Source organism: Scomber japonicus, chromosome 18 (genome assembly GCF_027409825.1).
Source record: "Scomber japonicus isolate fScoJap1 chromosome 18, fScoJap1.pri, whole genome shotgun sequence".
NCBI lineage: Eukaryota > Metazoa > Chordata > Actinopteri > Scombriformes > Scombridae > Scomber > Scomber japonicus.
In genome coordinates, this window is record NC_070595.1 from 11,879,885 (window position 1) to 12,168,242 (window position 288,358).

A 288,358-nucleotide genomic window follows, 5' to 3' on the forward strand; every position below is an offset into this window, starting at 1 on the left:
TGTGTCTGTGTGTGTCTGTGTGCATGCAGTGAGTGTACAGTAATCTGGCTGTGGCTGACATCAGCCAAACCGCATTCCAGTCATATCAAACTTAGTACCACTCAATGGAAACTAAAATGAATTTCTAACCTGTACTCAGACAAAGTTGCTTAATTATGCACTCAATACTGCACGCACACTTCATTTCGAGCAACAAGGCCTTACATGGTCTTTATCTGAGTCTTGGTTTTAAAACTGTGTGTTTAGCCACTAAGGAGGAAGATTTAACTCTTACCTGACTTTACTTAGACCAAGCTGTTGTAAAAATGATGCAAGTTGCTTTGTTTTATAGTAATTAATGAATATAAATAATTATGGTCATGATAATAACTTTTTCTTGTCTTGTCTCTTCCAGAATGTCAGTGTGGTGGTCAGAGATGGGAGAGGGTTTGGGGCCTCTCTCCCCTGTAGGATGGTAGCCGACAGCACAGTGGAAGGCCACGACAAGACCCTCGTGTCAAGCTCATCATCCTCGTCCTCATCCTCGTCCTCATCCTCATCCTCATCTTCCTTGTCCTCATCATCGTCATCATCATCACTATCATCATCGCTGCAGAGGCACGAGTTCGCCCTGGGGCCACACCGCACAGAGTCCGAGCAGCTTCAGCGTCGGGCTGTTCCAGAGCCAAACCAGAGATCTGTCCCCTCTGTGTATCTGACCCACTTCCGGACCTTCAGCTGCAAGGAGGACTGCAAGATCATCACGGACACAGCATCTAAGCTAGAGCACAGCGGCTTCTACTGGGGTCCTCTGGGAGTGGAGGACGCACACCGCATGCTGCGGGACGCTCCACTGGGCAGCTTTCTAATCCGTGACAGCAGACAGAAAGACGTGTTCTTCACGTTGTCCTACCACGCTAAGAGTGGACCGGTCAGCGTACGCATTGACTACAAGCGGCAAAAGTTCTCACTAGCGGGCAACGAGCGCACCTTCCCGACGCTCTTTGCCCTCTTGGAGCATTACATCAGCTCTCCCAAGAAGAGCCTGAGCATCCCATACAGGAAATGGGAACCAACCCTGCAAGAGCTGTGCAGGAAGCGCATTATGGAAATGTGCGGTGGAGCAAGCCAGGTGTCAGAGTTGCCACTCACCCATGTTGTCAAAGACTTTCTGTTGGAATTCCCTTACAAGTTATGACCTTGCCATGTGGTATTTTTGCAGTATTACTATTAATTACAATAAGGCAGTATTTACAACGTACCTGTCAGAAGCGCTCAGTAAGGCCTCCCCATCATGAGGTGGATTTTAAGAGTGCATCGCCAGGGTTACAGACAACATCAACTTTCTCCTTTGTGCTGAAAGACTGCAAAATGTTTCATAAAAGACTTTATCTTCACAGTCAAGCACAGTCAGTCTCCAGGTGGACGGAGTTCATTTGTGACATTTCACTATATGTTACCTCTCCAGACTCCACTTGCATACAGGCAGAGCACCTTTTGGCCTTGAGCAAGCAAAAACCAATGGAAAATGCTGCATTAAGAGAAAACTACAGAGACAATGGAGATATTAAAAAGACACAGGAACTGGTGGAGTCCACTGTGACTGCTATCCTGGAAACCGCAGAGTTTGTTGTTGCCCGTTTGCGACCTCCAGAGGGCCTTAAATATTTAATGATGGGCTGCGAAAGGACACTGACATTGCCTACAGAGAGGACTCTTCAAAACACAACGGTCTCTTAAAAATATGGAGGTGTGGTGGCGAGTACAATTGAAACCATCACCTGTAGGATTTGATTTATTTTTGTAGCAGATTGCAATACTCTAATGCCTTTGAATGTTTACATCACTCATGAATGTCTGCCAACACTGATGGCTCAAATACCACTTGACATGTCTTGCTTGCGGATCAGATGGTACTGGAGTTGAGTTGTGATATCAAGATGTACTGTATGCAGAGGTCTCACATATCTGAATATCTTAATCTAATACTGAATGAGCCTAGTATTTTTGTCTTTTTTGTATTATGTTTATTATATATTATTAAAATATTTAAACTACTTAAACTTTGTTTTTACTTTTTTGATTGTGTCATTAGTGAATGGTATGCTTGTTCAGCAAATTTTGACACCTGCAGGAGTAGGAGTTTGTAGGTGTGGATAGAAAGAGTGAGACGGAGGGACAGACAAACACACACACACACACACACACACACACACACACCCTCATAATCAATCACACAGTCTGTATGCATTGTCTGTATGCACTTTGTTGTAGACAATAGGACAGACAGGAAGTGTGACTACGTAGTGTACAGTATCGTCACCACAGTGATTCATCTCTGTAGGGTAAAGTGACAGGTGGGTGGGGTTACTTTGTAGTAAATGGACTGTTACGCTTAGACGCACACATACTTACCAGAAACAGGCCAGAGGTGACACATACTGATGTGTGTGATTGTGTGTGTGTGTGTGTGTGTGTGTATGTGAGTGTCTGTTCACACAAGTACTTAGAACCTTATGAGGACATAGTACACATTAAAATTTTCCTCAGGAGGAAGTGGGACATTTTTGGGGTTAGTGGTTAGGCAGAGACATATTTGATCAAGGTCAGGGTAAGATTTACAGTGTGGATTTAAATTTAGTTCTGAATAATGTACTTTTTGTATGTAGCACATATTAAGAAAAAATATGTAACTAAGCAGAGTGAAATAAACGTTGACAGAAATATCATCTTTGTGTATTGGGTGTGGCAAGACTAAAACAGGCTGGGTATCCCCTGTTACAGAGTGTGACTCATAGGAGAATTAGCTTGTTTGAGGAATCGACTTCCACATTGGACAAAAAATAAGTTGAAATCTACAAAACTCACAGACTCCATGAGAACTGGAATATCAAACACTAATGATAGTGATTAAACTGTGGCCTTAAGCACCTTACGCATTCTTAGACCCAGCCATTGCATTCAACCAAGCTGAGTTGTTGTGGCATTCAATAATGAGACTTCCTTCTTGTCTTATTCATAGTAAAAGATTTCCGTTCCCAAGTGCATTGATTAAAGGTTTTTTAATTTCCATTCTAAAATGTAGAGGATTCAGCTTGTGAGTAGTATCAGATGACCCAAAAACAATGGCGAGATTTCCCAGTGTGTTTTTAAGAATAACAATGGGGTTTTCTTCTGTTCATTCCCAGACTTTGGCAGGCTGCCTCTGCTCTCAGTTCTCCCTTCTGGTCTACTCAGTATCCAAACTAAACATACGTCATTCTGTTTTCACGGTATCGCTGCTGAAAAAAATCCTGTCATTATTCACAGGAGGAAATAATGTTCCAAAAATGTAGTTTTATATAATCTACAATCTCACTGACGGGTTTCTATTTGGAGAGTCTGCATTAATTAAAGGGATACTTTGACATTTTGGGAAAACCCCTCACTCGTTTATTGCTGAGAGGTTATGCTACATTTCATTTACCTCGAAAGTTAGAACAGGGAATAACGTCATACCCAAGTTGACTGCGTTCCAGTACAAGTCAGAAAAATGTTGTGGCCAATGTTAGTGATTGTTAGCAATACCAGTTGGTAACAACACATTATACTGTAATTAATACATACAAACACTGTAGCAATATGTCCACAGATAGAGGTTGGACAGTATTTTGTGTATGACTGATTTGAAGAGACACAAACTAGACAGAAGTGCTAATAAACAATGTATTACTATAGCTTTCACACTGATGATACGTGGAGCAGCCATCTTGGATTTGGATTTAGTGGCGTTGGAAATCCAACTTAAGAAGGTGTTCTGGTTGAAAATTCTGACTGTGAACTCAAAAATGACCAGTAGTACCAGTAGAGTTAGTTTAGCTTACCACAAAGCTGAATTCATAAAACACACAAAATGTAGAAATAAGCTTGTATGTTTGTTAATTAGTCAATTAGTCTATTAGCTAGCTAGCTCAGCGCATAAGCAATATTTAAGTTAAACAGTAAGTTAATTGGTCTCTGCTAGTTTTACACTAGGCCTAATTGTAATGTATTAATTAATGGCGGTTTTTGGCACCTTCAGACAGAGCCATGCTAAGCTAAGCTAGCCAGACTGCTATGCAGCTTTAAAATATTAGATATCTTCCCTTCTAACTGGATATTGATAACATGTATAACATTATGTGTGGGAAGTAGATGCAAATGAAATTATCTTTAGAGGGCAGAATGGTTTTGTCTTAATTTCTCAATTTATGACATTTATGAAAGTATTGCTTTTGCACAACAGTGTAGTATACTTTTAATTTCTAATCTGACCTCCAACGCTTTCCTCATAGGCCTACTTGAAAAGAACTCCCACATTAAAACCAAACCTTATTACAAGGCTTTGCAATGTAGCTGGGGATTTCTTTTTATTCTCTTGGGTCTAGACAAATGTAGCCACACACGCACACACACACACAAACACACACACACATACACACACACACACACACAAAGGTGAGTCATACCATATATAAAACTCAAAGGCTGATTCAAGTAAAGCCTAACTAGTTTGAAGATATAATTATCTCAACTTGAGGAAGAGGTTAAGCAGAGGTGGAACAAACACACACACAAAAAGACACTCAATGGAACATGAGTCAGTGATCTATAAGAGATGGTTGTAATATCTTAATTTTAAGAGACGTGTGTGTTATCAAGTCACATTTTTTTTTTTAAAGCTTTACCTAGAAACTGAGATTAGAGATTTAAACAAGAGTGTTTGTGATCTTTTGGGGCTGGGGGATGGTGCGGAATGAATCATATGTGATAGTTTCATTCAGAGCTTTTCAGTTTTCAGGACATTCCCGACTATTTTGAGAAGTGAAAGGTGAAGTGAGGTATTCTATGACTGTGCTTATCAGCTGATTTCTGTAGAATCCTCCGCTTGGAATTTTTTGTCCTTTAAACACACACACACCGTTTTACAGAAATAAATTGTAAACTGACACCTCCTTGGAAAAGTCACACACATCACGGCTGAGAAAAAATACAGACCTTGGCACTTGCTGTGAAGACAGATCAGTTTTTTGGTACTGTACTCCGGTTTTCCAATGACATAGACAGACAGGGCGTTTATCCTGCAACTATCTGGTAGCCTGTCTGGTTGCTTGCGCTTGGGGCCGCTGGGACTAAACACTGATTCCTGAATTTCTTGTAAACAGATTCTCATTGAGAAATGTTGCAACACAGTTCCTCAATGACATTACCATTAGTCACCAGTTTCTTTTAAATCTGCGGGCTCTTCCACAGGATTTATTTTTCTACCAAACGTAATTCTTGTTAACAAGACATCTCAGAATTTATGGCATGAGTGATTTTCAGGCTGTTTTATAGAAATATTGAGCAGTAGATAAGATTCACAGATTTACCCAAAAAGCCACAATTGCTGAAGAAATGTCATGTGTTGATGTGTGATTAAATTTAAACATAAAATGATTTGCTTACTTGTAAAGTATGAAGCTAAAGCCATCATTTGACATGGTGGCTTTTACGAGGGATTACTGCTGGGCTGTTTCTCGGATGGACGGGTACATTTCCTGGGATCTTTGATGGTTATCTGACCACATTACGTTGACAGGAAGACTCTAGGAAGTAACTGTAGCTTGTCATTTCTAACTCAGTTGAACAGAGTAGACAAAAAGTATTATGTGCTAATCAGTGATCTCTAGAGGTGCTATTGGCTGACATTGTTATCTTTGGATAGTACCAGGCTTGTTGTTTCCCTGTCTCCAGTCTTTATGCTGAGCTAAGCAGGCCAGCTGGTGGTGTTAGCTTCATATTTGGTGTGCAGACATGTAAGTGATAACCATTCCTTGAAAGATGGGGTTTTTTTTAGGCCCTGTTCCAGAACTCCCTCAAGATTTTGTCTGAATTGGTTAGCTGAAGCTTCATGTGAGTGTCAGATAAAAAAAAAAAAGAAAGTTTTTATTTTTTACAGAACAAGGCTTGTGAATTGGACCCACATTACTTTTTAAATACATTATGAGGGGATCTTCTAATGGCCAGTATGGACAGGGGGGAATGATTGTGGCATTTAAAACCTATTTCAATGTTCATTTGGGCACCTGTCTGTTGTTTCAACAGACTTGAAAAGTTGTGAAACTGTCCTTTAAAATCTTCACCAGCGATCTTAGCAGACTTAAGGGCGTGTAGACTTGAACTGCACCATCTCCTGCACACCCAAATCATCAAATCTGTCTAAGATCTCTACAGTCAAAACTTCAATGTAATGCTGCGAGTGTGGTTTGGTACAGAGAAATAACAGTATCAGTATCGTTGCAGTACCAGGAACCCATTCACATGTTTGCGCACACACACAGAGACTTCCCTGAAGAGAGGAACCGCGATAAAAGCAACACGTACAGACCGCAAGGTGACTGAGGGCTCCTGCAACAGCCCCAGGAAGACAACGCAAAGTTAGAAAGTGTAAAGGCAACGTCATGCTCTCAAGACTTCCGCCATATACACACACACACACACACACACACACACACACACACCTTTGAATTCAAGCTCAGTGACATTATGTTCATCACTTTTACACATGAAAAAAAAACAGGTTGAAACAGAGTTGTAGCGCTGCAGTATAGGAAGCCAGACATTCTTCCTCCACGGTAAGGTTAGATGGAATTTAAAGCTGCAGTTTGAAGTTCACCGTGTGGGTGTTTTGTTCACCCCAAGCTTCCTCGCTGTAGGTCAGGATTTTACACGAGAGAATGAAGACATGAGATTGAGCACAGTCTCATCTTATGTCAGCAAAACACAATAACAATGCTGGTGCGCTGGCCTCCCTGTTGTTAAGTAGAATAATTTATTGCAGTCTTTATTTAATTCTCTGTTTCAGTTCATTAACAATAATTACATGTTTTTAAAAGCCAAAAGCATTTACAGAGCATACAAACATATTACATACACACACACACACACACACTACAATCAGAGACTTAATAATGGAAGCTTGGCAATGGCATGGCATGGCATGGCATGTTCGGGTAGGTGGTCAGAGGTAACACGCCGGCCTGTTGGGAGATAACATGGGGCAGTGTGTTCCTCCAAACTATCTCTGGCTTCTCTACAAATGTGCCAAGCCTCTTCATCACTATCATTCTGCTGCTATTTACAGTGGCAAGATTGAAACACTAAAGGACAGATTAAAAAAAACAAAAGAGAAAGAAAAAGGAAAGAAAAGAGTATTGCTCTGAATTTCTCCTTAACAAACTCGACTGTACAGAGTTAAAAATAAGAATGATCGAGCATTAAGACTTTAAGATAACAATGGCACAGGAAATGAGACAGTGAGCTAGAACACAGGGGCATACTATAAGATGAACAAGTAAATAAGAGAGGGAAAAAACTATGTTCTGAAGAATTAATGAGTGTGCTTTGTTACTAAGAATTACAAATCAAGTTCGTGAGTTCAAGGATGAAAATACACAGACTCCGTTCATGTCGCTCAAATAACAACAGCTGTCGGAGAGAGAAGTTGTCCATTACATTCATCTCATCCCCTCACTGATTAGCTCTTAGGATTATTGCAGTAGTAAAGCTTTATTCAGCTGATTGAAGGAGGAGGTTTTGCCCTAGACGATGATCTCAGAAACAGCTTGTTGGTGTTTTTTGTTTTTGTTCTTATCTAAAGCAACTCTGGGAACCTGCTGCTGCTGCTGTCATTATTCCAGGAATAATGAGTCACACTCTAAAACTGAGCCAAATTCTCAGCAAAAGTGACCATTAAATGTTTCCATTTATGATCCCTTCTATCATGTACATGGAGAATAATACTGAGCCCAGGTCAGTGCCTGAAGGGCAACCGGCAGATACATTCAACCCAGTGTTGTTATGGCGATGTGCAGACCTAAAGACACACGTTACTCAGCTCTGAAGTTGAAAGGTCTAACATCATTTGTCTCTATTAAACTGTATCGCTCTACAAGACTGTCTTTTAATCAAGGAAATTACTTTTTAATCTATTTTCTTAACATATGAAACAATCTGAAATACTTTTTTTAGCAGGTGGTACACTGCATTACCACAAGCTGAAATTCTCACTGTATAGAATGAATGAATAAATGCATGGACTGACCTACTACTACTACTACTCACTCAACTGCTATGCATTATGTATTACTACTGCAGCACCATTCAGCTCTTTCACATGATCTATTCTCATCACTGCAGGCTTTGATTCATGGATTCAGGAAGGAAGGAAGTGATCAATCCGCTGAGGTCAAAGTTTGTAGATTCCCGGTGCATATCTTAAAAAATAAAATGCACTGATATGCTGCACTCAAACAACTCCCGTCCTAAACTGTCAGCCCAAGAGATCAACATTAAAAGCGATGGTAACCAACTATGTGCTGGCTGTGATTGTGATCGGAAAAGCTTCTTTTACTCATCATTCATCCATCCACATGTTTAGAAGAGAACATGATGGCCAGAGATACCGGTGGGTGGGAGGCAAAACATCACGTTAACATCAAATGAATGTTTTACAGTGTGCTCAAGATCATTTAATACATTAAAAAAAAAAGAAAAACAGACACTGATTAGTAAATGGGAAATGAATGGATCATTACTTTACATGTGGAAGAATAAGAACTAAATCAGATACAGAACACACACCCTGAAAACACAACCATACACACATGCCTAACCAATGGCAGTTCTATGTGGCAGTAACTGCAAACAGGTCTGACATGCAGCAGTTAAAAGGCTAGTGCAGCTTACTTACTGTGTGTGTGTGTGTGTGTGTGTGTGTGTGCGTGTGTGTGTGAGAGAGAGACAGCATGAGAGTGTGTTTAGCATAGTAGTGACCACCACCACAAAACAGCAGTGGTGAACTGTTATGTGAACATAAGACACAAAAATAGAACAGATCTTTTAAAACCTCACAGCAGCAGCAGCAGCAGCAGCAGCATGTGGAGCGTGCGTGCGTGTGTCTCTGAGCTGACAAACCATCAATCAGAATGAGTAAAAAAATGTTGCTGGTTGCGCGCCTTGACACACGCGCGTGCTAAAAATCACTTGCATACACACGCACTCCAGTGCATGGGAACCCAGACGCGCTTTGAGCTTTCCATGAGTTGCACCATCTGTCTGTCTGTCTGTCTCTTCCTCTGTGAGTAAAAAGGGTCTTTCTTCATGTGCAAACACAAATGTTGAGAATGCCTCCAGAAGCCTCTTAGACTATTCACACATCACGCACTACCAACAGGTCGCAACATGAAAATATACCGCAGCCAAGCTGGATAGTTTTAACTACCGTTACTTCACTGTCCTCTGCATGTATATGTGTGTGTGAGAGATGAGTTTTAAGTGCATGGGCAATGAATTTTAGTCCAGCTCAGGTGATTCTGGTGTTTCAGTGTGTATCTCTGTATCTTCTGTTTTCTCTACAGACTCTGCAGATGTTGAGTCGTCTCTTTCTTCCAGCAGTGCGGCAGAGGACAGGTCTCCATGTTCCCCCGCAGGAGTGTCTTTATCTACAGACTCTTTATCCTCTGCTTCTTCTGGTGCCTCCTCAGTGGGTGTGACCAACTCCGTCGTTGTGGTTTCCTCTTTTAGCGTTGCGTCTGTCTCCGTGTCATCCGTCGGAGACACCTCCTCCTCCTCCTGCTCCTCCTCTTTTAGCTCTTCCCCTTCCCTTTCTTCTTCTTTCCTAACACCCTCTTTCTCCACATCGTTGTCCTCTTCCTCTTCAGGGATGGCGGCGTCCGGTCTCTGAAGGGTTGCGGGAATGTGGCTGGTGCAGGGGTGCAGGTGCGGCGAGTCGGAAGGGGGCAGCAGCGTGAGCGACTCCACGCTGAGGGCGTCGGCGTCGCTGTCGGTGAGGAGGGAGATGGTGGGTTGGGAGGCCGGGGTGAGGCTCGGGGCCAGGGCCTGAGCTGGAGCTGGGGTCGAGAAAGCGGAGGAGACCAGCGTTACCTCCCCTCCTCCTCCTTCACCTTCTCCACCCGAGGAGGAGGGAGGGGTGTGCTCCAAAAACGTGCCATCATCTAAAGGGAGAGAAGAGGAGAGAGTGAAGGAGGTTTCAGGATTCTCACTGAGGTCCTAATGTAATGTTTATGTACGACTAAAAGATATTCAAAACTTTATGAGAAATTCTATCACCAGTGGACACACTAAAACATGGATAAAACACAGGATTTATAACCACCAGGAGAACCTTCTATCTATGTGGGTACCCAAGCTCTACACACACACATTTAGACAGACACACACAGACTGCTGACTCACTAAAAAAGCACAGCGTGTTCACCGAGAATCTCCTTTTAAATCGTTGCCTTCTGTTCATAGCGTCAAAGAATGAGCCTTAGGAAAAGGTTAAGATTGTTTCAGGTGTGTCATATAGAGCAGAATTAAGAGGTACAGGGTGATCACACTGGATTTGTATCACACATTAAAAAGCAGCACCGGCAGTAACTATAGTTTGTGCAGCTACGGCTTTAACTATGTACTACAGTGTCGGCTACTATGTAAACATACTCACATATTAAGAGTGAGGGTGCAGTACAGAAGAAACAACAGAACTGTTTTACAATGATCAGTGTCATGACTACAAAAGCACACCAAACCCCACCTTTGACAGCTTACTGTTAGAAATCAATGGATTGATCTGCTCTTCTTGGAAATGTGGAAATGCTCGATGGACAATTTACTATCACCATAAAGATCATGCATAAAAGGATGTACCAGTCGATTGAACCAGTACTGACGCCACTCAGGTATGAGCCAGTGTATGAAGCACTCCTTTGTTTACATCTATTTAATAAATACTACGGGGAAAATGCCCTAACAGATGAATGAGAGCACACCCTTAGAGCTTTCCTAGCAGGTTTGTGACTTACAATCTAAGGACGGCTGATAAGAAACATTTAAAGAGATACTAAATGTTTACAATGTTGTAAAAAGGAAACGGTTTAACACCTGATAACGTAAGGAACCAATACACTCAGCATTCTAGTCGCCTTCCCAAACCCAATGATTCCAGTGGGTGTGACTTTTACCTGCTCTGTTACTCAGTTCAGATGAATTCAGCTCAGTTATAGTGAAACTAACTGTTCCAAACAAAGCTGATTGTAAAATGACCTTTGTGTTCTACAGTGGGAGTCCCCTGAGATATAGCCTAGCTCGGTAACCAGTTTAACAGGTATTCTGAAGGCTAGAGTGGAACTATTCAGAATTTCACACAACAAACACTGCAGTAGAGTATGTACAGTATGTATAGTAGACACCTACAGATTGTCTGTACTTCTTACAGTAAATACCTGGAACTCAATTCATACAACTGCAAACTATATAGTGGTTTCTGCGGTGTGTGTGTATGTGTAGTGTAGCTGTACCACAGTCACGTATTGTGCTCTTGCCGTGTATAAGGGAACGTGTGTACTGTATAAGGCAGATATAATGAGTTAATACACCTCTACCTCCAGGACGAATTTTATTGTCCCAAAAACGTACCACATGTACTTCTTTACAATTGTGCTTCTGTATGCAGGTAATGTATGTGCTTGTGTGTGTGTGTGTGTGTGTGTGTGTGCTACCTGTGGGGCTCTGAGCTGATATAGTGCTTGCAGTAACAGAGTCACATCTTCCTGTGCTCCCACTCCCACTGGAGGGAGGCGAGGGGGAGGAGAGGGGAGAGGGACTGTGCTGCGACACACAGTGAGCCACCGCAAAACCTGGGGGGGGACGGTGCACATGAACATAGACACACACAAACACACACACACACACGCATGTGTTAACTCTAGGGAAGCTCCATCACTGTTTCAGGACCATTCCTGACCCTGACATCCTCACTTCAGGTGTCACGTTGTTGCCTTTCAGTTTGTTTTTGTTCATCGCAAGGTTTGATATAAAAGAACACAAATGAAGTCTGGAAATCTTGTGTGGACACAGTACAGACACTCATACATGATGTAACCAAGGAGACGTGAGTGTCAGGTCCAGTTTAGATGTGTGCCTGAGTGTGAGTTTAATCTAAAAACTTAAATTTATGACTACTATAATTTACCGAAACACACAGTATGTTTAGTAACAAGAGAATACATGTTGAATTTTAACTTGGCTTTCAATATTTGCCAAGCACGTGCACAAAAAACGATGGGTTTTCTATGGCTTTTGCGTGTCAAATCAATGACATAATGTCACTGCGTGGATTATTAACCTTGTTGCAGTGTGCTCCCTGGTTACAGTTAGTGAACTATCAGCTTCTACCTGCTCAGATCTCACAGTCAGCAGCAGGAGATGAGGAGAGCAACAGGGGAATCTAGCACACATAGTTAGTATGGTAGCCTAATGATAGAAAAAGTAAAACTGGTAACTACAAAAATAAACCACAATTTATACTGTGAATATATAGTTTCACAGACAAATTGTTGTCTTTATTATTTATCTTTTATTTATTGTTCCAACAGCTCAGGTCGATTGAACAGAAAATATTTTTGTGTAGCATACATGTGTATGTTATTGTGTTAAAGCTATCAGACCTTAACATTTAGTTGTTTTGTTTAAATTATTATTTATAATTTAATATTACTTTAAAAACTCAGGGACGTCCAAGAAGCAACATGTTATTTGAGCACTTTTTTGCATACTCAATTTGAAATAATGTTTTGTTTTTGAATGAAGGGGTGGAAATTGAAAAAATATTTTTTATCCGATTCATCGATTAATCGAAAAAATAATCGACTGATTAATCAAATATCAAAATAATCGTTAGTTGCAGCCCTACAATATATGAAGCCTCAAAAGCCTGAGAAAAACATTTTCACAGTGTAAAAGCCTGGATTTTAGGAGCTTCACATTACAGAAGTAGGTTTCCTTGCTAAGACGAACAAAGAGAGCTATTCAGGGACTGCAGCAGGTCATTTAAACCTGTACCACGGATTAAACTGGAACGGATTAGGTGACAGTAAAACTACAGGATGAATTTTGAATATGAAAGGAAATAGATTGAGTTACTGCTGTATCCTCTGGAGTGACATGTCAACACAAAGCCTCTAATCAGCAGCAAGTCTTGAATTACGGTTACACTTCTACACTAAAGATCAAATCGTAAACCCATTTCCACTGCTCAGATAACATCGTCTTGTTGGTTTTAAGGTCAGGGCAACTTTCTGAAAAGTTCTCTCTTAGACTTCAAAGGAAAGATCTTGATACAGTAACACACTGTTTTATATTATTTCTCATAACACTGTTTCCAGTAAATGATTCAGTGTGTATACATCATGGACCTGCCAGTGTTTTATGATGTTATTATGCTCACTCAGATTCCAGATTAAAGGCTCTCTAATTCCTACAACAGTGTCTGTGTGTGTTTTGTTTGCTCCTTATTCTAAAGGGCTCCGATGAGAAAATATATTTAAAACTTTAAAAAAGTCTAACAAAAAAAAAGAAAGATAAAATTAGGAGAGTGGAGTTTCTGCCTCCCTGAAATGAAAAGTGTATAGTCTGAAGCAGTGTGTGTAGAGACTGGACCCTGCTTATCTGTGTGTCACCTGGTACTTTATCCACGGAGGCAAAGACTGATCTGTTTGCAGTGGGGTCGTTGGGGGCCCGTCTTGACTGCTCGTAGAATCGGAAAGGCAGGCCGCTGGGTGAAGCGTTGGTTGTCTGACCGAAACCTAACACCTCCGTCGCACTGGGCTGCACAGGCAGGTCCAACAGAGCTGCACACAGAGGAAACATTTGCTTTAAATCTTAGTGTTTTCTTGACTTCAGTGACTATTTTAGCAGGGTTCACATCCTCATTGACTGTGCTGTGTTGGCAAATATGTTATTACTTCTGTAAGTCATTCTAAAGAATCTCGCCATCAGAAGGGGAAGTTCAAGAAACTGATGGCTAAGTCCATCAGTATTTATTGTTTTAGAACAATAATTCTTAGAACATTTTCACACGTATAGTTCCTTTGCTCTGGTCCAAAACAGCTGATGAGCTGGTAAATCTGGTGTGTTTTCCCCTTGGTTTGGTCACATGACAGAGCTCTCTTCACTCACTGGTCAGAAGTATCTGGTGCGGGACCAAGAATGTAAATACAAGAATAAGGTCTACTTTGCAAATACAAAAGTACTACATTGTTCTTGTCCAGATTTGAGCCTCTATTTATTATGTGGCCAATAAATTTGCTCATTCCAATCCCGCTGTGCAAAATCCCATCTGCCTAAGAGAGCCGCCTCGCACTAACGTTCTGAGTACACCTGGTAGTTGGGTCAGATTGAGGTCGGATTACTATCCCATGATAAACGAACCACCACAAAGTTCGTTTGAAGCCGGACCAAGACCACCTCCTCTAAAGTGTCTTGGTGCGGGTGTTTTGATCTGCACCTGAGTGTGATTACTGTGTTCACACCTGCCCAAATGAATCCCAACACAGGGGAAAACAAACCAGAATTTGATTTAACCAGCACCAAAAGTGCAAGAGTAAGAATTCTCTTAATTAGTTTTCAGTGTGAATGCACACAGCCGTGTTGGCCTGTGGATGATATTTTACACATTTAAACTTGTGAGTTACTTTTACTCAAAGCTCAAGGAGGGATCATTTTGATCATATGAGTGGAGGCAGAAGGCTTGAAGCGCTTCCTGTTTACTCACCTGCGATCCTCTGCATCTTCATGCGCCGGGCCTGGATGCGACCTTTGGCCAGCCTCTGCTTGGCGATGATGCAGCGGATGTGGTCGGCGAAGATGAAGTTGGCCTGCAGGATGGGCAGGGGCTTGGCGTGGGGATTGGAGCTGGGCTTATGGATGACGATGTTCAACGCTCTGCTGTCGTCTTCAACACCGGACACCTGCATGTCCTGTTGCCAGACGGAGGGAGGAAGGGAATAAAAGAGAGGGAGAGAGTGGTCCAGAGTTTAAACAGCATGAGATAGATGAAAACAGGGTCAACAAAGAGGAAAATAGACAAAGTGGGAGTGGAAGGGTGAAGATAATGACATACAAAAACAAGAAAAAACAAACGCAAAAGGAGAAGACAGAAAAAAACCCAAATGGATGGAAGTGTGTTGACAGAAAAATAAATGGGACATGACTGTTAGCTTAGTTACAATCACAAATTCACACCCAAAACATCAGAAAAAAAGAAAGAAAAGTTATATACACTAAAACATACACACGTACACAACTGGTCTCTTACTTGCAATAGGCCAGCAAACTTGACTACACCCCATCCGAGACGTTTGGTTTCTGGTTCGACCAGACTCATCTGGTAGACATCCACAGCGAGGAACCTTTGGGCCTGGCCGCCATCTTTACTGACTACCATACAAGCTATTAGGTCACTGTTATCTGAAAAGAAGAAAGAAAGATAAACATGATGGTAAAGAGAGAGTAAAGATACCAGGACTGAGAATTTACTTGTTTATGGTTTAAATAGTCAGTTAGTTGTGTCCAGTAAGCAGGTGCAATAAGCTTCTGTAGCGCCAGGGCAGTTGGGGGGGGGGGGGGTTGGGCACAGAAGCACTTTGCCTTTCCTGCACTAACAGCTCTGTGAGGTTGCAACATAAAACCTAAACCTTACCATGACGGTACGTTTAGCTACATGCTAAAGTCAGCATGCTAACATGCTCATAATGACAATGCTAACACACTAATGTTTAGCAGTTATGATGTTTACCAGGTTAGTTTAGTGTGTTAGCTTGATAACATTTGCTAATTGGCACTAAACACAAAGCACTGCTGAGGCTGAGGAAAATGCCATTAGTTTTTGTTGGTATGGGAGAATATCAAGACTACAAGTTATTAAGAATTTCACTCAAAACCATGGTGGCCCAAGATAAAAAGTCAGGGGGGCATCACTGTCATTAGGATTTATCCACTGGACACCATGAGTGTCTATACAAAACTTTATAGAAATCAAGACTTGTTGATATTTCAGTGTAGACCAACCAACTGACATGAGCCATGACCCATAGCCATGTTGCTAATGTGGCTAAAATGATACAACTAAGCAGACTGTGACCATCACATTTTCAAAAGACGTTTTACTCTTCAAAAGCTCCATGATAGACATGCACACTGTAACATGTGCTGACAAATAATTACTGAAGAATATATTACTGACATTAGGACTGGGAGATATGGACAAAACACACAATATTTTTAACTGAATATGTTGATATTGACATGAAGACAATATTGAAGGAATGACTAAGATGATATCTAGACTCATATCACAATATTGATAGAATATAGATGTATTGCCCAGCCCTTACTGGCAGACATGGAATAACCACTGCTCTTTCGTTTTGCTTCAGGAAAGACTGACATGGTTTTATGTCACTGGAACATATGTGATTACTAATGCAAAACCACATTCAATTAGCACACTGTAGCCTACTTTTCTTTTATGTTATAAATGAATTCATACCATACAGAGATTCAACTTCATGCAATTTTTTTACCAAAGATTTTAGTTATGAAGTGCTTTTAATTAAAAGTAATTGTGTGTCTTACTTTTGAACTATTGTTGACTTTAAGCACTAATGTACACTACTTAAAGCATACAGAGACAGCAGTCCGATATGCAGTCAGTAAAAACAGACAGGCTGCTACGCACTTAAAAGGACAGAGAAAATGCTTTGCTCCCACATGTCTGGAAGCATGATGCAGAAATGATACACCCACATCTGAGCATCGTCACTTCAGTTTACCACGAAACCTACAGTACTAGGAAGCAAACATGAAGTGAGGAACTGACGATGACCTCATTTGACTACACTGGTTTTCATTTGAATATTGCCTGGCTCTAAATATAAAATACTAAGACCAGACTGATATACAAATTCCCCAATTTATTTCTCTTTTGCTGGCACAGTCTCACATATGCCATCCTCTTATGAGTATTTATAGTATGCTTTTTGGTTCATTGATTTATATTCTAAAGTATTGACTAATCAATTTTTGATCAATTTCTCAGTATAGTAATTGAGTTTCTTAGTTTTCGAAGCCCCTATAGAAGTAGTAGTATGCTTGATGTGGAGGAGCACTATTCTACACTGTCACACTTTCTTCTTAATGGTTTTTGTTGTTTTTCTCAATGTCATAAAGCTGTTCATGCACACTTGCTTACTTGTAGAGTAAATCACACGTGTGACCTTCTGGTTATATGACCTATCAATTGGGGTTACTAGGAAATTGACTTTACCCACTTAAACAGTGAGCACAGAAAAGTACCAGCAGCTGAAGAAGTAGTCAATTTACTATGGTGGCAGAGTGATGCTATCAGCCAAATGGTCAGAAAATTGGGGGAAGTTTAAGAGTCCCCAGACCAGCTGGGAAAAAACCCTCCCACTCCCAACTTATACATGACTTCTAAAGAAGGCGGGGGTAGGTCAACTAGCCAGGTCAAAAAATGCCTGGAAATGTGAGAAATTTAATGACGGACAAGTTGACTCGATCCATTAGCTTCTGGGATACTTGCAATGGTTTCAACCGCTGACTTTGTTTTGAAATAACTTTCAACCAGACAGACGATAAGCAGGGAAACACCTTTCTATGAAAGATTCAGTTTCAGGTGCTTTTATTACGTTTTTCTGGGTTAGAGGGTGATCTTAGTAAGCCAGGCAATGAAGCGGCTGTATTCACTTGTGTAAGAAAAAAAAAAAACAACAACACATGATTCCAAACCCCCTATTTCCTGAGCATTTCATCCCCAAGGGACAACTGATCACACCTATTCATTTGAAATAAAATGAAAAAAAAGCTCTGTTATTAACTTCATAACTGAACTTTTGTAAGAACTTCCTGTTATTTTCAAGTGCCTGGAAAACGTCCAACAGAGTGCTCATATGTCCGGAGTTTTATTATGTAATAAATCAATACCAATACACATCTTGCACAGAACTGCTCCCTTGGACATGTCAGTGGGAGTAGTGGGAGTAGTTCCCTTGAATGTTACTTTGAGTTGCACAAATGTTGCCTTGCTCAAGCACACTTACGGCAAATTTCCCACTGATGGTATTCAAACATGACTTTCTTGTTGTAAGGCAATCTACTAACCACAGGAATAATAGTACTCAAGTGACACAATGTTCAAACATTGTCAAATGTTCTGTGATTGAACAGTTACCAAAGGATGTGGTGAAATGGAGGCGGTGACAGCCAAATGGTCACAGAGAATAGTTTGTGGGTGGAAGGATGAAGGGTTAAACCCTCCAACCCATGAGGAAAAACCCTCCCTGTTCCGACAATTACTCAAAAATGTCTTTTTGGTCAATGACCTGGATTAAAATAAATGGTCGAAGACATCAATTAAAAAACCCACAACCCAAAAGAGTGAGAAAAAGGAAGTTAAAGGAGTTAAATGTAAGGCAGATAATCAGAAACTTAAAATGAACTTTTCAAGTGAAAGAAAATGACTGTCAAACATGACCTGGCAACAAAGGCTGTCATTATCTATGTAGATCTGCAACACACTGTTTCGACTGGCATTTAGAATCATGAAGACAATAATAGTTTCAACCACTGAATTAGAATTGAAAGTGAAGCTGGAGGGTGACATTTGGTTTCAATAGGCATGTTTCCATCTATTTGTTGATTAGTTTTTTGGAGATACCTGTAGGATAGGTGCTTCTTCCCTAAAGAGAGGAATTATGAAATCATGAGGAAAAATGTGATTTTCTATTTTCTGGGTTTAGGAAAATAAAATGTATGGAAGCAGAGCTACATAAAAATCATCAGCACCAAAGTGGAACATTTTTCAAGAGTTAAAAGGTTAGTTGTTGACATTAACAAATTCATTCATGCAAACTGAAGACAAACATTTTAAAAATACTGTATAGTCAAACAGAAACCAACCTATGACAGCACAGCTATGACACATCTGCAGATGTCATTTCAGTATCCGAAGGTACCCTTGCTGTGTCATGACGTTAATTAATTCATTTGACCACTTTTGTAAAAGATTGGTAGAAATCGTACAGTCATCACTGCTGAGTAAACAACCCCGTGGAATTTACAAAGAACTCTTTCTTTGCGTATAATTCTAGTAAATGAATTTATTGGTACTGCCACGATCTTAAAGAACATGAAACTCATGAAGGTCATTTTTCTTTTTACAAAAACGCATAACATTTTCCTTGTGTAGTAGTACAGTTTAAATGACCTTCTAGAAAAAAGTGGTTTTCTTAGATTTTTATCCTCACACCCAATCATGCTACTGATCGATATGGGAAGAGGATGACATAACAATAGAAATGGTGAAAAAACAGTGTGAAAGAGGAAAAGAAAACATTACTTTCTATGCTTAAGATACACCTAAGATACTATACTCAATTAGATACTATTGGCCATGGGGAATTTGTGGTGAGACTTAAAACTTCTATGGTGTCATGTCTATGTCTCATTTCAAATGTCAGCTAACATTGAAAAATAACACATTTGTACGACTAAGCATCTGAAAGAAATGAAAGACTAAGAAACAAATGTGAACGTTTTTTTGTTTGTTCGTAACAAGTGATCCAACGATCATCAAAATAGCTGCAAATTAATTTTAACTGATTAATCATTGAGTAAAGTAAAGTTTCTTTTTAGCAATATAAAGATATCAAACAGGTGGAATAGGTTTTAAATGAGAGGCATGCTTCCTGTCCACTCTCCAATGTATTATCTTATATTGACAAAGCAATGAATGAATCAGCACCCTTTCCAGGCCAAGGATGTGTTTGTACGTGTGTATAACTTGGATTATTTTAGTTCAGATCCGTGTTTTCCCAAACGGTAAGCCATAGATGACGAAAGAAGTCCAGCTCCTCCTGAGGGAATGTGATGCAGCCTATAGGTCTGTAGATAGAGAGCAGTACAGCCTGGCCAGACATAACCTCAAGAGGGGTCTAAAAACAGCTAAGGTTGCCTATAGAGAGAAGACTGAGGGTCACTTCACCACCAGGGACCCAGCAAGGGTATGGCAGGGTATCCAGCACATAACCAACTTCAAGAGCAGCAGAGATCTATCCACAGGTAGCGACGCATCTCTGGCTGAAGAACTGAACCACTTCATTGCCCCGTTCGAGACAGGATCTGACTATGCACACACACCCAGACTGACCACAGAAGATCGCACGTTCACCCTACAGACACACAAGGTTGAACGTGTCCTGAGATCTGTGAATGCCAAGAAAGCAGCAGGCTCTGATGGGATCCAAGGCAGGGTTCTCAAGGGGCTCCCAGAGGTTCTAACTGACATCTTCAATCTGTCCCTGGTGCTACTGTCCCGCCCTGTCTTAAATCTGCTACCATCATCCCTGTGCCCAAGCAATCCAACATCACCTCCCTCAATGATTACAGACTCCAATTGTCCCAAAGTGCTTCGAGAGACTGGTACTGGGGCACATGAAGACAACTCTCTCTCCCACCTTGGACCAGCACCAATATGCCTACAGGGTGAACAGATCCACAGAGGACACCTTAAACAATGTGCTCCACACTGCAATATCCCACCGAGAGCAGAAAGGGGGGTACGTGAGGAAGCTGTTTGTGGATTTTAGCTCCGCATTTAATACAATTATCCCACGGGTACTAGTCCAGAAGCTGCAGGACCTGGGTCTCCACAAACATCTGTGCCTGTGGATTAAAGACTTCTTGACCAACCGCCTACAAACACTGAGACTTGGTCCCGACACCTCCCCTGCCCTGACACTAAGCACAGGAGCTCCACAAGGATGTGTGCTCAGCCCTGCTCTATACTCCCTCTACACCTGCTACTGCACACCGATTCACTCCACTAACAAGATCATCAAGTTTGCAGATGATACACCTGGCGTGGGTGTCATCTCAAACAGTGATGAAACTGCTTACAGGGATGAAATCAACAGACTAACAGGTTTGTGTGCAGGAAACAACTTGTCCTTAAACATCAAAAAGACAAAAGGAGCTCATCCTGGACTTCAGACGAAGACGGGATGTGCACCTGCCACTCAGGACGGGAGATCTGGCGGTGGAGAAGGTGAACAGCTTTAAGTTTCTGGGGACCCACATCAGCAATGACATAAAATGGAACATAAACACTACAGCTGCAGTAAAGAAGGCCCAGCAAAGACTGCACTTCCTCAGGATACTGAGGAAGAATCACACCTCTGCCTGACACCCCCCCGCCCCCCCCCTCCGAAAGACAGCACAGCAAGGCTTGCAGGATCATCAACACTCACCCCTCCCATAATGTCTTTACATTACTACCCACTGGAATGTGCTAAAAGACCCTGATGTGCTGCACTACAAGAATGAGGAACAGTATCTATATGTGTACATAGTTTATATATTCCTTTTATTTAAGTATGAGATGTGTGTGTGTGTGAATGACGACTGAGGATGGAGCCGTTTAAAATTGTGTTGTATTGACCCACCCAGATAGACAGTCAGGGTGGGCGATCACACATCCACGGCCCTAAGCCTCAGTACCGGCTCCCCCCAGGGTTGTGTGCTGAGTCCCCTGCTCTACTCCCTGTACACACACAACTGCACCCCCGCCCATCACAACAACACCATAATGAAGTTTGCTGACGACACTACAGTGGTGGGGCCCATCTCGGGGAGGACGCGTCTGCATACAGAGATGAGGTGGTGCGGCTGTCGTCATGGTGCAGAGACAATAACCTCCTCCTGAACATCTCCAAGACCAAAGAGCTGGTAATTGACTATAGAAGGGAAAAGACAGAGATTCCTCCGCTCATCATCAGCGGGGATTGATAGAAAGGGTAGCCAACTTCCGGTACCTGGGAGTCCACATTGAGGAGAACCTGACCTGGAGTGTGAACACCTCTGAGCTGCTGAAAAAGGCCCAGCAGAGACTGTACTTCCTCAGGATCCTCAGGAAGGAGAACATCACACAGAGACTGCTGGTGTCCTTCTACCGAGCCTCCATCGAAAGTATTCTGACATACTGTATATGCATCTGGTACTCCAGCTGTACACTAGCTCAGAGGAAAGCACTCCAGAGGGTCATCACCACTGCTCAGAAGATCATCACTGGAAGACCTCCACCACTCCCATTGCCAGAAAAAAGCCCAAAATATCATAAAAGACACTTCACACCCCGGACACTCACTGTTTGAACTGCTGCCATCTGGGAAACGATACAGACTCATGAATACAAGGACAAACAGACTCAAACACAGCTTTTACCCAACAGCAATAACCACTCTCAACAAAAACAGGAGCTAATGTGCAATAACAAAAATGATTGTATGTTGATGAATGTTCTTGTATTGTCCGTGTGTTGATGTACAGTATGTGTGGAGGGTTGAATGTGTCTAGATATATATTTATTTTATTTTATTTTATTTATTATTTTTTAGTTATTTTATTTTATATATGATGCACTGACTGGAGAGCACTTTTAATTTTGTTGTGCCTGGTGACAATGACATAAAGATCTATTCTACCTCAATGCAATGACAACAAATACAATTCAACTCAATTCAATTCTAGTATTAAAGTTACAGTTGTAAGCAACAACAAACAATACTATAACAGTAATACTGTATAAATGTGTCAAACATGTCAACTGGATAGATACATCCATTTTTTTATCTATACCTGCTTATACTGCACCTATGTGCAATTTAGAGTCACCAGTTACTTTTATCTGCATGTCTTTGGACTTGTGATTTACTAATTACTGTACCTTAATTCCAGAAATGTAGAAAGTAAACAGAAAACAGTGTGGCTGATTCTTTCTTAGCAATAACAAAGTGGAACTGAGTACTACAGCAGCACATTAAGTGTGTTTTCTACATACTTCCTCTATTCCATGAAAAATGTGTCTCACTATTTAATGATGATTATTCTAAGAGAGCAGTACCATAACATTCACTTCCAAGAAAACAATCTAAAATATGTCTGCAGGCATAGATTCCCCTAGAGATTAGAAGAAAATCAAAGAGGAAACATGAATAATAATATGACAGAAGCAGGTCAAAAACATTTCCTGCTTCTCCACAGGCTGCTTAATGTCACGTTAAGTGTTACATTCCTGAATATTCTTAACTTTGAAACCAGAGCTTATGTAGTGGTTCTCAAGTAAAACTGAAAGATTGAAACAGCCAATTTGTCTGTTTTGGAGTAGCTTGGTTCTTTCACACACACATACTATTCTAATCAATACAGTTGTATACACAGTCACTGTTTACATGCTTACCTGCAAGCTGAGGGTTAGTTTTATACTTCAAGTCAATGTTAGGTGCATAACTATAGTGATTGTGTGTTAGGCTCTGGGTGCTTGCAAAAACACAAGTGACTTTAACTTAATATTGTACCTAAATGCATCCTGTGCAGACAAAGAGCACTGAAGCTGCTGCTTTCACTATGCAGACTGTCGAGAATCATCTATGCATCCTTCACATCTATTCCTTTATCATTACCTTTTAGATAAATACACTTAAAGTCACCCTCCACTGTATTTTGGCATTTTAAAGACATTAATGTTGATTAGCCACACTGTTTGCCAAATATTTTTTGACAAATAACTTAATGTTATGTGCAAGATGTAATACATTAAGTATCAGGCACCTGTGTTTCAAACTAAATACTTGATGCAACAACAGATTAATACTTCAAATTGAACACAAAACCAAAATCAGCACAGAAAATAACATTTAATGTGGTTAAAGCAGGAAGGTCAGTAAATCAGTCTGCACTGATCTATAAATGAATGTGGGTGATTCTTACGGTACCTGCTGTCCACAGCAATTTATATTGTATGACAAGCTTCTCTTTCAGTTCATTAAATCCCTGCAGCATCTAAAGGCAGCAGGACAGATACTGTATGTTGGTTAAGGCAGATTCTGAGAAGTGAGCCAGAGAAGTGATGTGTTACTGTGTTATCTTCATTTAATCACCCGAAAACAAATCCAGGCTGCTACGGGTTAACCACACATACCTCTACACACATGAGACTGGTCAATTATAACTCCATATTCTGCTTTTTATGAAGAAGACTTCAGGTTAGAAGGGCCCTCTTCTCCAACTTTCTTGATGCAAAAGTAGTGTCTCATGTTTTGTCCTTGAAAGACACTGCGATGCAAACCTTGTTGTGTGATATTAATTACTAAACTATGTGACCTAGTATGAGGTAAAATACATTCGAATTAATGCTGAAATAGTGTTACTCCAAAATAATCATATAAATGGTTTTACCAAATCAACTTCATGATTTTTTGTTTGTATTGTTATTACAGTAACTAATACATGAAAAATCAATTATCACCACATATATGTAATGTGTACATGTGATCCAGACATTTCCTGCAGAAAAGCTTTCTGTTTGTTGAGCTGTTGCTGAGCAGGTGTGCATGGAGACGCTCACACTCTGTGCACCTCTGCACTTGGCATTTATTACTCAAATTTCAAATGAGTTTGCAAAATATTAAACTGGGGTTGCAATGCATGCTTTTGCAGCATGGTAGACTTGGGCCTGGCAACTGAGGGGGAAAATTTACTTTTGCATTTTTTATATTTACATATAGTGCATTTACTATAAAATAAAAAAGTAGTAAAAGATGTAATTGTTTAGGATAGTTGATCCATGTAACCTTGTCTACAGAACTAATGCTGTAGTAAGTGGACACCTAACACGCAATAATATAACCACCATTCTGACACATCACTAGTGTGTTGGAAGTGAAATCTGATCACCATGGTAATGGTTTACATCCTAATTAACCACACCCCCACTCTACGTTTGAGAAAGAACATTAACCGTTAAAACAGGAAGTAACACAGGCTGGAGGGAGGCTATAAACATTTCTGCTCATTTCCAGTTATAGGTAGCAGATTTGCAGCCTTCCTTCATGTTACTGATAAGTGTTGTGTGGTTGTGACAGTAGAAGGACCAAGATTCGAGGAGCATATCTGCACCTCTATTGTTAAGTGTTAGACACAACTTATGGATAGTTCATCGAGGTAACACAAATAGGTAAATGCACATGTAAACACACAAAATAAAAGCTTATATGCATGAACTCATGTAAACCACATGGGAACTGATTTGCAAATTTGTCTGAGTCAATCTAATCGCTCCTTTTCACATTACTCTGTAGTAACCACGTGCGAGTTTCCAAAACATCATCTATACACCTGTGTCGGTAAAAAGAGGACTATTTATCGCAGTGTGTGGGAAACTGTGCATAGATGCTTGAGAGTGAGTGTGACCGTGCGCTCGTCTCGGTGTTGCTGTGGTTGTCAATGTTTGCATGTGCATGATTGGGTATCATTAAAACTGCACTCTTTCCCAGAGTGTGTGAGAGTATGTGTGAGTGAAAGTGTGTGAGAGAATTACAAATGTGAGTCTGATACTTTATAGTAGAAAGAGTTGAAGTTCCTCTGTTGCTATGGTAGTTAAGCAGTGCCTGTATTTTTTTCTTAGGTTATATTTTTAATGCTCTTATTAGATTGCATTTTGACTTTTATTTATGTCCCAGGATAAAAATGCATATTAGCTACTAAAGTTGGATTTTGAGAGCTGAAGAAGCTTTTATGATAAAAATACACCTCTTTCTTCTGTGTGAGATGATCTCTGTCATCTTGGGTTTGCTGTTTATTCCCTGGTCTGTCTGTTCTACTCCACAGGTGGCTCACTGGCCCAACTGGGTTCATCAGATGCTGTTGTTCTCCAGGTGATAAAGCCTGACTGCAGCTAGCAGCTTGTTTCTCTTGCTTGTTGCTGCTGTTTGCATCTCTCTGTTCTCCCCTCCAGATACTCATTGGTTTGATATAATTGCTGCTTTAGTTTTTTTTTGCTTTCATGTATCTTCCAACACACGCACACCACTTATACATCACATACATCACTGATCCTACTGACTTTCACATCTCATACTTTAAGCTCTAACCACCTTTGATTTGGTTTGATTTGTTTAAATGAAAATCTTTTGTTAAACTTTTTGTTGCTAGGTCATAACAATACGTGTACGTGTGTGTGTGTGTGTGTGTGTGTGTGTGTGTCTTACTGAGGTCTAAGACATCATCAGTCTTGATTAGGTCTTCAGGTCTGGTCAGAGGCAGCTGTGTCTCAGGTTCTCCCTGCAGCTGGAGCGATAATGACCGCAACATGAAGAACACGCGGATTGCCTGTGAGGAGAGGGAGGAGGACACACACACACACACACGTTAATTAATTCACCCATCCGATCTGTAACTGAGAGTTACAACAAATCAATGAATGTACTACAAATAAACCCCATTACTGTAAGAAAACAACGGGTGAGATATCAATCATACAGTCGTTATATTACTGTCAAAATCAGACTTATACATTTTTATCTTTCATCTGAGTGCTTCCAGTCTGGTGTCATTTGTCATCTGGTGTCATTAGCGACGTTTTTGAAAGAACACGAAACCAAAAGAATATAACCTGCTATGAGTTTTATTGTGTAATTACTGAAAACGTCTGTGGAAGCTTGTTTCGCCAACACACACCACCCATGCATCACATACACCACTGATCCCACTGATTCCCACGCCTCGTACGTTAAGCTTACAATTATAGAGAATGTCAGCAATTATGTAAATGTCAACGAGTATTTGTCATAAGTGAAAAGAATTCTAATTGGTTGATTTTTTTTGCCCCAAAGACAAAAAGGACCTCTTTTATTTTCAAGGGATCTAACAACCTGTTGTGTTTAAGAGCCGTAAAGTTCAGACTCAAGTATGACATGCAACACACACACACACACACGCTGAGCTTCAGTGTGTGAATGGACTCACCCTGCGTGTTTTCTCCACGTCTCCACAAGGCAGCCTCTTGACAAAGTCGATGCCCGTCAGCGGGGTGCCCGTGGGTGGCAGCAGTATTGAGGCGTCCATCATTAGATACTCTACATTGAGCGGTTTACTCTGCATCACGCAAACATACATGTGCATTAGTACACACAAGCCCATAATATCACGTTTGTATTTTATGAGCTCTGGTGAATCATTTCTCAAGGAGGAAGAAAAACAAACTGAATATGAAAGGAATGCCAACTAACCGTCATGCTCCTGTATTCATCTTCAAACATGTCCAGAAAGATCTCCTCACCCTGCGATGATGTAACAAAAGTGGAAGCCAATTACAAATAAATTGTAATAAGGTGACTAACGGACAAAACACAGGAAATTTGGATTGAATTCCTAAGTTGTATCCCCTCTATGCTGCTTAAAGCATATGTCCACAGTCCACAGATACATTCACACAATAAGTCCTGTGTATGCATGAAAGCAGAAATAAGCTCCACATAAAAACTATATACACATTTTAGTTATCATACAAGTAGAAAGAGGGATGTTTAATGCACACATCTATAAATTCTTTCTTGATTGAAACTCTGACAATACTTAACAAGCTACTTTTGTATCCTGCAGAGATGATCATTTGTTCAGATTCCCTCTTTTATGCTTTCTTTGTTTATATGCTTTGTCGTATCTCGACTCATCTGTCAGCACAAGCCTGTACCTGCAGACTGTGAATCAGTGTCTGAAGGTACAAACACTCTCACGACGCCTTTACATAAGTAGTTGTCTCTTTAGTGGAGAAAGCATGTTCGATATGTGGTCGTATTACTGCACTGTGATAGACGCCCTATGACACTGCATTCCTCAACAGTTGCACGCAATAGACTGGCAGCTTGCTTAACAAGGACTGTTTCTCATCAGGACGACTATTTCGTAAACATGAAACTGACAGTATCTGCGCTACATGCTCCACTACAATCATCCATAAAAAACGATAGTCAGGGTTGGAGAGGACTTTTTGATTATTTGATCTACTGCCAACAAAACGATGGCGTGCTAAACAAAAAACAAACTGGAAATGCTTGACAGATAAGACAAGTAGTTTGGACATGCATCGTTGACCGTCTAAGCATCGGAGCTAGTGACTGTTTACCCTATAAATATACTCTGGTTCATCTTGTCCATCTCACCATTGTCATACGGCATATCTAGGCTGGAATATTCTGCTTGTTATTCAAGTGTAAATGGAAAAGTACCATAGGTAGAAGTTATATAATGCCAACAAATTCAATGTAATGCTGATTATGGTCAAATTTGATGGTATAATAAAAGAAATTAGCATGTCTGTTAAACGATTAAAGTTTTTTTGAATAGATGACTGTGATCCTGAGTAGATAATGTACTGATAAGAAACAATTAAATTAGCTATGACATATTATATGAAGCACTTAAGCTATTATCCAATATAAACAGCCAATGCTATTACTCATCAATACAAATACACTTTAATTAAAGTTTCATTGTTCAGCTTCTGCTGCTTCCGTGTTCTGAAGAAAGGAAAGCAGCTATACTGTTTTATTGTTCCACTGTGACCATGAACCTACTGTGTATTTTTGTGTTGTGTAAATGTTTCAGAGGAACTATTTGTTGAGTCAGGATTTGAAAATCACCTGAGGCTTTTATTTAAACTGGCTCACAGAACTAGTTCTGAGCAATAATCTAACTAACAGCATATCTTTTGCATCGATATTCTCCTGAATGCTGTAAAGAAACTTTTTTTCTGCCTCTCTTGGCCTCTGTGACTGATTCTAAAACTGATATCTAAAGATAGTCAAAGAGAAACAGAAAACAGCACTGAGAGCATCTAGCCTGAGTGTGTAAGGTCATACAACATTGTACAGTATATACGGGAACACTTTCAGTTTTACCTTTTATACCTTCAAAGAAATGACTCCACTTATAGTCAGTGGATACATGCAAACAGACACACCCACACACTAATAAAATCTTATCTGCAGGGGGTTTCAAGGTATAATATAATAATAATGGTTAAGAAGTGCTTGTAACACCAGAGTGGCAGTCTGCCCGTCTGCCTCTTTGTTCTGATTTTACTGAAGACACACTACTGACTTTGCTTCTGTACAGCAAACAAGGATCAGAACAGCAAACAAGGATCAGAACAGCAAACAAGGATCAGAACAGCAAACAGTTATCATGGTACGACTGGCAAATTAAATCCTATTGTGCTCCTGCAGTTGGAAACAGTGGAAATCTATAGAATTAGATGTGAGAAAATATCAGTCTGCTTGTCTATGTGCCAATAACTTGTTAATATTCAGTCTCAAAGCTATCAGTGTCCGTCGGTGCATTTGCTCACCTTATAGAATCTCCGCAGTAAATGTAGACTTTCTTCTCTGGCACCCTGCAAACACAAACATGACATGATATCAAAATTGTGAAATCATGGCAAATCCAGTCGGGAACTTCCTGTATTGTTACACATGCACAGAGATAAAAAAAAATCCATATCCTCCTCCAATGAACAGGTAGGACACAAAATTAAGTAACTGCCATATAAAATCACATACAATCTGTTGAACTGACGCAAAATCAATCAATCCCTGCATTGTTTGAAGATCTTACTACATTTTCTAGGCCATGTATTTTAAAATGCATTTGAGTCTTAAGTTGTATATTATGGTTTTTTAGTGGACCACCAGTTTAAGATGATTTAGAAAAACGGGTTTTACTCAACTAGATTGTAAAACACATTATGAATATCTATTTAAACAACATTTATTTCCTTTTGACTTGCAGTTTTTACACATAAGCACCATTTACAGCATTGGGAAAAAGCAAAACAATACAATTCATTTGCATTGGACTTTTAAAGAAGAGTTACAGCAAATGTAGGACTTAATTATAACAAAACAACTCTGACAATATATAAATATAAACATACAGTCAACCCTGAAATTATTCATACCCCTTTTGGACATGCCACTTTTTGTTCAAATGTAAATAAAAGCTGACTGAAATATTTTTTTTACCACAATGATGCCTTTTGTACATCGTCTTTTTATCTTCTTGGAGACGCCTGTGTCACTTCCGGTCAAAAAACAACTTGCTGGTTGAATAAAAGTAACTTTAAGTCAAAATTTGCCAGGGGTATGAATAATTTCGGGCTTGACTGTATATCATTGTAAAGAGTGGAGTGAATCACACTCAAATGCGGTGCATAACACCAGATGACTTTTCAGAGGCAAACTCAGAGGAACTGCTGTTACTGAAAAAAAGGATGGAGTCATACCGCATGAGCAACTTCTAGTGAATCCATGCTTATGGCAAATCTGATATAATGCACTGCCAACTCATTCATTCTGTCATTGCTCCTCTATTGTGTCTAGCAATTCCTTTAACTGCACTAAGTGCCTCCATATTGTGTTAATTACACCAAGTATCAGAGAGCTAAGGATAGTAACAGGATGTTTTTCTTGGAGTGATACTACAGTAGAAAGACAGTTGTTTCAGACATGGTAACATTACAACAATGTGAAGCGGTGTGTGATTAACACTGAATACACTAACGCTGGGAATGCCCGCCTGTTTTCCTGTCTGTGAGATTAGTAACTAGTCTGTCTAGTCAGCAATTTTTTCCAAAGCAGGGCAAAAAGTCTCTAAACAAACAAACTAATAATAAAGTTCTCAACTTAACCATTACAGCCAAAGGTCCATTGCTCTAGTTTAAATGGGTTAATAATTAATGTTAAACTGCGTCAGAGTAGGGAAACCCCTCAAGCAGAAAGTTCCAGTGATGTTCATGGTTGATACAAACATTAAGTAAACCCTGTTAGGACAAATGGTGGTAAAATAACCATGAACAGGTTTCACTTCACTTTTATAATGCAGTCAATAATTTCCCCATAAACTTAAAAGAAAATCACACAAGCAGCATCACAACTTCTTCTTGTAAATCCTGTAGCTGTAAGAAAGGGGGTGTGTCAAAACAAAGGGCAGGAAGGATTAGCCTAAAGTGATGGAAGAGGAAATAAAAAAATTTCCCAGAAGGATGAGGAAGAAATGTTTATTTCCAAATTTGAATTCCTTTAAATTTTAAAATAAATATATGAATACCTTGCACACATTCTTTTTTTGTGGACTGAGTATAACATTTCTGCTTTTAATCCATTTTGAGAGAATATATTAGAAAATGCTCAAATTCTCCATAAAACACCACATCAACTAGTCTGGCATGATCTTATATATCACTATTTCATATTAAGTAAAGGTTAACGGAATCTAATTTGGGAATCATGTCAAGTCAAGTCAAGTATATGAAGTGTCTTGTAGTATAAAAGGCAATTTTGTTAAAGTTGTGAAGAAGGTCATATAACAGGAAGTGGTTTTACAGAGAAGGACCCCTGATGATCGTAACTGCTGCCTGAGGTTAGAAGCTCTGAACATTACTCATAAACTGTACAGTAGCTTTCCAATAATTCATTTAAATTAGAAATGCTATTTTATTACCAATAGAAACAAAACTAAAACAATCAAACTAAATACATAAAATACATTTCCCCCCATTAGATGCCATCTTCTAAAAAGGAAAACAAGCATGTATGAATTCTGCTGCATGAAACAGCTGGGAGTGAAGAGCCACCGCCTCAGCCACCTGACCTCTTTAGAATATAATAACATCATCTCTGAACAACCTGACCACTTTATAATATAATATCATCATCTCTGAGCCAGAACCTCTGAACTCATGACGGAGGACTGGAACCAGTTCCTCTCTCTCTCTTGTCCACACATCTTTTAAAGATACCTTATCCAAAAATTCTTATTGTCAGATTACACATTTGTATCAACTGTATTCAAAATAGAAGAGTTATGAGTTGACTTATGAGTTGTTGTTAGGTAAATTTTTTTTCTTCACGAGTAAAATTTTAAGATGAAATTACCGCGATTGTTGTAGTAAAAACTTTTTTTTTTTTCATCACAGAATTTACACTTGAAGAAGTGAGTTCATTTATTAAATGAGATTACAATGATTGTTTCTTGACTGGATTTAAAATATAATATCATTTCTTGTTGTCAGATGTTCCTTTTTCTAAATTGAAATAACATGTGTTCTGTGAACCTTGTTGACTGTCATATTTGATTTTCAGTGTCCATTTCTTCAAACTAATAATGGTGTTTGACTATAGAAGGAACATGGTTTCAGACACATGGAACAGTGTATCAGATTTTTATGAAAATACTGGTAATATCCATTGATGCAACCCAGTGTCCAGTTGGTTGAATGTGTATGTGTTAGAGTAGCATGTGTTTGTGTATGTGTATGTGTACTGTACCTCCAGGCAGGCCAGGTGGACATCTTTGATTATACAGTGGTTTCCAGACAGCACAGACTGCTTTAATAAAAGGCAGCTCAGCTCCAGGGTAGCTAGACGCACTTTACCATCTACACATACATACATATAAATAGAAACATATGAATAAGTCATCACAATAACTCGTTCCATTAACAAAGGAAACATAATGTGTACAATACAAATGTCAAAAATACAATGAAGAATATGTCTATGACACAAAATGTAAACATGGTTTTTGAGCTACATGTTTGATAACATCTTCACACAAAGTTTATTGTAAGAGAACATAAAACATTACGACATTGACAGCAAAATATTGGGAGATAATGCAAAACATATTAATGGAAGACATACTAAAAAAAAAAATCTTGCTGTGGGGCTCTGTATATGTGTATGTGTGTGTGTGTGTGTGCGCGCGTGTGTGTTACCTGGCTGTGCTGCCTGACTCATAACTCTGATCAATCTCTCTGCCAGCACCAAACTGTAGGAGCTCCTCTCCTGCTCTGGGACTGGCAGCTGCAGCCGCTCAAGAAGATCACGGTTTATACCTACAGAGAGACAAACGGCTGTAGGGAAAAGCCTGTATGCAGATGCTGTGACATAAACATCAATACAATAATGTTGTAAGTTTGTTCAAAATTGATATAACCTCACATAGGGTTTATATTAGTAGTATGAGACAAGTATAACAAACTACTATATTTCATTCATTACTGCTAACCTGAACTAGAAATGTTATAAATCAGGTTCATATTTTTACAACAAAACAGTGACAACTAGATAACATAATAAAACTAGCTAGCCAAAATGCTACAATTATCTTAGCCGTGGTTGTTCAAATTTAGGGTACAGAATGTCACAGAAATGAATCAGATGTATTCAGTTCTTTGGAGTCAGTCAAGTCCTGTGAACAGTGTTTTTATGAAACCTCCGATGTGGCTTCAAGAGGCCAAGTAACTGACCATTGTACTGCTGCTTTACTGTACATATGCAGCACAGTTAACTTCATTCATCAGCTATCTAGAATGAGCATGTGTGCGCATATAAATGAACAGAAAGGCCAACCTTTGCTGTGAGAGACAGCATAGAGCAGGCACAGGACAAACAGAGCATGGTAGTCATCAGTGGTGCAGTCCAGGGCACTGTACACCATGTCTAAGAACGGTCTGTAGAGAGAGAGATAGAAGATACCATCAGTCACAATAACTTCTTTCCTTTCATTAATTCTTTCCACTTCAAGACCAGTCTAATGGTTCACTGTGTTCAGATATGTGTGTACATGTACCTGCTCCTCTGCGTATGTGTGCGGGTGGCTGCTGCAGTCTTCTCTTCATCAGTGATGTTCTGCTCCGTCAGCTCTGACACCTTACACTTCTCCATCACCACCATCTCAATCTCTGTGTGCACACATACATGCTTTTTATTTACCTGTAGACATGCTCATATATGTGAAGGTATTTTGTTTTGTTTTGGGTTTTTGTCCATCATAAGGGGGCTATTTTCACCAGTGACTGTGACTTTACAGCCTGAAGTGATTCCTTCTCCTCCTTCACTGGTCCAAATAAAAGACATTGTTCTATCGGTGATTTGTTCATATCAATTAAAAGATACAAATTTTGTTCAAAAACAAAAGAGTTTCCATCAAGTTACAAATTACTGTCAATCCTACTTCTTTATTGTAAACTTTTCTTATCAATCAGTTGACAAGGGTAGGTGTCCTTTTTCCACCCATGGTACATGCCTCATTGTGAAACTATTTGTTCCCCTGCAGCCCACGGTGTTACTCGCTTTCAAATTCGTGCTGTCAAAAGTAGTTTTGTGCATTTGGGCCTTCAGAAACATCAGTTGTTGAAGACTGTGTAGCCCTGCAAAAAGGTTATTTTCGGTCATAGTGAAGAAGGAATCATTTCAGATGAGTGAAATGGTCGCTTTTTACTGAACATGTACACACTCTGATACTGACAAACACACACATGCACACAGAGCAAGAGTGAGAGACAGGCGGAGAGGTGAGGAGCACAGGATGGATGGTGTGTCACCATGGAAATGGACAGTCAACTGCCATGGACATTGTGTAGGACATGTGATAAGTGGTAGCCATGTTAACCATGGGGAAATTAAAAAAGGTATCAGACAGGGGAAGCAGCAAAAAGAAGGAGGCCTCATCTCAAAACTAGCCAAAGAGGAATTTTTCAATCAAATTGACTTTCTTTTTGCCTTTGCCATTTGTTCTGCTTTCTTTTTTTTAAGGCTCGACTTAAACAACTGAAGCATTTTTCTAAAATGTTCTTGTTTTTCACACACTTCCTTTTTCATCCTTAAAATCTGAATTTACTGTTGATGAAGAGGTTGCATTGTCTAATCTCAATTTGGCAAAAAAATGTCAAGAATCATGTTCACACTGAATTAAGGGCCCAGATTTGAAATAATTTAAGAAACAGCAAAAAAGCAGAGCACAGTCACAGTTAAACATGTGATGTTAATATAAGTTAAGTTGTAAAATCCTAAACCTCTTTTAAAAAGTCAGTGTAACTGTTTTGTGTTTGGAGACGAGGACTGCTGCTGCTGAGGTGGCTGTTGGGTAACCAGGGTGCATTATGATGGGAGACTGTATCTGACTGATGGGAGTAAAGACACACTCACAAACACAGTCCTGTACTGCTGTGTCCAATGAGACACACACTCACCTTCCGCTGTCTCACCACTCGCTCTGCTTCCCTTAGAACTCCCACCTCCTCCTCCTCCTACTCCCTCTGTACCTTTTCCCTTCTCCCTCTCTCGGCCTCCCTCTCCAGCCCTGCCATCGTCGTCCCAGCCCTCCTCTCCTCCTCCGCTGCCGCCGCCTCCTCCCCCGCTGCCAGCTCTTTCGTCATCCTCCTCCTCGCCCAGGTTTTTGTAGTTTGGCCTCTTCTGGGTTCTCTTGCGGCCGCGGTGGCGGGACAGCTCCAGAGAGCGTTCTAGGGACTCTGGAGGCTTAGTGAACCGACGCACGCCTCCCGCACTGGCCTGCGGGGGTTTGAAAAGTATAGAAGGGGGAAAAAATCATATGCCTTGAATTGGAGGATCAAATAATAAATATTTTATCATCTGTTTGGTATGACAATGTTTTCAGGTGATCATAAGTGTTCCCTGTATGTACATGATGGTTTTAGTTCAAGTAAATGAGTGGTGACACCTCTCAAGATGTGCTAGATACAAAAAATAAAAAAAAACTGTTTGGAGGAGGGAAAAAGAGCAAATGTCAGGTATTGAGATCATAGACCAGAAACTTAGAAGAGACTAACTATCTTGTTTCCAGAAAGCAATATCACTGCAACCCTTTACTGTTAGACATGCATGCAGAAAACTGACACACATGAACATGCATGATAACACACATACAAAAGATATGCTTGTATCTCCTACACAAGCACAAACCACACATACACATAGAGACAGTGGCCTTACAGTAAATCCTTCATGCACTATCGTATTATCAGATTCAGTTAAAACACAGAAGCCACTTCCCCTTCTAGACTTTATCAAAATAGAAGAGAAAATGACCACCACCGCGCGCGCGCGCGCGCACACACACACACACACACACACACACACACACACACACACACACACACACACACACACACACACACACACACACACACACACACACACACACACACACACACACACACACACACACACACACACACACACACACACACTCTCTCTCTCTAGGGGAAACAGCTGGTAAATGATAAAATGTGAACACTGACTTACAGTAAAACGGGGTAATTATGGCAATATAGTACAACCACAAATTCTGATAATAAACTGAATAATTATTGGTTATTCTTGTACTTAACCATTTTTGGAAAATCATCAAATTGACTGCAAGAGGAGCATAAATAGTACAAGACTACATAAAACTTAAAGGAGAAAAAAAGAGGAAGATTGTAGAGGGTCAAAATTGCAGTAACCAAAACAACAAGAAATTAAACTGTTGATGACAACACTTAACTCATTCATTTGAGCTAGCAAGATTAAAGTTACAAGTTACAAGATTTTGCAAAGCTTCAAAGCTGCGTGCAGAATAAATTTTGCATGGTACGATTTGGTCTTTAGATGAAGTGTAGAGGACAGTGGCCGGTTTGAGTTTGATTCTGTTCCTTTTTGAAAACTGGATCGGTGATTGTAGCTCAAGAGGTAGAGCGACTAATCAGAAGATCAGCCGTTTGATCCTTGGCTCCTCCAGTCCGCAAGTCCAACTGTGCTTGTCGAACCCTAAATTGCTCCCGAAAGCTTTGTCATTGGTGTGTGTGAGTGTGTGTGAATGGGCATTAGAACTCTTGTGGTGGTGTTTGGAAGACCAGCAGTGTGCAATCAGTATTCAGTCACTGTTAAACTTCACTACTCTACATAAAACACTTCTAGACGTTAGGGTGCACACAATATCTGTGAGATCATATTAGAAATGCATTCTAATTAATTCATTAATTCTAATTAATTAATTAATCAGTGTGAATGTGCATGGATACATTTGTCACTGTGCATAACTACTAACACAACTGATTTATACATTTACAGTAAACAGCTGTAATTATTTGTTTTCATGTGGACCCCAGTGAGAGAAGCTATTGGAAATCAAAATATATAACGTAGAGTCTAGTGGTGCTGCAAAATAAAGTCATCTGTGGTTTCTTCTGTATGAAAAGCATTACGTTTGTTGCAGAAGACAAAAAGGAAGAGGTACAGACATGTCACACTGAAACTAGGTAGCCCTATTTCTCTTGATTTCTTATGCTAACACAAACCACCGAGCACAAACACATACGCACGTGAACATGTAGGTATATAGATACACACATACACACCTGGAGTACAGAGGCTGTAGGGACAGCCTCCTTATTCAAATGTGTGCCAAGAAGAGTCTCAGTTGCAGTTTCTCAGCATTTGCTGGAAAGAGCTGTGCCTCCCATGAATCAAAACCAAAAGTTGGCGTTGGCTTTGTCTGGCAATTTACTGGTTAATGACTGCAAATGCTAAATTGTTTCTTTTTTAATTAACCTAATTCCTCTCTCCTGCCTTGTCCCTCTCTTCTCAATCACTTGTTATCATCCTCTTTGGCTATCCACCATGTTCACATGACAGGAACTTGAAAACTTAAGCTCGACAGGATGACATGAGCTGAGAGGTGCTTTTGTAAATAATAAACATTAAAATTACTCCTCCATTTAAACTCCAACTTTGTAGGGAAGTACTTCTTAGTGGATTTGCAAATAACATGACGATACAGGAGAGTGTTTGTCAAAGCTTAAAATGTCTTAAATGGTTTGTATTTTCATCCTGTTTTTACCCTGTAGCAAAATAAAGTTGAAAGCCTTTCTGCAGCAAGCAGACCAATGGTTGCTTAAGCAACCTTTTTGTGCCTTTTCAATCCTTTATTCAATAACTACTGTCTTTATAATAACTTTCTATATAGTTTAAATTCAGTCTTTCTATATATATATCTTTATTTAATGTTTTTGCTGCAGTGGGGCCTCTCGTCCAAAGCATTTCACAAGATTGTACTTGAATAACTGCAGTGACAATAAACCTCTTTAAACGTCTAAAAAGCAGAATGTATATAAACACTGATATCTGGACCATCTCTCTGTATCGCTGGGTAGGACTAAGTACTCAGGATCGTACTGTAGTTGCTGCCAAAAACACAATGTCTACGCTTTCAGAGATAAACCACAAACTCTGTGTGTGTGTGTGTGTGTGTGTGTGTGTGTGTGTGTGTGTGTGTGTGTGTGTGTGTGTTGCACCTGTTAGCCGACTATGTTCTGGTAAACCACTCACACTCTGAGTCGATGCTGAGAAATTAATGGAGGTCAGGGAGCATGCAAGACAATCTACATAAACGCACAGGCAAACCCCTGCGTGCGTGCACACACACACACACACACGCACACAAACGCACGCACACTCACTCACTCACTCACACACACACACACACACGCACGCACACATGCACACGCGCACACACACCTGGCAAATCGAAATAGGGCACCTTTTGCAAGTCAAAGATATACTTGGAAATGCACACAACTAAAGCAGCTGCATGTGTATTGCACATGCATACAGATGTTGACATCGTGTATCTAACTGGTGCACTTGCAAGCAAACACATGTACGAGAGAGAGAGAGAGAGAAGAGAGAGAGAGAAAAAAACAACACTTCTTCCAGGAAAGAGATCTGGGTTAGGTGAGCCAGCTCTGTCAGTGTTCCATCATGTGACCTAATTTCCTGCCACATCACAGACAAACAGGAAGTGCCATTTGACCACCTGTGCTGAAACAGAGGCCATGCTGCATCTGTCTGGTTTTCATCTACAAAAAGTCAAACAATAACACAACACACAAGCAGTTCTAGCTGATGTGGTGGTGATCACATGATCACTATTCAATTAAACATTAATAAAAAAAACCCCCAAAAAATCAGATCTTTGAATAACTTCTTATTATCTAACAGGCATCATCAGAAATTGTCATGGGCTTTTCCATAAAAAAAATATTTGTTCCAGTGTCATATGGGCCTGCACAATTAACATGCATGTGAATGCAGGTATGAGCACATGCAAGCAATAAACATGAACACAAAGACACACACGTGGCATCAGGTTAAATGCAAGTAAATTAATACATGTAGAATAGTACCCTATCCTCCATTCAGTATAACAAAACCTTGACTCCTAAACAGAGAAAAATAATCATTCAAGTGAAGTCATGTTTAAATGCTGTTGTGTCTTTTAGAGAAGCAAGCATCAAAGATCCAATTGCAAGTAAAGTAAACACAAATAAAGTGAAAACAATACACAAACAAAAATGAGTTTAGAGAACCGCATTACATGAAACCATCTCCAGTTTAGTTTCTTTGACAGAAAATCCTGAAATAAACACTATTTCAGTGGCTTTTAGACTCTATATATACACATACTATACTTCTCCTCTATTTTTTTTTAAAAACTACAAAGTTAATTTGACATTTAGGATTAAATCTGGTAAATGTAGAACTTTTAAAGCCTGTAAAATGCAGCGGCAGTGAAAAGCATTGCTGAATGAATAGCTGGAAGGTAATAGTTTGGGTCTGGCTGCCTTCTGTTGTGGTAGACCAACATTGTTAAGACATCATGCCTCAACTCACATTCACTGAAAAGGTAGGTTGCTTCCTACAACAGCCACAGCTCTAGCATACACGCACGCACACATACACACACATATACACACAGCACAGAGAATAACCACAAGGGTTCTCAGAAATGCTCACTACTTCAGCACACCCACCTGACTTTACAGATGGTCAAAAAATTAAGAGGGGGAGGGGTGATGAAGGAAGAGAAACTGAACCACAGGAAAAGAAGAAAATATTCGAATATGAGTGTAGAGGGGAATCAGTTGGGGAAGATAAGGGAGAGATAAGGGGGAGACAGAAAGAAAAGACAAAGAGGAGAGGGGAATAACATGAAGGTACAGATATAAATAAAGAGAAACCATCAAAGAAACACAATAGAAAGCTGAAATGAAAAAGAATCCAAGAACCCGAACTGAGAAAAGATGGAAATAAGGGAGAGTATGTTTGAAAAATGGAAAGAAAAACAAAAGTGGAGGTCATTTGCATATTGCTGCCTTGATGTGGGTGAATCATGGAGAAAAACCATGACCCCGCAATCTCATAACCACCCACGCTCATTTCTGGAACTCCACTCTGTGTGTGTGTTTGTGTGTGTGTGTGTGTGTACACGAATGTATCCATGCGGTTGCCTGTGTAGGTGTGCTTGTGTGCTGTGCTCCCAGTGTATATGTGTGTCTATGTTACAAATGTATAATCTTACGTGAGTGCACGTGTGTGTATTGCTCCTTAGTGGTTTTTAAATCATATTTCATGTAACTGCAGTGTGTCTGTTATAAATGTAATGTGTAAACCTGTGTGTGTGAGTGTGTTACCGTGTTCTTGTGCGTGCTGTGCATGTCTGTTGGCAGGGTGAAGACAGATAGGTCCCCATTGAGAATCACTTCTGCCAGGGAGTTGACCAGTGGCTGATAATGGATGATGAGAAACACCTGGCATGTACAAAAACAATTAGAAAAGTCATCAGAATAACACACTAAAACGTTTTTAAATGTGAGTCCAGTCTACCAGAAAACGCCGTCCTCTGCACTAACCTATGACCCTCATGCAGTATCAACATGGATATGAATGCCTCCCTATATGCAGCAGTATTTAGTTGTTACTGTGCTTTAAGGCTGTGCAGAATCGAAAAGAAGAGGCTGTAAAACTTACTAATGACGCCTTGACAAAAATGTTCTAAAAACAACACACAAAGCAAATCCGCCTTTCTGAGTCAGATCAGGACATAAAATGTTCCGAAGTAGCTGGTAGATATTTTACTCTTGCAGCTTTTCTTCTATGTTAACCTTTAAAACTTTTACGTACGTGATCAACTCACTGATCAAACCCATGATAAAATATATACGTGTGTGTGTGTGTGTGTGTGTGTGTGTGTGTATTTCTCACTTGAGACAGCAGGTAGAGGGACACCTGAGGGTTGATCTTTCGCTCTTCAGACTGAAAGACATAAAATACCACTCAAAGTCATACATATATAGTAGTATAGACAGTATTTATGAGATAAAACTGGAGAGAGCCGAGGCATAGTGCTGAGACCATCAACTGATTAGATTACATGATTAGAATATTGATACAATAAATGATAAATGTCTATTTATATCACTGTCAATTAGATAACTGTGTTTCAGAATGTCGTTTGAACAAAAATACTAAACCAATACATTCATAATGAAAGTAATTAGTTGCTGCCCTTAATAGCCTAAAAAAGGTTTTATCAGTGAAATGAAATCACAAAAAACAGAGATACAATTATGCATACAAACATCTTCACTGTTATGACATTTAACACGTCATCTGGGTAAAAAATATGTATCTGTGTGTGCATTTGCAATTTGCATCTGATATTTTATGACATTAAAAGTTTCAAGCATGTATCAGGAATTAGAATCTTCTTAAATGAGAATCCTCTGTGATAGTACATTTTAGATTGTATCTGGGAAACGGTGATCATCATTTTCAGCCCTTTCACTGAAACCAAACAATGAATCCAGACAATAATCCACAGATGAATCAATAATGAAAATGATCTAGTTGCAGCCATATTAGGAATGAAAAGAAGCCCACACAGGATTTCCACTATGAACTTGTTTCCATCCCTGTAAGCTAAGGTAACGTACGGTTTCAGGGATGACCAAAGAGTAGACGTAGAGGGGAAGGAACAGGCGGTTGAGGAGGTGGTCGGTCAGCACGTCGTTAAGGAATTCACAGTTGATGGTGAGGATGTCGTTCAGATAGTGAAGGTGGTCAAGGTGCTCCGCCACCAGGTCACTTAACTTCCCTCTGTTCTTATGCCTGAGAGAGAGAGAGAGAGAGAGAGGGAGAGAGGGAGAGAGGGAGAGGGAGAGAGAGAGAGAGGTAACATTAGTAACATTAATGTTTCTCTGCACTTTACTGCACGATAATTTAGTTTGCAACTTGTTAGGGACTATCACAGTGATGACATCATCATTATTGATCAAATAGCTACACTGGAAGAAATTCACTGCCTGTAGTGTATGGTTTAAAAATTAAGACAACAATAAATAACAGTCAAATACCAGAAAAATGATAATATAATGCATTATATACAAAGCATCATGTCCTTGCATAAACATGTCATCTTGCAAGCGCCTGGTTACAAACCAAAGACAAGCCTGACCCCTGGAGGTCACAGTAAGAATGACATGGTAAAGCCTTGGTAAAGACAGATGGCACTTACTCTTCATCTGTCTGCACACACTTGTCCAGTTCGATGACATGGCTGCCAATAAACCAGACCAAGTTGCTGAAATATGGCACTGCTGTCTTATCTCGGATGTAGTGCAGCATGTGCTGGTTGTCCACTGGAGAGAGTAGAGTCAGGAAGTTAACACGGCTGCACACAAGCACACACGCATTCATATATGTACAAACACCTTGTGATCCCAGAGAATTACTAGAATGTGACAACTAAATGCGAACAGGAAAAAACACAATTAGAACTATTTAAATTAAGAAAGAAATTAGGGAAATTAACCAACCACTTGAATCCAAATTACACACATGAATTGGTAGAAGGGGATAACTATTGAAGTGGGATCGGGAGAAAAGCCAAAATTCAGTTTTAAATTGAATAAAAGGATGTGACTGGAGATGTGACTCATGCTGTAAAAAAAAAAAAAGAAAGAAAAACTCCCAAACAGGAGAAAAACATTGGGTAAAACAATGACTTGGCCATTCAAAGACAATAACCCATGTGTCTGTTATACACAATGACAAAAAAACAGAGGAAATAATTTGTCTAATTTCCTTAGATTGAGAGGCGCCTTCAGTTTAACACACAGCCCAATTTGGGGAAAAGCAGAAGGTTTGGACAATCACCAGAAACATCCGAGAGACAATTTAGTAATCTTCTGTTCTGTGACTGACGGTTTGACTAATATGACGTGTGAACAATCCTGGTCTAGTAACATTTTCTCCTGTGCTAGGCTGAATGCATATTAGAGCAGACAGTAATTTTACAATGCCAATCCAAGGTGGGTCAAAGTGAAACAAGTAACAAAATAGCAGCCTAATCAAATTAAAGGGGACATATTATGCTTTTCCTTATTTTCAGTCATATATAATGTTACAGTGTGGGATGTTCATACTAAACGTGGCCAAAGTGTCAAACAATGAGGTAAATGTACGTAGCACTGTTTCTGACCGCTCTGAGCGCTAAGTTTCCAACAGCTTTTTCTACTTTCAGCCCGAGCTGACATCAGGTGATGGATTTCTTTATATAACCATCTGCTCCATGGCTAGCATGCAAGTTCACCGCGCCGCTCTGCTAACATTAACATTAACATTTCCATTGTTTTGGGGATAGTCACGTTGAGTCATGTTTCTGCTTCTACCATTATTTCTAACTGTGCCACTGAACAAATAGCTCTAAATATCTACATATCTTGTTGTGTTGACTGGTTTTCAGCACAGCTAATAAAGCCACACTTATTCAGTGATGAACACCTTACATTTCCTGTTAATTCTTTACAATTAATATGTACTTCAATTTAGTCATTTAAAAGCTTTTAATATGACGCAGCAAAAGCAGGAAATGTTCATCTGCAATAACTGCCCCTCGCTAGGCTTCCTGAAGGTGGCAAGTCAGAAAAGAGTGGGCTAAATGGAAGGGGGGGCTTTAAACAGAGACTATTTAGAGTTGTAAATGAGCATAATAGGTCCCCTTTAACAAGTTACATAACAGCATAAATCAAATACACAAATCACAAGTTGCCTCTAAGAGTCACAGTGTCATTCCAGCTCAGTCCATAGGTGCATTAACTGAGAAGTAATACAGAAGGAGATACTGACTAAATAACCACAGTGACCAAAACTGACTAATCCATCTGCAAAATAACAGCAAACATGGAGCTCAGCTGAAATAAAAGCCTCTGGAACAACTAACCCAAGAATTTTTTTTTTTTTTTTTTTTTAAAGGCATGCAGGTTTTTTCTGCATGTATGTTGATGGGTGATACAGAATGGTTTACAAGAACAAGAATTGCAAGGATATTCATACCAATACATTTATAACAAATACACCATAAGGAAGAAACAGGGCTGGGTATGGCATGTGATGTGTAGTAATAATTCATTTTAAGCCAACTTTGGAAATTATTTGAAATTTCTATCAGATGAATCAGACAAAAATCACTGAATTTAGCTTATGGGCCAATTCAACACTTGATTTATATCTGTATTGATGTGCTGTGTGAAAACCACAACAAAACATGTTTGAAGGATACCCAGCCCTCAGAAAAAGACTGAATGAATGGAACCAACTTACATGAAACTGGAGTTAGGCAGATGGGGCACGCAGAGGAAGGAGGGAGAGGAGGAGAGAGACAAGGAGAGGAAGAGGAGGAGGAGGAGGAGGAGGAGTGGTTGTTGAAGAGGAGGAAGGGGAGAGGGGGGAAACAAACACAGGGTTAATGTGAATAAAGGGGCGGCTGTGGAGGGGTGGAGGGTGGGAGGGACCCCGCAGGTTTTTTTAAACAAATAAACTGCAAACAATATCACACCTGGCAAAGGAGTTTGTGTTACCTAAACATATGGAACATATTACAGTATTTTGCATTGCTTTTTACTATGTAACATGCCAAAAAGAGAACACTTAAAACAAGATGATTTCATTCATTTACTAACCAGGGAAAATGCTGGTGCAGTTACATAATTGGACTAAAATATCTAGACAGAATCTTAATTAGTCTTGATGCTGAATTAAATCCTTTTCCAGGTTGTCATTTCTTGCAGTGCATGTCCTAAGGAATCCCTGGAAGCATCAACCAGTAACACGATGAACATTACAATTTTAGAGGAAAAAAAAAAACAAAAAAAAAAGGTAAAGGTAAAGTATTGCCATTTTCAGTGTTGCAATACTTTTACTGTTTTAATTCAATTAAGCAGAAACATTTGATTATTTTAAAACTTTGCATGACAAATGTTAAAAGGAACAATACACCACATATTTCACTTTATAAAATCACAATGCAATGATTATTTTGCATGGTGGAATAGCCTGCACATCAAGACATGCACTCACTGGCGACTTCATCAGGTACACCTACTGGGGTACATGGAACAGTGTATCTAGTATTTTCTTCACTCCATTAACATACATTAGGGGGGGGCAAAATAGATTTTTTAATGTAATGCATCCATGTATACCACCACGGCCCACCACAACTTCAATAATAAACAAACAAAAGCTGAAAATGTATAAGCTTTATAAAAGTATAATTTATGGTAGAACTATTGTTTCAGGTGTACCTAATGAAGTGGCCGGTAAGTGTAGATGTTCTTTGAGGCTACTTGATAACTCTCAGACACAAGAAAAAAAATCCATCCATCGGTTATAGTTGATGCTCCCTCTCTAACAGATTCCTTACTATAACATAGCTCATGATAGCCTAGCAATGATACGTTTCCTACACCATCAGGTTACTTCATCATTGTTAAAAAGTCTGTAGTGTGAAACTGTAATGACGTCTCTGCTGGGAGCGGATGAAGTGAGAAAGCGTATTACAGTGCAAAGTGTCGCGTGCGGGACAAAGACGCACAGGTACAGGCACAAAGCCGTATTGATATGTTGAAGTGAACTGTATGTATAGTGAAGAGAAGCAATGACGTGTGGAGAAAAAGCCAAACCCGCTCGCAATGCACTCTGTAGTGAAAAGCAACCAGCTCCGAAAACCCTGAGGAGCCCAGAGAAACGGCAGGAAGGTGAAGCAGAGGCTGACGTAGCACAGTGCAAGAAAGCAAAGCAGCTGTTCAAAAAAGATCCTGATGTTTACAGACTACTGATGCTGCACTCACAGGAGGATTAGCTTGAGAAACCTGCAGAACTAATGCACAGTAGATGATCTTTGCATGCTGGGCTAGTGTGGTCTTGCTGAAGCTCTAGTTCCTTTACAGTTAGTAAATATGCGCGTGTGAGATCAGTGAAGCGGTGATGAGCTTTGTGGTTGTGGATGATTTTACATCTCAATACTGCATAGTTTAAATCAAGTTAACAATTTGAACATTAACCCTGTTTACTGCCAACTCAAGTACTCAGGTTAAAGGACTATAAACATGCAGTTTAATTATCACGTGCACATCTGTTGCTGACTTGATATTCTCATGACATCACAGCTGGATTGTTGCAATAGAAACAGATGTAAGGATAAAAGGTTTTAACAATAGCACGTTACTGAGACAAGGACAAATGTATACAAGAAAAAAAAAAGTGATATGACATCAGGTAATAAAACCTTTCGTTTGTCTTCAAACTAACAAATCATTACTCAAATGGTTTGTTTGAACAAGATAACACACATTAGAGTTCCCAGAGGCTACAGCCAGTAATATAAATAAAATGAAAATATGATTCTGCCGTTTCAGATGACGGTTAGAGGTTGACAGCTTTCATCTGTAATCTGGCAAATATTTACTGAATTCTGAAGTCTCAGGCTGCAGACCTGTTGTTTGGGTTATGATTAGAAGAGGCGTATATCTAGCTTAAGACGGTGTTACTGTAAAAAAGGCAGCACAATCTAAGATCAATAGTATCTTAATGATAAATAGACTGGTGCAGCAGAGATAGCGTTATTACTTTCTACCCCTTTTTTGAGTAAATAGGAAATGCCTCTCATGTTTTCTATCATGAGATGAGGTAAAACAGCCCCATGTATAACACCCCACTGCCGTTCAGCAGCTTTATGTGTGTGTGTTATGTGTGTTTGTCAAAGCGTTACCTGTTAGTCATGCTCATGCACCAGAAGCAGCAGCAGCGAGAAGAAGAGGAGGGAGTACAAAGAAAGGCGGTAGGCAGTCCCAGCAGTCCCAGCATCCCGTGTGTGTGTGTGTCTGTGTGTGTGTGTGTGTGTGTGTGTGTGTATGCGCACGTGTATGCATGGTTAGCATGTGCGCATGCGTGTTCCTGTTCCACTCACCTTTGTAGACGTTGAGTGTGATGGTGCGGACTGCGATGCGGACCATGCTTTCAGGGTGGTTGAAAAACTTAATGGCCTCGGTGTACAGGGCAAAGTCATTAGTGTGCTGTGTGTGGGAGACAGAGAGGGGTGCCGGTGAGCAAGGCACTGTATGGCACCGCCACGCTCGGGCCATGAATGACCACAGAGAGAGAAAGAGAAGCTTGTGGAGATGAAAAGACTCAGCAGTAACACATTTTGATGAGTCAGAGCTGAATGGGAAGCATACTGGTATTTAGTTCCCCTGTTTAACTGTGTAAAAGTTCAAATGCCAGTTTTAGAAATGCAGGTCACAAACAAAAAAAGGTTAAAAGCAAAAAGTACTTTTGAGATGTTAGGAAGTTAGTGTAAATGAGACTAAAGAGACTAAAATAATCCTTATGAAGCAACTCACATCTTACTGATTTCACACTGAATTTTTGAGTCTTGGACTTCAGTCAATACTGACTTGCATGATTTTGAAAATGTATCTTTAATGCACCTGTTTTATTGTATTATATATCAAATATAAAACTAAGAGTAAACTGACATATTTTTGATGTGGGTGTTTCTGACCCATGAAACATAAAGTATGTAAAATATATGAATATATATTTTTGGATAAAAAATATGAATCTTCTAATGAAGTCATTACAGTTGATTAAAGGCTGGACTACGGGGACTTCTACTGCTGACAACCTTACCTTACTTTATGAGCATGTAGCAACATAACAGTATGCTACACTTATTACATTTGCCTCTGACTAACTGGCAGCTCTGCATCTTACAATCATCTCTCTCTGTGCCATTGCCTGATCCTCTACCAAACCATTCCTCATTCACTGCGACCTTCAGCCAATCACGGCTAAAGGTCAGACTTCAAACAATCACCTAGCTGTCACAGTGAATGAAGAGATGTGACCCTGACACCAAAACCCAAACCGAGAGCATGTCCTCTGGTCTTAAAAATGTGACTTGTGTAGATCTGACAGGAACAGAAGAAGTCATGGAGAGCATCTATCCAATAGCACCCTCTAGAGGAGAATAAGCTATAGATCAATACAAATAATAAATGAGTAAATAAAGTGAAGGGTGAATTATAAATACGGCATCTACAGTAAATGCTGCTATTGTAAATTATGAAGGAAAAAGGTAATTATGTAGTTATTTTATGTGTTAATTAGATTTGCCCTCACACTGAACACTGCTTGCAACTCTATAGCCAGTTTCTACTTTTATTGTTAATGATTAATATAAATGAAAGTAAAAATGAAAATCAATCTAAAAGCTATATAAGGACATTTAGTACCACTGTCAGAACTACACATGGGGGTCTGGTTTTGGCTTCAGGGGTAAAGCTACCATTGACAGTACACCAATAACTTTCCCCAACACACACAGGCCAATAGAAGGACTACAGATATTGCTGAAACAGCGAAAGGTAATGGCATCATCAGACAGTATTAAAAGTTTTTCGGTATACTTCAGCGTTATCATCCAGTAAATCACACACACTCAGTCTCACACACACACACAGGAAAAGTTTTGAAACTCAACTTCAGGGAAATAATCAGCATCGTTGTAATAAATGACACATTCTCTCAAATGAAAGTGATGCTGTCTGGTATGTGTCAGTTAAGTAGTGTGGAGAAAGATGACATGTGGACAGAGGGCTGCTAACCTGACTTATCTACACAGGAAGTTGATGTTTTGACAGGGGAAATCAGCAGAAGATCAGCGGAAGATTGGTGAATCGCAGAGGCGTGGGACTCGAGTCACATGTCTTGACTTGAGTCACAAATATGAGGACTTCAGACTAAAGCTGATTAAAGACTCGACATGACTTTGACTAAGTATTCGTCGCCTGAAAAGGACATGATTTTTTTTTTTATTACATATTTGAATTTTGTAGATATTGCTGAAACATGATTGGGTGATTTCAAATGCAATGAACGTAACCCTGGCAACCTACTAGTACATGGAAGACCAGCAGAGGCAAAAGCAGCAGGCAGCTATCTTTAAAAAGGGGCTAATCCAAAAATAATACATTCTGGAAAACAGGATTATGTTGTTGATGATGATAGTAAGAAGAGAACAGCGCTAAAACTAAGACTGGATTGTGACTTGAACATGTAATTTACCACCTGTGGATAATAGTAACTTGATAAATACAACAACATGCACAAAATGCAAGTGGAAAATGTGCTTCTGGATTTCTTTTAAATAACTGTCTGTAAAAAAAAACCTTATTTACATACAGGAATTCTCTGACCACAGTAAAATATCAACAATGAAATATCAAGTTGTCATTACTCTCTCTCAGTCTGACTTAACTCTTTCATCTCAGACTCCCTTCATTATCCATCTCTCATCTATAGAACAGCCTAAAGTCTCTCCCTTCCTTCCTCTTCAACTGTCATATAATGTACTCAATAAGAGTTGCTGTCTTTCACCATTTTCCCATCCCTCTTTCTTCCCTCAAACCTCCCTGACCCCACCTTCCTGTGTCCTCACCTCATTGTAGAAGAAGTGCACTGTGTGATTGTTGAGTTTCAGTGACAGGGTCTTGAGGAAGGAGATGTAGTAAGCCATAATCTCCTCGTCCGAGAAGTCAAACTTGTGGACGATGATGGAGTTCACATGGTTGTTCGACAAGAGGTAATCTGAGAAGAGGAGAGGAGAGGAGAGGAGAGGAGAGGAGAGGAGAGGAGAGAAGCTGTCATCAGATCAACAGTAAGGCAGGTTTTTGCACACAGGGAACATTAAGGATACTAATCATTCCTGCTGACACAATATCACAAGCATTTGCTTTTGATTGCAAAATTAAGTTTGATGCTATAATGTTACTTACTTTATATAAGAAATGAGCACACTGACTGACACTAAATTGTCCACTGAGTCAGTGGTTGCCTAGCAACAACAAAAAATGCAGCTGGCTGCTTCGCATTGTATAATTCAACAAAGAAAAGGCAATGTAATATGCTGTGCATTGTTTAGCTTTTAAAATACATCAAAAGGTGTACAAATACAAGTACACACTTTGCATTTTAGAGCAGTTCATTATAACATTGCTGTGTTAAATACTTTAAACTTCTTCCATTATTTTAAACATTATTCTACACATTTGTCTCAGCACTAACGCAACCTAAAATCAGCACAAAGTATTTCTAAAAAAACCAAACAGATTATACAGCAATAAAAACAATAATTGGTTGCAGTTCTAGATTGCATTATATTGCAGCAACTAAAGCAGTAGTCTCTAGAAAACACAGAACATAATCAGTAATTGAATATTTACTGTGGAGTTATTTTGTTGCAATACATTCCATCACACATGTGTTTCTATTTTTTTGGTTAATCAGTGTGAACTCAAATACTTACAGAGAGAGGTTTCATGGCTGATGTTCTCAAACAGGATGTTGAGGGTCTGGAGGAGCTGGACACACACGTAGCGCCCGGACTTCTGACGTAGGATGTTCAGGAAGAAGGCGAACATGTTCTTCTCAAGAAAGAAGCTGAACACAGACAGATGTGTACATATATAAAACACATACAGGATTAAAATCATCATGACTTGATCTTGTCAGACAATCAACTAAATAAAGAATGTTTTGCTTTTGAGTCACCATGTTTAGCAGTGGTAGCATATAACCACAGCCACCTTTCTCTTTGTCTCACTATGTTTCCTGTTTGCATCTTCACACAGTCACTATCTAATTAAATGCAACAAGCCAAAAACATCCTCTTAGAAAAGGTTTCTCTAACATCCTTAAAAAAAAAAGCTCATCACTGTGTATATGACAAAGTAGTCAAGTCCTAATTAGGAACAAGAAGAGAATTGCATTGTGCTGCTACTAGGATTACATTCATTATGACTTGATGAATTTAATTCTAGTACTACTACTGTTTATATTTATAAGAATGTCTATCTCTAACTTCCCCAATATATTGCCATAGCTCATTGGACCTCCCACTGGTGTACTCTAGGTAAAGCTCAGGATCATAATGTCCTAATAAGACGGCAGCTCAGTTTAATTCTTACTGAAATAAAATGGCAACGTTCTCCGAATAATCTCTTAAAAAAACAAAACAATCTACTATCCTAAAAAAATAGGACTGAATGTTTTTGCTGGTCATGTCATGTCAGGTTTATTCTGAAGGCTTCCTGATAGCACCAAGTACTCTTTCAACATCTCTGCGGCTTTTCTGCTCTACGGAGTTCAACCCTTAGACATTTCCTGTCTCAAGTCATAGGTAGAGAAGTCAAAAAAGAAAGAGGGGATGACATGCACAACTAATGGACCTGAAACGCTTTTGATTAAAACAAAACACTTACGTTTTTAGAACTTCATTCTCTCTCTCACACACAAACGAACGATTGCCTATTATTGCACAATAAGCGATGCTCAACTGAACATTTTGTTGTTTTTCTTTTGGCTCAACTGATGAGGGCTTATAATGAAACATTTACTTTCCCAGAATACTTTTACTTGCAAAAATAATCAATTCAGACTCTTCATACAAATATGTACTTTTCCACAAAAGTATGTTTAAGTATTCTCAAATCAATGTTGCTGCTTTGAGTAGTTTTGCTTGTTTTTCATTTTTTTTAAGTTAGGAAGAGGGGCAGCATGGCTGCATAGGTGTTGTTAGCAATAACTGTTGGAGAAAATATTCTAGTTAAAGTTAACATTGGTGTGCTCATTGTAAATGCACAGCTCATTAGTTTACAAGTGTACTATTTCATGCATGTTCAAGTGCATGCATGTGGTGTTCTAAAACATGCTGCATACCTAGCACACATTAAAAAGTACATGCAAAGATGTCACTCTGATTTCCATGCAGCAGTCAAAGCTTGGTATTTGTAGCTACAGGCCAGGCGGGTGGCGTAAAGACGTTGAATGGGACTTACTCAAACACAGAGCTGTCATTCTGGTCCCCCCAGATGAGGATCTCTGTGATGGACCGGATGGTCTCCACCAGTAGGTTTCGGTTGTGGTCTGTGACTGTTGTGTTTTTGGTCAAGACATGGTACATATACCTGGAGGACAGAAAATAATAGAGGGAAGATGTGTGAAAAGAGGATTGCAGTGAACTACAATTAATGACAAATCTCTGGGCGTGTTCAGACTGAGTTTGAGTGACATCTCCCTCACTCTGCTGTTAATTTGTTGCATCTCTAGATATAGGAAAACGTTAATTTGGCCCTCGCATTGGTACATGGACTATTATGACCTCAAGAACGTTCATTTCCAGCACAGACAGCCCCAAACTTTACCATGTGCAGGTGTCCAAACTGCCAAAAAACCCCTGTGTTAATGTGTAGGGCCTGTAAGACTTGATGCTCTGATTTCTAGCTTCTATGGGGAGTTGTACATGTTCGCTGGCAGACACTGACTTTATTATCCACAAACATTAGAACAGTACACTACCAATTATGTTTTAGGGTGAATTTTCCCTTTAAATCTAACAATTACAAGCTACTTCACATGTCCATCTTCCTCTCCTAATTTAATAGGAACGTCACAGCGTCCATAGATGGTGTTATCGCCTGACTCAACATCTCGACAGCTACAACCAATTCGATGCTGTTATTTTAGCTGTTATTAACTTAGCTGATAATAACGCTGACAGTCGTTTTCAACCAGCTAACGTTAGCATGTAAACGCTAGCTACTCACTTCAAATGATCCAAGGAGTGGATATTTTTCGTTCTCCCCTGTCCTCCAACCCAGCTCCGTGAACGGCCGAACATGGTTGTGGTTTTAAGGGGGCTAATTCTTTGACGGGCGAGTTATTTTTCGCTAGCGTCGGTGTCCGCATCTATCCATTTACACCCACTTTCCCTTGCAGATAGCTACTTAGCAAACAGAAGGTGATAGGTGGCGATAGCGGCGATGAGAGGTCATTACGTAACAGCAGTAGTGCGCGGGTTGTGTGGGAGTTGAATTTTATTTCGCCACCGTAGCTCGTAGAATCACTACGAGAGCGAGTCGAGAAAAAAACTACAAGGTTTACTTCCTGTGCTGGTAGTGACGGTGGTAACATGCGACCTCGCGAGGTGCTCGCTATGCTGATTGACACCTCTGAAAAACCAATCACAGCAGGAGCCTGCAAAGCTGCGAGCCAATCAGCTTCCGAGGTTCCGGACGTCGCTTTGTGGTCTGTGGTGTTTTGATGCAGATGGCAAAAAATGTTGGAAACGACTCTTGCACCTCTTGAAAAAGGCAGAAGCGTGTTTTTGTGAGTGTTCCGGTACGAAAGTTTAAAGAGGGAAACTCGACATACTCGTTGACATGTTTGTGTTCATTTTTACTAGTATTGCATGCTACTGTTTTTAGCCGTAGCCTACTAGCATGGCGTGAATACCGCAGATCCAAGGAGCCAATGTCAAGAATGTGCCGAGCTTGCTAACAACATATTTTGATACTATTCATCTGGTATTTTTTACGTTTCATTTAGCTATGAACGTTAAACCCTTACGTCTGCCTTTTTTCCTTTCGTCTTCCTCTGGACCTTACAGATAAAACAGCACTTATCAGCTGCCTCTCAGTTCTTGTTTCAGGTCGGGACGAGCCGAAATGGACGCCCCAACCCCATCCCCGTCACCCCAGACACATTTCTAGCCCAAACTTCAGTTCGTCTCATCCTGGCCTCTGCACAAACACAAGACCCTACACCGTGGCTTTCTTTTCTATGACAAACCCAATTTATGCCCAGCTAGATTCGGTCGAATCGCTTTTGGACGAGCTCCCATATATGTTTTATCTGGGCCTGTTCTTTGTTAACGTCCTGATCCTCTACTATGCCTTTCTGATGGAGTACATCGTCCTGAATGTGGGGATAGTGTTTCTGCCTGAGGACATGGACCAGGCGCTGGTGGACCTCGGGGTGCTGTCCGACCCGGCCTCTGCCCCCTACGACACGGACACGGAGTTAGATGTGTTTGAGGGGTATCTTGAGTGACAAGGCGGTCCTGGAGAAAAGAAGTAAAGGAGATTTAGGGTGATGGTGGTGCTGATGATGATGAAGAGGTCCGGGGAAGATTGGGCCAGTTCAAACACACTTTTGTCAGTGATGTGGGGTGAAGAACCATCAAAGCAGATGATGTTGCTGCCTTTCTTTCACACAGACATATCAGTGAAAAAGTAAGCAGAGCACAGAATTAAATTAGTGCTTTTCAATTTTTTCAACCTATTGAAGTTTTAAGAAATGTTACATTGATTATTGACTGTAACACTTATGTGTCACTTGTCCTTAGGTTGTCTCGGCTCAAAAGAAGATAACCTGAGGAGGAGATTCGGTACTAATGGCCATATGGTCAGCGATTGTCCCATGGGAAGAGCACTCTGCTCTAGATCAGCAGTCAGTCTGGTGCCATTCTAATAGTGACTGACACTGGTCGGACACCAGGGGGAGTTAACACTGTTCCCTTCACTTTGGACCCAGTGAGAGATAAAAAAGGAAGTACAGTGTGTTGCAAGTTAAGAGAGACTGCTGTTCCCTGTGGATGAAAAATGAATGTTACTGGAATTGTGGAGTTCCGGTCATCTGCATTGCAGCCAGTTCAGATACAGCATCCTGCAGCATGAGCTGAAAAGGAATACGACGGACGTGACAGTGAACAATCATCCAGATTGTGCAAAATCTGGCAGCAGACTGCAGAAGGAATCAAACTTGCCACTTTAGTCACAATGTGTGAAATCTCAGCATCACAGGCAAAAGTATTATGTCTGTTGAAAACTTCTCTCACAAAACAACTTGTTTCAACCATTTGTCCTTTTAAGTTTTCAGAATGCAATGCTGCTTAGCAGGCTCACTCATCCTCGTGATCTAATTTAAAATGTGTCTTTGAGATCATCCATACAGTATATCTGCTTCAGGGCTGTACACACTCTCAGGAGCACAGTTAAAAATTCTGGGCACACTGGCTAGACATTACACTGACACTGGACACAGGCTGTGCAACTACAAGATATACGGGATCACTAAAGTTTTTGGCCCTCTTAAAAATCAGCAACACCATACTACACTTGCCACACTCTTAAGTATGTAAGTGTCCTGGAAGAGTTATTTCTTTGTTGACCTTGATCACATTAGTTCTTGGCATCATATGTAAACATTTTTCCAACTACAAAGTTAACAATAATAGATTAGTAATGAAAGCTGTGACAAGAGCCGGCCAAATGTTTAAACCTCAAAACAAGTGCTTCAGATAATAATTTTTTCATCCTCTCTTGTGTTTTTTAAATTTTTTTATAATGTTACAAATGAATGTTAGATACATGGATGAGTTCCAATGCATGTTATTGGTTGTTTGTCATTTTAAAAAATCCAGTTTTGGTGTGAGATTTCTGTTTTATTGTACTATGTTTTGATACCTATGTTGTGAATTCAGAGTTCAGTCCATGAAATCTGCATTCTTAGAAGCAATAATGAACTGGATTCAAGAAATGAGGCAGTGAAATGAATAGTGACACAAATGAGATCACGCACACACAGGTAAATGTTTAATCCATCTGCTAGGTTTGGTTGAGCATGAGTAGAAGAAAACTGCCCAGTGTCAGTAATTTTTATAAAGGGAAGAGATTTAATGAATATTTCTATGCCTTGAAAGTACTGTACATACTGTAAGAGTCTTTACAGCCCAGCTAATTCACTTTTCTTTTCCATTTTGGAGGCAATACAAGAACCAAGACCTGTCTACTAGTTTAAGCAAATTGTGGTTAATAATCATGGCAATGTGGTTGTGGTCAGCAGCAGAGTCTAAAACCATTTCTAAACATTTGTAGGTAGATGTTTCACACTCGAAATGAGTCTTAGTCCAGAGTTTCATTGCTTGTCAGTGTTTTGAACGGTACTCTTCCAGACAACCTTTCACCAAGATGGCTCTGCTGTTGTCAGTTCAGACTGTACACGTGTCATTTTGAACAACACTCAGCTCAAATGTTACACTAAATATAGACAGAGAAATTGTCCACAGCCACATTGTATCATGAATCTCAAGAATAGGTATTTAAAAAAAACAAAAAGTGTCTGTCTAATGATAATGCAGTTAGGTTGGAGCAGATCTAACAAGGCATTTCAAATAGATTTTCAGAGATTTCAGAGTTCAACCAATGGAGATTAGTGAAAAGTGATACCTTTTTTTAAGGTGTAGGGTGGGGTGGGGGCACAAGTAAGCAATATTTTGTGCTGACATCTACAACATTTTTTGGATCAGCTTGTCCATAAGAATTTTATTTTTGGCATAATGGAAATTCCTAAGAATCAGCATGTAGAACACAGGATACTAAAGCTCAGGATACTAATATTCATGAAATATTGTAAAACATGTTTGTATGGAATCTGATCAAAAGGTCATATAATAAATATCAGGGTAAGGGCTTCCTTTAGATGAACAGTGTGGATGATATATATTCGACATAGTGTATAATGAAATGCCATCATGCTGGGGGTGGATGACATTAACAATCTGATTTTTGACTAAAGGTCTATATTAGTTTTGTGAGTTGGGTAATCTAACTATAAAAGTCACTCCCTGTATTGGGAAATCAAGGGAAGCGGTTAGACCGGGAGGATCCTTTCGTTCTCTTTTGTCTTTTCGGTTTTGTACGAAACTTGTTCATAAATCACTGGTGTGAAAAGAGCGTTTGTGCCATTTTTCCTTGGCCGTTATGCCACACCGCTGGTCAAGTCCTGATCAGCTCTCTGCTCACAGCATCTTGGTCCATTGGAACGCTTGTTTCATCCCTCCACATCTGCTTCTTCGCAGACATGCACATGCTATTATAAGCTATGGAACGTAACAGAGTTTTATTTTCCAATGTGTATTTAATAAACTTTGAGCGAATGTCAGCTTTTTGTCTCTTACCTGTCACTGTAACTGTCATTTTTCAATACAATCGTGTATATATTATTTTGAAGTAGCATGCTGGTCATCTCTGATTGTTTACTATGTGCTCTTTAACCATTGTGTCATGTTACAATTTCTTTCCACAAGAGGGCACCAGAGAACATCAGCTTATTACTAATGCTCGATAAAGGAAATCCCCAGCAGATCAGACAGAGGACTGCTGGTGCTCGGATTTGTTTAATTTTACATAGTATAATATAAATATCCTCAGTAAAATGTCTGTAATGAATAACTGACATTATCTGACATGTTGTGTTGTTGAAACTATAGCCATCTGTTGATCTTTGACTGAGAAAAGGTTTAAACACCAGTAACATCAAACTGCTGCTTGTATTTTGACACATTTCCTCCTACAATGTGCCCTTTCTTTCTCTGGATTTAACCTTTACGGTAAAAATCCATGTTATCAGTACAGTTTGGTTTGTTCCCTTCTATTTGACCATGACATCAAAAGTATGCCAAGTCTACTAGTCAGTGATATGAAGTTAAATATGGCTTGGAGCCTTGAGCCACTAAAGTTATCAATCACCTACGCACACTATCACAATTGTAAAGGTCAGTTTGCATCTAAATAGAGAACAGAAACTTCTTTTGAAGGAAGTGAAAAGAGGCTTAAATAAACGGATGAATTTGGTAAACATGTGAAATGGTTAGTGAAAACACAAGACAGAAAAGAAGATCAAATGACTTGTGACAATATGAAACATTTTATGTATACAAAAGATGTAGATGATTGCAAAACAATGTAAGATTTACAGCAAGTAAAAATGCACTTTTTTCCATACAAAAACAAACAAATAAAAAAAACAGGCCCTTCAGAAAACAGAATCACAGAAAACAATCTACAATTCAAGCCCCTTATAAAAATCATAGTGCAAATGTGCTTTTTGAAATAGGCATTATTTGCTGAAGGAGAGATTATTTCCTTTCAGCAAAGACTGGAATAATACAGTAGAATGAATCCAGAAAGATTAACTATTGAATAAGCAGCAAGTAATCATCTATGTTTGGTTTGTTTTAGTGCTCTCTCCTCTCTCCTGCTCTGTGTTTGTTACTGTCACAGTCTCTTAAGCAGAAACGCTCTAGGGAATGTAGTTGCTGTACCTAAGGTGTAGTGTAAACACACAAGTTCACAGCCTTGTGGTATAAACATTTTACGACAGCCAAGCGATCCTCTGGTCCTGCTGCTGAAGTCTCTCAAATACTCCATATGGAATACACTGGTTCCACATCCTGAGATGAGAGGGGGAAAAAAAACATTTGGATAAAGATGGAAGAGATATGATTAAGTAACTTGTAGTTGGGATTTTTCTTACCTCAAAGTCTTGATTCTTTTACAGTTTCTTAGACTGGCTCCAAGGCTTTGTGCACCAACATCTGTCAACTTGTTATACGTCACGCTGTCAAACAGAACAAAACATACAAATTTAGACTTAACATGTCTCTTAAGTGTAGCACTGTGGTATCTACTGACACCCAGTAGATGAAAATGTGAGATGAAGTCTTACTCTAGCTCAGTGAGAGATGCCATGTGAGGGAGGGCAGCAGCCAAACTCTCTGCCCCTTCATCAGAAATCACATTACTGTAGAGACTATAAAAAAAACAAAGGGAGAGGGAAGTGAAATTATAGTGCGAATCAGTATGTTGTTTGGGTGTGTGGGTGTGGGGATGTGAGTTTTTGTAGAATAAATACCTTAAATGGTGCATTTTGGGTAGATCCCTCAGTGTGGCTGTGAGTTTCTTCACCCCCTCGTCGCCTATACAATTCTGTGACAGACTGTAAACCAAAAAGAGGTCACCGGTCAAAACACAAGAAGAACAAAAACTGCATATGTTTTTAGACTCTATTGTCTCCACTTCCCTAACAGATGTTTAAGTAAGCATTATAGAGTGCACATACTTCCCCTCAGCTGCTAAAGCACCCATTAAAAAAAAAAATCCAGTCAAATGATTAAATGATAAAAAGTTTTTATTGGAAATTCTAAATATTTTGCTCTTTAGCCGTGTAAGCTTGAGCGATAGAAATACCACTCTTTACGTCCATCTATCAACAGTTTTGGCCCAGACTGAAATATTTTGGATTGGTCTGAAATTTACAAAGATATTCATGGTATCAAGAGGGTGAACTAAAATGACTTTGGTGATCCCCTGAAATTGCACCTGGCACCACTAGCATTACTGGACTATACACCATTGGACAGACATGTTCTTACTAGATGTCTGTCTGATGGTGTTGTCACTAAATTTAAAGAAATAATTCCATCAGTACTGAACTCAATACCATGTCTCAATACAACAGAGATGACTTATTCTGACTTTAGTTCCCCCCAGATTGACTGTGTTGTTGATAGTGCTGCAGATTCACTGAGAACAACTCTGAACTCCCCATCGCCCCTCTAAAAAAGAAGGTCATTAAACAACAGAGAACAGCTCCGTGGTATAATTCTCAAACTAGACAATTAAAGCAAACTTTACGAAAATTGGAATATGGTGTTCCACTAAATTAGAAGAATCTCACTTAGCCTGGCAAGACAGTCTTAAAACATATAAGAAGGACATCTGTAACACCAGAGCCTATTACTCATCACTAATAGAGGAGAATAACAATAATCCAAGGTTTCTTTTCAGCACTTTGGCTACATTGACAAAGAGTCATAACACTACTGATCCATGTATTCCGTTAACTCTCAGTAGTGATGACTTCATGAGTTTCTTTAATGATAACATTTTAACTATTAGGGACAAAATTAATCACCTCCTGCCCTCAATAAGCAATGATTTATCCTCTAACACAGAAAACTTAGAAATCGCTGTTAAACCTGATATATATTTCTCCAGTCGACCTTATAGAATTAACTTCAATGATTACTTCTTCCAAACCATCAACCTGTCTCTTAGACCCGATTCCAACTAGGCTGCTTAAGGAAGTCTTTTCCTCAGTTAGCACTTCCTTATTAGATATGATCAATCAGTCTTTGGTGACAGGATATGTACCACAGTCCTTTAAGGTAGCTGTAATTAAACCACTTCTTAAAAATCCTGAGGTCCTAGCTAACTATAGGCCTATATCTAACCTAGATCCTTGAGAAAGCAGTTGCTAATCAGCTGTGTAACTTTCTACATAGTAACAGCTTATTTGAGGAGTTTCAGTCTGGATTTAGAGCTCATCATAGCACAGAGGCCGCACTAGTAAAAGTTACAAATGACCTTTTAACTTCATCAGACAATGGACTTCTCTCTGTCCTTGTTCTGTTAGATCTTAGTACTGCCTTCAACACTATTGATCATCAAATCCTGTTACAGAGACTTGAACATTTAATTGGCATTAAAGAAACAGCATTAAAATGGTTTAAATCGTATTTATCTGCCAGATTTCAGTTTGTAAATGTTAATGATAAATCCTCCATGCAAACAAAAGTTAGACACGGTGTTCCTCAAGGTTCAGTGCTTGGACCAATACTATTCTCCTTATATATGCTTCCTTTAGGAAACATTATTTGGAAACACTCAATAAATGTTCATTATTATGCAGATGATACTCAATTATATCTATCAATAAAGCCAAATGAAATCAACCAGTTAACTAAACTACCTTAGTAACACATTATCTAATGATATAACTACTTTGTTACTACAAGGTAACAGAGGAGTTCAGATGTCATACTCACTTGAGTATCTCAAGAGAGCAGAGGGAGACTAAAGCTTCTGCCAACTTCTCAGCTCCTTTGTCGTTGATCTTGCTGTTCTCTAAACTGAAGGAGGAGAGAGAAAGTGTGAGAAACTAGAAACACACAGAGAGATTGATGCACTGAGGAAAAACAAAAAGTATTATTTACTCCAAGTGCTGCAGGTTATTTAAACCTGGTAGGAGCTCCCACAGCTTGGGAAGAGCCAGGGGGCCACTCTCTGGACCAAGTCTACAGCAAAAGACACCATTGTCATCATTGGCATCTTCATAATTGTCACGTTCAAACATGAAATGGCACAATGTCAAAATGAGTTACTCACGCAAACTCCAGCTTGTGTAGCTCTTTGACTGCTGGCACTCCCTCTGCCAGGATGGAATCTGATTGGCTGGAGCTACCAAAGAACACAACAACATGTACTTTAGCCTATATGTTGCAAAGTATATCCATGTGTATCTATGTGTTTGCGTCCATGTGTGGTGCATTACCTGTCTGACAGTCTCCTGTTCACATGTATGTTCACCAGCTTGGCCAGGTGCTCTATGTGACAGACCTGCGTGGCTTTCAGAGGGTGGATCTTGAACTTGGAGACCACCTGTTGTAGGAGCACCTCTTCACCACTCTGCTTTAGTTCTCCCCATAGGGTGATGACATCGGCAATGCACGCCCTAGAAGACACTCAAAGATTTAGTCTCACAAGGCCTGATATTGGGCCGCTAAGCTAAAATTCGACATTCACGGTTTAGCAAAAAATCACGATACCAAGCAGTTTTTTGAGATATGGACTGCAACAAGTACCTGTATGTGTTGATGTCGCTGAGCCCCACCAGGGCCCTGAGTCCAGAGATCTGTATCCCAGAGTCCTCAAGATCCAAACAGAAACTTCTACCTTCAGTTCCACCCCTTTCAAGAATCTTCTGCACAGCGAACGTGTCCAGTGGGCTTAGTGAAACTCCGTGGAATGTCAGGACCTCTGGAAGGTTCGCTGCCAGGTGAGTGGCCAGTCGTGTGCCACCACTGTCTCTGCTATTGTTATCATGTGTAAAACTTGCCTCATAAACATAGTGACATGCCTCCAGAATCTGTGCGGGGCTCATGTCAACATGGGAAAGCTCCTCAATGTGTTTGGTTACTAAACCCTGCTTGCTGACCACCATGTCTCTGAAGGTTGTCTCTGTGTACAAATGAAGCCTCTGCAGCTCTGTCCGATTGTGAAACAGGAGCCCAACTGCAAATCTCAATGTTAGCTCCATCTCCTCTCTTTGGGGTCGCCGACGCCCCTTTGGGCCTGATTGGAAAGGGAGGGTCTGCAGGAAGGAACGGTCTGATACAGTTCTGTGGGAAACAGAAAGTGAAATAGGTTCAGGGAAATTCAGACAGGGTAGTGCACTGAAAGTAGAAGAGAAAAGAGGACAGTAAGAGTGAAAGGGGATATGTCTTATATATCTTTCACTTTTAATCTAACAAGCAACATTTTGGATCTGTGCCAGACTAAATATTCATTCAACTAGATCTTCACCAGGTCCAATTTGTCAATAAAAACCTGTGTCAAAAATGTTGTGAATCAAGAAACGACATATTTTTACCTTGACAGAGACAGATGGACCCCTGCCAGGTAACTCTGAAGGAAGGGGTTAGCCCACAGAAGTATGTCTTCACTGTTTTCCACATCTGTGCTTCCTCGGTTTACCCTCCTTTCTCCTTTCCTTCCACCTCCTATTTCTTTTCCATCCTTTCCTTTTGCTCCATCCGTCTCACCACTTAAGTAAAACTGTGTCATCCTCAGGTGGTGAGAGAGGAATATCCCTGTCCTGAGGCCAAACGCCTTGAGTTTGGCGGATATGGTCCGTCCTGCGGGAATGACGGAAGAGTTGGCTTTGACCCCATCCCAGGCTAAAGAGCTCAGCTGGGACAGCAACTCTCTGTCCTCTGTGTTCTGTACTTCACCTCCACCACTCTTCATCTCCTCTGCCTCCAAATCATCTGCCTCTTTCTCCTTTGCTTTTGCCCTCTTTGCTCTTTGGTTGCGAGAGCGAGTGTGCACCTGTGTTCGGGACTTTCTCTGAGTATTTTTGGATCTTCTCTTCACATCAGTGCTACTAGAGACATGTGTCTGGGTTTCTTCTACACATTGAATGGATATTTGTGCTTGAGCCTCAGCCTGTGAGTTTGTGTTACTACAGTCCCTTTCCATTTTTAGGCGAAGCACTTGATGGCAGAGCCCAGTTAAAGTTCTCGGTAGAGTCCCTGCACTTTTGGACTGCTCTAAAACCAAGCACACCAGTCGACATAGCCCAGGGTTCCAGCAGAGGAGATGTAGATAGCTGGAGTTTTGTAAGCAGTCCAAAGCAGATGCCCTGAGGGCAGCATCAGTAAAGTACTGTGACAAATAACTCTCGACATATGTGGGGGTGAAACCACTCATCTCCAAAAGGCTGTCTGCCCGCCGCAGTAGCTGGCTGGCAGTGCCTCTTGGTCGGGTAGAGAGCAATAGCGTGCTGCCCTGTAGGAGGGCCCGCTGAAGGATGGCAGCGTATAGCTGTCTCACTGTGTATGTCTGCGCTTTACTGTCTTTCTGCATTGATGAGAATAAATCTTTTTCCTGGGTCTGGAGTAGAATTTCATAGTCCCGCAACTGTTCAAACCCATCAAAAATGATGAGCACACGCTTAGGAGCTGCGAGGATTTGAGCATACACTGCTTGGGGGTCAATACAGGAAGGGGCAAAGGAGGAGAGGTTGAGCAGGAGGGTTTGAAGGCTATAGGTCGGCTCTGTTATGGTGAGTGCTTTGCCATCTAATAAGAAGACAAAGTCAAACTGAGGGATGCAGTCTCTGGACCAGTCAAGACACAGCTTCTTGATCAGAGTGGTTTTTCCCATGCCTGCATTGCCGAATAGCAATATGTAGCGTTTGGATTTGTCTCCATTTGAGCTCTCAAAGATCTATGAAGACACAGTTAAACATACACTTACACCAGTCATATAAATAAATGAAAATACTGCTTGGTTTCATGTAAGCACATAGTTAAAGTGAAAGTGAAATTCTTACCTGACTCTGCCCCAACAAGCTTTTTTGTCGGTCTGTGTCTCCAATGATGACTAACTCTTTGTCCAGGCATTTGTTTGTGTTTTTTCCAGAACGAAGGATCTCTCTCTGGATCACTTCCACGTCTACGTAATGAGAGGCCAGGTTCAAACCTGCCTCCATATCCTGACAGGCTTGACTCATGTGGGCTTTGGCCTTCTGAATGTAGTCCTTGACACTCTCTGAAGAAGAAAGACAACTGAATACCAAGCTGCTCTACCACACATTTGCAGCTTCAGGAATTTTTAGATCATAGCAAAAGATAGGACTCAAAGACTTGGAAACTTACGTGGAATGTCAAGGACGGTGGGAGACTGAGGAACAGGTGGTTCTTTACAAGGGGATGTCTCTGAAATGCAACAAGTCATGATATTTTTAACATGGAAGTAAACGTACTGGGTAACTTACCACAAGGAGAGAGATGTATGAAACAGATACTCACCATTACTGGGGGAGAGTGGTGAAGCACAATGGGGAGACATAGCTTTGCTAGCAGTGTCTGACAAAGATCCAGGTGGGGATGAACTCATTTGAACTGGTGCTACTGCACCGTTCACTACAAAAGGAGAATCAAAATGAGAACACTGCATTCATAGGAACATGGCAAACATAGCAGGTGCTGCTATTTTGTTTAAAAAAGACAGAGTTAATCCTGTAAATAGGGAACTATTTAACTATGTAACCCAAACAACACTATCACTGTAAGATCTTGGTAGAAGTTGTCACACATTAACATACACAACTCAAAGGTTTTACTCACCAGGGGAGAGGGGTGGCACTTGGAGGTTGCGGGGTGGTGAGGGAGCAGGCACTGTATTAGAAATAGAAATATATTATATATGCAATTATGAGACATGATGAGGGAGCAACCCAAGACATGAGAAATAATTTACTGTGTATAAGACTTCACTAAGGGCTTTACATGGTACAAGCAATTACACATACATTTAATACAATAAAACACAAATTCAAGGGATAAAATCCTTAAAGATTTAATTGAAAAGATAAACAGAAGGGAGTTCACAATGTGGGTGAAAAATGGATAGCAACCCAAATGCTTGGAGCCCCTACATATCCACAATCCACTGACAATTGTTTTTAGTTAAATGTCCTGATTACGTCTCTTCTCAGGACTGTATGAGCGGGTGAACAGACAAAGTGTAACTCATCATCATAATGAAACTACCCTGCACTCCAGACTAATTCATAATTCAGCATTTCCAAAACAATCCATATGAGTTTGTTCTAATATGCTGCTTCTATCAGCAGTAATTGTAAAAAAAAAAGAAAAAAAAAGAAGATGTTTAATGGTGTGCCAGAGCTGTGGTTAAGATCTGGTTAGGTTTTGGCGCATGAGCCAAAGATGGCGTGGGTTAAAGTTACTTCCTTAAAGTTTTTCAGCCTTCGTCATCATGGCAACAGTGAACACCACAACAAACGAAGTTATGGTTTTTAAAAATGTGTCCCGACTTGTAGTTGAAAATGTGACACTCGCACTTGGAAGTGGGAAGCAAACAGCGGTCTCCTGCAGCAATGTCCAAGATTTTGACAATTTGTAAATGTAACTATAGGTTGTTTTTGATGGTTGAATTTTCAGCCTATCCTGTCTTTTTTTTAGGTGAGAACGGAATGCAAGTAGGAAAGTAATTAGCCTGGGTGTGCTGGACCATAAAGTCTCAGTCCAGTCTAGAGTGAGTAAATATCTTTAATCTGTTTTAAGGCTAATTATATTAAGAAAAAATTAAGATTTTCAGTGTCTCCAGCCTAGTTAGTAAAATTATGCTCTACATGAATAAAATAATCCTAGTCTTCATTTCCTCTACACATCTCTCTGACACAATGTCAGCAAAATCAGAACACTATAAGCTCCACAAACAGGACATATTATGGGGGAATTGCATAAGACTGCACTAAATTGAATAGGTGTACCCAAAAATTGACAACTGTGCATATGAAAAAATGCATATGAATGTTTAACTCACCAAATATGTATGTGGGTGCAGCAGCTGTATTTGGGAGTGGAAGTCGAATAACCGGACTCAGTGTCTGAACAACCTGATATCCTGGGGTGTCTGGGATGGTGATAAACCGGATGGGAGTACGGAATTGAAGGATTCTTGGTGGAGATGTGGAGAGGCCTGCTGTCTCTGCTGGAATTGGCTCTGATCCCATGTCACTACCTGTAAAACAACCATTCTTATCACTCTCTTTAAACAGGTTTTGTTAATCTTGACCATATCTGAGATGGGGGTTGCAGAAAGGAAACAAAGTAATAATTCAGTTTCCCAAGAAATAAGAAGGGATTTAGAGTCTAATATTCTATGTTAAGACTGAGGCTTTTGTACTGGCAATCATAAAGACACAGCCATCCAAGATGAAACAGTTAAAAGGTTGTTTTGCAAAATTAGCCAATAAACTACAGACTGTACACTGTATATGCCGCCTGAGAGTGGCTGTCCTTCAAGTAGGTTTGACTTTCAAGTTCATGTGACCAAGCAAAATGTGTGAAACAAACATGACACATGTATGTGATCTTTTTAGATCTCAAAAAAAATCTCACACCCTTTTCACACCTAGAAGTTATTGGTGTCCTCCTTGAACAAAACATTTAACTAGGTGCTCAGTGATCAACAGTAGATAGCTGATTTCACTGGTAATGCAAGTAAATATCAACTTTGATGATATGGGTTAGGGTTAGGTTTAGGGTTATCATACTGAGAACAAAATGTGTTATCTTAAACTGAACAAGAGGAAGTCGGGTGAAGTGAGGTTTCTTCTTTTGTTCATCAATGTCACCTCTTGACATACAAATTCAACTTCCTGTTTCTCCATCTGCATTTCATTGACGTGAAGAACCAAGTCAAGCATTGCAAACTAGCACGCCTTTCACTCATGAGTCAACTGTTACTATTCCAGCCCCATGTGATTAGCCTTATGTGCAAAATGACACTTACTAATATACTATATATAGTATTTAGTAATATACATTTCCTTATAATGTTTCCCTGTCTATTAAAGTCATCAACACCACCTAGACTGCAATGTGCAATGTGCATTAGCCGTAGCTCTACTCTTCTTCTTATTGTTCATCACAGTATTTGTTGTAATATGTGTGCATTTTTATGATGATGATGTTGTAGATGGGCATGTGCAATCGATGAACGAATATATTTGTTGTTTTTACAGTTGTTCTTACATCACAGTGTACTGCCCTAACCCTAACCCTGTCTGATCTTATTCATTTACTTTAGTGCTCAGGCTATTTGTCTGCAGTCTGTTTAACACATTACCCTTAACGTAACATCTGCAGTGATCAGTGGCGGTTCTAGACCAGTTTTAATGGAGGGGCCAGGTTGGGGCCAGTTTCTTTGTCAGAGGGGCACATACAACCTCATTTTACTATTAATCAGAGCTGTCAACTTTTCAGAAGACCTTGGAGTGAGATTTGAGGGTATTTGGGCAGGCCCCCAATATTTTTTGGTCCTTTCATTGTGGCCACCATACATCAATAACATTTTATTCAATTTGTACTTTAAGTAAAGAAACATGACTATGTACAGCATGGACATACGAAGCATTTGAAATGTGGGTGGGATAATGTAATGGGGGGTCTGGGGATCCTCCTCCTGAAATTTTTTAACAGAGTGGATGTCATTTCCTGTATTCTGGAGCCTTTTAACAGGTGTTTTGACACCTCACAGCTGTGACCTATGGATTAATTTAATAATTAGAGTAATATATATATAGTCATTCGCAAATTCTTATTTTTTTGAGTGATCTAGGCAAATAAATAACAACTAAGGGTCCATTGTTGATTTACAGTTTGAAAGTGAGCATAGCATACGATGGTTCACCAGGGAATATTATGATATTTAGTTATCAAATGTTCAAATATGTGATGCTCTCCTGACTCTATTGATCATACAGGACACTGTGACTGAAATGTTTCACACTGACAAATTATTCTAAACTGTCAAATCCCTTTCATCACTCACCACAGAAAAGGGTCTCTCTGCACTGTCCCTGCATCCTGCTCCTGTCTCTGACTCTCTCTCATACACCTAGCTGTCAGGAGAGGTGGTGGAATTATTTAGTGAGCAGATTGCTCCTCAAAAAGTATATTATATATTTGTCAGTTTTATGAGTCAGTTTATAAATGAGGCAGCCAGGCTTTTATTAGTCAGCTCCTGTCCATAATAGACTCAGGTGTAGTTAGCTGAAGTTAACTGATTACTACCGGTGATGACTTATTTTACTGTTATTTGAAAAAACAACTTTATGTCTATGTTGTCTGGGGGAACAAACATAAAACCAAGAAACTGTCAGCCAAAAACACAGAGTCCTCTCTACAGTAAGAACCAAAAACGACCATTACCATTAGTGCTTTTTAGCAGTTAGAAAACTGAACAGTGTGTAGAGACATAAAGCGACAAAATACCAACATTTTGACTGCCGCTGGCTGTGTGGAGTCTGAGTCTTTCTGAGTTTTCTTTGACTCATTCAGTATTGAAAGTGTTTGGTGACAAGTGACCGACTGTCAGGTCAACACGTTACGCACATACAGTCATATCAGTGGAGTAATGTGCGGTACAAACGGTCATCAACCTGTTATAAACTCAGTCTCTCTTATAACTGCTGGTCTTTGGGAGTGACACAGGGCATAACAAACACACCTGCCAACTTTTAAGTTCAATGTGTGTGTGAAGTGTATGTTCGTGCGGCTCGTCATGCGGCATCATCCTTTACTCAGACCATCGTGGTCAATCAATCATTTTAAAAAGACATGTCAGTATTATACAGCATGAGAAACAATAGTGTGGCCTGAGTGCGTGTGAAAACGGTAATTTGCATGACTCACTCTGATTGCGTGAGAGATGACAGGTCTGATTATTAATGACTCTTAATTGGGTTGGCCACAGGGGGGGCCGGACCCAGAGTTAGGGGGCACTGACCCCTGTTGGCCCCTACCTAGAACCACCATTGGCAGTGATTATACTATTTAACAAACCTGTCCAAATTGTAGCCATATAACCTGAGTTACGCAGATTAGCCTAGCCCCTGAAATAGCTCATTTAAAAAAAAAAAAATGTCCTAATGCATAAAGAATTCCAACAATTTAGAGCAGGAGTAATGAAAACTTACCCTCACTGACAGCTGGCTCAGTCGGTGCCTTTTTAGTCTTTGCTCGACCTGCAAGAGTTGAACAACAAAGATTACAACTGATTGTTATTTGCATGCAGTATAAATGTGTTATTTCACTAAAGAAAGACTACATGTGTGTATGGTAGGGGGTGGAAGAGGATCTATCAAAAGAAGATGATCGGTCCTCGGGAACCACCTTCCTAAAGTATAGAGATGTTTCTTTTACTGTGTTTTTTATTATTATTTTTATTACCTTGCAGTTTTTTTCAAGCAAGACCCAAAAGTCTTCTAAATAATTTTCATAACAATTATTATTATATTATGAATTAAAACCAATGGCTGATCTGAACACAGTATACGGATTTTTGAAAAGTGGTGATGTGATTAGCAGCTATGGCATTTTGAACAGTTTGTAGCTCTGTCTCTTTACAACGCATGTAGAAATGGATTTATCATTGTTAAACTGAAGGAGAAAGCACTCCTGTCATATAAAGTAATAAAGCAATTATTGCCATACCAAAAGCCAAAATGTTGTTAATACTTAACAGAAAACCAAATGAACAGTTTGGTAAACAGTTTGGTTCACCTGTTGTTCGTTGCCTTTTAGCTCTGGTTGGCATGTTGCCTTCAGTGCAAGGTTGTGACCGGGGAGCTGGTGAGGAAAAATATATACATCCAAAATTTGAATCTGCCACACAAACGAGTAAAGCTGATGTGTTAGTTCATGCAATTTCAAAATGGAATTTATATGTCAAAGGGATTATTAGGACAGTTAGACAGTATACATATGACACTGAGCTGCAGTCAGTGGGTTCTAGTTAGCAGCTGCTTCTCTACCTCTTGGTCTTTTACTCCTGTGATTTGTTTCGCTTGTTACATCGTGTTGCTGTTCCTGCTGGTAGCTCTCTGCGCTGGGTAACTCTGTTGTTGTGAGAAGGTCACCTGAAACGCATCGATGAGGAAGTAAAAGATTCAGTGAGGCAGCAAGCAAGCAGTCAGAGTAACCTGAATTATTCATTTTCTCAAGCACCAGAATACAGAACTGGAAGTTATGGCAAGCCAGTGTCTGTCACTGTGAACCAAGAAAATGTTTCTCAACCCTTGTGTTTTATTGTCATTGGTCTTAGTTCCTCATTATTCTTTGAAACCCAAAATGCAGAATGGTGCCAAAGCCTAACCCTTCATTTTGCATGGTCTTGCCAAAAAGTTTTACAACAAAGTTATGTACATATATGCTACAAGGTGAATTGACTCATGTTGGAGTGAATTGGACCTCAGCTCGGTGTACCGCCCTGTTAAACCTAGTAGTGCTGCAAAAAAGCAGTGCCACCACCAATCACCATTATAAATCATATCAAAATCCGTTCCAGGCCCCCAAGCAGAGCATTGGTCTTAAGTCTAATAGACATGAGTCCATGTGTGCTTTTGGCTAGATGTGAAGATACAGAAGGTAAATCTAAATGTGAAGGAGCTCACAACAGAGACCCCTCCCACCCCCACCATGGACTGTTCTCCCTGCTGGTCTCTGGGAAGAGGTTTTGCAGCATTTGTAGCAGAACAGCCAGATTTTGCAACAGCTTCTTCCCCCTGGCCATCAGACCTACCTACCTACCTACCTACCTACCTACCTAGTGCCTGAAATATAGGGATTTCAAATTTCATTCCAGTATTTTCAAGATCTAATTTCACTGCTCAGATCAAACTTCACTTTCCCTGAACTGATTTAGCTGATGTTACAATTCACAAAAAAAAAGAAATAAAAAGAAGAAGTGATCTTACAGTTGTTGTTGACGTCCGCACCATTCAACCATGGATCACCAAAGAGGATTTCGTCGTCCTGTTCTAGGTTAGAAAATGCATAGGGTGTCGGGTTTATATATAGTCACGCCCAAAATGATCCATACCCCTGGCAAATTTTGACTTAAAGTTACTTTTATTCAACCAGCAAGTTGTTTCTTGACCGGAGATGACACAGGCGTCTCCCAGAAGATAATAAAACAATGTTCAAGAGGCATCATTGTGGAAAAAAAATATTTGTCAGCTTTTATTTACATTTGAACAAAAAGTGGCATGTCCAAAATGATTCATACCCTTCTCAATCATCAATAGAAAAGCCTTTATTGGCTATTACAGCAATCAAACGCTTCCTATAATTGCTGACCAGCTTTTTGCATGTCTCCACTGGTATTTTTGCCCATTCATCTTTAGTGATGAGCTCCAACTCTTTGAGGTTGGAGGGTCTCCTTGCCGTCACCCTGATATTTAGCTCCCTCCACAGATTCTCAATTGGATTAAAGTCAGGTCTCTGGCTGGGCCACTGCAAAACGTTAATGTTTTGTCTGCTAACCATTTCTTCACCACTTTTGCTGTGTGTTTTGGGTCGTTGTCGTGCTGAAATGTCCACTGGTTTTCCACAGTGCGGAACGTTTTAATAATACTTTGCACTGTAGCCACTGGAACTTGAAAACATTTAGATATGGCCTTATATTCCATTTGTGATTTGTGAGCAGCCACAATGCGCAGCCGCAGATCCTCAGTGAGCTCCTTTGTCTTAGCCATAACTGTCCACAAACCAACTGCAGAGAGCTGCTGTTTTTCACCTGTTGAGTTGATTAAAACAGCTGTTCCCAATGAATCAGGGTAATTAGGATGCTTTAGAACAACTTTGACTATTTAGAATGGAATAGAACTTTGGATTTTCCCATAGACTGTGACAGTTTACAAAGGGTATGAATAATTTTGGACATGCCACTTTTTGTTCAAATGTAAATAAAAGCTGAGAAATAGTTTTTTTTCCACAATGATGCCTCTTATCTTCTGGGAGACGCCTGTGTCATTTCCGGTCAAAAAACAACTTGCTGGTTGAATAAAAGTAATTTTAAGTCAAAATTTGCGTGTGTGTGTGTGAGAGAGAGAATTGAGTGAGAATGTGTGTGTCAAAATTCAAACAAGGTTTGGTTGCAACTTACCCATAAACTTCCGCAGGTAATCATCGTTGAGGAGGAATTCAGATAAATCTAAATGTAAAACAAGTAATGAGAATTATTAGACACAACATTTTCAACTGTTTTCCCATGAAGCACCTTGCACCTCAGTCTGGACAGATTCTAGCTTTCACCTCTACCTCAACCAGCAATACTGAATATTATGCATGATGGCATGATCCACGCTCCTGCTCGGTGCCTCAGGTCAGCTGATCTGCTGCTCCTGGAGGTACCGAGGTCAAAATGGATAGAGCATTTTCTGTTGCTGCTCCTAAATTATGGAACAAGTTTCCTTTAAATATTAGACAAGCCTCCTCACTGTCCATTTTTAAAACTCGTCTTAAAACCCATTTTTATTCCTTGGCTTTCAACCCTATATGACACTCTGCTCCTGTTTTAGTGTTTTATGGTTTGTTTTTAGTTACTGTTTTATTGTTTTTAATTTAGTATTTATTTCCTTTTAATTGTTTTATGTTCCTGTGCTATCTATCTATTAATGTACAGCACTTTGTTTCAGCTGTGGTTGTTTTAAAGTGCTATATAAATAAAGTTGAGTTGAGTTGAGATGTTTGTTATTATGGAATTTAGTCAGTTAATCAGTTCAGGAACCTGTTAAAAATTTGACAATATTAACCTGGTAGATCTCCGAAGTTAGGGTCGGGAGGCAGGTCCTGTTCCACTTCATTCATCTCGGTAACTAGCACAAACACATATACACACACAGAGGGAATACAAAAGGAAGATAGGTCAATTAATGATTCAAGTCATTAATAAAAGAAAAAAGTGAATCATTGTTCTCAAATATATGTAAAGGGATAATGATATTGTGAGAAGTAATTGTAAATGTAAATAAATCTCATGTTATGTGCTAGAAACAAAGACATAATGGGCATAGGCAAATGACAAAAGGTACTGCTTTCATTAAGAGAGAATCAAACAATGACATAGAAAATAATTCAGGTGAAGATGATGTTCTTCAGCATTTTGTAATGTTTCAGTTTGAATTTCATGCCTCAGTGGTTAACTGGATATACAGCTGATCAACATTAGCCACAGGATACCAACCAGTTTCCGAGTTTATCAAAGAAAAAAAAACTTAAGATTGAGCTAATCTATCGGTACATAATACAGTTCAGGAACCTGTAAGACATTTTTGAGATATTAACCTTGTAGATCTTCCAAGTCAGGATAGGGAGGGAGATCCTGTTCCTCTTCCTGCATCTTGGTACCTAACACACAGAAGGAATGAAAAAGGAAGTTAGGTCGATTAATCTTAAGTATAGTTTAGTTTCTTACGCTTATGTTGAGTCACTCTGTGTGTGTGTGTGTGTGTGTGTGCGTGTGCGTTTTTCTGTTTGTAGTTTATGTCTGTGGGGTGAATGACTGGTTCTTGTATGCCCAGAAGACTGTTTGATTGATATTAGCTATGTGTTGTTGTTCAGAGTTGGTGGCTAGAACGTCACATGATAACTTTATGTACAATGAACAATGTAACAATGTAAAATGTCCATCACAATATCCTAGAGTCCAAGGTGACTTGATGAAATGCCAGCTGTATTGTACTTTGCACCAATGACGAATGGTGCAAAGTTGTTTGCAGATGACACAACTTTTTTTTTGTACAGGTGATGATTTCAAAAGTCTTGCAAAACAAAAGGAAATGGTGAAATTGAAAAAATGGTTTGATGAAAATAAGTTGTCTCTAAATTTGAACAAAACTAAGCTCATGATTTTTGGCCATCAACGAAGGGAGGCGAATATATTTGCAGATATATGTGCAATATATATATTTTGCACAAACAACTTTAAAGCAGATGTGTATTTCTGTTGCTGGGGTTAAGATTGATTTAAAGGGTTGCTTGAATATATTATATTATATCTTTTTTTTTTCTTGTGATGTTAATGCTGTATTGAGTAACTGTAATCGGGCAGACCATCTGTAGAAACAGATAGTCTGCCTGATTACAGTTACTCAACAGTAGAAATGGTTTATTTTGTCTTGAGGGAGGGGGCAGGTAAAATAAGATTTTCTTCTTTCTGCTCCTTTTTGGTCATGGAATATGATTCAGATGATAGTTGTGTGTTTTTTGTTGTTGTTGATGTTGTATGATTTGAAAATTGCCATGATGGGAACAAATAAAAAAATGAAAAAATAAATAGTGTCGTTACCGATAACAGCATACAGTAAAACCATAACTTCAACTGTCAATTGTACCATCATCTGAATCATACATGTCATTTCAAAACACATCTCCAGCCATCTAGGACCACAACAGGCTTCTTTTAACCACCTCAAGGGACTTTAGAGTTATCTTAAATGTAAGAGAAAGTCAAAGATTTCATTTTAAGCAGTTTTATATAGAGGAGGATTCTAAGATTCTAATGTATTAATGTATTAGTTTAATTGTATTAGTCTTTCAAAAGTGCAGAGCTACAGCATGTGGCGTACATGTGGCTATTGTTTTTAAAAGGAAGTATGAGTGGACAAACAAGTGCTGATAGTATGTGTGTGTGTGTGTGTGTGTGTGTGTGTGTGTGTGTGCGTGCGTGTGTGTGTGTGTAAAAGAAAGAAAGAAATAATTCTTACCCATTAACATGACATTAAACTATGCATCACACCCATTACAGACCATGCAGTTCATACAGTGCAATACATGTTGGGATGAAAGAAGCAGGCAGAAGCTTTAGTAGCATGCAATTTACATAATCAACTGATCCTTATCTAAAACCGGTTTATATTATGTAACACATGTTACATTATATACTTGGTATTTTAACTAGGCTGCTTGTTTTGGTTATCTCTATCTTCTTTCTCTCCGTGAATTTAAATTAAAGGGGCACTTCAACCCTAACCCTACCCCTAACCCTACCAGCATAAAACACCAAATGACATCAATTGAGCTGCATTGGCAGTAATGTAGAGGCCAGTGTTTTTGAAAGAAAGAAGAATTTTCTGGTTCTGTTGCATTAATTTTGATCCTTTTCTTTTTTTTTCAAACTGTCCTTAATGAGTCCGACAATATTATGAGTAAAATCCTGAATCAGAGGACTACTCTTTTAAAGCCAATCTTACATAGCCCATGAAGCCTCCTCAAAGCATTGTGAGTCAGTGATTAACACATTCACCTCATCCTACTGTGTTTGTAGTTGCTTGTTGTATTGAAAGGTGCAATGCGCAGTGTCTGTTGCTTTTCACCTGGTGTTCACTAGGTAACAGTCCAGCTCTCTAGACAGAAACAATACTGTGTCATTTTTCAACATCAAAACAAGTCTCTATGACAAAACTGAAAAGACAGTTTTAGTTTCTGTTAGAGTCCCCTTAAGACACACGGCTTTCCTTGTTATATTTTGAGTGCATCCTGATACACACCCTTGTTTTTGTGCAATCAAGTTCAAACTGCCCTGCTAACCAACAGGCCTTGTCATCTGAATGACTTATGGGTATAATAAACCACAACACTGTCTGATGATGATCAAGTTAATCTGGGCTACTGGCAGTTAAACAAAACAACAACTTTACTGGCAGGTAGACAGTTCCTCTGTTTTTCAATTCAGTCCAATTTAATACAACTTTATTCATCCCCGTAAGGGTAATTGTATGCAGTAGTCACAACGCTAAACACAATGAGTAGCTACAAAATTAAGACAAACTTAACCTTGTGAAATAAAATAAAAACATTAATAAGTAACAGTATCTAAACAATGATCTAAAAGATGAAGAAAGTAATTAGGTTGTAAAAGCACAAGAACCGAGACACAGAAAGGTTGGGCAGCAAGATAAAAAAGGAATAAAAGAATGATTGATGTTAAAGGGAGGTGGGTGGTGATACCTTAAGATATCCTAATAGGAATTCACCTGCTTACGTAGGTTCACTATGCTCATTGATTTCCTCACAATTTGTTAGCTACAAAAGGAACTATGATCCCTCTCTTTAACTCCAATAATCTTTCAACAGAACTTCACAGTAGGGGAGATCAGGTACGGTTGTAACACTTTTAGCAATTTTCCCAATAAATCAGAAACCGTTTACACTGGAACAGCCAATTTGCTATATTAAAAACTTTGTTTTTAATATAGCAACTTTGTTTTTAATATAGCAACTACAGAAACAATGTATGAAAGTGCTTTTAAGAAATATATTCAGGTTGCAAAATGCATCTAAAAACAGTGACTCCAATGTTACAACCGTAACAGTGGAGCACAAACATAATATATAATTAGAACAGAATACCTGTAACAGCACACGGCATGGCTGGAATACATAAGGGGGATTGGGGTGGGGGGCTTGGTAGTCCATATTAGACCACATTTGCATTTCACTACACATTCTTTGTGTGTGACAAACATGAACAGAACATGTCCTCAAAAAATGTTAACCAGGCAACATGGTTGGGTGGACTTTGTGGTCTGTCTGTCTTCCTCTTTCTGATATTTGGCATGCTGTAAGCAAACAAGTGTTTACACTGACTATTATCATGCAACTGATTATCATCTCTTAACAACTTTTTAATAATTCATGCATTGTGAATGGAAGCCAGCAACATGGAGCTATGCTTCTGACGCCTGACACTTGTCGCTGCATGTGTACAAATAAGCCAGCCTAAGCTAGTAATAATAAGTATTAAGACACAGTGAAGCATCAACCAATCACATTTCACCATTCCCATTTGGCTAGCTGTGGTGATGTTATTTAGTTAGCTGATGTTATGCTAGCTAAGGTTAGCTTTTGTGCATCAAAAAGTGAGAACACAGCATGACACAGGGACAGTTGTAATAAGGCGTTACAACTGTCCCTGTGCCACCAGTCATGTTTCTCCCTCATGCTATAGAGCTTGACTGCTGACTAGACACATGTTAACCATTACTATTTTTAGCTTACAAAACAGTGAATTCAGTAAAAACTGTTTGAATTCTTAGATATTTGATCTCATGACAGTATCCAAAAAATACATCTGATAGAAAAATCTAAATTCTTATCTCAAAAACACACTTTTGTAGATAAATTCTCCTGAGTGCTGCAGATTTGGCTCCTTTTTTGAGGACAAGAAGACAATCTAACCGAGCATATGCACAGTGAGTGTCATCACTCTAGCTTGTTTCTGATTTGAGCAATTTGAAGTGTTACAATCGTCCCATGTTACAACTGCACCTGGTCTCCCCTACTTTTCAAGCTTTTTCTGTCTGTTGCTTTTAGACTGTAAAACCAGCAAGTAAAAGAAAAATCAACTCTGAAGAAAAGATGTAAAAAAGAACAACTGAAGTGACCACATGGGATAATTTACATATTTTTGGAATGTAACTTTTGCTTTTAGCTATCCTAAACAATTACATAATATGCATCCACAAATGCCAGCTGGTCCTGAACCTTTTTTTAATTTTAAATGCTTCAGAAATGTGGTAATACTGTCTAGACTTGTTACTGCACAATATTGCACTCAGAAACAAGAGACCGTCTTACAGGTGCAGTGTGTAGCATTTAATGGCATCGTGTGGTGAGTTTGCCGATTGCACCAAACTGAGTTATCCCCTAACTTCTCTCTCAGTCAAAAAATCCATACCACCAAACTCTTCAGGGGATCGGCCTTCTAACCTTTAAAATGCCATTTGCCACAACCTGAAACCTCAAAAGATCACAAACACTTCTGTGCACATATATGGAGCTGTCCGGTTTGTGCAAGTATAAACAATGAACCCCTACCACAAACACCCATAATATCACACCCCCTAAATACAACCCATCAGTACTCTGACAGTGAGCATGCAGACTCTCTGCAATTGAAGACCTATAAAATTTGAATGTGTACTTTTACACTACCAAAGAGATGGTTTCCTGATACGCAGAGCCCATTGTGTGCACTTACTGTATAGTTTTAGATAATACACCAGTTGCTCGTGCTATTTTAACAATTGAGAGAAAACCCCTTTACAGAGCATTTATGATCAAGTGCACCTGCCCTCAAGTGCATACAGTTTATTTCAAGAAATGCCAGTGTGGGACACTTGCTGCTTATTTACAGGCTTAAACTATGAGGAACTAGTCGACTTCAGCAACATACTCTGCTCTGGCACTAAATCAAAATGGCCAAACACACTTGACACATCTAATGGAACACATTAGACCACAGAGAAAGGTAAAAAAAACAAACAAACAACGAAGCAAAAGAGCAAAGACATTATATATTGCTAAATCTCAATTAAGACTGTGACATTCATTGTTTCTGCTACATGCGCTCACACAGTCCAGCACACACCCACTCTGAACGTTCATGCTTTCATTTATTGTTCCCAAAACACGCACTGATTCTTTCACTTAGTTCTCTAAAATTCATCCCAAATACTCTGTGTTCATTTCATCTTCCCCCAACAACAACCTCTTGTCTCAGTTATTCACGCAAAAAAAAAAAAAAATCAACTTTGAACGTGACGATGGGGGGTTCGCACGCACCACTGTAAGACCCTTATCATGCGTAATGGAGTTTACACACTGGGATGGCTGAACTTTTGGAGCGAAAACTCATACAAAACATAACAGTTAATAAAAGCAAATAATCCTTTCCAACAGATAGTATTTTTTAAGGATGGATTACGGTTATTTGAAGGGGGACAAATATAAACCTGACGCAAATAATTTTAATTTTTAATAAAAATAAAATGAATAAAATAAAAAGCATAGATAATACTTCTATCACGGTATACTTCAATGTAGCAATCACACACATATATATATAATTATATATTTACATCAAACCAGTTGAGACTTAGGGAAAATCCCGAACTTTTTTGTTGCCTTGCTTGGACTGCGCAGTTTGGATAAACGCCCCATGAGCACTGGGATAACATTTACCTGATGGAGGCCTCCCTGGATGATGTTCTCTGTCTCCGGCTGGTCGGTTGGACTCCTGCTGTATATTTCCCGCGTGATAAACTTCAAGCCACGGTAAATTTAATCAACAACTACATCCTATGATACACCACACCACTAGGCAGTGTACGCTACCAGCTCTGAGATTAAACTGGTGTGTTTACTTTCACTTTGGTAAAATTAGGTACCACTGGGTACAATGGAACTCAAGATGGCGAGATTTGGTGTGGCAGTTTGTTTCTGAATAGGCTGCATTACAGTTTCAGTTTTGGTCTTCATCTACTAATTACATAATCAAAAAACATTTTTAAATAATCTCAGAGCCTTAAATGAAGATCAGTAATTACTCACTAACTCTCTGCTGGTAAAATGACACACATGGGTTGTAGGCTAGAGAGCACATTGAACACCTTCAATGTGCATACAGTATGTCAGAATTGTTTTCAGTCAAAAAGTGGGTTAAGTACAGAATGCAGCTGCTAGAATCTAAACTGCAGCAAAAAGCCCTTGCACCTGTCTTGATACTGTAACTTCTCTGTGTATTCTATGCTGGTAATTTCCCTTTACCCCACTGCCTCCAGAAGTGTAGCAGATGTTGCCAACGCATGTCTCTTATAGCTGAGGTTGAGACCAGTCTCGGGGGGGGGGGGGGGGGGGGGGGGGGCAACTAAAAGCAATTACTGTGGTGAAGCTGCCTTCTGTACTCATAGGAAGCATGATGGGACAGCCATCTCATAACTCAAAAGTCCTCTTAGTTGAGGGATCAGTTATTATTTTACTCTCAATAATTTAATGATGTCAGTATTCTTATTATGATTATTTAGTGGTCAGTTACAGGTCAGATCCTGACACTTCCCCTCTTTTCTCCCATTTTCTCTTTTTCTTTTCCATTTATGAGTACTGAGCTATCCCCAATTACATGCAAAAGCCTCATATGTTCATCTTTTGCTCTTTGTGCATTGTGCAAGCGAGGTGCTTTCACCTGTCTTAATAATGTTTCTGTTTGGGTCTCTTTTGATGCTCTTTTTCCACTGCACTTGCCATGGATAGAGGTTTTTTTTAATTCCATCATTTACTTGATTTCCTTTACTGTAGCTGTATAAGTACTTTATGCATTTCATATTATGTACAGTTATTATGTTACAACTACTTATGAGTTACATAAAGATCTTTTTAGGTATCAGTGAAAAGTATTTCCACACTGATGGACTAATGCTTGTTGGTCAGTGTTCTCTATTTTTAACTTTGAAATGATAAGAAGTTATACTACTTGCATTGCTTGAATTGTGGTTTCTCCCTCTGTGAACTTATACACACTATACACCACCGGCTTAGTATGGACACGAATGTGGTGAGACTTGGTATGGTGGAAAGTACCTGCTTTACCTGCTCATCAGTGCTAATTAGATGAATACACTCACACACAGGTTGGTTTTAGGGATACTTTGGGGAAATTACATAGACTTACATTCATTTCATACATACTCTAAACCAGTGGTCTCCAACCCTGCTGCTGAAGAGCGACTGGTGTTTTAGGTATCTCCCCACTCTAACGCACTTGCTTCTAATGAACTCGTTATCAAGCCTGCTGACAACTGCTTCAGCTGCTTGATAATGAGTTCATTATTAGAATCAGGTGTGTTAGAATGGGGTGATACCTAAAACATGCAGGTCATGTAAGCCTAACCTTAACAAAAAAATCAGTGTTTAACCAACTGGCATTTGTCTCCTTTTGACAGGCCGACCGCAATTAACTGGTGATTCAACACAAAAAATTCAAAACAATGTGTGTGTGTGTGGGTACATGTTGTACACACAAACACATACTTTAAACCAGTTCCAGTATCATTTCAGCTGGTGATTCAACACTTGAAAACACACATACGGGCACACACACACACACACTCACACAGCAAAGGCAGGAAACAGTTATCACACTTCTTTTTATAGCCGATTGAAGGATTCTGATTTTTTTCTTTCCTTGTGAGAAAAATCCCAATTTGTAGGGTTCCACAATGTGGCACATCAGAACAAAACTGTTAAGATTGCTGTCATTTTTAGGCAGGAAAAAACATTATCTGACCTGCAGGGAAATACATGCAAATCTTAGATAAAACTTCAACTAATAAACATAGACACTATTGCATGGTTAGACAGAAATCACAATAACCTGTACTGATATATGTGCAGATGTCACACTCTGCCCTTGTAGGTGAGTGCTATCACAGTTATCTTGACAGAAACAAACTATTTTTTGAGCCAAGCATTCCTTTCTGGTCTCCAAACTTTGTGTTATGTACACTGATAGCAAGTTTCCCACACTAGAGAATACATTGTATTTTTGATGTTCAGTTTTTTCACAAGCTTTAACTGAGTCTAGCAGGGCAGGCTGGCAGAGCAGTGAGATGGACATCAATCTTTGGAATATCCTCCAGGATACAAACAGGAAATAAAGCCCTTCTCTGAGTAATTAGGGTTAATTAGTGTGTTATAAGACATAATAGACTGTAGCTTTGGGAAGAAACTATCCAAACTAGTTGGAGACAAAATTCTTTGCATGGCTAATGTTTTGGGAATGACTCAAAACGAAATTGAAAGTAGGACACACACTAATAACCAAACCCTGTCCTGGTATTAACTGAATAAGACTGTCTGACTTGACTTGTAAAGCACTTGAAGGCACAAAATATTGGCAGGTGACAGAGATGACTTTCATTCTTTACTTTTCATTGGAAATCAAGAAAAGGCGTTCTCAACTTACCCCAGTGTGAATCCACCCACTCCTTATCCTCATTTTCATATTCGTCTGCTGCACAGGCCTCAACAGGTGATGCATTTAATGCTGTGTCAGTTGTTTCACTAATATCGAAATGATCCGTGTTCAATCCAGTTGCCGCTACATTGTCATACATTGAGAAACAGTGGCTTTTTAATGAGTCAGTGGCTCCCTCTGTATCGAATGTCAAGCTTGTGTTTGTAGTCTTGACCTCCATACACTCATAGCTGTCAGTGTACAAGTCTAGCATCTGGCAGGCGACTGCAAGCTCTGTTTGTTCTTCCATATCAGAAACAAGACATGGTGCATCACTCACTCTATTTGTATTTGCTGAACAACTAGTAGTCATACATGGAAGCAGGGGAAGTAACATTCTCTCTCCTCGGTCCCAGTGCTGCCACAGAGGCACTGCTATTCGCCTGGCTGCCTCCTCTATCTGCTCCAACCACTCCTTCTCATCCTCTGAATTCGACTCATCTACTCTTTCATTATCACTTCCACATACAATCCTGTGACTGGTGTAGTGTTCGTCCATCACTGGCCCTCTTGATGACATCCAGTGGCTCAACTCCTGTATCAGTTTAGGGTTATGTCCTTGGCTCACAGGACCATAGAGTGGATGAAGGTTTGGCTTGGACCATGTACTGTTATGTTCAACCTCTGATCTCATCTGGTCGTGGATAGTGATGGTAGATTCTCTTGACGTTGATAAACCGTATTTCGTCACCTGACTCCATTGATCTTGATGCCTGTGAGCGATGGATCCTTGAGAATGAATTTCCAGCTCGTCAGATCCAGCTGTACATGTTGATTGGCTGTGAACGGTCTCAGGTGCAATCCCCTCAATAAATCGGTGAAGACTTAAGCTTTTTCTGTAGGCGTCTGAGATGATCTGCTCCTCTACTAAACCCTCCAGCATAGCCTGGATCTCAGCAACAGAGGCCCAGGTCAGAGCCAGCCGCACTCCGCCCAGAACCTCCTCGAACTGGGCCATGATGACAACTTCTGCTCCGTGGACATTGATTTAGGGCAAGAAATACATCTATACTGATGATATTTAAAGGGACAGAGATAAAAATGTGTTCTTCCTCATGGAGGTAGGCGTTTGTGTGGTTGAAGGGGAGGTCTGTTTCAGGAGTTGTTTCAGCTTTTTGGTGTGAGGAAGAGATTACATATTTTAGGAAGTGAAGTTCCCAAAAATGCAATCAGTATGATCCTTAGTAATTCGCAATAACATTTTCTTATGGTATTTCATCACTGTTTTTTGTTTGTGTTCAGAATCACACCACACACTATATATAGTATATATATGTATATGTATGTATATATATAGTAATATAGTAATAGTAATATAGCTGTATAAATTTATAAATTTCCCATGACTCAATTTCTAATAGGCCTTCTGTTTGTTGTGTGGGCAACATCCTCACAAAGAGTTTCACTGCTGTCTCATGAAATCCAGTTTGACAAGTCATTCTCTCACTTTTAGGGACTTTTCCATTTGCTTTGAACATATTAGTTCATTTCCTTAAACAAGAAAAAATCCCTGCTGCATTCCATGTTCAGTCAGTTATGGTTTTTAAAATAAATCTCTAGTTTGCAACCACAAACACAATTATTCACACATGAATTAACATGGATATAAAGAACAGTATGGCCTTTAATTAAGTTGTTATAAGTTTCATCGCTGAAAGGGACACATTAGTCTACTGCCTATTTTCAGATCTGGAACTGGTTCAACCACACAATGGTTTAAGATGTTTGTTTTCATGCTTGCTCTGCTGACATTCCCAGCATTCATCATTCTTTATTAGTAATGGTTAGTACCATGACTTTTGCCACACCTTTGCACCACACAGTCAGTGCATGGTATCTATTAAAGTTAGATGATGATGGTAGGGCAAACTGAAGTAATAGTGGACGATGGACAAAACTGCTTACAACTCTTAAATGAAATAATTGAATAATTTCCGACACTAAACACAGTTAAGTGTACTGCAGTTTGTATTTGGTAAGAAAGTTGTATAATGTGTCAGGTTTCCTAACTACAACAAGATAGATGGTAGATATGGTCACTTTTATCTTCAAGTTTTCATCCATCAAAATGGTTGGCCTACATTCTAAGTAATTACCTTGCTGTATATTTGCAACATTTTGCAAACCCAGCAGATTGCAGCCAACATAAACATAAACATAAAATAAAACCTCAGGTCTACGTGGATCTTGCCTTATAACTTGTGAGAATGTGGCTATGGCTGTGGCTGTTCGTTTGTTAGCAGGATGCAGATTCAGTTTCACATGTCTTTTTCAGTTAACACTGGAGGAACCACAGCATTGTTTACCATCAAGTTCAAATGAGGACACACAGACATACACACATATACACTGAAGGCAAGACTTTCAAAAACTGCCCACTTAGAACTCCTTATTATTTTCTATGAATAATACGTAAGAATAATACGGTATTGGCTAAAGGAATCTGAAGATTATTTAGCAGAGCATTAAGGCATGCTAACAGTTCTGTGATGCTGTACTGTGCTTTGAACTAAATGCTAACTTCATCATTATGCTAAAACATTCAAAATTACGTAAATATGTCAATTTTTAGTCACCTTAGTTTAGCATGCCAACATTCGGTACTCGGCACAAAAAAGAAAGCACAATGGAGGTTGATAGGAGTGTCAATTATTTTGCAGGTATTTGAATGAAGTGAAAGGATAACATTGATGAGTTCCTGTATTTTTCTTATTGACAACAAATCTTTTGTCCAGATACAAACCAAAAGTAAGCTCATCCTACTAACTACTAAGTATTATGTGTGTATCCAAAGCCTGATAGATTCCATTCTTCTTTACTGTGGACCTCAGTTGTCCAAAAAAATATTAAAAACACATCAATAAGCCATACTGTTGAACTGGTTACCCCCAAAGATCACAGTTTATTTAGAAGACAGTGATCACCTTCTCAGTCTGCACAGAGTAGTTCCATGTAAGGCAGGCGCCACTGCATTTTTCAGTGCTCTGCTAGCTTGTTGTACTACATATTATACTACATGTCTATAGGTTGTGATATGTAGCCAGTAACTAGAAAAGCACTATGAACAGAACCACAGTGCTTTGTGTCATAAAAGGAGCAACTCTCCAACCACTGAAATTCTGATCACTGTTATTAGCCTTTTGAGACTGATCAAAATATACTAATGCCATATCCTTCAAATGATTGCCAAAGTTGTTAGAATTCATGCTGGGGATACATCTAGATATTTCAGTCTGGATGAAAGTAGTGGACTAACTGACCATCATTTTCCTTCATAGAGCCACACTGCTACAGTGGTTAAAAAAACTTGACAACTACCTCATATTTGATTATTTATTTTAAAAATCAATCATTGGAAGTACATCACACACAAGATCTGTCCAAAACACTTATTTATAACAAATCAGTAGTTCAATAATAGAAACGAATAATTGACAGCAGGAAATCAACCTCTACAGGTTATAGAGCTTTTAACTTTTCAATTCATGAACTGTGTCACTCAAGGTGTAACTACAGCTGAACTTTACATTTGGTCATTAAAGTAAATTAAACCCCACCTTGAGCCAAATTTGGTACATTTTGTTTTGGTGTGTGAAAACTACCATTTTTTTCAAACCTTGCATAATATCACCAGTGACTGCAGATGTTATAAAATGAGCAACCTCCTTGACCTATAAATGCATAGTGTGCATTTCTCTGATCTGTTATCTGCATTCCAAAACTAAACATATGCTGACAAAACAAACCTTTTAGATGGCTGAGAAGGTCCCCTGACAGGAATTTCCTCATTTTAAGGGTGGAATGACTACAATCACCAAGAAAGGAAAATCAAATGAGTATCTGAAACTTTATGCCATGCAGGTGAGACGGTATCCTGTATCTAGGACGTAGGACTTTATGTTGAATTGCATCAGAAAATCTATAACAGTTTTATTCTGAGGAAAAAAAGACAAAATAAACTACATGTCTTCATTTAATTTGGAGTCTGATTCTGCCAAGGTCCCTATGTTTATTTTACTATTAAAGTGTAAATCTAGTTATATATTATATAGTCAACAAATCCCATGAGATAACCAAAATGAACTGATCTAACAAACAAAGAATACTCAAATCTTATACAGATTATTCCTGTGCCTGTGAAATCCATTAGTGATCCACAGTGTTGCACTGGAATACATGACTTTATAACAAGCAGGGAGGCGTTGTTTTTGACTCTGTTCCACATATTTTGCTATAAATACACAGTTGAGTGATAGATGTGCAGTGGAAAATAGCCCCCTACAAATGCACCATTTACTCCTGTTTGAGTAATGATTGCTAAAAGTTACAGTGCCCAGCTGTTGTATAACATTATTTAGCATTTACTTAAATAAAGAATGCTGTATATTTGGGACTCAAAAGTTATATCTTCAGTAGAAATCAGTGGAATTTGGGCTGATTGGCACAAACAGAGTAGAGACAATGGAATAAGCTTTTAAAGATCTACTAAAACATTGTTGGTTTTGGACTTGGGAATTGTTGATAGTAAGAAAAAGATAAGAATACTTGTGCTGCAAGACCAGTAGTTCATCAAATGTTATGCAAACTACTGCCAGCGATGGATTATGTGTTTGAGATAGTCCTGGCAGCCTTTGGTTACCATTGTACCACTAATGTTTTGGGATTTCCTCTGTAATTCCATCACAGAAATGAGTCATTTCTACCACAAACATGTGATCTGTCTCAGTGTTCTGGTCCAATATGGCCATCATTAGAGTTTGCTCAAGTGGTGCTCTGCTCCTCTGTCACACGGTTGGAACAGTAGTCCTGGATACCTGGTGGTGGAGAGAGGAGAGGTATGTGAGGGTGAGGATAACCTACAATGAGATAATCCTTTGTTAGTCCTATGATAGGGAAATTTTACAGCCTTATAACCGCAAAGTGGGTAGTAAAAATAGAAAAAAAGCACCAATAAAAACCAATACATAAGTGACCAAGCAATATAAACAATAGGGGACTATAATCACTATTAAAAAATAGGAACAATTTAACAGAGGAAATCTAAAAATGGGAACAAGAGTAATATATCAAAATGTTAATATTTATGAGTGGGATATTGATATTGCACAGTCCAAGTGAAAAACACACCTGAAATATTGATATTCACAGATTCACAGATTCACAGTAGTGTACATTAACAGTGCAGTTTGTCAATAGAAAATGTGTTGGTATACGTGATCTACTGGGAGCAGTGCTGACAATTGCAGGAAGGAAAGGACTCGATATCACTCCTTCAAACACTTTGGGTAAACTAGTCTGTCACTGAAGTAGTTCTCTAGTGCGGTCAGAGTGTTCTGCATGGGGTGGGAGTCATTCTCCATTAGAGATGACACTTTAGCTATCATTCTCCTTTCTCCCACCTCCTCTTTACTCCAAAAGACCTCCGTCTCCTCAGTAGGTAGAGTATGCTCTGGCCTTTCTTAAAAGTGCAGTAGTGTTGTGTTGTTTCCTGGATGTTCACCAGTATCAGGGAGAGTGGTAGCTTTGATTATGTGCATTAAGGTTTTCAAGTACAGATACAAATGTGTTTGCTATTACGGACTGTTATAGTATAGTATAGTATAGTGAATCATATGTGATCCAAACCATATTTGATTTCTCAACTTTATTCTTAAACTGTAGGTAGTTATTGAATTTTGATACAACCCTTCTTCCGCTTTAAATCGACTACTTCCTGTTTGTAAATGATCACTTCTTCTTTCATTGCATTTAATCAGGAATTGGGCCATTGGGCAAGTCATCTAGTCATCAAAAATAATAAAATTCGCTAGAAGCCAGAATATGTCTACGTGTGTGTTTAACTTCCTTACTCAATCACGTCACAAATTCCAAAAGATGATGCTAGGATTGGCACAATGATGAAAACAGGTGGTGGTTCCTGTGAACACTCACTCTGTACAATTCTCTGGTAAACCTCAGCAGCAGGAGAATCTGGTACTTCGTTGAGGAAAGATTTGCCCTCGTCGCAGCTTCGTGCTATCCTAGGGTCTAGAGGGACCTTGCCTAGCAGAGGGAGGTTTAGATTGGCACACATTTTCTCAGCACCCCCACTGGATGGAGGGAAGATCTGTGAGGTGTTCTGCAAGAGAGAGGGACAAAGCTAAATGAGTTATGCGTGCATTTTCAAATATCAAAAACAACATACGGTCAGCGTTGTTGAATTTGTATCACTCCTACAATGTCATATTAAGTAACTTAAGTAAAACGAGGAAAAAATAGATATGATGTAATCATCTACAATGAGAAATACTTACATTGGCATTTGATTGACACAATCTTATGAACGATTATACCAAACTGTTCTTTTTATTTTTCATTTCTATCATCACTGTAATGAAACAGTTAAGGAAGCTACACTATCTGCCCACATTATCTTGCACAGCAGTGTTCATTTTGATTTAGTTTTAGTCATAGTCTTTTGACTAAAATGTCACTTAGTTTTAGTCATTTCTAGTTTTAGTCACATCTACATTGTTTTAGTTTTAGTCTAGTTTCAGTCAACTAAATATCATTGGGTTATAGTCTACAGTAAATTTAGTTGACTTAAATATAATAAAATGTAATGGGTAACGCTTTTTTTTTAAGTTTGTCTTGAATTTCTGGAGTCATTATTACTACTAGATGAAAGCGTCAGGTTTGATATGAGTCAATACTTTGTTTATTGAGTTAAAGTAACATTCAACCTAATAAACACTTTTCAGTATTTAACAAAAACACCTTGGTCATATTCAGGGTTATTACATAATTCATTTACCATCAGAATATCAATAAATAGCCTACAGATGCAAATAATGAATAAACATAAGTACATTCTGCCAGCAGGAATGGTTCATATATCTCTGAGCAGCACATGATGGTACACCATGCAGGTTGTTATCAATGTGCAGGTGTTTGTTAAACAGCAAACAGTTTCGTCTCGTTTTTATTCGTTGACGAAAGTGTCAATACATTCTGTCACAGTTTCTGTCCCTGTGCTTTAGTTTTTATATAACCTCACTGTCCACGATGATTTTTGTGTTTATTCTCCTTGGTTGCGACATTTGTCCGCAACACATAACTCCACATTAAAGCTACTTTCAGTGGTATGTGGTTAACCATATACATAGGTTATTCTGAGGTGCTACAGTACATGCATACGTTCTACATGGAAACGAGTACACACACACACACACACACACACACAGGAGAATATGGCTTAGAACAGGACTACTACTGAGTACAGAGTGATCAGAATCACCTCATAAGACCTGTGCAGACCTGTAATGTGAACTACTATAATTTAGTCATATTTATTTACGTTTGAATAACTAATATCTACTATATGATTTGTTCTGTAGGAAGGAGGCTGAGCTAGACGCTTCCCACCAAAGTTACAACTTTAAGGGGCAAAAATATTGAAGACACAGACTTTGGTTGATGTGTATTTACATATAGTGAGATGTATGGGTCCTCATTTTGTGTGTGGCTTGACCTAATTTAGAGAGCAAGGGAAACACTTTTAAACATCTCTATAGCACCAGAAGTTAAAAAATATCAGATTAAGATTAAAGGTGATGGTAGAGAGCAGGCCAGCTTGTGTTAGTTCTGCTGTGACATTTGTGTGTCTGTCAAGCCTGTCTACGTGGTTGCAGACTGACTTTCCGTTTGATGTATATGTTAGTGTGGTGTGTGTGATTTTGAGGTTAGACACACTTTCCATTTCATTTTATTATAGCACCTGCACTGTACTTGTTTTGCTTCCTGCAGCTTTTAAAAGAAAAACTAACTAACTGAAATGTGTACTCTCAGTTTATTAATAGTCATTTTTACCTGTTTGAAAATCAGCCTTGTGGGCTCTGTGTTTGAGTGTGTTTGTATACAGTATGTGAGAGTCTGCATCACTGTGTATGTCAAATATGCCAGTGACCTTGCATTTAGGACAGACGAAGCCACTCATGTTCTCCACCACTCCGATGATTGGAAGCTTGACCTTCTGACAGAATCGGATCTCTTTTCGCACATCTTGCAAAGACACCTCCTAGAAAGAGAAAGAGAGAGTGAGAAACAGAAAGATGGAAAGAGATTGGCAAAGCAAGAGAAAAGGGTGGACAGAAGGCGCCATAGAAGAAGTGAGGATAGACGAGAAGGAAACAAAGACACGCTGGGGACAAGAGTGAAAGAGAAAGGGTTTGTGTATATTGTTATCCCTTTCCCTTTGGATACACTGAGCAGCCCCTGTATGCGTGTGGAAAAACTGAGCCTGGCACTTCTTCTTTTCCTATTAAAGCATCTGGCTTCAAAGTTCTAGGTAATTTCCATTTGTGTAGTTAATTTTGGTTAAGTGAGAGCTGAGAAAATGAGGAAGTGAATCTACTGCTGTCTGACCTCACAAGTTCAGGTCTAAATTAAGCACCAGGAAGCTGCTCTGTTGCTTAGTACGAGTACAGTAAACAAAAGACAGAGAGACACTGTGTAGTGACAATCTACTATAATGCACTATTAGCATATTCATTCAAAAAAGCTTCTGTGGAAACTTCTTTAGTTTAAGCTCTTATCCAACCTTATTCTCTACAGGGTCGTGGGGGAAGCTGGAATCAATCACAGCTGACATTGGGCAAGAGATGGGTAACAGGTTGGACAAGTCATCACAGGGCTAACAAATAGTACAGAGACAGATAACCATTGGCACTCACAGCTACACCTACAGACAATTCATAGTCACAAGTTAAGCTAACCCATGTGTTTTTTGGTGTGTGTGTGTGTGAGGAAGTTAGAGAAACAGAAGAGAAACAAGATTTCTAGCCACTGACAATGTTGGCTTCTACAAAAAAACAAAACAACAGCTGATAGTAGGACATCGAGTGTGTGTGTAGCAAAAAAAGAGAGAGGGAAACGCCAGCTCCATGATTATGGCTCACATTTACTTTATTGTCATTACCTCCACCTGAATTATGAATTTCTTGTATCACACAAAACTCACTTCATTTGTGGCTACATTTTCAACGTGTGGTAATAGTGGTGTGGTGATGCTAATAAAACCCTTTGGTCAAGATATGTAAACAATGCTTTAGTGCATCCTGAGATATACTGTACACACTTACTCATAAAAGTGTTAAAAATGCAGCGTGTTAATTTGATGGGCTCGCTTTCTCTCTCTAACCCTAACCCTCTCAATGTACTTGGATTTCTCTGAATTACTTTTTCACCAGCCCACCTAAAACAGGTGGTAGCATACTGCAGTTAACTGCGGGTGAAACGTGGGTGCAGAAGTAATGGTGACAGTCACATTGGTTGTGTGTGTGTGTGTGTGTGTGTGTGTGGGGGGGGGGGTTTCCACCTCGGATAAATCTAGATCCCACCTCACATATGACACAACTGCATTTGTGATCGCTCTTTCTACTTAATTCTTAGTGACTGACAACAAAACCTGATCTTTACTGGCAATTCTTTTAGATATTCGCTAAAAGTGCCATTATAGCAGTGCAGGAACATCTCTCAATTTACCACTGTGTCACAAAGAGGCAGAGACAGCAATTCTCACATGAAGAGTAGCACTGAGCAGACGTACAGTGGTGGAAAAAAGTTTTTGGACACCCTTAAAAGTTTACACAATCTCAAATATTATCCTGTAATGTTTGTGGAAAAATCTTTTTTGTCTTTCAAAAAGGTGTGGCTGCATTAGACAGACACAAACAAATACAAATTATATATATTTTTTGTTTATTGTATTGAAAAACTAACAAAACTAAATTCTTGACAGTTTCAATATGTCAGTTCTCAACATTGTCGGTATCAAAATCAACAAATAACAGATAATGTGTTCAAAACTGAACCAAAAATTAAAAAAAAAACCCATCACATCATTATATTAATATTTAGTAGCCCTGCCATTAGCACACAGTAGAGCTCTAATCCTGGCTGGCATGTTCCCCATGAGCCTTTCACACTGTTGAGGGGTAATCTTGTCCTATTCTTCTTGAATTACTGCTTTTAATTCTCCTAGATTCTTTGGTTTACGCTTTGAAACAGACCTTTTGATAATCCACCACAGATTTTCAATGGGGTTCATGTCCGGGGATTGAGCTGGCCACTGTAAGACCTGGATACTGTGCTCCTGCAGCCAAGTTCTACTGGACCTGGATGTGTGGCAAGGGGCATTATCTTGTTGAAACATCCAGTTTTGACCTCGACGGAACAGTGCACGTGCAGAAGGGAGCAGGTGGGTTTCGAGAATGGCACAAGACTTGGCAGAGTTCAATGTGCCATCACAGACAGTGAGATGACCAACACCAGCAGCACTCATGCATCCCCAAACCATGATACTGCCTCCACCATGCTTGACAGTAGGTACTGTACATGCTGGAGATAATGCTTTGCCTGGCCTTCTGCGTACCCTCACATTAGCAGGAGGAAGATAAAACTGGAAACTGGACTCATCTGATCACAGAATCTTTTTCCAATTCCTGGCTGTCCAGTTCTTGTGTGCTTGGGCCCAACGATGCCGGGCTAACCTCCGTCTCTGACTTCTTGACAGCCTTGTAGGACCTTAAGCCATGGTCTAAAAGTCGGCCACATACAGTGCGGGTGGAACACTGGACAACAGTTTGGTTTGACAACTGCTGCTGAAGCTCCTGTGATGTCATTCGGTGGTTTTCCCTACACATGCGGATCAGGATGCGGTCATTTCTTGCTGAAGAAACCCTTGGACGCCCAGATCTTGGTTTGTCTTCCAAGCTGTTGGTTCGTCTATATTTCTGCAGAGTATATCCAACTGCTGAAGGACTGCATCTGCACTTCCTGGCTATCTGGCGGCAGCTGTATCCTTCCTGGCTGATAATTTGTGTTAGGTTCCTTGTTTTAGCCATTTTTGTCTCAGATGAACTTTCAAATGTGCTGGCTTTATATAGACACGGAGCACGGCAACAAAAATTGTGTCTTCTAATAAAAAGCATGACCTTCATTAGTGGATCACTGGTACCAAAATGACCCGATATTCAAAATGTATTTTTATGGAACCAATCAATTTTAAGTTTTTAATGGATTTTTAAAGATTTGATTAGTATTTTGGCTGTGACTGTACTAAAACAAATTGCACTTGAAGACCTAAGAGCGATTCTTAATGCAATATTTCACAAATGCATGGGATGTCAGCTGCAGCTGCAACAATGTGACATTTTGCCTAAAGGGCGTGTTCTCATTTTCATTGTCAATTTATATCTTGTGTGGCTGCAACTCTCACTGTGATTATTAGTCACTAGTCACATAGAAATTCACCAGCTGAATCAAACGACCCCAGGTAAGTACTGGGGTTCTGAGAAATGTAGGATTTAATTCACTGAAATACAAACAGTCCAAATAGTTGAAGTGAAAGTAGACGCAGACTTCTGATACATAACCAGTATCTAAGGTTGGAAACTCCCTTGACAGCCTTATTTTTCAGGCTGCAGACTTAATTGGAGGTTTGTATGTTGCAATTGCTGTGACACAATCAGAAAACAAATGTTTTATTAATCTGAATCAGCAGCTTTCTCACTACCACCGCTTTCGATCTCACTTGAACACAGCTGCACTCTCTTGCTTGCTGGTTCTCTCAATCTCAATCTCAATCTCTCTCTCTCTCTCTATCTCTCTCTCTCTCTCCCCTCTTCTCATTTCTCACTTTATACATCCTCTTCATGTTTCACTGGTTCCTGGTTAACATCCGAGTGTCAAAGCAACTGCACGCATTGTTACTGATTTAATTCACAACGTAGCCTTTACTGGCCCTTTCCCTGAAATGTTACTAAGGCTTGAGGTGGGAAATTGTCAGTAAATATTTCCCTGAATATCGATTCCTTTTCCCACTCACACATCAGTAGAGCTGAAACGTATAGCAGTAAAGGTGGTGTAAATGTTATTAATGTGTATGTTTGTGCGTCTGTGTACCTGTGGTGTAGTGATGATGACAGCTCCATCGACGTGAGTGGAGCTTAGGTACTGGACAATTGACAGGTGCTCGTCAGACGTGCCAGGGGGCGTGTCCACGATGAGGTAGTCAAGTTCCCCCCAGTCAACATCTCTCAAAAACTGCTTGATCATTCCTGATTGGACAGAAAATCCACACAAGTAAACAAGTTAACTTTATATACTGTATATACCTACACACACACACACAACAACACACACACTTACACACACAAACATACCATTTTTCTTGGGTCCCCTCCAGATCACAGCATCGTCAAGGCTACCGAGCAGGAAGCCAATGGACATGACAGCAAGGTTGTCTTCCACATACTGGAAGACACACACACACACACACACACACACACACACACACACACACACACACACACACACACACACACACACACACACACACGTTAATTTACAATATATGAGATTTCCCCCAAAATTAAACATTTTTAAAAAGCAGCATGGTTTGAACTAACTCACCACAGGGGACCAGCCTGAGCCACTCTGGTGAACCTGGGCACAAGAAAACAGATTACTAACCTGTTCAGATGTCTGTGTTTCTGGTAAAATGATATGAGGTCTGTACATTAATGTATGTGTGTGTATTTCTGTTAACATTTCTTAACATTCTTACTTGTTCCCCTTCCAAGCCCATGATCCTGGGAATGGACGGGCCGCAGATATCCACATCCAACAGGGCAACCTAAAAATAGAGGATACAGAAGAAACTATCAGTTTGGCAATCATGTATGTTACAATATACTGTATGTATGTTACAATAAATGTAAATCATATTGTGAAACATTTTGCCCCTACAACAACAAAAAATTGCAGTAGAATCAGTGTCATATTACATCTATATTTTTATCTGTGACTTATATCCTGAGGTGACTGACTGCAGTATAGCAGGTTGAAGTGAAGCTTCAGATATGACGACCTCTAGTGAGCTTTTGGTGATTTCTAAGGGACACAGCAAAGGTTTAAGCTTCTTTCACACATAGTTCTTAGTAAATTACCGGGATAACCTTTCAGGCACCGCTAGTGATTTAAACTATTCACACATGCAGCTACATTTTGGGCCTTTTCACAATTTACACATGCAATGGCAATGCCAGAGTAGATAGGGCAGATGAGAGTCCAGCAGACGGCGTTCATGCAACACTTATGGTTGCTAATTGCTCTGTGTGGACCCTGTAAGGACTCTTATTTCTGAATCTGTCCAGTTTCCGGCCACTGATGTAAAAAGGAGCATGTTTGTAAACAAAATTACTTGTATTTCTTATTAGTTATCCAATCACCCATGAAACCATGGTGATCACACGCTCCACATGTCTTTTGTCAGATGGATGTCACCCTTTACACACTTGTTCCTGCATGTTACTGATTTCATTCACAATACAGTCATAGTCATACTGGCCATTTCCCTAAAATGTTACTATGTCTTGAGGTGGGAAATTGGCAATAGAGATTTCCCTGAATAGCGAATCCTTCTCCCATTCACACATGAACCCAGGCATGTTTATGACCATTTAAGGGCTCAAGATTAAAACAGGAGTAGTTTAAACTGCAGCTTCTGTCATACAGTACTTCTTCTCCTTTTGACATTAAATAAAAATATGAGTCCTGCAGTTATATGTGTAATTCTGAGTTTAAATTAATGGTTTAGTAGCCATAATTGTTCTGTTAGTTGAACAACCAGCTGATGGCTCCGTGGTTTACAAAATATTACCTCCTTTGTGCCGTCACTTGCCAGGGCATGGGCCAGGTGAGCACTGAATGTACTCTTGCCCACTCCTCCTTTTCCAGACAACACGAGGATCTTGTGTTTGACTACAGACAGCTTCTCTCCAATCTCTGCTATGGCTGGAGAGGAGACAGATAGAGGATGTGAAACAAATAACATGAATCTAACACAGACAAACGCATAGAAATATAAATACATCATCACACAAGCAGCCTTTCAAACAACAACAATAACAAAGTTTCACACTCTTAAAACACAATATAACACAACAGCAAGAATACAATGCAATGTTAAGACACAACAAAACAATGTTAAGATACAACACTAAAAAGATTGCAAGATGTTTGAATTTATAGTTAGTGGGTGCATGATTAAGTAGATTTAAGCCATAATTTTATCTTAGATTTAAAACCAGTAAATGTACTAATGTCTCTGATCTCATTTGGTACTGAGTTCCAATAATTAGTGGCTCTGACAGAGAAGGCTGATCTGCCAAACTCAGTACATCTGTGCTGTACTGCACAGTAACCTCTGTTGGTCATCCTAGTTGTGCTCCTGTTGTCTGGGCACAGTGATATGAGCAGGAGCAGCCAGATTATGAATTACCCTATACACTAACTAACATTGGCAAGACACACAAAAGTCAGGAGTTTGTGCTTTTGAATAATATTGAAGTGATGATGACTTGATGGCTTTTTGTCTAATACCTTGAGAGTTTGTTTATAGAGTATTTGTAGCGGAGCAAGTGTTGTTTTTCTAGCTTGTGACCAACTTGTGATGCAGTATGCAACATGTGAAAAAATCATCAAGTGCATATATAATTTGGCGCCATCTAGGGGTATCTGATTTCGAATGTGTCTGAAGATTCTTAAATTGAATTTAACAATGTTACACACCTGCTTTATGTGTTTCTTAAAAGACAACTGTGAATATCCCAGATATTTAAAATGTGACACAGTCTGGATTTTTCCCCCATTTACAAGGATATCTGGCTGATTTCCATTTTATCTTATATAAAAGTACATGCATGCAGTTTTACTGACGTTTAGTGTCAGGCAAGACTCTGAAAGCCAGGTGGCAATTTTGGCCATCGCTGCTGTTAATTTGGCTGCCACTTCACATCTGTCTCTTCCATGTGCCAAGATAACCGTGTCACCCACGTACATTTGGGTTTCAACTTCAGGACATTCAAGTAGTAGGTCGTTAAAGTAGCTGTATGTAACACATATATTCCAAATAATCATAAAATCCCTAAAATGTAACCAGACATTAAGGAATCATGTTAATTTCAAACACTGATATTACTGACAATAGTAGTCCAGCTAGAATATTCACATTTGAAAAGCTAAGTGGCAGCCCTCAAGTAATGTTTATGTTGTCATTCTGTGTTTTGGCCTGATACGCCACCCACCACCACCTATCTACCAATCACCAAGTCAGTAGCATTTCAGCATCCAGGTTGCCAGGTGCCACTGAGCTGCAGCTAGGAACACTGCAGATAATGTCTGATGTTACAAAACCAAAACAGCCTCGTTATGACTCTCAAATATGTCGTGACAATTTGAGAAACAAAACAAGGGTATGTGTCAGAGTTATATACTTCAACTTTAACATATAAACTAAATAATAAAGGGCCTAAGACTGAGCCTTGCGGGACACCAACCAATGAATGATGACATTTTATTCCCAACTCTGGTGCATTGTCTTCTCATAGTGAGATAGGATTCCATCCATTTCATTACACCATCAGAAAAAATTAAATTTGACAACTTTGAAAGAAGAACATTATGATTTACTGTATCAAAAGCTTTTTTTCAGATCCAAAAAACAGCTCCTACAGCACTCTCACTGTCCAGTTTTAATTTGATCTTTTCAAGAAAATAGCAGGTAGCTATTTCGGTCGAATGTTTTTTTCTGAAGCCGAATTGCATAGGATGAAGAAGGGCTTGTCCAGAATTTAGAAAGTCAGTTAATTGTTCAGTTACCACTTTTTCTGCAATCTTTGATGCCACAGGCAAAATACTGATGGGTCTATAGTTGGCTGCATCAGTTGGTTCACCCGCCTTGAAAATGGGAACTACGACTGCAACCTTCAATGCAGCTGGAAAAATTGACTGTTTTATAGACAAATTAACTAGATGTGTAATGGGGGTGCTGAGGGAGTAAATATTGTTCTTTAGAAATGTTGAATCCCACTTAAATGTATCTTTTGCCTTTGAGGACTTTAAAGTGCTTAGGATCTTACAAACTTTATTTTCAGGAACTTCAGTTATCTAAAAAATCGGCTTATTAAAATCTGGTATTATCATAATATCATGATGTGATAACAGGCTTACCAGGGTCAGGGGCCTTGGTGGCTCCAGAAGCACACAGTTTCTGGTTGGGACAGCCCTGGCATGACGAAGTCTTCCCTGCTTGCTCACTCTGCGTGCCTGGGCAGTCTGAAAGGATTGAACATGTGTGTGTCAACACTGTTTATCAGGGACGTGAATCCAATAATCAATGTGTGTTGGCTTTATCAGAGTATCACAAATAGATCAGAACCCAATACACTTTCTGTGACTGGGCTTGAACCCCACTGAAATATCGCAACATTTTTAATCAAATACCTCAATATCAATATTGCCACTATTAGTTCTATCACAAAATATTCACACAAGATTTTTGATACATAATCATCAGTAATGTGGATATGACTAAGTGGGTAAGCCAGAGCAGTTTGGCACTTCACTTCATTGTAATACAGCCTTTAAAACATGGAAAAGACAACACTTACCACAATACTACGATAAAAAAAAAAAAAAAAATCTAAGACAGTAACTAATCTCATATCACAATATTGATATAATATCGAAAACAAACTCACACTTTGACATTAAATTAGATTTTAGTGTAGATGCCACAATATTTCCATATGATGAAGTGTTGCAGCATTACAAAACATGGAGTCTTGAGTTTGAATATTTTACTTAGTGTTCAATATAGAGATGCGTGAGTAGAATTTGAAAACGATAAAGCTGATTAAAGGGGAGAATTAAAGTAAAATGATAGTTTAGGGGTTTAGGTGAAGTTTACAGACTCGTTTATTACCATAACAAAACAACATGAGTCGACTGCGTCACTATGACTCAGCTAAATTTCTGGGACTACCATGTGGAAGTTCATGACACAAATATATTCAGTAATGTTTAAGTAGCCTCGTCTAATATTATTTTATTCACGAAAAGCCCATTTATGCAATGACATTAATCCGCTGACATTATAAATGACTGTATTGAAATAATTACTGAGTCAACAAGCTATTTCTAATCGGGTTTAACCAACAGGGTCCAGCACTACACATGGCGGTGGGTACATTGTAACTGATACCCTGCTGGTATATGAAAAACCTTGAAAACTAACAGGTAAATACACGTTTATTATTAGCAACAATAAGACAGTTTCACAGTCGCAGTGACAGAGATAACGTTACTATTAGCATTTTACACGTCAAAAGCACGCCGTTTCCTCACAGTATAGACAACATTATAAAAAGCTACATTGTAAAGCAGCTACGGTAAATTATGCAGGGGGTAAAAGTCCAATAGTAAGTTTAAAAACTCACGTTCATTAGCATTATCAGGTACGTCTGCCATCTTTGAACGCGAGAGTCCTCCTGATAAACTCGTCCCCCTCCGAAGGTTCCGGATACAAGATTAATCTCAAAGTGCGCAGTTTGTACATTTCAAGCCGCTATGTTTGTATAAATCGCCCCTAACCCTAATCCAGTAGCCTATCAGAGTTGACTCTGTCTGTCTTACTAAACAATGAATATCACGTGTTTTCCTTCAGCACTGAAAATGCCAATACACATATATGATTCGGTTGAAATAGGATTAGTTTTTTTCAAATATTCAATCGATTCTGACAAAATGTCCAGTTATAGGCTACCTAATATTGGTCATTTGTTTTCTTGTGGAATTCTTCAAGTATAACCATGTAGAAAGCAGAGAAAAATATAGTAGACATACAGTTATAAAAATAGTATATTCAAACTAATTATAGGCTATGTCTAATAGTTGTTGTATGCTGTGTATGTGAGATTCGTAAATAAACTTTTTTTTTTTTTAAGCTTTCGGGCAAGACGTCCTTCTTCAGTGTGTGTACTGGCAATTTCACAAATAACAGACAGAGGTGAGTTACATATGTGCACAACTGGCACAACTGGCACAACAGGTCAATCCCAGCAGGGGGTGCTACAATCACATGATGATGGTTACCAAAACTGTTTTTTAATGAACAATTCATTAGACATTGTGGGACCAAGTTATGGACTGGAGCGAATCTCTGCCACTGTTTTAACCTGTACTACTGCATCCAAAATATTTGCTGTGAACCATTTTATTGAGTTATATTTTAATCAAAACTTAATTTAAAATAATGTAGCTTTCAAAAAAAAAAAAAAAATCATAATGTCATTATCCTACCTCCTGTAAATACTACAAATATGACATTATAGGCTTTATTCACAGCAGGCCCTTTGACTGGTCATGGTAGAAAAAGCCCAGGTGTCACTAATACAATTAACGATGGCTGTGCTCTATTCAAGTAAACCATGACATTGTGACAATGAGCCAGGATACAGAATATCAGGACTATGAAAGTGAAACAGCTGAATCATTATTTGGTTATTTATACCTGTGCTTTTCCTGCTGTGACATGTCAAACTGCCCTCTGCTCTACCACTTGACATCAGTCACATTGCTACAAAACAGCTACAGCTTTTTTGTTATTTTCTGTCTAAACAAAAGCAGTTTCTCCTCCAGTCTTACTCTGCTTCTTGTTTATTCCTTTTTCACCTCTGCTTACATTTGTCTTCAAACCAATATATGAGGAGTTGGTTGTGATTGGGCTGGCTGAACATGGTAGCTTTACACTTTTGCTTATATTGAACGTCACTTTTCTTCCACGTCACACACCAATATGTTTTTTCTCCTTTATTCCTGCCCGTGTGCCTTTTGAAAATACCTGACTGATGGAAACATTTTTCCCACACTGGTTTCTCTCCAGGGTATACACGCTGGTGGATCTTGAGCTGAAAATTAGTTTCAGATAAATATTTGAATACATTCATTCATTCCTTAGGGTATTCTGGTGACCACTGTTGTGGCTGGACTTGATCTTTGACCTCTCCTAGGAGAGATGAGGGGAAGGGAACAGAAAAACAAACAGTTAATTTGACAGTGATTCTTTGATTATTATTTTTTTTAAATTACACATCTCGTTGCATCTTTTTCCACCTCTCGCTCTCTTTTCTTACTGACATGGCAGGTGTGTGTTACATGTACTGCTGTGTGGTTCTTTGCAGTCCAGTTGTTTCTTTTCAAACCCATTTAAACCTTGTGAACGAGCTGTTTAATTGGCTCACTGCCATCATAGGACAAAGTGATTGGTCGTCATCTGTCTGTCTTTGCGATCCGAGAACAAAGAGATGTGTGTGTGTGTGTTAGTGTCTACAGGTTTAGGTGTGTTTATGTGCCTTCCCCTGCCCCACCTGTTTGGCCTGTTGAGAGTGTGTAATAGGATATTTTCTTTGTGTTGGCTTATCCATCACAATGTGTCAAACTCTTATTCACAGAGTTGATTAAAACATTATAAATGACTTTTAGAAAAACGAAGTCAATGCAGTAATCCTTACCAAATATGTCTGATGTATAATGGGCATCAAGTCTTCAATTTGTTGTTACAACTGAGGCTGTTGACATGGAGATGGTACGGAAGAGATGTGATTGATGCAAACAACAGATAGAGAAAAAGAGAAAAGTCCCAGAGTGACAGAGAGAAAATATAATTGTGTGAGAGATAAAAATAGACATCAGCAGAGAGTTAGCAGAGAGACAAACATACAGAGACATAAACATAGCGAGCAAGGGGTGCAGCCTGAAAAGAGAGAGAGAGAAACAACAAAGACAGGGGTGTCATTAGGTGTATAATTCATCCCTTGAGGCTATATGAAAGTCTAAGCAGAGAAAAACAACAGTGCCACTGGAGGCTGTCGTTTTAAGGGAGTAGTTTGTGAAATAGCTATAATATCCTTCCTCTTTCCCCTTCGCCATTTCTCCCCTGCCTCTCCAAACTCTTTAATGGCAGAGCTAAAAAGGTTGAATTAGCTCTATGAGGAGAGAAAGAAGACACTCAAGGCTGACATTTTGCAGTGTAAAATGCTCAGCTAAATCTTTAGACAAGGAGAACACAAACTATTTATCACCTGTCCGTGTTGTACATCTGTGGTGGTATGGATGAGCCAAACAGGAATCAGTCCTTTGTGTGACAGTCACCATGACAGTGATCATGTACTATATACAGTATTACATTTGTACTGTACATGTTTAGAATATAGGAATGAAGTAAATAGATGACAAAACTATGAAATGAATACACTATAAATGACTGTTTCATTTTTAAAATATGCTGAGCCTTACTGGTGAGGTTCAAACACATAGCCTCAACCCTGAAGTGGTTCAGTGTTGACACTATAATGCACATGTCTTCCAGAAAAAGCCCCCCATTTTTAGGAAATATGCTTATTAGCTTTCTAATGATGAGTTATACAACATGATTTATACCACTCTCATGTCTTTATGGTGGTTAGATTTTTGACCTAATGAATGGAGTTGAAGGGGAAGTTTATTCCAATTCGTCCCGAGGGGAAGATGAATGTGAGAAACACCATTCCACAGTTTGTTGAGGCTTTTCTTTCAAAACCACAGATGTCAACTTAACACTGAAAAAGTTCCTCAAATGTCCCCAAAATTTTGATTGAGATTCATCTAATAGCTGTTGAGATATTTCAGTCTGAATAGCACATTGACATTGACATCCCCAGAAGAAAATATGCATATTTGTGTAAGTATTGAGCATTTGTTCTTTTTAATAAAAGAAAAGGTTGTGTTCATATTTAAAACTACAGCTGATGAAGCCAATTTAAATATTGTGAGTGTGTACATACAGTGCATTTGAGCCATGACATCATCTGTCAAAACTTTGTCACATACAAACACAAGTGCAGTCGCCTAGATAGCTCATCATGAAGTCAGACACATTCTGTCCATTCAGCAAGTGGTCAACACACACGCACGCACACACACACACACACATACACACACACACACATACACACACTGATGGACTCAGGTCAGATTTTGGTCAGAGAGTTACTCAGCACAAAAGTTAAGCCTTGGCTGCACAAGCAGTCATCACACTGGGAACAATGCCATAAACACACACACACACACACACACACACACACACACACACACACACACACACACACACACACACACACACATAACTTTAACTCACACTTTTTCTATGAGGATTAACAGAGGGAGTTTTGTGTGTGTGCGTGCATGTTTTCGAAAAGAGTGGCAGGGCAGAGATGTCACACAACTGAAGAGGAAAGAGGAAGTAAGTCGTTTATGGAAAAAAGATGGGTGTGATCTGGACATGCTGCATGCAATGTGCTGCATATGAGGGAAAAAAAGTGGAGTAACCAAGTGTTGGAAGATTTCATTTGATTTAACAAAGATTCATAAAGTCAGCGAGAGAGGGAGAGAGAGAGAGAGAGAGAGAGAGAGAGAGAGAGAGAGAGAGAGAGAGAGAGAGAGAGAGACTTTAAAACTTTTATAGTTTTCTCCTTCTTATTCTTACTTTGAAAATTATGAATAATCATGCTTGTGCTTTATTAACCAAATTTCACTCAGGTATCTTATACATGCAAATGTGTGCATTTTTGTGACGGTAGAAATGAAAAATACAAATCAAAACTATACTGCATTAGATTTGGTGTGTACAAGGTCTTGGATGTGCAGTTAGAGCTATTTGCATTGCAAGAAAAACCTGTTTTTTATGTTTGCTCTACAACAGCATCCTGCTGTGCTGATTAAGTGGTTAAATGAATCAGAGGCCCACAAGATGGCCCTGGTGGTTAAATACACTGCCCTGACAGCATGAAACAGGCTTGATGTTTTTTAACATCCACTTCTGCAAGATTTGGGTTCCTCCTCCATCGTTCTTTTGCCTCTGATACTCCCTTCTTCCTTCCAGCCCCCTCCACCCATTCCTCTGCTTTCCTCTCTTGATCTTATGAAATTCTCAGCTGTTGCAGTCATGTCAGGTCATCTCCTTGGAGACTATTTTAACTGCTTTAACTGCACCTTGTTGGCCTTTGCTCCAGTGTGTAGCCACACAATATGTCTGTGTCTGCAGAGAGTGAGATATTGAGACTTGCGATGGACATTTAAGTTTGTTGTCAGGCAGGTTCACAAAAAGGACTTTTTGTCTTTGTTTAAGGTTCATTTGTAGCTCAGAAGTATTAATCTTTTATTCTGTACACATCAAACTGAAATGCAAAGTAACACATGCCCACACACGTTAAACAGGCGTTATGCAAAATCATCACTATAAAGAACACATTGTGTACATGTATGTGTATCCATTTTTAATGGTGTGTGTGTTTGTGTGGACCCTCACTGAAAGATAACACAAGAACATCTGTATTAGTTATCCATTCAGATCAATTAGGGTGGATTTCTTATTTTGTCTTGTGTCTTTTTCAGATAAATGAAGAAGTGAAAGAGATGTACATAAACATTGACTGACAGAGCCTGACAGAGCCAGGCATTTCCCTCTGTTTCCATTCTTTATGCTATGCTAAGCCAACCGACTGGTAGCTTCATATTTATAGGCTACTACAGTCATCAGAGCGGTATGGGTCCTCTCATCTAACTCTTGTTAAGCGAGCAAATAAATGTATTTTCCAAAAAATAGGAGAGAGTAATGCATGAACAAGAGATCTCACCTCCCTCCACACTGTTTTCCCATCCATTAATGGAGTCATCAAAGAAGTGACAAGGACATGATCCTTTACCATCCCACACACACCACTGCTGGGAGACCCAGATCCCTGCACAAAATTCGGTCTGCTGCCACACAAAATTCAGGGTTGTCAAGCAGTCAGTTTTTTTTTTGAGGGGACTTTTTTTTTTTAATGCTCACAACAAACCAAGTTGTTATCTGCTCTGGCTTCTTTGTTTATGATCAACCCTGCCCCTTACCCCTCATCAGTATCTACAACTATAATTGAATGACATTTGTGTTAAATGCAAAATAACACTATTTTGCATTTGGTAGCAATATTGAACAAGAACATTTTAGCAAAAGTCTTTAAACTGACAAACATGTAGGTGTTTTTTACTGACACTATTTAGCTCTTGACTCTTTGTAAAACATGTCCTTATGTCCATCTGATGCATTCCAGTGCTGCAAATTTGTTTTGATAATAACAATAATTGAGTTACTAACAATAGCAAAGGATAGCAATCTAATACTAATGTTAATTACTTTATTCGTGGATGATAAAATCATGTTGAACATTCTTTAATTATTTATAAATTCATCCAAGTTGTACTGTGTTAGGGCATGAAGTTCATAGTATGAACTTCATACCTCTCACACTGCAGTTAACAAAACTGCCAGCGGTAACAACTCTATGAAACTTTCACACTTTAGTAGATCTGCTGCTACTACATTAACTATATTGTGCTTTTTAGCTGGAAAGAACCAAGTAGCTTACCCCCTAAAGTTCTAGGGATATGATGCCTCTGCAAGTGGAAAAATAATCTCAGATGGTCCTCACAGTTATTCTGGTCAGGCTGCAGCCAAAGGAATCCTAGACATCAACTTCATGCCTCCTTCCCTCATGCCTCTGACTCATGAGTCCACAACTCCAACCATTGACCACATATACCACCCTGCTCTTATGACCACACTCATCAAAAAGCCCCTCTTTACCTCAAACAGCTAAAACCAGGGATAACCGTCCCTGACGTGTTTGACCTCTCCCCTTCATGTCACAGCGCAACCTCAGAATGCTGCTGTGGTCAATATAGTTGGAGATAAGTAAATTGTACAGTTTGTGACATTTTTTGAGCAGCACACTGTGATATTGTAGAGTAGCAGAGAAGCAGTGCATTTACAGTGTTCATTTACAGTGTGTGGTTTGTGTATGAATGTGAAATAGCAGTGGGTTGGTATGGTATCCATGCTTGACCTTTGACCTGCCAAACCCTTCACACTTCAAACAGCCACCATCACAATGCTGAGGGCATGAAAAAATGCATATATGTGTCTTAAGAGGTCAGGGGTCAATATAGAGGAGAGGTCATGTGTTGGTTGACACTCAGCTGTCCTGACTCCTGACCAGCAGAATAACTCTGATGGTTTACCCTCTGTCTTACTTACATGTTGTGTGTGTACGTGCGTGGTTGGGAGGTGGTTGAGATGACGATGAAAATGTCTTTGTTCTAAGGAAGGGAAGCCATTATTGTGTGTGTGTGTGTGTGTGTGTGTGTGTGTGTGTATGCCTTAGGATGTCTGAGTATTTGTGTAAAGGAAGGAAGATTAACTGGGCTACATGCCTATTTCTGGTCACATAGATAGAAGTGTTTTCCATTGCATTCACACCCACACACACACACACACACACACACACATGCAGTGGCGGTTTTCATTTCCATGACAGAAGAAAAGCTAAATATTGTATTTCCTACCATACAACTGAAAAATGCAAAATCTGCTGTATGTTGAATACAGTTTTAGGAATACACACACACATGCACGCACACACACAAACACACACGCACGCGCACACACACACACACACACACACACACACACACAACCCTCATTCTTGCTGCAAAGTATTAAGAATTTCCATATCATGTATTCAGCTGTAAAGTCGAGTGCAACATCAAATCAATAGTGGCACAAATAAAATTTAAAAAGTAGAAATAGGACATTAAAAAGTGTATAAATGTTTTTACAAAATATATTAACATGATTTTACTGCCAATATTTCTTATTATAAACATCATACTTGAAATTCAGTGTGTTGAACGTGTTGATAAACCACACTGTCTGTGTAGGTTACAGATCCGTAATAGTCACATTCTTATCAGTCCTGTACTTAGTCATTTCCTTGTTGACATATGGGTTTTTGGGTGGCTCTGCCCTCTTTATTTGTGTGTGTGTGTGTGTGTGTATATGTGTGTGTGTGTGAGTGTGTGTGTGTGTTTGTGAGGGACAAATCCTGATATAACCAACTCCTGACCTAAATCTTACCGTCACTCCCAATTTCTTTCTTCTCCTTTTTTAAATTTTCTGTTTCTCTCCAGCGTGCTGCAATTGGCTTCTTCTCTGTCCAGCGTTGCCTCCTGTGGCCAGGTGCCTAAGCAAATTATGAAAATCTGGCGATGCAAATACAATGGAAAGTAGAATGTGTTTGAGTGAACATGTGTGATCTTTTATCTTTACCAGACGGGTCTGCTCACACATCATCACCAGGGATCCAGGATAAAGAGGGGGAGAAAGTAACAGAAGGTATGTAGGCGCTGAATTTTTTTAGACTTCTGTTTTCTTGTTTGCTCCTTGGGTCTACTCCAGGCTGTTGATGCAAACATGGATGTGTTCAACTTAGTTACTTAGTTACCTCTCATCCTACTAACATATTTAACACAGAAGAACCACCCAATAAGGAACAACTATCACAGCAAAATGTTCATTTATTTCATCTCAAACATTATGTATTATGTGATTGTCATCTGAAAAAACAAAACAAATTAATTTGGGGTGAGGGTTAACCCTTTCCCACAACACCGCTGGGAAGAGCATTCGATTGAGCACATGAGGAAATCTGAGTCAGCTGCATCGGTGTCTGTCTCCTTCAAAATGAGTGACCTTACTCCCCCTTATAGTGTGCGGTATTTTAATATTAGGATCCATGGCAAACATAAACTCAATAAATTTAAAATTAAAACTTTATTGGGTGTTTTTGACTGGGTTCTCCAAGGACCCCAGTACATTGGTATTTTTTAAATTAGCCTAAAACAGCAACAGAAAACAATGATGTGAAGTCATTAGGAACAATTTGACAAAATCACAAGACACTTTTTCCACCCTTTGAAAAATCATTTAGAGCATCATTGCCTTATATAAGCTCATTTAATTTTAGCCACTTCTCCACTTAAAGATGGTGGTCTTCTCTCCAAAGTGGATTTGAAAACATTCTTGTATGGCTGTATGTTACACACCTTTCACAAACAGGCAACATAGATTTCTGAGAATTTCTGAACCACATTCATAACCATTATTTTGTATGTATGCACCTGTTTGACAACATTCATAGATGTTTCTATAGCTGTACTCTGTATGTCAGTATAGAAATGGAGTAAGAAGTGTGCCATGTTGTGCTGGGCATTGCAGTGTGAATGAAAAGTTTTTAAAAAATGTCTTAGGTACATAGTGTTTTCACTTTTATCTACACTACTGTAAACACTGCCCGAGCCTCTCCTTCCTTCTACCAAAGGCAGAGGAAGGGAGGAAAGTGTGAGAGAGAGGTGTAGAAAACACTTTTACTGCCAGTATTGTTACACAACCACATCTTTCTGACTTGGTGATTATCTTTGTTTCCTTCTCTGTGTTTTTTAATTTTTCTCTATATTTTTTCCTCTCCAATAATACTGCTTCTGTCCTCCACTATCTTCTATCTTGTGTCTTTGTGTAGTTTTTCTTTTCTGTTCCTCTTTGGTGTTTAATCTGCCTCCTGCTGATTGCCTACAGTAGTGGGCCTCTACAGAATGGGCATGGACTCATACACACACACACACACACACACACACACACACACACACACACGCATGCTGTGAGAAACAGGAACAGGGGGGGTAGTGATGGTGGGGGGTGTTTCCTGTCTGGCTGTGGATCTGTGTGTGTGTGTGTGTGTGTGTGTGTGTGTGTGTGTGTGTGTGTGTGTGTGTGTGTCTGGCATGTTTCCAGGTGGTAGAACTGCTGGGGACTAGGTTTAATGGTCACACAGGAGGTACTACTGTAGATGAAAGAAGCTGAAATGCAGTACAGAGCAGCAGAAGGCTCCAATTACTGCTGATATAAAGTTGCATTAATATAGATTTCTTGAAAACTTGTCAAAGGCATGTAAAATGTCTTACATGCTTCAAATGTGCATATGTTACAGGTTTTTAAATGACCGACATTTCATTTGCTATTTACATGACAAGTCTAATTCAGTAATCTACTTTCCACATGCTTGCTCCTGCTTTAAATACAGTGTGTCACTGTAAGAGGAGCTGCTGAAACATCATAATAATGCAGGACAAGTATGTGAAGATGATGATTTTTTTACTCAAGCAACAGTTTGACTGTAGGGCTTGTATTTTTTCATTATGCTATTACTTGCTTGAAATAGCTATTGCCTCTAAAAGGAACCTCTTAAAGGCGGAGACTACACACAGAATATTATGAGGCAGCAATGATGTATTTTTGCCCAAGGGGAGCTACCAGACTGTACTTAAAAGCTCTATTAGAGGGTTATTGGGTGCACCTTATTGTTTTCAATTGTAGATATATAAGAATAGCAGGCAACTGATATGTCTACAGTGAATTACAGTGTATGGTGATTTATGTCTAATTTTTTGCACTATGGTTACCCGATACCCATCAGAGAGGTTGAACCTGTTTCCACCACTCCTGTGTATGTGTGTGAAAGTGTGTTTAGGTGAGAGCTGTGGTATAGCGGAGTTGGTGGCCTGAGGAGCCGAAGATGATGGCACTGCTTTGTTGTTTAAACAGGAAGTTTAGCTGCGGGCCTGTGTGTGTGTGTGTGTGTGCGTATGTTTGATGTTATGTACAGTGATGTGATGTTGAAATGAGCAACAAGCATGCAGCAGGTTGACCCACAAGTGACGGACAGAACAAAAGAGACAATGATTGTGGCATCTGTCTTTATGATTCCATTCTACCGCCATAAGAAACATGTAACATTTTGGATCTCTTTTAAACTTTTTAACCTTCAGGATACAGATCATTCCCACTTTATAGAGATATCCTACACTTTAGTTGTGAATACGATAAAAAAAACCCTATACAAACATGCAGATAGGAGACACATGCAGGAAAAAGTGGGTGAGTGGTTGTGTGTGGCCTGTGTGTCAGTGTCTGAGAATGACTGCGAATAAGAGAGAGAGAGTCCATTGTATGAAGTGCTAAAGTAGCATCATCAGCTCAACTTAAAGATTGTATCCATTCCTCTCCTGTCTGCACCCAATGCAACATAGTGTGTGTTTCACAGAGTATCTTACGTGATGATTATTATGCATTTACAAACATGAAAATGTCCAAATATTCAGAGAGCAATTTGTTGTCTAATGAGAATTGTTGGCCATGGTAACAAGAGTGGGCTGTCCTGAGGCTTATGTAGAGAATCATAATAGCTTTGCCATATGCTACAAGAACATGCATGCATAGAGCAGTCAAGTAGTATCAATCTAATTGCTGACAATAGAAGCTGGTGTATTGTGCTATTTTGCTGAAGAAAAGGTTTAGAGTCTTTAGACATGTAACAAAAACCAAAAGAGCAGGAACAAAACCGATTAACAAGAAACTGACAAAACTAGACAAAGGATCCAACAAAGACTGAGCAGGAAACTAATCAAACAACGGAGAACAGACGGCCCAACACAAAGGCAATTTGGGAGCTGATTGGCTGGGGAAGACACATGGAGTAGGGTAAGATGCAGGGCAGGTGAGAAGGCTGGGGGCAAAATATTAAGGATTAGGCAGGGCTAACAAACATAACGCAGGACAGGTGTGAGGAGGAGCACATGAACACAGGAGGAAGGAACACATAAGGAAGACACAGCAAACCCTAATCCAGAAAACACACCGCAAGTAAACCAAGAATTCCAGAAAGGCCCTCAAAGAAAAGTGAAACAACAAACGAGCAAAACCAAATGACCTACTGCAACAAATGTGTGCCATAATAAAACAACACAAAGAGTCACATAACGATGAGTCCATGACAAACCACGACTCATTCATGCTTTATATCACATCAGATATAAAGAGGTTGACCGCTGTGGTGCTGTGCTAATCATGCTCCCTGCAATTGATTAAATGTACTAATTAAATGTACTTGCAAGGTCACATTTACTCAAAATGTATAGTTTTCTAACTGTCTGCATCAGGCTGGGTGATTCCTGTTCATTCCATCAGGCATCCACGGCAGTCCTGTGTTGCGGTCGCCTAGAAAATGCAAAGAATTATGTGCTGCATAACAAGTCTTGACAATGCCCTCTTCATAACCTCGTGCCTGCCCTGACAAATCGTTTCCTTCTTACTCCACTAAAAGAATCCTTATTCTGTCACAATGGTCACCTCGGACCACCAAGCACAAGGCAAAAACAAGACATCCTGTGGTCATAATGTAAATAAATACCTTTGCCCATTCAATAATTGTTGAGGTTTCACCTCAATGTTGATTTTTCAGTTATCAATTATTGCACATGGCAAAACTTGATGGGAGGTTTGGGAGTTGTTTGTCAACTCAGACTCAGAGCTAATATGAATTTAGTGATGGGTGTGGTACAGGCAATTCACACTATCTCAAGTAGATTATTACAAACTATTATCTGGTGAATTTGACAAGTACAAGTATAGTAGAAAACAATTAAGTTGGAATTGAATGGAGTATGATAGATAGCGCAGGACTGATGGAGCTCAGAATGCACCAGTTATTTGATTTATTTGTCTTTTTACAGACCTTCTGACAGACCTTTTATATATCTGACCTTCGTTTAGGCTAATTGGTGAATAACTACTCTATGTGAAATTTTGCAGAACAATGTAAAAACAAACTATTTAGTCAAATTATACACCGGACAAAGTAAATAAAAAGGGGCATGTCAGAGAGATAGAAAGATGGGCCTGGAAAGATGATGATCCATGATGTCCTTGACTCTTAACAAATGTTCTCTTTGTATTTAAGAATGACTGCAGAAACCGCCTTAAAAGTAATTTAGTGCTGCTGCTGGAGGGGCTTGACGGAGAGAGGGTGGAGGGTAAAACTTGATTGCAGAAAAGGAAGCCGGTACACGGAAAGGAAACGTATTTGATCTGATATGTTGTTGATTGCTATAGCCTGGCAATAAAAGTCCTGGACAATAAATGTGGGAAAACATGTTATGCCGCAGCAGGTACTCTGTTGTATTTTGGAAGAAACAGACAATATTTTAGTTAGTATGAGCTGTACGATGAGCATGGCCCCCCAACTAGGCAATGAAGAAAATAAAATACCTCTCTGTGCTGCCTAGCTTGTTCAGGGAGGTGAAAAAAGGAGTATTCCCTGGAGAATAAGAATACAAATAGAGCAGTCAAGGGTTATACAAACACAAAGCATACGAAAGTGACTTCAACACATGGACCTTTATATGAATGAAAAAGTGTCTCCAAGAGGAAAACTGTGTATAGTGACACTCATTGATGTGAAGTTTAAGTCTAAATATAGATATATATATATATATGTGAGGGGGGGGTTTAAAATGATGGCAAATATGTCCATCAGAGTAGGAAGAAAATTATATGCAAACTCTGCTCATTTCTTTTTTATCCATTTCCCCCCTCTCTTCTTTTCATTATTCTCTCTCCATGCCTTCCTCTTCTTGACATTTCATCCCCTTTCATCCCTTTAATTTCCTTTTGTCTCCCTCTCTGTCTGGCCTCCTTCTTCTGCCCTCTGTAGTCCCTCTTGCCCTGTAAGGCTGTCAGCCATGTGCAGGAAACAGACTTCCACTCTTCACCTCTGACTCCCCATGATGATTTTTTTGTACACTTTTCCCGCTGAGCCTAAAAACGTCTCTCTCTCTCTCTCTCTCTCTCTCTCTCTCTCTCTCTCTCTCTCTCTCTCTCTCTCACACACACACACACACACACACACACACACACACACACACACGCTTCTAACAGCATATTAAATCCCCAAAACCACACCCATCCCCATCTTCAGCGCCTCCCCCGCGCGCGTTCCCGACAACCGGGCAGGAGAACGTGCGTCTCTAACTTTTTTTGAGGGGGTATCACTAGTAGGATCTCCAGCTGCTGTTTTGTCACGTTTGGGGGCTGTTTCTTGCAATACTTTCTCAATTTATTATCCCCTAATCCCCCTCCCCCCCTTCTTAAAAAAAAAATCCACACTGACACCTCTGGAACTGAACACACAGCTTTGTCTCCTTCTCAATCCAAACTCGGTAGGTAAACTTGATTCTTAGTTTGCATATTGTTTGAATGCTGCCTTGAACTTTCTTGTAGTTTGTAAGTGATTTATGTCATTCTCAAACACAGCATTGTATGTGAAATCTCTTTTTAATTATCCACTAATACTCTTATAATTACTGAAAATGTCTTTGTGGTGATTTTATATTGTTTAATATCCTTGTACTACTGTGGGATATGAATTCCTAAATAATCCGCACTCTGTAGGGATATTTGTGTAGCAGTCTCCTATCGCTTTATTATTTTAGGACGAGGTTTATTTTTTGTAATACAGTGGATTTTTTCAGGAGCTCTTGCTGTCGTGTTTTCCCCTGTGGGTATTTTTATTATTATAATTTTTTTTACGTAGATCATAACAGCTTCTACGGAGTGGCTCCAACTTTCATACGGTGGAAATGAAAGGGGCGTTGTCAGGCAACCGTGTGTGTGTGTGTGTGTGTGAAATTAATTTGTCTGGGTGCAGTGAATTAATACTTTCTGTTTCAATGGATGCAGGAAATGCGTGCCATTCAAAAAAATGTGTCTGCTGGATTGCTCATTAGACGTTTTAGTGAATTTATAATGCACTTTGCATTTGTAAGCCTTCCCAAGTGACCACGCTAAAAATTCAATTAATATTATCATGGCCTTTTGTAGCTGCAGCTATCGTTTTATATACTGCATACTGTTTATTGTTTTTCTTCTTTAACTTAAAGTCCCCTGTGGGCTACCGTTACTGTCCTCTTCAGCGTATCCGGGGTCGGGTCGCGGGGGCAGCAGCAGCAAGCAAGGAAGCCCAGACTTCCCTCTCCCCAGACACTTCGTTCCCTGTAGTGTTTGTTTAAAACGCTAATGGTAGCATTTCTATTATTGGATCGCATGAATATAAGTGACTTTTTGAACTGAGCAAAGTAGGTCTTAAAGTACATCATATCCACTAAAAGAGTTACAGGCTGCTGTTAACCCACTCTTGCATTACTGAGTTAATGCATATGCATTTTAGTTCTGATGAGACCGTTGATAACATGCTGACTTCATGGGGACGCCCTCTTGTGGTTGAAATCAGCCCACTTTGCCTAGGTTGTACATGATTAGAGATTTTTTAGACTTGGTTACAGAGGTTGAGACTCATCCTTAATCAGCACTGTTTGCGTGGAGGCTGATGGAGAGCAAATTAAGTGGAAAACTTTTCCTTTTTGGAAGTGCGCTGAGGATTAAACATCTTATGACATGCAGAGTTTACAAACACACACATCTTTTTGACAGGTGATTACAGATTCTGACATGGGAAAATGTAGAGATGGATGAAAAAGGAGTAGAAGGGATATTACGAAACTTGATTTGGATTGTTTCACGTTGCAACATGCACTTTAAATTGTGTAAGAGCAAATACAAGAAAATCCACTCGATCAGTGATGTCACACACATTGAAATTAGCAGTCTAGATGTATTAGTGAATATTTATGATGAATGAAAAGGAAGAAAACAACACCAATACACCCCAACTCATTCCTTTTTATATATTATAGTGCAGCTATGTATAATGTATAGCTCTTCTCTTCTCTACTCTTCTCTTCTTTTTTCTTCTCCTCCAACTTTGAATTTAGTTTCATGAGCCCAGCAGTCATCAGACATACAAATATGTGAAGAATTATGGTAAGCAACCATGCAGACAGCTGAATGAATTAAAGTTTAAACAGTAGCATGTGCTCTGGCAACTTTTTGATGGAAACTGTTATCAACATAAATTTGCCAAACTTGCCATTGGTCCATTCAAATATTGTTGTAGCCATTAGAGGAATTTTGCTTTGTGGTGCAGTGGATAGCACAGTAGACTGGCCCCAAGAGATTCATATAAAGGTGGGGTGTTTGAGTTCCACCGGAGTTGAGCTCAACCGTAGTTTGATACATTCATTAGCCTTCAAGTTCTCCTCAAGCAGAGGTAATTTCTCCATCTGATGTAGCATAGCTCCTCAAGTGTTTACTGCCTTGTTCTCTCTGATTTGATGTGATGTGACACAAGATCCGAGAGTTTTAAAGGCACAGTGCCAGTGTTAATTTGGAAGTATTTTCAGTCATCCCGAAATGCAGTGGGAGCAGAGAGGTGTGGGATATTTGATAGCAGGAGGGTTAGTCAGGGGGGTAGCTTAGGGTGATCTTTTAAAAGGTGCCGACAGATGAAAACGATCAAGGACAAGTGTGACTTTGACAAGTGATTGGGAGAAGAATAGGAGGAGGGTGGAGGGATGAGAAGTGTGTTGAGATGTGAATGGAGGCCTTAGGTGTTCCTCAACATCTCTCGGCCATGTGGGATTCATTACTCAGCGCTGTCACATTAGGAATGTGTGTGACAACTTAACCCCCCCCCCCCCAACACACACACAAAAACCATGGTAGTGTCCAACATGAAAGAATTCCTGTGAACGAGGGACGTCTTTACACCCAGCAGGAAAGATGTCTGTGTTGCCCGCACGTCTGTGTCTTTGTGAGCATCTGTCCACTTTTACTAAACAAGGTCCTCTGCAATGCTTCAATGTGCTGGACAATATTTGAAGTGTGTGGTTTCTCAATTCACTAAAAAAGTACAATTTAGACAAATGGTACAAATTTCAACATAGCTAAAATATTTCATTTTAAAGCCTTTAACCAAGCCAGTCCCGTATAACTTTATATAGACAATCCAGACATGCCTCTCTTAGATTTAGGATTTATTATAAAAGATGTAATAAATGCCAAGTTATTAGGCTTGTGTTGCTAGTAATAAAACAGTCTCATGACCATTATAAAACGTTGTTTGTAACAGTGTTGTTGTCAATTTGAGCTGTGAATGCTGCATATATTCACTGGTATTTCACTTTAACATTTGGTCTGTGTTTTCTAAACATCTTATATTCACTACATGTTTACAGCTGCACTTAAAGATACTTGTAACAAATGTATCAACTCAATAAGCACAGTTGTTGTTTTATAAGAAAAAGGAAGGAAGAATCATTTCTCCTTTATTTTGAATCTGGAAAACATGAAGTGCGAATCTTGCATTGGAATCTGAGTTTCAGTCCAGTAGATTGAAATAGTTCATGTATTGCATTATTGCCCCATATGGTACATCCTTAACTACCCTTATTTGCTGTAATTTCATGACAACAAACCTTGTGTTGGGCTTTGATGTTGGGCATGATAGCATGACACTGTTAACAGTAAACTAAAAGCACAGCTGAGTATAAGTGTGGAAAGCTGAGACTGAAGAAAATAAACAATGTTCAACTCTATATAGATAGGTTTGATTCTAGAGGTGCAATGGTTATGTGACCTAAATATATAGTATCAACAATTTCTTCAATGGTGGCACAGTGGTACAGTAGTTAGCATTGTCGCCGGTGGGTTCTGATATCGAACTCACTGGCTGACTGGGACCTTACTGTGTGGAGTTTGCATGTTTTCGCCTTGTCTGTGTAGATTCTCTCTATCTACTCCAGCTTCCTTCTACAGACCAAAAACATGTAGGTTAGGTTAACCGGTGACTCTAAATTGCCTGTAGATGTGAATGTGAGTGTGAATGGTTGTTTGTCCATTTACTATATGTTAGCCTTGGGATGGACTGGTGACTTGTTCATGTCTTATCCTCCGCTTCTCAGCCAATGTCAGCTGAGACTGGCTCCAGCTCCTCTGCGACCTGCTAGACTAGAGGATAAGCAGGTGGTTCAAATAAAACTGAAATACAATTAAATATTTTGTGATTGTGAGGATTTGAAACTTTTGTATTCTACTCATGATCACAAACTGAATATCTTTGGAATTTGATGATTAGACAAGACATCTGAAGACATCACCTTGGGTTTTAAGAAATTATAATATTTTTGAACTGTTTAACTGTTGACAAATTGAGAAGATAATCAACAGATGAATCAATAATGGAAATAATCATTAGTTGCAGCCCTAGTTGAACAGAACAAGAAACTGAGACTTGGTAACAACAGGTGTGTCTCAATTCAGGGGCCTGAGTCTCCTCACATGACATGGCTAACCTCTCAGGATGGATCTATGGTGCATTGATGATTTTCTTTGGCTGCATTTTAAGGAGTCTTTAAAACAGGACATCCAGGTTAGCCTGATGCACAATATTTGGTCAAGAAAAGTGGACTGTGTTGGATTCTGCCCCTAAATTAGGAGATAGCCAACAAGTCATATCGTCTGGTGACTGGTGACACACTGTGACTTGGGGGTGTCTCTTCTTGATAAAAGCTATTCTTTTAAATCTGTAATGTAAAAATAATGTAACTGTTGCATTAGGAAATGGGATTTTATTTATAATTCTGTTCTTCTTCCTCAGCATTCACTGAGATTGCTGCTCATACATCCTAAACAAACTATATGTGTGTGTATATTTGTGCATACGTGTGTGTGTGTGTGTGTGTGTGTGTGTGTGTGTGTGTGTGTGTGTTTTTGTGCTCTTCCCTAAACAAAGCTTTGTGTTTTGTTCTGGTGACACGTAGGGAAGATGAGCCTTTTGTGTTTTCTCTCAAAATAAACCTTGGCTCACATACACACACGCACGTACGCAAGCACGCGCACACACACACACAAATGGGAGGTACACTGACTTCTGGATAATGACTTAGACCTAAGCTGATACTGTGGTTAGTTTTTAGCCCTCAGAACAAAAATACTAAGCAAAGATATGCAGGCAATGCTCGACACACCTATAACTACAACACATAAGAACTTATCTTCAGATGTGGCAGAATAGACACTTTTATAAGCTGTTACTGCAAATTGTAGCTTTTCATTTTGTTCCCTATAAAGCAATTTGTTATTAATGTGGTCTCATAAAAGTCTTTTACTAGTTTATAGTGTTATAGACATATTATAAAGGTCCATGCAAAACAAAATAAGACTCTCAAGACTAAATATCCCACACACACACGTTTTTGAGGAGGAAATGTTGCATTTCAGCCTCAGCTGTACAACCTCATAAGGGGCCAGAGGGCTCCACTGGAAGCTTTCTTGCCTTTTCTTTTCCTCAATCAGTTTTTCCATGGCCAAAGACAGAAAGAGAGAGAGAGAGAGAGACACACCATGAGAGTGGGACAGTGAGAGAGACGGGGGAGTGAGAGTCAGAGGCCCAGTTAAGTCTGTGGCTTTGTGTTTTATGAAAAGAGTAAAAAAAGGACATTAAAAGTCAGCATTTTCCACCAGGCAAGGGAACTAGTCGGCACACACACAGACACACACACTTGCACTCTTGCACTGAGTCCCCCAGCCTCCTATTATAAGGCTGAGTGGAGAGGAGGAATGGTAGCATTTGTGCCTGTTTGTCAGTGAGTGTGTCAGGCGAGGCGGCTGAAGTCTGATAGAATCTATCACCCTGACGTACCTCTGTGATTACACTGAATGTATCTGTCTCAGCCCTGTGTGTGATTGGGTTGCTGAAATCCTGACATAAAGGAAAACTGTGACATCACGTAACAAAAGAGTGGATAAAAATGCTCCGTTTCTTAGTAATGTAGACAATTTCCGTGAACATAAAACCCCTGAAACCAGATATAAACCTACTTTATATAGCTCTAAAAACATTAGTCTCACATTGAAAAATAGCTTTTTTTCCATTGGACAGCATCAGCATCAGTGCATTGCAATTTAGATTATAATCCCTTAATGACCAGAGTGATGAATAAATAATAAAGAAAATGAAATGATGAAGACTGTTCTGTTGTTCTATTGATTGACACACCACAGCTGTTACCATAGTGTATGCATATGTCTGTAATGATAAGGCATGAGATCTGTGAAATCAATGTTATGCATACCAGACTAGCGAGGCTAATGTATACGGCATGCATGTGGATATGGTTGTATATGTGTGTGTATCTGCAGCTGTTGCCTGGTGTCAGAGGTGAGCATTAGTGTTTTCACACTTTACTATCAGTGCTGAGTGAAGCCTCTGTAAGGCAATGCCATTCCCAAGGATCCCTACGGAATCCAGGGCCTCATTTTTAGGGTAATATGTGTGTCTGTTGAAAGGGTGTGTGTGAGTTGAGGGACAGCAAAAAAAAAAAAAAAATGTAAAGAGAGATGAAGAGAGTAGCATATACCGATTATAAACAGCAATAACGGAGCATATTTGGTACACTATTTGAAAATAATAGATATACTCATTATAATGGGATTATTATAATATTATACTGAATGAAATCAAAGTAGCGGCCATATAAAGTCAGTGTTTACAGCCATTTATGTTTCTTAAAAGAAGGAGATGATAAATAATAAGTCAGTAAAATAGCAGTTTTTGGATAATTACCCTTCATTATGATAATTACAGTTGGGCCAATTAAAGTGATAAATCCTTTTTACAATGCAACCACACACAAAGAGGTATATATATATATATAATTTACACAAGAAACACATACGTCACCAGACTTTTATGTCTGTTATCTCTATTCTTTAAATTAACTTTAATTATCCTGACGCTGTCTGGTAGATATTTGCGGTTTTGTATGTATGTGTCTGTGTGTGTGTGTGTCTACATCAGAGTATATATGTGTGTCTGCATTTACGCTTGTGTTTTTGTTTTTCTCTCTTCCCTCCATTTCCCTCCAATGGGGTTCCCTTCTTTCTCTCTCTGGCTCCTCCCACGCTCCTCCCTTCCTCTTCTCCTCCCTGAGACAAGAAGGCAACTGCAGACAGAATCAGATTCAGGTGTGTGTGTGTGTGTGTGTGTGTGTGTGTGTGTGTGTACATGTCCAGGAGATTACTCACTTCTCGAAGGAATGTTCCTGCATTTGGGAATACATTCAAACGTCTAAGAGATGCTTAGAAATAGATAGTGAATTCAATTGTTGGTCTGTAACATTTTTCCTCTTACTCTTGACTAGCATTGCTTGAGTAAAACTTGAAGTCTGATTGGGTGCTGCAGAGTCACAACAGTAATTATGAGATGTTATATCTGGCTGACTTTCTGGGAAGTTTTACACATATTTTATTTTGCAAAAGCCAGACCAACTTACAGTTGCCAGTGTGACCTGAATACACTAAAATATGCTCACTCATATAGACAATAATTTATCATATATGATAAACTATGCATATGCTTTGTATATAATTCATAGAATATTGCGCCTTTAATGATCATAGTCACTTTTAGGTAGATTTTTTAGCTCCTACAATATGTTTTATATATGTACGAAACACATAGCACTATATCTACTATATACAAAGCTTTGTAGACTGGCATTGCTTCATATGATTTATCTTAAGGATATATTTTTATTGAAACAAATACAGGCCTACTCATGATAAAAATCTGCTCCTCTTGTGCAATATTGAAAATGGTTCAGGTGCAAATTAGAGTGTCTTCAGTTTCATTCTCAGACCACTGTGATCAGGAACATTTGGCTTTGCAAAAGCAGTTGCTGTTTACATTCCTGCCTAAACCTTAAACCCTATGTCTCATGAATCACAGAGTATATCTTTATTTTGATGCTCAACCCCCTATATCCCCTTCCCCTGCACCTCAGACAGGGAGGGCCTGTCCTCTGGCAACACCCCACAGCCACATGCTCACACACACAAAACTGTGGCCTGCTTCCTGTCGACAGGGAGAGGCTGTTTTTACTGTGACTCCATTTTGGCGGAGAGGACTAATTCCCCTGTTGTCTGGCTGTGTGTATGTGTGTGTGTGTGTGTGTGTGTGTGTGTGTGTGTGTGTGTGTGCGTATGCGTGTGCGCGTGCGTGTATGCACTCACATGTGCTTTTAAACATTATTATGCCCCTGTCTGCTCAGCTTCTGAAGTGTTCACTTATGTGGGAGTTCAGGCAGTTACAAAATTGAAATCACATGTATATGTATGCATAGGTTTATGTGTGGGATAGTTTGATGTGTACAGTATATACACAAGAGAGCATACTACAATCAAAGTGATACCAGAGATGTCACTAAGTTAAAAAATAACTGCTAGAACAGTGTTGCTGGACAAAATTATATCAGAATTGTGTATTATGTGATCGTGTATATCAGTATGACACCTTTTCCTGGATAGACAAACACTTGGGATTCTGGATTCTGGATGTTTTCTGAAGCCATATATGTCTGGATATATGGCTTGTGTTGTAATGCTATAAATGCAAATGTCACAAATGTTAATTTACAGTACGTAACTCTCATATGTGACCCTTGACTTCTCACAGAATGCCTAATTTTTTAGTATCTCGGTGCCCCAGCATTCTTGGCATTGTTGGCTAACACTGCTATGCTAATAGAGCGTGTTATATTCTGGTCCATCCTGACAGCAGAAAACACGGATTGCTCATTTGAAAATGTAAACAGTGAATTCCCTGTTTCCCTCAACAGGTCATAATCAGGATTAAGGCCTGCAATCACTGCAGAGTAAACAGCACACTCCCACATACTGGAATTGTGCAGATACAGCTCTCTCTCTCTTTCTGTTTCTCTCTCTCTCTCACACACACACACACACACACACACACACACACACACACACACACACACACACACACACACACACACACACACACACACACAGTTGGGAAGCATGCATATAGACCTAACATACATACTTAGTCTCACATCTCAGAGGCATTATCTATAATTTGAGGGAAGACTTTAAGGCTGCAAATATTTCTCTAGCCATTTTCTATGGGCTGCATTTTTCACAGTTGTGTATAGAAATGTTGTATTTTGGTAATTAGTTGCAGATGTAACAGTTGCTGTGTGTACACATGAACTCTACTTGAATGGCACTGTATCCTATATTTGTTGCCTCTCAGTAAATTTGGAGTCTTACAAAATATTTACACAATTCAAAAGATGAACAGTGGCTCTGTAACCGTTGTTGAAGTCAACATAGATGCTGAATGCTGAATCTATCGTGAACATACAACTAAGTTTTTTCCCTATGCAACAATGTTATGTGTTTGTGTGTAGTACTAAAGTAATACATCTGTATGTTGCTCCTGACAGACTCTTTTCATGTGACAGACCTTGATCCAACCCTGACTATTGGCCTGCAAACCAGCCTGCCTGACAACTAAACACAAAGAAGAAATCATCCAGCAAGACTGTCACCTATACCAAAAGCCAAAACGTGAATTCTGCACATTGACTATCAGTCAGTGAGAGACACACACGGCCTGCAAGATATTTTTTCTGGCCTGACCAACGAGCAACACATCAGCAGACAAGTTAGCCAAACAGAAGAACAACCATGTTAATTATCTTAGCTTTCATCATCCTCTTCCATGTGGCCGCAACCATCCTCCTCTTTGTTGCAACCATAAACAATGTGAGTATAAACCATGAATGGACATACATTTGACACAGAGCAGGGCAATTTTCACTATTTTAACCATTTCTCTGTCTCTCTTGATGCAGGCATGGTGGGTGGTGCCTCAACCTGGACGGGACTTGATCTACACTGACTTGTGGTACTCCTGTAATTCCACCTGCTACCCCGTAGAGAACAGCCACACTGTTGAAGCAGGTAAGGCAGTGTGCAACTCTTTGTAGCTTTAGCTTTGTTTGTATTGTAACATATCCTCTCCTCTCTTTCCTCAGCCTATCTGCAGGCAGTCCAGGCTACTATGATCCTGGCCACCATGTTATGTTGCGTCAGCTTCTTTGTCTTCATTCTTCAGCTGTTCAGGCTCAAACAGGGGGAAAGATTCGTTTTCACTGCTATCATCCAGCTACTGGCCTGTAAGTGACACACACAAACATTTATCTTGTTATTTTCACCTACCAATCGTCACCGATACAGATACAGCCAGGATTGTCATAAATGAATGATAGTTCCCAAATTGTGGAAAGATTATACATTTCTGAGGTTGGATAAAAATGCAAGCCGACCATGTTTGAATGTAAAATATTAAAATGTGGTCTTAATGCAGCCAAGATCTGAAACACATGAGCATACAAATGGCTTGGCTTGATACTCAGCATTGAATAAGGTTATTCTGCAGTTTGACATCAACAAAACATGGCAATGTCTGTGTTGCTGATTTAAATTATGTGTACCCCCAAATAAGCCAGCCATTTCAGTTTGGAGGAAAGGGAAAGTTAAGCTAGTCGAGGTTAGCTGACTATAAAATCTTTAAATCTCAGTTTAGGACTGCAGAACAGTATATAACAAGGGATGTCTTGAGCTAAGTGAGACAAAATAAAACTTAAGTGGCCCCACTGGCTGGTTGAATATCTCAGTATTTGATTGACATCAGTTCATAAAATACCTTGTCTAATTTTCCCCCTCTCTCCTCTTGTCAGCTCTGTGTGTGATGGTTGGGGCGTCTATCTACACGGCTCAGAAATCATCCTTTCATTTGCCCAATCTTCAGAAAGGCTATTATGGATCCTCCTATATCCTGGCATGGATTAGCTTCCCCATGACTCTCATCAGTGGCCTCATGTACTTGGTGCTCAGGAAACGCAAATAGATGTGATGGTCTTGAACTCCAGGCACACAGATCTCCCAATATATGAATAGGAACACATGGACATATATGCTTAGAGACATACAGTTTTTTCAACAAAAATGTATGCACACTTTCGCTTTTTAACACTTAGATTTTAAAATATCACTGCAGATAAAGAAGAATCCATCATAATTTCAACCAAACAGTACACCAACAAAGCATTCAGCGTTACATTTTTTTTCCACCTTACACACTTAAAACCCCTTTTACTGCAGACCCAATGTCCATGCCCTTCTCTTTCCTGATGGTATATTGTTCTCACTGAATGTGGAAAAGATGCATGACGACCCCCCATGACAGCCACTAAAATGTCTTTCTGGAAAGTATTTACTTTTACTTGTTATATTGTGGCTTTAATTCACATTCACTCAACAATTTCTAGTCTGAAAAGTGTAATCTGACTTTTTCTAGCTAGGTACACTGTGCTCTTAAAGGTTAATTTGTGTAAAATTGGGGTCACATCTACTCCATGCAAATGCCCCAGAGCACACACTCACCTTTCTGCATTCTTCACTCAATCACTGCTCTGCATATAAATGAAAAGGATGCATCTATCTGATAACCTGATGTGCCAGATGGTTTGTTTCACAGAACCATCTGAGAAGTTGTCTTTAGCAACTGTTTGAAAAAGGGAGGGTAATTTCAAAAACTCCAACTTGATTGACAGGTGATTGGATGAACCATGTGTCTATCATCATCTTACTTTGAGAGGCAGCTGGATTTGTGAGATCACAAGATCAGGCAAGAATCCTCACAAGACACTGTTTGGTCCAATACAGGTGCATAACTTGTAGCCTGACAAGTTGGATTCTCACATGATTGCATGATCTTGAATCCAGCTGCCTTTCAAGGTAATCTAGCTGAGGCTCATTGCTGAATTTAATGAGAACATACCTTTACTATCATCTTCCTTTACTGCTTGCCCATGTTTCGTTACACAGGACAAGAGCTGTGTTGCAGCACATTGATTTGTCTCCTCCTCTTCTCTCATTGTCTTCTGCTTCCCTCCAACTCTATTCATAGCCACCTTTGTCTGAAACATCTGATTAATAAGGGTAAAAGTTGAAGAAGACAAGTGGGGACTTTTGTCTTAGTGGGATACAGCCCCTGGACTTTCTGAAGGGTCCATACTTTCATTTTATTTTGTGAAGCTCTAGTCAACAGAATTTATTTTGTACATATTTGCTGTGTATGTATAGTTCAGGTAATTGCCCCCCCAAAAAAATCTAAGTCTAAGACTGAAATGCTAAAATTATAAAGAAAAAAGAGAAAAATAAAGAATCTTATGTTAACCATAGTATACAGGACGTGTAGTGAAGAAAGTAGTTGAGATATGTAGAACTTTTAACCCATTGTTTGTATTCTTATGTTACTGACTTGTGTTTTAATGGTGAAAAGAAACCAATGATGTGCTGTGATATTTGGGATTTAAAATGAGAGAATAGAAACATACAAACTTGAAATAAGAACATTATTTCTTATCATTTATTATTATGAATATGTTTTGTTATTATTATACTTTTTTTTTGTTAACAGCTTCACTGAAAAAAAATACAAAAGCTATTTATTTAAACCATTGTAGTGTATTTTAGCATCATGTGACTGAGGATGTATGAAGTAGTTGAGTCTTGACATATCTTTCCCACTCTCGTCAGGCTACTGTTTTATTTGGTCTATTACTGACACATATCTAACACCCCTGTGCACATGTGATCTGACATTTAATACAATTAAAATCTTTACTGTATTGTATCTGCCACCAACTTCCAGAATAACTTGTAACTACAGCCTTTGCGACAGTGTAGAGTTAATGTTTGCTCCCACAGTAGCACTGTGTAAAGCGGTTTTCTTTTCCTCTTTCTTGGTGGTGGTTTGGGGCTGAAAACATTTAAAGCAGACCAGTTGGGTATTAACTTGGTAGCTGCTAGGACCTGAAACATTTCTAAGAAACAAATAATGCATAGGAAGTTCCCAGTTCAACTATATGCATCTTCAGATGTGCACTGGGTTATATTGTTATAGGAATATTTTCATGTTGGGCAAAGTTTGGACCACAGAGCCTGGTAACTCACTAGCTCACCAATGATGAAGATTCAGGGAAAAGAAATGGAAGTAAAAGATTTTGCTCTGCTATCTCAAGATGATACTTGAACATGATCAAAACAACATATTGGAGGCCAAGATTGTGATATTTGTTGACCATATGTTTTTATAAAGTTGTCATCTTAAGAGTGTTTCACTGATTATTAAGCCTCCAATTCATGCAAGTTCTTGTTCTTTCAGTCAACCCCTTTAACTTGTGTTGAGTAAAGTAGTTGCTGTACAATAGGCTGGAAGGAGGAGGAAACTGCAGCAATCACTTTCTAAGAGATGAGTTAATATTAGCTCTACTCTTGATTTCTATTTGGAAACATTTTGGGTTATGATTGTATTTTTTCCTGTATGTATTTTATGTCATTGATGTACTGTAGCTTAGTGATTGTAGACCTATACAAACAATTATAAACCACACTGAAAATAATCAGTTAAGTAAACATTCAATCATAGGAGTTGTTGCCAAAACTGTATTCATGGGCATCTGTTTTTAAACATTTTTGCAGTTAAATATATGTAATGCTTAATTCCAAATTAATAATGAGTCTCATTTCACTTCAAAATGAAAATGTTTTGAAATGGTCAATATATTCATTCATTCATTTGCTTTTATACTCTGAGGTAAATTAAAATACAAATACAAGCTCTTCATTTTTAGCTTAAGTCTAAATCATCACTGGCAGCTTCTGTAATCTGCAAGATTACTGCTATTCACATGTCACAAGTGTTCTGCCATTGATACCTAGCGGACTGACAAAAAACAATGCCATGTGTACACATTTTTTTAATTTTGAGTTACAGAACAAACTGCTGCATGCTTCTGGAAGACACTGCTGAAATGAATGAACTTGTTTCTACTTGGTGAAAACAGATTGGGCATACCTCCAGCAGACTCAGTAACAAAGACCCAAAGGACTCTGCAAGAAGTTACAGATGTTTTTTTTTTGTTTTTTTTCTTGTTGCCCCCTTCTGATGTCAATCTCAATAAATGTCATATACACTAAATACATTTTCTTTGTGCCAAAACTGTTAATGAGTTAAAGAAAAAGCTACTCATTATACACTGTGATAAAGTGTGGCTGACATGGGAATTAAACAGTATCTAATTTACTGCACTATGATTGCAACAGCTTAAACTATCTGAAATAATCAATCTTTTTATTAGATAACAAAATTTGACTTGCATTCAATTCACCTCAGGTCACCACCCTTCGAAAAGAGAACATTAATAGCCAATTAATTAAGTCACATCAAATATACTAAACTATCAATTTGGAAATCTGATTAATAATTAAATGATTAACTATAACCAACATTACCATATCAATGACTAGTTGAGGTTCTGGGGTTTTGTAAATTTTGGAGGATGGCAGCATTCAAGTGGAACCAGAAGTGGAACTGGGAACAGGTGACTTTACGTTTTGTGAACTTCTGGCAAGATGGCGTCTTGAGAAGTAACTGAAAATTGAAAAAGTGATCAAAATGAGCATTCAAGAATCGTGACATCCCTACTAAAGAACAATTCAATCACCCAAAGTGGAAAACCTAAGTGTGATTAAACGTGCCAGACTGAAGGTTAACAACAGAAACTTTACAAAAACCCAGGTCAAAATGAGCACAGAGGATGTAAATCAACTCTCAAGAAACACACAGACACAAAAAGCCTTTGGCAGATGTGTAGTAGTGAAATCAAAACACAAGGCATTACCTTTTTGGAAAGAAAGCATTCCTGAGTCAGTGACCACTGTATCCCTCCTAAGTGAGGACACAGCCCAACCTTAAATACATTTACATCGGAGCAAGGCTATAAGCAGTCGACTCCAAAAAGGACACCACGCAGAATAACCAAGGTCCAATTCTAGAAAGGGTCAGGGTTCAGTTAGTCACAGGGCTGGAGTAAATGGAAACTCAGAATTAGTTATAGGGGCTTCATGCCTCAAATGCCTGCCTATATATGTGTGCTATAAATATTGTATGTGGCAACCCAGCTGTCTCCACACAATTTCTAATTGGAGTAGCTGCATGATTGTTAACTAAAGTCCACTTTCATGCTGAAGAAGTTATGAATTGGAAGAAAAAAAATCAACAAGCTGGCAAACACAACAAAATCCTGAGTAAAGATATTAAGACACAAGATGTAATGGTTGCTGAAACCTAAAGGTGTGATGGAGAATAGTGACAAAAACATCAGAGCAGACATCATACAACTCTTTAACAAAACTGGACCATGAAAGCTCAACAGCTTGAAGAAGCGATCAACATTGTGCCCCCGGTCAGCCAAAAGGAGGTCAGTGTCTGGAGCCTTGTCAAAGAGAACATAGCACTGAAGTAAGGATTCCCTGATGTGTAGGGAGAAAGGTTTCCATTTCTCCAGGATGCTACTACTGAAAGGATAGGGAGGCAAGGAAAAGTCTGTGGCCATAGATTGAACAGTCTTGTTGAGCTGTAGAAATTGCTTGGTAGATATATAGAGTGTACATCCAGGGAAACCAATACTCCTGGTCTAAATATAATGGTACCAAATCCAGATATGGTTATTGGTTTGCTACTGATCCAGTTATGGAACATGTCTTGGACATTTCATTTTCCAAAGCTGCATTAGCCAATCACTGTATAATAAAAAATGAAAATAAATTGTGCTAATGAAAAAGGAAACACAAATGCTACTGGAAGTAACTTTAGCTTGATTAAAAAAAGCAACACTGTATAAAGAAATAACTCAAATTGAAAAGCACCACGAATGGGAAATTAGTTATTTGTAAAAGTAGAGGACAAAGAAAAGCTTATCACATTGCAATCCAAATTAGAAGATATGCATCTCAAAGAGTCCAGGATGCATTTGTGAGATCAAGAGCAAAGTGCATAAAGGAAGGAGAAAAGAACACTTTCAGGAATCTAGAGAAGAGAATACAGGAAAATAAGGTAGTGACAAAATTACTGATAAAATGAGTAGAATGCAAGGACACTAGAACTATTGAAAAATAAGTTTTCACATTTTATAGTAATCTCTATACTTCTATAGAGAGAAATCAAGAAAAAAATAGAAAAATTGGATGCTGTTAGCCTGAAAGAACTTGAACAAATCCCCGGCTCCAACGGGCTCACAGCTGATTTGTATAAATTGTTTTGGAAGGACATCAGAAATCTGCTATTCAAGGCAATGCCAGACTGCTTACAGAGAAAGAAATGAATGTCAAGCACGAGGCAAGGACTGATAACCCTTATTCCCAAGCATGGCAAGAATAAAAGGTTACTGGACAATTTAAATTTAAGACCAATTACACTACTCAACAGAAACGAGAGAGAGAGAGAGAGAGAGAGAGAGAGAGAGAGAGAGAGAGAGCATCTCCTAGCCTGCAGCCCATCTTCACTGTACTCTGCAATAAATATGTTTTTACCTGATTCCTGTCTCTTCATCAGTGTCTGCACCTGGGTCCACCTGTTCAGTAGCCCCACATAACACACAGCTGTATTCGGGAGTGTCTTGGAAAGTCTACTCACACTTTTTCACCACAAATTTCAGACAAAATGACTTGATAAATAATTCAGTTTTGTCTGAAAGAACAAATGTTATCCTGTTAGGAGAGCTGGCATGGTGAGTGTTGATGAGGGTGGGCTGAATGTTATATATTTCTGTTATCGTGTTCTAAAGTATATTTCACTGGAGTATTAAAACTGTTATTATCAACCAATACACAGTGACTCCTTGACTTACCTGGACACTGAGATTGTCTCTCACTTGCCCCTATTTCAAACCCATCATATCAAGATGATGCACTGCTGCTTTAAAAATTATTTGAATCTGTCCAGTTTTACCTCAGCTGCAGCATTTATCACTTGCACTAAAAGTTTATCATCCTGCTTGATATTCACTGTCATTAACCTTTAATTGTGGCCATGCTCCTTACCCTGTTTTTCCTGTCCAACCATCTTTCCCTTCACTCTAATCTGTGACACCTCCACCTCCAAGACCTTTGGAAGAACCATTGTTTCAAACTAAAAAAAATGTCTCCTTGTCATTCTTTAAGCACTTTTAACTAATCATCCCCAACATCAAGTTCTCTACCAGTTCCTCCATACTAACTGTGAAGAGTAATCCAGAAATTACCCCCTTTAACCCACCGACTCCCTGCTCTTCCACTCTCACTACTTTGGATACTTTGACTTTTCCAACACCTGAACATTAATAAAGAATCTCAAAATATTAGAGAAAAGGGTGATGTCAATAGATCTGTTAGACCTGCCTTTAAATAGTCTGAGTTGAGAAGACTTTTTTTTTTTTTTAAGAAATCGGCCAGATATTTTTTAATTTCCTGCAAATCTTTTCACGCTCCAATCCAGTTGGTGGCGGTAAAGCACTTCTAGGCTATTTTTCCAACTGCCAATAAACAGGAAAGAAGTAGAAGAACTTAACTTACTCTGTGAACTTACTACATCATAGATGTGTAAATGGACCATCTTTTAAACGCTCCGAAGTAACCTAACTAACGAAGGCGATGAGTACCAGCCAATCAGAGGCGGAGTAGGGCCGATCTTTGCCGAACACTTCTTCGCCATCTCCCAGAAACCAAAATTGTCGGAGTACGTCCATGCTAGCAACCTATTGTTTTTTTTAACAGCGTTTGCTAGCAAAACAAGTGGACTTATACGAGGTAATGATTATATACGTGGCACTTTAATGTATGTCCAGTTTGATAGCTATGTGTCTCTTTCAATAGCTGTAACTAGCTTGTAAAGTGGAATGTTTTGCTAAAAGTTTTTAGCTTAGCTAAAGGTTAGCTTTCTTAGCAGTGAGCTTGCTTCTAAGCTGACATGCAAACTAGTAACTAACTAATGAATCACCAATGTTCTTCACAGTTAATATCTAATTCACAACCGTGGTGTAGTTGACAAATACAGAAATGTTGAGCTTGCATTGAAAGTTGCTCCTTGCCTAACCTGTGCATTTTTGTACAGTACAGGTTTATCTACATAAGACATGCGAATTCTCTACTTTTGCATTTTTTGGCAGTCAAGCCCCTTGTCACTTTATGTGTATTAGACATTTGAATAATGACACCCATGTTACAGTCTCAAAATGTGTGTCAACTCAAGGCTGATTGTTTTATGGGGATTGAGTTTGGCTTTTAAATCCTGTTAAACAAATTCAGAACAAAAAAAGACAGACCCTAATAGACTGAATACATATGTACAATAATTTTAAAGGTTATGTCTTGTTCCTCTGTTGCACTGATAACATAATATAAAATATCATTTAGTGATGATGATATTATTGTGGGCAATGCATTGTATTACATCACAGGATTACTCATCCCTGAAATGAAGTGTTCATTATGGATGAATTTGTAGAGAAATTATGTCAAAATTAACAGTGGCTGTTGTTATTTCCAGGTTTCAGCTTCTTAGCTGTGTTTGCTGGATTGATAACAACTTCAGCCCACTTGCCAACTGCATGCAACCTTTCTCTTGACAGTGCACTGAATGTGAAAAATGGCTCGAGAGAGAGCAAAGAATAACGCCAAACGCAGGAAATCCAAAGATTCAACCAAGATGTTAGCAAACAAATTAAGGGCTCGGGTGGACATTGGAGTGGCGTTTGAAAAGTGGCGTGAACTGAAAGCAGAACAGGGGTTGAAAACTGACTCAGAAGTGGCCCTGTGTCTTCTGGATGTGTGAGTTAACCTCAAACATCATCACAACTGCAAAACAGCTTCATAAATGTTTGTAGCCACACAGTTTTATGCTTTTAAAGTGGCTGGCAGTTTGACTGATACATACATACTACTATACTTCATACATGCAGTTGTTCGTACTGCTTTGGCATCCTCTGCTGCTTATTTTGTTACCAGGTTGACAAGTCAAGTACATTTTCATCCCACTGAAGTACGTTGCTGCTTGATGTGCTTGGCAACCCAAATTGTTTTAAATACAATATAATCTATAGGACACATGTTTGAGCATCTGATGTGAGTTGTAAACCTCTTAACTGAATGTTTAATAAGTATTTTAAAATAAGAACTTGCTTGTAGAGACATGCTACAGCTGTTTCAGAGACGATGCTGGCTAAGGATGTTAGCCATCCTTGTTTTGTTGCAGAGGAAGCTTCTCTTTTTTGTTGTTGTACTGTTTCTAATGTTTGTTGCTCCTGCACACTTTTCTTCGTGACGTTCAGTGCTTGTGCAACTTTGCTTTTGTTGTCTGATGTTTCTGTAAGTGGTATATCAAGACTGAAACGTTCATGTTGTGTTCTGGCTACACTTGCTATCACATAACATGTTGCTTCTTCTCTTTACAGCAGATCACACAAAGTTATAGTGTTATTCATGAGATATTTCAAGGTATATTTGTAGTATTGCAATGCAGAAATGTTGTGTTTTTGACTAGTTTTGGACCAATGTTGATGTTACACCCCCAGTAGCCACATTGTAAGTAAAAGTCATCGCACAACTTCTGCCCAGTATGACACTACTGGACTTATACATGTGTTGTGTATAATTCTATAGATTGTTATATCCCAATCACCACATATTCTCCTGTTCTAATTCAAATCAATCAGTTGGCATGAGGTGTTTTACAGTGGTCCTTGAACAAAATATAAATTACTGCGTTGCATTTATGCAGGATGTAACATTCTTGATTCTTTCAATTTTTTAACGTATTTTCACAGATTAGGACAGCAAAGTCCAAACCTAATTTTTGTAATCTCCTCAATATAGGATAAGACACATTGAAAGCTAGGTGAATTTTTACATTCTGTATGTGTGTGTTTGTGTGTTTGAAGAATGAAGAGGTTGCCCACCAATTCAACTCTTTCTGGAGACCGTGACAAAAAGATCAAATTCTCCCAATCTGAAGTAAGAGACAACATCAGAGACTGTGGAAATGCATTGTATATTTATTCTTTATGCATATTTGACATCATGTGTGGTTACATTTGTAAATGCATATGTCGAGTAATATAATTAACATCTGCAGTTACTGAGTGCAGTGCGTGTGTGTCTACAGGTACAAACACTGATCGAGCAGGAGGTTCGCAGTGCAGTGAAAAAGAATGAAAAAAAACTGCAGAATGTAGCAGAGGCTATTCAGCGGCTGAATGGTGAATTTGACTATGAAACCTCCATGGAAAAACTGGAGGTGAGTGGAAGAAGTAGTAAATATTTTTTTACTCACTGTACTTAAGATGTGCAGTTTAAATCTGCCTGCTGTTTGTACTTTTGGTAGTGTGACTTACTGGAGTTAGGGTTATTATGTATGTGTGACTTACTGTAAGAGCTCAGCACCTGCTAGGACTGTCACTTTTTATTTGAAATTCAGACATTTTTTCCCTAACCCTTCTCTCTATTATCACATATGGATATGAAACATTCTCAGAGGATGAATGTTGTAAATTGTATAAAGAACCTTCTAATCAGGAGCATAATTGAAAGTATGCATGTTTACATTAATAATTGAAACCAAAGCAGTTGCATTAATGTGCTTTTTATTTAACATGACCAACATACCACAGCATCAACACAATATAATGTAACTACAAACTCTGCAGTCAGTAAGTACTGAGTGACCAGATAAAAACAGTATAGGTGCTTTCTTTAATGCAGAGGATGTGGTGCAGTTGGTACATCTCAAGTGGACACAAGTGGGTTATTACTTCTAATTATCCTGTCAGGATTCTACATATACATATATCTGTATATGTATTTGTAAGTCTAGTATTGCATTTTGTACATTACACAACAGGATAAATGTAGTGAAAGGATAAGATCAAATCTGAACACACATATATATGGCTTTGCTTTTGTCAGTTGTTCTTTGTCTTCATAATTTTTAAATCCGTAATGCAATTAAACATCTGCCTTTAGGTGATGAGCAGCTTCCTCCATGTTTTTTGATTCAAATAAGGTTAATTAGTCTCTCAGGTTGCACAAAGAACCAAGACTAATGGGTTAATGCTTCCAGCATCCTCAGGAAAAGGCATACATTCAAAGATGGGATTTGGGATATTATGAATGGATATTGGATCACTCAAACGAAGATCAATTTCAATCTTTTTTTTTAAGCCAGCCCTACCATAAATCCAATACATCTAGCACATATAAATCTTTACATCCCTCCCTTCCTCAGGCCCGTGTTAAGTTGGTGACTAAGAGAGCAGAAGCCGTTCTTGCCAACGTGGCAAAGACACAGAAAAAGGTTAGATGCTGACACACACACACACGCAGCTATTCACTCGCTTGAATATAATTATGTCACATGTGATGAGTCTATACACAAACTCTTACGAATGATTGACTTTCAGACTCCACTGGCATCTGATAATGTGGCCGTCAGGAGGTACGTGGAGTCAGGTTTGGTAATCAGTCATTAAGTGAAAATTATGAATGTCCTTCTGTGAATTTGTGCTTTACATGAATTTGGATATCATCAGTTGTGAAACAGTTTGATTTGATATTCAACTCTGCAGGACACACTCTCAGGATGAAACCAAGGAAGCCGCGTCACACAGTAAGAGCCTAGCAAGTTTATGTGCACTAATGAATATAAGAAGAGTAAAATGAAAAGTCCCCATTGGCTTTATTAAACTATACCTGCATGGGAGCTCCTATGGTGTGCAGACTTTTCTTTTTACTCTTCTTATAGTTGTTTTTTGGTCCAGCACCCATCCCCAACTGGGTAGCGGATGTGCTTTTTGTTTTGTTTATTATTGTTTTTGGCACTAATGAATATATGCATCAGTTGGTTGTCTGAGTATTTATTCTTTGTCATGTTTTTCTCTTTTTTTTCAGTAGACAAGAGCACAGATTGCATAGGCAAGAGCAGAGACGTCTTGCAGATGATGGTATGTTGTTGTTTTTAATCACTTTTGATTTGAAATAGTATTCAACTACCACCTTCAACAGTATGTGGGGATTTGGAGTAATACACATTTCATTTTATCCTTATTTATTCAGTCAAAAAATAATTCCTGTACGTCAGTGTTAATATAGTTTTTTTGGACCTTATATAGTAAAGTTGATGCTTTTGTGGTCAGTAATTATACCATGTTCACTGGTGTGAGGATTAACATCAAACTTATCAGCTCATTAGGTCGGAAACACTTTTTGACAATTCAGCTCTAAAAACTGAAGGAGGCAAGGCAAGGCAAGGCAGTTTTATTTATATAGCGCATTTCATACACAATGGCAACTCAATGTGCTTTACATAAAACAGAAAAACATGTAATTTGAGAAACTTAAAACATACAATTAACCCCCCACCCACATAATAAAAACAAAGTACAGAAAAATAGAAAGACATAAATAAAATGATTGCAGTATAAAATAATAAATTAGCTTTAAAATCATTAAAAGGACACAGAGCGCAAATGAAAGATTAAAATGTAAAGTGCTTTAAAAGAGCTCAATCATAAGCACAGGAGAAGAGAAATGTTTTTAACCTGGATTTAAAAGTGTTCACAGTTGGGGCTGATTTCAGTTCTGCTGGTAGTTTGTTCCAGTTGTGTGCAGCATAAGTGAAGTAGTGTTATTGCTGTAACATGTAACATTCAAATTTCAAAATGTTAAGGATTGCGCTCAAAGTTAACATGTACAGGCAATTAGTTATTGTATGTTACAACAGATTAAAGCAAATGGAGACAAGTTCAGTTCCATGCTTGTACAGAGTTGCCATTACACTGTTGAGTGTGGTTACAGATACCACATGCTTCGGCCATACAAAACCACAATAGATAATAAGAAATAAGTAAGTCCTTAAATACTGTTGCATCACTATACAAAATACAAAAACTAGTACTTTTTGAGGTCTGCATCTTGAGTTACCATAAACAGTGAGATGTTGAGTTTGACTGGTTAGTTTTGATTATTTCTCTTTCTAGGAAACCACTAAAAAGGCACTGAAGAAGATGCGTGCACATAAAGTTGGTAAGGCTGTTTCATTAATACAAGCCCACGTGTGAACTACATTAAAAAGGTAGTCAGTGATTCTGGAGGAAAATTGTTCAATATACTTTTTGTCAGAGATGCTGAGCACAGGTCGAGGGAGACATTGGCAGGCCACAGTGATGGTGGTGACTGTTGTGCTCACATGGGCCACATTTTTCCCCCATTCGAGATATAGTATGAGAAGAACACAAGTGACTCAGAAGTGACAGCTGACACATTCCACCATATTTTGGTTGAATGAATTTGGGGGGGGGGGGGGGGGGCACAAAGTGAGGGGTGTATTTATTTGGGTGTTTATTTCAAATATCAACAATCTTTCTCTAGAATGACTGACTCTACCTTTTTAAATCTGTCTCTTATAGTATGTGGTAAAATGTATTTCTGCAGTGGAGAAAGCGGACATGACTGTTATAATGGACCAAATGTAATTATATGAAGAGTTAGAACTTGAATACCTAACCACATCTTTGTATTTCCTGTCATTTTTTTTGTTATTTGGGTTGTACATAATCCATGTCAAGCTTTGACGAATGCTATAGCAGATTTAAGTGAAGATCTGCCTCTTCCACTTCCTCCTCATGCCTCTCCTGAGATTACGGTAGGATGCTTCATTATTTGATATACTAGTTTCAAAACATTGGCATGCATAAATATATCCTGTGCAACTAATGGCAACGTAGTACTCCTTTCCATGTTTATGTTCAGGTACATCACAGGCGCATAAAGAAAGAGCCAGATGATTGTCATGAAAATGGAAACAAGTTTAAGGAGTTCAAACAGCTGAAGGAGCCGAAATCAGTTCGTGTGAAACAGGAATGCTTCTCTCATGATGATAGTAACAGTTTCAAGCAAACAGGCCTAAAGCAGGTAAAGCACACAAGCTAATGAGCCCATACTGTACTACCATTACCTCCACTCCATACTCTTTTCTACCTCTAAGGATGAACTCTTATATGATTATGTCACGTGATTAATCTGAACAAATATATAAACTCGCATATGCTTGGTTTTCAGAGTCCACTGCCATCTCATGTTACTGTGACCATTGAAAGGTATGTGGGATCAGGTTTGGTGATATTAGTCATTCATAAAAGTTATAAAGGCTTTTGCTATGAATGGATTGATTGTCAGATTGTGTAACAATTTCATTTGATGTCTAACTCTGCAGGATACAGACTCAGGATGAAACCATGGAGACTGTGTCACACAGTAAGAGCCCAGCAAGTTTATGTGCACTAATGAATATTTGCATCAGTTGGTTGTCTGAGTATTTATCCTCTGCCGTGTCTGGTGTTTGTTTGTTTTTCCAGCTGATAAAGGCACAGATTGCACATACATGAACAAAGACGTCTTTCAGGTGAGGGTTTATGTAATCTATCCAGTTGTGTGTTTCAATCAGTTTATGGGATGTAGTTTTTTAATTAGGTTTACATTTTAAATAATATTCAACTATCAGCATCATATTATTTAAGGCTCTCCTGAGTCAAAGATAGGATCCTTCATTATTTGATATACTAGTTTCATAACAGGGCATACATAAACGCATTGTTTGCAGCTAATAATGAGATATTACTCATTTTCATACTTATGTTGTTTAATGAAAACAGGAAAATGAAAACAAGTTTAAGGAGTTCAAACAGCTGAAGGAGCCAAAATCAGTATGTGTGAAACAGGAATGCTTCTCTCATGATGATAGTAACAGTTTCAAGCAAACAGGCCTAAAGCAGGTAAAGCACACAAGCTAATGAGCCCACACTGTACTACCATTACCTCCACTCTGTACTCTTTTCTACCTCTAAGGATGAACATGTCACGTGATTAATCTGAACAAATATATAAACTCATACTTATGTTGTTTAATGAAAACAGGAAAATGAGCCCAAGTGTGAGGGTGTGAAACAGGAATGCGTTTCTCCTGTCGATCGTAACTTTCTCACAGACTCAGAGCTGGTAATAGCCTACACACACTAACTAACTAACTAACTAACTGTAATATTTATCATGTTACTGTACTCATATTACCACTACTCTCTTCACTTTGTTTATCTACCCCTAGGAAGAGGATGAGGTTGCCTATCCTCCTCTTCCCACTACCACATTTCCCTCCATCATGAACATAGAGGCTGCCTCGTACAACATACCAAAGAGACTACTAGTACACCTGGCTCTCATCAAGCAACCTGCTGGCCTTTCTGTGCTCTGGAACGTGGAGGAGGAGGACCCTTCAGGTCCACCCATGGATAGTTACAGGTGATAATCAGCAGAGGGCAAGAGATAGTGTGTTGAGTAGGCAGATGCTTCTTTAAACAGAGGTTTCAGCCCCTTCAGCTCTATTTGTACATCTTTCTCAACTTCCCTTGAGCAGAATTTACTTGGAATGGGTTAAAAAGCAATCAAAATGAATCAAATGATGAAGTTATTATATTATCAAGTGTGTTCCACTGGACTGGTAAACATTAGTGAGCTGAGTGTGTACAGTTACAGGTTTATTTACAATGTAATCAAAACTGCAAATGTTGCCCTCTGAGGCAATTAGGGTGTGCCAGATGGCAACAACATCTGGCGCACTGATACAGTTCGGTTTCCACAACACAGAAATCTGTTTCATCATAACTCTTTGGCGTGTTTTTCTTAAAATATCTGAATGGTTAATGGGAATTAGATCCATATTTTTCCGCCATCGCTCTTTTGGCTGAGATGAGCAACCACGCATAAACAAGCCAGGTGGAATATAGGACTTTTTCACACAGCTGTTTGAAGAATATCATCCTTTACTGCGTGTTGCTTATCTCAACATAAGACCAGCAGATGGAAGCGGAGGTCAGTCAGTTAGTGGCCTTCACTACAACTCTCATTACTTTTTTTTTTTTTGTCCTCTTCCTCACTTCTTATGCTTTCTCTTGTTTACTCTCCCTGCTGCAGCATCTACATAACCACGGAAAAAGTTAAGGGTTGCGGCATCTTCAAAGAATGGAAAACCCTTGATGAGGTGAGGGCCAGCCCTCTGCCCATGTATGCATGGATCCCCAAGTACAAGCCTGGGTACAAGATGTGTGTTGCTGTTGTGGGCAAAGACAAGTTTGGCCGGTATGGACCCTATAGTGAAGTTGTAACTGCAGTCATACCTGAATAACTGGGAGGAGGATATGGGAAGCAACTACTGCCTCAATAAGAACTGTTTTCAAGTGCTTCATATATTACAAAAGAAGCAGCCATGCTTGAAGCTTTTCATCCTTTCCTTTCAATTTGTTTGTTGGTCCTCCACTTGGGCAGAAGTATTTATATTATGTGTTTATTCTGCGTTGAGAGAGGACACACACCACACACACAGATTTCAACATTCAATAGTTACTGTTTAACCCATATAACAGCAGGTCAATGTGACTTATTTTATTTGTAAAAAAAATACAATTTTTTTAATGTTTTTTTGAATTATGTAATAAATTTGATATTAAAATCTTACAGTAAGACTCTCCAATTGTTGTGTGTGCCCATGAAAATCTTGGAATACTGTGGGTCTGTGAATTTATATGCTGTGTATGATTTTTTCTTGAGCCTTAAGAATATGAATAAATAAATAAATCTTTGCTTTCTTACCAGCTAGCAGCAGTCAACAGTCCTCTGGCTCTCTTGCTCTCAGCTGGAGAGATGTGAGAATCTAACTTGCAGAATCACAACCACAGAAACTACTCTCCTAGTTACACCTGATGGAATTCAGCTATGGGGATACTTGGGTTTACTTTTGAGGATTTTAGACTTTGCTGCTGTTAGAAATGAATACAATTTTGTCGGTGGTCTTATATCTCTGTCTCTCTCAATTGAGCTCACTGAATTTGAGCAATTTGACTATCACTTTTAATATTTATTTTCTATCTGAGAGAGTGTTTATGAAAAAAATAGAAATGGTGCAAGGTATCTATACAGGACAAACAGCTGAAGAGGAGATTAGATAACAAATGTGACCTTTGTCAGCAGAGCATTGCTTGCTTCTTTGGTCCATTCTCTCCTGTAAAATGGATGATTTCTATGGAGTATGTATACCCTTCCTACATGCTTAACCACTTAACACACGCCCCTGTTTTTTATGCTGTTAGCCTAGATGACATGCCCAAGTTGTGAGCAGCACAGATCCCACATAGTTTGAGACTCAGAGATGTGTCTGGTATCATTGGAAAGGAAACACTCTCAGGATTCTTGTGTGTTCTTAGTGTCTGTGTGATTCTGTGACTTACTGACAAAGAGTGGCAGAGGTTACAATGATGGGGTTGTTTACTCGCCCATAGGTTTGCCTTTACAATGACATGTGTACAGACATTCAGGGACCTCTCAGCAGGATATAGACACAATGAGGCCACAGCCATAGGTCTTGGCTTCATGCAGTCCAAATTTGGAGTCAAAAGACCAAAAGATGAATTTTTCAGAATTATTTTTCAACAGGTATGTCCATGCGTTTTCCTCAGGTCCTTTTTGGAGACTCCAAATGGACACTTGGTTACCAAAGCTGTATAACCGCAGTCAAACACCTATAACTTCACATCCCCATTGCCTACAATCAAAATCTTGGTCTCTAATGAAAGCTGACGCCATATTATTATTATTATTATTATTATTATTATTATTATTACATATAACCATATTTTTTGTTTGGCCATGTCTGTCTGTCTATCTATCTATCTATCTATTTTGGTATAAGTCATATGTTAAGTCGAAGAAGAACCAACCGTGTACCAAAATGCCGAGTGCGTAATGATATATGATTCAAGTCTTTTACGCACAGGGCGCACGCCGGTTACGCTTGGAGTTTGTTTATGGACAGCCAAACTTAATAGCTTAGTGTCATACACCGTTGGAAACCTCTGACTATTGGCTAAAAGGTTATCAACTTCATTTCACCGAATATTTCCATAGGCTAGAACAGCAGTCATGTCGTCATTGTTGTCGGTCACACGTCCTCATTGGCTTTGGAGACATGTACTGCCTAATCCTAAACACCGATTGGCTTGTGTGTGTGGTGTCGTCAGAAGCAGAAGAGGCTCACGGTCGTAAACATCTAGTCACGTGTACTCTGAGATGGACGTGCAGGTCAGGAAATGACGTAAAAGGGACCGTATATGGTTTGTTATTTGTGTTATTACATTACGTGTTGGACTAAATACATGAACATATTGAGGAAAGTATTTCGATGTTATGGAAACGGATTTCATATTTCACAAGAATGGATATTTGGCGAGCTGTACAGAAAGTGCTGAGTCATAAGATGATCGTTGTGGATAAAGGGAAGACTTTGAAGGTATGTAGGCATTATAGCTTTTCTCACTTAGCTGAGTGGCTAGCCGAGCTAATCGCTAATACTATTACGGCTGTGAGCAACCATATAAGTCGTGAGTGGCCTTGAATGAATCAGGAGAATCTAAGCTTTCCAACAATGTACGGCATGAATATATATGTTTAAGGGTTGGTGTTTAAAACATTCAGAAGAACGTGTGGCTACCTCCTAACATCCGTCCCGTCCCGTAGACGGAACAGCGTGCGTTAAGTGGTTAAAGGCAGAGCATTACTCATTATCTTAACCTTGTGAGCTTTTGAAGTTTTTACCTCGTATACAAAACTTTTAGTTTAGAAAATACAGTCAGAGAGAAATTAAACCAACATACTTAAGGGAGGCGGGTTAACTTCATCAGTCCACAGTCTTGACAGAACAGTGATCTTGCTATCAGCAGTATGCCTATCTATACCTTCTTCCTCTGGCATCAGCCCTCTGAGGGGCTCATAGTAATAAATAGAGCAACCATCTTGATGAGTGGCAACTGATCAAAATAATAAGTAACCACCTGTGACCATGAGAACTGCATCAATGGTAATTTTTCAGTGAAATGTGAAGTAATGTGAAGTACACGATTCTGTGTAATGCACTTATATAGTGTGGTAATGGTGTGTTGTTACTGTCACTACAGCAGTGCAATCGTCTCTCTTTTTTTATGTCAAATGACTATTTAGATGGAAAGCTACCACATGCTTATTTTATAAGAAGCTGTGTGCAAGTAAGACCCATCTGTAACACAAAAGCCCTCTCCCAAAATGCAGTTAATGTCTGGCTAATGATTAACAATATACTCTATCCTGTTTTGTTCTATTCATCCTAGACAACAAGTCTTAGATAAACTGTACTGCTGCCAAAGCTGTTGGACTGTGCATTACACTTTGATGGATATATGTTTTTCCTCTGAAGAAAACAAAAAAGGAAGACTTTAGGAGGTGCATACTCAGCACAGTGTACAGTGTTTGATAAAGAACAACAGAGAGAGTTTCTGTGCTGCAAAAAGTCACACTCTCTCTCTCTCTCATAACATTCTCATGAAGACATTCAGAATTCATCTGCAGCTTACCACAGACAGACAGGTAAAGCAACACATTCTAATGCATGTGTGTGTGTTTCTGTGTTTTACTTTCTTTAAAAAAAATAGTTGAATCAAAAACATCAAATTATTTTAGAGCGTCAAACAAGTCTTCAGACCAAACAAACAACACTTTTACTTTGAACACAAAAAGTTTGTGAATGTATATGTGTGCCTATAGAAAAATTCAAATTCCTATATAATATTTCTATTTAAAATAGATTTGTTGCTGTATCACATTTCATTTATGAAATAATTTTATATATATACACATCTTTGTCTCCCTCTTGTGGCCAAGAGGGAGACAAAGATCTAAACAGCAGTGGTGACTTGCCACCTTTATGTGAAACACTAAGCCTGATTTACTAAAGGTCTGCGTGTGTAAAAACGTGTGCAAACTTGACATCACCCGCAAAAAAGGTGCAAGCTGAAAAACTCGGAAAAACTCCATCCTGTACTATGTATTCTGTCATTGTGCCTCATTCTCCTCCTCTCCACAGTGACAGCAGTCATCTGTGCGCAGTGCGCAGCCGGTTAATAACTGCATTCAAAAGGTAGATATTATTTATAGACGCAGTTAGGGTCAGAAAACATATCTTCAGGTTTGGTAAATCACAATACGCGTGCTATATAACATAGTTGTATTTTCTCCTCCCTGTATTTTGCACATGTGGTTGAGACGCCCCACATTACATATTCATTATGGCAAACGTACTAAATGGACAGTATCTTGTAGACGTGTAGTCAAGCCCGCCTAAACCAAGACCAAGATAAGAACAAGACAGACCAAGTCAAGACTAAGACCAGTCGAGATCGAGACCGAAAACCCCCCCGAAAAAACAGTTACACCATATTTTGCATGAGTTGTAGAACATAAGCTGCTAAGTATAAATATTAGATTGTATTATTTCAACTACTGGCACAACAATACATAGACAGTGCATGTCTTGCGTGTGAACTCACTGTAAATATTTTCGCAGATTGGGTGAGATCAAATATGTGTGGCAATTGCATGATGGCTATTACTGCACTATTAGGGGATTGACTCTTGAGTGCTGTTAAGGACTGACAGGACTACTAAGTACTCCCAAACTCATCACAAAACAACAAACCTCCAACATCACCCTGCACCTCCAAAAACTGTCTAATGAATGGGAAATATGTAACTGATTTAAATTATACTCAATTTGTAGTAGATGAAAACGTAACATCAAATTAAAGATAGCATACACAATTATCAACTTGAAATGGCATTATTTTGCATTGTAGTAGCCAAATTACACTGTATAATATCAACATCACTGAAATGGTTTAGGCCTAATGCTTAATCAACACAAGTTGGGTCAATGATGCCATTTATTTATTCAAATCCCCTCGAGACCGCTCTGCCCGGCCGAGACATGGCGAGACCCGAGACCAAGACCAAGACCAAAGAGGCTGTGACAAGACCAAGACCATGAAAAAGTGGTCTTGAACTACAAATCTAGTGTCTTGCACAGTTGCAAGACACGAACCTCAGTGCGTTGCGTTTGTAAATCAGCTTGCACATTTTTTACGGGTGATGTCAAGTTTGCACACGTTTTTACACACGCAAACCTTTAGTAGCTTAAATCAGGCCATAAAGTTGTAGTAAGCGATAATAATCCAATACATTTTTTGTCAAAATCGCTGAATCTCTCCTCACAATCCGCTAGCTGTCCCTTCTAAGTGCGCGCTGAAAAAAGGTGCGGTCTCAAGTCTATGATCTCAAGACACAGCCTGGCTACAGCAGATAAATATGTGGCTCGGAGCGAGCCAACACAACAATGCTCCAGCCAATCAGGAGACAAGAAGGAGCGTTCATGCGTGTTCACGGTAAGATTGTGTGTGTGTGTGTGTGGGGGTGTTACGTAGTGTATGAGTGTACGCAGGAAACAAACATAGTGGAGACAGAGAGGTGACCAAGAAACATCCAGAGAGGACAACCTTAGAAGAACATTTAATATAAAAGTAGGACTTTGACAAGACAAGGACTCGTGGACACATCGATGTGGTTTTATAACGGCGGAGGGACAGACGGAGAGACCCGGCGGCGGAGGAACGGAGAGTGAAGGCGGACGCTGATCTGCCGGACAGGTGAGTAACATCAGCGTTGCTTCACATAAACTGTAACGTTACTAGCTGACATTCAACATGATGTTGTTGTTGTGATGTTAGCAATAAAGTAGCCGAGTTGTTACTACAGCTGTTTGACGCACTGCACGTTAGCTTCGCAGCTAACGTTAGCAGCATGCTAACGTAACCTACAACATCTCACATGAGATTGAGACGCGGTCTGGTGTTAGCCAGGCTAGCCACCTGTACTATCAGAGAAATAAATGCTGCTATCAAACTAAAGCTAACTTACCGTCCCGCAGCAGACGCTTCAGACTCCGCCATGTTGGTCAGCTTGAGCAGTGGTTACGACCACCACCAAGACAATGCGCGTCCATGAACTTCGGGGGTGGAGCCCCAGAAGGAGCAAGAAGGGAGAGGGGGTTGTTTTGATTTTCACTCTTATATCAACAACTTTTCTCCTCGCTTTCCCCCACATCGCTTACTATACCTTAAGTGTAGTAATCTGAAGATGCTGACAGGTCTGAACTGGATTTACTGAAGAGTATACCTTGTGGGTTTAAAGGAATTCACACCTGGGAGGGATGACACTAAGCACATGATCTGGCACTGTGTGTGTGTGTCGCTGGGGATGCCATGGCAGCCAGCCCAAATCTTCCAAATTGTTCTGGTCATTTTTTTTAGGAAATATGTCAAACATTTGCTGGTTATGTCTTCTAAAATGTAAGGATTTTAAGCTTATATGACTCATATATGCACGTAAGCTGGACATATTTGAATGAACAAAATCTCTTTGGGCTGCAAAAGAAATTTATAATGAAATGATATGAATTATTCTATTATAGATAACCATTATCAAAGTCAAATTGTATGTAGAAAGACACGGTTGTAGCTGCAACAACACAGCAGCAACGCAGCCTTTGTGAACAACATAAGCATGTGAGTGTGGACCAAGCATGACTGTGAGATCGTCTGCTAGAAAGAAAACTGAACTAGGAAGCCCACTCCAACAAGGTTAACTGACCCACACAGTGATATATCAGGGGGTTTTCCTCTTTTTGGTGTGTGCGCTCCCATGTCGCCCATATGTAAATCTGCTACTGAACATACAGACATGCAGATGAGGGTATTAAGCCTGATCTCACAGGGACCTTCACCTTACACTATGCATCACTGCCTCTGCATTCTATCGATACAACACTAGATGGGGATCCTTAACAGGTTATGACAAACCAGGCCAGTTGATGGTGCAGCCATGTTGGTTTATTGTGTGTGTTTGTATAGACAACATTTCAAGGCATGTCTGCTGCATAAAGTAACATGATTATTAGAAAACATGCAGTCACAATGCCCTATACTTCCATCTTTCACTGAAATCACTGAAATATCATGGCTGCTTATATTAAAGCAGTGTTTCTGCAGCCTTCTGCAGATGATTTTTTTCAGACAGAATGCAACTTCTTTGAATTTTAAGTCATGATACATTAAAATGTCCTTAATATTATGCTGAGTTATAGAGGCATTATTTTTAAACTTAAACTATCAGATGTAGACAGGGACCTTGGAACAGGTGGGAGCAGATGGACACACACACTGTCAAAACACAGATGCAATAAATTGAGCTAAACATCCTTTAAGAGAAGACAGGACCAAATCCTTCCTGTATGAGTCACCTTCTGTTTAAGACTATTTATGCATATTATTTATTCATATCGTCATCTTCACTCAGTTTATTTGCCCATATGTTGTAAAGGTCAGAGAGTATCAACAGTTTCAGAAGTTTGTAAAGTCAGGGGATCACCAAAGTCATCAAGATTAATCCTATGGGGAACGTGAATATCAGTACCAGATTTCACAGGAATGCTTCCCATAATTGTAGATATATTTGACCCTGTACAACATTGATGGACTTAAAATTTTGAAAATCCATTACATTTATAAACCCAAAGATATAGAAAATACATCTATCACCAATTTTTGCCACTACCTCCTTCTTTCTTCATGCCCTTGTCCTCTGACTGCTTCTTCTCTGTCATCCTCTTTTTTTTTTAGTATGCACAATGAAAACTCAGCTTCTTGAAAATTATGACATAATCCTGGCCTGAGGCTGTGTGACATTAAACATGAGAAAACATCTTTCTATTCTAAAGTTCTCTGTGATTGCTCATTTTAAATGTCATAAGGCCAACCATATGATAGAGTTGTAGCTATTAAGTTGATTTAATATTTATTTTGTCGTGACAGTGATTTGATCAACAGCTCAGTGCAGCAGCATTGCAATAACTGTCTCAATTGGGGTAACCTTTGAGTCAATTTTGATTATAAAGAGCCAAATCACAACAGGACACTCTCATAGATCAGGTCTGTGTGTGTGTGTGTGTGTGTGTGTGTGTGTGTGTGTGTGTGTGTGTGTGTGTGTGTGTGTGTGTATTTCAAAATAAGAGGCTATTGGAGGCCAATGCAGTCAGTAACGTAATCCAAGTACCACAATATTAAAGTAATGTAACTTGATTACTTTCCGTTACTTTAGGATTACTGCAATACCAAATATGCAATATTGAGTTGAGGTTAACTGCTCTCTTTAATTTAATGATATAAGGGAACTCTTAAAATAATTTCAGCTATTTCAAAATAAAAGTGTCCCGACAGCTCTGTTGGGGCCCAGGGTTCGTTCATAACTTCTTCTGCTTTATTATAAACAATCTCACCATCTAAACCTGAGTCTATGTGTAACAGCTGATCTGTGTACCCAATCACAGAACATTAATCACAGTCAGATCCGGATCGATTAATGAAGTTACTACTGCTGTACAGTACCTTTTTTCTCAGTTTGGAGACACACTTGTTGTTTCAGCTGATGAACCCAGTTGTAGCCAGCTGTGACATACAGCCAGCATTGTTGCTATCAGCTGCAGATTAGCGTAGGCCCATAAAACGGAGCAGATATGGGCTGCAGATACTGCTCAATTCACTGTGCTGTAACATTCTCAGGGAAAGCTGCTGATGAAACACCACCTGGCCCGCTGAGTCCCAGTTTTCTTTGACTCGTGTTCGGCGACCAGTGACACACTATCAGCTCTGAACACGTATCATACCAGTGGGGAGCCGCTCTCTCTCCCTGACAACTTTTAAATTCAATGTGTGTGTGTGTGTACGTGTGCCCACTCTGCGTCATGGAGCAGATAGTTATTTTCCTTCCCGTATCTGCTGTGTTTAGTTTGATACTTTATAAGTGCATAATTGTATATGCTACATGTATTCCGTTACTACCCAAGCCTGGTTGTAGTATAGCAGGAAGGCAGATTGAGTTTTTCAGTGTGTATGTGAAAACTGTCAGTTTGTATGTGCACATTTCAATGTTTTCACCCTAATCGGCCTCCCATATTTCAAAGTGGCTTGATGGCCAGAGGAGTTGCTAGCAGCTGAATTAGCAGGACATCAATCTTTCATAGTTGTTGTTTTAAAGTTTAAGGCCACCATTTTAGCTACCACACACACACACGCGCACACACACACACACACACACACACACTCCACCCTCTATTTTATACTCCTCTTTCTCCTTCTGTCATTATCTCTTATGTTGCTTAAATCACATCCAAGTTCTCTGGCTTGGATTTGAAAAGCGAGATGCTTTAATCCAACTTTAAATAGCCACTACACCACTTTCAGTGTCTGGTTCAAACTGGGGTCTGTGTATGTGTGTGTATGTGTATGTGTATGTGTGTGTGTGTGTGTGTGTGTGTGTGTGTGTGTGTGTGTGTGTGTGTTTGTGCAGTTGATGATCATGTTTTAGACTGTGGGGATTGTATGTGTGCTTTTACACATATCTGTGTGTTTTGGTACGAGTAATTTGGAGTGACAGACTATTGACTTTACAACTTTTACAACAAATCCTTAATGGCACACACAGCTCTTTTCAACTTTTACCTCACAAACACACACATTTTTCCATCTTTTTTGATTTTGAACTTATTTGATCATATTTTGTCCACACATCTTTTCCCTTATCAACCATCATACATCATTTAAGTCACATCCAACTAATTTTCGTTTTAATTCCTTTTTGTTCTGTTTTTCCTGCCCCCCCTCCATTTAACCTCTGCAACAATTTAACACAGGCGGATGCAATTATTTTTTGAAAAATCTAATCTGTTGAAGAGCATTGGTTGTTTGTAGGGGAAAATGTGTGTATGTGTGTTTTTAAAGAATGACAGAGTGGAAAGAGCGTGTGTCCCTGGATGTTTTTTGTATGTGTTTTACTATTAAGGTTTGGGTGTGTGTGTGTGTGTGTGTGTGTGTGTGTGTGTGTGTGTGTGTGTGTGTGTGTGTGTGTGTGTGTGTGTGTGTGTGTGTGTGTGTGTGTGTGTGAGTGTGAGAGTCTGTATGGAACATACATAGTCCCTCTTACCATGTGTCGGGCTCTTTCAGTTTTTTACAGTTACCAACCCAGCAATATAAGCCCCTGGTACTACAAATGTAATGTTTCATTGCTGCGAAGAATCCGTTGCTGCTGCAATAGGCTGTAATATAGGCCATATTCATAATTAAATAAGAGGATGGGTCACTCATACACATTACATTTTACACATCCATGCAGACGGAGAAAGAAATACAGAGACAGGAATAAGAGGCTATACTCAACAGCTAGCATAGGAATGAATCACATCATCATTTTGATAACATTTGGTGCACTGCAGACAAATGTATGACTAGGGTTTTGACATGGAATTCAGTTATCTGCATCAGATGCAATATTCTAAATTAAATGTTTTATTGGTATGACCAGTTAAATTCTAGTTAATGAAAAGATTAGTGTTACTCATGGCACACACACTACACAGCAGATGATACACATGTATATGTATTTTTCAAAACATAGGATCTCTCAGGTCTATCCAAATAGAAGTTGAATAAATTATCAGCTCCACCAGACCATGCATCATAATATATGTTGCACACTTGTGGTGACAATTGGTGAAAGTCTATCTATCTATCTATCTATCTGTCTATCTGTCTATCCGTCTATCCGTCTATCTGTCTATCTGTCTGTCTAAGCAAGCTTTATTGGCATGAAAGATCATAAATCCGTATTGCCAAAGCAGTATACAAAGTACTAATATAAACAAACATATCAAATACCATTTAGACCTTTCTATGTATATAAAAGCATTATAAATATACTGTCTCTTGAACCCATTAATGTAAGTGTCCTCTGTTCTCTCCATCACTTTCTAATTACATGGTGAGAGAGAAGGTGAGGTATATGTCAAACATGGAAGCGATAGAGAGAGAGTGAGATTGTGTGTTTGAGAAAGGAGTGATTTGTCCTTTTTATGTAAGTGCATGTCTATCTATCATCCCCACAAAAAACAAAATAATACATTATATATTGTTTATCTTTTAATCAAAAAAGTTGAATGCATCTTTTGGTGGAAGGTACACGAACTAATTTGGTGACCCATTTTAATTCCTCCATGTTCCACTTAAAAAAAAATGCAAGTATGGGGGGAAAAAAAGAGGTAGGTGGGCAGAAGCTAGCCAAGAAGATGACACTGTTAAGAATGTTAATGCAACATCCTTGTTTGACAAGATTTAGCATTAATATTTCAAACAGTGAGCTTTCAAAAGTGCGTTAAATGTAAAAGCCTTTTTTTTTCAGGTTCTCTGAGCAGAGAGACATCAACATGGAAATCAAAAGGTCAAGCTGGATTTCCTGACAGATAATACACAGTGGAGAAAACCATGATTGAGTGCAGTACTTCCTCAAAGAAAACAAAGAGTCCCCACAGTTAGTAAAATTAACATGTTCATCTCAAACTTAAACCATCATCTGCATTATTCCAGTTTATTGCATACAGGAAGTAGAGTGGCTATGTTTTAAAATACAAGTATTACAAGCACATTATATGTCTCTCTTTCTCTATTCCCTACCACACAGTAAGTATGTGTGTGTGTGTACACTGTGGTGCTGGAAGTAGGCTCATAGAGCTTGATGTTTCCTTTCTTTGCTATCATGAATATTTGATTCAGCTCACCATCCCCAGAAGGTTCCATCCAAATGAAAGCTAAAATAACAGCACCAACAACTACAAGAGCAGCAACATCAGTGGCTATGGGAACATACAGTCAATCACCTATAGCCTGACAGAAGTTATGTGTGTATTTGTTGCATGTTAACCAATGCCCTTGCCTGAGAAACACACCTCTCTAGCATAAAAAAAGAGGTTAAAAAAATACTGCAGAATAGTTATTGGCAGAAACATGTTTTAGAGAAGTGCGAATACATATTTATGTAGACACACAGAAAAACTCAGACAATGGAGGAAAACTGAGGTAAAAGAAGCAGTGGAGCACAGATTGGATAATGAAATATGAAAGCGAGATAGTAAAGAATTGAGTAATTAGGAGGAAGTGCTGTCTCTCCTATAGTTGTGCATATGTGTGAGTATTTGTTACTGCATACATTTTTATGCTTGTGTGTGTGTGTGACAGATGGTGTGAATTCAGTACAGTTGTGCATCTGGGTTTGTGTGTGTGTGTAACTTTGTGGATTCACTTTTAAGATTTTATTTTGCAAGGACAGTACACAATCAAGAACTACTTCATGAGTGTGGAGGAGTAGTTTAGGATGATGGCTGGAATGGGGGAAAATGCTGGAAAAAAAGGGAGGATTGGTGATAAGATAAAGGGTTCAGTGCAGTTGATGGGAATGTTGCTTTAAGCCAGCAACCATCAAGTTCAGTGGCTCATTTAAACATTTTCTGATGTGATTGTCAGTGCCCTCAACAACCGTTATAAGTCATGGTTGGAATAATAACGGAATTTCCTGATCTGACAACTCATGTTAGGGCTTAAGTTTAGACTTCTTAGGGAAAAGGCTATATTTAGGTTTAAGTTAGTACTATGTTAATGCTAGACTAAGATTGTGGTTTGGGTTAACATTACTGCTTTGTGTTGATTAGGGGACCTTTGTTGTCACGGTTACGATAATGATTTAAACTTGGTCAAGGTTATAGAACAATCATGGTCATGGCAAATTACTATGATGGTTCATGACAGAAACCAACACTGACTGTTTTGTAGTGAATGGGAAACAAACAGCAGTCTTGTTGACCCATCTTCTCTCCTCTGTGGACTTTGTTGCTTTATAGTAACATCATAATTAAATTGTAATTACTATTGTTGCCACAGGGCTTTGTTGATTCACATAAACATATGTTGTTTTTTGGAAATTTGCAGAAACAACAGATGCTGTTGTTTATAATGGGAGGACAGTCTCATTTGGGCAAGGTCCTATCCTGTTTCATCATGCCCATGCCCCACAATGCACAAAGCCAAAATATAGTTTTCAGAGACTTCATCAGCCTGCACAAAGCCATGACCTCAACCCCACCCAATACCTTTGAGATAACCTGGAAGAGCGACTGTGAGCTAGGTATTATCGCCCAGTATCCTTGTCTGGCCACACTAATGCACTTTTTGCTTAATAAGAGCAAATCTCTGAAGCTATAGGTTCCAAAATCTGGTGGAAAGTCTTCCCTGAACAGTGTAGATTGTTACGGTAGCAAATGAATGCCCCTGGTTTTGGAATGAGGTATGAGCTTTGTGTTCTCCTGTCCTCATGTTTGGCCATGTAACCTGTGTGGAAATAGAGTCACTGTGTCTGTTAATGTTCAATCAAATCAAAAAGTCTAAATGACCATGTTTCAAAATTTTTGATTACCCCAATCAATAGCTATTGATTGTGTTAAGTGTTAAGTGATGAAGTGTTATTGAGGGACAGTCTGTCCATTTAGCTCTGAATCAGGACCTCAAGGACTTATACCCCTTTTCCACCGAGCTGGAGCTGGTGCTGGTTCGGAGCCAGAGCCTGACTAAGCACCGGTTCCTTGCTTTTCCACCGCCAAAGCTCCAGCCCCGAGCCTCAGAACGGGAGCCAGAGCAAGCACCAACTCTTTGCTGGTGTAAAGCAAGAACCGATTACGTCAGCGGACTGGGGGCTGGGACTAGCGGGGTTAACGTTTATTAGCCGGCTAGCGGGTCTAACGTTTATTAGCAGACTAGCGGGGTTAACGTTCATTAGCTGACTAGCGTGGCATTTACAGAGGGTTAAAGATTTGTTGATTTAAAAGTACCATTTTTATCATTTTTTTTGCCAGAGCTGTCGTCGTCTTCTTCTTCTTTTCTTCTTCTTCTTTGTTTCCGGGAGGCTAGATGCCTTGTGCCATGTTGCTGCCTCTCACTGGTGAATCATGGTAGTGCTACAAATATGTTACTGTCATCAGTTAATATAGTATTACTTTTGTTATTGGGTAATTTTAAGATACTGAGAGAATCATCCTACTATACCAGTGTTGATTGGTCCGGTTGATTCACTTTTAATGCAGAAAAGTGAACATTAAGTACTGCTCAGAATTGTGAATTTTTTACTCTTACTAATAAAACCCTGTAGGATTCAGGGCATAGGCCTAGTGTAGAATGTGAAGTTCCCTTTTAGATGGCTTGGGGGATAAACTGACTTCTGAACAGCCTAAAAAGATGATAAAATATTTTTTAGCATTAGGCATGTCTCCAGCTGCCTTTGTGGTTACTCAGGCTGACTCATTTGAAGATTAGAAGCCTGGGTATATAAAATTATCTCTTTGGCTGTTGGAGTAACAAATTGTATTATCACCCCATAAAAAGGAGCACATAAACTTTAAGGATACTGTATTAATCAGGATGTGACACTTTCTGTAGAAGTTTTGTTTTAACCCTGTTAACCAAGCAGTGAGAACCACAGCAGCAAATATGAGACTATTTATTTCACATTTGAACTGCATCAAACATGCATCCCATGCGCTTTAGTCAGGTTGATATGAATATGCTGAGTCTGTGTGTGTGTGTGTGTGTGTGTGTGTGTGTGTGTGTGCAAATCTGTAGCTACTTACTGCGGTGTCCTAGTTTTTGCCTTGCAGTCTTTGAGGTCAAATAAGGAGCAAACGTTCCACATCGTGTAAAGAAGAATCATACCCACGGGGACACAAACACACACACACACACACACCAAAATTAATTTCTGTTCTAAATTCAGATTGGTCATGCTGTCAGGATACATTTTCATATATGCAATTAAAGCAACATCATCGTCCACATAATCAATGACAAACATAAAAACAAACAGGCAGCCAGTTTCCACGGGTCCTGTGGGCAGAGACACAAATCACACACACACAAGTGCGCTCACACACATACACACACACACAAAGTTGTGTGTTCCTCACTTCAGAAGACATTACATTGACTTATATTCATTTCCTGGAGACTTATGCTAACCTTGACCATTAACCTTAACTTGAAACCAAGTCTTCACCCTAAAATAGATGATTTATACCAAGGGCAATTGCATTTTGTCCTCATAAGGGAGACAAATCACAACATGACTGTGAAAACTGATTGACGTTCACACACACACACACATCCACACACACACACATATCCAGAAAATGATCTCCACATACTGTAGTACACATACAGTTGTCCACATTGAAGTCTAGAACACACACACACACACACACACACACACACACACACACAGGCAGGGGAGAGACGGGTGTCACATATCATCACCATAGACAGGTCAGTATACAATGACACAGCCAAGCTGGACACCACAGCCAGCAGGCCTGTTGTTACCCAACACACACACACGCACACACACACATTCACTCACAAACAATTTATTGCGAGTGAAGAGCAGACATCATGGGACCTGACGTGGGCCGGGGGTTTCCATCTGATTGGCCATCACATGCACTCTGGTTGTCTTGACAACGGCTGTCCCTGCAGGACACCGGCAGCCTGAGCTCGGCGTGGAACAGAGCTGTGGCACTGATGAGGGAGTTGGAAACTTTTTAAGCCTCCACATGGATTCCATTCTCTGAAATTCATCTATTGTATTTTATTTCTGACAAATCTCTGCTTAAAGGATGTGATTGTATGAGCTGTTAGTGACACAGGCTAATTGACCATTTAGCAGGGTGAAGGCTCAGTAGTTTAATTATATTAATTAAAGATATTAAAGAAAGCACAGAAGTCACTTGTACTCCAAGGAACACACTATGGAGGTAAAATTATGTTTTTCTTCATATTATAATAATAGATTTACAGGGCTAACAAAGTGCTTTACAGAGAATAAAAACAGACAAGAAAATATTTCCAACTATGACAAAAAAGTAAGGACAAGTGAAAGAATAAAAACAAAATATATCAAAACAAAATATAGACACAATTTTACAGTAAAACAAAAACTCAGGTTTAAGAGAAAATCGGAAGGCCCGTCTACTATAAAAATGTGTTTTATGAAGAGTTTTAAAATCTGAGACAGACTTAGCCAACCTGAACTCTGTTTAGACTTTGTAACAGTTAGAGGAGCTTCATTTGAGGATCACTAGACACGGGCCAGCACATATGTGGTTAAAAGGTCTGACTGAGACATCACCTGGGGTTCTGGGCACTAAATGTATTAAGTACATTTTTTTTATAATCAATCCTAAAACTAGCTATAGCAACCAATGCAAAGATGCTAGAAGGGGGGTGATGTGCTCTTGTTTTTTTGGCACAAAATCCAAAAAGACAGAAAAAAGCGAGCAAGCATTACAATAGGTGCAATGAGATGAAGACATGAATGACAGTTTCCATGTTTATGGCAGAGAGGGAATGGGTTGATCTTTGAGATTCCCCTGAGCTGATAGAAAGAGGACAGCGCATTTGAATTGACTAATGAAGCTGAGGTTGCCGTCAAATAAAACAAGATTTGTACACCTCTGGGAGTAAGAACCAAGTTTTCTGTGATTTCAGGATTGGCAACACAAGCACTAATTAAAAGGATCTCGTTTTTTGAGGGGTTTAATTTTAAACAATTAATTAGTTAAACCATCCATTTTTGAATGTCCATCAAAACAGTTAATGCAGTGAAGTCATTTCATACAGCTACACTTCAGATTGGTTTGTGTCTGTACTTCCTGATAATACCAAGATATGCATCAGATATCAAGCAAACAGTGTTTTCAGGCTTGTTCACCTTTTTGATAAGTAACACATGCAGTTACAAGATGCAGCAGAAATAAGGAAGTTAGCATATCTGGTCTAGGAAAATCACAGTTTATAATATGGTACATGGTGAAAACTGTTTTTAAAATAAGAATGATCTAACTCAGACGGACATTTCGTAACATCCGTGACGTCACCCATTGGTTTGTGGACTGCTGCTTGGAAGCCAATAGTTTCGGATCTGGGCAGCGTCATCTTGAAAATTTCAGGTGCGTGCCGGGAAAAAAAGAACACGGATTCTACTGATATGGGCATGAGGTGGCATCATGGGTGGAAGTATGGGTGGAGCCAACGGCAGAGCGGGGAGGTTGCGAATGGTTGCGAGGGCTGGATCTCGAGGACATTGGTCAATCAACCTATCAATCACGACGTAGCCACGCCCCAATGCATACCCTGCTTTATCATCAAATATAAAATCAGTGAGGCCAAAATTTCACAAATGAACATCATACTGAATTGAAGAAGGCTTTAAACTAGCGACTGAGACCATAAACACATTTTGAAAACGTTTACTGAGGTTAGAAATCAAGTGAGAAATTGGTGAATTCCCCATTGACTTGTATAGAGACGGTCACCCCCTGGTGGCCTTTTGATTGAATGCAGCTCTAAGTTACTTCTGCGTTGGCCTCATTTCAGAGGACCAGAACTCCCCGCCTGATAGCTATATGGGCGTCCGAGAAGTGTGGCGATCAGCACAGCATTAAAAGTTGATTAAACTGTATTTATTAAAGCTATGAGAAGCCTCCAGAGAAGCCAGCATGTTTGACTGTTTCTCTCAGCTCTCCAAAGCAAACTGACTGTAAAAACAATGATTTTATGGTATTTGGTATTTGGTGTAGTTTGGGTGTGATTGTTTTTCTGTGTCAAATTTTGTCAAGTAATTCCGGTGCCATTTCCAATATGTAGGTGAATTATCAGACAATCTGTTGGAGCAGAAATGGCCACTGAATTCATGTGTACTACCCACTAGTTAGTTTGCTAATAGCACAGCAAGCTGAAAAGTTCTCCTGATACCTCTTCAAAGAATACTGCATTATTGCTAATTGTAAATGTCTTATTTCACTTGAGTGTGAGTGTGTGTGTGTGTCTGTGTGTGTGTCTGTGTGTGTGAGTGTGTGTGTGTGTGTGTGTGTGTGTGTTTTGCCTTATCTCATTCCTTTCCATTTTGCTGAAAATAGTCCCATTAAAAAGTGATTCTGCTGCCTCAGTGTGATTCTCCAGCTTGGATAATGAAGCCGCAGGAGACACACATTCAGAGCAGAATTAAATCATTTCACACACTCTTTATCTCTCTGTCTCTCGCTCTCTCTCACACACAAATACACACATTGGAGATTCACAGTCTGTGATTGGAGTTAAATCACTTGAACTCTGACCTCTCTATGAACCATTGAGAATATCCTCGATACCCCAGTGCGGCACCCAGCGACAGCCTATAAATAGCAGGCAATTTAGAACAAGAGAGGAAGGGGCATCTCAAAGATTAATGACTCCTCTCTACATGCATTTTACTACTTTTTGTTCTATCAGTCTTATCTCCTTTCTTTCCTCCCACACCTGCTCTACTTTGCTATCTCGCTCACTCTGTTCACTTCCATCAGTCTCTTACTACCATGTCTTTGCATGTGTTAACTTTGTGTGTATCGCTGTGTGTGTGTGTGATGATGTCATGGTAACAGTATGCGTCTCTTCCTCCACCTCCCTGCACTGCCAGGTTGTGCTGGTGATGCTGCGTCCCTTACAGTTCCTTTCACTACACATTTTCTCACTGAACCCCCCCCCCTAAAATTTCATTTACTCAAGCAAGGTTTGCTGCGGATGGAGCCAGCTTTTTCACACTCATTGATAGACACATTCACACCTGGGAGCTGCACTTCACTGTTAATAACAGCTCAGCTGGAGCCATTCAGAGCTAAGTGCTTTACTCAAATGCACCTAAACAACATAGGGGCAGGGAGGGAGAGGAGCAGATGCTCAGCTCACCACACCCAAATATATTTAAACTGACAACCCTCTAGCAACCATATTTTGTATAGCCTTCATCCTTTGTTACAATCTCAAAGGGCCTTTTGAAAATAATACATGAAAACAAGCCTAGACCCTCAACTGAGAGCAAGAGTATTACTTTATCTGGAGGCTGTAGGAGAGGCTGTAGTAGAGTGAATATTAGAGTTAATATTTACATAAAAATTTAACTCATTTAAATTACCACCATTCCTTTGAAGGGAAAATTTGCTTAGTTAATAAATCAATCTCATAAACTTAAATTCTTTTCAATAATATTGGCTACTTGTCTTCTGCTCCCAAAGAAACCCAACCAAACAGCTTCCTACTGATAAATTAAGATATATTTAAGATCTCATGGATACATGATAACTAAAATAATCAAAGTAATACATACTTAACATTTAAATTGTGAGAAAAGTGGGTCACTGAGTTAGTTATACTGATGATGTATGTAACCTGAAGTTATAAAGGAATGGAGATAACATGACACTAGGGCAATCAAATTCTCTAAGGGAATTATTATCTCATTTTTTTGTGATCACAGACAGCTGAGATTTATGCCTCTGGAGTTGTTGCAGGGTTGAACCACCAGCAAGATGCAGAGTTAAGTTTGCTGGCGTGGCCTGTCCTCAGGGTGCAGGCCTGTGTTGCTTTGTGGAGCCTTTGCTTGCAGTTAAGCTCCTAGGTGACTCCTTGGATGCAGATTAGCCGCTATGATGTGGGCCCGAAAACAGTTCCTCTTAGCTAGTATGGCTGTCTTGCGTCATAGCCGGCTGGCGGAGATCCAAGTCGACGTGCTGCTGGCTGCGTCTGTCAGACATGTCTGGCAGTCTCTGTTGAGTCCTTGTGATCTTGTGTCGAGGGTTAAATATATTGATCTGTCTACTTCTTTAGTTGGGCTCAAGTAATAGCAGTGGTCAAGTTGGCAGGACGACAAAAACTTGCAAGGCAAAGAGAAAATATTACCTGATAAACACAAAGCGTAATGTTACAAGAATATAAAAGAAAGAAAGACTGAAACTTTTTTTTTTGTTTCGTGTTATCCAACATGCAGTAGTATTAGAGCTAGAGTTGGATGAATTTCAACCACACAACTGTGTCTATTTTTGTATTGAGCCTCTGTAGATGAGTGTATACAATTAGATACGAGTACTGCTTTGATACACGATGTGCTGATGCAAAGCTCATAGGCTCTGAAGGCAAGCCCCAATCACCTTTTCATCAGTCTGACCTTGTTGACAACTGATTCTCAGATAAAATACTTATAGCTTAATACTGTATTGCTGGTTTTCTATGCTGTGCTAGCTAATTGCATTCACTTTCCATCCAGGTTTAAACAGTCTTTGATTAGACAGCCAGAATGAAAACAATTCAGCAGAACAGAAACCTAGCAAAAGCTAAGGTGCCCTGCCTGAAGAGCCCTGGCTGCTCTCCAGCTGCTTAGGTCTTTACAAATCATAGACTCTTTAACCCAACAAGCCCAGGCAGTGTGAAAGGTTAAGCACAGGGCTAAACACATCTGCAAGCATTTGAATGAGAGAGGCTGGAATTGGTCTGTTAATCTCATTAAAGTGTAAGTTCTTAGCTTAGTTTTTGTTTTATAGGAAGAGGATGTCAAAAAGCTGCTGTCTGCCACCACCCCAATTAAAGTGACAAGGTCTTTGTTCGCTGGGCTCAAAACATCACAAAATGAGATGTGAAAAGTTTCATTATGCTGTAACTTTGATATCGGTGCCAGGAGAGGTGAATGTTTTTCACAGAAGCAGGAATAACATGAAGAAAGGTTGTTGTATTTTATGTATTTAATTCTTCTGGTTGTGTGAACAGTCTCAGGATTGAGGGAGAGTGGAGGATGTCAGAGATGGTGGTTTTCTGTCACCTTTGGTTAGTGTGACGGGGACCTTTTTATCATGTCCTCTTGTGTGTGTGTGTGTTTGTGTGTTTGTGTGTATCGCTGTTTGTGAACACATGAACGTGTATGTGCACATGGAGGTGCATCTGTATTTGTGTGCCTGCACATGCATGTGTTTATGTGTGTGTGTGTTTACGTGCATGTGTCTCCCCACACCTGCCCTCTGGCCATGGCTTCATTAAACATTTCATTAACGTCAAACATCATTCGCGTCATCAGATTAAACTAGCCCACACACACACATGCACACTCAGACAGAGATCCACCCACACATACAAACAAAGAGGTGGCATTCTTACAATGGGATGGCAAAATTACAGCTATGCACTGTAAATTACAGTATCACACACATCCACACAAAAACCCACATTGACAGATATACACAGACAAATGACAAATGACAAATTGAGAGAGAGAGAGACAGAGAGAGAGAGAGAGAGAGAGAGAGAGAGACTACCCTGGTTGAGGGGATGATATTTACAGTGAGAAAAGCATAAATGTGTTATAAAAAACCTGCATTACATACTGAAGGCACAGAGTTTGAAAAGAATGGTTGTTTAGTGAGGGTATTATGAAAAAACCGTGTTGAGTTTAGGAGTTTGGGATGTAGATGATCCAGTGCTTTGGGTGTTATGGGCCAAGGTTAGGGTTAGGCTGACCTGACTTGTTAAACTTTGGAATCACAATCTTGTTGACATGAATGCTGAGACACGCCAATGTCTAAAGTAACTATTACACGTCACTGACTTGCGTAACGCTGACACGACAGGATCCAGTTTGAGATTAACAAGAGCCAAAATCATCATTTACCATCATTGGTAAAGTGATGTTACCTGCATGCAAAAATAAAAGCATTTTACCACCAAGTGCCTGAGAAATCATGGAAGGACTCACAAATGCCAAAGTTCATCCATAAATGATTCAGATCTACAAGCATGTCATTTAAATTGGCTCTGCTAAAACCAGACAGCACACAAAGTGCTGAAGTGGCAGGAAGCCCTAATGAGGATGCTGGTAGCAAGCCTGTGCCCGTGTGTGTATGTGAGTATGTGTGTGTGTGTGTGTGAGAGAGAGAGAAAAAGAAGGAGAAAATTCTTGCTCCAAAGAGCCAATTGCCAGAGCTTTCATCATTGAGATGGAGTAACACCATAGAGAACCAAGGACTTGAGTATGTGTCTCAACAGCATCATTTTGGAGAGATCCTATCTTGCTTTCAAAATTCTTACAGGGAAGAGACCTAAGAATGATAGAAACTAAATGTATAAGGACAGAACAAGATGTCGGCTAATCAACGGATATGGTACTGGAGGGGAGGGTAGTTTAGTTTATATAAGAAGCACATCACAATTTCAGATTTCAAACTATGGCTGGCACTGCAATGCATACAAATGACAGGATGTACTGTCTGTGCTCAATGGACCTTCTCTTCCTCACTCTATCTTTTTGTCAGGTGTCTATGAAGAGGTTAATTTTCCACTCCAGTAACAAGCTCAACTCATGACAGACCATCTCCAGGGGATTTTCTCGCCCCCTCAGCCCAGTGCGCCCTCCAGGCTTTATTTAGTATTTAGCATTAGTGAAAAGTGCTGTGATTAAAGGGAAGTTGGGGTGGATTTGATTAAAGGGGACGTGGAGTGGACCTGACTCAAGGGTTTATGTTTCTTTTTTTTTCCCCCTTTACTGATTAATTGGGAAATTTCTCATCCCACTCCTGAGGCTATGGCAGAATGCAGTGTCAGAGTTTTTTTTTCTTCTTCATCTTAAAAACTACAACCCACAGAAGTGAGCTTTCTGAACCATTTAGGTGCCTTAAGTGTGGCTTAAATGCAATGTTGAGCAAATGAAAGACGATCAATACTGGAAAGAGTGTGGTGGAAGAGCTGGGAGACATCCAGATTCGTGAGTGAATGGAAAGTTCTTACAGTATGATGACGCAAATGCATTATTCAAAACCATGCTCATACTGAGGCAGAAAGGTGGATCACTGAAAGGAAAATGCACTTCCATAGTTTGCATTTAAGAAGCAGTTGAGCTCCTTTTTCTTTTACGTTTTCACAATAAGCCTGATGTATTAACCCTCCTGTTGTCCTAGAGTCAAAGAAGGAAAGGAGGGAGGAAGAAGGAAGGAAAGGAGGGAAGGAAAGGGGGGAAGGAAAGGGGGGAAGGAAAGGGGGAGGAAGGAAGAAGGAAGAAAGGAAGGAGGGAAGGAAGAAGGAAGGAAAGGAGGGAGGAAGGAGGGAGGGAAGAAAGAGAGAAGGAGGTAAGGAAGGAAAGGAGGGAGGAAGGAGGGAGGGAAGGAAGAGAGAAGGAGGTAAGGAAGGAAAGGAGGGAGGGACGAAGGAAAGAGGGAACAAGTCAAAACAGACGGGGTCAATTTGACCCGGGGGGATGACACAAGGGGTTAAAATTGCCATTATACTCTATTGACTATACTATACAAAATACTACATAGACATTATTCAGTATCATCTTAAAATAACATACTAATTTTTTGTGCTAGACTGTTGACTAATAGATTAAGAATCATTATCTTCTATAATTCTAATCTACATCCCAGCTTTGTGACAACTGTATAAAGAAAATGCATCATTGTAAGTAGGCTATGCGTTTCAGAAGGAACTCTGAGTGTGTGTTCAACTCTAGTGTATTATTTCATGTCCTCATTATTTCCATTTTTCCCTCTCAGTATGTATCTATATTTCTAATGAGTGTGAGACAGGAATAAAAAGGTCAAGCATAACAGACTACTGTGCATCAGAACCAAACACTCATCCTGACTATGTCTGAGTCAAACGGTCCATTAGAGCCTTAAATATCAGAGGGCTAAGCTAACATTTAGGGGGCCATATTTATGCATGAGTATGAATAAAATGACCTTCAAAAGGCACAAACAAATCAGTGAGTCAATACCTGTCACAGAAGAAGCAGCATAAAAAAACAATCCAGCCTCTGAAAAATAGTTGAAATGGACAAATGTTAAGTCTGTTAAGGCTTTATATTGATGTTTGTATGACATTTTGACCAGCATCTTTATAACATGTATTGGCTGTATACATCTCTGTAATCAAGAGCTTGGACTGACTCATAGAAAGAAAAAATACTGTTAACAGAAAAACCATAAATCCAAGAAGAAAAAATCTTTCTAGCATCCTCTAATGTGTGATGACCTTACTGCTGAGATATTCATTAGTGACCTCACTATTGGTTCCAACAGCATAATAGGCTTGTAAGATCTTGCCGGCTTGAACCAGCACTCAATGGATTAAAAGCCAAATTATACTTAAAAGCATACAGAAGAAAACATATTTGTCTAGACTTGAGAGTTCCAAGGATGTAAAATTAGCTTTTTTAGAAAAAAGCAGACACATACTGGGTGAGTCATGACTGTCGGATGCATTTTAAATGTTTGAGTCTGCAGGGCATGACAAGGCAACAAGTAAATAAGCCATAAAAGCTAAAAATTGAGCATTAGAAAAACCAAAGTAAATAGTAGTTTTTCATAGACGGACACAGAACCCACGATGGCCAATTAGAAGAAAAGACCAGAGAGGAAGAGAAAGAGAGAGATAAAGGAGGAAATAAAAGAGTCAGAAAGATAGAAAGAGGGGCTAAATGTTGAAGCTGTAATTGGTCTGATACAATACAATACAATACAAACATCTTTATTAATCCCACCAGGGCCAATTTGTTTGGAGCAGCTTGTTGTACACAAAACGCAGTAACATAGAAACAAACATATAATACAATATGAAGCAAGAAAGGGTATATAAAAAAAAGAGGTAGATGTGGAATAGAATCTATAAATAGTATTATAAAATAAACTTGATAGACACATTAAAAAAACAGATAAAACATAAATCAACAATGACAAAGTCCATTTAGTAGTTGAACTGCAGAGGAAAGAAACAATTTCAGCTAGTTTTATAAGCAGGCAAAACCAGATGCCCCCTCTCTGACACGCTAGAGATCCATGTGCACAAAGGACAGGCAAATAAACCACAAACTAAATCCATCGCCATAAGTGGATAGTTGCTCGCTTGAAGCAAGTACTCAGTCAGCCAAACGTCCCTTTCCCCTCACTCTGACAATAAAGCAAGACTTCTCCAAGTATTCACAGACTCAGAATAAAACCTCACTGTTGCTCCCTGATCTTACCAACCACTTCCAGGTTCCCATAGTGTTGCATCTGCAGTGATGTTGATGACATCATGGCACATCCTACAACTGAAGGAGTCCAGCCTTCTACAGTCCAGACATTTTACATCCATTTTCCCTTAGGCTTCACAAACAAACTCCATCCCAGCATTCTTTCCTCTTCTCTTTCTCCTACCTTTCCTGTTCCATCTTTTTAGGCCCCTCCAGGTGCTATGACAGCTGCACAGATCGCACCCAAAACACCGATCAATAATGCTGCCATCAGCCAAAACCCATTGTTTCCTTGTCTTTAGTATTTTTTGCTCCCCTTCCAACACCTTGCCCTAATGATCCAACTAAGCTTGTTTAGGTATCTCAATACCCCAATTAAATTCAAAACTCTAGCTACCACCTTAAAAATGCACCCAGACTGCCATTTTGATAACATCCTCATGAAAGGTTTTACACACAGCTTCCATCCAGGTTTCCAAATTATACACAATTCCTCCTACACATGCCACTGCAGTCAGCCATCTCTAAACCCTATTTTCCAGCCCACCTTTCCCCTCATTAAGAATCAGTCTGATTGGTTTTAAGGAAATATTCAGGAAAAAAGAGACTTATAGTAGACTCTACCATGGCTCCATCATCCCAAGTATAGTTTAATTCCCAGACCAGACTTCTCCATGCAGTATGGAACAATCAATCAAGCCTCCTTGGCCTATAAGGAGGAGCCTGGTTGTCCAAGGCAGACAAACCAGTGCCTTCCATGTCCTTTTCAATCCACCTTGAATACTGGCATCTTCTCGGCATCCTCTGGATGGGTGCACACTACTTTGCAATGCATCTGACCTTAGGGTGCAAGAGTAACCCAAAAATATTTGATTCTTTATCTGAAGCACTCTTCTGGATCCTGACATACAACTACAAACTTCTCCATCATATGGTCTCAACACTCTCATCTCGGCATTCCATGAACTTTAAATTTCTCTGTCCGCAGAAAAAACTGAATGTCCCAGTCTTCATCTTTGACTCTGCCTCACTCCAAGCATCCTTGCCTAATGTGGAAATCCACCAGATATCCTTAGTCATTTCAAACTTATAACAACAACCTTGCAAAAGCATCAAAAATCAGTAGGGCATCTGTGCAATAATATATATATTGGGGCAATGTGCAGTATCTTGGTGTAGGTAATATGTGCAATATCTTCATGTAGGGCATTTGTGCAGTTTTGTGTGTGTGTGTATGTGTGTGTGTGTGTGTGTGTGTGTGTGTGTGTGTGTGTGTGTGCTGTATGTTTTGGTGTAAATGAATCTGTGTGTAATACTGCATGCTAACTGTAGTTTGATTGTACATGCATACGGATATATTTTGTGTTTATGGACAGGCTGTGTGCTGCTGTGTCATCTGTGCTCTCTTAAATACCCAAGACAAATTTCTTCTAAGAGATACAATAAAGGCTTATCTTACTTTGTGTAGGCAGGGAGATATTTATAGTCTGCTGTTCCTGTCCACTGGTCACTAACTGCTGTTGGTCCTGTACAATGTGTCAGTAATGTTACTGATGTGTCATTTTTTTCCTGCAGCAAAGTCACAAAAACACACTCTTGTGTATTTATTGTAGCTGGCAGATAGTGAGGTCCTAGTCTCTAAATTGCTCCAGCAGTTCAAACCATATATAGTATTTTGACCTGAAGCGATTCAAAATCCAAATGGTTGTAGGCTGTAGGATGCTGCTTAAATCACAGTGCTGGTAAGATGAGGTTAATACCCATTTTATGTAATAAAGATTGTGCAAAATATCCGGTCGACTTGTTATTGACAGGTGGATAGCACACATTTGATTTTATACTTCCTGTCATGTTGAACTCTAGCTGTTTGGCTGTATTCACACACACTAATGTTGTGTGTATACATTATGTCCCTTGCCATGAGGAAAGATTTTGCTCTTTTGTCACATATGATTTAAGCTTCCGAACTTATGTTAAATGTATGAGTATATATAAAATATAATGGATACGTGCACTTATGCATTAGGCATGCACTCTGAGATTCACACACTTTGTTTCCCATCGCATGGGAATGTGGCATTATAACATGACTGCAGAGTTTTGGGAGTAGTGTGTGTGTGGGTGTGTATAACTACACCTGTGCATACACTGAAGACATGCATGATTTAATGCAAGTATATGTCTAATGTAAACTATAAACTATGATATCGACATGTGGAAGAGCATTAGGTATTCAGGTTAAGGCAAGGCTGTGTATAAATAGTTAATCTTTTTTTTTATGCAACTACTGCTTTTAAGTGATTTGGTGAATACACATAATGACGTCAAGGAAAAACAGGAGCTGGAGAGAGAACAGGAGGGGGACTGAAGGAAGGAAAGAAACAGCATCCAAGAGGGAACACAAGAAAAGGGAGAAAGAGAAAGTAAAGCACGAAGGTGGGAATAACTGAGCAAACACATCAACTAAATGCAAGAAAAAGAAATACACAAACAGGCATGTGTGATGGATGGATGGAAAAGGGACTATAAGGAATAAAAAAGGGAGGAAGAAAAGAAAGAACAACAAAAAGGAATTATAGGAAGGAGTTATAAGAATGATAGATAAGTGACTGTAATTACAATATTTATGTTTTACAGTAACTGCACAGAGGGGAAGCACACACACACACACACACACACACACACACACACACACACACACATACACACACAGCAGTCACTGAGCTACAACACATGTTCCCTCTTAACCTCAAACAGTCCCCTGTGAACTCCCAGAATGATACATTACAGAGTACACTTGACCATGTGAGTATTTGTGTGCTGTCCCAATTATAGGCCATGAGGGTGTGGTTAATACAGGATGAGTAGAAGGTTATGTCAACATTCTGTCTATTGATTTCTCCTCAGGCTCTCTCTCCTTCTCTAACCTTTTCACTTACAACCTTTTTAGCCTGGTATCTCTTCTCTTCTCTTCTCTTCTCTTCTCTTCTCTTCTCTTCTCTTCTCTTAATATATCTCCTAAATGTACAAATAAGTAAACTCATTGTTAAATAAATATGTAACACTGTTATCACTCATCCTTAATTGCACTGATTTGATTATTCAATTAACAGTCATTATCAAGTGCATTTGCGTCTGTGTGATTCTACCTTACGATAAAAATCATGTGCAAATGTGTGAGTGTATTTATGCATACTGTATTCACTGACATGGAATAACACTATTAAACATGTTGACACATTTTTTAGATGATTATAGTAACATTAATCAGTGAACCCTCAAAGGCAAATCCTTTCAAAAAGAGCTATTCCCATAAATTTACACTCTTTAGTTATAGTGTGAATGCTATAACTGAGAAATACAGGGTTTTTTTTTTTTGCTGAGAGTGTGTTAATCTTTATTTTAATGGAAATAAAACAACCGTACTGGAGTAATCAGCATTTTAGGTAATATATTCCTCCCTGTATGATTCTAAATAATCCTCCAAGATGCCACCTTAACAATTTGCACACACATGCATTTTGTTTTATAGTATTAGAGCATTTTCTGCCTTTAGCTGATAGTGGTGAGATGAGGGAGATGGTTTATAGATGGCGCCATCAGGGCACCTCATGATCTCTCCCCATGGTATCTTTATGTCTCATGTTATGTTATGTTGTATATTTCTGGCATGATTTTTTAGGACCTAAGAGTCCGAGATGAAATTGGACAGAACAGAGAATGTTCAGAAGAGGCGAATACATTGTCTGCCATACACCCGATCAAGTGAAGAGATCTTATATAAAAAAATCTTGAATGTAGAGGTTGATTATTCTAAAAGCTTTGTCTGTTATATCATCTCATTCACTTTATATAACTTGTACGAGCTGTAATTTAAATAGAATGCAGAGAAAAGGTGCAGGGTTTACATAAATCAGTCATCACTACTTCCATTTTGAGACATTGGTATAATTACCATAAGCCAATGAGACCTTCAGTGAGGCAGTAGACAGTGTCTGGGTTTTTTTTATGCCTCAAATTAGAAAAAGTGCCTGTTCTTCCATCCAGGCAGAGTTAAATGTTCAGTGAAGCAAAAGATAAAACAAATGCACAAAGGCAATGTCAGGGAGGGGGAGGGGGGGGGCATTTGGCTACACTTGACATAACTTCTAGATTATATAAATAAGTATTTTGTCAATGAAGTGAATTCATCTACTATACCAGTCAAAAGTTTGGACACACCTTCCTATTCGTATCTATCTGTAGTTTCTCTGCAAGTGTTCACTCCACTGGAAAGCATCGTGCATTGGCATTCTCCTTCACTTGGCTATTGTCTCATTTCGCCTTGTGTGTATGTGTGTGTGTGTGTGTGTGTGTGTGCGCGTGTGTGCGTCATTGTGCGTGTATGTGTGTGCTCACATTTTTTAGCTCTCCAAAACCATTATTTTGAGATATGAGATCAATTGTCTCCGAGGAAAACAAAAAAAATATAGTGGATGTGAAACAAAGACACAGTACTTCATAACAGCTCATCAGCGAGAGAGATTTATGTTTGGACGATGCAAATGTCCTCAGAACAATAGAAATCACAGGAGGGAGGGGGTTAGTTGTGATTGTGAGGGCCATTTTCACATCAGTGGAAGAGTCACTGTTGTTGACAATCAGCCAGCAAAATGTAAAAAAATCAATTTAGGAAATTACTCGAAAAGGATTTCGTTCCAAGATTAACAAAAAGAGTGTGTATTGCACTCTGTTTGTGTGTGTGTGTGTGTGTGTGTGTGTGTGTGTGTGTGTGTGTGCGTGCATGCGTGTAAGTGAATCTTTCACTCTACAGGCTTTGATGGAAACTGATGGACAAGATAGAGGGGGTGATGGGAGAGTGAGGGGGAGGCATTAGGGTGTGAATGCTAATAGTCTTCTAACTAAGACATCCACAGCATCTCATCATCTCATCCCTTATCCTCACTTGACTCCCTTCCTTCCTCTCATCCTTCACTCTTCTTTCTTTTTTTTTGATCACCAACTTAACCTCATCCTGCCTCTCCTACCTCAGCTTCTCTCATTTTTCCACCACCTGTACTTCCCCCTGTCTTCTCATTTTTCTCTCACTCTGTCTAAATCAATCTTTGCATCTTTTTGCATCTCTTCTTATCTACTTAATTTCCTCCTTCATCCCTTTGCTTCTCCCATTTTTCTTTATCTCTCTCCAGAAACAAACACATTAGCAGAGATCAGAGAGGGAATCACGTCATCTTTAAGTCTTACACCCCCTGCTGTTGCCCAGCAGGGAACTTCACAGAGCAATATTTGTGTTATGTGTGTGCCTTTTTCTGTTAACACGATTAAGCATGTGCATGTTTATTCGTGCCCAAAATGCAGAAGTTACAAATACAAGTGTGTGGGTTGTATGCATTTCTGTACTTGCATGTGTGTGTGTGCCCTGAGAAGAGGCTGTACAGCAGTCTCCCATGCTGCAGGCACTGAACAGAGAGCGGGGGAATGTGCTTGCCACTGCAGTAAATGAGAAAAAAAAGAGAGAGAACGGGGTGGGGGGGGAGTGCTTGTAAAAGTTGCTGAGGCACACAAAAGAAAGGAGAGAGACAGAAAAGAGTCTCTTATCCTTAATTAGAGTTTCCGCCTCTCCCTCTTCTTTCAGAGAACCAAAGCATGAACCCACTTTTATTTTTTCCCCCTTCCTCTCTTCTTCTCTTCTCTGTCTTCTTAAAACACTTTTTTTTATCCACAGCTCCCATCAGACTTTTTTTTTTTTTTATCACTCCAATTACACATGCATCATCTTCTGTTGTGTCATCTCTTATGTCATCCACTTTGTCTTTGAAAAGGATTGAGGGGGTAAAGCATCACTCAATCTCTACTCCAATTCATTTTTCTGTACGTCTGTGTCAAAACTGACCTTGACCTAATGCTTTATAATCCGTTTTCCTGCATGATGTTCATTGCATCCTTGAGGGATATATGTGGTCCTCACGAGTGTAGACATATGATGACATGCACACATACTTACACACATGCATTTGTGGCTGTGACAGTGAATCTACGCCCCTGCTCTTGTCTGACGAGCGTGGCAGCTGATGGCTCATTATAGTAGAGATATATAGGATCTTACGCCTCGTAGAGATTAACCTCGAGGGAGTCGAGACTTATCATCTTTTATCCTGACATTCTCTATGTGATGCTGCACCTGCCATATGTGCACACACAGAGGCACACACAGAGACATGTATTAACACCTTGAAGCACACAAAATATGTATATAAGCAAATCTTTAGGACCACACATGCACACATATAATACACTGTATTAACAGTCATTTATTGTAATTAGAGAGATTGTTGTCAGTTGATACATTTAGAATATTATCTTTAACCTTCGTGTCGTCCTCCCGGGTCAAGCTGTTTTGACTGTTCCTTCTTTCCTCCCTTCCTTCTTTCCTTCCTTCTGTCCTTCCTCCCTCCCTCCCTCCTTCTCTCTTTCTTTCCTCCCCCCTACCTACCTTCCTTCCTTCCTCCCTCCTTCTCTCTTTCTTTCCTCCCCCTACCTTCCTCCCTTCCTTCTTTCCTTCCTTCCTCTTTTCCTTTCTCCCTCCCTCCCTCCCTCCCTCCCTCCCTCCCTCCCTCCCTCCTACCTTCCTTCCTTCTTTCCTTCATCCTTCCTTCCTTCATTTCCTTCCTCCCTTCCTTCTTTCCTTGCCTTTTCTCCTTTCCTTCCTTCTTCCTCCCTCCCTCCTTCCTTCCCTCCCTCCTTCCTTCCTTCCTTCCTTCTTTCCTTCCTTCTTTCCTCCTTTCCTTCCTTCTTCCTCCCTCCCTTCCATCCTTCCTTCTTCCTCCCTTCCTTCCTTGACTCGAGGACAACAGGAGGGTTAAAACAGACTAATAGTGGAGTCATTCTGAGTTCAAATAGATTCCACTTGTTAGCTTTGAGGCCTTTCTCAGTGAACAGTCCGCTTGGAATCCAGTCACGAGCGATGCACAAGCTCCTTAAAGGAATTGAAAATCTATCTTTAGAGTATCAAATACGTGGCTCTGAGAAGTTTGTAGCGGCTTCTTCGTGCATCACAGCAGCTTTGAGCAGCTTAAAGCACAGCAGTTACAGTGGAGTCCAATTTTCATGGCAAAAAAAAGTGTCAAAATATCCAGAGACACAACTCAAACAACTCCTGCAGCATATTCCACTTCTCTACCAGTGATCCGTATTTTCAGTTCTCAGACAGTGACAGTTTTTACAGAACTCACAGCAGCTAATTCACTACTTCCTTATTGTGCTATTCTGTAGTGCCACAAGAAGTAGCATTTTTCATTTCTGCTTATCAGGTTGACATGTCTTAGACTATAAAACAGGAAAAAAAAACCTTTCAGTCATCTTTTATCTCTCTTTTTATTTAGAGTGTTAGTTTGTGTACCATCTATTTATGACAATTAACTCACTAAGTCACTTTTGCACATTGTTGGACTATATGGTTCAAATTCTTCAGGCCGTCTGAAGCAGGCGGGGAGTTCCGGTCTTCTGAAATGAGGCCAACGCGGAAGTAACTTAGAGCTGCATTCTATCAAAAGGCCTCCAGGGGGCGACCGTTTTGTGGTTAAAAGGACTTCTGTCTCTATCGTCACAAGTCAATGGAGAATTCACCAATTTCTCACTTAATTTCTAAGTTCTCAGTAAACGTTTTCAAAATGTGTTTATGGTCTCAGTCGCTAGTTTAAAGCCTTCTTCAATGCAGTATGATGTTCATTTGTGAAATTTTGGCCTCCCTGATTTTATATTTGACGATAAAGCAGGGTATGCATTGGGGCGTGGCTACGTCCTGATTGACAGGCTGATTGACCAATGTCCTCGAGATCCAGCCCTCGCAACCAATCGCAACCTCCCCGCTCCGCCGTTGGCCCCGCGCCATACTTCCGCCCATGACTCCGCCTCATGCCCATATAAGTAGAATCCGTGTTCTTTTTTTCCCGGCATGCACCTGAAATTTTCAAGATGGCGCTGCCCAGATCCGAAACTATTGGCTTCCGAGCAGCAGTCCACAAACCAATGGGTGACGTCACGGATGTTACGTCCATTTCTTTTATACAGTCTATGGTCTGAAGTCATTATTCAAGTTTACCCATTTTATACTGGTATGATGTCTATGTTAAACATGACATTAACAAATCTATATGTAAAATACATCTTGCAAGTCAAAAGTCAGTTTTTCAGCCTGCTGTGGAAGTGCAGTTTGCTTTGTTACCTCTACTTCCTACTTGTGATGACTGGGGAACGTTTGTGCATCACCACAAATGGCCATCTGTTCATAAGCTTGTTGCTAAGGTTGTTCCATGGGTTGTTGACATTGTTCTCATATTTCGGATCAGATTACAGCTCGCACTTATGGATGTATGTGAGAAGTTTCCATTTTGAGTAAAGAAATAGAAAAACAACCCTGCTACTACTGTGCTACTACTGTTGTCTTTTTTTTTTCTTTTTTTTTACATACCATTTGAATTCAGCCAAGGGGCAGCTTCAAGTTTTTTGAACTGTAAATCATGAAAAGATATTCCAATAGATCTCCATCATCGGTTTTCTTTAAAGATATGTTTTTTTCATATTTATTTTTGGTCATTTCAATGTTTAAGAAAGAGACTATTCCCCAGGAGACAAAACATTGTCCTTGTCTGATGAAGTATTTTGTCAAGTGAAAAGCCTGTAAAACATTTATAGTGGATTCTAATGCTTTACTGTCAAGTATTACATGAGTCCTTTTGGCTCCTTTTCAGACCTCAGAAGTACATGGCAGTCAGGCAAAAAAGTTAGGAGTTTGAACCTTTACTGTAAGGGTTTACTGAACTACAAAACACTGTTGTCTGACCATGAAGTCTTGCTGCAAAGTTTGCAGAGCTGTAAATCTATAGCTGTGACACTGACCCCCCCAGCATGGCTGCTGTCAATGCTCGATTGATGACTTGAGCCTCTCTGTTCATCTAAGAGGAGATATTGTCAGGTCTATGTTCAGGTCACTTCTGTCTGCCTTGCTGGTTTTGTGTATCTGTATCTGTGTGTGTGTGTGTGTGTGTGTGTGTGTGTGTGTGTGTGTGCGCCTGTGTGTCTGTGTGTCTGTGTGTCAGGTACAATCTCCTCTATTCACCACTTCTGGACCCCACTGTAGACTTAAGGTGACTATTAATCACCATGACAACCAAGGGAGAAAGGGGCTAACATGATGGGACAAGGCCAGACAAGACACACAGAGAGGCAAGCTCTTTGTTTTACTCTGATCTGTCCTTTTTGATTGCCAAAGTCAGAGGTCTATCTGACTATCTATCACTAACAATTCACTAAATAGCCACTGAGTGGTTATTATTAAATAGCAGGACACTCTCTTGGCACTTAATACATGTTTTCATAACCTTGCCAGTAGCTAAGCATGCTTAATTAACCATTTTTGTAGTAATTTACATTCGATCTAATGGACTAATGGCAGGTCTGGGGAACGAGAGAGAGAGAGAGAGAGATCAGGGGAGATTTTAAAAAAAGACAGAAAAAAGGCAGAGACACAGACATAGAGTTGTAGCTAAAAGAGAGAAAGCATACAGAGAGGCATACAGAGTAGAGAGGATGGGTGTTAATAACATGTCAAGTGTAATATGCCCACTAGTGTTGAAGGCCTTTGTCGAAATCTCATATTTTAGAGGCAGCAATTGAACTCTTCCCTACAATTACATTTATCAGCAATGTGCGATTCACTCTCCCTTTGTCTGTGCGTGAGTGGTTTCATTAACTCCCTATTTTCAGTGCGCAAAATGTGTCACTATACTGTAGACTGAGTGCTTATTGAGTAGACCTGCTAGACTCTCTGTCTGTGCTGAAATTACTCATTGTGAACCATTTCTGGGACATTATGCAGAATAAGCTCAGCTGTCGACATCTACAGTAAACTGATTTCATTTTCAAACCAAACTTTCACACCCCCCCATTCTACCTCAGGCAGAGACACACATACACAGACTCATATGCAAACACAAGATGATTCATTACCCCAAATTTTACATGTGGTTAAAACTGTTGGTGTAAAGCTGAGCTCAGACATTTTGGAGGCACTGTCCTCTAGATCCTCCCTAGAACTCCAATTTATTTATAAAGTAAATATGATGCAATTCAACTCTCATACTGAGTTAAGAAATAAAAATGTGTTTTAAGATGGGATGTTAAAAAAAGGAGTGTAGGGGTGAGCTTAACATGCAGAGGGAACTCGCTCCAGAGTTTCAGTAGCTTTAGTGCAACTGACAAGGCACAATCTCCCTTGCTCTTCAACCTTGATCTTGGAGTAAGAAGAAACAAATAGTTAGTGTGGAGTGATCTTGATAGAGACGTGTGGTTGTAAAAGGTAAGAGAGATAGATGAAATGGAAATGTGCTCTCACTTGCATGTTCCTGCTAAAATATGAGGTGCGACATTCTGGACCAACTGCCAACATTAGAGGGAGGCCTGACACCAAAATAGAGGGCATCAGGATGAGATAAAAGCATGTATTACCCTCTCAAAATCATTAAATAATAAGGAGGACTTGACCTTTTTATACTGGCTGAAGACTTTAGGGAACTCCGAAACTCCAGAGATTAAATTTTAGTGTTAAGATCCAGTTGACATGGGAGTAGTGTTCACTGTTATGAATCAATTTGTATTTAGGTTGCATGAAAAACAAAGCTGAAATTGTCTGGTGAGGTTGAGCAAGGTCCATAAAAGTCCCTTTCATGGCAGACTCAGATAAGGCTAAAATCATAGTTGCAAGAAAGGATTAAACTATCCTTCTCCCTAAAAAAAATGCTACATGAATACTACTTTACACCAGTCTACCCACTGTTTTTTTGCATGTGACCCCTGAAAATGAGGCAATGTGTACTTGTGGCCCCACTGCAAATGTCAACCTGTTATTTGCACTTTCACCAAAGAGCAGCTGTTTCTTTTTATATATGAATAATTCAGTGAAGTGGTGAAATATGCAACAATTCACAAGAACATTACAAAGATTAGAGCAAAATTTAAAACACATGACAATAATTTTATGTATCAGAAATGCGCCTTCTCATTTTCTGTTAATTATGTCATCTTTGCATAGCATTTTAATCTCTATCTGTTGACCTGATGAAGGGTTGGCTGACCTCTGGTTCATCTCCACATGTACAACAGATCACTTTAGGTCATCATCTCAACAGTCATCAGGCTGTTCACTGCCTATGGCCCTATCCCTAAGCCAAAATGGAAACTGCAGCAGGTTACCTCCCATATCTGCTGTCATTCTGTCATTGTACTCTGGATATATCTACTGTATTGAACACCTCATCTGAATTGACTACATGATGATGTGAACATATTACTTAAATGCTCTGTATCAACAGTTTTTGCAACTAGTCTACATTAACCCTCGTGTTGTCCTCGAGTCAAGGAAGAAGGAAGGAGAAAAGGGAGGATGGAAGGAAAGGAGGGAGGGAGGAAGGAAGGAGGAAGGAAAGGAGGGAGGAAGGAAATGAAGAAGAAGAAGAAAGGAAAGGAGGGAGGGAGGGAGGATGGAGGGAAGGAAGGAGGAAGGAAAGGAGGGAGGGAGGAAGGAAGGAAATGAAAGGAGGGAAGGAGGAAGGAAAGGAGGAAGAAGGAAGAAAGGGAGGAAGGACAGACGGAAGGAAGGAAAGAAGGAAGGGAGGAAAGAAGGAACAGTCAAAACAGACAGGGTCAATTTGACCTGGGAGGACGATACGAAGGTTAATTGACAATATTCTGTCATTATGATGAGAGAAAATGTGATTCAACCAGCATTCCCTTTCTTGCAAAACATTTGGTTTTACAGTTTAATACTATTTTACATGTCAAAGTAACATTCACATGAATACCAGGACCCAAGGTTTCCCAGCACAACACTGCTTAGAGCATCACACTATCTCTGTCATTTTGCCTTCTTCCCATAGTGCATACTGGTTCCATCTCCTCCACAGGTAAATGATGCACGCACCTGACCATCCACATGATGCAAAAGAAAACGTGATTCATGAGACCAATCCTCCTTCTTTCATTGCTCCATGGTCCAGTTCTCACGCTCACATGCCCATTGTAGGTGTTTTTGGCGATAAGACAGAGGTCAGTATGGGCACTCTGACTGGTCTGTGGGTACATAGCTCTATACTCAGCAGGCTGCGATGCACTGTGTGCTCTGACACCTGTCTATCATAGCCAACATTAACCTTTTTCAGCAATTTGTGCTACAGTAGCTGAGCATAGTGAGAGTTTGGATCAGATGGGCTAGCCTTCACTTCCCACACACATCAATGAGCCTCGGGCACAGATAACCCTATTGCCAGGTCACCGGTTATCCTTCCTCGGACCACCTTTGGTAGGTACCCACCACTGCACACTGCAAACAATCCACAAGACCTGCTGTTTTGAAAAGGCTCTGACCCAGTCATCTAACCATCGCGATTTGGCCCTTGTCAAATTCACTCAGATCGTTACACTTCCAATATTTTCTGCTTCCAACACGTCAACTTCAAGAACTTACAGCTCACTTCCTGTCTTATATATCCCACCCCTTGACAGGTGCCATTGTAACGAGATAATCAATGTAAGTCACCTCACCCGTCAGTGATTTTAATGTTGGGGCTATTCGGTTTATGCACGCCAATACTGTAAGCACAAGGAAAAACAAAGGACATACCACATATTCTCACTAGATAACATCAGTCTTTTTGTCATTACATCACTTTGATATGAGGTCATTTAAGGCAAGGACACATCTTGGGAGGCCCATTGTTCTCCCTCACTCTCTTATAAACACACATACACAAATCTGTCAAATCCCTGTGGTCACTGCAGGCTTTTGGGTATTAAGACAGTGACATAGTGCTGACAGCACCCGGATGATATATTTGTCACTGCAGATGCAAACTAATACCCCACACCATGGATATAAAACACTAGATGTGACGTGTCAAACTATATGGCAGCCATCTTACCTGTGTCCAGTTATAACCTTGCTGTAATTACAGCCTATGGTGAAAGAGGCTTGTGTTGTAGTATAATCCTTGTATTTTTCTATCATTACACCAATACTTTTACTTAATAAAATTCAAATTAATGAGCACATGTCACCTGTACTTGTCTAGACAAAACAAGACAAAAAAGAGAAAAAGATCCTGGTTGAAATTTGATTATTATAGTATGTAGAAATCCTAAATAACAATAACATGAGAGAAACACACATACTGTAATGTATTCATGTCATAAATTGTACGTAAGGAAAGATATCTCGCTCTTCCTTTCTGCCACACACACACATACACACACACACACAGGCACATACTCCTTGTTTTGCCTTTTTTTTATAAGCACACCACACAACCCTCAGAGCAGAGAGTAAGGAGATTGAAAACCCTGTAAGAGTGGAACAGCTATGGAGAGACACAAGGAGAAGACACTGTGTGAAAACCTAGAGATCCTCTTTACTGACAATGCCTGACAAAACAAGTGAAGGAAGAAGAACAACTTCACATTCTTCACTGATGCCATTGACATCAGGAAAGATACCATGTGCAGCAATGACATTGGCCCAGGAGGCAGATTAAACATCTGTCAAAATGAACACATTGACAAGGATGACCCTCTGCTTACCATCCAGTGTTACACCAAAAGAAAGATCATGATCCAAGGGAATGAAGCCAACCTGGAGTTCCTTGAAGAGCTATTCCCCCTGTTAAAAACTGAGGTGGACTCTAAGAGGATCAAGGTTCTCATGGCGAGAGCCTAGTAGAGAACCTCCATCTCTGCCCCTCCCACACCTGCCAGTACGCTGATGGAGCTGGCATGGGAGGTAGTAGCTTCATCAGCTCAAGAGAGACAACCAGGCTTTGGCATCTGACCATAGAGGCACTCAAACATGAGAATAATGTGCTCTGTGTTCAGTTAGCCAAATGAGGGAGGAGAATAGAGACAGGAGCTTCACCAGGCAAGTCCCAAACACCTGACAGACCAACTTTCATTAGTTCCTACAATGACAACTACAGAGACACAGACTCTCCCTGCCAGTGTTTAAACCCCCAGCCTTGTCTCTGCCCCACCCTCTGCTCTGCACCCAACCCAACAACATCCTGGCACCTACTGATACATCTACACAGCCAGCTGCCACCAGCCAGCTCTGCCCATCCCAGATTCCCTCTACTCAGCCCAAAGAACAAAGCCAAGACTGAGAAAAACAACCTTATTTCAAGGTGTTATTTGTCACCAGTCAAACTTAATATAGATTACTTTCAAGTTATTGATTTTGTAGAGCTGCCACCCTCCTAAAAGCCTTGGAGCTTCTCATGTTTATCTTCAACTTCGTATGGAGAGGCCTTTTACTAATTTTGTGATTAAAGGAACTACTTATCATTTAAAAGGCTCCAACTAAAAGAGAAAGGAAAGAAAATAATCCTTTTCATAATAGCTATTGGTATACAAAACCCAAGTCAGCAACCTAATTAGCACTAAAAAAATAGAAGAAAGAAATTGATGTTTTTTCATGTTGCTATAAAAGATAACAAAAGCAGGGCTATTAATGCCACAATGAAGTTTTGTTTACAGAATAAAATGAAGAATGTGCACTAAATAGGGATATTACTGTGTCACTATTGTGTGTAATTAAACATATTTACCCCTTGATAAGTTTCCCCTCATTGAAAGAGGGGGAACAGCTGTAGGGGAAAGTCCTTCATAGCTTTTAATGCAGACAGTACAATCCTCAAGATACAAGACCAGCTCTTTCTTCAACCCCCGAGGAATACTGGCCAACAAGACAGCAGTAAGATTTACAACATCCTGCAAAGAGCAGCGATTGAGATAAGACCACTTCTCTCCTACGTGGCCACTAAACTATAAAACTGACCCAAACCACCTTTGACCTTTCAAGATCTCCCAAGAGCCAGTAAGATATAAAGACCAATTCACATCCCAGTGTGAGCTGTTTGCAAAACTTGAATAAAAATCATCCACCATTGGCTATCATAATTCACTTTTAAGAGCCTGTAACTCACAGAGACTAGCTGGCACCAACTTGAGAACTCTGATTTTCAAGGGGTTGAATAACTAACTGAAAAACCGATCACTAAGCTAATCAGCATAAACTTCAACATTTGGATTTTGGTTTGTTGCTCCGCTGCCTTTAAACTGGAAGTGTACCAATAACATGATTCCATCATCTCTCACACTAATACCATGTTTAGTACCACTCTGCTTGCTTCGCTCTCAAAACACTAAAGCTACTATCAAAAATGCAAAATTAGAACAATAGGGGGTAAAAACCTTAGCATCTAGATTTATGAGTTAAGAATCAAAACTAGGACAGCCTATACCAAGAGCTCTCTTCCAATGGGAACTTTTCAAATCGGGACCAGATGATTCATCATTACAAGATCCAGAGTCCAGCTTCTCACCCCAACACATAGAACTCTATTCTCCACCAGGTCACTAAAGGGAGCAGGCACATATTTCCACAAAACCTGGTGCTTTCATAGTGTGTAACTTCAATTGGCAATTCAGAACTAAGCTGGTGTTCAGTCATCAGGTATCTGATACCAGCTCCACAATAGCTAACTCTGCATTATTCCTTCAAATCATCCATTAGCCATAGCATTGCCTACTAGTTTCCTTCAAATCATTCATTAGCCATACCATTGCCTACTTGTGCCTTGTTTGTATAATGTTATATTTGTAGCATTTATTGCTTGCAGCTGTAGTATTAAAAACTAAGTGACTGCTTGCATCAGTCACTTAGTTTTTAAAGACTTCATACCATTGCAAAATCATAATTAAGATGAATAACAATCATAATAGAAATAGACCTCTCTATGGTCAACAAGGGGGACTATTTCCCCATGATCATGCATACTTCAATATGAGTTATGTCCCTGAATGAACAATTTCATATTTGAGTTGTGCACAAAAATAATTCATAACACACCCCCCACTCCCCCCCCCACCCCTAAAGTCACACAGCTATTTGAGTGCATATATTACTACGCAGCAGATTATGGCATTTCTTTTTAACCTCTATGGGGTGTTTGTGTTGTCTGTCACTTCTCAAGGCTTTACTAAATGATTGATGACTCTTACATCAATATTTATTGGTCATCAAGAAGCTGCAATGAGACTCCCATGTGAAGGCTGATAGAAGTTTAATCCTCAAATTAAAAATTGTTCTGAATCGTATCCTTCACTGAAGCACACGTAACCTTCCCCTTTTGGGGTATTTTCACAGACATACATTCATTTTCTGGATACTTCCCCTAGCCATAATCACTATTTGCCTAACTGTAACCATAACCATAACCACTGACCCAAAAATCAGCAATCCCACCACCCTCAAAGAATAGGGGTAACCACCAACAACATTGTCAATTACTCTGCCTTTGGCTCCTCATCTTTCTCCTCCTTCTCCGAATGCAGACACCATACTAACCCATCCATCTGGAAACTCTCCCCTTCAACATCAGGGAGAGGTATACGGATCTTCTTCCACTGGATCTGGGAAGTCCAACTGTCAGGGTGCAACCTTCTTGTCCTGTATGTGTGTCTCTAGTCTTTTTCCTTGGTTGTGCATGATGGTTCCTGACTTATACTTTTATGGATCAACCCGCACAGCTGACTTCAAAACAAGCAAACAGCAAACATAGGAGAAACAAGTAACAGTACCAGGACCAGAATACATCAACATCTCTACGGCGGTAGGAAAGGTGATTCTGTGACCCCACTTGTGTAACACTTCCACATACATTCTGTTAGCCATCTTTTCATATTTGATCTTGAAAGCAATCCAAATTGCATATTTAATCAGAGGAGGAGAGCAGAGGAGACTTGGATAAGAAAACTAAACCCAAGATGTCCATATGGTCTGAATGAATGGATTCTGATGCAGTTTTTACAGTGCATCTGGACAGAAGACAAAAACTCCTCAATACTCCAATTCAACAGATATTTCACAATCCAAAAGCTATACCAATAACTATGGCTGCCATGCCAGAAAAGAGGATCACTATCACGTTATAACTTGAAACTTTAATTTTATAATGTGAAACTTATATTTGGTCTTGGGCAGAGGTGGACTCTCTATCTCTCTTTCTCCATCTATTATGGCATCACAAAATGGTCCACCTTTCAGTAATTGTGTGTGGAGAGGGGCACACATCATGCCCTCTATCTGATGTGTTTATTTTCCTCCAGCTGTTAATAGATAGAAGTGAGGCTCTATCTATGGTTTAAACATGCTGTGGCCGTTTTGTCCTACCGTGAAGGACTAAAAGGACTTGCACAGAAAGGAATAGCACAACCTGTGTGCTCCGTGTTAGTGCTTGTGGACTCTGGGGGCTCTTCCAACATCAGATCAATGAGAAATGATGCTATCTCCTTGAACCAATTCATCCTTCTGTACAGGCCCATGCATTTTAAAATCCTTCTTAGTGTATGCATACTTATCACCATATCATCCACTGTGCTCAATAACAGCATAATCTCACCATGTCTCAACCCAAGAATGAATTGTGCAAATAAGCCATGTTCCTATATTCTACGCAAACAGTTTAGTTACCTCATTCAAATATGAGTTTCACATTACATTGTGATGAGTGATGAACATGATGGCAGCAATATGCAATAACTAACTATACAATTTTTCTTCTTAAACTATTACTCTACAAATGCAAAAGGCACCTCTCAAGGACAGGAAGAGATAGCGATGTTCTGCACTGCCCAAGGTCAGTGCACATAAGTCGTCTTTTGGAAAAATCAGCCTTAGTCCTAATCTTATACCTGACCTTAACCACTAACCCAAAAATCAGCATATTACAAATTGGACATAGCTTTTGTCCCCAATAGCACAAGCTGTCCCAAATTAAGTGGTCCCAAGTCTGGTTTGTGTACTAAATTCATACACACACACACACACACACACACACACACACACACACACACACACACACACAGAGATATTCACACGAAACCTCAACTGAAAAAGTCACATTTCTAAAACATCACACTTTCCCACATATATTATATCTGACAAACTGCACATTTCTTTATGTTTATTTAACAGTTATTGAAAAAATCATGTTTTGCTTAAGGCTAGGTTCAAGTTCTAAGCAACTGTAAAATAAGAGTGAACATTTCACTCACAGTGCATATCTTGGCTGAATCCAGGTTGTCAGAGTTGAAAGTAATTATAATATTATCTCTGCCCTTATGTTTTATAATGTACACCTGAGGTCTTAATAATGTCTCAGACGAAGATTTAAATGAGAAATTCAACCTCTTGTTAGGGGTCTCAAGCCATGAAAAAACTGTTATTAGGAGTGGGGGCTTTGTGCTGAAGTAAGCTGTTGGGGACATTATGAATTTATATAACTTACTATTTGACTGCTTTTAAAAAGCAGATAGGGAAATCAACTCTGAATACCTGGAAAAAGATGAGTCAAAATACCCATGTTACCTTCAGCTAACTTATCGCTAACTAAAATAAAATACTCTATTGCAAATTTCCAAATCATAGTTTAAAATATAATCCTTTCCTCTTTCATTGTCCAAGTAGCAAGTCAGGATTTTTCAGAGTCACCCTTTAAAAGTGCACCTTATGCTGGTCTGCTTTATATTTCAATTGACTTGTTATGAAAAGTCAACAGACTGTAAAATGAAATAGCCCACAAAGTGTTCTCAAGGTGATTCATTACCCCCTGACCCAGCATCCACAATAATGTGCATCATGCTTAACTCAGTCTCTGAGGAAACTTGAGTCTGTAACACGCACAAACACAAACGTGTACAGAACACATCTCGCCACCTACGGTTGCATTTTGGATAGAATTTGCATATGCCCTTGAGACTTCCTCCACACCCTGTTAATATTCTGCTCGCCATTAAGAGCCTTATTGCATTCACAAAATCTCTCTCCCTCCTCCGACCCTCTTCATCCCACCATTCCCCTTCTCCTTGTTTAAATAAGTGTTTCTGGTAATAACTCTCTGTTCTGCATGGACTAGCTGTTTTTGTCCACAGAGAGTAATCACTTGTATTCGAATATGTGTATGTGTGTGTGTGTGTGTGTGTGTGTGCGTATTGTACATATTGTGTATTTCTTATTCCCATCTCTAATTACTTGTTTCTGAAGTGGTAGCCTTGCTGGGGATAGTTTCCAATCTGATTAGCTTGAACACAGTCAGCTATACTTAAACCTCTGGCTTACATAATCTCCAACACTTACTTATTAGTCCTGCAAGGTTAAAAGTGTCTGACAAATGCAGATAGAGACAGGAAGTAATAACGAGGGCAGGTCGGAGGAGGTGATCATAATTGACCGACTCTGCTCCTCTGAACATTGGGTGAAGTTGTTCACTGTCCTCTTGCTCCTTCTGTGCCTCTTCACTCTTTCCTTCCCTCCTTCCCTCAGAACAGCCGAGCCAGCACTTTGAGACTCTGACTCTAAAATGAGGGCACAAGTTTATCACACAAACAAGGTCTCTTTCTCTCTCTCTCTCTCTCTCTCTCTCTCTCTCTCTCTCTCTCTCTCTCTCTCTCTCTCTCTCTCTCTCTCTCTCTCTCTCTCTCTCTCTCTCTCTCTCTCTCTCTCTCTCTCTCTCTCTCAAAATTCAAATTCAAATTCAAATTTGCTTTATTGGCATGACAGTTACACTATGTTGCCAAAGCATTAGCAATCAATAAAACAATCTCATGAAACCAAATATATACAATATACAGATAGATAAAAAATATACATACAATTATTTACCCTATGGATGTGTGCTGATCAAGTACAGTAATATAGTACAAATGACATGAAACTTAAAAAAAAATAAAAAATAAAAATAATAATAATAATAATAATATGTGTGTGTGTGTGTGTGGTAAGAGGGCATCATCAGACCATTGCAAGCTCTCTCTCTCTCTCTCTCTCTCTCTTCTCCATCTCTATCTCTCTTCTCTATCTCTATCTCTATCTCTATCTCTATCTTTCTTACTTCCCCTCACTAAGTTTGACCTCTGGGAACAAGCAGAACAAGACTTGTGTCAAGTCCTTACTTAGTAGAAAGTGCACTCTTGCACAATTCTCTAATTGCCTATACAAAGGTGCAAAGAGATGGGAACAGACAGACTAAGAGGAGCAGGGAGTGTGAAAGCTTGTTCCTCTTTTCTACTCCAGGATCCCGAAGTTACATTTTACTTTATTTAGCTGCATTTATCATCAGGCAATACACAATATACCCAAAAGGCTAAACTGATCTTGCACAAAGAATAATACTAGATTGTTTAAAAGAATGTAGCAAATCAAAATTCAGTCACCGAGCCCCTATGAAGAATAGTGACAAGATACCAAATGTGTAATTAATATGGTGTAGCTTTGCCAGAAGTAGTGCAATTGATTGTTACAGTAACAATTGTTAGCTACAATCTTAGCTTTAGCAGGTGGGAACTCAGCAAGGGATTAAGTCTATCAAGTGACTACTAGTTGGTCAGGACATCTATACTGACTTGCTGGATGGATTAAGAGTGGGTGGTGGGGTTTGGGGTTGAATTTCCGCTGTTCAGTGAGCAATATATTTCTCTGATCAAGATTATTTTAGACTACTTTGTGCCCATAGTTCAGATTTACTGTTGGAAAAACATAATATCAGAGTATCAGTCAAAGGTTTGAAACATGAACACACACGCACGCACACACACACACACTTGATAGGCTGTTTTTCCGTAGCTGAAGTGGCCAAATTAAGTGATCCAGTTGGCCCAGATTCTCTCTCACACCCTTTCTTTGTAAGTGTGTGTGTCAAACCTTTCTTGCATCATCTTGTCACAAGTCCTGAGGGCCACTTTAATATTTCAGTGTGTAGTACTTAGACTTCAAGCTCATCCCTTGCTGGCAGTAGCTGGGCTATCCATCTATCCATCTTTCCATCTATCTATCTATCCATCCATCCATCCATCTCTATGAATGATGAACACTAAATTACAACCAGTTATTTAGTGCCTAACCAATGACTTGAATCTATTGTAGGCTACTGAATACTGATGTCATCTGCAAAAAAGAAGAAAAGAAAATACAGATGAATCCGGTTTCCGTTCATAATTTCATTTTACATTAGAAACCTCCCCTCTTCCAAACTGGCCCATTTGTCACTCTCCATTTGTCTTGGTCTCTGGCTCCCTCGTCTCTTTGTTTCAGCCTCAGAGTGTGACACAGTGTTGACACTGGATGGGTTGAGACAGACAGACGAGCGTTGAGATGAAACTCTGATGTGATGAAAGCTGATCGAGCCAACAGCAAACTCATTTACAGACCAGTCACTGGACTTCTGGGGAGACCTCCTTCTATCAATATTAAGTGTGACATGTTACAAAATGCTCCAACTGAAATATTGATTTGGATATTAAAAAAAATCATCCTTGTCAAAAGTGCTTTTTCTTTGTAAAAGATTCCAGCCCAAATTGCTTTTGTTTGTTGTGGGTTAAATGTTTGCTATGTGTTTGTTTGTGTTTTGCTTGATGACTTGAAGGCTTTTAGGTGAAAAGTATAGGGGTGACATTTCAGTCAGATATCCATCATCACCTCGTTGTATCAGAGCTGACAAACAACTGCCACCTGAAATTGGATTCAGACACTTTGGTGAAATCCTAAACTGGCTGTGGCAATCTGTGTCAGTCCACCTGTACTGTTAAATAGACTGGTACATTTTATTTGAATGTAAATTTAAGTCAAATAACTATTACTTATTTTTATCATAATAGTTAAGATAAGATAAAACTGGAAAATAAATAAATAAATAGTTTTATTTTGAAACAGTTCATGGTTTCACTACTGCCCCTTTAGTACGTCAGTTCAAGATAGATCCTTCTCCAACATCTTTGCAGTGAAGTTGATGAAGTATTTCACATTGTCTGAGGCTATTATGGCTCCTTATTTTCTTATATGCTTTCTCAGCCTTTTTAGTGTGTGCTGAAGTGTTTCACTGCAGCAAGGAAAAAAACAGAGTCTTGTCTCGTTCTACCAGATGGAAAGACACACACACACACACACACTTACACACAATCTAGTCAGAGTAAGAGTTTCTGCACCAGTGAGTATTTTCAGTGAGCAGAGACATGATGTGTGTGTAACATGTTTGTTCTGTAAAGCAGAAATAAATTTAGGACAGCGTGTGAATGTGTGTTATATGTGTGTTTATTTCGCAGAGAGAGGGAGGGAGAGAGAGAGAGAGGGAGAGGGAGAGAGAGAGAGAGAGGGAGGGAGGGGGAGAGAGAGAGAGAGAGAGAGAGAGAGAGAGAGAGAGGGAGAGAGAGAGTGCGCAAGTTATTTTCACGTCAGGCTGAAAATTTAACACCTGTTTCTTTTTCTGTCCTCTGGTGCCCAGACCTTTATATAGTCTCCCTGCCTCCTCTTTTATCTGTTTACTGTGCTCTTTGCCGTCATGTCATATTATAGCTCAGGCGGATCCTGAGGCAGAGCCTCCTGGTCATTCCTGCTCATCACTCCTAGCAATGCAGTTCAGTTCAGGAGATTTTCCAGAGGTTATCGGGCCTTTGCTGTATGTACCCAAAGGCCCTGCAGTGTACTACCTGAAGAAATGACACATTCACTGTTAACAGTTTTTCTCAGTTGCTTTGGCTCAGTTCTCAAATGATAGTTGAAGTCATCAAAACAATTCGTGGGATTCTTAACATTTTGTGACTTATGAACAACAGAAACAACATTTCTCATATGTTGTTACCATTTGCAAATGTTTTAGCTCAACAATTTGAATAATTATTGGTTGCATTATGGTTTCTTTGTGAGCAAAATATATTGTGTTTCTTACCAGTCGAAAAGTTTTTCTCTCAAAAAATGTTGGAATTCTTTAATTGTGAAGGCTAAAGGCTGAAGGCTGTCAGGTGAAACTCTAACTTCACTGAAGAAGTGGTCAGTTTCTCACATCTTAGATCAACCAATAGCACATGCTGTCCAGTTAGCTTTCAGATGTAAACCATGAGTATGGGTATTGTAAAATACATTTATAGAGCTTGAGGGCAACAGAGCTACTGTAATCTAAGAACATACAGAGGAGCCTGCTCAGATGAAGAATGAGGTATGAAGTAGAGTTGTGTAGTATACGATCATTGACCAAAAAATTTAATGTATTTGCTTGCTACAAAGTATATTGCTTGTGATGACATAACAGTAGAAGTGTGCAGAGGATGGTTGTGGCATATAAGACAATGCTTTGCCCGGCGAATGAGAGCATTAGGTGTGAGGTTGATGAGAATCTGTGGCCAAACAGACAGGAGCAACAAGATGTCTCATGATTACCAGCACTGTAACTTTATTTTCTTACTATATTGCTGCACATTGCACATTTACTGTATTGTATTGTGTGACCATTGCATGCAAATAAAATGATGTTTTCCTCACATTGCATGCAAATCTAAGTGATTTTTTGATTTACAAAGTGAAATGTGAAACCTTGAAATCAGCATCTTGGTAAGTGTATTCACTTCAATACATCACAGCAGGCAGCTCATTAAATAACAGTCTGGTACAGTAGACATGCAGTGTCAGTGCAAGCATGTAGGGCAAGACTGTTTGGAAATAAGGAGATGAGTCCACTGTCACTCTGACAAAACCTCTAAACATTTTGACAACCTTTGTTTTACACAGTTTCAAAAGGATTGTGTCACTTTGGTGGCAATGACTTCATTTTGAAACATGAATAAAGGTTTTGGGTGAGTTACAGTTTTTTGCACTATAACTATTGTGTTGTCATGCATGTATAAGCTGTTTTGGGAAATGCATTTCTTAGCCCTGAGAACCTAAACATGTTTTTAGAAATGTGCCAAAGCAATTGAGAAAAACTGTAAATAATATCCTCAAAGTCTAACAATCATTAATCTCAATTTTCTTTTTAAAATGCACATTGTCCATACTGCATCTTTTCTGTTTTTACTGCATTGTTTTTAATCTCTGCATTAGCAAGTTTGTTGCAAATCAAATGCCGTAATTGACAATGTATTAAAGTGTATTAGCAAATGTCCTTTCACTTTGTGTCAACCCAAGCTATAAATATTCACTTTATTAAACTACCTCCCCTGAATCTGAATTATCCTCCCTTGAATTTTCTCATATTTTTTCCAAACACAACAACCCCTTTCTGCATTGCTTATATTACTCTGCTTTATCACACATTATCATTGCAGGGACAGAAGGTGCACACACAATTTAGAAAACCGTGTCTTTACTTTGCATTTCTTACTCCTGCTTGTAATATCAGTGATGTACATATTTAAGCTTTCTCCTCGCTTGCTTGTGTAAACCTCCCTGGATAAGAGCTTCTGCAAAACAACTGAAATATGAATGTAGAATAAAATAGCAAAAGGAATGTGAGTGGAAGCAGCCAAACAAGAGGGACTCTTAAACTCTTCCATTTCACTTCCCAAATTTGACTCATTTGGATGTTCTCCTTTGCTGCTTAGGTGTACTATTACATCACCAAGTGAAGTACAGTGTGTTATATCCAAAATCCGGTTTTTGCATACGTAGATGTGGATATGCAAACATAAAAATGTTGTCATGGTTTCAGATGGAGCATGGATGTCACAGTATCTTTCCAGAGGCCAAACATACACAACTGACGTGTAATCCAATAAAATAGAGCTGTATTCCAAACATGGAGGCAAAAAAACTATTGGATTCATTTTGGTACTCAGTCATGCATGCTTCTTCCTGTTGTAAAGTTAGTGAATGAAATCAATACTTCTGTTGACAGAATATGGAAATATGAGTGTGTTAGCTGTTGTGCTTGCTATATAGATGTACTGTAAAAAAAAAACAAAAAAAAAACTAAACTAAACAAAAAATCAAAAACTAAACAACAACGATAAAAAAAACAAAGATGTTGTGAAGAGGAACATATCATGTGGACTGCAGGCAACAAGAAGTTGAAGAATACTTCTAAGGAACAGGATACAGAAGTACAGACAGGCAATCCAAACAGAACAGAACAAAGGAACCATCAAGACATGAACTGAAACCCACTTAAATACAGACAGAACTAATGAGGGATTGGGGAACAGGTGAATAGACAGAGAACAAGCAAGGAGGGGAAGACAATAGGAGCAGGGAAGGACTAACAAGGCTGATGCAGGACAGGTGTATAGATGGGCAAAGGAGTGAAAGTCAGTACAGAAACACAGGAGGGAAAAACAAAAAAGAAAACCCAAAAGACAACCATCCTAATAATAAACTGACATACATCATACTGTCTTAAAATATACATGAACATAAATATAAACCCAAGCCTAATCAACTGGAATGTAGGCTGGTTGCTTGTAGTCAAAGGTGCAAACTGAAGTTCAGGCTGAGATGCAAGCTAGAGGCTACCATAGTTGTGGCTAGCATGCTTAATGGCTACTGGGGAAGCTTCATGCTCCATGAACCTTATAGCCAGAGCGTGATCCTCCTCATAGATGGATTGAAAAAAACTTGACCATGTGCTCACCGTCAAAATCTTTTGGATGAATGAAAGACCAGAAACCCGGAAACTGGTCAGTCTGTGCTGGGTCCATGGCTGATTGCATCCTTCTGTTGTGATGAGGAGCGGAGCAGGTCGACCGAAACGCAGGAGACTGCAGGCAACAGGAAGTTGAAGAATAACAGAAGAGAACAAAGGAACTGACAAAACTGAACTGAAAACCAGGACATAAATATAGACAGAACTAATGAGGGAATGATTAACAGGTGACTGGGCAGAAGACAGGCATGGAGCTGATGTGCTGGAGATAACAGGTACATAGGAGGAGTACAGGAACATAGGAGGAAAAAACACAAAAACACGAAAACACAACCGTCTTGATAATGAATCAATATATAGCACGCTGCCTAAGAATATACATGAACATAAGCTTGAGCACACAACACTATAACCTGCAGCTTCTCTAATCTGCAATGAGAAAACCAAAAAAGGAATTATAATGTCATTAGATAGACTTTTAAAGACCAACTCAAATCAGCTTTCTCCCACTCAGTCCACTCTAAACAAACAGGGAGAAAAGTCTGAGGCCTCTGGTGGAGTGGTGGAGAATAGCAGGTCTGGGGAATAGGAAGAATGAAAATGGCCAGGAAAAAATAATAAAAAGAGCTGGGGATGAGATTGTAGCTACACAGAGGGAGCAGACCATGACAAAATATTATAGGCTACAATATGTTTTCCAATTTGTACCTATGCTTACATTTTTCACTATCTGTACTTACATTCCTCTTTGAGTGAGTCTTTATCAATCGATTCAGTTAATCCAACAAATAATGGCAAATAGCCCTTGAAAATACTGCTGATGGCAATCTTTACTTTTTTGTCAGCTGATACAGTAAATGGTTTGCATGAATGTATATACAACAACACATGACTTGACGTTACAATTTTGTGCCATAAGTTAAGTATTCAGAGGTCAAAAGATACATTCAAAGCGAAGAGTCACTAAAAAGGAAATATGTCAGCCCCATATTTATACCCCATCTCATGCTGATGTTACATGACTGAGTTTGTTAGTGTTGATGTTTGACAGTGGGGTTATCCTCCCATCACAGATGTTTCACTTAATTATGCTCACAACACTCCAGAAGGCTCAACAATAATCTCTGCCTTACCATATCCATTCCCCTCCACACCTGCTCAAAAACACAACGGAAAGTACAGCTATTGTATACACTACTCTGTACTTACAATACTGCAGGCTTATAGTTTTTCCTAAATTTGTTGCAAAATTGCATTACTGCTGCTGCATCAGCCATAATGCAGGTGTTGTACTTGTTCACTGGGGTGAAGAAAGAGCTGAACCAGAAGGCAAAGCTCGCTATTATCGCGTATGGTCACCAGCTTTGGGGAGTGACTGAAAGAATGAGATTTTCTGGGAGAGTGTTCTGGGCTCAGTCTCAAAAATATGGTGAGGATCTTGGTCTTACGGGGAGAGCATGGAGTAGAACAGCTGCTCCTTTACATTGAAAAGTGGTTTGGGCACTTGGTTAGGATGCCTTGTGGATCCCAACTGGTGGGAGACCCCAGGGCAGACCCAGAACACGCTGGAGGGATGATATATCTCTCCTGGCCTGGGAATGCCTTGCAATCCCTGAGGAGGAGCTGGAGGTTGTTGCCAAGGAGAAGGATGTCAGGGTTTTCTTACTCATTCTAGTGCCACCACAACCCAATCCCAGATAAGAGGCGGGAAATGGATGGATGGATATTTATGTTCCAAAGCCTCCTTGAGCTGTTTTTCTTCTGTTTTTTTTTACAATATGACTGCTCATGTCGCATGGTGTTGTTCCACATGTAAAAAGAAAAAAAGATCAATGAATTATGTCCATGAAATTTACATTACCTGACCCCCTCCAGTACAAGTTATCCTGTTCAGACAGGGCTAATGGCTGCACTTTCAATTGCGTAAATTCACCAGTAGGCTCATGAATTAAAAAGAGGACAGACTTGTCTGAAGAGTGAGCCTGGAAGAATATTGCACTCTTGAACCTTGAAGCCAACTGAATCCCAAACTGAACCACTGTATCTTTCGTCTTCTGCTGGAGGCAGCAATCCACTCCCCTCAATCAGGCAGCAGGGTGGAATGCTTTTTACCCGATGGGTTTTTTGGTTCAAGTCAGTCCCATGAGAGCAAACATCTGCTCTGTTAAAGTGTCCTTGAGCAAGACACTATACCCCTACCAGCTTCGTGGATGGATGGTGTTCTGCAGCTACCCCTCTGACCTATCTATGAAGGGAGATCAATAGTGTATCACAATATTCATTACTATCAACAAGGGTTCAATGAGGTTCATACCCCTGCTGAGGCCTGTGACCTGCCAGCTAATGACGTAGGAAAAGTATTTGTCAACAGAGCTCATACACTTTCTTGTGGCCATCAGATGAATCTCTGTGTGTTGCTGTTCCAAAAAGCATTTTAATTTACTTTTCTGTTTTCTTTTTGCATTATATGATTCTCTCTTCCATGGATTTTTATAACTAAGCCTTCCTGAGAGCAAAAAAAGAAACAAAACATTGTAGTAAATCAATACAGAGCACTTAGTCACATCTCTTGCTTACTAGTGTAAATAGATCAAGGTGTTTCATTTCCCTGTACATTATATTTATGGCACACAAAGCTTTTTTTGAATAAAAGCATCAACTAAGTGGCTCAGCAGGTCACCATCCAGGCTTCATCATGAATAAGAATACGCTTACACAAAGTAGAATGAAATGCACATCCATTAAGCATTTTGAAATCGGCTGCAACCTTTATTCATATACGTGAACTGTTTACTGGTTGAGGAGCGGAGGATTAGAAACAGCAAGGGTGCAATACAATAGTTTGAGCAGTAGATGGCAGTTGTTGTCACTGTTTCTTTGAAGAAGAGGAGGGGAACACTGCAGTGAGGGAGGAAAGAGTGACTACAGTGCATCAGATAGGGAACAAAAAAGCCCTCTGAATGCAAGTCCCTAGCGGAGCAGAGATACATGCATGGTCAAAATCAAAAGGGTTTTTCAAGGGTCAGCTGTCCAACCAGACTGATGGACACTAAATAGGTAATCAAGTATATGTTTTTGAATGATTGAGTTGGTGTGTGCACTTGTGTGTGAGTTTTTCAGGAAGACAGCAACACTGAGAGACTAAGATAGCGATCTAGCTAGACAAGCTGGCAGCCCGAAAGGCAAACAGCTTACCAGCCAAACGCACAGCTAAACTGACAAATCCACAGCAGGCCGTGCAGTGGGACAGGACCCAAGTCAAACCGACAGCCAGGTAGACAGAGACAAGGAACAGAGACTGCAGCACTGAGGGAAGCGCTTTGTCCTTCCACATCATCAAGTTGTTGGATAATATCCTACAAAGAAAGGTAAATGGTAAAAAACTAGATTTAAACCATGTGCCCAAAGCATTCCTCATAGACTGATCTGTCTGCCTCTGCTTAATCAGAACAAATTAAAACTTCAGTAATCAGTTTTTTTTTATAAAAAGGCTCAAATGACTATGTGTAATGTGGCTGGAATGACTCATACTGATAAACCAAAAGAAAATTATTACCCCATTATTATCCACTCAGCTCTATGGAAATTTTAGTCTATTTTAACTCAGTGTTTTGGTTTTTATCAAATCACAATTTCTGCAGACAGCTGTTTTCAGAGCTCCATCGCCAGCGCATAGCTATGGGTGGGCCCAGGTGGGCTTTTTGTTTACTATGTGATGATGATAGGTCAGTGACAATTTTAAGTGACAGTGCATTTTGCAAATGCCAGATTGCGAGCAGCCCCTCCTTTTTACAGCCTGCACATTGTACAGAGGAACAGAAGTCTTTTGTCCTAGATTGATAAAAACCACTGCCAAACAAAGCAGTCCCAATACAACATTGTGTGAGGAGCAGGAGAATGAGAATTCAGCTCAAGTTCAGCCATCATTCTCAATCCAGATATCTACTCCTGTGCCAGTTCCTGCTCAACAAGTGCCAAGTAATAGTGTCACGTACGTAGCTGCTAATTCAGCCCTTTTCCCATCAGCAAGCTGTACTGTTGAAAGACTCTTTTCAACTGTCAGTTGGATAAAAACTGACATCAGGGCATTAATGATGACATGCAGACTGAACTCCTTCTCCCTTCTTTGAAAGAGAACTCACTGAAGCGTTGGACTATAGTGAAATAATTTCAGTGTTCAAAAACATGCCCTGTTGTCTCCTGCCACAATCATCAAAAGTAAGCTAATTTACAATCTCAGACTGCTAGTGTACTGCCTATTTTAATATTACTGTTTATTGGGTGTAAGTTTCTTTGTTGGTTTTTATGCTGATGTTGCTGCATCTGCCATCTCTCTCTCTCTCTTTCTTTATGTGTGTGTGTGTGTGTGTGTGTCACTTTCTGGGACACTCACCAGTATTTGTGTGTGTGTCTCGTTGTGTATCCATGCACTGTTGTGTCTACCAGCTGTGTGTTTGTGAATATGTGGCGGCCATGTCAGGCTACGCAATGCTATTAATGTTGCATTTAGGCAAATATAGTTCTAATGGCCAAACTTGGTTAACATATGCGTTTCGGAACCTATTAACCATGATTGGTCTTGGACAGGCTAGGCAAACCTAATTTTCTATGTGCCCCCCACCCCACAATACACACACACACACACACACACACACACACACACACACACACACACACACACACACACAGTGATCTCTGCCAACACTACTGGTCCTGCACCAAATGACAAACAGACACAGTTAGCAACTAGCTGATGACCATTTATAACTTAACTATGACTTATTAGGAGTTGATGGAAACTAAAACAGAGCAAAAAGATTGTGAATATTGACTTATACACAACTCTAAGTGAATGTTTATGTGATGTGTGAATAGGTAATAGTTTGCAACATCTGTATAAAGTGATAATAGGTCAGTGTTGTGTTTATGGACTAGTCTGCTGCCCCAAGTTACCAAAATGAATGCAGACTTAACTATTTTGGCAGATAGATGGTTTTCCATCTTACAAACTGGAAAAAAAGAAATCAATAGTCAATCCTGTAATGTGATGTAAACTTGTGTACATAATAATCTGCCTACTCCACAGGCTAACTGCATAGCAATGTGCGCGTGTGTGTTCTCTCCTTTCTTTATAACCTAGTTCTTCCAACTAGGTCAAATAATGTACAGTGCATCACCCATAACCTCTACCTGCTGCAGTCTGTGCGTGTGTGTGTACATTATGTATGTGTGTGAGGGTAAGAATAGTATTTAGGTGTGTGCGTGACACAAACTGCTTTCACAGTGACCACCTATTTATACTCCCTGTCCTGTCCCAAAAAAAAATGTGACATGATACTGGCTCTCTAGTCTACCTTATTCCCTCCTTCCCATCTGCCCTGACTTTTCTTTTTTCTGTGGTGTTCTGCTCACCTGTCCTTCCTTTTGTCACTCATTTTGTGAGTAGCTGTGTGTTTGACAGAGAGTGAGGAAAAGATACAGATAAGAGGAAAGACAGAAAAAGAGTAAGCAGATATTGGAGGCAATGGAGAAAAAGTCTGAGATGTGCTGAACATAAAATTAAACATGACCCATTCAGTTTCCTGCAGAGAAAAATCTCTGTCTTTGTATGAATGTTTTTTCCCCGCTGGGAGCTGGTTGTCTTTTCATTTGCTTCAGGCTCTATTAATCTCTCTATTCCTCACTGTGTATCACTCATTCTTGTACCAACTTTGTCTTCATCCCTCTCTTTCCTTTCTACCGCTAAACCAACCTGAGAAAAAGACCTCTCAAGGGTGTCAATCCATCTATCTATCTTTCCACATTATCCCTGTATCAGTATCTTGACTTCCTTTCTCTCAGCTGTTTGTGATAAATCCCCGCTGTGCCTTCGATTTCAGATGTGGTGAAGCGAGCTGAGGCCTTGTGTTTCATGCATTAAATGTGCCAATCAGTGCTCCTGCAGGGCCAAGGGGTGGTCTGCTATTGGGCCATGGAGAGAATCATGTTTAAACATTAGCTTGTAGCTGTCGATCATGCATGTGATTGGATGTACCAAACCAAATTGCTTGTGTAGTAGAAAGTGAGTGTGTGCACAGGAAAGGTTTTGTGTATGTCTTCAAACCTTGATGCTAGAAATTTGTGTTTGTTTTTGTAAGTTTCGATGCATTGTCACATTTCCTGTTTCCTGTGTATCTGACTATTATCACACCAGAATTAGTAGACAGTGATGGTGGTGATATACTCAAAGCAGTCATGTGGCAGTGAAATGGGAGACTGTATTTCACCTGCATGAGCTGGCTTTAAACCTCTGTGTTTGTAAACTCCTTCCCCCTGGTTAAAGGCAATAACTGAACCGATAAGTTTTTTTTTCAGGCACTCATACATAACAGTGCTGAAAAGGCTGGATTTAGACTAAATGGATGTTGATCTTAGTACAGCAGTACACAACACCCAGGTGGCAACATTTCAGAACAACAAAAAAATGCTTAAAATGGATCTCTTGGGACAATATCTTTGTGGATGTATGTTTCTGTGGTCAAGTCAATCCTATGAAAGTGACAGTACAATATTTTCTTTTCAAATATGTAAAAGACCACATATCCCCAAGCATTGTGGCTTTATGGCAAAAAAAACAAAAAAACAGAACAATAAAATCACATGTCAATGTATTTATTTTTAGACATGGACCAAAAAAAAGTGTGGCTGAATCGTTGGATGAGAACTCCAGAGGTAAAAGTAGTACAGAATAGTCACAACAAAGTGCAACATTTCAGCCTGAGCATAGTGTTTTGAACACTAGAATAGGTAACAAAGGTGCAATATGATCACCTCCATCACTCAGGCTGACGCTGTCGTTCTTCACCTCCTCCATTTTCCATGTTGTCACTTGTTTATCACTCATGCTAATACCAGCTAGGCAGCTACAGAGTTTTGCCAGCAGCTTCAGCTCTCGCATTGTTTTAGAGATGCTGGCGCATGTGTGATGCTGGCAACCGACTCCAAGTCTCTCAATACCCGATCCATGACTCTACAACCGATTCATCTAGGAATTCATGGCTAATTCATATCGATTGAGGAGGCTGCTGCCGATGCAGAGTATCTCTCACTTGTTGAACCGAATATCCGGTCGCATCGGTTTATCGTTCACAACCGTAGTAGCTATAGGGCCTTTTGAAAATTCATGCACCTAAGTTGTATATAATGAAAATCTAGCCAGATTCATCTTCATTGTTTTTGTGTCTGATCATGTGAGAAGAACAAAAACAAATCTCTAGTCACAGCAATACATTCTGAGTCAAAGTTTGTCTATCCTGATAATGTGTGATCGGGATAGACAATCTCCCACATGACTTAAAGGCAACATAAGACAATGATTCATAAATTTTATCCCCCAAAAAATGAAAAAGCTATAGAATACAATTTAAGCCATATAGCAATGTCTTAAATCAGTCATTTGTCCTTAACAGCAAAAGTACCGTGGTACTGTGTGTAATTGTGTATTTTAAAAGTCATAAAATGGACATACTGTGGAAAAGTAGAATATGTCTTATTTACAAAGTGATAGTTTATTATGATTTTACCTAAATGATCGTCTCGCTCTGAAAGGACTGACAACCTACCTGAAGATGACTTTGATAGAAGTTTTTGCACACACAGCTCCACAGGAGATGAAGCGTAGTTTACCTCCAACCACAGCTGCCCTTGGGATTCACTGTCACGGCCTATATTAAGACTATTTCTCTCCCCTGCTGTCGACAACATCTACCGCATGGCAAACTAACTCATTGAAAAGTCTGACCTTGGGTACAAAGGTACACACCTGGGACTACTTTACTGGGAGTCTGTCAGAGGTGTATGATTTTTACTGCAGGTTTTAGAGAAAGAAAAATAACAATTCTTCTGTCTGTCAAAGTCTTCTGTTCTACAAATTACATGAGTGCATCACTTCATTTTCAGTGTGGATGAATGAATGTATTTATACCTGTTGACCAAACAGCCGTGACTTGGTGTCTGTTGCTTTTCCTGAACTACAGTGACCTGGTAAGTGTATGTGTGTGTATGTGTGTGTATGTGTGCTTGTTGTCCGTGTCCAGCATTCCAAGGTGAAATGAGCTGATGGCTGATGGCAGGCACAGTGCTGACAAGACAAACGTTTCACCTTTCTCTCTTTACTTTGCCCACTGTTCCTCTCACTCCTGTTGCACTGATGTCCTTCCTTTATCCCATGCACACATATACTGACATAGATATCCATTCATACAGTACTGCCCACATACATTAAGACATACTGAGCAGAAGCTGACAAAAAGATTCATATTTGGAAATTCCAAGAAAAAAAATGTATAGGAATAAAAGAAATCAGTTTCTCCTGAGGTGTCATTTGAACAGTGCTGACATTTAAAACATTGTTCAGTATAAATGGGTGCAGATTCCTCAGCAGTGTGAACAAGCAGTCCAGGTTTCCCTAATTGGAGAGAAAGACAGAGCTCATGACAACTATCAGCTACCTATAGACTCTATTTTTTAATAATCTGTCACTCTCTTTTTCAGTGTGTCTCTCTTGTCCTTCTCTCTCCTGTGATTCTCCATCCCTTCTCTCTCTCTCTTTTAGTCCAATAAGACCAGATGATGTGATTTCATGCTCAGCTGTTAGAAAATATTCTCATAATTGCTGCTGTAAGAAGTGAAGGCCAACAGATTCCTCCTGTCTCCTCTCTCCCTGTGTACCTCTTGTTCTTGTCACACACAAAATGAATTATATGGACAAAGAATGTGATTTATTGCTGGTTAAATTGTATTTCACATACAGGTTATAGCCAAGTGTAGGATAACACAAATTTAATACAACTTGTGTCCAATACGTTTTCATTATTTAAAACCTTTATGTACTTACCAAGTTATTGCTGAAGTCAGGATTAATGGGCTTACTTCCCGAGTTGACCCTACATATTTACAGATGTGTGCGCACAGTTTTAGATGTTCTGTTTTTGCCTCTGAATAAATGATTATTTAACCTTTAATCAACTGTTGGTTTGCTTAAAGGCCTTTCAAACTTTGTTTTAGTGATGTCACTGTGTTCAGAGATCTCAGTTTTGATGAGAACATATAGGTGAAACTTAAACACAAGTAAGAAAGCAGAGTTATCCTTGAGATATCCAATTCTATGCTTTTACATACTCCACATTAAAACATGTTTTGTCTTGAAGCCATTCTCACTCTCTTTCTCACACACAAGCATCCACACACACACACACACACACACACACACACACACACACACACACACACACACACAAACACAGACACACTCCCTTCCGCTCTCTGCCTCTGCTGCTTTTCGCTCACTCATCTTCTGTCTCCCTCCCTCTCATCCTCTCATTCCCTCGGCTACTCCATTAACCAGAGGGTCACTTTTCCAGCTGGTTAGCTGAGGCCAGATTTCCATCAGGTCGTTGACGTACGAGACTGTCCCACCATCTGTGTGTGTGTGTGTAGTGTGTGTGTGTACGAGTGCAGTTAGACAGGTTCATTTGTCAGTTTTACTCCAGTCTTGTCCTCCGGTGTGATGTTGTAATGACCCGAGGCGGCCTAGACAGACAGAAGAATGACATTTAACACTACCCCCCTCCACTACACACACGCACGCAAACTTACTCACACACTAACATCCACATAGACACACTGTACACACACACACACTGAAAGATGGAAACAATTTTACAAAACTGATGCCCCCCTTTACCTGGTGTTTTTGTCGGCATGATTCTTGTTTTATGATATTGATGACATCTTCTGTACTCAGACCTTGTTGCTTTGGTCTTTTTGCAATACTCTAAAAGTTTGATTTCCTCTTGATAATATTTGAGATTTTTTTAGGTGGTGTTCTTTTTTCTGTCCAGACATGAGGCGGTTTTAATGTCAAAACAAACTGCCAAGGGTACACAATGTTTTTCTCATGAACACGTAAAAGGATGTGAGTTGAATCGCTATTTTCTTGACAATTTGTTAACACACTATATTGAACCTAATAATATACTAACATTGCTTCTACAGGTGTCTACTGTCATCACCAGAAGGGTCCAGTCAGCTTAAAACAGCACATTTCTGTAAGATCATGTTACATGTTTTGTTGCCATGGGAGACATGAATTCTAAATTCAGCCATTTTATTCAATCATTTTTTATTTGTCTTAATCAGGTTTGGATCATTAAACTCTATTATCAACTATGAATGAGCCAGTGTGGGTTATTGAGCAATAACAGGTAGGTGAAAAATAATAACAATACTTTCTAATGTGTCTGGAAACTGCTTTAGGACAGCAACCTTGACCTGCAAGTGTTGTGTTCAGTCAGCCAGTCTAACTCAGGCTGAGGGTTTCACAAGTTATGCTTCAGTTACAAACAGACATACTGGTGTCTGTATACAGTGGGGAGAACAAGTATTTGATACACTGCCGATTTTGCAGGTTTTCCCACTTACAAAGCATGTAGAGGTCTGTAATTTTGCATGACAACGCCCCGAAACACACAGCCAGGGCAACTAAGGAGTGGCTCCGTAAGAAGCATCTCAAGGTCCTGGAGTGGCCTAGCCAGTCTCCAGACCTGAAGATCTGTATGGAGGAGTAGGCCAAAATCCCTGCTGCAGTATGTGCAAACCTGGTCTAGAACTACAGGAAACGTCTGATCTCTGTAATTGCAAATAAAGGTTTCTGTACCAAATGTTAAGTTCTGTTTTTCTGATGTATCAAATACTTATGTCATGCAATAAAATGTCAATTAATTAATTAAAAATCATACAATGTGACTTTCTGGATTTTTGTTTTAGATTCCGTCACTCACAGTTGAAGAGTACCTATGATACCAATTACAGACTTCTACATGCTTTGTAAGTGTGAAAACCTGCAAAAAAGGCAGTGTATCAAATACTTGTTCTCCCCACTGTACCTACAACTCATGAAGCAATCTGCTGGTTTAATTTCACAGCAGCAGTTTAGCTTAAGTCAAAAATAGTTTAGGTGTAAAGTTGGATCAAATGTAATGAAGTTAGAAAGTTTTATATCACACTGGACAGATTTAGTTCTGGTTTGTTTAGTTGTCTCTCTGACCATATCTGTATAGCTGAAGTTGAGTTAAAGTGATCCTTCCAGGGACTGTCTTTTCTATTGCTTTGCTTAGTTTCATTTAGTTTCATTTTGCTCCTGAAAGGAGGTGAAAAACTAGACACCAGCACTAATATTAGCTGTCCTCCGTCTCTCTCTCGCTCAGTGCTTCATCTACCTCTCTCTCTCTTTCTCTCTCTTCATCTGTTTTTCTTTAACTTCATCCGTCTTTCCTCCACTCCTTTCATCCATCCTGTTTTAGATGCTAAATAAGTTTGCCCGCAAGCAGAACAAGTATGATTATTATTATTAATAAAGCTCTTTGTGTGTGTGTGTGTGTGTGTGTGTGTGTGTGTGTGTGTGTGTGTGCATGAAAAAAACACATGGAAACCTCCCTGGGATGGAAGGAACAGTAATTTCTAGTGTTTCATAATAATAATCCAATAATTGGACACACTGATATAATTATTTCAATCAAATGTTGCCAATATGTTACCTTTTTAGGATGTCAGCATTCAGAGGAACTAACATTTTGCCAACAGCCCAAGTAGCCCAAACAGTTTCAGTTTATTTTTGTTGAATTCTCCTCAGTCTGCAGTCAAGGTGTGCTATAGCCATGACACACCAAAGTCCATCAGTGCCTTGCATTACTATTTTACATTCAAAACATATCAATAAGCCATGATTAAAAACAGCTTTAAGTTACACACATTTTCTTTTAGAATCCAAATAATTGAGTTTTGGTATGTGGTGGCATTTTGTCGCTTCAGTGTCTTTTTTTTATTATAAATGGTCAGTGACCAGCTGAGGTGGGAAGCACAGTGTGATGACCACACCAAGATGTGAAGCATCCCAGTGCAGCTTTAATATGAAATTTATCAACAGTTATTATCTGACTCTGCAAAGCACAGGGTCCAGCAGTAGCTGGGAGGCGCTATAAAGAAAGCAATCTAGTGACCATAATGTTATCTCACAGCTGGGAAACTGTGGGTGTGGAAGGTGAATGTGGAGGGTGCCAACTACTGAATAACCTTTTGGGTGAGGGAGTTCACTGTGTTCCAGGTGTGAAAGTATGTAACTGTGATGAAGGGCACTGCTGAAGAAGAAATATTGTAGCAGTTGTCACTAACAGGCCTAGGTTATACTGTACTTTATAAAGCCTTCTGTACAGTTTATTTGGCTTAAAAGACTTGACTTGACTTTTTTAACAAATGCAGAACAATCAATTCAAACACACTGAAGATTACAGTATTGTAGATTTACTGATTGACTAATTGAGATTCCTTTAGCAACTTACCACAAAAAGCAAGAGAGATGAAGAAACTGGGCTCAATAAATATTGTTGCAGGAGTGAAGTCATCTGACATTTAAGAATCAGCCAGCCATGGCCAGCGAGAGCAGTGTGTGTGTGTGTGTGTGCATGTGTGTGTGTGTGGGCAGACAGGAGAGCCCAGAGGGCATGCTGCTCAGACAGAGTCATTATTTAGTGACACACAGACGACAGCGTGGCCTTAACAGGGACTGTACGCAAGCATGTACATACACACACATGCAGACGTGCAGAGTACACACGTACACAAGCATTACATCTATAAGGCCTGAGGTGTCAGGGTTTTAACGAGAAACATCAGTAACATTACCTGTTGCTATAGTCTCCTTCCCCTCTCTCTGCTCTCTCCACAAAAGCTAATTTCAAGTTAATCATTAAAACCTCAAATGTATTTTTTTCACAAAGCTACAATGATTACGTTTCATGAGTGTTATGACCACTTCACTGCTGTCCATTTTTACCATCAATATGCTAAACATGCCCTATTTAGCTAAAAGATGAATAAATATATTGCTTATGTATGTCAGTGGTGTTCAGTGAAAAAGTGTATTTTCCTTAAAGTTTTTCCCACAGACCTCTGGCCTTTGACCAAAATGTCAGACAAAACTTACCGTCTTGAGGTCAAGATCTACCTGTGGCATATGAATAAAATAATTAGATTTTTTTTTATTGAATTCAAGCACACACACACTCCTCACAGGGCCACTTAAGCCAAGGGCCATGCATATTAATTAGAGAATATCATACATCCATAACAATATTACATTACAACGTCTCTCCCATTAGGGCAAACCCCCCATCTGAAAAACAATATCATACCTCATCAGATGAACATGGCTCCAGATGGAAGACAACATAATCAAATTGCAAAAACCTGCAAATATCGCCCTTGACAGACATTGTTATGAAAGCAGTTAGAAGCCTTTTACATTTTACATTTCCAGGGCAGATAATATACAATCAGACAAAGTTATGTTTCCATTGTCTTATGGTAATTTCTATGATATTTACAACAAATTGATATAACTGTTATGTGTGTACAAAAAGTCATATGTCTCCACTCTAATGCAACAGGCTGCTAGTGGTTTATTACTTTAAACATATAATGAACATAACAGTAGTATGATCGTCATCTCATTCATCTCCTCCATGAGCCACTAATGACCATACCTACAGTATAGACTCCTGAATTGAGTTTATATTCATGTTATTTTCATTGTACTGTTGCTGGGTGTTCAGCATGCCTGTGTCAAAGAAGCCTTTGATACCCCCTCACATGTAAGATTTGCCTTGGAACATTTTTTTTAACTGACAGTGATATATTGATGTCAAATTTGATTTCTTTTTGTCTAGAAATAAAAGTTACTATTTATATATATTTCATTTCTATCTCTCTTTCTTTCTCTTTAAACAAAAAGTTTTCTTGACGATGCCTTCTGTGTGTATCTTGATTTATTTTGTGACAGCTACAGCTATCCAATGCATATACAATAAGAAAAGTGTTTACATAATGAGGTGCACTGCTCACTTCTGCGACAGAATGACTGAAAGTAAGGTGAACTATATAAAAATGATAAAAAATGGTACAGGGGAACACATCCTTAGAGTACAGCTGTGTAAAGTGGGATTTATATGTGTTGTACACACAGTACACTGGTGCAGGATTAGGGACTGTGTGTGTTGTGAAGAGATTTTGGAATGTATTAGTGAAGGAGTCTTATCCTTAAAATGACTCTATGACCTAACCATGGGAGAAGCTGCATGATAAAATGGCAAACACGCACGCACACACACACACACACACACACACACACACACCTACACACACACACACACACACAAACAGACATCACTAGAGGCAGCCGTTGATGTACACCACTCTGTGATCGTGAGCCAAAGGGGTAGGAGGGAGAAAGAGGGAACGAAAGAAGCCCAGAGAGTCAGCACAGCTAAAATTACAGCCCTGTCACACCAAATCAGTACCGATGACCATGTGTGTGTGAGTGCACGCCTGCATGCAAGTGAGAGAGAAAGTGTTGTGTTTGGTTCTGCCTAAAGACATTGGGAGAAAGTAAACAAAACAAACATGCATGCATACTGTATACACACTTGTATGCAGAAGCGTGCCCAATGATGTTCTCCAGTCAATAGAGATTATGTGATGGGAGGAGGAGAGCAGAGTCATCAGAGTCTGTCTGAGCCTCTATTATCTACTGAACACACACACAGTGGTCAAGTCACTCAACTCAATTGGTTCAAAATGTAAATTTAAAAATGCAATTATTTTGTTAATGAGTGTTTTTTCTCAGGCATTTCTCTGTAGGAATGATGTTGTGACAAATATTATTAAGAAATAAAGTCAAAATGTACGTCCTGAACTGAATACAACATTAGTTTTCTATATCTTTGGCCCTGTGACCCACACAAACACACATGTGAAACATAAGAATATTAGACACAAGCATACACACACACACACACACACACACACAGTGAGCGTATATAGCTATGTTACTACCATATGCTGGAACAGGTGGTTGCTCTCACAGAATTGCACTCCCTAGTTAGCATCAAAGAATTGATTGTTTTCTGTTAGTGTCACCACACAGCAGACCCTAGTTAGACCATTTATTTCTAAACCAAATGCTGCTTTAAAAATTGTGAAAAATTTAGAGAAAGATTGTGAACCTATGGTATCTCTCAGTAAAGTAAATGTATCTGTGTTTGGCTAGGTGGACGTTAAATATGTTGAAATGTTCTCCATTCTGCTGTTATCCATTAACCGACTAAATATTTTTTCTCGTAGCCCTATATCATTATCAGGGTTACATAAAAATAAATGCAGCCATCTAAGCCAAAAAGACCCACCTCCATATTCCCAAACCGGGCCCAAATCTGCCTTATTACCTCAGGGTCAAGACCCCCTCGTCTGGCCTTCTATTCCCTAGTAGTGGAACATGGAGCGCCTTCACAGTCAACAGATACTCTGAGGCCCATCTCAACAGGTCATCTTCCATCCCCAACAGTCCAGCGGACCAAACTCTGCTCTGCCTATTAATGTAGAAAGTTTATATAGGGCACAGTTGTCACAGTAACACTTCTCCCCTGTACCAGGGGCTTCAAATGTTGAAGGACCAAAAGCAGGGCCTGGTATCTGAGGAGGTTGATATGTCGGCTCTCGCTTGGAGGCAGCACTCCGTCTATTGCTCTCCCCATGCAAGTCCCTTCCCACCCTGTCAGGGACGTGTCCATAAACACAGTGACGTGGGAGGTCACTTGTCCAAGAAGTATTCCCTGTGACAGATGCTGTAGGGACCCCCAATATTGGAGGTCGTCCTGTATTGAGAGGGGAAATGTCACCAAGTGGTGCTTGTGCCTCATGGTAGGATGGTGGACCACCTCTGCAAGTGTCACATCTGCAGCAGTCCCAGCACCCAGCACTACTGGAGGGGCTGCTGCCATGAACCCCACCTGCATGGCGGTCAATGTCGTAACAATTGCATTGTGCCACAGTTTGTGAAGTGCCTGTAGTAGGGCTGTCTGTCTGAGTTTTGACAGAGCAGCCCACAGTCTGCATGAGTTGAGCACGACCCCCAGATATTCCACCTGTTGTTGTGACTGAGGGATGCTCTTTTTCCAGTTGACCACCTAACTTGGTTAGTGACAGAGTGGGCTGGCTATAAGGAGTGGGGTGTCATACACAGGCAAACAGAGACAGTGAGAAAAAACAGCTCCAAGTGTGACAGCAGAGGAGCTGAGGAGCAGAGCCGCTGTGAACTGAAGGGCTGTGGCACGTGCGAAAATTTCCAAACGCTGCGCTTCGTGGCGCTTCCGCGTCCAGTCTGAACCTGGCCTAAGAGGTGTATCTCTTTCTCTCTTTGCCCCCTTCTCTTTTCGCTACAGTACTGCTAATACAGTAGCATTCGGGGAAATTTAGAATCGATCCAGTCTTTTCTTCATTTTCGTCCTGTTACAGCTGGTCATGCTGCATCCTGAACCCACTGCTGAAAAAAAAAGGAAAATATTTTTGTTCAGACAAAAGGCTTTTTTGTATTTCAAGCAGATGTTTAGAGTGGAAGTCAAGATTTTTTTGCCATAAATACATTCAACAAACAAATGCTAGATACAAATGAAATTAAAAAGAAATTCATTAAAGTCTGACCTGCATAGCATCCAGAATCAAATACAGGACATATTTAGTACCCTGTCAACCATGCTCAATCAAAGTGAATGAACTAAACTGTGTTATGGAAAGATTAACATGCATTTCAAAATTTCCTTGAACTCTCTGTGGTGGGAGAAGAGTATAAAGTTAAATTAAAAAAAAAAAAACACAACACAACAGCATTGAAAACTACACTCTCTGTATTGTGCATGTGTGCTTGTATGTGTGAGTATGTGTGGTTCCGTTTGTCTACTCTCTGTGTGAGAGCATGTGCTGACATTGATGAATGAGCCCCACATCAGAGCAATCTGCTACCACGGCTCTATAAAACAACCACAAATCACTTTAGGAAACATGTTTTTGAAGAGGGCCTCCAATGTCAGATGGTGTCTTGTGCAAGAGCATCTGTGCATAAATCAATGAGGATAGCTTTGTGTGCATGTATGTGAGTATAGCATGCACAATGTGTGTGTGTTCGGTGTGTGTGTGTGTGTGTGTGTAGGTGTGTGTGTTTGCCATTTTATCATTTAAAGGCATCAGTGTCTGATTCTAAATGTTCTTTTACCACGTTTGTTAAATTCAGTGTATCTGACAGAAGTGACAATAGTTTACAAGCACCATCAAGCTGCTTCCAATGAACTTTGTGTTTAGATCATTCTCTGATGCAGTGTATAAAACTACAATGCTTAGATCATACCAGCATGCAACCAGTGGGAGTGGAAGAGCCAAGATAATATTTATTAGAAATGAAGATGTACATTTGAACATACAATATGTACATGTTTGTGTTATAGTATTTAAACTGCATTAATACAGTATGTTGAGATGTATTGCAACTGACTTATGAATTAATTTTAGAAGTAAATAAAGCTTTTTAGGATTAAAGTTTGATAAAGGAAGTGGATGTAAATATAACAATATTTAATATTATAATAATTACTGGACATCATGGATGCCCTCATACTGTTAAGTGTGCTTATATGTAAAAGTTACAGGTGATATGTTTGAATATCACAATATTAAATTTTTTTTTTTCCAATATTGATGTAAAAATGTCAAATATTTGCAAAATTCCACAAGAAATCATCACAGTGATGGCCAATACAATGAACAATTTGCATTACATCATACAAAAATCTTACTCAGTCATTTTTATATAGATTTGTTCCTTTTGTATCATAGCACAGTATCATTGTATAATCATTATGCAATTCCGTGGTCATAATGAATTACCATTACCATTATGTATGTGAGTGTATGTGCATGTATGGGGTAAATAAGGTCCACTTTGACAGTTACCTTCACTGTGTGCTAAAGGGCAGAAGCCCAGAGTCGCTCCGTCCCATGGGAAATATTTCTGTTTTAAACCTGGAAACAGGGTGGAGAGATTGTTCCTTTCATCTCCGTCTCTTTCCCTCCCTGTTTCCCCCCAACTCCTTGGCCCCTTTTTTTTCAATCTCTTCCCCTGATTCTCTCCACACTCTCTCTCATCTCTCTCATAGCACCTGTAATTCCTGCTTTCTCCCCTAATCAGATCCTAATAGGAAAAAGCTTGCAGATGTCAGCACTAGTTAATTAACGCTCTCTTCCTCTTCCCTCTTTCTGTCTGTCCCAATCCCTCTCTCTCCCTTTCTTTTTCACACACAGAAGTGATTTTTGAGCACCCATTAAGCTTCAGGTATGTAAAAGGCTTGAACACATCTGGAGTCAACCTGCCTTGCTTTCAGACTGATACATTAACCTTCTGTTGCCAGGAGAGCAAACCTACAGTATACATTTCATCCATGGATACAATTTTTTTGGACATGTGACTTGTGATCAAAACAGGTTATATCAAGGTTTCCCACTTCCTATATGACACTTAATGCTGGAAAAACAGTAGGTAACGGTAACTGCAGTGTCATCATTTTTCATTTTAAGGTTTTATACTTTACCTTTTACAGTAACTAGAAGTTTATGTACATGTAGAACTGCAAGTACTCAAGTTAATGAACATTTATTTACATGAAAGGGATAGAAAATGAGTAGGCTGATATTACTGCACATTGTAAACCTTGTTCTTTTTAGGCTGTTTCATAAATACATTCCCACTTACAATACATTATATAATTAGTAAACCATTATTATTCTTTCAAAGCAAAACGCAGCAGTTCCATTGTTAACTTCTATTTAACACTACAAACAAACCCATCAGGGGTGCTTTATACTAGCTTTTAAAGCTGGTTCATAATTCATCTTGAAATTTTTCGTTAACTCTTTGACATTATGTAACAAGACAGTTTTGGGCTGTCATCCATCCAAACAGCTAATGCTTGCTACAGTATGAAATGTTAATGAGCGAGTATGATATTATTCTCTGTGACCCTTCCACAGTCCTGCTTTATAATTGCCTACAGTGTAGCCTCTGTCAGATGCGTGTGTGTATTTCACACACACACACGCACACTTCCCTGAGAAGCGTATATACATTAAACATATAGATGCACTCACAAATATGTACATAGACCTATACATTACATATAGTCTAATGCCCAAAGTAACCAATGACGTATGAATACATGCATGCATACACACACATATTGCCCAAAGAAGCCAAAAACTTATATAATAACTCCACCCAGAATGTCTTGCTCAAAACTATTAGAGCTTGATAAATCTATAACCAGTACCGACTAAAGCATGACCAAATAGATCTGATACAAGTTTAAAGTCCCATTGAGGGCTTTTAACAAAAACTGTTGCTTTTTATTATTAATGAGGAATCACATCTTGTCTTTGTGAACACTCATCCCATTTCCACAGCTGGTAGTGTTTGACTATGTCTTTTTAATGATGGCATCTACCAAAAAAAGTAATTTGCTGTCTAGCCGCCTCCACAGCTTTCTATCACATGTCATGCTGTCCTCTCCACCCACGTTTGTTTGATTTTTCACTATTACTCTCTTTCTATGCCCATGTCTTTCTTTCTTTGTTTTGGTATTGACAGACACAGACACAGACACACACACACACACACACACACACCCCAGAAAAACTGACACTTTTACCAAATGGATTTTGCATTGTGCAACAAAAGAATTTTAAAATCATTAAAATCTCATTATCAAGGAGCACCCTATTAGCCAAATGGTTACTGCATATGCCAACATCCCTGGTTCGATTCCAGTAAGGCTCTTACTGTAAGGGACCCTTGTTGTATGTCATATTCAAGTGGCAACCTCCAGAGCTGAAAAATGAAAATAATGCAGAAGTGCAGTTCCTTAATTTGCCACTTGAGGCTGGCTTGAGGCTGGCTCAAAAAAGTCAATCCTCATAGAACATAACATGAAGAAACAAACACGTTTATAGTCTGGTACAAAAAACAGTTTTGGTCCTTAAAGCTAATATTCCTGTTAAGGACAATGACACAGGGGTTTGAATTTGTATAAAACTCACCTGTTTACATTGTATTAAAATTATACAAAACTTTGAGTAATAGGTGCTACCACAGTGACAATGTTGGTTAGGTAACATAACCATGGCTAAACCCAGATTCATAGAGTACAGGCATAGTCATAGCCATCGCTATTTCAGTTTGCTTGATGAATTCATTTTTCATTTACTGTAATGTTCTTTTCAGCTCAGGCAAACACATGTAAAATGTCTAAGTGGTGATTAGTTCACTTTTGAAAATCTGTCATGTTACTCTTTTATTCTCCTTTCTTATACATGCCATGTCAGTATGGGTTTCTACCTGTTATCACCTGTGCATATTCTGAGTTTGTGTGCAAGATATGTATTTAGTGTTGCATGTGTAACTGTGTGTACAGAGAGTGAGTCTCATGCCATCCATTTTGCAATGGCAATACATACACTAATAACTGATACAGTTGAAGAAGACCCAGCCATGTAGAGTGTAGCGTGGCACTGACATTTCCTCTTTATTACTTCATAAATCACCTTGTGTGCACTGCTCACAATAGATGAACTGATTAATTTTTATATTAAGAGACAATATATTTATAATGGTTTTATATACATAGAAAGGTGTAAATGCTATTTGATATGCTTGTTTATATTAGTATTTTGTATATTTCTTCATAATCCTCTCTGTTTCTAAATGTTTGTGACCAAAGTGCTGGTGCAGTGAGCCCTGGGTTCCTGGTGCAGGACAATGCCTGGCCTCATCTGAGTGTGTAGACAATTCCTGGATGACGAAGGCACTGATGCCATTCACTGGGCCTCACGTTCCCCTAACCTAAATCTAATTGAACACCTATGGGACATTATGTATTGTGCATCCAATGCCACCAAGTATTACCACTGTCCAGGAGCTCACTGATGTACTGATCCAGGTCTAGAAGGAAATTCCCGAAAACATTATCCACTGACTTATCAGGAGCATGCCCAGACTTTGTCATGGGTGCATACAGGCACATGGGGGCCATACACACTACAGAGTCACATTATAAGTTTTGAATCCAGCACTCAATGGGCTGATGATTTTGGTTTCCATTGACCATTGTTACGTCATTTTGTGAAGACTTTCAACTTAAATAATTCGTTCATCAAAATCCGATGTGTGATTTAAGTTTTGCCTTCATTTATTTGAGCCGTGTATGTGTGTGTGTTTGCGAGATGGGGAGCAGACCTACTTCTAAGTCAAAGTGACAACTGTGTCCAGAACCTCAGACAAACTGTCGCAGGGACAAAACCTAAGGGTCACTCAGCCATCTGCTGTTGTTCCTCATGTATATGTATGCGTGTGTGTGTGTGTGTGTGTGTGTGTGTGTGTGTGTTTTCTTTTTTTACCTGTGTGCATGTGACTTTGTAATATTACTGTTAGACCCTTGTGTTTAATCTGCTCTTACAGGGAAGGAATTTAATGGGTGTGAATGTGAGGTGTGTGTGTGTGTGTGTGTGTGTGTGTGTGCATGCGTGCGTGTGTGTGTGTGTGTACATCAAAAGCAGGTTACGTTGGAAAGAGCTGCATTTTGTATGTGAACCCTGAGGGGATGTACTGTTTGTCCTTCTACCAAAAGGAGCAATGTGCAAACCTCTGACCCAAGTCAAAGCTAAAATCCACAAAGCAATCACATATGCCTATGTGTATACCTGCCTTGGTACTAACACACACTTTCAATCTTTAACACACACAAACCCCCAAGGTAAAAATATGCTGAGAAGTTGCTCGCACAGTCAATGCACTGGTGACAAAGGTGATAAAATGGCAGACATTCACACCTGTCTCTCTCTGCCTCTCTGGAGAGTCTCTCACACACACACACACACACACACACACACACACACACACACACACACACACACACACACACACACACACACACACACACACACACAGACTTTTGGGGACTTATCCTAGCTATAATCATCATAACCTGACCCTGACCTTAACCTCCCAAAAAAAGAAGCTTTATCCAAATTGGGGACATGACCTTTGTCACCAACTCAACAAGCTGTACCCACTTAATTGGACTTAGACCTGAAATTTGTCCCCAAAAATATCTCTCTCACACACACACACACACACACACACTTTATTTGATGATATGAATGTGCCACATAGACATAATTAAAGACAGAAATAATTAAAAATGCTGTGCTGTCCTTAATATGACTCTATTGTGCTGTTGAGTTATCAGGGGCACTGTTGTGTTTTTGTGTTGAGAAGATATCATTAAAAGGAATGGCATCCAGCAGACAGACACTACTCTGATAGCTGACCAATAGAAAAGTATAGGCCAAAAAAAAAGAAAAGAAACATAGGCAGATCTTCATTACTTACAACGCTCCCATGTGTGGACTGTCCCAGTTCTCGGCATCATAAAAAAGCAGGATTTGTGCATTGTAAGTGGATCCAGTAAGCATGTGTAAAAGTCAACTGGAAGACTGAGTGAGGCAAGACAAAAATGCTTCCACTGCTAAAGAGATGGAGCAGATAAGGGGAAGTAGACCAAAGTAAAGTAACACAAAAACATCCAATAAAATGTTACTGTGCTATATGGCTGTCCATATATATAAGATACTGAAAATAAATACTCGAAATATAAGAAATATGACTACCTCATGTCTGGGTTTCCTAAGCCACCCCAGTATCTAAATTGTCACTAAATATTTGTTACAAATGTTGTTATTTTATTTTCCCTCATAACCTGAAACAGATTTCATCAAATGTTTTTTTTTTTTTTTTTTTAGGGGTTTTCTTTGTTAAATCAAACTCTAATTTGTGGAAACATATTTACAGTTTAATAAAACATTGCTGTGGTTTGGCCTATATTAATTTTGCATAGCAAAGTTTACAGAAATCTGGGGTTGAAGTACACAAGTTGGTTAGGAAATGGTGGAGACACAGTGAGCTGTTATTAAACTTTACTTCAAACCCATAATATTACGCTTGGGAATCATTATGAGCTGTTGTTTCTAGAGCAGTGCGTTGTCACATTCGCTAATCAGGATTTAACCTGAAGACATAATTGAGGGATGATGTCCTTCTTTGGTTTTCCCGCTACTCTACCTTTATCTCTGTTCCACATCATAGATTGCCAGTGAAAATGTTTTCATATTGAAAATGTTTTCACAAATAAACCTGCAAAATTCTTTTAATATTAAATCAGCAGATATGACACATGCAATTATTTTTTGATTTTATAAATCCTCACATTTCCTGCAATTTGATACAGAAGTGCAGAACAAATTCACACATCAATTCACATACTTTTTAATTAGTGATGGTTTTATGAATACCGGCTACCTTAGTACTGTCAGTAAAACTGCATATTGTTGATGTAATGCCCAAGTGCTTCAGTTCCAACAGCAAAGACTAGTGCATCATTTAGTTATTGTAGTTGTACTTTACAGAATGGCATCAGGCTGCGGCTAGACAAACAACAGAGCTTTAAAGTTTAAAGCAGATAATTGCTGGTTCAGATCTTCTTCCAGACCCATCATTTCTCATTGCATATGAACCACATTCTACTTTCTGTACTGGCAATAATTGCTGCAACTGAATGTAAAGTGCTAATGCTGAACTTAAGTGTTTGAGCTGCCCTCTTATTTCTTTTGTTTCCTAGAACCATTTGCTGTTTAGTAAACATGGATTTCTGCTGTTGCCTACTGCTGAAAGATTATTTTTACTTCACAGCTGTTTTAGTCCCAGTGGCTCTTGTTGCCAGCCAGAGGCTGACATGTTTTGGAAGCGTGATCAGCCGAGAGAGGTCACTTCAAACTCAAACTCAAACTCAGTGAGTACACCTGTGTGTGTGTGTGTGTGTGTGTGTGTGTGTGTGTGTGTGTGTGTGTGTGTGTGTGTGTGTGTGTGTGTGTGTGTGTGTGTGTGTGCGTGTACCAGTTAAACATGATGAAGATTTCACATCACTTATTTAATCGCTGCACTTGTCACTTTCTTATATTTCATCAAACTGAGCTTTAGTTTGTGCAGTGGTTCAACCACCACCCTGTGACTTATTCATGTTAGTCAGTCCAGGCTTAAACAGACTTTTCTGCCTGTTTAAGCCTGGACTGAGTGGGAAGAAACACAGAGAAGAAGTTCCAAATTATATTTAAGGACCATTTAAGAAACTATTGCTTTCTATATTGACTCTTGTTGGAACTAAGTGCTTAAGGGAACTATAACATTATATTATTTGTACTTTAGTTTAATTTATGTTTCATGCAATCTTAAAGTAAACGCTTCTCTGCTTGACCGACTGATTGTGTTTTTTGTCAACAGCAATATATGCTGGTTTATTGTGCTGTGGGCTCATTGTGCATGGTTATATGTCATGTTTTTGGGAGTTTTTGGTTTTCCGTTAGCTGTGTGTTTCCATACCATGTTGCTGTGCTCCACACCTGCTTTGCATCTGTCTTGTTAGTCCTCAGTCAATCAGCTCCAAGCCTGCCTTAATATCTTACCACCTGTTCTTTGTTGTTTTATTGGTTTAGTTTGTATTTAAGTCATGATTTTTAGTTCAGTTATGTTGGATCCTTTGTTTACTTGCTTATTTCATCATTATATTGTCCATGTTTATTCTTCTGTGTAGCATTTTTTGGAGCAAACACAAAAGGACATTATTTTGATCTTTGACAATGCCATGATACTTCCTTCCCCTCAGCTTAAGAGTCTTGGCATTATATTGGACAGCACATTATGCTTATATATTCATATTATATTTGAAGCACACATTAAAATGTTGCTCAGTCAGCATACTTCCACCTACGCAATATTAATCACCTTCACCTGCCACTTAAACCTAACCTAACAGCACCACCATTCTCATTCACACCCTAATTATATTCCATATTGACTGTTGCAATTCTATCCTCTGTGGTCTTCCCAGGCGGGGAGTTCCGGTCCTCTGAAATGAGGCCAACACAGAAGTAACTTAGAGCTGCATTCTAGCAAAAGGCCTCCAGGGGGCGACCGTTTTGTGTTCAAAAGGACTTCCGTCTCTATACAAGTCAATGGAGAATTCACCAACTTCTCACTTGATATCTAACCTCAGTAAACGTTTTCAAAATGTGTTTATGGTCTCAGTCGCTAGTTTAAAGCCTTCTTCAATGCAGTTTGATGTTCATTTGTGAAATTTTGGCCTCCCTGATTTTATATTTGTCGATAAAGCAGGGTATGCATTAGGGCGTGGCTACGTCGTGATTGACAGGTTGATTGACCGATGTCCTCGAGATCCAGCCCTTGCAACCATAGCAACCTCCCTGCTCCGCCCATACTTCCGCCCATGACTCCACCTCATGCCCATACAAGTAGAATCCGTGTTCTTTTTTTCCCGGCATGCACCTGAAATTTTCGAGATGGCTCTGCCTAGATTCGAAACTATTGGCTTCCGAGCAGCAGTCCACAAACCAATGGGTGACATCACGGATGTTATGTCCATTTCTTTTATACAGTCTATGGGTCTTGTCATTATCAGAACTCCATCCATATATTACTCTTGTTCTTTAGCAACTTTACTGCCTCCCCTTAAATACTGTATCAAGTCAAAAACTCTGCTTCTCACCTTTAAGGCCTAGCCCATTTTGTATCTTTCCACTCATATCTACACACCCTCCCGTACTCTCAGTTCCCCGTCTACAATTCAACTTACTATCCATCTGCCCACTTGACTGCCATATAGGCTCTAGAGCTTTCAGCCGTTCTGCTCCTTGCCTCCGGAGCTCTTCCGTAAGACATTTGCATTATTTACTCTCTCTCTCCACCTTGATTAATTCAACACTCAACCCTTCAAGTGTATGCCTTATATCTTTTACCAGTACTGTATGCAAATTGTGCAACAAAAGATGACCTTCATTACACACCCAGTATTTTGCACCGATGATAATTTTATCTCTATCTATTGCATTAATCTATAATTGTATATCACTGCTTTGTTTGATTTTATGATGTCTTAATATATTACTGCAAACTGTGTCTTGTAAGGTGTCCTTGAGTGCTTTGAAAGGCACACATAAATAAAATGCATAAATTAGGTTGAGATCATCGAGGGGAAGAGTTGCACAAGCAGGACACAGAGGAGGATGCTGCGTTGAATATTCTGCTTTGCACTTGTAGGGATGTCTCCTAAACAGGCTCTAACTCTAACATGTTTGAGATTATAATGTACAGACAACAGAACATAACCTACATGTTAGTTGAATGTGTTCTGTCTGTTCCTATCTCATACCTCACTGTTGCCTTTATGTTACAGAACTGAAATATAGATTGGTTGGCTCGGAAAAAACTCAATGAAGTGTACTGTACAAGCTGTTGGCGAGTGGCTGTACAGGAGGAGACAGGGAAGAGGAAAAAGAAAAACATAAATATACAAGGGCAAACTGAGAGAGACAAATCCCATGAGAAAGGGAGACAGAAGGGGAATGACGCCCATCATCAAATGGCCGGTGGGTGAACTGTAGGGGGTAACAGTAATGGTTGGTCAGTCATACCAAATAGTGTCCAGAGGCAATTGCTTGTGCTGTAATGATGTTGTATGTCACATATAGCAGCTAATTGGTGAGGGGAAAGCAGCACATGTGGATGAGTTAACATACATAAGTTGTGTATGATCCAACTTCCACATGATTGTTGCAAACTTTTAAAATGTTAAAAAAAAGAAAAAAAGAAAGGCAATTTATCATGTTGAGTCCAAGAGATAAGCTTTTAGATGATAAAAAATTAAAAAATTGGACTTTTTGAGCTTGAGTCAGTGACATAATAGACCTCTTTAACCCTTGTATCGTCCTCCCATCCTCAAATTGACCCTTTCTTCCTTCCTTCTGTCCTTCCTTCCTCCTCACTCCTTCTTTCCTTCCCTCCCTCCTTTCCGTCCTTCTTTCCTTCCTTCCTTCCCTCCCTCCTTTCCTTCCTTCTTTCCTTCCTTCCGTCCGTCCCTCCTTCCTTCTTTCCTTCATTCTTCCTCCTTTGCTTCCTTCTTCCTTCCTTCCTTTCCCCTTTCTTTCCTTCCTCCCTCCCTCCTTTCCTTCCTTCTTCCTTCCTACTTTCCTTCCTTCTTCTTCCTTTCCTTCCCTCCTTCCTTCCTCCCTCCTTTCCTTCCTTCTTTCCTTCCGTCCCTCCTTCCTTCTTTCCTTCCTTCTTCCTCCTTTGCTTCCTTCTTCCTTCCTTCCTTCTTTCCCCCTTTCTTTCCTTCCATCCTCCCTTCTTTCCTTCCTTCTTCCTCCCTTCCTTCCTTGACTCTAAGACAACAGGAGGGTTAATTGTGTCTGTGTTCGTGTATTACAGTATGAGCTATGTGTTAAGTATTTCAGGGAACTGTTATGTCCCAGATGGGTTCCAAAGCAAGTGTTGGTGTCTCCTGATTGGTCAGATCTTTCTGTTATGTGGAACAGAGCAGGTGGACCCAAAAGCAGGAGACTGCAAGCTGAGCGAGGCTGAAGACAAGTCTTTATTCAAGGCTGGCAGATCAGTACAAAACAAAAAGAAACAAAAATAATTCAGAACTACCTGCACAAAGGATCTGATGATACTGAATTGAAAAACAGTACTTAAATAAGAACCTAACTAATGAAACAACAAGGAACAGGTGGCAAGACACAAGGGCAGGCTGGGAGCTGATTGGCTAGGGAAGACACGGGAAGCAGGGCAGGTGTGACTGGAAAAAGCAGACAGAGGAAAACAGGAAAAACACAAAAGGCAATATCTACTCTGGTTGAAAAAAATCAAAAACAGAACTTCAAATAAAAGTCCACATGATAAGGATGCACATTCCTCTTCATATATAAACTGTCATTCACCAAACTGTCCTGAAATCACACCAGTCCAACCAGCCTGGTTAACACCAGACCCTACCTCAATCTCATGTGAGATTGAGGTAGGGTCTGGCGAGGAGCCGTTCTTTTCTTCGTATTTGAGGAATGTGAAATGTCGATCAAATGCTTCTGTACGCTATTGGACAAATTTACAGCCAATCATATCAATGATAGATGATGACATATTCAGAGCCTGTAGGGAGCAGCGCAAACACATCCTTGTAGCGCAAGTTTTTGTTCTATTTTCAAAGTGAACTTGCCTTCCAAATTATTTAGCACACAATCTACTGCTGCTTCGAACGGTTGCTGCACTTCCGTGTCCGCCATGCTGGATGTAAACAGAGTCGCTCTACGGTTGTCATTGCCTTAAGCCCGCCTCCCCGTTCTGTGATTGGTTCCCTATCTCAGGTGAAAATTTTGTTTTGGTGGCAATGCTAACGTTCTGAGCGAAATAGAATCTCGCGGGAATGAGAGCATGGGTTTACCCAGGCGAAGTCTGTGTAGTAAGGCTGAAATACAACTGTTGCTCTGAGTTTCAGTTCATTTTTGCACTTAATTCCAATGAGAGTCAATGTACCAATTTCTCAAGTGGTCCTTAAATATAAGCTGCAATCTTTCTCTAATCTGTCCTTCTTCTTACTCAGTCCAGACAGAGAAACCTGAGCACATCTGGTGGAGGGACATGAAGTCACACTGGTACTGATTTCTTTTTGTTTGCTTTTTTGTCTGAATCAAGAAACAGTAAGTCGAATACTTGACTGTCCACTCTTAACTTGGCATTATGGTCTACAAACTTCTCATAACAATAGAGTTGATAAAAGAGTATTACCATAGTACGTAAGTAAGTATTATCTAGTAAGGAAAGAGCAAAATGGAATATTTCTAAGGTGACATCTGTGCCTTAACTGTCATCTGTCATTGTGAAAGTTAGATGGTGGCCCTGTCCTTTCTACAGAGCTGGCTATGAGTTGTCTGGCGCAACAAAGACACTCAGGGACTCTGACATGTCTTTTAAAAGAAATCCGTCACGAACACATACAGCTGCCAATTCTCTAAAAGTGTCATTTTAATAATACAACATTTTTATCTACTTCTGCTTATGCTATAAATAAAATATCACTGTTTTGTGATTGTGTGTGCTGTGACGCATGTTTACACTTCGTGAGAGGTGACATTAAATGTGAAAAATTGCTGTTGGCAGATGTTAGTACAGTACACTTCTTTTTTTGCAGAACATGCTGCTTTCCTCTGAGTTTTGACATAACATTCCACAAAGCTTCTGTTCAGACAGCTGTTGTCACTGTAGTCTCCAATTAACATACACCAGTCAGCTGTTCTCCATCAGCTATAGTCAGTGTTGTTTAATGACAGTAAGACTAATATAAAATGTCAAAAGGATTTATTTTCTGTCCATCATCAAATAACAAATGCAAAGAAGTAAAAACATACAAACCACTGATAAGAACAAAAGTTGATTTCTGAAAAAAGTAAGCAAGTTATTTTCCATACATACATCCAATCTGTTCACATCTGTGTCTGGATCATTATAACTGAAATCAAGGAGAACAGCCTGACGTCTACACATTTTCCCGAGCTGTCCTTCAGTTCCTCTTCTGGGATCCCAATTCAGACAAGATCACCTTCAGGCTCCGCTTCTTCTGCTTACCATGACAGTCCAGCGCCATGCCGTATTTCAATATTGCGGACACTGCAAAAATGAAACTTTATAGACACTTCATCTTATCCTGACATAAGGCAGGATAGGGTAATCTTAAAAACCCACCAGAGACATCCTTGACTTAGGTTCAACATGTAAATGAAGGCCTTGATTCTGTTACACAAAGCCAGATGTTCTACAAAGCACATAGACTTCATGCAGAAAGTACGATGATCCTTCAACTTAAAATATAAATACAATGTAAATACCTGTGTCTGGTACACCTCTTGATAAAAAAGACCTGCAGAAAAGAGGGGTAATATCACAGAACATTTGTGTCACATTGGCAAGGTCCTTTTACAACAGAGCAGCCATTCCTAAGTGACTATTATGCAAGGCTTTGTGGCTATTTATGGCACCTACAGTATCATTAATTCATCACACATGTACCTGTACACCATCATCTGTAGTTATATCCCTGACTTGTCAAAAAAATCATTAATAACCTAATATTTCAAAACACATCAGAACAGACTTGAGTGCTTCAAAAGAAAAGAACACAGAACTGATGAAACAGTGGGGGGAAAAAAACAAATGGAAAAAAAAGCAGAATAATAAATCTAAGCATGCAACAGCAAAAATGAGGCACCGCCTTTTCTACCCTGCAGGAGTTTAACTATATACTGATTATGCAGACAGATTTTTGATGATAACTGATTGCAAGCATTGTATGTCACGATTTACTGTATCTGAATAGGTTTGACGATGCGTGATGTTGTATCTATCCTTGTGTGATAAAGCATGTGTGTTTGCAAACTCTGATATATGTTTTTGTTTTTATCTGAGAAACATATGTGCACACACACACACACGTGCACACTTAACATCCCATTGTCGTGTGTTTGAGATCATCACTTGTGACCTACTTGGAGTGAAACTCCAGCTCCTGCTGTGATGCACAGTTAAAAATAACTCTGAGGAGAACACACACACACACACACACACACGCACACACACTCCTACTATACTGTACACTGTCTCTCACTCTCTCTCTCTCTCACACTCACTCACACACACACACACACACACACACACAGACAGACACACACACACACACACACACACACACACACACACACACACACATGCACACAGGAAACGTATGCAAACTCAAATCCAAATGTAAACTCACAAACAGTAAACCCTCATGCTTACAAACACACACACTGTTCATTACACACTGCTGTCCACAGTGATTCCCTAAACAACCTCAGAAACACACATACACACGCACACACACACACACACACACACACACACACACACAGACACACAGACACACACACATACGTAAAGGCACACAGTCATATTGTACACACACACATATGCACACTCACATTTACAGGCATGTACAAGGCCGTATGACACATACACACTTAAACACACACTATCATGCATTGTCACACAAGGAAATGCAATGTCACTCTCACAGTTGTGTCAACCTTTGTTTGTCTCTTCTCCTCCTCTATCCTTCTTCTCTTCTTCACTCTTGTCCTCCAACTGTGCATCCCTTCATCCCTGACCCTGTTATCTTCTGGAGCATCTCAAAGAGAAGGGGAGGGGAAGGAGGGTGTAGAATGAAGGAAAAAATATCTCTTTTTTTTTCTTCCTCTCTTACACCCCTCTTCCTCACTTCCTCCTCTTTCCGTTCTGCTTGCTTTCCTTTCCACTCTTCTTTCTTTCTTTCTGGATTAGGATGCAACATTCCCGGAGGATTTGCTTTGCACCTATATGACATTAAATTCTGCATGACTACACACACCCATGCAGTATATGTGCATAACACACGAAGGGACTCAGTGTGACAAGCATATAAATGCAGGGCTTTGAATTGGATGATCTTCTGTAGTTAGGGAGCTGTTTGAAGAGGCAAATCAGTGAATCTATGTTCTCTGAGATAAAGATGAAAGCAGAAAAAGAGAGAAACATAGAGGGACAGAGAGCTCTCCAAAGTGTAAAGGAACGTCAGGTCTCTGCATCACTGACATTCCTCCTCCGCCCACTTTCTTCCTCTCTCCATTCTACTCTCGCTGTCTTTGCTCTCTTTCTACTGCAAGGTCATTAACGTACACTGAGGGGTGGGGGTGGGTGGGGGGACCATAAAGAGGGAGGACAGGGAAGAGGAAAAAAAAGCAGAGTTTGACTTGACTTGGTCTGGCAAGGACATGAAGCAAGTGGCAAAGTGGTCTGTGAACAAAGTGATGCAGCAGAGGGAAATGGAAAAACTGTAAGGTAGCAGAGAGATGGGAGGTATATTGAACTTACAAATTATTTTATTGTAAATATGTTAATTATACAAACTCAAAACAAGCCCTAAAATCAGAGAACTGATATTCCTGATGGCATGGCTTAAGATTTTCATGGTATCAAACCCCATTTTTCATGATATATACAGTCAATGCTTTCTCAGAAATAGCCATTCAATGTATCTGTACTCTGTAGTTACCTCTCTATAGAGTTGTTTTCAGCATTAGTGACAGAATCTGCCCTTCCAGCACACACACTTCCTGCTACTGCTTAACATTAAAAACAATAAGCTGGCTTTATTTTGAAATAGTCACAGGAAATGCATTGTATTTGTCTTAAAACGGCTTGTTTTGGTGAAAATTAGGTTGTGTTTGTGTTTTAACAATACAGTATTTCCTTTGAGTTATTGATCTGGGAATTTTGAATCTATGAATATATGTCCAACTTTAATGAGGTGCAGTTTGGTACCCTCTCCACACTGTGCATGATGCATGTTTAAGAAGCATCAGCACTGGTTAAGTCGATATCAAAATAGCAACACATTTACAAGCCAAGTAACCATTTTACTTCATTGCACCACTTAAGCAGATATTTGAGATGATGCTGACATTGAAGTTCATATTTGCAAATGATTCCATTAATCTGCATAATTAATGACTCCATCAGTAGTTTTTCAATATTCATCTTGACAAAATAATATTAACAAATTGCAGCCAAAAAACAGATGCCGTAATCTCACACATCTCATCTCCAATATATTTAGCATATGGATCGGCAGTAAGACTTTCAGCATGCAATTGCTCTCTGTATGCCATTATTGAGTATATCTAAAAGAAACAGATAAACATGACAGATTTACTGTGTCATGTTGGAGATCATTTTATGAGAAACACCATAAGTGTAATAATCATAACAAGCCTAAATGACTGAGCTTGAACTGCAAAGGCAATTTAGAGTCTTCATTCCCATTTAGCTCCTAATCAAATAGCACCTACACAGATTCTCTCTCTCTATCTCTCTAGAAAGTTTGCTACATTGAGAGGGGGACTGGCAGATGAGGTAAACGAGTAAGATGCAGAGAAAGAGAGAGACAGTGAAGGAAAAACAAAGATGCTCAATCCAATTAAAATGGATAAAAGAGACAGGCATTAAGAGAATAAAGTCATTCTTTATGCAGTGATTAAACAAACATAAAGTCCATATTGCCCTGCTTAAAATATTCATCATAGTTTGGAGTGTGACCTGTTTCCCTGTGGATGTAAGGAGTAATGATTTTCAGTCCTCTCACACACAAACAGATGTAGATGCAAATGTGGCAGCATGCAGCTATCTGAAGATGAATGCAACATTTTCATGAGAATAAAAACCTGGTAGGAAGTCAAATTAGATTTTTACTCATATATTGTGAAATGTAGTGGAGTGGAATCTTGGTATTAAATTCATATATCTAAACAAATGTAAATTTCAACCTTTAGTCAACATCAATACTGATATATTGACAATAACACTGTATGACTAAGCAGCCTCCAGTTTCAACCTACAAAATAGAAAAATGAAATGCCGCCTGAGGACCAATGATCAGGTGCTGCTGTGTGATCTGACGTGCATCTCAGCAGAAACTGCATTATTAGAGATGCCTGACAGTCAGCTTAACTAGATTCTACTGAAAAGGTACAGATGTCAGGGGAAACCATTTCAATTTATGCATAGCACCAATTTAGCATCAAGCAATTATGTGGAACTGGGAGTCATTTCTGTCAGAAATTAAGGGATGAGGCAAAACTGTTCCTGAGCTGATTGAATATACTGTATCTATCTAAACTGATGGACCATTTTGTAAATTGGTAAAAAGTCTGTGCTCTCACTGCAGGCATTCATGCTCAGCAATTTTCAAATAGCTGTTCATTTCTTATTTTCTACGTGACAGTTCAAATACTTTATCTGATTCAGAAATTACATCCGCATTTATAGGCAGAATGAGAAGGATTTGTCAGCTGTGGTTTGGAAACGCAACATTCAAAGTTGACCCCTCCTCCTTGGCTCAAAGAGTGCTACATTGCAGTGCAGTATTACAGTAGTCCTGCTCTCACACTGTTATTAGCTGGGGGCTAAAACACCCTCTGCCCAAAGGCTGATGCCCAGAAATGTGATAAGTGATGACAGAGAGATTTATTTTTGTATGGGTTTATACTTTTTTTCTTTTTTTGGAAAATACAACTTATTCTTTGCACTCTACCTCAATTCAGTCTGAATGCCCCTCACTTTTAGTTGATGGTATAGACAGGTAATTGAGAAATTTGATGAATATCTCAAATTGAGTCACCTTCAAACACCATGAAGAGGACACAGGGTGGAGACCTGCAGCAGCTGACTACTACTAATACTTGGGTTCAAATAAAAATAACCCCTTGAAGCTCTCTAATTACTTTTCAGATGATGTAAACTTTTCATTTATAACAGCAGCTTTTCTTACCTCATAAGAGCTGTAAGAATTGAATTGATAATATGATTGCAACCAAAACTTAAATAAGTCAATAATATTATGACATCATAGAAAAGAAAAGAAGAATAGGGTGTTGAACAAACAGGGAGATAAGAGACAGACACCAAACAAGGACAACAAGGTCTCTTTTTCCTGCCTATTCTTGCTCTGTTTGCCTTTATTGCCCACACCAACTCCCCTCTTCTCCTTCAGCCTGCGTTAATTTCAGATTCCTCCTATCCCATCCCATCCCATCCCATCCCATCTCCTAACCTTACATTCTTCATACTGTATCACCTATGTTTGCTCTCCCTCTCCCTCTGCCTCTTCTCCTTTCCCTTTCTCTACCTCTAAGCATTGTTTCCACTGTTGCGCTCTCCTGCCTCTTCCCTGTGTTTTCTGTCTCATCCTTTCATCTCTGTTGTTCTCCCACCTCGCTCCCCGTCCTCGTCCTCCTCTCCTCCTCTCCTCCCTCCTTCCCTCCCTCCCTATGGCCAACCGCTGCTTAAACAAAGTTTCTATTGAAAGTTGAAAAGTTGATCTGATTGGTCAGGCCATAACAGAGCTGGATGTGCACACACGTGTCCAACACACTGAGAAATCTTCAGTTCTGCTTCGGTTCCCCAAAAACAAAAATTGTAGCCGGGGGCAAGAAGCTGAGCCTGATGTTATTACACTGCGATGGAGAATTTTTAAACGTTTTCTGTCCAGAGCATTCATGTAACATTGTCACAATTACCACAGTATCACACTAAATAACTTCTTGTCCTACAGTGGATCATAAAAGCAGATGAGTACTTAGAGGAGATAGCTTTAGTTTGCAAACCAAGGAAACAGGAAACAGGAAACAAGGAGGTATGTATTAAGCAGATGAGAAAGATGCTCTGCACTCCATCCTCCATCCTGCAACACCTCCATTTATCTCCACCCCTCTGCTTTCTGTTCTTTCTTTTCTTCTCTTCCTCCCGCGCTTCTTTCACCCCATCCCTGATAAGATGCTTTCTGACACTGCCACTGGCTGCCTGTTCCTCTTGCCATCTGCAACACATACACACATACACAAACTCACACACAGATGCCCATATACACACCCAAATGCTCCTTAACAACACGTAGACTAACACATTTTTACACACTCAGCACAAACAAAAGAATATGTTTTAAATTTCTTAGCTTCTCCAAAATAGACCACACCAAACAGACATATTATTTCCTGTATTTCCTTTTCTTTCTTTAAAAAAGAAATCTATGGTTTGTTAAAATCTTTTGATAAGTGAACACCTATAAGCTTTTAAACATGTCAGAAACCATTGTGTATGCTAAATTACTTCACAGAGCCACAGCATGATATATTTTAGCATAGAGTATCCCAATTTGAAACAAATAACAAACAGCTTGAGACATACATGACCACAAAAAGAATTTCATCTTAATGGATTACTCTTATTTTAAAATAAAACCTCTGTTTTTGTTTTAATGATGGTGATTGTGCCTTTAATTTGCTGCTTTATCTTGATGTTGACCTTCACTTAGTTCCACTTTACTAATACAGTCACACAAATAAGTTGCACCAATGAAACAGTAATGATAACAATAAATAAATAATGCTGTCTGCCTGTGGCACTAGTTAAAATTGCAGCATATTTTAAAGGTACAGTGTGTAGAATTTAGTGGCATCAACCAGAACAGACTTGAATGAAATATAAGTATGGTTATAAATATCTTACAGCAAGTATTTGTAGATATTTTGATGTGATGTGCACTTGTTGATCAGCTATTTAATGTAAGAGTCACAAGGAGGCGGTGAGAGCTTGCTGGCATCAATCTTTTTATAGACTGGGTGTTGTTAAGACTAAGATGTACATGCTAAAAATGTAGCTGTATTTTGTGCCACTAATCAGTGAAGAGCTGTCTATAGGACACGAATGATGCGTCATTTCCCAAGAAAGATTGTGATGTTGAATGATCATTGTCTGAATGTCCCTTTAAGACGTGTCTATATATTTCAGAAATAGCTCCAGAATGAAAGTTGTGCTGACGTCCGGGATGCTACCTGGTCATCCTTCCTGTGTGTTCTAGGAATGTTGAAATATGTCATTACCATAATCAACAGGTCTATTCAGCTATTCTGATAAAGTTTATTCTGCAACTTTATTCACGCTACATGTCCAGAATAACTCAATATGTTATATTTTCTAAAATAATAACTTCATTTATATAGCACCTTTCAAAAACAAAGTTCACAAAGTGCTTTGACAGACAAAGCACACAAAAGCATTACACTAAAAAACAAGACATACAACATAGAGAGAGGTAACAAGACTGGCATTGACAGGATGAGAGTAGAGGACAATGGAATACAGTGGGAGATAATAAGAATGTAAAATATAATAAGACAAAGTAAAATAAGATTAAATAAAAGACAGTAGCAATGAACAAAATGAACAGACAAGCAGATGACATCACATAAAAGCTTGTCTGTAAAAGTGAGTTTTGAGAAGTGATTTAAAAGAAGAAACTGAATGTGCGAGCCTTATTTCCTCGGGAAAGCTGAGGGGCCCTGATGGCAAAAACATGGTCCCCTCTACATTTCATCCCTGACTTTGGAACAACCAGAAAGGCCCCACCCGAGGATCCAAGGCTGCGGGCCGGCTCATAGGGAGTCAACATGTTAGTTATGTAGCTTGGAGCTAGACAAAGTTGTGCTTTAAAAGTGATCAGTAAAATCTTAAAATCAATTCTAAAATGAACAGGTTAGTGAATGGTCCAAGTTTTGTCCTGTCTGACCTGGACGTCTGTTATGCATCTAAAAATATCATTGTCAAGATAATTCTGATAATGAATATACACTGAGTCAATATTGACATATAACAATATTTTATTATGATAAACAACACAGAAAAAGATGATCATGAAAAGTACAGCTGCTTGTAAATAATCTAACATCTTGAATTCTTAACTCAATTCATCTGATGTACTTTTCTTCAGTTCCCATTGAGGCGCTCAAGCAGGCTAATGCTTAGGATGTCAAACAGCTGCCAACAGTCCATGTTGGTACTCTGTGAGGAAAACAGAGGCTCTAAATCACTGAACTCTTCATCAACATGACTGCTATATGAACATACACGCCAAGATAAAAACAAACTTTAAAAGAAAAATTACCCTACACTGTTGTTTATGCACTGTTTCTGTCCACTGTTTCTGCTTTTCAAACACAGCGAGCAGAACTATGTGTATTCTTGCAAGACGATGCTCTGCTTGTATCAGACATGAATGATCAAAAGTATACAGATATGTGACTCAAAAATAAACCCTTAGTAACTTTTGTTAACCCAGTTGCTAACCCTAACCCTAAGTCCACATCATTGCTGTTAAAACTGTTAAAGATGTCCATTGGTGTTGATTCTGTGGGCAGAGGATGTCCGTCTCAGACAATCTGCTCTCAACCAATTCATGGATACAAATAAAAGTTTTTGTATGACAAATACACAACAAAACATCAATAGTTGTGTTGCATTAAAACACTTTGCTTATTATTTGAAGTGTTTCTGAAGTCATGTCCAGGTGAACTTTTATTGACCAAGGAGAGGACGACACCCTGTCTGCTCACAACAGTTTTAAATCATCATCATCATCAACCAAATTAAATCATCATCATCATCATCATCATCATCATCATCATCATCATCATCATCATCATCATCATCATCATCATCATCATCATCATCATCATAACAACAACAAGTGATTTGACTAGAGGGTCCCAAAGACACCCACCAATGTTGTATATTGTATGGACTGTGTTAAAGAGAGAGGCTGTGTGAAAACTGTTTGATAGGAATGTAGTTTCTTTGTCAGCGAGACATGCAGGGCAAGAAATGGTCAGGGCATGCGGGAGCATATTACAAAGTTACAAAAAGCATTTTAACATGTTTATTGGATATCTCATGTATCTCATAATAGAGAAGCTTGTAGCCTACAGCCAGGAGGAGGAGTTGGAGCTGAGCTCTAGTGGTACATGATTTGGACCCGAGGATGCAGGGCTCTGCTCCTGCTGGCTGCGGCCCAATTAAACCCAGATCCCTGAATAATGTGATTGGAGTATGCCTAGAAGACGTTCTGTTCTCATAACTCTGCATGTGTTGCGGCTGTTTTGAGTCCTGCTGTTTTGGGGTTCTTGTCAGTGCAGAAATGTTTGACTGTTCTGTGATGGATTTCTCCTGGGATTAGTGTTGGTAATTTTGATAGCAGACTGCAAACTGCTCTTCTATCAAACTATGTAGCTGAGCTAGAAATATCTAGACATGATATCACTTTGTCTACACTTCATCAGTTGGAGGCACTGCACACACCCACTCTGGTATTTTTTGATATTTTAACTAATAAGACCTCGTTTATGGATGTTCAGATGTGAACATATCTTTCTGACTGTAAAGCTACACCTAACATAACAAAGTTCCCAGCCTCATAAAGTCATATGCTTACTGTAGGAAGATCCACTGTCCTATCAATCCAACAACAGAGTTTGGAGCTTGTATTCATTGTTCAGCCATTCAGCCATTTATCTAAAGAGACAGTGATGTTGCCATGAGGTTTTAAACATTTATAAAGATAGATTGATCCTTTAGAGTACATGTGAGGAGTTCATGGAATTACACGCAGGTTAACATCAACAAAAATATATTTATAATGTAGATGCCTTCCCATGAATCATTCCTTATATTACAACATATTTAATAACTAGTGCAGGGAATTTCTAGGTGGTTTCCCTTTTGAACTCTTCTCTATACATAAAGACAACCCTTCTGTACATACATTACTTGCAGGTATAGTCAGGAGCGCCATAAGGGGGTGAAAAGTTAGGATAATTCTAAGGGCATAGAACATATGTTGATTTCATGAATATAATATTTCATTCAAAATTAAACTAGTGCATAAAACGCTTTATTTGTATGCAGAATGTCAGTAAATATTGTACAATTAGTATTGGACTACAAGCCTTCACAGGTAGAGGTGTGCTTACAGTAATTGGTTGGTGTAACCTGTTGGGTGGTGGGACCCAATGTGATATCTTTTCATGGGGCCCAAAATACCCGGTGGCCCCCCTGGGTACAGTGCACACATATAAGCAAGCATGCCTGCAAAAAAGCACACAAATGCACATGCATACACATTCAGTTTGCTCTGTTGATGAATGCATGACCTCTCCAAATACCAGCAAAATGCCAGGGAAACACACAGAGGATATAATACTAATGCACTGGGAACAATTAACAAACTCACACACACTGATACAAACTACATAATGTAACACAGCCACATGTCATTGAGAGATTTGAGGTGACAACACACACACATGCACACGCACACACACACACAGGTACAATAACTTACACACAGACACACACACGGACAGACAAAACAGGCTCCATGAAGATATACACACTCTACTCTCTTTCTCTTTCGCTCCCACACACACACACACACACACACACACACACACACACAGGCAATCTTTATGGCCTCTCCCAATAGAATCACATTCATTTAAAAAAACGAAGCACTTTCTTCTGTTTTACCTCAGGGGCTCCTATGACTCAACACCCCTCTTCATATAACCGTGTGTGTGTGTGTGTGTGTGTGTGTGTGTGTGTGTGTGTGTGCGTGGTTGTGTGTGTGGTTGTGTACATGTGTAAGCACGTGTGAGAGTATGTGGTACGTGGCTTACTGACTCACCCCTCTTGTGTCCAAAGAGTGATTCTGCTGACTCTAGTGTTACGTCTTTAATCACTGTGTGTGTGTGTGTGTGTTTGTGTGTGTGTGTGTGTGTGTGTACTGATGGTTTGTATGTTTCTGTACAGTGTATCCTTGTTTGTATGTCTTTAAGTGTGTTTGCTAGTTTCTGTACATCCAGTATATGTGTGTGTGTGTGTGTGTGTTTGTGTGTGTGTGTGTGTGTGTGTGTGTGTGTGTGTGTGTGTGTGTGTGTGTGTGTGTGTGTGTGTGTACTGATGGTTTGTATGTCTCTGTACAGTGTATCCTTGTTTGTATGTCTTTAAGTGTGTCTGCTAGTTTCTGTACATCCAGTATATATGTGTGTGTGTGTGTGTGTGTGTGTGTGTGTGTGTGTGTGTGTGTGTGTGTGTCTTTCTGTAACCATGCTCATGTGTTAGCTAATGGGTTTTGTCAGTGTGACTGAACAGAACTGAGGTCAACACAGTTGATTAAAGAAGCAAGCTCTGCCTACACATTTACCACCACACAGTCTACCTCTCCATTCTAAGCCTCCACTTTACTGGTGCTCAGATTAAAAATTTATTGCTTGCAGTGACAGACAGTAAATCCACTGCTTCATATTATTAAAAGTTTGAATGTCTGCAGGCAAAATGAGCATCTGAACTGGTATTAGTGGATAGAGATGGATGGGAAAAAGCAAATTCTCAGACTGAGGGAGGGATTCTCTTGCAATTCATCTCTACAACTCACTTAAAACTGAATGTTCTCCTTCAGCTACATTTCTAATTATATTGTAGTTGCAATTACAGTCAATATTGGTTTTACTTTAAAAGATAGGCTTGGATTTCCACAGTCTCAAAACCTCATTAAATCAACCTCATTATATATGTTATAATGACGTGAGTTAATAAAACATGAAAATCTCCAAGAGAGTCAAACATTTTTATGGGCACTGGTGTCTTCTTCACTATATATTCTGTATTGTTCCATGTGGTGCAATGATACATTCATAGTGTGAGACTGTTAAATATGTAGGACAATATTCTCAATCCTTGTACTGTGGGGAAAAAGTCTGTTTTAAAGTTCAAATAAAATGCCATGTCACTATCGCATAAGGATAGACTTTTTTAAAAAACCCATCAAGAACATCTTTCCCTATAACCTTTATCTTGATATCAACCTTTCTCTAACCCAAACCAGGTATTTTCAGTGTGCTTAAACTTAACCATACCCAAAGGACAGAGGCAGACGATAAAAAACCAAGGTGCGACACCAGGGGTAAGTAGCACTCTAGCACTCTTCTCTTTGTCTCTTATTATGTGTTTTAGATGTTAACCTCAGTGCTGTGGTATGGTAAAAGCAAATACATTGACACCCACAATATCAAAAAACTGTTACTGAACACCAACAAAGAAGAACATCTGACTGAAGTTGAACTAAATTTAAGTTTATGACTATTGTGAAATTTTAAAACTTGGTTGTGGGTGTTTTGTGTATTTCCTGTGGAGTTTTACAGTATTTTTTATGACACCCAGCATGATAGAAATGCATTTCATATTGCAAGTTTAATAGAGGTGAAGGAAAAGGTGGGTAAATAATTGGGCATGCTGTTTGATAACTAAACTCATTATTCCAGATGTCAATTTTTCATTGTATTATAGAGGAGGTTGTATACTCTATGTGAGAACAAGTGAGCATCATCATAAGCAGACTTTGAGCTACAGAATCAATCACCAATGCCCTTGAGAAACATATCTTGTCAAAATGTGACATATTCTCTACTAAGCACATATTGAATTGCACTGAAAATATCTGACACACATATTTTTTATCTATCCATCAGTGCTTTTAGCCCCTTTGTTTCCTGTCTGATCATTCTACTCACATCAGTATGAGTTGAGTTGGCATTTGACTGCTCACACAACACAACACACATTAGTCACTGAACTTTACTGTGACACTCCCCCCCCCCGCCCCCCACCCACCCAAATACAACACACACACACACACACACACATATATAATGAGCTATCCTCCAGAGCACCTCCTGACATCTTGCTCAAACATTCTGTTTCCCGTTTCATGTGTATGTCTACTGTACTATGCCTATGTGTGTGTGCTCTCCCCCGTGTGTGTGTGTTGTTGTTTATGTCTCCATGTTGTCCTCTTACAGTGAGCAGTGTTGACATGCTGTTGTTGTTGCATCCGTTTGCTCTGCACTAGTCTGCTGATGTCATGTATTAAACATGCTGATATTTGCTCACACGCAGTGGGTTGTACATTCATGAAACTAAGATCAGAACTTATAGAATCAGTTTTCTGAGTTATTCTATGTCATATTCTATCGTATTCCAGTTATATGTATCAGTGATCATTGCTATACACTGTGGATTAAACACTTTTTCCCTTTTTTGACATGCTGAAATCTAATGTTCTTAGCTGGTTACAGGCATTTTGTTAGCATTAGGCCTCACTCATTAAAATATTCAACATTGTTAAATCAAGCACAATGCAAATTATGCAAGATAACTTGTTTACAATTAGAGACACACTCAAAAACAGATGTTGTCTTTACTGAGGTTAATTAAGAAACATAAAAAATGTTGGCATCAGTGACTCACAGAAAGAGAATATGAGTTGTTGTGCAAATAATATAATAACTTTTATTTATATAGCACCTTTCAAAAACAAAGTTCACAAAGTGCTTTGACAGACAAAGCAAACAAAAGCATTACAATAAAAAACCAGACATACAGCACAGAGAGAGGTAACAAGACTGGCATTGACAGGATGAGTAGAGGACAATGGAATACAGTGGGAGATAATAAGAATGTAAAAAATATATAAAATAAATAAGACAAAGTAAAATAAGATTAAATAAAAGACAGTAACAATAAGCAAAATGAACAGACAAGCAGATGACATCATATTAAAGCTAGTCTGTTAAAGTGAGTTTTGAGAAGTGATTTAAAAGAAAATACTGAATGTGTGAGCCTTATTACAATGTCTTTATTTAAATGTCATCTGTACTTTGGGTTAGGGTTAGGGTTATCATTACAGGGTTACATTATCAAATTAAAGATAAATGGATATAAATTTGGATTGGAACAGACTCCCTTTCAAGTGTTTGCTAGGTACATTTACACAAAAGCATTTTTGAATCTGTTTTTAAAACTTTAATTTGGGTTGTATGACTTGATGCAAACAATGGCATAAGTGCACAGTTTGGGTTCGGTTTCTTTTTTTCTTTTTCTTTCCTTAAATTTTCCTAAATTATTACAATACTTTATTTTCTTAATTGAACGCTCATGGTTAAAATAAAAAGCCAGATCATTATATAATTATAAATCAAGATTACAACTTAACATCAAATCCACAAAAAAAGTTTAAACACTGAAAGTTAAAAAAAATATGTTTGTTTTATACCAAAGTAATAAAAAAAGAATAATAAAAAAACAGAAATATGAGAAAAAAAAAGAATCTCCTTTGGAATTGTTCACAAACCACATGTGAATAATATGTTCGATTGAGTGAGACCCAATGAGGCTTTCACACAAACGTAGTGATTTTGATTTTTTTACATGAGTAAAATACAGCAGGGCCCTGGTCAAAGCAGAAGTGGCCAATCTCATGTCACTGCGTCTGCATATGTCCCAGGATGCACAGGGCCTTGTGGGCAAGTCTGGATATCACACAGCTCACAGAGCCGACATCAACACAGCTGTACAGTGTGAGTCTGTGATATGGAATTTGTTTTCAGTCCCTCTTTGGCTTCTTTGTATTCAAGTCTTTCTCCTTTTTTAATCAAGTAAAACAACTGTTTTGTTTTCCAATTTAGGTCATTAAAGTATTTTGGTCCATCACTTTTTCTTCTCGAGAGCACCCAGATGTGAGTGACTGAAAGAGGCAAAATGTGAGAGAAACAAGCACAAAAATTCAGGGCAGTCAGCGCATTTGAAGCAGAGTGGTTCAGCTAGCTGCTCAGTCATGCCTACTTTGAGAGCTCATGTACATTGTGTATATTCTACATCACTAATTTTTCAAACACACACACACACACACACACACACACACACACACACACACACACACACACACACACACACACACACACACACACATTACTTTCACATAATGCACACAAGCTCTTAGCCTAAGAACTCTGACTTTATCTGTAGTTTTTTTTTCTTCTCATCGTTTGCTTTTTCTTTTAAGCTCACACTGCTGGCTGAGCTAAAACTTTACCACACATATTGTCAAATAAAGACCTACACACACAAAAAAGCAGTGAGTTGGAGTGTTCAGGCATACCATAAATATAATAAAATATAGTAGTAAACCTCACGTTCCATGCAACTGCACCTCAGGCCAAACTATAAATAATCAAGATTGTTCTCATTTCCCTTTTTTCCACTGCTTACTGCAGTGCTTTTGTAGCCCTGCGTTCTGCTCTCTGTAGCACCATACCACGAGGAAATATTGGGACAATCTGTTATTATTATCCATTGGGTTCATGTCTGATGAAGTAGCTTCTGCATGCTTGTTGAACACCCATGCATTACTTCAGCCAGACTGGCGTGATATGAGATAGTGAGGAACACCTGACGCAAAATAATATCAGGTGCACTTACATTAATGTACACACGCTCCCATGCACAACCATAGATACGGACTGTACACAGACCAACACACATCTATACATGTGAGAGCAGATACACACACTCACAGGGTAATTTACAGTACTGTGTCCTTGATGTGAGGCCCGAGGAGTTATTTTGAGTGTCCTACTTAAGCAGTGAGGCAGCTAAAATCCATACATCCTTCTGTGGCACTGAGACACATATACACAATTTTCCCAGGCTCACACGTTTCACATGCACACACCTATTAGGTTTGCACGCCTGCTTTTGATGTGCATTTTTTTCTATATTTCATTTTTCTGTCAATAAAATCAATTTCTGTAATTAAACGATGCAGTGATTGATATGTTAGAACCCGTTTGACTTTTTTATGGCCTGATCAATACACTCATATACCACTATGGTGTACTGTAGCATTGTCTTATCAGCATGCATTAGACTCAATCTCCTCATCAAGTGGAGTTGTTTGGAAACAGATTTTCATTTCAATTAAAAGAAGCAAAAGCCCAAAAAATTACAAATACAGAGCACTATAGAAAAACAAAAATCAGTGGGAGTTAACAGCTGAGGTCATTAACACTGAGCTACAAATAATGTTAAATTGAGATATAGAAAGTATTCCAAAGTTTAAGTCATCTGTTTTGGATGACAACAATTCAATTTTTCTATTTAACTTTTAGCTTTGAAATTTTGATTTATATCATCAAAATATGCAGCCAGCATGTCATTGCATACAATTCCTCATGCTGCCAGTACACTCCCTCCTGCAGGGTTTGAACTTAATTTGAACTTAACACTTTACGATGACCTTTACATAAGAGAAAAGAGAGAGGGAGAGACAGGCAGGCAGAGGAGAGGAAGCATAGAAGTAGACAAACAGAAGCAGAGAAACACAGAAACGGGCAGAAATTTAAATCATTCCTCAGAGTAATACAGAAAGGCAGGCAGTTAGGTAAACTGACTTAGATAACCATTGGGCAGCAAGAGGAGGAGGAGGAAGATGGGGGGAGTGTGTGTGATTGGGGGTTGACAGGGGTTTTGGAAAGAGGAGGAGAAAGTGTTGATGTGAAGAGGGAGGGGGGGTGAAGAGGATAAATGTTGCTCCCAGACGAAAACAAAAGGATGACAAGAGATTGGAGGAGGCAGTTTATGCAGGTAAACGACAAGGAGGAAACAGAGCGGGGGTGAATCGGTAGTGGAGGAGGAGATGGAGGAGGTTAAGGAGGAGCTGGGGAAATGAGTAGATAAATGCAGTAGGGAAAGTGAGATAGAAGAAAAAGGAGAGTGGTTGAGGGGGGAACAGGCGAAGATAGTGCTGGGAGTCAGAGAATATAGGTATCAGAGAGGAATAGATAGGGATACACACAACCATAAAAACAAGAGGATGTGTGTATTTGGGTGTTTTGTGCATGCATGTGTATGTGATTGACAAAACCCCTGCATACTCCCCTGCGCTCAGGCGTCATCGTTGCATCTCTCCATCTGTGCCTTTATCTGTGCATGTATGCCGTTATGTGTTTGTCTCACTGTGCGTGTGTGTGTGTGTGTGTGTGAGATGGCCTAGAACAGTAATGTATGCCTTCTCCTCAGCTGGGTTGATCTCATTGTGTCAAACTCAGGGCTTTGACTAATCACTCTGAAATAAGAGGACTCAGCGAACAGTCTCACACACACTTGAACATGAGCACACATGCACGTTACCCACACAATAACGCGGCCTATCTTGGTATTTCTCCTTCGTCCACCCACTGTGTTTCTTCATCTATTGCTGTTTCTCTTATACTTTCAATATATCTGTCTTCTTTTCTGTCTCTCAACACACCAACACCAACAGCTTCCCTTAACCTTAGTTTTTCTCTTTATTGGCAACTCTCGTGTCCCTTGGCAATCATCTCTCTTTGGTATATACATAGCTTTAGAGCATTTCTACATTTTTAGATGGTGAACAGTGTCGAGCAACAGGAAAGTTTGGAGGGAGAGCGCTAACATGCCACACATGATTCTGAATTGTACATCAATAATACAGAAAAGTTTTATTGATCCCTGTGTGATATATCTGCCTCTACAGGGAGGTCAGAGTGCAGGTAACTCTCTCTTAACTTCAAACTGATTCACTATATGAATAAATAGGATTAAGACCAGTAAAATCCCAAATGATTACGATTAAAGGAATAGTTTCAACATTCAGCAGCAGGAAAGCTTAGCTTAGCATAAGGATTGTAGCATGGCTCTGTCCAAAGGTTAAATCAGTCATACCAGCACCTCCCTCTAAATTTCATTTAACTATTCATTTAATCATACAAAAACTGAACTACTATTTGTTGTTTTTATGCAAATGATGTGATTTACTATTACATGGCTGGGTGCAATGACTTCTTGAATTTTTGTTATCGCTGTGAGCCAGGCAACAACAGAGGACAATGGAGGAAGTTGATGCTACTGGCTGAGAAATAATCAGACTCATAGCCAGCCATTATAACCATAGTGTGTTGTTTTTACTCTCTGACTTTTTGGTCATGTGATTTTTTGGATAGGATACAACAGTGACAGAGGTGTGTATAGCTGGTGGTCTAATTTGTGTGTGTAGAATAGCAATACCTCTGGTGTAAATTGACTTTGTCCTGAAAGCCCTGTTACCTTTCTAATGCATGCTGAGGAGCAGGTGCATGCCTGTATGACTATGTGTGCACACAAGTGTATGTGTGTGTGTGTGTGTGTGTGTGTGTGTGTGTGTGTGTGTGTGTGTGTATGTGTGTGTTTCTTATGAGTGATTGCAGTTCGACCTTTCCTTCTGGCAACCTCTCTTGGATTGCACTCAGATCAAGATGGCAAGTACTCTAAATGTGTGTAGTGAGTTGTGTGTGTGCATGCATTTGTGTGTATGTGTGTGGTTTGATGCCACAGATCATGGCTGTTGGATTGCATTGTGGTAAGCCAGGCTAGCCAAGTCATATCACATTAACACACACACACACGCAAGCACCCGCACGCACACACACACCCCCATGAATGGGTGAATGAATGAAGGCTGAGATGATAAAGAATGATTGGAAAGTGGTCCGGGGGGTAATTCCATACCCTGTCATTTGGTGTGCAAAAATGTGTGTGCTTGTGTGTGTATGCATGCGAGTAAGCGACTGACTGGGTATGCACATATACAATATCAACCATATATACCCTATCTATCTATCTATCTATCTATCTATCTATCTATCTATCTATCTATCTATCTATCTATCTATCTATCTATCTATCTATTATCAGAAATGTATTAATGCTGAAAAATTGATCACTCATGTTGTTGGTATGTATTGTATGCATATCTATTGTCTAGCCTTACATTGCGTCATCTCACAGCGGGGAAGTCACGAGTGCTGCTGTTGCTGCAGCTGGCCTTGTCAGGTTAAGCTGCATTATTTGCTGCAGCCTACTGGGGGCAGTGTGAGCCATACGTTAGAGGCTGCTGTCAAAGTAGAGCAGCAGTAGCAGCAGTAGTGTAACAGTTGGGTATTTGCAGTGTTGTGCTTGTGTGTTTCTTGGCCATGTGTGTGTTCAGCAGGACTCAGAAAAAAAGGTGAACAGGCGAAAGAAAGAAAGAGAACCAGATAAGAGAAAAAAGAGCAGTTGCTTTACACCCAGTTTTCCAGTGCTACAAATCCACACTGCAGTGCCAAAATGTGTGGTTTCGTGATGTGATTTTAAAGTTAATATCAGTCATTCTTGGGATTTATGTAGCCATAGTGTTGATTTGCTGATATTAAAATGCTGCATATTGCCCCAGTAAAGTGACACCATATCACAAGCCTTAATTTTGCTTTTTTGCTACCTTTTAGCTACTCATGAGTACTTTCCGAGGCCCATCCCTCTCCTTCATGCCCAGTGTAACCTATATCTGCCCTGGTTTCAACTAGTGCCAACATACCATGTGTTCAGTGTCACAATCGATCAGTACATGAATTGACACTATGGACAAGCACGTCAGTGTAGACATATGAGACCCCCTGAAGCAAAAATGTATCAATAATTATATATTTTAGAGTCATTATTAATTCCTGCCAAACCACTGTCATTTCCCTTCAACATGACCGACAGGACAATGATGACATATACTGTACATGGTGCACAGTGGCAGCCTTAAGGTCAGAGTAGCTCTCTTATGACTGTGAATGTTACAGATTCAAATCTCTGGATTACTGTAATTAAGAAAAGGTAACCAAGTGAGGAAAGAGGCTTGCAGATTGGTTAGCTTACCTCTGTGACAGTAAATTAATCACCCAGAGTCATCCTTAATAAAATGAAGCCTTTCTTCTTTAAGTAGGAATGATGGTCAGCATGATATAACACAGTATTAAATAAAGAAGGTTAACACTCTCTGGACCTCGAGGGCAAGTGCAACAAAATGTAGCAGAGTTAGAGAGAGTTTTTAGTCTATGCTATGACACTAAAGGAATCTGGATTAAAGATAATTGAACAGAATAAATACAACAGACTAGAATAGGCTTGATTACAATTTAGACTAAATACCGCTGGTCTTGGCAATTCAATTGGCTTAGACAAGAGTGCCAGTTCTCGGACATGTGTTGCGAGAATATGGGTCAATATGTGCGGCTGAATGTGTGCCCTCTTTATCTTCCTTTGCATAAGTATCCGTGTGGGTGTGTGTGTGTGCCCGTTTGCGCACATGTTATTTGAACACAGAGGGCTTGGATTGAGCATCAAAGTCCCATTCACAGTGGAGTGGCAGAGCCAGTCTCTCTGTCTGCCACCAGACTCTAATTAGTCATTCACACTGGTTATCGCCAATCAGCATCTTCTTTTAGCTCTCAAGAGCTAGCAACGAGCACACCACACAGAAAGACACACACACACACACACACACACACACACACACACACACACACACACACACACACACACAAATATACATGTGAACAAACATGCTTAAACTTCCAGAAACACATTTGCAGCTTCCCTCCAGCCAAGATAACATAGAGGATATATCATAACATACACCAAATGGTAATGTAGCAAAAGAAGTTCAGTGAAATATATATGGCTAAGTGAAATGGACATGGCTTTTTTTCTCAATAATTTAATAAAAGCATCAGAAAATTAAATAAATTACATTATTATTATTATTTTTTTCAAATCCAGAAAATACCAAAGCTTTAATTTCACAAGAAACAGGATGACATATCCACAAATTGATTTTCCCATTAAATGTTGCCAACGATGTCTGGAGGCGCTCTTCAGTCATCACTGAAGATTTAAATATAAATGCCCTTCTGGCTTTTGTTTACTTTTCTCAAAACTTACTTTATCTGGGTTTTGGTTTCTTCTAGCTCTTAACAGATCAATACTAATACATTCTTCTTGATGAAAAAGCTCATCAAGAGTATGGTCCCATCGTATTTTGTTGGTCACTTGGATTTTTTGGGGCGGGTGATCATCCTTTTGTCAAGTTTATGTGTGTTGGAAAAGTGCATGAAAGTCACAAAACCAGGAAAGATAAACAGATAAGTTTATAAAAATAATACCGTGAGATAGAAAGAAACGTATGATTTCATTTGACTGCCAAATGTACGACGGCATATTAGGGCCATATATGAAAAAAATTATAATACTGACTGAAAAAAGTCACAAATTTGCCAGAAAAAAGTCACAGATTTCCCAGAACTGAACTCACAAATTTACCAGATTTTTTTAAATTTTTATTTCTGGCAAATTTGTGAGTTTTTCGTGTGAGAAAAAAACTCAAAAAATTGCTTCTTTAATCTCAGAATGTTTGATTTTTTTTCTCGAAATATTGCCCCCCCCCTCCTCCAGTTCAGTATATATATATGTTGTTTTTACACATATGACCCTAATACTCCCTCGTACAAATGTGCCATCACAGGGCTACAGAGATTCACATTCATATCTTATGGGAAGAAAGATTTTGGGTCAACAATGAAAAAAACAATGGAAGAAACAAGGAATAAACCATCAAAAAGCTGCTCTTGAATCCTCATAGAGAAAGCTATGAAGAAGGAGAGACCGTTGAGAGAGAACACACACACACACACACACACACACACACACAAAGAGCAGGGTTCTTACTTGGGAGTTAGCGCCTGGTCAGATTATCTCTTTCCAGGTCAGTTTCTCCACTAGCAACCACTGATGGGACATCAGCAGTGAGCATTTGCACTTGGCCTACATGGTGTGAGATATTTATGTGCAGATCTGATAAAGAATGTGTAAGACTTAAATATCTGTTTGTGATGTCCAGTTCAGGGAAACAGCCATCTCTCCTCTTTATCTCTATTTTATACTTCTTTTTAATCCTCCCTATCAAGTTCCCTACTATCCCTCTGCTTACATCCTCATTTATATTGTTTTTGCTCTTGCCTTCCTGTCCTCTCACCCTCATCTTTTTCTCACATCCATGCTCCTAATAATGTTTATGTCATCAGGCATCAAGAACAGTTTTGCTACTTTAGTTCACCACATTGCATTGACCTTCCTGATGACAAAAGCTTTCTGCATCTTAAACAGAGAGTTTTGGAGCTTGCAGATGGTTGCTTCTCTGCGTATACAGCAGGCAATTATCATGTTAAGACCCACTGTCAGTGCTGTCACTTCTTATCACACACACACACACACACATACACACACACGCAAACACTGAAATTTAAATAGGCAATGAGGAAAAACATTTTCACAGAGGCTGGAATATATGAAATAGTAAGTACTGAATAGTAAACATGTAAGGAAAGAAATAGAGCAGTCTCTGAGTATATTGTATAAATACATAGAGAATAAAGGTCCAACATCAACTTTATCCTAATTCAAGTAGGGAGAATAGTTACAGTGGGAATTTACAGAAGTCTTTAATGCCCAGCAGTGTCCTTCATAATGAGGATCTCTAACCATCACCAGCCACTTATTGTCCATCACACTTTTCTATCTGTCCCTTTATGGCTTGTTGAGCCACCTCTTTGCCCCTTTCTGACTACACTGTGAGTAATACCATCAGCAATGCCATGTCTCAGCAATATCTAGGACGCTGAAGGTCAATCAGCAGCCAGTGGGCCTCATCTGGCTCCAACAGTCCTTCTCAGCCATGCATGCTAAACCCAATTTTAACTGCGTTTTTCAGCTTTAAACTTGAATTAAAGTTATATACCACCCAGCCCAGACATGTAACCTAGCCTGGCAGCAGTGTGAGTATTAATTCATTAGTCCTCACTTTCACACATGCAAGAAAAAAACTAAATGAAGGGAATACAATGAGACAGTTCTAAAAAACATATGTGATTGTTTCCCTTATGAAATATCACGGTGGGGATAAAGGTATAAAAGGATATCATTCATTTATTGTAAGCATCACAAACACAAAATTCATGAAACTAAATCACACTTATGTAGAAATAAAAAAAAGAAAGTGTAGGAAACGGGGTGACTGTTGACAGCAGATGACCCGAGTTGTCATACAATCAACTTTTTCTCGTTCAAGTGTGTTGACTGTTCACGCATCAGCTGTTTCCCTGTCACTCAGCTGGGACTTCTCGCTCATGTCTATTTTTAACCAGACTTCTAACCTTAACCACAGAGAAGAACAACAGAGCAGCTCTGTGGTCAGCCTTTAGGATGTCCTATCAGGTGACTGCAGCTTTTAGGTCCTGACAGCTGCTTCACAACGAACACACACACACACACACACACACACACACACACACACACACACGCACACACACACCACCCTGTCCTACTTGGCATTCTGTTTTAGGTGATGTCAGTGTGTTTTTGGGATGTGTGGGAGTGTATGATAGCCCTGATTGAACCACAATCGGACAATGAATACCAATCTGTACACTCCCAATCTTTTCTGCACGCCTTTCTCTTTTTCTGTCCTTGTGTGACTAGATTTTTAGTGGCAGGAGCACAGCCACCACGTCTATTAGTGTTATCTATGACACAGAGAGTCTAGATACCCTTCAGGGGTCCTTCAGGAAGATCCCCACGGTCCTCAGCAACTTAACAGTATGGTGTGAAGAATATGAATGACTTCTTTTATAATACAGGTGGTTTCATTATGGTCACTTGGCAATTGTGTTAAGTTGTGCAGTACAATTTATTGTGTATAATGTATTACTGTTTCATTATAATTATTCTATATACTATAGAGACACCTACCTGTGTGGAATTAAGTCTGAATTATATGTCTGGAACAAGAAAAAAAAAAACGTGTTGATCCCCACAAATGTCTTAATATCTTTGGGGTTTTTTAAATCAATCTATCACCTATGATTTTTACTGTGTACAGAATAGTTAAAAATAGGAAGCCAGAATATTTTTGACTCAGATTCACTGTTCCAAATTGTCTCAGGAAAAAGCAGGATGCAGAAAAATATAAATCTTCAAACCCCTGCATACAGTTCAGCATCATGGTAATGGTCTGAATGATCTACAATCTAAATATCCAACTTTAATAATTGAAGTGATTGCTCATAATTAAGCCAGGTAATAACATTTAGTTTTCATTATGTTTATTAAGATTAGAAAAAACAAACAAACAAAAAATACATACATCAAAAGAAAGCTTAAAATAGTTGTAGTGCAAACTGTGAACTAACTGAGTGTGACTAAAAATGTAATAATACGTATATGACTATGACGACAATAGAAAGATAGAATCGGCACTATTTTGGTGAACATGAGTCTCTGAAAGATAAATAACCAATATTTCCATCTCCGAGTCCATCAGGGTTTTTTTCATGTACACAGTACTCTCAATATTAGCTAATATCCTGGTTATGGTCATATTTTTGATAAGGTATTTATATTCATCTTCATATCTTGCTCATAAATACATCTGAATACCCACATAAACTGAGGGGTTTGGATGCTACCATGGGAATGAAAATCCCACAAAAAAAGACAAATCTAACAGAATTGTAAAGGGGATGAGGTGTCTGCCTCACTGTCTCAAAAGATAAAATCGTAAAGCAGTGCTCAAGCCCTGTTGTCAGACTGTCATAAATAAAAGCAGATGGTGAAAAAAGTGCTAGGGATATAAAGTTTGCATACACCAGCAATCTCCATCACTATACATGAAATTTCTTTTTAAACTTCCTGGGGATGGAGGAGCCAAGACACTTTATGGAGCTCCTTTTCTTTTTCTGTCACCGTAGTTTTTGTCTGTCTCCATCTCTCAGTTTGAATCTTTAATGCCTTTTCTTCTCTTTATATCTCTCTCTTTAGCCGTCTGCTCTCCGTCTCCGTCCATCCTGCCATGTCTCAATGCACTTCTCTTTGCATTTCAGCCTTTGTCTCCACACTCTGTGTTTCCATTGCTGTCAAACCTACTCTGGAAATAACACATGACATAAATGCAAAATGTTGTGAAGGCTAGAAAAAGGGGAAACAAAACACAAAGAGGTAGAGAACAAAAACATTAGGGGTTAGGAGAAAAACAGAGGAGGGGTCAGACTGCCTTGAGCAGAGTTCACTCTAGTTATTTTCCTCCTTTGATTCGCCTTGTTTTAGTTCCCCCCTCTTTATTATTTCAGAGCACTGAGTACTTTCGCTGCAGTTTGGAGAGACAGACTTATCGTTTTGCCCTGCAGGGGAGAAATGCAGATGGCAAGATGCTCCACTCCTCTCTCATCCCTCACTTCCCAACTCATTTTTTTCCCTCTCCTCTCCTCCATCCCTAATGAATCAAGAGAATTAATTAGAAAAAATATAAAATTAGATGACTGGAGGAATGGGGGGAAGAGAAACGAGTGAGGAGGGGGCAGAGAGTGACATAAATAAGTTATTTTTGTTCTTTTTTTGAAGGGTGGGGGGGGGGCTGTAATTACTCATTTGAACATGTGGACAGTCTTTCCATTGGCCAGAGGAGTATGTGGCTATATTTGTGAGTCATGTTGGTGTTGATATAAAACATCCCTGCTGTGCTGGTTCCTCACTTCTCCTCACATACACTGCAGGTCAACTGAATTGTGTGTGTCCATGTGAGTGTGTGTGTTTACATGAGTTGTTCTTAACATTAAATGATCACTTTCAAAAATGAAAATGGGTAAAATGTGAAAATGTGTCTATACTAATTTTGAAAATGCCATTTCAATGTCAGAAATCAGCTTCCACACTGCATTGCTTCTCAGTTCAGTCCACTCTAGCTCTCTGTGATCATCTATATTGTGTTTTAATACATGCAAACTGAGGATTTATACATATATATTGGTAGATATTTTTCTGTGTCAATTGCTGGACAACTAAACAAGCATATAATGGTGATTTGATTGCAGATCATAAGAATGTTAAAGAAACTGGTGCAATGTGTCCAGCTATATTGCATTTAGGTTTACTGGCACCTTTAGAGGAAACAGAGAGTTGCGTTTGCCTCCATACAGCCTCTGACCTGGCTTACATCTTGTATCTTCTTGTCATAATACTTACACATCATTGTGACTGATACATAGGATCCCACACAATGTCTATCACTTCACTTTATTAATAAGGTTTTGGTCCTCAGACCTTCATTAAGCAAAATTAAGACAAAGACAAAGTGGTGATGAATTCTACTGTTTTCTTAAGGCTTATCTCATGTTTCTTAACACTTATGTTTCCTCAACTGTCTGAAGACTGAGATCAGCTGATTAAATGAGTCAAGTCTGGTGTGCTCCTGCTTGGTTGGAATGAAAACCTGCAGCCACATGGCCCTTTTTGGAATAATTTTGACACCCCTGCTCTAGAGGAAAGGTGGGGCATAATTAATAGTCGACACACACATAGACATACACAGACACACGCAATTCAGTGGACCTGCAGCGTAGGTGAGGAGAAGAGAGGAAGCAGCACAGCAGGGATGTCGTACATTAACATCTGACATGATTCAGCCTCACCTCTTCCCCTTAAGACTCTTTCTTTTGTGTAACCCTTCCTCTCCTTCTTCTTTGAGCATCCTATTATCTGCTTTTATAATACTTTTAATACCTCACTATCTTTGTTAATTTTCCTGCTTTTTTCTTTCAAGCTGCATATCTGTCCTCCTCCTTCATTTTCCATCCTCTCTCTCTCACCTTCCCCTCCCTGCCTTTCTTTTATGAGCATCTCCCTGTCCTTTTGTGTTTTCACCTTTTGAATCTGTTCTTTCTTCTCCTCCTTCTCTGTCTCTCTGTTGCTGTCAGTCTGCCGCTGTCTGTCTAGCTCCCTGAGGGGATACAGTACAAGTGTTTTTGATTTGGAGCCAGGGTAAAGATGCATCAGACAGCGACTGCTGTGTGTCACTGTGCACACACACCCACCCACCCACACACACACACATTCATGTACAGCCAAGCAAGTAGACCCAAGCATCTACATGTGCAAAACTGCGATCACTTGCACACATGCTTAGAGACATGCACAGATGCATTTAGCAGACAGGTGCAATGAAAGTGTTTTCTCCTCATTCACAGCGGGAGGGGAGGAGATGAGGACAGCGAACTGCGAGGAGGAGGAGAAAGTGGAGAAAAAAGGATGGTTCCAACACAAAGGACGGATAAAAGCTGTTTCATAATATACAATACGTAACTTGTTGTAATTGTGTCTCATAAGTGATTGTGTGTTTGTGTGTGTGTGTGTGGTAAAGAAATTGCATTGTTCCCATGTTAAAGGGCATTAGACGATAAGTGTCTATTGATTTTTTCTTGATCAGGGGATGTCAGTGTGTGCAACATGGCAACATTGTGTAGTCACTTTTATTGACCTAAAAACACATTACATTGATAGAGGAGTCATTATACTAGACTTAAAAGGCGAATGGACTCATCCAACCTCAGGGACTTTAAATGAAGCAAGAGGCTCTTTAGGAATATATCTCTCCACGGCTGTCTCTCTGTGTCTTTGTTGCAGTACACCTGCCTCACAACATTTTTTGCCTTATAAATCACTCAGACGATTGCCTGCCAACCAGCCTTCTTCCCATAGCAGATTTTATGAATGCCCTGTCATTTAAATGTTCAGCTTCTTGCTGACAGCCATCCAGGACCACTAAGTACGGTATAAAACATGTGGAGTTAAATCAGCTCCATTGTGACAGAACTAAACAAAATTGATAAAGATTTATTACAAGAATAGTCAGAGTAGAGTTAATGCCAGGAAGCAAGACAGTTTTTCACATGGTTGAGACATTCCAGGTATCATTGAAATTCTTGATGTGAAACTGTGAAGCACATTGATATGAAATGTCTTTGAAAGAGGTATCCACAGAACAAAAAGCTGAATTGGTGGTAGAGCTGTGAAAAAAACAGAAAAAAGGATGGCCTTGAGGTAGAGAAACAAGATTTGATTCAGTGCTGCCTATTGCAGCACACTCTGCTCCTGAGAAGCCAATGAGAGTTACAAGGGTTTACGTGTTGGCATGCACACAGGCTGTTGAAGCTCACTGCTGGCCTTGATCCTAATCACTTAACTTCCCCCACCCCCCCAAAAAAAGCATACACATACAGTATAGATCATTGTAACATACAGTAATAGATCAGTGTACCATACAGTAGGTGAAACAGCAGAGAACTTTTAGATGTTTTTCGCTGTCTGTGTGCAATTAATACTTCATCCTGCAACCCTCATTGAACAGTGTAACCTTAAGCTTTACTCTAACCATGTATGAACCCAGTCTTTACTAAGTAAGGATTAGAGTTGGTGATTATGAATTTCCCTATTTCACAGCAGAAAACATACCAAAGTGTTTAAGGTACATAAAACCAAGAACCAGTGTAGACTTGTCTTCTCCGGTGTTGGCAGCATCACCTATCACATCATGAACAGTTGGAATTTTGTCCAAAAATCCTATATCTTGTTTAGGGGGAGTATGGAATTAAGGAAGTGCTGCATATCCAGTCCCAAGGGGTACAAAGAATTCTGCCCCATTTCAAGACCAGAATTTACAATGCTAACTTAACAGGGGGCACTAGGACCAACCAAGTGGGGCTCCCTTATGTCTTATAACTGTCAGAACCAGTTTTGCTATGGCACAAGGAGTCAACACTTACCAGAAACCATTCATCACCTTGAGATCTCTGTTTGGACACCTTAATAGACACCCTACAGTGTTGTGTGACATCACCTGCTACAGCTGTGATGAGCACTATATCAGTAAATCGGCCTGGGGAAACAATTACAGCGCACAGGAAAATTAGCAATATTAGCTAAAAGTGTAAAGATGATTGACCAGGAATCAGTGGACAATAGGAAAGAGGTCGAGGAGGACAGTCTTGTACTTACGTCATGCACAAGCAAGTTCCATTTGGATATGGTTGAAAGCTTCAGAACAGCTAAGCGTATATTGCATTTTGAATTTACCATAAGAATCTTCATACTCAGGTAGTGCTGGGCCATATAGTAAAAAAAATAATATTGATTTCCATCAAGTTTAGAAAAACTAAGACATGACTGAGCCATCATATTCTTAAGTCTTCGTATGCGGTTAAGCAAGCATAATAAATGACCTGCACCACTTGCAAGGTTGTCATGATTATGCATATTCAGGTTATCTCATACAACTTTGGACTGTCAGTACCAGATTCTTCAAGTATGAAGAGCATAGACATCCACTTTAATATTCAGTTTTAATAATCAATCTGCTTATTAATTGATTTTTTCCCCTGCTTTTTGTGTTTTGTTGACATCAGCTCTGACAGCTTCCTGACTAAAAATAAGCTTTTCGTGCATGTTGTAAATTAATTACAGTAAATTAATGCACACATTATTTTAATTAATCAAATTAATTCAATCACCCAGCACCATGCATAGACATCTGACCTACCATGGGTCCCTTTGCTTCAATCTCTTAGTCCTCATTTCCATTTCTTGATTTTGTAGTTCTGACAGGAAACAGACAACAGAAACGTATTAGACCTGCACCATTAGAGCAGCTAAATGTCACAAGTGTACACACAAGCGCACATACCTACACATTTCTCCACCATGCCTGTCATAGAAGTGCATTTGTTGAGAAAAGCACATTTACTGATACATATAGTCAAAGTACACATTAACAAACTGTCTATAAACACAATGTTTCTTCTACAGATTAGCACATGTATCCACATCCCCACAGGCATGCACACACAACCTTATTATACCTTTGCCAGAGGCCTTTAGAAATGCCAGTAAACAGCTCCTCAGAACAACAAGGTGATGCGTTTCCTTTTCAAAATGCCAAAAGTTAGAGACAGCTGGAGGAAGCCGTGAGAAGGCGAAAGGGGTCAATCAAAAGACAATGAAAGGAAATAGTGACAGAAAGAAGTAATAACATTAACACATATTAACATACTTTGATTTAAAATTTAAGAGGGCTATTACAGGCTAATTTCACTAAACACGCTTTGAATTCAGGCAGAATAGTAGAATTGATAGCTTAATTAAATACTGGGGGAGTGGGGTGAAAAAGGGGGGAGCAAATTGAGTCGATGAAAGGAGGATAGAATAGAAAGGAAAGCACATTGAGAATTGGGCGGGTATATGCGGGTGAGAGTAATAATCTTTATATTACATATTGCAATATGATTGTGTGCATTCACACTTCTGAGTGAAACAAAAGCTATTTTCATTGGAGATTTAAACAAAACATTTTAAAGAATGAAGCTGTCTACACCTGCCACAAAGCTACTCACACTAACTCAAGCCTGTCCTGAAAAAGTACACTATAGATCGTAAATTGAGGTTTGAGTGACAGAGGCCATCTAGTGACCATATAAATCATGAGTTCAGATAATGTCAATATAAGATGACTTTCTCATGAGGAAGAGGCAAGTTGGGTGGTTGGCTTCATAGATGGTTAGATGGCAAAGAGGGGCAAAAGCTGCAGGAGGCCGCTGCTTGCTAGGAAATTTAAAAAAACTAAACAAAACGTGATGTTTACTGATACCATGACGATGACATTAACATAACCATGTTTCAAATGATGATTTTAACCCAAATCATGATCTTTTCTTTTGTGCCTTAATCTAACCAGACCTTAACCACAGTGTTATCACACCATAAAACATTATTATTTTTTAACAGTGATTTGAAATGGTTTTGGAAAGCAGCATATTATGATCCAATGGGTGGTTTTGGAGTACAGGTACAAACAACATATATTGACTGTATAATTTGGAGGACTTGATTATCTACTTATATCTTCTAAAGTCTTTTTTTTCTTCTGACTTATGCACCTAACAATAACACATGAATTAACTGCACAGCAATATTATATGGCTGAATGCATTCATTGCAGATAATGATGGAGGACTACAGCTGCTACTTTTGTCATTCAACTGCATGGTGTGGACATTGTGTAAAAAATGATTTTTATGTATTGGTGTATTAGCTGTTGTAACCATGATTTTAAAATTGAACAAATTCTAACAAATAATCAAATATTCATTAGTAGTGCAGTGATCCTCCATCATCAACCATGTCAACGGTGAAAATAGTCCAATTTGAATTTTGCATCTAATTACATTTCAGCACTACCCTTCACAAAGCTGCCAGACTCAGCAGCACATCAAAATGACTTACCTAAGCTTTCCAGTAGGTACAAGTTCTTAGTTTCTTGCTTCTGACATAAAGCTTGCTTTTAGTCAATGTGTTAACATGGATCACCCCCCCCCCTCCACCACTCCCCCCACAGACACAAGCACACACACCTTTAACAATTCTGAAACTGCTTGAGAAACTGCAAGAGAGAGTCATAAACCATTTCCAAATTGCTGCTCCAAATGTACACAAAGCAAATATGCTACATTTCTCTTCTAAATACCTAACTGAGCTAGAAGAGTCTACTACCCTAATATGAAAGAGAAGACCCTTTTATTTCCAAAAATGGTTGTGATATTTTACTTCTACATTTTTCTCTACCTTATGTGCAAATTGAATAGAAAAGAGTGTGAATTGTTGCCCAGTGGCTATTGCTAGATGAAAAACTTGCAAACTTTGGAGTATAAGTCATGGCTGTATTACTGTAACCCAGTAGATGGCCCTGGGTACAGAATTTGCCATGGTCCCCCTGCTGACTCCCTGTTGTGGTAATATATGCACCATGTACATTTTGACACAATGCACATCTGCAAAACAGTTAATAAAGGTAAAAATGCAGGACCCCAACACCCACCTTGAGGCTTGTATGATAGTGCTGTGTCAGCATTGAACTTATTGTCAACTGCACCCAAAGCTCCTTCTCACCATTAAAGAGTATTAAAAGATCAGGAGCTGCATTATCTGATTCTTCTTTCTGTGTCTCCACTCATGAGTCCATGCACACTGTTTAATCTTTCACCCAGACCCCTTTTTTCATCTTTTTACCTTCAACAATCTCTAGCTAGCTCCACCTCTTTCACCTTCTCTCATGGACTCTTCTCCTTCTTTTTTCTTTTTGCTCTTTCTTCTTTTATATTCTTATCTTTCTTTTTTGAGTGTCAGTTTTCAACCCTCTGATTGCTGTGTATGTGGCTACACTACACTCAGTATTGTTAAGCTGCAATTTGGAGTACATCTCATAGACGGAAACATATAGCTGAGATAGACAGAGACTCTATTGCTGCTGATTTAGGACTTAGTAAAGAGAATGAATTGCTGCTATTTATCCTTGCTCAAAGATGTAGCCTGACTGGGCACTATGCCGAAATGTACCGCCCATATAGGTACCAGCACACACACTCACCCACACATACACACACAGATACACACCACACACTATGGATAGATTTAGAGGGCACTAAAACAGCCAACTCTGCTCTGCAATCTGGTAAATGACCTGACCATCAAAGCTACACCACAGCTGAGAGCAAAGGATGAGATACAGGAGGGAGAGAGAGAAAAGAAATACTGGCAAACGCGACAACTGTAACTTACAAATGTTGCCTTCATGGATTCATGAAAAAGGAGGGTTGGGTTAACAAGAAATGTGCTTTCTGATTCCATTTTGATTTGATTTATCAATGCTGAAAGCAGAAGTTAGACTCCACCCACAGTGCGGTTTACTGCTGCTGGGGCTTAGAGGTGTGTAACTTTTGTATCAAACAGCAGAAATACAGCTGTTTGAGAGGACAAGTAGTAGTTTCTTAACCACTTATCAGGAAGAGAAACAAGGCCAAAAAGAATCTCATAATAACAGAAGGGTGTATGCACGAAAATGATACACCAGTGTATCAAACCAACAATGAAATATGGTGGTGGGAATATTCAAATCTGGAGGTGTTTTGCCAACTCTGGAGTTGTTTACCTGCACCGAATTGACTAGACCCTGACCATGGAGAAGAACTACTCCATTCAGATCTTGTAGCTTCTATTTACATCTTTGTGGAGAAGGATTCAAACTACAGTACAGCAGGATAATGACCCCAAACATACCCCAAAGCTTTGCAAGAATTACTTAAAGACCAAGAAGACCAATGACTCCTGACTGTCATGGACTTTCTTCCACAGTTACCTGATCTCAATCCCATTGAACATTTATAGGGGCACTTGAAGATTGAGAAAGCCAAGTGTTCTGTGAGATCACAAGAAGCTCTTTGGAACATTGTCAAGTCATGCTGGGATAACATGGGTCATCCGGTTTTGAACAGACTTGTGGAGTCCATGCCAGCTCGAGTGCATGCTGTCATTACAGCAAAATGTGGACATACCAAATGCAAAAATAATCTGGAATTCATGAAGATTTTTCATTGTAAATTGATTGTTTCAGTAATATTTGGTATATAAGAGCATTTACACTTGTGCCTGTGAATCCGAACACCTATTCAAACACTCTAATCTTCATGCAGAAAACCAGCCAAAACACTTCCAAAAGAAGTCCCATTTTCCACATTTTCTCAATTTATACACATTTTCCTCCCAGCTGAGGTTGATGTAAGGTATTTTTTTTGTTCTGCTTGCCAACACAGCATGCGTTTAAATACAAGTTCTATGAAACACCTTAAACACACTGTGAAATGATAGTGCATCTTTCTGCACAGTTGAAAGAGGTGCTGAAATGACTCATCCTTCTTAAAAGTGTACCGTGTCAAAGTGAGAGCACCAGTGTGGAATACTGACCTTTAACATTTAAAGTTTCTTATTTGCTCACTCTAAAAACCACCACAGAACTGACTCATCCAACATTTGTGCATGTGTGTGTCAGGGATTGCATCGGTCTCATGGGTTATTGTGTGGATGTCTATATGCTTCACACATGTTTGCTGTACATGTGTGTGTGTGTGTGTGTGTGTGTGTGTGTGTGTGTGTGTGCAGTGTGGTGTGTATGTACTAAGATCTGTCACATCACCTCCATACCATATGAGATTGCACATCATGACTCTGCCAGTTCCCCACAGCTTAATGTGTCGTTGGCAATTAAATCACAATCACAGATGAGCACACACACAGACACGGACATGGACACACACACATACGGGCACACACACAATACAATGTGTCACAGGACTGTCATAATATCCTGCTTAGATGTGCATCTCCTGCATTGATGTGCCACTGAGTAAAGCTCTATATTTAGAACATGATGATTCTTTTCCACAGACTCAATCAAGTATGGAGAGTACTGATGATGTACAAAAGTTGAAATAAATTGGGTAATCCCAACAACATTAGTAGGTTACTGAAGTTCACTCAACAGCAAGTTTTTGTTCTTTTCTTTTCTTTTCTTTACTTTTCTTTTCTTTATTATTTATTCATTTTGATTTTTACAGACACTTTCCTTCTGGTCTTTTAGATAGAAAAAATGTTATTTGATAGGAAAAAAATGTGATTTTATATAAAAACTCCATCTAGCGAGAGAATATCAGACTTCTACTTCCAGTATACAAGTGTGTGTATGTTTGCAAGTGCACGTATGTAACAAGAAATGGAAGAATGGGAATAAAAAGTTGAAGTGTTTTGATGGCTGTGTAAGTAGGTGTCAGACTAGATATGAGTTATGATATATTTTATTCTAACACCAACATGTGTGTCATTTAAAACACCATCAACACCTGGAGTGTTTTGTATATTCTTGGCTTACATTTTAGCTCACATAAATAAAGATGATAAAATATTTTGATATGCGACCAAATGACCATTTACTTTGTAAATGTACTGTAATGGCAGATGTTGATTATTTCTTCTTTTCCTTATTTTATCTTTATTTGAACTAAACATTATTATGAGGGCTAAAGAATGTAAGCGCACTAGAAAAGTGAATGAATGCCTTGACATTTACTTATTTAGTTATTAACATAGACTTTGGAATACATCTTATATTAACCATGGAGTCACTGTTGCTCAGTCACGTATTATTACATACTTTATTCCTCCTTTGCCTTTTTCACCTTTGTCTGAACCAAAACTGTGTCTGTACACATGCTATATTTTGTTATATAACATTATGATTTTTCTCCCTGTCTATGCTTCTGAGTTGCTATGATATTTGTTGGCTGCTACTGTAGGTGAAATTACATTAAGCAGCTGAGTTTTGGACATATAATATAGTGTTTCCAGCTGCTCAATGAAAGATGATGTGATTTTCTCTCCTAATCTGAAATTACTTGCAGTTGCACATGCACACCCCCAGCACTTAATTCTTTTAATATGCAACGTAGGTGTGATGTGTTTGGTTCAGAGCCATTAGAGATTTTGTTAATATACAGTAAACACAGCAGATTTATTTTAATATGTTTTTTTCGTTTGCCAGTACAGTTTGGTAGAGAGGTACTCTAGAATCATCATGTACTGATGTATGTTGCTTGTTACTCCATGTACAGATTATATAATGTCAAAGTGAGTTTGAGCTATGATGGTATTTGATAGTATTCCTGTATCAGGAATAGGGTTACAAAGGGGTGGAAAGTTACCGGTAAATTTCCAGAAAGTTTCCGGTAAATTTCCATGGGAAGTTAAGCTGGGGAATTTTGGAAATATCCAAATTGGAAACTTTCCATGGGAATTATGGGAATTTATGGCAATTGAGGGTAATTTAGTGGAAAGGTATCATATCTAAGCAAAAATGGTTTAGTTATAAGCAAAATAATACAATTAAAACAGATACAATTAAAACTGATTTATTTATAAGTTGAACATGATCAAGTTGAACAATCAAACAGAACAAAAACATGAATGTGGAGTTAAATATTACTCAAAAATCAACACAAATGCATCCCCCCAATCCAAAAATACAAAGTCCCATTCAAAATGTTAAATAAATCTCTCCAAAAAAGTCCCAATCAACATGCACATAAAAAATGCACAGTGCATGTAGGGGGCGTGGTCTCAGTAGCCCTGCAGTAAACAGTGTGCATGTGATAGCATAGATATTCAACTGTACTGCATGATATCTGGTTGTTTTAGTCAGGATTATGCTAAAATATTATTTTACACAACTATATTTAAGTTTCCTAATAAGAACATACCTTCAGTTTAGTAAATTCCCGGTTTATTCCTGTTTATTCCTGTTAATTCCTGTTAATTCCCATTAATTACCATGGAAAGTTTCCAAGTTTGAAAATTCCCGGAATTTTGCAACCCTAATCAGGAAAGCTTTGGTGTAAGGTGTCGACCAGTAAATATATCAGTCTAAAATGTATCAAACAACATTTCTTCTGTTATCATCTAATCCAAAAACGTGTTAAAATGCAAGATGTTAAGATTACCTTTACAACATATATGCAGTGCATGATGGTACACACAAGGACTCTGAGGAGCAGATTGCCTTTCACTTTCATGAATGTGGTTGAGATGGTTATAGATTATTTAAAATGTTATGGTATTCTATGCTGCTCTGAATATTTGTAACTTAACAATCATAAAGCTGCAATGAAACTCTTTTTCAAAACACAGAATGGAAAAATAAAGACTACACAATACATAAACACAACACCTTTGTGTGGCTGTACCTTAATAGCTGCATACATGTACAAATGTATCATTCCAGAGCCAGTTTCTATCAAAATAATCATAAAAATAGATTAGAAGCTACTGTCATCTCTGAAACCAACACTTACTTTTTATTTTTGTCAAGGCTGTATAACTCTGCATTAAGTCTTTTCTTTTACACTCCCTTAATGCTTACTCTCACTCTAACACTGGGGTTTGCTTGTCTGCCAGTGAGGCTCCAATCAGTCTGCTGTGCGGTGTTAAAGTCTTTCTCATCTGTGCAAGAGAAGAAGAAAGATAATTGGAAACAATTGAAGAGAAAGTAAGCACTGAGGCGAACACGTTTAGGAGATATCAGTGTGAGGAAATGTTGGCTTTTATCACTGTGAGACAAAACAGGGATATCAAACATTATAAAGCACACACACACCCTCACAATCACACACACACACACACACACACACACACACACACACACACACGTACACGCCAGTAGAGGTAATGATTATACAGCTTATCAGTTTACTGTTTTTCAGAGAAAGCAATAGCAATGCTAATAATTAAGACATTAGAAATCAAACTGTCAGATTCACACTCTTTATCGCTTCCTCTTACTCTCTGTCTCTCTCTCTGTGTCAAACACACACACACACACAAACATTCACATTCAGTATTTGTTTAAAGTTCCATTTACTACCAAATCTGTCACAATGGGATTGTGTTATTCTGCTGCAACACTGAGCTGTGATTAAAATGATAACTCTCCTGCTGTGTTATCGTTGTTTCTCTCACTGTTTCTGCTCAGTTGAAATGCTAATGTATGCAATACTCCATATTTTGGCAGCAACTTCAGGTCTTCTGTTGTGGCTGAGTTTTCTCAGATTACACATCAATCAAATAGTGTTGGTGGAGCAGTAACACACACCAATTCCTGTTCACAGAAGTCATAACCGGATTTTAAGTTTTAAGTGTAGATTTTTTAAAAATCATACCAAGCAGTTGTAGTGTGCCCTGCAAGTGATTGATATAATATCCACTTAGAGATACTTTTTTTTAAATTAAAGCATATGAAAGCTTTCTTAATACCAACAAATCCCAAATGTCTATGAGCCTCAGGTCCACTCAGGCCTACTGAAAACATACATCTTTATAAATGGCTTTAGAAATATACAGTTTAATCTTGAAGGGATATGGGATTTAAAGGGTAAACTAAGTTGTATGACTGTACTGTAATGAAACACATCAATGCTGGTGTTAAGATTAACATTGAAACGAAATGTGTATGTATATATATATATATATATATATTCAAATAATCAGCATTTCATGAACTCAACCTGTCATCTGCTGTTTAACAATGTTCTTTTTTTAGATGTGTTTTTGGGCATTTTTCTTGCCTTTATTTGAAAGTACATGTCATAGAGGCCAATAGAAAACAAGGACAGAGAGAGCGAGAGGGGAATGACCTGCAACAAAGGTCCCTTGCCATTATGTGGCATGTGCAGTAACCACTTAACTACCAAGGCACCCTGTTTAGTGATGTATTATTGTTGGAGATGTATTATTATTGCATATAATTTTTTTCTTTTACTTTTGTATGTATGAATGCTCCCTGTGCAAAAATGTGCAAAAAGTGTATTTAAAAACTCAAGGAATGCTGTATACTTCTTCACGACCCTGGTACTTCATATTACTTGAACCCTATCTAGCCGTGGGGTGGGCAGGTGGCCAGCTGACACGACACCAACCCAGCCGGCCAGAGGGGGCCCTCTGATGGCGGGACATGATTGACAATTAATCAGTGGGTCAAAAGTATAAGAAAACCACAGTTTGGGCCACAAGTCTAGTGAGTTGTCGGAGCCGCTCTCTGGAGGTCTATGTTCTCGAAAACTGGGTTTCTTAAATCGTGCAGATGGTGGCTTGGGATATTCGCCAAAAAGGTGACAAAGATGCTTGAGCCCAAGGGGTCTGGCTTCGTCAGTCCAGTCGAAACACTTAGAACATTTCCAGGCAGTATTTCACAGCCCTGGTACGCCAGAATGTATTTAGCAGCCCTGGGACACCGGGCAGTATTTCAAAGCCCTAGTACACCAGCCCGTGATAAGAACTGCTATGAAAAAGACTGGGGCAGTAAGGAAAAGGAGATAAAAGAGGAACTACAGAAATGGGAACATAAATCAAACAATTATAAAACTAGAATTTTAATCATGAAAACTTTTGTCTTATTTAAATTGTTGTTTTTAGCTACATTTTTTTCTTCACAATGAACAGACAGAAAAGAAAAGAAACAAAATAGCTGTTAATTATATATGTGGAACTACTAGGAAAGTCACAAAGAGGCAATTGCTATATAAAAGTGAAAAAGATGGGAGCCTTGGGGCTATAGACTAGAGTTTAAAATTAAAGATAGCCTTTTGTAAAAATGTTGCAGTGGGCATCAAAAAAAGGCGATTCAGATTGGTTAAGCTCTGAGCTGGACCAAACAATAGGTATAAACAACAAGCTCTCTTCCACATTATAAGCATATGTATAGTGATTTTGTGACCACACTCTCTATCTCCAGTCAAAAAACTTAACACTACTTGAAGCCAAATAACTGAACTGAAAAGACGAAGAATGCTGGACATGAGACAAAAAAAAGCTCACACCTTGGTACTAGATTGTTTAAAATCAGCCCTGAAAAGGTGAAATGTTAATAACCTCCTCCCCCAGCCTGAACACTTGAGTATGAGTGAAACCAACCGTGCTCATTTTAAAATATATGCTGATCCAAACAGTTAACAGCAGTACTGACCTGCTGGAGGAAATCTCTGGGACTGTGAAACACTGCTTGCAGCCACACAAATCCTCTTCACATGTCATCCTGTAGCTCTTTAACTCTGCAGCTATCTGTTCCTGCAGTTTTCAGCAAGTAAAATCTGGTTGATAAACAAGATTAAGGTAAAAAATCAAACTGATCTCCAGAAGGTCAGGAGCTGCTGTTAGCGGCTTAAGCTCTAAACTGTCTTCATGTGAAAATAAACCAAGCCAAACACTGACAGATTTATTTCAAAATGACTTTTGGCTTGTTATATTGTTGTTGCACTGTTTGTCCTTCTCTGATGATGATGATGATGAGGATGATGATGAGGATGATGATGATGATGATGATGATGATGATGATGATGATGATGATGATGATGATGATGATGATGATGATGATGAGGATGATGATGATGAGGATGATGATGATGACAGTGATTTTTTTTATTGATTTTAAGATTAATACACAGAAACAAGGTATAAACTTTTCCTTCACAAACATCTAAACACCAAAGAAAAAAATAAATAAATAAAATAAAAACCATACCAATAACCAAGAATAAATTAGAAGAGAAAAAAAATTACAAATAATACAAATAATAATAAAAAAAATAAGTAAAACAATAAGTAAATAAATCAAGAAAAAAAAGAAAAAAAAGAAAAAGTGGATAAACAACAAAAACAAACTAACACAAAAATGATGACAATGATGATGATGATGATTATTATTAATATTATTATCATCATCATTGTACTTGTCCCCTCCTTCCTCACACATTCACAACCCCCTCCTGTTCCCCTCAACTCCTCTCAGCCCCTTTATTTAGCATATTTCAAAATTATGCAGTGGGTTGAGTTGAGGCTCAGACCTGGGGATTAAGTTACACTTTAAGGGATTTCCTAAAACAGCTGGTCACTGTAGTTTTCAGCAAATGTTACTCACACAGGACGAAACAGAGGCTTTTATTGAGAACTATTTTCAGCTGCTGACTAATAAGCATTTGTACACTAGTGAGCATCTACAGCACCAGGACAGTGTATGTGGGAGTGACTCAAAGTAAACAAAAGGGCCTTTGTTCATTATAATGAAGTAACATTTCTCCCAGTGCAACAGTGCAGCTCATTGATGTGTTTTAATAGTATTTGACAGAAATGAAGCTCTATGGCTCAAAGGAATAAGATATATCATGCTTTTGATATAAAGGAAATACGAGTGAGAAGGGTAAATTGTTGGTTTTAGTCTTTGTCGTGGAATCACATCACAGATACGGATGATCTGGTCACTGCCCCGTATCTCCCTCTTTTTCTTTTTTATACATCTCTCCAAATTCCTAGTAAAAGTACGTCCAGTAAAAGTGATTATTGCTGCAGTTAGAAGTAAAGGATCTAATGGCGCTTTTCCACTACACAGTTCCAGCATGACTTGGCTCGGTTCCAGGAACGACCTTTTCCATTACAAAGAAGTACCTACTCAACGTGGGCGGGGTCATCATAGCACAGCTCCGCGAAACTGCCGTGACTTCGTTTTATATGCGACACAAACACATAAACAATGGAGGACATGGAGGCAGTGGTGTACTTGCTGCTGTATGTGGCTTTCTGTCACACACAAATCAAGAACATTGAGCCATATGACTGTAATGCTGTTGCCGGTATTTAAAAATGTCGGGTTTGATTCTTGTGTGGGACGGCTCATGACTCTTCCAGCGACAGCTCTTCTGACCAATCAGTGGCTGGCAGTCTGTCGACGTCACATTTAGTATCGGCTCGGCTCGCTTGGAACCTCAGCAGAGCAGGTACTAAAAAAGTACCAGGTACCAGGTACTATCCCTAGTGGAAACGCAACAAAAACCGAGTTGAGGTGAGCCGAGGCGAGTCGAGTCGTGCTGGAACTGTGTAGTGGAAAAGCGCCATTAGTGTATGTGTATCATTTAGCGAAGTCTCCTCTCTGCTCTACTTTGCAGAGGACTTGCTGTCTGTATGTCTGCTGCTGACGTTAGCTTGATCAAAATCATAGCACATACACTATGTGAACATATATGCAGTGCACACATAAAAAACTGCACACTAACAAAAATAGGAAAACAGAAACACATCTGCATTCACTAGTGGCAACCCACACACACACACACACACACACACACACACTGAGACATTTTAGACAAAGGTCATCTTTTTTTTGTTTTCAAGATGTCTGGCCTTTGAGTGGTTGAAACAGCTTTTCAGTGCTTTACATTGAATTAGTTTTAACAGGATAAAATATGGATGATATGCTCACCATTGTGGCAGCAGAGGATGACTCAGATAGTGTGTGAGTGCATGTGTGTGTCCTTGCCAAGGTCTCAGCAGGCTTGGCATAGAAAGAGAACTGAGACAGCACTTGAAAGGGAACAAGGGAAACGACAAGCAAGTAAGTGAAAAGAAATGAGGACGTAATGAACGAGGAACATGAAAGTGTTTCAAAAGCTTTATGATGTGTCTGTTTGTTTTTTTAGAGGTCAGCCTCCTGGTATGGCCAATTAGGCTGCAAAAGTTTGTCTGAGAGGGATGACCTATTAAATGTCATATGTAAGAACTAACAAATGAGAAACACACATGCTAATGGACACACAGTGCATAGGAATGGGCCTCTACTACAAGCTATCTGATCATTACTTGGCCCACTTCAAGGCCCAAAAAGGAGCTTGAGGTGTGTCAAGAGGGTCAATGTTAAGTAGCTGATAGACCATGAACACATCTGCATATTCTTAGTTTTTAGCCATGTGGACATGAATAAAACATTTTAATATGTACTATTAAACTATGTAAATATATATGTATATTTGTGTGTGTGTGTTTCTGTGTGTAAGCAGAAGTAATGTTTAAACTGTACCTCACAACAGGTTTGTAAAGCTAACTATTAATATTTTTCAGCTACACAATAATGACTAAAAACCTGTATCACTAGAATTTCATTACAGTATATCAGATCTAGCAGATGATAAGATGGGGTTAGATAAGCAGCAGTGAAATATAAAGTGTAAGAAAGAAGAGGAATATGCTACCATCTCAATTTTCAGCTCTGTCTACTTGCGAGATTGATTCTGTCTCAGAGGAACACTGACAAGTAGATGAAATTCTCTATCTTTCTATCCCTTTCCCTCTCTCATGCAGACTTATGACAAACATTCCACAATTGAGGGATTTGGTCTTTATATATATCTACAGTATGTATCCCCCACCTGTAACAAACAGAGAGACAGAGAGGTAGAGCTGATAAAAAAAGGTTGTGATATAGCAACGATATTTACCTTGTAAGTGTGCCCCTACTGAATTGTTCCTATGTGCTGTATTAAACAATATATATATATAATAGATATTCAAACCACAATGGAGGTAAATGAAATATCGAATTTCTGTGCCCATGTTTGTTTTCCTGTGCTCCTATGCTTGGACAAGAGGCGTGACATGGTTAGAAAGCTACTGAAAATGTAGCAAAGGCAGAACATTTTGTGTAATTATAAAATCATAATTCAAAAGAGTGTTGTTTTTCTTGGCTTTGGCAACAGTTTAGGTGATGAGAAGTTATTACTTTGCTGTCTCGCACTCAGTGCAGGTACTGGCCCAAAACACTGCAATAAAACTATAAGCTATATAAGATCTAAAAATAGAGTAAAATAAATGAAATAGATAAAAGTTGTTTTAATGTTTACTTTTGATCTATGGCTATTGTGCTAAAAATATTAGTTTATTTATTTTCAGAAGATATTAGGCCCACAAAAGTTCTGGTACATTTGAATGCATTATGTTTTACAGTACTGCAAATTGCAAGTGTTACATACTGTACTATACTGTATATCAACAGGGTTACATGACACAAAAAGTAATGTTTTTTAGACATTATGAATAATAGTGGTTGTCATGCTAACATGCTTAAAATGAAAAGGTGGGCGCCTTTAAAAACTTTACCAAGTTTCATTACAATCCACCCAATAAGTGTTGAAATAGATTGTATTATATGTAGATTCAGTCTGGATAAAATTGGTGAACTGACTAACTGATATTACAGCTCCTACAGCCATGCAGCAGGCGTTAAAACATAACACAGACACACAGTTTGTTTGCACATTTAATCAATTTAAACAATAATAATTTCATCCTCAATAATAATTTCACATATGACATCATGAACCTCAAATCCTACAGCGCCAAGTTCATCTTCCACTGTGGCAGAAAGGCTTTTTTGCTCATATGATGTAGACATGGGTGAACATAATCATGACTGCAGTATGTTAAGTAAAGTATCTATTTTAAAGCTTTCTTTTTTTCAACATTTAGACCATCAACTCTTAATGTAATGTGATTGTAAATTTCAAAAATTCAGACTGAACAATGATCACTGAAGAACCACTACTTGAAAAGACTATACTATAAGAAAGAGTTGAGGTTGCCAGTAATGGGAATGATTATTAGTAGTATTGTAGTGTACCACAGTGCTCACGTACACAGTGATAAAAATGAGTGTTGGAGTGTGTTTACGTTGGTATGCATTACTTTGTCTTAAAACAAACAAAAATAACTGCACACCAACTCACTCTCGTAAAGACACACACACACTCCCACACACACCTAAGTTTGTTGTGCATCTGTGATTTAGGCCTCCTGCTGCTCACAAGAAATTCTGGACGACTTTATGTTGAAGGTCACTATGAGACACTTTTTAGAAGTTTTTGCAGCACACTCATAAAAGACATTTTATTAACATTAGCATAAGCATTGTGTTTTGCTCCATGCTTCGTCAGGCTAATGCTCGAGGCAGTTACAGTAATAATAAATCTTTGATCATATTCTTTTATGGGCTGAATCACTATAAAAAATAACTTTGCTTTTTGTAACTGCTGTTTCATTTTGCAGTTACAGTCACCTGTGGTGCATGCTGTATGCAAAGTTTCCACCCTTTCCTTGTCCACTTTGAAAAAAAAACCCTTACTGTCTCATTAGTACAAACATATACAGTACAAAAAGGAATTCAGAATATATACAGAATATATGCATGCAAAAACACAACTTCTTATTTGTAATAGTTACCAAGTTAGCAAATATGAGCATGGGTACACACACACAAACGCACATGCAAACACACACACACACACACACACACACACACACACACACACACACATACTTTCTACCATTCTCTGAGATCCCTTGCCTAATCTAAGCAGCCTTATCATGCCATCACAGCCTTTGATATGGTAAGCAGGCCACCACTACAAAAGCCCAGCTCTGTCAGATGAAACACATAGCACCATTACTGTTAAAACACAGGAGAAAGCCAAGCAGGGAAGAACTGGCAGGATGGGGAGGAGGGAAAAAAAGATGGAATGGAGTACGTGATGGAGGGGGGGGAACGGGGAAAAGAGCAGGAGGCAGATAGGCCTGGTGGGAAGGAGGATGGGAGGGGAATGGCAAAAAGGAGAAGAGGAGGGGTTGGCGAATTTACAGGTTTTTTTTTGCAATTGCTTACTCACTCATTTGTTGCAGAATTTGGTTTATTGTGTCAAAAGTCTACAAACAATGCAAATAAGATCACTTGGAGATAAACATCCCACTTCTATGTAAAAAAAAAGTAAATTATAGTGCAATGGTAAACAAAAATAGTACTGTAAGGGATGGATCCTGACCTTTGTTGTAGTCTCGTCACATCACAAGCAATGTCATCCCTGGCAAGGCAATGGGGAAAATATCACCTGGCCTTAGGTGTTTAACTGGTGTTTAATTCCTCAATCGGAAACCTTGAAGATATTATAGTTGGTGAATCAGTCCCTGACTAGAGCAGCCCAGTGTAAACTATGCCAGATGACAACAAACCTGAGCTGTCCTTGTCCATCCTGCATCATGTAGTGCATCCAGAAATGTGATTATATGTGCAGTGTTGCAGGGCCCTAGAGTGGCATGGTGATGAAAAAAACTATACTTGCAGACTAATAGCGGCACATAAGGTGATATTTCTTATATGCTGCCCATTCACAATGGCTCTTTGTGGGTTGGGTCAGACACATTTATTCAAAACCACAAGCTACAGGCAAGACAGGTGCCCCCACAGACAAGAAGTGTGTTGCTGAATTGCAAACAAAGTACAAAAAATGTGTTTGTACTTTTGGGGCCTTTGTTTGAAAAATGTGTAAAAAAGTTAAAGTTTTGTGTAAGCAATCAATAAAAACTGTATGCTTCACTGAAAATGTATTATGATATTACTCAGCTTGGTCACCATAAGAATGGAATGACAAAGTAAGCGTGTACTACCACTACTAACCACTGAGAACTTGTATATGGAACCCCACCATCAAATGAACCTTGCAAATATTATGAAATTTCATGGTGATGCTGCAAAGTGATTGAAAGTACTGCATACAGCACCAGTAATGCTGATTCAGCCAATGAGTAAGAACCCCTTGCAGTGTCAGAGAAAGTGAGATGCACCATGACCACGCAAATTTCCAGGTGGAAAATATGGAAAAGATAAAGAATAATGAAAAAAGAGCGAGCAACTGAAGCAGGCAGAAGTGGCCTGGAAGACTGCATCTGAAGCCAAGCAGATTACCAGAAGAGACTGTGTGTACAGTATGGAGAGCGTAATGGAAGGATGGAAGGAAGAAGTTAGGCAGGTATGTGACCATGAGATACAACACAATGTCCAGTTATCTCCTGAAACACCCGGTAAAGAGGCATAAATAATGTAACGCTGACAGCACAGAATATATATTGAACTTCTGAGTATGTAGAGGCTTAAAAAGGAAAGGAGGAGGAATGAGGTGGCTGCGTGTGTATGGGTATGTGTTTCTGGAAAAAAAAAAAGAATAAATAAATAAAAAGGCACACATTTTCTAGACCGTTTTTGTAAAATAAGAAAAAACGTTTGTGTGTTTTTAAAATCACCACAAAACTCATAATTTTGAGTTACACATGAAAAAGATTAGTTTCAAATCAACTGTCAGCACCTACCTTCAAAATGAGACTCCATCTCAGCAATTACACTAGGAACAAAAAGTCGCTGTTGTGCATTCCATCTTAAGAACCAGGTAGATTATGTAAATTCGACCCATGACGAATTTTAAAAAAGTAGGAAACTAAAACATTAATGGTAATGACTAAGGCCTTTTTTATAGGCTCACCAATTTGCAGTGACGCTAAACAGTCAAACAAGGAGAACTCCATTATGGAAGACAAAGCAGATTGAATAAATCAGTAAGCTTTATACAAGACATGTTCCTTCTTTGGGATAAGCAGCTTGACTTGCTGAGGGTACAGCACCTCATTACAAAATAACTGCTAGAATGCAGTGATCACAAATTTATGATAATACCTTGGTGATGCAATGTTAAATGGGCACTCACAAGATTCAGTATAGCATTTCCATGAAGTTGGTGTCCTCAGCAATAGACACGCTAAAAGATAGTCAATATCAAAGCAGCTGATGACATCAACAGGGTAATTTTGTCATACTTGATAAAGTAGCCACAGAGAACTTTATACAACTACTTTCACATGCTGAGTAGCACTCCCTATGACAAGTAAACTGACCTTTATGTGTACAATTGGTGGAGTTTCCTCTATACTCCCTGCTGATTATTAAACCTATCAGCTTTTAACACACATACACATTCCGAGCAACTCAGCCAGAAGACAGAATTGCATTAAGCGCTCATGTAAGATAAATATTTGTTTCCACATTTTGCGAATGAATAATAGCTTTTCTCATGAAAACGTGATTTAACATCCAGCGTGATGAGGGGTGAAATATGTGAAACACTAAGTGCACAGAAATACATAATGAATCATCACTGTACTTAGAAAGATAAAACATGAGCGAAAATAGAGGCGAGAGAGAGAGAGAGAGAGGACACCGCAAAGTGTGAAGAAGGGGAAACAAGAAGCGCATAAAAAAAGCAGGTGGAAAAGAGATACTAAAAAACAAGTAGGAAGTATAGCAAGAGCAAAGAGGGGTGAATGCAGAAGAAGAGAAGAGTCATAGATGGAGCGATAGAAATGGATGAAGGGTAAAGGGAGATGAAAAGGGAGGTATGGGATAAAAAGAGAGGGATAGGTAAACAGAGTTGGTGTTGTGTTTGCTATAAGGAATGAGCAGGGCTGCAGTGTAATTAATCACAGAGAATGGTGATTCAGACAAGTTATCTGTTCCCCCTTCTTGGCTGCGTGGTCACATATACACATACTGATGCAACCATGTTCCTGCAAAACCCACAGAGGCTCCCATTCCTGAATTGACTGCCTATGGAGACAAACAGGCGTGGAAGATAAAGACATAATCAGAGACAGTTTTAGAATGATGACATAAAAATCGATTCAGTGGTGAAGATTTGGTAATTAATCCCCAACCTTTTTCTCGGCCCCCTCTCTCTTTCTCTCTCTGGAGATAGACAGATAGAGGCTGGGATGGTTGACTTGTTCTCAGGCAGACATGGTTAATTGAATACAGAATCAACACTTCTCCGCACTGCTCACACGCTACACATGCTAAGTACCTCCATTAGAGAGAGAGAGAGAGAGAGAGAGAGAGAGAGAGAGAGAGAGAGAGATAGAGAGAGAGAGAAGTGAAGGTTGAAAGGATAGACACGGTAAAAGGAGTGGGGGAGCTAAAATGCTTTCACAATATTTAGGCTTTTATTTTTTTAGTTTTCTGGAATTTCCATTTATGTTTCATTATGCACACATTTAAAAGTTGCATAAAATGGATAGAAACTCAGTATGTAACTGGCACAAAGTATGAAGTAAGTATCTTCTGTATCTGGCTTTCTGATCCAAGCCTCTGGATACTTTGACTTTTATCAACAACTAACTAAATGACAATCAAAAATAAACTATAAAGACAGTGAGCAGCTTTGCACCTTTTAGCTCAGTGGGAGACATGGGTAGAGAGATCCTAATCCTGCATATTATTGTAGTTTATCATGTAATATACTGTTCTTGTAACCACCTTCAGTTTAATATGCTGCTAAATTAGTGTGATAAATCATCATCATCATCACCTCTTCATTTTCCACTTTCTCTATTTCCAGAGGGAGGTAAGTGGATTGAAATTAAGCAGTGAAACTATTAATTTACCTTCTCTAGCTCAGCAGTAGCTACTGAAGGTGTGTGTCAATGACTGTCAATGTGTATTCAGATAACACTATGTATCACTATTCAGATTTTTACAGCACTCAGATAATCATTAAATTCAAGGGAAATTTAAGGGTTCCTGTTTGAGAGGGTAATATGTTTTCACTTTTAATTATGACATCCATTTTTGCCCTTCTGGTTGATGGAATTGTGGATTTTGTTTATGGCAAGGGGAAAATAAGTAGTTCCATCATGTCTGCTTCATGTTTATTTCATCTCCAGGAGACACAGGGCAACATGGTTATCTTCTTTCTCCCCTACTGTTAAATGAAAGTACAATCTAGTTCAGCCCTAGTATGGTCTCTATCTGGCTCTCTTTAGTTGGCAAGATGACTTTCTTCACCTGCCCCTTGCTCACTTTGGCTCAATGCCATGCTGCACTGGACAGGTAGTGCACAATGGACTTGTATGAGCTTGTGAACTGGGAGCTGCTGTGCATAATTCAAAATGAGTTGGCACCGCTTTGTCGGGAAAAACAATGAGCTAAAATCTGCATCAAGTGGAAGAGCAGCGTGTTGGTTCTCACTGGGATTGTCAGTACGAGCAACCCATTCACAGCACAGGGAGTCACTGGTAATATTATCGCATAATGAAGCTTTGAGCTACACCACACATGCTATCACGAACCTCTTTCAAAAGCGTTAAAATAAATGCCTTGTGATGTTAGCCTTTAAAAAGACTGCACCCCAGAGGCAAATTGGAGTGTTCTTTGTAATCAAGTGAGTATTGTTCTTGTCTCAAATGCACATCTGCAGTGAAATCAAACATACATACAAAAGAATACAAATCTCAATCAAACTGAAATCTGTGGCCTCCAGTCAAGTTCAAACTTATTATGTAGCACTGATCTCTTCTTGGGCACATGTTTGAAGGTTAAAGCATACACACTGTTTACATGTGCAGCAAAGTGTTTATTTATGTATGCATGAGCATGTGTCCTTGGGCATCTTGCAATGCATTAGTGTTAAATACATACAGTATGGCAGGGTTCTTGCATATTCATAGCCTATATGCACACATATGTTACTATGTGCGTTCAGAGGTCAGATCCCAGACAGTATTGATCAGTGTATTGATCAGATAATCATTAAACAGCTCATTATTGATCTCACCTAGATAATTGAATAATCACAAACACCTTTCTCAATGTTTCCCACCCTTCACTATCAATCTTTCTCTCCATTTTCTCACTTTCTACAACTGTATATGGGTCAATGACGTGATGCTCCGTTTTTGTTTCCATGTGGTTTAGTCAAATTTAAAGGGGTTAAAATTTTGAAACAAATACATGAATACCTTGCACGCATTGTTTTCTTGTGGGCTGAGTATAACATTTCTGCTTTTTAGCCATTGTGAGACAATATATTAGAGGATTATGGCAAAAATTGGGGAATCATGTCAAGTCAAGTGAACCATATGAAGTGTCTTGTAGTATAAAAGGCCATTCTGTTGAAATTGTGAATGAAGCCATATAACAGGAAGTGGTTTTACAGAGAAGGAATCTTGATGATCACAACAACCCTACAAGGTTAGAAGCTCTGAACAATAATTCATAAACTGTTTTTTTGGACTTAGTCAGGTTTGCTCAATTAACATGTTCCATGGTGTAACCCTAGAAAAACATTGTTAATTCATAAGAATTCATTAAAATTATTATTTACTTTAAGAATTACATTTCAGATATTGAGGCCAAAGCCTGCTTACACAGGTGTCGAATTAGATTTTAAAATGAAATGTCAAAATCTGCAATCATTTGACTCCTATTAAAAGCCTTTCTGTTAGATGACAATTTTGTTAGATATCAGTAGTTTATTATGCTAATTAACGATATATCATACACAACCTACTTTTCAATATCAAGTTTCAAGGTTTGGTTTTTCATTCCATTCCGAAAATGAAAATGAAATTAAATCAAATTTTTAAATCCCTATACAATATTATGCAAGTAGAATAGAATCATAATAATGTCATAATAATAGTTTGAAGTTTGTACAACATTACAGTTAACTATATTGCCTTGGAATTTGCCTCTATTGTCCTCAATAACAAAACAGTTTTCTTTTATCTGTTCTTTTTTTTCTTTTGATAATAAAGATCTCAATTTTAAGGCAAACTGGATATTTTAGAACTCTTAACTACAGGGACAATCCTTTTAGGTCCCAATGTTGCATTCATTCCATAGTGAGTTACACCCTAAAATAATCCTTGAATCCATGTCTTCTGACTCATAGAATATTCAGCAGTCTCTCTGCACATTTTAAACCATTTAGGATCAATTCAATTATCATAAGAGGACGATGAAAAAGTGAAATGCAGGTGAGTAATCCCCCTTCCTGCCTTTTGATAACTGATGTTTTTCATGGAAGGTAGCAATAAAGCCCCACTGTAGGATTAGAGGAATGTGGGAATGGGCAAAATGAAAAAATACTGTGTGTAATTCTGGCAGTCATGCCGTTTCAACCTTCTGTTGTGTAGCTTGAATGACATTCAAACAAACACAAGCACATGCACAAGCACAAGCAAACCCTCTTAAATGTGTGCATATATAGAAGCACAGAAACACCAACTCCTGCCATACCTGTGTCACTTCCATAAAGACAACACACATGCAGGTGAGTAAGAGCTGAACTTAGTTCAGTGGAGGCAGCTGGAGTACGCTGGTAAGAGACGGCGGATGAGTGAGGGAGAGGCTGAAGACAGCATGCTTCTACCCCAGCTAGATACTGGGATGGCTCACTTGGTAGACCAACCTCTGTCTGGGTCTGTACCACCCACCAACACAGCAGGGCCAGAAAAGGCTTCTGAGTGTGCAAATGAACGAATGGGCAACAAATGTAGCTTTGTATGCCAATAAATTGGTGATTTAATGTCATTTTAGCTGCTCAACACTATTTTTAAAGGAAAGCGACAATAAGGAACAATTCTTCTCTGAAGAGCAAATATCTTGCATAAACATTTTAAATAGGAGGCAGATTCTTCATAATTCAGATGAGGAGTGACATTTTATTCATTCTTTGTTATTTTTTAACAATCTAACTTGAATAGAACTATGGCTTTCAGGCACTGCACGCGAGTCGGGGGAACATGGAGCAATTTTTCTCCACTGTGTTTTGGGTAAGAAAATAGAGCAGTTTTTATCAGATGGCAAACTAAATACTCAGCCTGAAGGATCAGGAAATATTGGCACTGCTTAGTTAGCAGTGTAAGAAAATGTCACCAAACCTAAACTTGAAACACTGGTTTAAAAAACTGGTATACATATTTCAGAACTGCACGCATACTTTTCCTCCCAAGATAGAAGGCTGCATGCATGGAAAAAGCAGTTAAATAATACTGTCAGCTCAGCGAAAAGGTCAGTGATTGAATTAAAAACCATGTCATGAGTGGAATATGGTGTGAGTTGGAAGAATATTCTCTCATTGTCCTCTGATAGCTCCCAAAAAAGGGTTCACAATTTAAAGTGTGTTAGTCTATTCTTGGAAATGGCCTCCCAGGAATATGAGAGCTCAAGCCATTAGTGGCCATGCAATGAACACAAAACAAACAAAAAAGGGCTGCAATTGATTATAAAACAAGCATCATTGACAAGCCGATGATAGTGCCTGATGGCCGATGGCAGCTTACTGTAAAGAAAAAGAGGTTTAGCAGTGAAAAATGGAGCAAGTGTAAAATTCAGCTGCAAGAAAGAGAGCAGATGCAGAGCTGAGTGAAGACTGCAGAGGTAAGACATGGTGGGGGCTGCAGGCAGACCAGAGGGGAATCTGGATAAAAGGATGGAGGGATTGAGGGAAAAAAGAGAAGAAAGGGTGGCGGGTTATAAGAGGAGAGGAAGAGATAGAGGAGAGTGTAGAGGTAAGAGGTAAAGGGGATCGAGGGGGAACAGGATTACTAAATCGCTGCTGGAAACTTACAGGCACATGGGAGAGCTTAACAAGAAAAACATAAACACACACATGCAGAAAAAAGAAAAAATACCAACCTCTGACTCTCTGATACAAAGCACAGACACTAGCTGTATTTGTAACAACTACTGCAACTAATGATGTAGCAGATATGATGTCATGCTCCATAGGTGAGGATCCTTAAAAGTTAACCATGTGAGTCATTTGAATAAAAAGGAGGAGTGTAACATTACTGTGCACATCCCAAGCTATTAGATAGGACTTATGAATCAAATGTTTACAGTCTTAATTTAATACCATTAAATTAAAGTCTCTGCAATATACCACTTTTTTGTTGTTGCCTTTTTTTCCTTTTAGTTACTGATCATATGCAAATGCTTGACTGTCTTTATTTTTACAGCAAGGATGATGATGGCCCCACAATTCACTTTTAGACTGTGAACCTAAAAATAGGTCAAATCTGTTAAATCCCAACTAAAAGGCAACTTGACACCAAAAAGACTGGTAAAGGATACTGATATCAGGTTATTATGTATATTTTAGAAATAACACTGGTTATGTGCTACTAGCTACAGCTACTGTATTAGAGGAAACTATAACATTGACAAAATATGTGTACACTACACAGTGCATTTGCAAGAACACAGCAAATGCAGTTGCTTATGGTTTGCATAACAATAATTGACTGAAGAAGAACTATAACACACCCGGTGAGACATTCCTTTGCATTTGATATTCAACTGAAAGGTCACTTTGCTGTTGAGCACATGTATTGGGGTACCTTATTTATGACACATGAATTTTTCTGAATAAAATTAATGTCAGATGTGACTCACATCCAAACTAGAAGAGTGGATGAAAAAACAGGTAAGAGTATATTTATACAGTGGGCACGTACACAGACCTACTCACACACATGCACCCTTGGGGCTCACTCTGTAATGATTTCCATGGTCAATAAAAAGGATTTGACTTGAAAGATTACTGAGTCCAAAAATGTATGTGTGTGTGTGTGTGTGTGTGTGTGTGTGTGTGTGTGTGTGTGTGTGTGTGTGTGTGTGTGTGAGAGAGAGAGAGAGAGAGAGAGAGAGAGAGAGAGAGAGAGAGAGAGAGAGAGAGAGAGAGTGTGAGCTGTCATTGCCTACAGCAGTCAGTCATCAAGCGCACTAAGCTTGATAAATGATGTGAGTGTAGCGGTGTCAATGGTTATTTACATCACTGACAATGTAGTGGGTATGAGTCATGTTGTTTATGTATGTACTGATATCAAATCATGCTTTAATGATTTCTTAATGACTATTTTTGGTTTATAATGGGTGAGTGAGCTTGCATGTACATATGTGTACTGTATATTTATAAGTGTGCTTGTGAATTAGTGTACAGCTGAAAATCTGAAAATAATCATTTATTTGTTTGATTTTATGTGTTTCTGTGTGCATGTTCATGACATTGGTAGTTGTGTATCAGTCTTTGTGATTAATGGGGATGAAAGCAGTGTTTGCTAGGTTCTCTGCATGTACTGTATGTGTGTGTGTGTGTGTGTGTGTGTGTGTGTGTGTGTGTGTGTGTGTGTGTGTGTGTGTGTGTGTGTCTGAACGATGACAAATAGAGCAGCTGCTGAAATGGATGCTTCCCACTCTGACATTTGGCCTGAACCCCTATCGATCCAAAAGAGCACACACACACACACACACACACACACACACACACACACACAAATCATGCACCCATCCCCACAAAGCTACGTTAATCCATACCCAGAAACCAATATATATGCATATTCAAGAAAGATGCACACACTCACATGCACACACAGTCACATGCCACACACACACACACACACACACACACACACCAAAGTCTCTATCTGTCAATACATCAATTACATGGAAGGAGGCGGAAAATGTGCACTTAGTCAATTTCTCTGTAAAGGCATTCACTGAATATGTCCATGTGTTCGTTTTTGTGTGTTTGCTTGTGTGTGTGTGTGTGTGTGTGTGTGTGTGTATGGTCAGCCATGGGCGCATATATCATGCCAGTCATACAAAGTTATAAACCGGCCTCACACCCTGTATGGGCCTTAACATACATCAATCTCGATCTCAAACCCTGACCCTTTACCATAAAACAAACAACCTTTAACATGAGCCAATTGAAAACGACCATCAACAGAGTGATGAGCGCTGCGTCCAATTGGAGTGAGAGCATAAAATCAGGGTCAGTGAAAAAAAGTGTTGCATTGGACAGCATGGATCATGAATGTGTGTGTATGAATGTGTGTGTGTGTATGTGTGTATGTATGTGTGTGTGTGTGTCCATGTGTGTGTCTCCTGCAGGCATGGTTTATCCAATCACTTGTCATCAGTGTTTCTGTCAGTCTGCCAAGAAAAGCCCTCAACAGTGCCATTGTCTTTATAGCCGGCCAAACAGGCACACACACATACATGCACGCACAGGCACACCACTTCAATCCATCTCTCTTTTTCTTTTTTTTTTCAATGAACAGCAAGAGGAACATTTGCTGATAAATGCATGATCAAACACAAACATGTTAACACACATTCATATACCCACTAAGACCTCAATATAGAGCTTTGTTGATGATTCCTGAAGCGTTCACTTACAGATCACACATTCACAGTCCACGATGTGACAACAAACTAGCATATAAAACATCCATGTGTTGTCGTCAACACTTGTCCTACATGCACTGAGGTACACTGGAAAACATAACCCTAATAAAATAAACATGGCAATCCAATAATTTGTGAGTTACTTTAACATCCAGGTCTATTATAAAAACATAAAACTGTCTTTAATTAAGTTATTTTAGCCTGTAAGGTACCACTTAAACCAAACCTAAAATAGATTTTAAATTGCCCTGCAGTGGTATAGCGCTTTTAATCACCAGTGCCAAGTTTTCTTTCAATGTCCACAATGTAAGCCTTATTCATGTGGGTGTAGCCCACAGGAGTGCTACCACTTCACACCATGGTAGGCCTGATGCTCTCTCCTGGACCGACACTGTCCATGGAAAACAAAATCCTCTTTTCCTTGTTCACCATTTCCCCCTCCATCTCTCTCTCTCTCTCCTCTCTGTAACACTCCCCTAGAGGCATGTTGTGTTGTATGTGTGTGGGAAGCATTTAGGAATGAAAGTGAGAAGTTGATTATGTGTGGAGGGGACTGGAGGGCAGATGTGCTGAAGATGCTGTCATTTGACTGCCCAGCTCCAGGGTACATACACACCTTACTAAAATAATCAGTCTGGTAGAGCACACTTTATTAGTAAATGTACTGAGTTTTTAACCAGGTTTTATATTTGTTTAATCCTTTCATTCTTATATGTAGTTTAATGCATATATATTTCATCCATATATCTCATCTTTAAAATTGTCTTATGGGATTTCACTAAATGTAGCATCTACTAACATGTAAGGCCCGTTGAAGACTGCATATCAATGCCAAATATATCATACTGTGTAGACAAAGCTGTCCCTTTAGGAAATTTAGCTACGAAATACAGGAAAAATGGAGGACCAACGATGACATTGCACATAAAGCTAGTTCCGATTTGATTCATGCCTCAAGCCATAGCTGCCGCTTGGTTGGGATGCAGATAGTGCTATTTGACCCTACTATTTTAGATTTCTCACATGAGTGATGGCAAATTTAGATCAACTTTAGCCTCACAATAGGTGTTATCAACCAATATAACTGAAACACTCGCAAGGATAAACTTGGCATGAACAATGGCTTCATTCAGCTCTATTAACTGCTCTATTATAAAATGCTCTTTAAAGAGAAAAAGTGACACAAACAAATTCAGTCATATTTCTGATATATATGAATGCATCACAGAGCATATTGTCTGCTCTGACATTGACTTTTCCTGTAGCTTTTCTCTTTTTGTCTTCTGATCTTCTAAAAAGCCATTAAACTGTATATTAATATCAGCCAGAAGCTATATATTCTTCCATCTTTTAACAACAACCTATAAGGCTTCTTGTCCATCAATACTCCAAAAGGCCACTGGTCTGTGATGTGTTCATTTCCTTGCTTGTCTTTGAGCTAGTTATTATAGCTTGACAAGCTCTCTTGGTCATATTTAACAGCCCAGGAATAAAATTATACAACCCATATTTCTAAAGGCCTAAAGATGCCGTTCACAAAGTGGCACAACATAAATCAGCCAGGGAAAAGAAACGCAAAAAAGAAAGTGACAGTGAGAGAGGGACCAGCAGAATGGACCAGAACAAAGTTTTGGTTTCATCTGAGGAAGTTATTGGAGTTGTTGGTTTCTGAGATTTCTCCCAGAAGAATGTACAGTAGGGGGATTAACATCTGGTGCTTACAACAGTAAAAAATCAAATTTTTATTTTTAAATAAATTGATTGTGTAAAATTGTGTTTCCTGAAACAATATCTTGATTACTTTGCACAATCCAAAGACCTCGCTGTCCCTTTGAAAACTGTTGATAAATTTTTATGTCATTGGCCGCTAGAGCTAAATGAGAAAACATGTCATTGTAATTTGGGTGAACCAACCCTTTCCATTCACTTCATTAATTAGTGTTTCATTAAAGGGATCTGCACTGTAAAGGTCAGCCAGTTAAACCAATTCACTGCAGTCCATAAATAAAAAATAAATAGGACAGTGATACATTTTCTTTGTTTTGACTCCAGTACATTGGTAGCCATAACATGCTACGTTTCAGCTTCAATGATATTTGAGGATGTTGACCTCCATCTACAATGTTCACATCCAGATGTGTGAACATATTGTTGTCTCGAGTCAATGATCGTGCATACGCTGAAAGATATTCTATGTTGATGCAGCTCTCCTGCCCCCGCCCCCATTTCTTCTGTTCACCATGATTTATTTACTCTTAATTTTTTCTCCAGCTCATCTCTCTCTCTCTCTCTCTCTCTCTCTCTCTCTCTATCTCTCTCTCTCTCCTCCCTTCATTAATTACCCCGATTCTCTTCTCCTTCTGCCTCTGAGACTGGATCATTATTTACTATCCCTCTACCCCATCTTCCTGTCTTTATTTATCACACAACCAATCCCTTGTATGCATGTGGCAATCTCTCCTACTGTCTGTCTCTTGTCCACCATTCCTTCTTCTTCTTTTCACCTTAAGTATCCATTTTCTTTCGTCCTCACCACCCATTTTCCAACGTTTCTACCCTCCTCTCTTACACTTGAACTTTTTATCACTAATTCCTATCCCACCCTGTCTCTCCATCTTTTATTTGTTAATGTGTCCACAGTGGAAAGGAGAGTATTTTATCAAGAGAGAGAGAGAGAGAGAGAGAGAGAATTAATGAATTTGTCAGTGATGATGATTTTGTGATTCCTGGTGTGTACACAAACATCACAGGACATTCATAACAAGTGAAAACCAGTGAGAAATGGAAGATAGAGGCAATATACATGCAATAGAAGACAAATACTGTAGGTGCAAAGTAAGACAGGTGAAATACAAGTACAGATGAAGGATGATGGCAATCGGGACAGGATCAAAAAGGGTGGCGGGAGGGAGGTTAGGGGGACAAATACATGATTGAGAAGAGTTGAAAAATGGGAAAATGGATGGATGGATTGATGGTCAGAAAGAAAAGAGAGATGAAAGAAGTATCCACCAATGGGCTTGACAGTGGAACACAGCAACACGAAGAAGCAACATCATATTAGTTGTTTTCATCTTTCCACTTTCTATCATCCAGTCAGTCACTTGTTGTCACTGGATTCACAAATGCTGACTATTGTGACTATTCTGTTGCTGTATTGATTGCACGTCCCTCTGGATAAGGGCATTAGCTAAAAGCCTGTGACTATAAATTATGAGGAGAGAAATAGGAAGAGAGGGCAGCATCTCATAAAAAGAGGGCATTATTTGAATAAATAACTCAAAATGGCCATGAGGAGACGGATGGAGAGTTCGAGGGACAGGCAAATGGTGGTAAAGGGCAGTTAAGTGTTGACATGCATTAGAGACATTTGACACCTCTGTGCACATTTGGCTGTGATGTACCTAATTCCCATCATTTTACATGCTATATAACCCCAATACTCATGACAGAGGTTTTTTTTTTGCACATACAATCTGCAGCTTTATACATACTAATAAATATCTAACAACACAGAAAATTAATACTGAGAGATTTGGACTGATAATAACATGGGAGACATATCAGTAAGAGGTATCAATGAGAAGCATAATGTAATCATGCCCAATATTGGTAATCAATGAAACTGTAGGCTCATATATATATACGGGTACATTATACACAATTTATGTAAATCCCTGTATCATGACAGAGCCACCCTTTAATAGCTTTCAGATGAAGAAAAATAAACATCAAATATTTACGTCATGAGTGTATTCTAGTGAAGAAATAATTGGCAATCTCATTTTAGTCAGAAAGACGCCCACTGATAATGATTCATGTACTTGCAAAATGTGCTGAAAGCCTCTTGACATGGTAACTACTAATGGGCCATGCAGTGGTTGCAGTTTTAGTTGTGGTATTTAATTTAGTGAGGTAATTAATAGAAGTGGAAAGCCCTATAAACATTGCCTCTCATTCAGCAGAGCATGGTTATATGGTATAAATTAAAATTATCAATGGCACAATTTTGCATGTCAAAATTCAGCCAAGTTGAACCAAAAGTACAAAATGAGAAACCCAGTGAATCTGCAGGGCAAATGATTTAATTTTGGTCTGAAAAGTTGCTCTCATAAATGCAAATGTGATTGAGCCCTTAGTATGGACACTATGGTTGTGCTAGCATTCAATCGTGTGTGATTTGTGACCACCTGTGTTCATGTGCCTGCATCATTTGTGTGCGCAGGTGTGTGCATAGGTCAGTTTACATATTTAGGACTACTGTATGCATTTTGACTATGAATGTCTGTGGGTGTGTTTCTGTGCGTAAATGGAGTCATTTAAGGAGCCTATATGAATGGTTGTGATGATAAAGTGTGTGGATCTTCAGAGTCAGTGCTACTCTGAATAATGTCTGAGGATGCATTTAGACATCCTCACTGCCACAGCAATCTATCAATGTAATGGGTTACTAAAATGTGTGTGAGTCTGCATGTGTGTACTGGCGGTTTGTGTCTGTTTGTGTATGAGTGATGGAGTGTGTATGTGGCTGCAGACAACTGTATGATTGCAGTTTTACGTAATATATATAAATACACTGACCTCCACAAATGATGCATCAAGAGCTGTCATCTTTGCAATTCTAACACTCCAAACATTTGTGATAACCTTTCAAGGGTCAAATGTGATTTTTAAAGCTGAAATCTGTATGTTTTTATTTCAAACATCGTTAATGTATTGATATTGACATGTTTGGTCTCTTGATTGCTTTCATAAATAATAATGCATTATGTGTATTCATTATTTCAGAGTTCATATTTCAGGTGCAACCTGATCCAAAGCAGTTGACAGATGACACCTGTTCTATGTAATATTGCCAAACAAATCCTACAGTGAACACCTTTGCTGTAGTCAGGCTGAAAATAATACAATAAAATCAATTCAATATGACAACAACCAGCAAGTCAGTGGGCTAACGTTTAAAATGAAGAAACACTGGTTTTAAGAAGAACTGAAGCCAAGCTGAGGCATATTTAACTGGTGGATGGATAGTTATTTTACTTGCATCGCACCAACCCTCGATTGCAGACACAGATGTTATTTCTATGGCTCTGTATGTCACAGGATGTGTTACTGAAAATAAGGGAGTTAAACACATGAAATATAATGTTGAAACACACTTAACAAATTTTATTGCAAAGATGAGTACTTACCTCCCTACATCTATATAGACCACATCTGTTTATCCAATTCTAACTTAAGTTTAAGTCAATTTACTGAGGATTCTGATAATGTGATCTATAATATAAATAAATGAAGCATTCTGCTTCCAGTTATTGTCAACTACACGTACATACTGTATGTATACAGAAGAAGGATATGGTAGTCAGTTTGTGCTGTGGTGCTAGAGGGTAATCGTTGGCCTAAAATATCATCTATTCACAGAAGGTGCTTGTGTATTTACATTAATTAAGGACTTAAGTTATTGTGTTGTGATGTATCAGCATTAACTAAAAAAATCCTGCTCGTGTCATTTTTTATTAAATGAATGAATGACTTGTATTCAAATGCTGACAGATGCTGACACACAATCTGGACATACTTAATCTAAGCGGCAGTGACATATTGTTGCCTTTGTTATGGCTCTCTTACCCGCCTGCCCTTCATCATGAACAAAGAGGAGTGTGTATGTCATGTTCCTAATGAGCCTTCCTCTGGTCTTCCAATAAAATTGAATTACCATACCTGGGTTGTTACAAGTTTTACTACGAACTATGTATACATGTTTAATTTGGCAGCCATTTTCAAATATGAGCTCTCACTGTTTTTTTTTCCCCAGTTTTTTGGATCTTGTTTTTCTTACAGTTCCAGGCAGCCATTGGTTTCCATTCATCACTCAGCATGCATATACTGTACAACATGCATACACTGTGTAAATCAACTGGAACACTTGAAACTTGCCTAAATTGTGTAATCCATCACAGTTAATTTCAGGTTTGCTGAATGTTTGTTAAAAGTTACATTATTGCTGCAGGGCAGTTGCACTTAAACTGCAACGCTAATTGTTTTTGTTGCTGTTGTTGTTTTTTTTTGCTAATAAAAAAAGTGATGTTTGAAAAATAATTTGACAAGAGATTTATTTGCCTCGGAGCTCGCCAAATCAGGATATTATGCACACCTTGAACAACTATACAAAGCATCAGCTGCTTGAACCCAACCCAAAAAAACTATAACTTTGTACAGTATGCCAGCATGGACATTTTAATTATCAATACCAGTTTTAACTATCCTATCTCCCCCATGTTAGCACTTTACCTTACTTTGGTTTCCTCTCAATTGTGCACCCTCTCATCATCCCCATTTTATCTTCCCCACTCATCCAACTGCCTCTGTCTCCTCTCTCAATCCCCTCCTCTCACTCTCTGCTTCTTCTCCCTCTCACATCTTGCATTTTCCTCTTGTCTGGTGCTCACCTCACTCCTTTTTCATCCCTCACCTTTCACCCTGTACTTCTTCTATCCCACTCTCCATTTCCTTTTCACTTTCCTTGCCTTTCGTCCCGTCAACTCGTCTCTCTCCCTCTCTCTCAACATGACCTAGTTTCCAGCTGCAGCCAACGCAGACATCTGGGCTTCGGGCTCACGTGCCGGAGAAGGCATGACACCCCTGCTGGGGGGGGTGGGGGGGTGGAGGAGAGATAGAGTGATGCAGAGAAGGAGAACAGAGAAAAAGAGAGAGAGAGAGAGAGAGAGAGAGAGAGAGAGAGAGAGAGAGAGAGAGAGAGAGAGAGAGAGAGAGAGAGAGAGATGAATAAGGGGAAAGAGAGCGTCAGATGGAGTGATTATGGGAAATGGGATAGGAAGGTAGAGGAATAGAAAATTAGATTCTTGTAGGGTAGGCAGAGATGAATTAAAGCAAGAAAGATAGCATGTGGTTGGATGCTTTGAGGTGGCAAAAAGTGGATTCAAGGGAGTGAGAGAAAGGAGGAGTGAACGTTGACACACACAAATATAAAGTCAGCCATGTACTGTACAGTTTGAGGCGTTCAGGCTGCTGGCGTATAATGGTTATTAGCTATTACAGTTAGCATGGCTTAGCAGGGTCACAGTGGCAAAGCAGGCTAAGTCTCTGTGTAATCTCTGTGTTAACCAGAGATCATGTCATGTATATGCAGAGCAACCGCATGCTGCAACCTAGACACACACACACACACACACACACACACACACACACACACACACACACACACACACACACACACACACATCCCTTCATCTCTGCCTTCATCTGCTTCATCTTAGTTGCTGTTTTTCCACCTTCGCTTTTTGTTGCTATGGGAGAGATATCAAGCAGCCAGGACATGATCTGAACTAAGTAGAATTCAGAAGTATTTCTCCCTGCATGAGCGTATGTAAAAAAACAAGTCCTATTTGTCAACCCCATTGTGCAGCGTTATCTAACACGAGACAGTGCTAGAAACAGCGGATGCAAACCTGTACTGGCAGACAGTTTATTATTTTGTTGGAGACAGATTAGGGTTAGCAAAATAGAATCCTGCAATTCTGGCATAATTCAGCTGACAAAAAGACGGATTATAGATGTTCTCGCCAAAACCCAATTTAATGTTTAACACCCCCCCCCTCACCCCCCCACCTCCCCATCCCGCAATTCTCTCTCTTGCTTTCTGTGTCTATCTCCCTGCCCTTCTCAACTCCAAGCTGACTTCTCTTTCTCTTCCTATTAACTATTATGCTCATTTCCAGCTCTATGTTTTTATTCTACCCCTCCATTAGAGTAACTTTTATGGACCCCAGGAAGAGTAGCTGTTGCCTGGGTAACAGCTAATGGGGATCCAAATAAACTAAACTAAACTTTTCATGATTAAAAAAAAATCGTTTATCTTATACTTGCACTTTATACAGCCCCTCAGTTCAGCCTCTGACTCTAACAGCCAGTTTTAACTCATGTCTCTTTAAGGCCCTCCTTCTGATGAGCCCACTTTGTTCTGATTGGCCAGCTTTCCAGAAGCATGCCGAGGTGCAGTTGTATTGGAGTTGTGTAAAATCACAGCTGATGCAAACACAACATTTCCTGCTTTTGCTGTTTCAATAATTCAGGGAGGAATGGTACAAGCAGAAACAGCCACAGTGATCATGATGTTTGATGAAGAGAAAACCAGCACACATCCAACAGGTTAACTCCTTTTTTCCCCCTCTGCTGTGTAGTTGAAAACCACTCACAGTGTGCCAGCTTCACTCGAGTCATGGCTTGGTGTGACTACCCCTGAAACAATGGAAAAGGGGCTTCCCTGCTTAGGCTGCTGCCCCCGCGACCCGACCCCGGATAAGCGGAAGAGGATGGATGGATGGATGGATGTTAGCAGAGAAGTAAACGTGTGCATTGTGCAGGATGGTCATATGAATGTATATACAGGGATTTTTTCTTCATATGTTTACCTAAATGTTTCCCACTTTGGCCATTTTTAATATGAACATCCCACATTGTAACATTATATGACTGAAAATAAGGAAAAGAATAACAATCTTTTTTTTTATATCTCTCTTACTCTTTGACCTACCTTGGTGCCCCGATCACTCCCACCCTCTTTCATGTATCCCTTTATCCTCCTCATTTTTTCTTCTAATTTCTCTTTCCCTTAATCTCCTGTCACTAGCCATCCCTCACTTATTCCACCCTCGTCTCACTCGCTTTCTTCCTCAAGGTTCTCTCCAAGCTTTGATCACGGCTGACTTTTACAAAAAAGGAGTCCAGTTTTGTTTAATTTCCAAAACTCATCAAGCTGTCACCCCCAAATATAATCATACAGGCAGAGAACAGTTTGTATTGTTCTCCAGGCCTGATCTCAAATTAATTGAAAATATATATCTGAGTCAATCATAGTTAAGCAATTTGAACCCAGAGACTGTATTTTTAGAATTTATATGGCTTTTGTTCACAGAAAGCATTCATTAATTAGAACAAAAAAATACAGCATTAACTGTTTTAAATGGTCATGGATTTTGATACTAAAATCACTACTGTATAGTTTTGAAGTTGGGTTAATTTGCAAGTTTTGCAAGGTTCAGGCAACTTGCTAAAACAGGTTCGGTGCCTACATTTTACACAGAAGCAGTCAGAACAGCTTTCTATTTTTGCATCAAGCGACACCATCAATTTTTCTTCCTAATCTTATTGTTTCTTTGCCTTACGTATTTCTGCCAATCATCACCCTCATCCTGTTTTCCCTCTGTCATCAGTCTCTCATTATTTTGACAGCTTCCCCCTTTGCTGTTCACTACCTTGTTTGAGTCTTAATGCTCCCTACTCTGAGGTCAGAGTAGCTACAGAAAAGGGAATAATGGAGGTGAGTGAAATTTTTTGATAGCGTGCATGGACACTTGACATTGGACTGCTAATGCATGTTTGTTCATATTGTGTGTGTGTGTGTGTGTGTGTGTGTGTGTGTGTGTGTGTGTGTGTGTGTGTGTGTGTGTGAGAGAGAGAGAGAGAGAGAGAGAGAGAGAGAGTGAGACTGAGTGAGTGAGTGAGTGAGTGAGTGAGTGAGTGAGACAGGGCATATGTGAAAAGATAAATACAGAGGCAAGCAGATTGCCATCTGGCCAGTTGAAATTAGTTTGACTTAGTGGAGACAGTTGTTCTCTGGGCCAATTTAATCTAGTCATAGTAATGATTTGCTACTTACACCCAAAGAAGCTAGGGCTGGCTGGAGGAGATACTGAGAAAAAGAAGATGGCCCTGTATATCCACTACTACTGCTTCTCACATTAACAAACATGGAAGTGTTATTGGAGCTATAACCTTAATCTATATTTAAATCTAAATTTTAAAGCATAGAGAGTAGTAAAGAGTATTGGATGATGTGTCCTGACAACCTGGGGATCATACCAGATCATGTTTGTATTGTTTATGCATTTTCATCATATATGAGTGGCAATTAAGGGTAAATCTTTCTTCGTCTTCTAATTCTTCTTTCTTCCTTATTAGCAAAGAGCAATGTACAAAACTTTTGGGTATTGTGAAAAAGCTTCTTAGTTTCAGTCCATGTTGACCATTACTTGGCAGGTCATATCAGCTGTTGCTAATTAATGTTGACTCCAGCAGTAACTTGATGACAGGCCAACATTAAACATAGCTGTTGTTGGTTGAAAGTATCCTCTGCAGTCAACATCTGTACTCAGCCAAAAATACTGTCACGTCAATTTCACCTATCGTCATTTATATTGTATTTATGATTTATATGAAACAGGACCTCCTGTAGGTGGATTAAACAAGAAGCTTATGAAATGATATGCAAAATTAAGTGTGCTAAAGTTGTGCCATATACATATTTAATCAACATTTAGATACCCATAATTATCATATCACACTTTGTATTGGCAGATACCCAATATTAACAGACTCTAACTGAGATCAGGGCCAAAATCTTCTATAAACATCCAGCATTTGGACCTTTCGTGTGTGTTGACTTAAGTGTTAAAAATTAGTCACACCATTAGTTATCACCAAAGTCAGCAATTCCAGACACTGAGGCTTTAAGCTAACACATTCAGTCTGTCACGGTCAACTGAAAGACAGTTACAGGCAAGCGTAAAAAGTAGGCTTGAGGGAGGAGAAAGCCAGACTTGTAGCATATAATAAATGTATAACCATTAAACACACACCTGTATGGAGCCAGCTAGTCTTATAGAGCATTAAACAGTATGGGACATGTTTTATGTCTTTTCTTATCAGTAATGATTTTTCTATTTTAGCACCTTTGGAGCCATAGTGCTGAAAGGACAGCTCATTCAGAGGACAATCAAAGGCCACGGTGCCTTCACTATAAAACTACATGACTATAAATCTAAACAGACTAAATATTCATTATATGCACATAAAGTCTATACAACAATAGTTTGACATAACAGTAGATGGTAGTAGTTAGGCTTAAACAACAGCAGTTGGTATCCAGTCCTGTCAGCATTACAATTTGAGGTAACAGAGGTAAGACTTGCATGGATAGGACAGATAAATGCTTCTATATCTTTTGTCTATATCATTTTTGGTGAGAATTCAAGATAAGAGTAACAGATAAGTTGGGCTTGCCACAACAGACACGTTCTAACCACAGCAAAAATGACAAAGCAGCTGGTCTTGAATGTATGATTTTATTTATTTTTCCCTTGCTGGTGGTCTGTTGTTGATAAAACACACCAGAGTTAAAATTGTCAATTGTGTGTGTGTTTTGAGCAAATCGGACATATGCCATAGGGGTAAGCGGGAAAATGTGTTTTATTGTGATTTGGGTTTATCGACCCTTTAAGATGAATATAACACCAGGCCCCAGACCATTTTGTGTGACTAACAGCATACAGAATTGGTTCTAATGTGGCAAAACTTACATATCTGGCACCCCAAGCAGGCAGAAAACAAAGAAAAGATAAATGGCATGTGACCCTGGTCTAGAGTGTCAAGCAGGTCAAGCAGAGCCAAGCAGAGCTGACCTTAGGTAAATCAGACAATAACCTCCACTTGGCTAAACTGCTGCTACTGTAGAAAGCAGAAGGGGACATTCAATTCAAATCAACAAAGGAGAAAAGATTGCACTGAAAGATAAAAATAATTAAAGCTGCAAGAAGCAATGAACAGACCCTCACTCCCCCACCCCACCCCAAAACAGCAAAATGTGCCGTATGTGCATGTCAGTGCATGCCGCAGTCACAGGGCAGACACGGCGGGCATGTAGACTTCTTGGCACCCGGGCTTTTATTGAACAAAGTGTGATTGGGTTAACTAATTAACTACACTGCCTGTGTCCACTATGTGGCGCTAGAGATCACCTACCAATTATATGTCATGTTGTAGTGTATGATGTGGAGAACACACCATGTAAAGTTCATAGAAATTGGATAATGTTTGTCATATGAGGCTGATTTCCTGTGTCCAGTAAGTGGGGCTCTGGATATGACACAGTATTGATGCATAGATGTGTTCAGGGCGGGATGTCTGTAGGAGACATAAGGACTTCCTCCTTTATGGCAAAGCATCGAAATTGTCCGCACTGCCACTGCCGCCTCCAATGTCTCAAGATGTTTCTGAGTGAATTTGAAATCGGTCTGATTAAATCTCTAGGACTTCGTTAAAGTACAAGGCGTGGAAATGGGGAATCAAAATCGCAACTGTGAAGCAAAATGGCCGACTTCCTGTTGGACTTAGGGTATGGGTCCAAGAGACTTTTTTGTGTGTCTTTACATGATATGTATGTGTACCTTTCATTTGTCTATATCAATCGGGAGCGAGGGGCTCAATTTTCTTAATTTTGTAGGGGCCATGCCCATGTCCGTGTACCATAAAATATCACATTTTCACCAGGTCTGAAGTGTATGCAAAGTTGCGTGAGTTTTGGGGTGTGTTTAGGCCGCCAAGAAGAAAAAAAATAAGGAGAAGAAGAAGAATCAATACAGATTCAATAGGGCCTTTGCACTGTAGTGCTCAGGCTCTAAGTATACTGGGGAGAGAGAAGGAAAGTGAGAGCAGTTGAGAAAGTTTAGGTACATTAAAAGGTATGTTACACAGGTGCAAACGATATAAGTTGAAACTTTATCAGTCACAGATACAGTACCAGCACAGAACCACAGTGGTACCAAAGTCCAAATTATGTTCACGATTATGTGTGTATGTGTGTATGTGTGTGTGTGTGTGTGTATTTATCCTCTGCCACCATCTGTTCTCTATAGGCTGACAATCATCTGTCTCTCCATTAACTGTCAGTCACCGCGTATCCTGTTGGCATCTCTCCTCCTCACTATCTGAGCTGCAAACCTACAATGCCACACCATTACATCAGAAAAATACATAACAAGAAATAATGTCTGGTTTCTTCAGCCATCCAATTATGTGTATACTGTGTACTACCTCTGTGTGTATTGTGAAAAGTTAGATTCGTGAATCCCCAAGGCACAGATCACATGTCTCTGTTAAATTAAACAAGAGACTGTGGCTGTGACGGTGCTGACAACATCATCTATGCAGTCGTGTCAAGACATTATTCAACACTTATAAAACGTTTCCACAAGAAAACTCATTGTGTGACTAAAACTTGTAAATTGTTTTAAATTGTAAATGGTCAATTTTTATTTTAAATTGCAGTCTATATATATATATATATATATATATATATATATATATATATATATATATATATATATGTATATTTCTAATTTTTAAGTCTATAGAAATATTTACTGACTGGACCTTTATTTACCTCAACGTCAGGGGTTACCAGACTTTTATTGTATTGGGAGCAGGATTATATTAGAGAGACTCTGTTTGATAAATATATATGCTTATATTATAGTACATTTTTTTTGTTTTCTGATCTGTACCCATTTGCTATGTTAACCGTTTATTACTTCATTATACTGGTAATCCACTTTTTGCAAAACTCTCTTGAGATTGACACATTGTCTCTATATTGTGTGTCTGTTAAAGTGACATTTTTCAATGTTTAAGTGGTTAAAGTCTGGTTATGTTTAGGCACAAAAAACTCTTTCAATTTAAGGAAAGATCATCCCCGGCCGAGTTATCATGGTTACCCTGGTTACCCATGCTCATATAGCGTCACTGCTATCATTATCATTAAAATATGCATCGTTATCCCTGTATTTAAACCATATCACATCTCCTCCATCTCCCTCACCTCTCTTTGATGGTTGGCTAGAGGGCTGTGTGTGTACTCATAGAACTGCTACATCCAGGTAGCTATTTCTGCTTAACTCACATGCACATTGTATAACAGGCACCAGGAATGTATCCACCTTTGTTTTTTCCCTGGCCTGTTTTCAGGGCCAGCCCTTATTTCCTTGTGTTGACCATGCCCCCTAGCCATTACCAGAGACCAAGCTTTTAATTGACTACTACGACATGTTGTTTTCATCGTACATACTGATGTATGAGAACCAAAAAAATGCATCTCACCTTGAGCATTTTAAATCACTGCAAAGGTATGCACACCAGAGTCTGTCAGTCATAAAGCTCCCCTGTGGGCATCTTTCCCTCACAGCTGGAACAAACTGTTCCCCTTACGGGTTTATCACAGCTTTGCTTTTTGGTTAAATCCTTGTAAAAAATCTGTTCTATAAAACCTGTATTTTGGATTGTTGCCTTCGACTGTCATTTGCATTGACAAACAGTCATTCAATATCCCATAATGTTGGTCACAAACCACATGTGATACATGGCAGTTGCACATTTTTTGGTAACATTAAAAGATACCCCTCCTCTTTTTTCACCCATCCCACTCTGATTTATTTAACTTCATCCCCCTTCAATCCCATTCCTTCCCCTCGGTACTTTCCCCCCATCCTCCACTTTCTTTTCTCCTGAAAAATTATATTTGGTTCTAGTGAAATATTCATGCCTCAGTCATAGCGCTGGAACCATGAATCATACATCTGAAAAACTGGGAGAGCGAGAAAGGGAAGAGGAGACAAGGGAAGGGAAGGGAATGAAATGGATACAAATGTAATGTCAAGAGGAGCAGGAGAGAGATGGGAAGAGTGTCACAAGGAGAGTGAAGAGAAAAGGACATGGGACATGGAAAGAGGCACATACTGTGAGACAGAGGTGTAAAGGGAAGAGGTAGAGAGACTGGCAGATGGAGGAACAGGGAAGGAAAGCAAGGTTACAAAGAGAAGGGGTGGGAGGAAAGTCTTACACTCGTAAACCAGAGGACATAAAGACGAGTAGTTGAGGAAAGGAGTGGGTGAAATAACAGAGGGCAGAGATGGTGGAAGAGATGCATTTTGATAATGTTGGAAGCCAAAGGAAATGGAAAAACAGACAAGCCTGCCAATTTGGATCAGATCAGTCTGATATGACCTTTAATTATCGTGATGTAGCAACATAGCTTTGTTAAAGCATCCGTAGTCACTGTAGTTGTCAATAAAACACAAGCATGAAACAATTTCAGTTGAGTTTACATCATTTGTCCTACAAAGACATAGGATGTCAAGAGATGAAGATTTTGAGGGAAGCAAACAGTGTGTCTCCCACAATAACATTATTCATCTAATTAAACATGAAAGGATGTCATGTGGCAAAATGTCTCACGTCACTCCTACTTGTAGCCGCTGCATGTGCTCTTATCCTGAAAATGAAAAGAGGACAAGACAGGAGGAAGAGGAGAGGGAAAGGCAAAAAAATTCCCAAAAGACACCACACACACACACCAACAAGCACACTCACCCTCACTTACACACGTGTGAGCACGTATTGCTTAGGCAGATGTTGTGAGTGAATATCCAGCTTGCCAAACTGTAGCAAAAAAGTGCGAGCCAGCATTTTCTGTTTCCAAAGAAAATTTGTTGCTGATAAAAAATTCAACACAGGAGCAAAGTGTTGGCTAAGTGACTGGGAAACTGAGATCCAGTAGGAGCAAGTATCCCTCAAGTGTTACAGAAGACCTGTGTAAGCTCTTCTGAGACGGAAAGAGGAGGAGGAAGTTGAAGAGAGAAGGCCAGGTGAAATAGGGTCAGCGCTCATCTTCCACTGAACCTTATGAAGGTTGATTATTTCCAACCCTCACACGCACAGGGCCCTGCAGAGTGTGCGTCTGTGTATGTATGTTTCCCTCTCTCTCTCTTCCTCTGTGGTGTTATTAATGCTGACATACTGTGGCTGCTGGCTATGTGCTTACCCTGTCCTCTTTCCAACTCTTAGGTTAAGACAGATCACAGACACTGCTAACAAACACACGCATACATAACTAACATTAAACATGTCTGTCCTGAGAGCGAGGTTAAAGGCAAAACATTGTCTGATAGAGGACTGTTTCACATCTTAACAGTGTTTACTGTGAACATCTATAGCTGTCTGTCTGCTTCAATTTATCCTTTGGCTGTCTGGCACGTGTGTGTGTGTGTGTGTGTGTGTGTGTACGTGTGTGTGTGTGTGTGTGTGTGTGTGTGTGTGTGCAGATTGTCTATTCTATAAAATAAACAGTATGTTTTAAAGTCTTTATGCTTTAGCGGTTAAATTAAGCTGCCGGGCATATAGAGCAAAAAATTATGTGAATTTAAAAACATATATCATAAGGCTAATTCTTCTGACAAGTTAAAGACATCCACACGTTCATGTTCTGCTATGATTTTGTCTTACTAAGATGAGTAAAGATTCATTTCATAGTAATATTTCTCAATATTAAACACATAATTTTGTTAGATTCTTTCTCATAGCTTCAATCTGCAATGATTTTCTGCCAGCCAATTTAATGTCTTGCATAATACAATCAAGAGAGAGTGCACTAATCCAATATCTCTTAAAATACGGCCAAAAAAACAATTGCACCACTTTATTGGTTTGCAATGAGTGATGTCCTCTTCGTATTTTCGTCTGATCAACTGATTATCAGGCACCTGTGCATTTCTAGGTATATTTAGGTCCTTTGTTCTGCTTTCTTTCTCTCCATCCTGCTGCAGTGGACTTTTGTGATGCCTGCTATTTATTTACTTCAATAAACCCTCATAAAATGTAACAAATGTTGTGTCCATTGTTATGTTTTGCTGCTGATAATAAATGTGTGAGCTTACCCCTCTCACAAACTCATGTTGGAATGAAATGCAAAAGCTGAAAAGACATTACCATATTCTTGTTGCCAAGA

General features: G+C 39.3%; 7 protein-coding genes and 1 long non-coding RNA gene across 10 annotated transcripts in view; 4 read left to right on the forward strand and 4 right to left on the reverse strand.

The window, feature by feature from the left end:
• Positions 1–1,971, forward strand: part of socs1a (suppressor of cytokine signaling 1a) — a 2,838-nt gene extending 867 nt beyond the window's left edge. The window contains exon 2 of the mRNA XM_053338424.1: positions 395–1,971. Coding sequence (XP_053194399.1) covers positions 452–1,177 — 726 coding nt within the window. The 5' untranslated portion in view covers positions 395–451 and the 3' untranslated portion in view covers positions 1,178–1,971. The remainder of the gene's footprint in view (positions 1–394) is intronic.
• Positions 1,972–6,801: 4,830 nt separating this feature from the next.
• On the reverse strand, positions 6,802–52,661 carry clec16a (C-type lectin domain containing 16A). Of its 3 annotated transcripts, none has more exons than XM_053338245.1 (24): positions 52,367–52,661; positions 51,599–51,727; positions 50,068–50,201; positions 49,201–49,349; positions 46,669–46,774; positions 44,022–44,027; positions 41,935–42,058; positions 41,354–41,528; positions 40,623–40,673; positions 40,052–40,168; positions 34,844–35,090; positions 33,370–33,481; positions 33,150–33,250; positions 32,513–32,632; positions 32,064–32,173; positions 29,087–29,131; positions 26,967–27,017; positions 26,704–26,832; positions 25,947–26,067; positions 15,140–15,291; positions 14,597–14,801; positions 13,503–13,673; positions 11,544–11,681; positions 6,802–9,995 (listed from the first exon to the last, which is right to left on the reverse strand). In XM_053338245.1, exons 1-24 carry the CDS (start codon positions 52,438–52,440, stop codon positions 9,334–9,336), a joined length of 3,429 nt encoding a protein of 1,142 aa, XP_053194220.1. In that variant the 5' UTR covers positions 52,441–52,661; the 3' UTR covers positions 6,802–9,333. The 3 variants fall into 3 exon arrangements, with proteins under 3 accessions (XP_053194220.1, XP_053194219.1, XP_053194218.1); XM_053338244.1 differs by having other exon boundaries at positions 34,772–35,090; XM_053338243.1 differs by lacking the exons at positions 11,544–11,681; positions 44,022–44,027; positions 46,669–46,774; ... (2 more) ...; positions 51,599–51,727; positions 52,367–52,661 and having other exon boundaries at positions 34,772–35,090; positions 41,935–42,236.
• Positions 52,662–52,788: 127 nt separating this feature from the next.
• Positions 52,789–55,376, forward strand: dexi (Dexi homolog (mouse)). The gene is made up of 2 exons (XM_053338470.1): positions 52,789–53,833; positions 53,947–55,376. Exon 1 carries the CDS (start codon positions 53,382–53,384, stop codon positions 53,649–53,651), a length of 270 nt encoding a protein of 89 aa, XP_053194445.1. The 5' UTR covers positions 52,789–53,381; the 3' UTR covers positions 53,652–53,833; positions 53,947–55,376.
• A 1,917-nt stretch (positions 55,377–57,293) lies between these two features.
• On the reverse strand, positions 57,294–69,452 carry ciita (class II, major histocompatibility complex, transactivator). Its single transcript, XM_053338344.1, has 18 exons — positions 69,354–69,452; positions 69,103–69,168; positions 68,517–68,564; positions 65,357–65,554; positions 64,135–64,185; positions 63,817–63,930; positions 63,664–63,723; positions 63,339–63,556; positions 61,875–63,232; positions 61,087–61,623; positions 60,777–60,956; positions 60,611–60,682; positions 60,439–60,519; positions 60,271–60,354; positions 58,296–58,379; positions 58,110–58,193; positions 57,918–58,001; positions 57,294–57,834 (listed from the first exon to the last, which is right to left on the reverse strand). Exons 2-18 carry the CDS (start codon positions 69,134–69,136, stop codon positions 57,756–57,758), a joined length of 3,366 nt encoding a protein of 1,121 aa, XP_053194319.1. The 5' UTR covers positions 69,137–69,168; positions 69,354–69,452; the 3' UTR covers positions 57,294–57,755.
• Positions 69,453–72,156: 2,704 nt separating this feature from the next.
• LOC128379110 (uncharacterized) lies at positions 72,157–81,238 on the reverse strand. Its single transcript, XR_008323384.1, has 3 exons — positions 81,125–81,238; positions 72,667–72,729; positions 72,157–72,197 (listed from the first exon to the last, which is right to left on the reverse strand). It is a non-coding gene; the product is annotated as an uncharacterized LOC128379110 (long non-coding RNA).
• A 3,256-nt stretch (positions 81,239–84,494) lies between these two features.
• Positions 84,495–98,557, reverse strand: nubp1 (nucleotide binding protein 1 (MinD homolog, E. coli)). Its single transcript, XM_053338732.1, has 10 exons — positions 98,497–98,557; positions 97,229–97,333; positions 94,878–95,011; positions 93,783–93,851; positions 93,629–93,661; positions 93,379–93,469; positions 93,119–93,273; positions 89,121–89,231; positions 87,107–87,293; positions 84,495–85,989 (listed from the first exon to the last, which is right to left on the reverse strand). Exons 1-10 carry the CDS (start codon positions 98,525–98,527, stop codon positions 85,937–85,939), a joined length of 969 nt encoding a protein of 322 aa, XP_053194707.1. The 5' UTR covers positions 98,528–98,557; the 3' UTR covers positions 84,495–85,936.
• Positions 98,558–121,203: 22,646 nt separating this feature from the next.
• emp2 (epithelial membrane protein 2) lies at positions 121,204–122,731 on the forward strand. The gene is made up of 4 exons (XM_053338608.1): positions 121,204–121,334; positions 121,424–121,532; positions 121,607–121,747; positions 122,312–122,731. The coding sequence occupies exons 1-4, from the start codon at positions 121,257–121,259 to the stop codon at positions 122,479–122,481; spliced, it is 498 nt and encodes a 165-aa protein (XP_053194583.1). The 5' UTR covers positions 121,204–121,256; the 3' UTR covers positions 122,482–122,731.
• Positions 122,732–129,109: 6,378 nt separating this feature from the next.
• Positions 129,110–137,932, forward strand: atf7ip2 (activating transcription factor 7 interacting protein 2). The gene is made up of 18 exons (XM_053338864.1): positions 129,110–129,266; positions 130,006–130,286; positions 131,396–131,468; positions 131,620–131,751; positions 132,739–132,807; positions 132,914–132,948; positions 133,079–133,119; positions 133,401–133,453; positions 134,489–134,534; positions 135,077–135,153; positions 135,261–135,422; positions 135,570–135,607; positions 135,724–135,764; positions 135,866–135,912; positions 136,163–136,282; positions 136,425–136,505; positions 136,612–136,805; positions 137,478–137,932. The coding sequence occupies exons 2-18, from the start codon at positions 130,105–130,107 to the stop codon at positions 137,686–137,688; spliced, it is 1,602 nt and encodes a 533-aa protein (XP_053194839.1). The 5' UTR covers positions 129,110–129,266; positions 130,006–130,104; the 3' UTR covers positions 137,689–137,932.
• The last annotated feature ends 150,426 nt before the right edge of the window (positions 137,933–288,358 follow it).

Excerpts from the sequence above, each read along its gene's own strand:
- emp2 (XM_053338608.1), top strand. The coding sequence starts at position 121,257 with ATGTTAATTATCTTAGCTTTCATCATCCTCTTCCATGTGGCCGCAACC. Across the intron at positions 121,335-121,423 it reads TTGTTGCAACCATAAACAAT|GCATGGTGGGTGGTGCCTCA; the intron begins GTGAGTATAAAC and ends CTCTTGATGCAG. Across the intron at positions 121,748-122,311 it reads TATCATCCAGCTACTGGCCT|CTCTGTGTGTGATGGTTGGG; the intron begins GTAAGTGACACA and ends TCCTCTTGTCAG.
- dexi (XM_053338470.1), top strand. The coding sequence starts at position 53,382 with ATGACAAACCCAATTTATGCCCAGCTAGATTCGGTCGAATCGCTTTTG.
- ciita (XM_053338344.1), bottom strand. The coding sequence starts at position 69,136 with ATGCCAACCAGAGCTAAAAGGCAACGAACAACAG. Across the intron at positions 63,724-63,816 it reads ACCACTCTCCCCCAGTAATG|AGACATCCCCTTGTAAAGAA; the intron begins GTGAGTATCTGT and ends GTTGCATTTCAG. Across the intron at positions 58,002-58,109 it reads GCATCTCTCACTGAGCTAGA|CGTGACGTATAACAAGTTGA; the intron begins GTAAGACTTCAT and ends TCTGTTTGACAG.
- clec16a (XM_053338244.1), bottom strand. The coding sequence starts at position 52,440 with ATGTTCGGCCGTTCACGGAGCTGGGTTGGAGGACAGGGGAGAACGAAA. Across the intron at positions 50,202-51,598 it reads AATGACAGCTCTGTGTTTGA|CTTCTTTCTTGAGAAGAACA; the intron begins GTAAGTCCCATT and ends GTCTGTGTTCAG. Across the intron at positions 29,132-32,063 it reads TCCACCTGGCCTGCCTGGAG|GGTGCCAGAGAAGAAAGTCT; the intron begins GTACAGTACACA and ends TTGTGTTTGCAG.
- atf7ip2 (XM_053338864.1), top strand. The coding sequence starts at position 130,105 with ATGGCTCGAGAGAGAGCAAAGAATAACGCCAAACGCAGGAAATCCAAA. Across the intron at positions 132,949-133,078 it reads GATAATGTGGCCGTCAGGAG|GACACACTCTCAGGATGAAA; the intron begins GTACGTGGAGTC and ends TCAACTCTGCAG. Across the intron at positions 135,154-135,260 it reads ATGCCTCTCCTGAGATTACG|GTACATCACAGGCGCATAAA; the intron begins GTAGGATGCTTC and ends GTTTATGTTCAG.
- nubp1 (XM_053338732.1), bottom strand. The coding sequence starts at position 98,527 with ATGGCAGACGTACCTGATAATGCTAATGAAC. Across the intron at positions 97,334-98,496 it reads ACCTGATAATGCTAATGAAC|ACTGCCCAGGCACGCAGAGT; the intron begins GTGAGTTTTTAA and ends CAATCCTTTCAG. Across the intron at positions 93,470-93,628 it reads GCTCAGGCTGGTCCCCTGTG|TATGTGGAAGACAACCTTGC; the intron begins GTGAGTTAGTTC and ends TGTGTCTTCCAG.